Genomic DNA, 247,771 nt, shown 5'->3' with positions numbered 1-247,771 from the left:
TACTTCCAAAGAGGGCTGACTCAAGATACTGACTTAAAAAGCTATAATGGCTATATGGGGGAGGGGAATATAAATTTCTCTGCAAGAAGGAGCCATAGTTTCTTTTTATGTGAGGAAATAAGGCTGTTCTAACATGGCCAGATTGATTGTATGTTGGGGATCCTCAGGACTACTCCCAGGTTCAGTGATTTGCTAGGAGGACTCACAGGATTGAGCACACAGTTGTGTTCACGGCTATGGTTTATTCCAGTAGAAGGAAACACAGCAAAATCAGTCAATGAAAAAGGCACACAGGGCAAAGACAGGCAGAACCAGGTGCCAGTTTCCAAAAGCCTACTCCCAATGGGCACACTTCATTTCTTTAGCAATGAATTGGGACAACAGGTGTGAAATATTGCCTACCAGGGATGCTCATTAGAGACTTAGTGCCCAGAATTTTCACTGGGATTATAGAGGAACTCTCATGTATACCAGAATTCCAGATACTAAGAAGGAAAGCAAGTGTTCAGCATAAGCCATCCTGTCTACGCCATTTAGGAGCTGGTGAGCCACTCTTCTCAGTTCTGGAACGGTGGACATCTGCTGAAATTCTTGTTGACTGATGCTCACCAGGGACCAAGATAGCAGTATCAGTTCTGCCACGTAACTCTTTTCTGTACAGTGATAGCAAAATGTTCCAGTTTCTTAATCCCCACAATTTGCAGTGACCACAGTATTACCTGCACTCAGGAAACCTTGAAGTTATAAAACAAAACTTATTAAATATAAATGAGGAGATACACTATGAAGCCTTAAATTTCTGTCATGGCCCCAGCTTTCTTTCCAAATGGTATTCACATACTATGTGCTTATCCTGCTATCCTGACCATAAAAAATGGAACAGGGAATTTTCCTTGAGTTAAAAGCTGATAGGTTAATTGGACACGATCAAGACCAAGAGTCACAGAGTCTGACAAATAAGGGGAGCATAATGAGTGGTGTCAAATTCGTTCAAACTGTCATCTTTGGAAGAGTAAATGCTAGAAAGAGAAAGTGAAAGCAGGTGACTAGAGCTCAGACCGGGTGAGAATGATGTTGAGTGATTTTTCCAGAGGCTGGAAGTCCATGGTCAAGAGCCGATGATACCTCCTGGCTCACAATGAACATATTTCCTTCATTAATATGACTGTGTCTTTTCCAAGCAGCTAGTGAGACCCTAGCTAACAAAGGGGTAAATAAATACTCCCTTTACAAAGGGATTTGACAATTGAAATGAACATAATTTTACTAGAAGGAATCCAAGGAAACTTGAAAGAGTATACTTAGCTTGGTAACTGGAAGTGGTACCTTACACTGCAAAAAAGGGAGTTTCAGAACACATTCCACTCCCTCAAAAATAGCAAACATCAGTAGGTTTAAGAAAAACTTTAAAACATATCTGAACAGTTGAGTCATAAGCTCAACAGTCATAAGCTGAACAGTCATAAGTTGGAAAAGCTCAAATATGTTGGGACTACTTCCTTTTATGAGAATGATTTCCTATAACATTGTTACAGGGCACCCCCCGATGTGGAATGGGTTGCCTGACTGTATATCCTCACCCGCACGCTTCAAAGGGATTTATAATGAGACTCAACTGCAGGCACACTCAAAAAGTTAATAAAGGGTTTATTTACAAAAAGGGGAAATGAAGAAAGAAATAACTCAGGGAGAAGGAGAGAGAGATAAATTGGTGAATGCATCCTACCAGTTCCACTAAGCTGGGACCCCAATAGCACGCTAAAAGCCGGCGAAAAACCAAGGACCTCCAAGGCCCACATGTCTGGCGATATAACAAGCCTGGCTGCTTAACTCCACCCTCAGTTCCCAGCAATCCTCCCTTCCAGAGTGAGGACATTATGGGATTTGGAGTCCTTGGTGTCTTGGATCTTTTTGGTCTGGGGTGGGGGTGGAGTCCATAAAACCTGTGTTTGTGGAATTTGTTCAGGACATCCTGTACTCCCCCAAACTGCCCCCTTTCACTTTTTGTCACCCTTTCTATGGTGATGAAGGTTTCCCCCCAACAACATAAGGACTCCTCTTGGTACATACAGTCTCAGGCAGGACCAGCCCAGGACAGTCTGAAACAAGGGCTCCTCTTGGTAAGTCTGCTAGCTGGGGCTGTGAAGCTGGAAGTAGTCTCAGAGGATTCGGTTTTTTTTTTTTTTTTTTTTTTTTTTTAAAGATTTATTTATTTATTTATACAAGCACTGGGTACAGTCAGAAGCACGGGAGGGTGAGAGAATTCACCAGAGCCAGAGCGGGGAGCAGACCAGGCAGAAGGACCGAAGTACACTGCTGAGGGGAGCAGCGGGCGGCAGGAGAGGTCTGCGCGCCATGTGGGATCCTCCTCCGGTGGCTGGGGAGCAGTCGGGGATCGAACCGGCGCTGCAGAGGCTGAGGGCAGCTTCGCAACCCAGCGCCCAACCACTGTGCCACCGGGGAGGTCCAGTCTCAGAGGATTTAAACCCCTGAAGTCCCAATCAAGACTTGAATGGTGAGCTGACATGACCGTGATGGGATTAGAGAGACAATATTCAGGCTCAGAGACAGAGCCGCTGCATTTTTATCAAGCTGTCTGTGGATTAATATCTCTCAAGAGTCAACAATTTGGTACTCTGCAAGGATGAGGTCATTAGAAGTGTATTCCATAGATGCTGCTTAGCCCAGGATGCTTCATGAAAGACCCTGCAGAACACAGAGTCAGCAGGTGGGAACACATGGCCTACCATTTTGCTGAGGGCTTCAGAGACTCCCATTGATGTGCGGTTGGCTCAGGCAGGGCTATGATTAGAAAGGATGGTTTCATTCCAACTCCATTACCTTCTTAAGGAAAGGATAACCTCTCTTTATCTGGCATGTGACCTTTTAGTTGAATTTGGAGTATTTGGGGCTGCACAAGAATACTTGCTGTGTGAGGACTGTTCTCTAGTGAACTTCCTGCAGTAAAAGTGATAAGGGTTGTTTGAGACTCTCAGGTTTTAGTATTGGCACCATATCCATCCTTTGTTATTAAAAATGGACTCAAATTTTCTCTGTATATGGGGGGAGGGGAAAATGAACAGCTTCCTGAAGCATTCGGGGCCTGGTTATACCTCTGATTATGGGTCGTGGTAAAGACTACAGCCTTTGCAGTATTAAAAAATCAACAATTTATTAGCTGTTTTCTGTTCTTTAGTTTCTTCTGTAAAGTGTGAGTACTAATAACATCACACAGGGTTTCTGTGAGGATAAAATCAGATAATGTATGTTAAACATTTAACATAGTGCCCAGCACAGACTGTGTGCTCAATTACTATTAGCTATTTATTTAATTAGTTTATGTTTTTATAGGTATTGAATCCTGCATATAATTATTTTATTCCTGAGACTTTCAGTATCAGAGCTTCATCACAGGAAATGGCCAAGAGCAGAATGTTTCATGGCTACTTAGCAGATGTAGATTTGGTTGATTTATAAAATGTAGTAGACCTTCAGCATTTGTAGACCTCAGTATTGTGATTTTAGCTACTCTTAAATAATCTTTTTTTTAAAGATATATTTATTTATGCATACAAGAACTGGGGTGTAAGCCAGAGGTGCAACGGTAGGAGGGATGACAGAATTCACCAGAGAGAGTGGGGAGCAGAACAGGCAGATTGACTGAAATACACTGCTGAGGGGAGCAGCGGGTGCTGTGCCATGTGGGTCAGCTTCCCTGCCAACCAGGAATGGAAGTCTTGCTGCAGTGGCTGGCAGTAGCCTGAAAGCACTGTCTTTAACCCCTGCACCACCAGGGAAGCCCCCTCTTAGATAATCTCAAGGTTTCATGATGTGGATCTTTTTCAAAAAATTGAAATCATTAAAAATATGATTTAAAAATTATATACATATACATAAATATATTTATACACATATATATCATATTATTCTAAAAGGGATAAAAACTAGTAGGAAGACATTGGAAGCATTTTGAATACCCATCCAGGCATGTTCTTCTCTGAGAACTTTCCCTTGGTGGACCCCAGAGTTGCATTGCCGCTCATGATCCCTGCACACAGTGGCTGATGGAGCATCTTAGGCAGGGGAAGACAACCTGGGGCTTGAATTATAGAGGTAAAGGGGAAAATCTTCCTGTACCCCTCTGAGTTCTTCTAGGTTGGCAAATAACCGAGTAAATGCCAGACAGATTGACAGGAAATTCAACACCAAAGATATGCTTAATAACTTACAGCTCTCGTATACAGGAGAAACCCAGTAAAACTGAGTAACTTAACAGAATGGCTTTAGTCACCACTTTAAATAATCTCTGCTAGAGACAAAGGGAGACTACCTCACAGAGGGAGACTTTCCCTTTATGCATATAAATGTCTCTAACAATAGGGCAACCTCTACCCAGCCTGCACAGCCCTTCCCATGAAATAATCTTTATGTTAAAGAGACATATTTTAAGGGTGCCAGATTTTGCTCCCTTATAGAGTAAACCCAATTTTCTCTCCTGGATTGTTCTTATTTTCCAGAGATACATACAGAAGAATTTTCAGATAACATCTCATGATAGCTACAATTTATTTTCAAGTGATTTAAAAAAAAGTGTACCACCCACCCCACATATATATTTTATACAGAGAAGGAAAGCAAACATCCCAGAGTTATAACATCTGGTATAGCTACCTAAAAGGCATACATCTTTATTATACTATTGTTTCCACTTTTCTTTGGTTTCAAACTTTAGAAGTTGGAAAAAAGTCTGTTTTTTTTTTAAATGGTAAATAAAAAGCCCCTTTAAAAGATTAAACAAAACAAAACTCCTTGAGTTAGATATTAACTTCAGAGCCTCTAGACAAATCCAGGCTTTGAGCTAAGAAACTGCACATTAATCTTTGGTGGAGGGGCAGACACAGAAGAGAAAGCACAAGTTTGATCCCTGGCCAGAGAGGTGACCTACATGGCGCAGCAGATCTCTTCTTTTTCACCCTCTGCTCCCCTCAGCAGTATATTTCAGTCAATGTGCCTGTTCTATTCCCCACTCTGTCTCTGGTGAATCCTCTCCAACCCCATTCCCACACCTCTGGACTACACCCCAGCTCTTGTGTGCGTAAATAAATAAATATTTAAAATAAATAAACAAACAAATAAATAAATAAATATAAAATCCAAGCTTTTGGATCTCAAAATCTTTTATCCTTACAAAGCCTATTTTGAAATCCAAAAGCTAAGAACCAACTTCTTTGTTATTTACTCTTTGTTAACAAACCAACACTGAAGCTAATCACAACTTCCAGTTTTGGGCAAATGGAGTGTTCAGGGATAGAAGAAATTGTGGAGGTGGGTAGGAGGAGAATGAATCAGGTTATATTATTCAACTCTCTATGCCAATGTAGTGCTCATTAATTTGGGGATTTAATTTGGGTATTTCCCTAGACAGTGTCAAGTTTCCAGCCCTCCGTGGAAGGATAAAAAATTAGAAGATTTGACCTTGCCACAATCCTACTACATGGTAACATCTCATCTATTTTAAACTGATTCAGATTCCCAAGCTCAATAATCTAAACACAGCTATGGATAGGAGGCAGCAGGCAAAGTCTCTAATCACTAAAACAGGTTTCACAGAGGTCATGCACCAAAGAGTTCATTCATAGGCAAACCCCTTAAATTCTCAAATAAAGCCCATCTGCTCTTGTTTACCTATTCAAATATTTTCAGTTATCAAGTTTTTAGGCTAGATTAAAGTTGGTGACAGAGAATCTGCTTATATAGTAAGAAAAACCGCTGATAGCAATACAGCAATGGAGGAGTCAGAAATACAAGAAAAAAACAGGTACAAACATTTAAAACATCAAGTACCCATCCCCTCTTCCTGGGTGGCGCGGCGGGTTGAGCGCAGCGCTGTAAGGCTGTCCGCAGCCTCTGCAGCACGGGTTCAATCCCAGCCAACGAGGATCCCACATGGTGTGGCAGACCTTTCCTGTCTCGCCCGCTGCTCCCCTCAGCAGTCTATTTTGGTCGTCTGCCCGTTCTGCTCCCCGCTCTGTCTCTGGTGGATCCTCTCATCCTCCAGCGCCTTTGGCCTGTACCCCAGCTCTTGTAGAAAAATAAATAAATCTTTTAAAAAAAAATCAAGTACTTAAATGTAAAGATAAATATCTTAACTTTCTCACTTGTAACCAGTATTGTAATTGATCTGTGTCTTATTGCTCAGTGGAAATTCAAAGGAATCTAAACTAAACATGAAATATTAGATTCATAATTTAACAATATGACATGATACTAATAGCACGACATGATTTTATGTTCTGAATCTTTTGGAGGTATTAGCTTTTGGTAACTAAAAGCCAGGTTTTGAGATCTCACAACAATTTCTTCAAAGATTGTTATGGGCTGAATTGTGCCCCCCCAAAACACATATGCTGAAGCCCTAATCCACAAATACCTCAAAATATAACTTTCTTTGGAGATAGAATCTTTAAAGAGGTGTTAAGTCTAAATGGGGCTATCAGGTGAGCCATACTCCAATCTGAATGGTGCCCTTATGTGAAGAGGAGATTGGAACACACAGAAAGGGACGCACATGTAGAAAAATACCACATGCGGGCACAGCAATAAGAGGCCTCCTGCAAGCCAGAGAGAGGCCTCAGACTTGCTCACACCTTCATCTTGTACTTCTGGCCTCCAAACTGTAAGAAAATAACTTTCTGTTGTTTAAATCACCTAGTCTGTGGTATTTGTTGTAGAAGTCCCTGTAAACTAACACAAGGACTATTTTGAAACCTAAAAAAAAATGCCAAGAACCAACTTCTCTGTCTGCATTCTACTGACAAAAGTTTTATGACTTAGTTACACAGCAGTCCAGGGGATTTTTCCAGACTCTTCAGGAAGACACAGAATTAAATCCTGGGCATGCAAGTTAATATAGCAGAAAGAGCATAAAGGTTTAAAACTAGGTCCTGCTACTTAGAAGAGGGGCTGCAGATTATTACCTTCACTTCTCTGTGCCTTCATTTGCTCAGTTATAGAACACAGGTGAGCTGTGCAAATGACTGGAGGTTATGTACAGGTTACATACGGTAAGATACATAGTACAAATAGGCATATAATAGGCAGATATCAAGTTTCGTTGTATTTTTATTTCTATCTTAAGTCAACACTAAAAGATCAAATTATATTTGGTATTTTCTGTGAAATAGTGGGCTGGGGGAGTTATACTATGTTTAAAATAAATTTTCAGGGTCTCCCCTGGTGGCACAGCAGTTGAGCGCTGGGCTCCGAAGTTGCCCACAGCATCTGCAGCACTGGTTTGATCCCCGGCCACTGGTGAGGGTCCCACATGGCATGACAGACTTCTCCTGCTGTGCCCACTGCTCCCCTCAGCAGTGTGTTTCATCAGTCTGCCTGTTCTGTTCCACACTCTGGCTCTGGTGAATTCTCTCACCCTCCTGTGCTTCGGACTGTACCCAGTGCTTGTATAAATAAATAAATAAATCTTTTAAAAAATAAAATAAAATAAATTTTCATGATAAGATGAAAGACATGATAAGAGCCAAATGTCTTAGTGGTTAAGGGATGAGTACTGGGTATTCAGAATGTTGGGTTATCCAGTTATCCAGAAATATTCCCCAGGTAATCAATAGTTGATATTTCAGTTTGGTTGAGATTTCATATACGTTTGTTTTATGTCTTCTGAACTGTTTTCAATTCCTATTCTCCTTTTCTAGTTTTCCAAGGACCCCAGTTCCTTCGTATATGCCCCACAGCTTCCCAGAACCTCTTTTTAAATAATGTATTTTATTCTTTACTTTCTAAAGTATTTATGATCACGGTATCTTTTAAACAAAAGACATAAAATATACCTAAAGGAAGGCAAGAAAAATACACAAATGAATCCAGTCATCTGGTCATTGTCGACCTTAATGGAAGATGTCAAAATGAGTGATAATGACAGATACCAGAAGGCAGGATGGAGAAGTGACAGAACAGGGAGGGAGTAAAAATACCCATGGAGAGAGTGGGGAGAGGGAACTGGAAGTCTTTTTTTCAGATGGGAGAAGACTTGGATGCATTTATAGGTGAAGAAGAAGTAGCTCTTGAAGAAGGTGAGATTAAAATTACAAACAAGGGCCTCCGTGGTGGCGCAAGGGGTTAAGACGTAGCACTATGAAGCTATCACCAGCCACTGCAGCATGAGTTTGATCTTCGGCTAGGGAGATACCCACATGGCGCAGCAGACCTCTCCTGACTCACCCGCTGCTCCCCTCAGTAGTGTATTTCAGTACATTTGCCTGATCTCTTCCCTGCTCTGTCTCTGGTGAATCCTCTCACTCCCCGCACCTTTGGCCTGTACCCTAGTTCTTGTATGCATAAATAAATCTTCAAAAAAATACAAACAAGACAACAAGACTCTGGGGGGAAGCAGGAGGGATTAGTTTGAGATCCACACAGGTGGAAAGTTAGCTTGGAACAGGAGCACTGAAAGCTCTTCCTTTGGGGCAAACAGGCAGGACAAGAGTTAAGGCGAGCATAGGTATGTTTAAAGGAGAAGAGAAATGGGGGTTCCTCTCTAAATAGACCAATTTCCATTTTGACAAGTGATCTCAATGAGATTGGGGAGGGGAGGCTGGAGAAGGCTCTCAGAGAGTGTGTGGAGTTGCCAACATGGAGGATGAGGAAAGACATTTATTAGGGACAAATAAATCATTGTTAGTTGGGGTTGAGGCCTGGCCAGGGGGGAAAATAGTTTATCAAGACAACTGTGAGTCACTAAAGGGTTTTGAGGAGAGAAAGTAATGTGATAACTAATGCATTTTGGAAATTTATTAAATGATGGTCTATCAGATGGTGCAGGTATACTTTGGTCAAGTTTTAGGGTGACTGGTTAGGGGGTCAAAGAAGACCATCTAGGCCTTTATAACATGGGAAATGGCATCACACACATTTTTGCATGGCCCCTTGTCTTCCTTTAACACTTTGATAGTAATGGACATTAAAGAGAACCTAGAAGGCTGGAGGAGATTTTGGAAATATTTTGCTTTCTTTTCCTCTCAGTGTCATCCCAGAAAAGGTCCTTAACCCTCAGTAACAATTGTTTCTCATTTTCCCACACTTCCAACCCAACCTATCGCCTTGGAGATAGCGGCCCCAACCAGCTAGTCTCCTTTCCACTGAGATCTGAGTTCTACCTGGTTGGTCAGCATCCCAATTCAACCTGGCCTGTGCTCTAAGTTTCTAGATTCTGACAACTCCACCCTCTTCCACTTCCCCCAACCCTTGTATGGTAGCTGCTTCCTGTAATTACATGTTATCTGAGTGCTCCCCCCTTTACCTTTTAGCCCCCAATACCTGCTTAATCATTTTCTTAAGTTAAATTCCTTCTATAAAAAATAACAGATGTCTGGGCCTCCCCGGTGGCGCAGCGGTTGAGCGCTGGGTTGCGAAGCTGCCCGCGGCCTCTGCGGTGCCGGTTCGATCCCCGGCTGCTCCCCGGCCACCGAAGGAGGGTCCCACGTGGCGCGCAGACCTCTCCTGGCGCCCGCTGCTCCCCTCAGCAGTGTACTTCGGTCCTTCTGCCTGCTCTGCTGCTCCCCGCTCTGGCTCTGGTGAATTCTCTCACCCTCCCGCGCTTCTGACTGTACCCAGTGCATGTATAAACAAAAGCGAACAAACAAACAAATAAATAAAACATGCCTCTATAAAAAAAAAAAAAATAACAGATGTGTGTTTTTTTAATTAAATCTTTAAATAGAGTCTCTGTATTAATTCGCTAGGGTTGCTGTAACAAACTACCCTAACAGAAATGCACTGTCTCCAGTTCTGGGACTGCATGTCTGGAATCAAAGTGTTGTCAGGTAAGTTTCTTCTGAGGACCATGAAGGAAGGATCTGTTCCAGGTCCCTCTCTTTGACTTATATGTAGATGCCCATCTCCCTATGCCTCTTTATACCATCTTGAGTATCTGCTCCAAATTTCCCCTTTTTACAAGGCACCAGTCATATTAGATTAGAGATACTCTTAATGCCCTCACTTATCTTCATTACCTCTGTAAAGACTCCATGTCCATATAACATTACCTTCTGAAGTGCTGAGGGTTAGGACTTCAACACACAAACATGAGGTGGGGGTGACACAATTCTAAGATTCACCTTCAGCATAATGAATAGCAATTAGGGAAAACTTTAAATTTTGATTGGGGGCCTCCCTCGTGGCACAAGTGGTTAAGACACAACCTAAGAAGCTATCCGCAGCCACTGCAGCACGAGTTCGATCCCTGGCTGGGGAGTTACCCACGTGGTGCAGCAGACCTCTCCTGACTTGCCTGCTGCTCCCCTCAGCAGTGTATTTCAGTCAATCTGTTCTGTTCCCCACTCTGTCTCTGGTGAATCCTCTCAACCCCCACAACTCTGACCTGTACCTCAGTTCTTGTATGCATAAATAAATCTTTAAAAAAAATTTTTTGATTGGGATACTTCTAGCTCTGTGTTCTTAGGCAAATAACGATACCTCCCAAAGCCTCAATTTTTATCCCCTATAAAATGGTCAGAATAATTCCTATAAACTGGATAATATAAAGAAATCCCAATTCTCCTCTCTTCCTTTCCTTTATAGTTTTAATTTTCTAAGAGGAGATAAATGCTCTGCCCTCTGTTTAGTTGAAAAAATAGTGTTTGTTTGCTCACAGCTGAGACTTGACTGACAAGGGCTGCACTAACCATTGGAAATTCATCCTTCCATTAGCAGCTCTTTTTCTAACTCAAGTGCTTTTCTTTAACTCAAGTGGTATCACTGGGGCTCCCTTCCAGCTTCCCTTTCCCCTGTAACTCATTTCTCTGCTCCCTGGACATGATCTGGGTGTGACTCTGTGACAGACTTTCCCAAACAAGTCTTGGTCAAGTTTCTCACTGCTAACCACACCCCAGCCTCTCAAGGGAGAGTGCTTTTCCACACACTGTTTTGTTTAGAAATCCTTTTCCCCCAAAGCTAACAAGCTATGAGTTGCTTAAAATTTAATGGTTACCTATGAACAGCACAGCTAAATATAGTCATATAAAATGCAGTATTTTGAAACAGAAGAGCATTGTTTAAAACAAGACTCTGAATAGCTTCTTCCAAGTAGGGTAAAGAGAGGCCTAAGAAAAGCCTGGATTATATACTATTTTGAAAAGAAATGGAATTTTTAGGGTGGTGTGATGGTTAATTTTATGTATCAGCTTGAGTCATGGGTGCTCCCGTAGTTGGTCAAACAATATTTTGGATATTTTCTGAAGGTGTTTTTGGATAAGATTAGTATTGGCACCTGTAGCCTGACTGAAGATTTTCCTCTTTTATGTGTATGGACCTTATTCAATTAGATGAAGTCCTGAGTAGAATAAAAATTCTGACTTTTCCCTGAGTAAGAAAATTCCTTCAGTCTGCCTACTTTTACACTGGGACATCAGCCTTTCCCCACCTTCAAACTTCAACTAAAATGTCAGTTCTTCTTGGGTCTTTGAGCCTGCAGGCCTTCAGATTGGGTTTGCTTCATTGGCTTTCCTGAGTCTCGAGTTTACTGACTCACCCTGTAGATTTGTCAGTCTCCACAATCAAGTGAACCAATTCCTTATTCTATCTATCTATCTATCTATCTATCTATCTATCTATCTATCTATCTATCTGTCTGTCTGTCTGTCTGTCTGTCTGTCTGTCTGTCTGTCTGTCTGTCTGTCTGTCTGTCTGTCTATCTACCTACCTACCTACCTGCTTACCCTTCTATCTATGTAGACACATAGTTTGGAGGGAACAAAGATGTTGGAGGAACAAACTCTGAGTCAGTCCATGGAGCCACAGCAGGGCCCCTTACTTCAGATGCCCTACCTTGGGGCTTCCTGCCCCTGCTGAGAGCTGTGCCCACTGCCTGGCTTCACTGCTGCGAGATACAGAGCCCCGACTGCCATACACCAAGGGGTGCTGCCAGCTCATTGGGAAAGGTGGAGCTCTCTGCTCCACGGTGTGTCCCTGAGCAAGGGCTGATGTGGGGAGGGGAAGGAGTGGAGCTACCATGGAGATTTTTAAAAGGGGGAGCAGCTAACAACAGATCTTTTTCTCCACTTGTGGCTGCTGGCTCCCGCTTCTGTCCTGCAGATGTAGGACTCATTTTTCTCCACTTGCTATCAGCTCCTGCTTGCCCTCCAGTCTCAGCTTGGCAGGCAGTCACCCTCTTCTCATTTTGAACTCTGTTCTCAGGCAGCTGCCATCTTGCCTCATGCAGTGTCAGCTTGGAACCTCGTCTCTGCTGAGTTGAAACTATCTGGGGGAGATGGCATCTGACCATATGCCAGCCAGTAACTTTTCTTTCCTCCTTTTCTGTAGGGGCAGGAATGGGGCCACAGTGCAGTTTTCTGATCCAGCAGACCGGGTAAAGGAGGAATCAGAGTCCTCAGTGGTTTTGCAGGTTATTATTGGGATTACCAGGTACACAGCAGGCAGGGGCGCTGGCGGGCTGGTAGGCTGGCAGGCCTCCCAGCCCCCAGCAGGTCTTCACTCTGGGTTCTCCGGCCTTCTCTTGGCTTCTGCTTCTCTTGTGTCTCTCTCGGCTTCTGCTGGCGTCCCCGTGACGCTGCCCTTAAAAGTCCAGTCTCTCAGCCCAGGTGTACCCACTTCAGGTGCCCGCCATCAGGCATGCATTCAGGACCACAGGGTTCCCTCATCTATCCTGATGGCGGGAGGGCAGAAAAGCCTGATACGTTTTACCTACCCTACACTCTCTCTCCCGTTCTCCCTTTTTCTTATACCCTCTGTACATCAATCCTTTCCCACAAGTTCTCTTCCCTATCTGCCTTTGGATGTATTCCTAAGCACATGGGTGAAGAGTGATACAGCATTGTTCCCCTGGATTTGCTCTGTGTCTCTCTTTAGCATGCTCTCTCTTTCTGTCTCTGTCTCTGTCTCTCTGTCTCTCTCTCTCTCTCACACACACACACATACACTCATTTATTATTTATGTTTTTCTGGTGAACACTGACAAATTCAGACTGACAGGAATTTTTAGCAATGTCTCTATACTTTAATGTGAATATGAATCACCTGGGATCTTATTAAAATTCAGATTCTGATATAGAAGGCCTAAGTTCTGAAGTTCTAAAAAGTTCTCAGGTAACACGGATACTGTTTGTCCGCCAATCACACTCTGATTAGCAAAGCTTTAGCAATCATAGAGTAGAGGTTCTCAGTCTTGGCCACATATTACAATCACCTGGAGTTCTTTTAATAACTATAGATGCCTGGTTCTCTACCCCCAGAGGTTCTGATTTATCTGGTCTGTGATTAGATTTAAGCATGAATGTCTTTTTTAAAACATTGCAGGTGATTCTAATGTGCAACCAGGTTGAGATTCACTGCTCTTGTCCAGGGCCTTTTGAAAACTTAATAGGTACAGGAATCACCTGGGAGTTTTGTTCCAGTACAGAACTGAGCATGTAGTCTGAGAAAAGCTTCTTGATCACTTCAAAGCTGTTGGCCAATGCACCACCCTTTGAATAGAAGTGGTTTTATTTATTGTTTCTCAACCTTGGCACTATGACCAAATAATTATTTAAGAGTCTAACCTGTGTATTATGTTTGTTAGCATCCCTGGCCTCTACCTTCTAGATGCCAGTAGCACACTCCCTCACCTCCACAAGTTATGATAACTAAAAATGTCTCCTTTGTCAAATAACTCCTAAAGTGAAAATTACCACTACCACTGCCACTGTGGCCACCCCCGCTGTGCTGGTCTAACCCAACAGTGTCATTTTATTGGAAACTGAAATCCTATTACAATGTCCCCATCTTCTAGAGATCTCAGAACCTTTAGATATTTGAAAGTTGAAAGATGATAGCTACCTCAGCACGTGGTGGGTAAAATAATGGCCTCCCAGAGATGACCATGTCCTCATTTCTGAAACCTGTGTTATGTTACTTTACATGGAAGAAGAAGCTTTACAGACTTGATTAAGGATCCTGAGTAATCAGGAGATTATTTTGATTTCCAGTTGGTCCAACATAATCACTAGGGAGTAGGAGATAGGATGATGATGAAAGCAGTGTCTGCAAGAGAAGGATTAAAAGGTGCTGTTGCTCTGAATATGGAGGAAGGGACCACAAATTAAGGAATGTAGACCGCTCCTGGATGCTGGAAAAGGCCACAAAAGAGATTTTCCCCTAAAGCTTCTGGGAGGATGCATCTTCGCCTACACCTTGATTATAGACCAATGAAACCCGTTTCAGATTTTTACACTTCAGAACTATAAGATAATAAATATGTATTGTTTTAGGCCAAAAAATTTGTGGCAATTTGCCACGGGGAATATGGTAAGCAGGTGAGCCATCCTTTTACAGGGGGAACAGAAATAAGCTTGAACTTGGGTGAAAAGGAGTGGATGGGGAGGTGATGGAAGAAAATGAATTGGGAGGAAGAAACAATGACATTATTCCAAGTTAAGAGTAATGGATAGACACTCCTATGAGTCAAGGCAGGGTGAGCGGGAATGGTCACAAGGGATGGGCCTGGCAAATTAGGGCGGAGTGCATTGGGTACATGTGTGGGCTGTAGATCACTGATGACTGTTCCTATGTTGTGGCCCCAGTAGTCTTGGATGGGGCTTTGTGGTACTCAAACATTGCTACATATTAGAATCATCTGTGAAGAATAAAATAACCCTGCTACTCAGGCTACATCCCTTACAAATTAAGTAAGCCACTCAGGGAACAGCTGTTTAAAAAACTTCATGCGATTTCGATGTGAAGTCACACTTGATAACCAATTTAGAAGGGGTTCAGGTGAGGGACAGATCAATAAATTCACTGAACTCTAATTTGTTTCTGGAACAGTAGTCCTTTGGTTCTTTGAAGCGGCTTTCTTTGGGGAAGTGATGTAGATAAAGAAACTTCAAAATCTGTAGGTGGAGATGCCTGGTAAGGACTTGGAAGTTCAGGAGAAGGTTCTGGATTGGAGCCAGGGAAGTGGTCAATGCCATGGACAGCAAGTCACTGAGTCAAGGTGACTAGAGCAGGGCATTACTAACATTTGGGGCTGGATGGTTCTTTGTTGGGGGGGGCTGTCCTGTGCATAGTAATATGTTTAGTGGCATTCTTTTTTTAAAGATTTTATTATTTATGCATACAAGAGCTGGGGTACAGGCCAGAGGTGTGGGGGGAGGGGTGAGAGGATTCACCAGAGACAGAGTGGGGAACAGAACAGGCGGATTGACTGAAATACACTGCTGAGGGGAGCAGCGGGCAAGACAGGAGAGGTCTGCTGTGCCAAAGAGGGTCATCTCTTTGGCCAGGGATCTAACTCATGCTGCAGTGGCTGCAGATAGCTTTATAGTGCTGACACACAACCCCTAGCACCACCAGGGAGGCCCCTGTTCAGTGGCATTCTTAAACTCTATTATCTAGATGCTTGTAGCACCTTTCCAGTTGTGACAACAAAAAATGTCTTCAAATGTTCTCAGATTTTCTTTCTCCTGGTTGAAAACCACTGGTCTATAGAAGCAAGAAACACTGAAAGGTCAGCACATACATATCAGCAAATGCTCAGCTCTAGGGAGTTAAGTGAAAGCTTGTTTCTTATTGCATCATAGCTTCGCCTACCCTCCCGCCCTCTTTCTCCACCCCAGACACTTACTTTGGTGTTGGAAGTAGCAATATTCATTGACAGGAGCAGTAATTATGCTACTTATTATTTTAAAAATGTCAAACCCTCAGTCCTATAAACTTAAACATTCCTTAACCTTATTTCATGCAATAAGAATGTCTCCTTCTTGAGGGGGATCCCTCCACCCTAAGCTCTTCTAAATTCTTGAGGTCCCAGATAGGAGCTGAGAGTCTCTGAGACAAAGTAGGTCTGTTTGGGGATTCTGAGGAAGTAGTTGGAGCAGGTGCCAAATAATATATTTCTTCTGAGTCTCCACACACCAACCCTTCCCATTCCTGCTTGGAAAATACATACTGAGCTAATCACACAACAATAGCCTCAGTCAGCCTCACTGAGTCATGTTTCTCAAGATGGATTTAATTATTGGTGCTCATACATTAAAATCTCAAAATGAATTCACTTCTCTCCAAACTATAGGACCATGAGAAATAAAACCATAAGTGGAACTTGAAGGGGGTGAGTGTAAGACATCCCACAAGAATACCGAAGGGTTCCAAGGACTTCCCTTCAGGGACCAAACTGGTAAAAAGTCAGTTTTTTTTTCCTTGCATCCCTTCAGGTATCTCTCAGAACAGTTGCCATTTTTGGAAAGGCCTCATTTAGATTTTTGTGGACAGAAAAATCAAGATCCTGTAAGAAAACATTACCTCTTCTCTAGGATACTAAGCAAATCATTTTTCACACTGCCACTTGATGAGATATTCATTATCACATGAAAGAGATAACAGGTTTTTTAAAAAGATTTATTTATTTATACAAGAACTGGGGTACAGTCAGAGGCACGGGAAGGTGAGAGAATTCACCAAAGACAGAGCTGCTCCCCTCAGTAGTATCTTCGGTCGTTTTGCCTATTCTGCTCCCTGCTCTGTCTCTGGTGAATTCTCTTACCCTCCCGCGCCTCTGGCCTGTACCCCAGTTCTTGTATAAATAAATAAATCTTTAAAAAAATAAAAAATAAAAGTAGGAAGCAAAGGAAGTGGCCATGGTCTGTCAGAAAAGCAGCTCAATGAAGGCAGATAATGGCACTTTACCTGTTCATCATTCAGCATTTGTTGGGCTCCTGCTGTGGTCTGTGGTCTGTGCTTGACACAGGAGATGCAGGTGGAAAAGACAGCTTAAAACCACAGGCTAATGGAGGAAGATGAAAAAAGTAAATAGCTGACTGCCAGTTGGGATGATAAGCTTAATGACAAATAAGGGGTGCTGTGAGTACATAAAGGGGGTTCTCTCCATGAGAAGATTTCAGGGTAAGGTTTCCAAAGGAGATGTCATGTAAACAGGTGGGAGTTATCCTGGTGAAGGGACGGTTGGTAGAATAAGTACAGAGTGGGGATTCTAGGCCATGGGCAACTCAGAGTTTCAGGGAGGAGACTGACCCCAAACTGGAAGCAATTCACACTGGTTGGAGTGCAAGTGTCAAGTGGGAGAGAAATAGCAGAGGAGGCTAGAGAGTTGTGTGTGCAGGAATTCATGTAGGGAAGCCTTCAGTCAAGAGTAGTAGTAGCCAGCTCAAGGCCAAGTCTAGAGACACAGGCAATCCCATGGGAGCCTAGTTTGGCCATAACAAGAAAGCCCCGTTGGTCCTTTTGACTCCAAACTCAAAGGTCAGACTTAGTATGGTCCTGAGCAGGGTTTGTTCTTGGCAGGTGTTGGAACTGAATTCCTGGAACTATGCACAGGCATAGATGGGTCTAGTTATCACTTGTAGTTCCAGGGCCAGGTCGAATTTTTCTCCAGGCTTAGTAGGAAATCTCTGAATGAATACAGATATAGAACAGGGCAATATGGCTCATTTAAATGAAAAGAATTATCTCCCCACCAAAAGAGGGGAGAGAATTAAAAATAGTTGATTTTCATCAGTGGTAAATAACATCCTACGAGGAGTCTCTGTCAGCCATCAATTAGTCATGTCAGGATAGTGTCAGCTCACAGGTACAGTGTCAGGGTGAAACCTGAGAAATCTCTTCTCCAGTTGGCCATGCCCAGGATCTCACCATGCTCTGTGAGAGATCCCAACTCAGTACTCTGAGTCTCACCCTAAAGCTACCCCCCCTACTCCCTCATCTGCCCTGGTCAGCTCTCCACTCCTAGGGATCCTTCCCTTCATATGTTACCCAGGACCCTTGAACAACAAGGTCTGAAATGTGGGTGTCCACTGATACTCAGATTTTTTTCTATTTGTGGTTTCTGCATTTAGATTCAGCTAACCACAGAAATTGAATCTGAGATGCAGAACCCGTGAATAGGAGAATCAATTAATAGTAGGGCCAAATTTCATTAAATTTCTGATGCAGAGCACGCTTGTAGAGCATATTACCCAAATTCTTCATTAAACAGCCAAGAAAACACAATTTATAGCTGAAAGCTGTTGGAGGAAGCCATTATCTGTTACGTAGGCTGACTAAAAGAAAATCTGGCAGCAGCAAGAGAGGCCTGAAGCAGAGAGAAGTCCAGAAAAAGCAGAGCTGAGAGGCTATGAAAGAGGACTCCCAGGGTGCCAGGTTCCCTTTGTTCTTGAGGCCTCCCTGCATTCCTGCCCTCAGGCTGCGTGAAACTCTCCTATACCCTGTATCCTAGTTACAAATTCCGTTTTCTGCTCACAATACCCAAAGTCAGTCTCTGTTACACACATGACTTTACTTCACACAAAATAATTACAAGAAAAGGGGTGATTCTCCAGCTGAAACCATGTTTATTGACGTGTTAGTTCCTTGTGACTACATACTATCAAAATTGATCACAAACTTGGTAGCTTAAAAAAAAAACAGTAATTGGGCCATCCTGGTGGCGCAGTGGTTGAGCGCTGGGTTGCGAAGCTGCCCGAAGCCTCCGCATCACAGGTTTGATCCCCGGCTGCTCCCTGGCCACCGGAGGAGGGTCCCGCATGGCGCGCAGACCTCTCCTGCCGCCTGCTGCTCCCCTCAGCAGTGTACTTCGGTCCTTCTGCCTGCTCTGCTCCCCGCTCTGGCTCTGGTGAATTCTCTCACCCACCCGTGCTTCTGATTGTACCCAGTGCTTGCATAAATAAATAAATAAATAAATCTTAAAAACAAAAACAAAAACAAAAAACAGGAATTAATTTTTCTCATGGTTCTGGAGGCCAAAGTCCAAAATCACTTTCACTGGGCCAAAGTCGAGTGTCATCAGTTCACTCCAGGTCATGTGCCTTCCAGAGGAGATAATCTGTTTTTGCTTCTTCCAGCTGCCACCATTCTTTGTCTTGTGGTCACATCAATCACTTCAAAGGCTGCTCCAGGGGTCACATGTCTTCTTGTCTTCTGTCTGTGTACCAAACTTCCCTACTCCTGTAAGGATATTTGCGATTGCGTTCGAGGCCCTCCCAGAGAATCCAGGGTAATTTTCCATCACAAGATACTTATTGTAATCACATCTGCAAAGATTCTTTTCTTTTTTTGAAGATTGATTTATTTATGCATACAAAAGCTGGCGTGTTTGCCAGGGGTATGAGGGGCTGGGGTGGGGGGGCGGAGAGTGTGTGTGAGAGGCTTCACCAGAGAGAGTGGGGAGCAGAACAGGCAGATCTACTGAAATACACTGCTAAGGGGAACACTGGGCGAGACAGGAGAGGTCTGCTGCCCTATGTGGGTCAGCTCCTTGGCCAGGGGGATCGAACTCATGCTGAAGTGGCTGGCAATAGCTTGATAGCACTGTTTTTAATCCCTGAGCCATCAGGGAGGCCTTGCAAAGATTCTTGTAGCCATATAAGGTAACATTCACAGATTCCAGAGATCAGGATGCAGCTATCTTTTGGGGAACCATGATTTTAGTCTACCACATTGGGATTTAAAAACCAAAATGACAATTTAAGAGTGTTAGCTAGTAATTAAATCATAATGAAAGAACTAATGAGTGGCTGAATAACAGGCATCCAGAATGAAGGAAAGGGGAAGACTATTCTCAAGGTTGGCATATTCCCTCCGAGGATATAGATGAGTCATGTTACTGTGGTCCACATACCAGCCATTGTGACCACACACAAGCTAGCATCACTTATTCTGATTGCAAAGAACTTTCTGATAATTTGGCTACATATGTAGATTTAAACTACACTGACAGACTATGCTGACCTGAGTCTCACCCTTGATACCAAAGTTTCTAGTCTGTCCCCTATTCCATTTCTCATTGTAAGTATAAAAAATCAGAATTCTATTTTTTTCCTCATTAGATTCTATGAGTTTGGGTAACACATATCTGAGATGAGGGCTATCTGTTTTATAAGCTCAGAAATATAATTTGTTAGCATAGTTACAGTAAGTCCGTCCCTAAAAGGGAAGTCAAACTAAATTGTAATCTCTTGGTCATTATTCCAAAGTCCTAAGGAAAGAGTGTAATTAGCCAAGCTCAAATTCATTTCCTACTCTGGAACAATCAACTATGGCAGGGGAACAAGGTTACTTTTATTTGATATTCATTTGGGAGGAATAGGTCAGTCTCCTCAAAAGGTCTTGGAGAGCTGGCAAACAAAGGAAATCATGGTCCACTGCAGTCTGTTGTAATTTAACTCTCAGAAGCATTATTTTTCCAAATGTCCCCTATACCGGCTACTGAATCTTCTCCATGATTATGCAGTTGTGTACATTTTCAGGATTCACAGTAAAACTACAGTTTCTCCTTCAATGTATTCTTCTTTTACCAAATTAATCTCGATATAAATCTTTGATTTATAGTCTGTGGGTACCATTCCTCATCTACTTTCCCTGCACTTTTAGCCTTATCTATATTATCTCCTGGATTTTATTATTTAATATTTTAAAAATCACCTTATTCTATAATTACATTAATTTAAAAAATAAATTCTCTCTACCATTAATGAAAAACTGATTATCACTTTCCTTAAATAGAAGATAATCATCCAAATAAGTATTGCTAGGTGGTAGCAGCTTGCTTTTCATCACAGTGTTGACAGAGACTCCAGTACAATATACAGTTTATAGTTGATTTATTACCAGAGTTAAAGTTTATAAAGAAAATTGTGAAGAACTGAATCCATGTTTTTTCTTGCACTTCTTAGCCAGATCAGTCTTATCTTCAGTGACAGAGTCAGAATGTGGAGGGAGTGAAAGATTTGTAGAGGATCTCTTAGGCGGGATCAGGTGCTATGCCAGAGACCCAAGGAGGGGGTACTGCCTTTCCTTCAACCAAGAGTTAGAAGCTTCCTTGGGATCATAGGGCTGGAGTGGGCTGGAGGAACTTCAGCAAGAAGAAACTAGAGGGGGGGTGCTGGTTTTGTAGGGTCTAGGAGTCATAAGTAACCACTCACCACTTAAGAGCCCTCCAACAGAGAGTGCTAGAATTCTCCCTGAAAGTATCCAGGCAAGAAGCAGTCAGATTTGACCTGGTTGGCCCTGAGTCCTCAGTCACCAGCCAGGAAATACTGTCTTAGTGCTTTTACCTCTCTTTCCCCTGATTCCCCATTTTCTAAACTTGCAGAAATAAAACAAATGAAAGAGGAAATGACTGGAACAGAAGCCAACTGCACTCCCTTTGTGGAAGGCAGGCGATTGTTAGTAGAGGCCTTGCCCAGGAGAGGGGGAGGATATTGAAAGATTGACTAATATCTAGGTCCTGACATTCAAACTACCAAATAAGACTGAGTTTGTACATAAAAGACCGTAAGACTGTCTTTTTCCTAAAGTCAGTGAAAAGATACTGAGCTTGCTTTGATATTACCTGGTGGTGGTAAAAAAGTTTTCCCAGTAGATAAAGTTTAAAGGAGACATGGGAAACAAAACATAAAGTTGATTTTGATTGTGCCATAGTCACACTTGTTCAACATATTGTTTGCATAGTCATCATGGAAACTAAGGAAGTGTAGGATCCCCACTAGGATGTTGCTGGGGTAGGAGTGCTTCAAGGAGGGATTTTCCTTTAGTGCTTCACTAGAGTAGAATATGTTTTGTCTAAGTTTTCTGAAGGGCCTCCCTGGTAGCCTAGGGGTTGAGTCAGTGCTAACACCACAATAACCTGAGTTTGATGCCTGGCCAGGGAGCTAACCCACCTATTTTGCAGCAGACCTCTCCTGTCTTGCCCACTGCTCCCCTTAGCAGTGTATTTCTGTCAGTCTGCATGTTCTGCTCCCCACTCTGTCTCTGGTAAATCCTCTCATGCCCCGCACCTCTGGCCTACATCCCAACTCTTCTATGCAAAATAAACAAATAAACAACACAACACAAAACAACAAAAAAACAGAAAAGTCTGTTTATGTTGAAGGAGCTTTGAACAAAATAAAATAAAAGCTTTCTGTTTTGCTACAATGCCCATTTCTGACAAGAGAGAGCAGGCTTTTGTTGAGGGCTTCGTCTTCATCTGTTGGCTTTCCTGACAAGCACATTTCCTTGTCTAGAATCTATGAGGAAAAAAAGAAAACTCAGGGATTACCACTGTCGTTCCTTGGGTCCCACAGTCCTTTATTCCCTGCAAATTCCAGAGTATTCTTACAGTTTTTTTCCCAAATATTTATTTATTTATGCATACAAGAGTTGGGATTTAGACCAGACATGGTGGGGGCAGGGAGAGCATAAGAGGATTCACTAGAGACAGAACAGAACAGGAGGATCTACTGAAATACACTGCTGAGGGGAGCAGCGGTCAAGACAGGAGAGGTCTGCTGTCTCATGTGGTTCAGCTCCCTAGCCAGGGATCAAACTCATACTGCAGTGGCTGTGGATAGCTTCACAGTTCTGAGACTTAACCCCATATGCCAGCAGGGAGGCCCCTCTTATGTTTTATTTTTATGTCCAGTTTTTTCAAATGTGCTTAGTGGGAGCAATCAGGAAAAGTACATCTCCTCCATCGTCCTGGAAACAGAAGTCATGGGTCACTTAGGTCTTCACTAAAGATTGCTGATTTGACTCAAATACATCATTTCTTTTTTTCTCACTCCTACCCTCCACACAAATACAAAAGGATAAAGGCACTAAATGGGTAATCTATTTTAATTGATTAATAATATAAATATTAAAAGGTGTGTTGATTTTTAAAAATTAAGTAAATAAAATAAAGGTGCAATTTAAGACATAGGTCTCTCTACCCTTGTAGATATTTTTATGCAGATAAGTGTTAAAAAACAAAGTTTAAGGGTGTAATTGACTTTATTAATTGATTCGAGAATTGGGCAATGTCTCATCTGGCAAGCAGAGAGCTACCCCAAGGGGTTAGGCAAATTGAAAGACAGGTAGAAAGGAGGGCCAGAGGAGGCCCATCAATAAGAAATAAAAACAGGGCATCTCTGGTGGCACAAGGGATTAAGTCTCAGCACTATAAAGCTATCTGCAGACACTGCAGTACAAGTTGGATCCCCAGTCAAGGAGCCAACCCACATGACATAGCAGTTCAATCCCCGGGCAGGGAGCAACCCACATGGCGCAGCAGACCTCTCCTGTCTCATCTGCTGCTGCCCTCAGCAGTGTATTTCAGTCAGCTCATCTGTTCTGCTCCCTATTCTGTCTCTGGTGAATCCTCTCACACCCAACCCCCCCTTACACCTCTGGCCTATATCCCAGTTCTTGGATGCACAAATAAAATAAATCTTTAAAAAAAAAAAAAAAAAGAAAGAAAAACGAAAGTTCGTTGGAGGAAAGTAAGAATTCAGGTGACGATGAGGGCGTCTCATTAGCTGAGCTGTGGGGTTTCCATTGGCTGAGCTTGTAGCTGGACAAGAAGGAAATCTTCCCTCCTGTCAGGGTCTGTAGAGCAGGGCTTTACTTTTGTCTAGGGGAGTTGAAGACTTCCTTGTTTGGGCTCAGTGGCAAGGAGTGGTAGAGTGTGAGAGCTCCCTCTATAGGCCTTCCTGACTCCAATTTCAGTTGAGGTTTTTTGTTTTTTTTTTAAATTTTCAATATTATCTGCAAAAATATATGTATACAGACTAATGCTAGAATTAGTGAGCAGGTTAGTCCTGAAGCCCTCAGAATTTTAGGCCTTAGGAGCAGAAACAGTTACCTTGGGCTTAAAACCATGAGCAGAACTAAGTAATATGTTCCCTCTTCTGATCACACTGGCAGTGACAGGGTACTTGGCTGGTGGCTTCCCAATACACATATTCTTGTTCACTTGGGACAGATATAGCAGAATAGTCAGAAAGATACACACACACACACACACACACACACACACACACACACACACTGTAATGTAGTTGAATTAGACCAATAGAAAAGCGACTGAAATGGCTTAAATATAGCAACAAGAGCATGTGAACAATGAATTAGAAGTCCTGGTGAAATAAAGCTACCATTTGCTCATCACCACTATGTATTAGACACTGTAGAAACATTTTCTCCTTAATTTGTTAAGGTTGGCACTATGGCTCCCTTTGAACAAATAAGTAAACTGAGACCTAAGGAGTTTAAATAATTTATTAAAATCACATGTAATAACTGCAGAGCCCAACTTCAAGCCCCAGGCTGCTTGATTGAAAATCTGCTTTGCTGCTTGTCTCTTATGGAGGAGGGTGGGGTCTTGGGAGAGAGTCACATTAGGAGAGAAGATAATGGAGGTACTTGGTATGGTTGGTGAGAAGCCCCCAAAAGATGGATATGTGTGAGTGGACTTCACTACCTTCTTCAGTCCCTCCTTTATCTCACATCTGTGATGTGCATTGCTCTTCTGTCTGCAGTCTTTTCTTCCCAAGATAAACTTTTATTTCAAGGGGAAAGTCTAAACTGAATTCTGTTCTCTTCTCAGATCTGAAGGAAGTTGGCCAGCTCTCTTCTTCCTGAGAGTACATGATGAAGAGAGATGGGAGGGGGCCTACAGCATAAGACCCACTGCCAAGAACTTCTCAGGGTGGAGAGAACTCTGGAACATTTTTTCCACCCTGCATCAGACAGGGTAAAATTGATTAGCATTTAATTGGTTTCAGCTGTTTGTAACATGTTGCATAGAAAACTTAGATGTACTTTGCTAAATTCAAAATTCCTTATGGTTAACAGATTGAAAGCCAGAAATATCCTTTAAGAAACACCAGAAATCAGTGCTTTGGATTACATAGACTTCTTTGCTGTTGTTCATCCATTTGAAATGCTCTGGAAATGCCAAATACTTTGGATTGGGTGTGGTAAGACTCAAGTGGATAACTCTCAAGAAATCGAGATATTGAGATTGCAATTTTAGTTTTCCCTGCAAAACCATGTGATTTGGGGTAAATCTCTAAGCCTTTCTAAATGTACCCAGGGTTCCTTGTCTAGGAAATGAGGAGATTGAGTCCAATGATCTCAAAGGTGCCTCTTTCACTCTAGCTGATGTTCATGATCCTGTTTACTGATGTTCATTATTCCAATGCTTCAGTACGATTCTGGAAAAGCTGATACAACGCTCCCTGTTTCAGAGATGTGCAGAGCCAAACTGACAGAGTGCATTTTGGAACTCAGTGAAGGAGAGGTTTCAAAGAACACATATCAGTTAAAGTTCAATCAATTGGTATTTTACTCTCCAAAGGACAAAGGACAAATGAGAGACTGAGGATGTTGCTGACTGCTTCACGGTTCATGCTTGGGCAAGAACACTTGTCCCCACCCTTCATGTCTCTGTGAAATGCAATTAAGGACACCTACCTGTTAATGCAGAAACCTTTGCTAAGAAGTTTAGACACATGGTAAGATGTAAATAGTGTATGTCAGAGACTGAGGGACACAGATGGGGGTATAGCTATAATAATTGCTTTTTCTCTCTCTTCCCGCCTGCTTTTCCCTGCATTTCCTTAAACTGCTGATTCTTCAACCTTCCCTTTGCCTTAGTTCTTCTCCCGTGCTATTTCTTTCTTGCCGAGTTGCCATCAGCAGGTCTTCTCTTTAGCAGTACTATTGGATGATAAATGTGGCTTCTAGCACAGAGAAACCGGATGGGAAGTTTCACACTGTAACTCAGTGGCTTGGCATGGCCTGAAAGGAGTCTTTCTGAATCCCTGCTCACCAGTTTAGCATTAAACTGACTATATTGTAAGCCTAGCTTCAAGGCTTGGAGAACTCCTGTTCCATCTCCAGCAGCCCCAGGAGCTTCTCCACTTCCCCCTAGAGCTGTAGAGATGAATGTGGACTTTTTTTTCTTTTTAAACATTTATTTATGCAAGAACTGGGGTACAAGCCAGAGGTACAGGGCGGTGAAAGGATTCACCAGAGACAGAGTGGGGAACAGAACAGGCAGACTGACTGAAATACACTGCTGAGGGGAGCAGTGGGCAAGTCAGGAGAGGTCTGCTGCACCATGTGGGTTGCTCCCTGGCTGGGGATCAAACTCGTGCTGCAGTGGCTGCAGATAGCTTCGTAGATTGCATCTTAACCTCTTGTGCTACCAGGAAGGCCTGAATATGGACTTTCTTGTGCTTGAGAAAAAAGAGATGTGAGGTATCTCCGTGAATGACTTCCCCATTCACGAAAGCTAAGGACTCCCTATGCCTCTATGAATATAGCTAATGCTCAAAATAGCTACTGGACTCATAGCTGGTGCTGCTTTCTCCATGGTCCAGGACCCTTTGGGTCACAGACTCTCAATATGGGCAAGGCCAAAATTAGCTTTAGCAAACTGAAGAGCTGTTGTCTTTGGGTGAGATGATTCTCCAGGAGTTAATGCCCCTCACAGATGGAATGGATTTGTGTTAACAAAACATGGCTGTGATATTAAAGGCAAGACTAGATATTGGAAGCTGTAGTTTCTTAGGAAAGCTTCACAAGTGTTGTATCAATATGAAATCCTTTATCCGATGTTAAGTTATTCACTGGGAATTTGAAGAGAGGCAGTTTAGTCTTGGTCATTAACTTACCTGTTAATGACCTGGAGATGCCATTCTCACTAGATTGGAAATTGGATGAATAGTATTCTCTGCCCCAGAAATGTCATGTGTGCACCTGGGAAGGGAATGAAACTTGTTGGTAGCAAGTTCTTCCCAGTTTCATATGGTGGCTCTTCACCACAGTCTGGGTTGGACTGGCTTGCATGTGCTCTTCTCCATAAGCAGTGGAACATTCCATCCTCCTGAACACCCCTGGAGGAGCAGAGCAAAGTGGAGACTTGAGTGAGCCCACCAGCACAGCAAGTCTTCAGTGCTACACACTTTTGTGTGTTAACTACTCCCTCACAGCCTGGTTTGCTCATGATTTTATTTAACGCCCCTGACTGAAAGAAAATAAAACAAAACCCTCCTGATTAAAACTTTCCCTGGAAACTTGGAAATTGTACATTATCTCAGGCATCATTTCTCTTAAGAGTTTACCTGTGGATAGTAATGTGAGAAGTTCATGGGATAGAAATGAGAAAAAGATGAAAGTGCATTATAAATGCTAAAGTGCTGGTATTGCTGAGTGTCGCCATTGGCATGTGAAACTCAAAGCCCTCTGCTCCACAGAGTTCTAATTTCTCTGTGCTGGGTCAGGGAACAGGGTACTGTTATCTGGTAACTTATATTATACATAAGCCTCCAAGGAGAAGCCCAATCTCATCCTTCCAGGCCAGCTCTCTTAGCAATAAACCCAGACTCATCTCATTAGGTTCTGATTCCACTTATCCTCACTATAGTCACAGCAACATCTTATACTTTACAAGGCATTTTCCCTAATTTCCAACTCTAGTTCACTTTGAGTTACCAGTGGCTGATGGAAGAATACACAATTTAGTTCTTTTTGATTATGAAGAGAGACCATGAGGGAGCTTTTATTTATTTATTTTTTGAAGAGTTATTTATTTTATGCATACAAGAACTGGGGTACAGGCTAGAGGTGTGGGGGTGAGAGGATTCACTAGAGACAGAGTGTGGAGCAGAACAGGCAGATTGACTGAAATACATTGCTGAGGGGAGCAGCGGGTGAGTCAGGAGAGGTCTGCTGCGCCATGTGGGCAGCTCCCTAGCCAGCGATCAAACTTGTGCTGCAGTGGCTGCGGACAGCTTCATTGGTTGCGTCTTAACCCCTTGCACCACCAGGGAGGCCCAGAGCTTTTATTGTTGTAGTCGCTCTGTGCTCCCCACAATTTGCTCTGGTTCAGGTGTGGAAGTGGTGAGCATGGTTGAAATCATCCCCAAGCTCCCCAGGACCCCAGCACAGCCTCTGATTTTCCTACAAGAAATCCTTTATGCACATCCTGGATGCACCCACATCCTCTGGGTTCCTCTGTCAGCCCTTCTGAATGCTTCTCTTCATTCGTCTGGCATCCTTTTAGTCTTTTAGGCTGAATTTATGTAAACTATTAAAGAGCCAAGTAGCATTATCTGATTTTTATAAATTGAACCATTGCTGCTTGTAAGAAAACAAGTCATGATTGTGAAAGTTGCCACGAACAAGTTCTATGCAGCTGCTTATGCACTGACCTTTATTAAAAACTGATTATAATTTTGGGAGGGGTCAGGACTGCTGAAAATATTAGGAATGGACTTGGAAATTCTATGCTTTCATTATGCCCATTTTCCCTAGTTATTTGTTTTCAACCAGCAATTGGACATATCTTAAGATATGATGCTATTGCCATCAGTCATAAATTTAATTTTCAACTGCTGCATCTTGAAAACCCAAGACACTCAGAAAATTGTTATTTATATGCAGAGAAAGAGATTTTATTTTAATCAATCAGGTTTACTTTAGCAGTAATTAGATCAGCTGGGATGAACCTGCATTTTCTCCCTTGTTTTGAAAAGTGATGAAATTGTGAGAGCTACTGTGTCCCATGATTATGCATTTAGATATTGTGCTATCAAAAAACACCAATAAACGAAAAACAATGAAATTAAACAGATAATTGGAGCAAACTCTATCTTCTTTCCACCCTTTTTTGGGGGACTATTTGAACATAAGCACTTTCACTAATGTCCAGGGAGTTTACATTCTGCTTCTTGTTAAGATGACTATTACGAACTCCTCCCTAAGTGAAAATTTTATGTTCTGAAGTCATTGTGTTTTTAGGCTTTGGTCCAAAGTGACTTCATCTTCTGCCTGCTGGGATTTAAGAGAGACTGCTAATATAAGGGCAGAAGTTTCATAAGCCAAAGATGTCCTTTTTTCTGACTCATGTTAAATAGAATTGGACTATGTATTAAGATGCCCATCAGGTTTCTTCAAATTCAATTAAGCGTTACAGAATTCTACTTGGCTCAATTATGAAATTAATTAAAATGCACATTGTAGGGCCTCCCCGGTAGTGCAGCAGTTGAGTGCTGGGTTGCGAAGCTGCCCGCAGCCTCTGCAGCGCCGGTTCGATCCCCGGCTGCTCCCTGGCCACCGGAGGAGGGTCCCACATGGCACTCAGACCTTTCCTGCCGCCCGCTGCTCCCCTTAGCAGTGTACTTCGTCAGTCTGCCTGTTCTGCTCCCCGCTCTGGCTCTGGTGAATTCTCTCACCCTCCTGCACTTCTGACTGTACCGAGTGCTTGTATAAATAAATAAAAATAAATCTTTAAAAAAAAAATGCACATTGTAGATATGCTAAAGTTAACCATGAATTGGCATTGAAAAGGCACAGGAATGTCCACTAAACTTCTAAAAATAACTGCTCTAGGAGACTAGTTTCTCAACCTCATATTAAACACATCAAAATTAATTTCAGCTGCATCCAAAAAGTTGGCATATTGAAGCAGCCCAGAAACTTTTTACATTTGTTTGAACAGAATGGCAAAAATAATTCCGGGGTTTCAAATGGAAATAAAGAGTTTGCTAATCATGAGCTTGTTTTTCAGAATGATGCAACCATCTTAGCAGCTAACATGGAGCCTTCTAGTAATTGACACCTCTGTGAGCCAGAAAGTCAACCCTCCTGGCAGAGCTTGTGCTAGAACAAAGCTGGCACTTGTAAGTTCTCTCTCAAGTCAGCTACTCCAGCCATCAGAGAAGAAAAAAGTTTCAGAACTCACATTAAAGGATAATCTAAGATGGCATAAAAGATTTCTTGCAGAAGGGTGTTTATTGCAAAATGATCTTAGTGAGAAATTGAAACACTCCAATAGCAAAAAAGAGTATTAGTTAAGCAAAGGGTAAAACATTCATACAATGGAATTCTATACAATCATAGGATAATGTTATATTGTGGTATTATTAGAGTTCATTAGAAAACTTTATGATGTATTAATTATATTTATTATTAGCAAAAATGTTAAAAATTGTAGATTACAAAAGTAAACTATAGCTGTCTCCAAAACAATGCCAAAAATGTGTATTTTTCTCTGTGTATTTTCCTATATGATCTTCATAATCAAAAAGAAGAGAAATGAATGCCAATAAAAGAAATTTTATTTGCAAAAGTGTCTGAATGATGGGACAGTTTTCATCTCTTTTTTAAGCTAAAATTCTCATATTACTTGGCTTTTTGGAGATACCATTTACTTGAAGTTCTCATTAATTTTTCAAAAATATCTGTCACTTCCTGTCATATTTGGGAGTTTTCTGTTTTGACTTATGTCATATCTCTGGGAAATTAAATTTGTGCCAGTCATTGGAAATGACCTTAGTTTTGTTTCTGAGTTGCCTCTTTAATTTGTTAGGTGGGGTTAATAGCCATTAAATTCGTCCAAGAGGCCATCAGGCCTGAAATAATTATTACTGCAGAAACCTCCCTGGATAAACTCCATTCTCAAAGCAACATGAAAGCCTAAGGATCTGAAAATTAGAAGCATGCTCTCAGGCATTTCCCTAATGTTAAAGACAGATCAGTTTTCTTGATTAAGGATGGAGAATCCAGGTTTTGACCAATAAGACTGAGCTGGGGAGATATTAGGCCTTAGGTGAATATATTCGTATGTGGGAAGATCCCTGTCCCAGGCCTTTCACAACACAGAGAAAGACTCTAGGTTAGATGGAAAATTACACTAAATCCTATTTTTCAAGATTGCCAGGAAACTAAAGCACTGTTGTACTAGCTACTCCAGATTTGAAACATGAGTTAAAAAAGAGGGGTGCCCCTCTGCCACTCCTTTGCCCCCGCTGGCATCATCTTGTGGTCTCTTCTTCTCATAGCTGTCCTGCCACTGTCCACCGCTCTCTGCCTCACTTAGTTAGTCAGCCTCCAGGCTCAGGTGTGCCACTTATGTATGCCCACCCCACCCTCCAGGTATCCATCATCAGGTGTACCCTGCGCCCACAATCCCAAGCACCTCCTGCATTCAAGGCCACAGGTGATAGCCACAGAGGCCAAAGGTGCAAAAGCCTGAGCAATCTTCATTTATCCTACATGGAGGATAACGGCAACATTTCTCTGTGCTACCAGTCTTTCTTTGGTGACCCAACTTGCACGTTTTAGGGAAAGAGCAGAAACTCTAAAACACAGAGGCATGGCTGGAGAATGCAGTTTCTTCGTGCCCATGCTGGGGATCAGGAAATCTAGCTTGGAGGAAGGGGAAAGTGAGGAAGAGTAGAGAGAGACTGGAAGGAAGGGCCTAGTAAGGTGGTAAGATCAGGGTGCCAAGTATGGCACAGGCAGGAAAAGAGTAAGAGGCTGTCTGGGAGTGGAGAACTGCTGAAGAAGGGGTGGGGAAAAGTGTGGTTGGTAAAGCAAAGGCTCTTTCAATGAAGAGCTCTGGATTATAAATAGTGTATTTGAACACATTTTTATCTTTCTCCATCACTCTCATTGCACTTTAGCTGGATATTAACAGTCTAAGTTTATTCACTTAGCACATTTAAGATTTCCTTTTACCCCTCATGTTCTAAGCCTCATTACAATGTTCTTAGTTAGGGATTTACTTTTATTTGTCTTTTTGTTAGCCAGAGTGAACTTTCGATCTCAAGACTTACATACTTCTTTCACTCTAGAGAATTCTCAGGTATTACTTTATTGCTAAGCAACTTATTTTCATTCTCTTTTTCTAGTCCTCATCTTATACGCATGTAACCACTCTTTGTATATTTAGACTCTTTGTCTCTCTGTGTTGAATTTGGGGTGAATTCTTCAGTTTGATCCTCCTAGTGACCATTACTTTCTTTACTAAATTATCAAAGTTCATTCCATCTATTTTTAAAATTTCAAGAACGAACTTTCCATTTTCAAGAGTTCTCTTTGGTTATTTTGTATATTCATCTCTTCTTGTTTCATTTTTTTCCTGCTTTTCTTCCATAATGGTGAGCTCCTTTTATAAATGTTATTTTCTTATTATTTCTTTGCACTTCCTTGTTTAAACCAATTTGTTATATATTGTTCATTAAAATGAATTTCTTTCTAGAGTGAATTCATGTTCTCACTCCATAATTTATTAACAGTACTTTTTTTAGGATCTAGATTTCATGGGTCTCAGAATTTTGATTTGCAAGATTATTTTGAATTGAATACTTTTGTTGTTTTTCTTTGGTCTGCTTTTTTCTTCTCCTCACGCCCTGTGTCTATTCCTCTAAATCTGTTGGTTTTGTGGTTATCTTTTTACTTGCTTCCCTGAAATTCTATTTCAGAAACAAGTGCTATGAAGGCAGTTCAAGGATCTTGGCCCTGGTTGTTTACATGCATCTGAGGGGGTACCAGGGATCCCAAGCTGTTAAGAGATGCATTCTTTAAAAGGGGCCCAGTTATCTGCATGCACAAAGGCAAAGGAAGCAGACTCTTGGAGTGAAAGATTTTTTAAAAATAGAACTGGAGTACATAGGGAAAGAAAGAGAGAATTTCAAATAATAGTTTCCCAATAGAGCTCCAAGAATTGCCCACCCTCTTGTGCGCAAATGCCCAGCCAAACAGGCTCACCCCAAAGCAGGGCTGCTGAGGCCTGAAAGCTTGTCACAAGTCTAAGGCACCTTCTGACAAGGAACCACAAGAAAGGGGTTAAGCAGAGCCCAGAGACCTGGGGTATAATCAGCATAAAACACATAATCCAACATGAATTCAAAATAACAACTGCCATTGTCTCTGCCAAGGACCAGGAGTGTCTTCCCCATGTGTCTCTCACATTCATGTCTCTTTTTCAAGTATCTCTTCACCTATGTCCCTACATGGCTCTCTTCCACCAGTCTCTCCCCACCACCATTCCACCCTTTATATATCTACCTCACCCTTTATATATCTACCCCCATTCCTTCCTTTATATATCTACCTCACTCCTTACCAGCTGCCCCCACTCCCACTCAGGACGTCCTATTTTTGGCACGCTGGGACTTGTAATTTAAGTCCGTTCATATAAGTGGGGGCAGTGAAAATAGTGTCCATTCACTCTCCTCCCTCTTTCATGGAAATGTGTGTACAATCTGGTAAGGTCAGAGACATCTCAGACTCAGTCACCAGGCCAACATGTGACTTGGTTCTTCTCCTAGATACAAGGCTGGATCTGTGTTCTCTCATCTCCCTAGGCACATCTCTCCTAACTCATAGCTCAGGCAGCCTAAAACAGGACCCTTGTCTCAAGCGGAATAGATTCCTGGTCATGCACTGATTACCACCTCAGTCTGGACCTGGACACCAGCAGTTCCATTGCTTCAGCCCAACTCACTCTTTGATATTCTGATGCTTTTTCTCATCCATGAAGGTAGTAATTTTGTCCCCTTGAATTCATCAGTGTTTTTCTTTTTTGTAGTTTATTTATTTTTTTCCATGTGTTTGAGGGAAAAATAGCAAAGTCAAATTGTGACCCTCCTGTCCCATCTTATTTTATTATAACTCCAGCAGCTGCTTTTAAAAATCTACTTTGAAATAAAAAAAATAAAATAAATAAAAATCTACTTTGTCATGCTTTTACTTTTCTGTGACTGAAAATCAATCATTAATTAATATCTAAGTCACTAATTGATGGGAATTTTATAATCAGCAAAGTTAGAATGATTTGCAGATAATAAAAATAATAGGGCATGAGTTTCCCTACCAATACTCAAACTGTTCTCACTGAATCACGAGCTCTGTAGCTAAAATTGATTTGCAAATTCAGATCTGTGATCTTTCAAGACCTAAAACCCAGAAAAGCTTGGCATATTTACTTAAGACTTTCTTTTAAAAGATGCATGACATAGAATTTTAGAGCTCAAAGGCACACATCTTAGTTCCCTCATTTCTGAACCTGGAAAAGGAGTCTTAGAGAAATTAAAGATTTTACTCAAGGTTACATGGCAGATTGGTAGCAAAGCTAGAGCTTGAATAAATTGGTTCTTCTAGTCTGCTTTTCTCCAACAAAGTTGTCTGTAGCATATATCAAAAGTGAAAGAACTAGGATGCTTGAGAAATGAATTTTACTGCAATGCTTAATTATTTATAAAGTGGAGGCATTTCACCAAACAAATCACATCTGGGTTTCTTAAGGTCACAATTTCAATTTACTGTGTGTTTTTCAAATGCAAATATGTGCATACCAGCACTTTTTGCTCCAGATAGAAAGCAGAGCTAGTCAGAATGCTTCTTATTCTGTCTCTCACATGGCTATGTCCTATTAAGTGTTTAATTGAGATAAAAATAACAGAATAAGAAATAAGAGTAGAGAGGAAAATAGAAGCATTATATATTTCAGGGTCTATAGTTAAAAACATCAGAAACTGGCTGATTAAGCAGATAAGCAATTTATTATAAGGGTTTTGTATAGCTCACAAAATTGTGGTGAAGAATAATCAGGTCTAAGGATAAGCTTCCAGACACAGGACCTTAGACTTAGGCCTCAGAAACAGAGCACTCATGATAGGTTGGACTAGAAGCTTACAGGAACTTGTCTTCACTAAAACTATCACTGCCACTAGTAGCAATGCCATTTCTGGGTTGAAAGAGTTCCTGGACCCTATTCCACTGTGGATGGAGGCTTCCCTAGGCCAACGAGAAATGCTTTGGACATCTGCAGCACCTCTCAGAATTCAACTCACTCCAAATAAGTTTTGACATATTTGGGATAGTATCAGATTCCTTGGGTTAAGGGCTCAGTCTCAAGACTACCCTCCACTTCAGACCCCAGTTGCAAGCTTAGGTTTATCAACTGTGCTTCTGACTGACACTAAATCAGAGTTTCCCAGGACACTCACTGCAAGTTTGATTAATTTGTTAGCGTGGCTTACAGAACTCAGGAAACCCATTCACTCACTAGATCACTGATTTATGACAAAGGTATTAATCAGGAAGGGAGGCATAGGTCAAGGTTTGGGAAAGGGTGTGGAGTTTTCATGCCCTCTCAAGGGGTGCCATTCTCCCCAAATCTCCATATGTTCACCAACCCACCAAAGCCCCTCAAATCCTGTTCTCTTGGATTTTTATGGAGGCTTCGTTGCATAAGCATGACTGATTAACTCAGTGGCTATTGGTGATGGATTTAACTTTCAGCCCTCTGCCCTCCCCAAAGTTTGGGAGCAGGGGAGATGCAGAAAGTTTCAACTCTTTAACTACTTGGTTGATCCCCCTGCCAACCCACTGACATGGCTAGGTGCTTCCCCAAAGTCATTATTAATGTAACAAGAGACACCTTTATCACTCTCACAACAAGAAATTCTCAAGTTTTTTGGGATCTGTAAGCAAGGAGCTATTGAGGAAGACCAAATGTATATGCTGTGAACATGTAGTATAATGGTAATTCTCCCGCCGTGGAGCTCAAACTGCAATCCTTGCTGAAAGCCAGACACCTCTCACCACCCCCAGCAGCCACACTGGCAAAGCTGCCTTCTTCAAGCTGGAATCTGGTATGCTTGGATATGTCCAATTGATGTGCTCTGTTTCATGCATTAATAAGCCAGCTATAAAAGAGGGGTTGGAGAAGCAAGTTTTCTGTCTTGGTGTAGGGTAAGGAAAAAATGTCAGGCTTTTCTGCCCTCCCGCCATCAGGATAGATGATGGATCCTTGCGGTCCTGAATGCATGCCTGATGGCGGGCACCTGGAATATGGTGTGGGCATATGTAGATGGGATCCACCTGGGCTAAGACGAGGCTTTTAAGGGCGGTGTCACGAGGACGCCAGCAGAAACCGAAAGAGAAGCCAAGAAAGAAGTAGCAGAAGCCGAGAGAGAAGCAGAGAAGGCCGGAGAGCCCAGATAGAGTGAAGACTTGCCTGCCAGCCTCCCGGCCCCCCAGCCCCTCTGCCTGCTGTGTACCGGGTAAATCCCAATAAAAGACCTGCAAAATCCACTGAGGACTCTGACTCCTCCTTTACCCAGTCTGCTGGATCAGAAAACCTGCACTGTGTTCATTCCTGACCCTGCACTTGGAGAGCCAGGGATCTGAACATGGAAAATTCCCCATATATAACAACAATGTTCAGGTACCTGGCAAGTAGAAAGTTTGCCAATATTTTCTACATTTAATAAATTAAAATTGGCAAACAATAAAGTCAAAGTGCCCACAGAGGTGCATGTGGGATAAGGCCATCCATTGTGTTAGTATTGCAGTGACACTTGTAAATGCATTCTCCACCCTCCCCACCCTGCACTGTCTCCCCAGAGGCTGACCTATAGGGACTGCATCAGCCAGCTTCCTTGCCCTCTGTCTCCAGTTGGATTTGGCTGGTGGGAGCTGCTGCCAGATGTGAAGGTAGCATAAGGGTGAGATTTGAGCATTTACTCCCCCAGTGCCATCCTGACTGCATTGCAGGTTGTTTCTTGCCACGCTCTGGGGTCCTGGCTGTTGCTCCTTTCTCCTGCTGCTTCAGGTCTAGTGCTTCTCAATATTAACTAGCTCTTGGGTACTTACTCATCTCGTGTGGCTTCCCTTACTCTTCCTCACCTGGATCCTGAGAAACAATTTTGCCCATCCCCACTGTGACAAATGTCCAGGTCTTACTTTCTCATCTCACCAATCAAGGTGCTAGAACATATTTTCTTCTCCAGCTGAAATCACTGATCAATTGAATTAAAGACATTATTTAAAAATATGACAGAAGGAATAAGTCATTAACATTTCAAAAAATGTATTTTCTATTGTCATAGGCAGGTTCTTGTCAGTTCTAGCCATGTGTCATAAAAAGCTCTTTAAAAAAATCATGAATTTGGCACTCCACGGGAAGGAAAACCGAGTCATATAGATCTTTCTAAAAAGTGTATTGGCTGGTTCTGAGGCATGCCACAGAACCACAGATAGATTTAAGGAGGAGTCAAAGAGACAACTCAAAGTACTCCACACTGACTCCATCTTTCCCCTTATGCCAACAGATTTATTGCCTCTTTCAAACTTGGAGAGGCTGAAATTAGTGCTCTGAGTGGGTCTTTTTTTACACAGAGAAAATGCTATATGTATCTGAATGCTCATAAAACCCTAAAAAGGTTTTCCTTTAAATAGCTGTTTTCCCCAGTTGTTTCTAATTGATGGTTAATTTCCTCTCACCCTCTAGGAGATATCTTAGTCATTTCTGCCACCTGTAACATAAAGTCCTCTGCACACAAAATCTTTACTAATAAGATACAGTAATGAATCATTGAAATTGCCATGGCACTCTGCTTTTAAAAAGTCCAGGAAAGCAAGGTCATATCAAAGGAACAAACAAAAGAATCAAGAAGCAGTATAGGTTCAACCCCCTGGCCAGAATGTACCCTTGGAATAACGGACATGATCTCACTGATCTTCAGAGTGAAGGATGCAGGAACTGTGTTATCTTAGCCTTACAACATTGTGTTTCTGTGTTCAATGTAGAAAGGTAAGGTAAAAAAGCATCAGGCTTTTCTGCCCTCCTGCCATCAGGATAGATGATGAATCCCTGCGGTCCTGAATGCATGCCTGATGGCGGGCACCTGGAGTAGGGTGTGGGCATATGTAGGTGGGTTCACCTGGGCTGAGACTGGGCCTATAAGGGCGGCATCATGGGAACGCCAGAAGAAGAACAAGTGAGACAGCGAAACGGAACCAGCAGAAGAAAGAGACGAGACCACGAGAGAACGTGGGAGAGCCCAGAAAGAGTGAAGATTCACCAGGGGCTAGGAGGCCTGCCAGCCTCCTGGCCCCGCAGCACCCCTGCCTGCCAGGTACCTGATAAATCCCAATAAAAGCCTATGAAAGCCACTGAGGGCTCCAGGATTCCCTCTTTTGCCCCGTCTGCTCGAATCATAGAACCTGCCCTGTGTCTTCCAGCCCTTACAAGTGTTTACTAAATGACTTTTATATGCCCAGTTCTCCTGAGTTTGATGGAGAATGAAGGAATATGATCTGTGGTGCTTGCCTTTAATGAGCTAATAATATAATGGGGACAAGAGTGACAATTATTCACGTCATGTTAAATGCTTAATTATGTGGTGTTCAGTGGAAATAAGTTCAGAGAAATCAGTATGTTCCTGTATAATACTGTAGGGTAAATGGAAGTGATCAAGTTTTTTGCGCCCTCCCACCATTAGCATCCATGATTGACACCTGTGTCTTATACATGTGCCTGACGGCGGCACCTGAAGTGTGGTGTGGGTGTGCATAGGTGGGGACGCCAGAGCCAGAGACAGAATATAAGCGGGTGGCAGAGGACAGTGTGGCAGAGGGCCGTGCAGCAGTGTGTGGTAGAGACCAGTGGAGAGACCATGAGATGCCAGAACCCAGAAAGAGTAAGTATTTGCCAGACTCCTGGCCCCAGGGCCTCCCTGCCAGCCCTGCACCCGGTTGCCTCACTACAAATGCCTCACTCAAAAACCTGAAAAAGCCCCTGAGGGCTCCAGGACTCTCCTTTACCCATCTGCCCAGATCTATAGAGAACCTGCTCTGTGTGCCTTGCTGGCACTTCAAATAGTATTTCAGTGTTTCTAACTGGTCAGCCAGCTTAGACCAGTCAATCGTAGTGAGCAACCCAGTTGGCAATTGGGACCATCTCTCCTACCAAGCCTTTTCTTAATATGGCTTGAAATTGTGTTCCATTTTTAGCATCCACATACACCTACTTCTACAATGTAATCTTTAAGACATTTCCCATGCACTTCTTCACTCCTGGAAATAGTCCAGTTTATGGGATATCATATTGCACTTTTTTCCTGAAATTTGATGATATTTGTTTTTCTTATTTCATAATATATTTAAAGCCCTTTCCTATTAACATTATATATATATATTACTCATCTCTCTAATCAATGTCTTGCGTTCCATTGTCAGAATGTGTTTCTTGTGACTCTGGGTACATATGAATATTTCTCAGCTAGATACTTGGCTGTGGAATTACTGCTTGAAACATATGTGCATTCAAAACCTTGATAACAGATGCCCAAATTATCCTCCAAAAAGGCCTACCTATGTATATTCATTCCAATGTATACAACAGTAGTATTTTCCCACACTTTCAGTAATATTAATTGGGACTAATTGCTTCAATTTTTACAATTCTGAATTACTTCAATTTCTAATGAATTTGAACATTTTATATTTCCTCTTGTAAGAATTGCTTATTCTTATTCTTTTCATAATATTCTCTCTACCATGCCTTCATAAGCACTACTAACAACAACAAAAAAGTTTAATAATACAAGGATACATGCAGTGCTACACGTTAGAGCTTTAAAGGTCTTCCTCTATAAGGAACATGGCTCCACTAACAGGCAGCTGAATGCAACAGTCTGACAATAATGGATCCCTCAAACCAATTCTGAACTAGGTAACATCCCTCCATCTCGTTCAAATGAATATTATGAACATCTTTACAAAATATTGTGCTAGTATTCTGCCTATATTTTAGCCCTATGAGAAAATAATATGAAGTTAGTCTCACCAGTCTTACTGATTAGCTCATCCATGTTTATATAATATACATTCTGGAATATTGCAGAATATTCTGGAATATACATTCAATGTTATGTCTGCTCCTTCTATAGATTCTATAATCCATTTTTTCTCCTTTTAGAAAATCTGTATTTTTGCCTGACTTGGATTTCTGGCACTTGTCCTATTTTCTGTTGCCCTGAGATGAGAGGCAGAACTACAGGTTCTGGTCCTATAATCTTTTATTCAGTTTGCAAAGCCCATGTACTAGGTTCTTTCACACTCTCTCCTCGTTTATATAGGTTGGGCTTCAATTTATTCTCTGTGATATCCATTATACCCTTCTCAGTTTGAAGATCCTGTTCCTTGCTGGAGAAGAAAGAAGCAATTGAGTAGCTCTGCCTTTTCTCTGTTATCATTTAACAGAATCCTCTCTAAGCAGCCGGCTTCTGCTTTCTTTCATCTTCTTGCTTCAAACTGTGGGTGTGTTTAAAGCTGTCTCTGTGGTCCTCATCATTGGGCACTCCTCAGTTCATTCTGGATTTTTGCCTTCTGTCAGTTTTTTGCAAGGTTTGTGTAACTTCCGTAAATCTCCTGTATGTGTTGTTTCAAAATAGAGACTCATTGGAGAACTCCATGATGAGTGATATTGGCTTCAGCAGGTAATTATTCTAGTTCAAAGTTAAAAAATTTCAGTTTCACAATTAAAAAAAAACCCATATGGTCTTTTTTATTGCATTTGACCTTGGGGTTATATTTATACTTTTGTGAACTTTTTGAAGATGTTTTCTGAAAGCCTCAATTACTAAGTGTCTATCATGACTAGAGTTTTATTTTTCCTACTACAGATTCTAGGATTATGTAATCCTTTTGGCTTCAGGAAGTCAAGGACTGCATTTTATTTCACATGTGTTAAAAGATTGCTCTCACTTAAACATCACCAACAAATCCTTCCTTACTGATCATGATTGAGTCTAGCTCTTCGCTCCTTATTTTTTTTGAAAGATGAAATTACTGGGAAGGCAAGTCAAAGATGTATTAAATTCTAAAATTGTTGTGGAGATTTTGAACAGATGTAATATTGATGTGTTACTTCAATTCCTTTAGACATCTTGCTTCGGTGACATTTTTATCATTTGATTTAGGAAAGCATCTACCAACTCTCCCATTCTTAGCATGCCCCCTCAAGTAACAGTACACTCTCACTCTCATTTACTCCTTTCCATATGCTGTATGCTATACTTTGGGACTTCGTAGATTTGCAGTTTTGACGCACGGTGGTACTATAGAACCAATTTCATCAGATCTGTTTACACTGAAACACATACTGTTACTAAACTAGTTGCATTTCCCCAAGCCTGAGGAACATCCAGGAAAATATTTGTCTGTGTGCCGAATGCTACAAATTCCCATCCATTCCTCTTCAGGAATAAAGGAATTATTGCCCCAGGGACCTGAGTGCCTGTCTTAGGAGACTGCCTCAACTGAAGACAGTTGGTTTATCTCCCAAGGCCATGCCCCCATGTTTCAAGATTTTTAGAAGAAAACAAGGGAGAAAATCTTTGTGAGCTTGACTTACAAAAGGAATTCTTAACAACAGTTCTCCAACTGACAAAGGATTTTTTTTTTATTAAATAATAAATTTTATTTTTATATTTCCCCATACAACTGCACATGCCCCATTCTGACCCCAATCCCTCCCCTCCCGGCCCCCACCCCCCAAAAAGTGTCTCTGGTTCATAGTTTTTTGTTGATTTTGATTTTCACTTTCTTACAGTTATTCTTTTTCCTGATCCCTTATTTAAGTTTTCTAGATTCCTGCTATGAGTGAGACCATCTGGTATTTTTCTTTTTCTTTTTGGCTTATTTCGCTGAGCATGATCCCTTCCAGCGCCATCCATGTTGCTGCAAATTGCATGTGTTTATCTTTTTTGAATGCTGAGTAATATTCCATGGTATATATGTACCACATCTTCTTGATCCAGTCATCTATTTTTGGGCATTTGACAAAGGATTTTTATAAAATATATATATATATATAAAGAACTCAAAAATCAATAGTAAGAAAACCAACAACTCAATAAGAAATAGGCAAAAGATTTGAACACATGTTTTGTCAAAGAAGATAACAAACAGATGGCAAATAAATACATGGAAAGATGCTCAATATCATAAGGAGCTGCAGGTTAATACAACAATGAAATACCATTATACATCTATTAGAAAGCAAAACAAACTGATAATTCCAAGAGATGATGAGGATGTGGAAAAACTGGAGTTCATATATTGCTGATAAGAATATAAAATGGTATAGTCACTTTATAAGAAATCTTGGCAGTTTCTTATAAAGTTAATTTAGCAATCCCACTCTTAGATATAATAAAAGCAAACTCTAATGAGGTTGAATCAAGACATAATGCTATTTTTAAAAAGGTGAATCAAATTTCAGTACTGGTTCCTCCCATGGAAGGAAAATGAGAATGTACAGGGAATGAAGTCATGTTAACTTTGGATTCCACAAGCAGTTTCTTTTGCTCCTCCCCCATAAAAATGGTTCTCTCATCTGGAAACGACTGTTGGGATATGAAGGTTTTGTTCAGAAAAGATCTCAGTCCTGCTTGGACAGGGAGTGTGAAGGAGTCATGGGTATTTCCATCACAAAGAGGAGGTTGATCTCAAAGAGGTATAAAAATAAACTTTTATAGCATCGTATATCTACAATAGGGTTCTCCAAGCATGGACCCTGGACCAGACAAAAAACGTTTTTTGGAAACTTGTTAGAAATGCAGATTCTAAGACTTTACCCTAAACCTACCGAATCAGACATTCTGGACTTGGATCCAGCAATCTGTGTTTCGGAAGTCCTCTGGGTGATCCCTCTGAATGAGAAGTTAGAGAAGATGTCAATGCAGAATGCTGTGTTTAAATATGGTAAGCAGCCAAAGCTGAAGAAGGAATAACACCTACGAGCAACCCCTCCCTATACCCTCACCAAACCTAAGTGAAGAGATCTAGCCAATGAACAGTGGAGTTGCTTTGACCAATCACTTAAGACCTATGGTCTGACTGCCTTCTAGACACAGCAGTAGTTTTAATGCCTGACTAGCAAAGCCACTTCAATCCCATCCACCATTCTACTGCACTTACAAAACTCTTCTAACTTTCCCCTTCAGCAAATGAGACAGATTTTTTTTTTTTTTTTTTTTTTTACTGAGTGTTTTCTGATCAGACCAAAAAAAAAAAAACTCTCCTTTCTTTTTTTACTGTTAAAATTCTGGTATTCTTCACTGTATTCTTTCACAGAGAGAGCAGGCAATCAGCAAGCAGCTTTAGATATAAATTTCCTTTTTCATCCCTGGACAAGTACTTTATTTATTTTTAAAGATTTATTTATTTATGCATACAAGAACTGGGGTACAGACCAGAGGTGTGGGGAGGTGAGAGAATGCACCAGAGACAGAGTGGGGAACAGAACAGGCAGACTGAATACACTGTTGAGGGGAGTAGGGGGAAGGCAGGAGAGGTCTGCTGCTCCATGTGGTTATCACCCTGCTGGGCGGGAAATAGATCTCGTGCTGCAGAGGCTGAAGATAGCTTCACAGTGCTGTGCTTAACCTCTTGGGCCACCAGGGAGGCCCCTCGGACAAGTATTTTAGAATCAGAAGAGGTATGTTCCAACCCTTATGCCAAGTCAGTCAGTTGCTGGAAAGTCTTCAAACAGGACCTTGACTACCTGAGAGTCCGTTTTCTCATCTGTAAAGAGCAAATAGGCAATGATCTTTATTCACCTCGACTGACACAATGGCTGTGAAGTTGCCTCATGGTAAAGCATTACTAGGCTTTCCATTTAACATAAGCATTATCATTTTGTGAGCCTTTCTTGATATTGCACTCGATGCCCTCATTTTTTCCCATTGCCATCAGAGCACCCCATGGGAAAGTCTGCTGCCTTCTGGAGGCCTTGCCAGCTGGGGAACCATTGTTTTGGAGTCACTCTGAGAAATAGCAGAAAATATTCCTGCCTGTGGGATCACGGATAAAAACATATCATTATAGGAATACATTATAGACTTTTCATCAGAACTTGGAAATGACATCACAATTTGGTGTGTGGTTTACAATAAAAAATGCACTAATTGTTGGAATAAGCAATTAGCTTATAGTAAATCTTCTGAACTTCCCCAAAAGGCAATAAAAGTGTTCTGTGTGCTGAGCATCTCATTTTCTGACGCAAACAGGCTCCCTCTGATGTCAGTGTCTAGAGGTCCTAGGAAATAAACTGTTTCTGGTAAATAGGTGGTAATTTATGTTGAATTATTTGCAAAGGGACAAATCCGTCTCCTTTGTAGTATGCACTGCACTTCTGAAGAATAAAAAATACATGTTTTTCTGTTGTCCCAAGGCAATTATTTCTGTAATGTTATCTGTAATGTGTGTATTGTATCTGACATGGGAATGACTCAGGGTCTTAAAGAATGAAAGGATTTTTCTAAAGCATGCTAACATTGAAAAGAAAGTAGGTCTCTAGGCTTAGCTTATAAGAGGCAAGCAGAGAACAAGTTTAATGGAGAAGGAAAAGCAACACATCATTTATCTAGCACTTATTGTGGGCTGGGCACTGGGCAAAATGTTACACAAATTAAATTAATCCTAGCAATCAGTCTGCATGGTAGCTATTATCCTCCTCATTTTAACAGAACAGACTCAGAGCAGTTAAATGGCTTCCACATGGTCATATAGCACAGTTTATTGCAGAGTTGAGGTTCACATTCAGTAGATGATATCTACACAGTCATGGTAGCCCCTGTGCTGGATAGCTTCTATGTGCCTCTGGGGATCCCCTTCTCTGTATTACTCTGAGCCCATGGAGGTTCCCCCAACTTGCCTTATGGTTGTCAGTTGTGTTTGGTCAAATAGGAGACTGGCAGGAGGAAAGAAAAAGAGAGAATGGCCCTGGGTTTTTGATGCTCCCTTCCCCAACTTCCTCCACTCCATTGACTAAAAGTCTTAACTGCTGCCAGCCAGTCCTCACCACACAGAATGCTTCCTCTGGGTTCTGCCAACCATTCCTTCTTTGAGGCTTTACACCTGGCCGCATCTTTCAGCTCCCTTGCTTCATTGTACTTCATTGATACAGTAAAGTTTAGTTTGACCAGCTTATAAAACACCAAGGCTTAGAAATGACTCCCCCTCCATATTGTTGCTGTTGATTCGGATTAAACCAAGTTGAATGTCTGACATATTCAGCTCCTCCTACACAGTGCACTGACTAGCTCCTGGTTCAATGTTTAGAGTATCTCTGCTGGTGGCTCCAACTCACTGAGAAAAAATAAAGGGTTTTGTGAGCTAAAGTACCTCTCTGTGCCATATGTGGTTTCTGAAAGATGCTATTCAGAGTTTGATGGAAAATAATAACAGAACCTGACATTTGAACAAAGTTCTATAACTTTACAATCATTGCTTTCTATTTAAAGATATATAGAAACTTGATGTGTGTCTGGAAAAGAATAGCTGAACATAAAGCTACAGCAAAATTTCTTCTTCTCTTTTTTTAAAGACAGATAATGACTGAGCTCTGATCAAGACACATAATAGTTGATGAATGTCTTGTCCTGAACTATTTCATTAAATTAGTGAAACTGGACTTTTGTGGCAGTACTAACTCCTGTTTTCTGAGTGAATTCATTACCCACGATTTTAGAAGACTTGAAGAAGAACTAAGGCAGACTATTAAACAGGACAGATACAATGAGTATTTTCACACGTTAATGATAAAGCCACAAATAAAATCTTCAGTGATCAGTAAGTGCAATAGTCCTAACATTTGCCAAGATGTCACTCTTAAATGTCTTATGTCATGCGTGCATGGGAATAACATTTTAAAAACTGGTGTCATCATGTTTTTGTACTTGAAATGATAAGGCAGTTTGGACTCATTATCTTATCCAAAGGTAGTTATTCTATTATTAGATAATTATAGCATTTAATACAAGAAAAGAGATAGAAACAGGCAGAATTTTAAAATACCTTTCTATATTAATGAAATATGACCTCAACATCTGCCTTTCTGATACTAATTTAACTACACCAGATCTACTTTGACTTCTGTTTGTACATTTTTATAATGTATAATGTATATTTTTTCATCCTTTGATTTTCCACCATTCTTTATCTTTTTATTTAATGCGTGACTGATATATAGCATATAGCTGGATTTTGTTTTGTTTTTTTTTTTGTTCATCCTCCCAAACTGTCTTTTCATTAACATTTCAGTAATTAATGACATAGTAAGAATTTAACATCTGGCTATCCTCTGGTACTTTATTCCTTTAATTTCTCATTTCTTCTTTTATATTATGAAAACGTTTTTATGATTTCATTTTACTCTTTTATTTGCTTTTTCTACATTCTTATATAATTCTTTTAATGGTTTCCCTAGAGATTATATCATCCTGGTGCACTATAGTCTACCTTAATTCAGTACTTTTTAAACATTTATTTTTATTTTTTAAGATTTGTTTATGCGTACAAGAACTGGGGTACAGGCCAGAGGTGTGGGGAGGTGAGAGAATTCACCGGAGACAGAGTGGGGAACAGAACAGGCAGACTGACTGAAATACACTGCTGAGGTGAGCAGCGGGCAAGACAGGAGAGGTCGGCTGACCCATGTGGGTCACCTCCCTGGCCAGGGATCACACTCCTCTGCAGTGGCTGTGGAGAGCTTCACAGTGCTGTGTATTAACCCCTTGCACTACTAGGGAGGCCCCAATTTAGTACTTCTGGTTACCTTTCCTAAATTAGGCAAGAACATTTGCAACAGTTTAAGTGCATTTACCACCCTCTCTCAGTTTGTGCTATTGCCCTCATGTATTTTACTTGTTGTAATTGTTTCGATGTAAAGAGTTAATTATCTTTTACATTAGCCACATTATCCCCTTTGTCTTCATTCTTTCTGCTTTTCCATGTTATCCTCTGAGGTCCTTTTCCTCCAGCTGAGAAATTGCTAGTGTTTCATTTGCTTCACAGTCAGACTTTGAATTCTTTCAGATTTATTTGTCTAAAAACATCTTAAACTTCCTTTTTATTTTTACATCTGTATTGTGGCATGATTTTTATATAACAAAATTTAACCATTAGTTGTATAACTTGCTGAATTTATTAAATAGCCTATATACATGTAAATAGTCATGCAACCAGAACCCCCTACACACACAATCCTGTACTAGAACACTTTTTTATCACCTTCATTCCTTTGGAAGTCTATCCTTGACCCCAGGGAACCCCTGATTTGCTCCAGGCCATTATAGCCCCACCTTTTCTAGAATTTCATATAAATGGAAGTATATAGATGTTGCTTTTTTGTGATTAGTTTCTTTCATTTAGCCTGAAAGACTTGGTGAGATTTTGAGATTTATCCATGTTGTTATATTTGTCAGTAGCTTATTTCTCTTAGTTGCTGAGTATACTCCATTGCCTTTAGTGGAATATTTTGATCATGTATTCACTAAATGGTAGACATTTGTATTGTTAATATTTTGGCCTAGAAATAATCATGTACAAAGTTTGTGAAGACATATCGTAATTTTCTTGGGTAAATATCTAGGAGTGAGATTGCTGGACCATATGGAAGCGTATGTTTAACTTTTAAGAAACCACCAAACTGATTTTCAAAGTGATTTTTACCATTTGGCATTTCTGCTTATAATGTATGAGGATTCTAGTTGCTCCATATTCACCACGGTTTAATATGTGTTTTTAGTTTCAATTACCTTAGTGGCTAAATTGTAGTTTTAATTTACATTTCCCTAATATCATTTTGGAATGATTTGGAACACCTTTTCATGTTTGTAGGCCATCAGTACATTTTCTTTAGTAAAATGTTTGCTCAAATCTTATTTTTTTCTGAATAAGGATGATATATTAGCTGTATACATGGGACTCAAAACACTGGCCATATAGTCTAGTCCTGACTATGGCATGGACTAATAGTATAGGTTTGGGCAAAGCACTTAACATCCTCGAGCCTCAGTTTCTACCTTTGTAAAATTAAAGAGATACAGAGATACACTAGGTGACTCTTTTTTTAAAAAGAATTATTTATTTATGCATAGAAGAACTGGGGTACAGGCCAGAGGTATGGGGGTGAGAGGATTCACCAGAGACAGAGTGGGGAGCAGAATAAGCAGATTGACTGAAATACACTGCTGAGGGGAGCAGCGGACAAGTCAGGAGAGGTCTACTGCGCCATGTGGGCAGCTCCCTGGCTGGGGATCGAACTCGTGTTGCAGTGGCTGTGGACAGCTTCATAGGTTGTGTCTTAACCCCTTGCACCACCAGGGAGGCCCTACACTAGGTGGCTCTTAAGATTCTAATTCTAACTCCCTTCTCTATTTGCCAATGCAAGTATTATATGGGCTAAAAATAATAAAAAGTTGTAAATAACAGAAATTTTGACATGCTTTCACTCATTAATAAATGCAGCTATATATTTTTAAGTTTCCCAGAGTTTTTTTTTTTCCTGTTGAATCTATAGTTATTTATTTTAATTGAGTTAACATTGGTTTACAACACTGTATATGATTCAGAGGTACAGGAACACACTTCTTCAGATGAATGTTACCATAACACACCCACCACCAAAGCACCCATGGTCCCTTACCATAGTCCATTGGTCCCCTCTGTACTCTGCTCTCCACCTCTCCTTCCTCCTTCCTCAATTCTACAGTCAAACTTCCAAGATTCCTTATTGGTTCTCTCTGACCCTTTGTTTTGTTTCTCTATATTCCACATGTAAGTGAAACCATCCGGAATTTGATTTTCTCCTTCTGACTTATTTCACTGAGCATAATCCCCTCCAGTTCCATTCACATTGTTGCAAAAGGGAAGAATTCATCTGTTTTTTATAGTGGGAGAGTCTGATGAAGAGAAATGCTGGAACTTGGAAAGTGGTCAGTTCTTTAAGGGGAAACTCCCCGTGAAACCGATTGACGGGCAGTGCAGCCTTTCTCCCAAATGCACCAACCTCATCATCAGTCTTTTTCTGCCTTCCACAGACAAGTATCCACTTCAGTCAAGTATTCTTAGCCCCATCAGACACAATGACTAATTCACAAGTAAATACTTTGTTAGTTCCTTTTACTATTCAGAAAAGAAATTAACAATAAGCCTCCAACACACATTTTAAAAAACTCAATGTAATGTCTGAACTATAAAAATAAACAATGCTGGGGCCTCCCTGGTAGCACAGTGGGTTGAACACAGAGTTGTGAAGCTGTCCGCAGCCTCTGCGGCACCAGTTCGATTCCTGGCCGGCCAGGGAGATACCCACATGGCACGGCAGACCTCTCCTGTTTTGCCTGCTGCTCCCCTCAGCAGTGCTTTCGGTCCATGTGCTTGTTCTGCTCCCTGCTCTGTCTCTGGTGAATCCTCTCACCCTCCCGCGCCCCTGGCCTATATCCCGGTTCTTGTATAAATAAATAAAATCTAAAAAATAAATAAATAAACAATACTGCTTGGAGATGACTAATTAGAAGGTAGAATAAAGTAATTAATTGCTTTGACATCAAAGTGAATGTGATAGAGACAAATGGAGATGGGAATGGGTGTGTAGGCAACTCAAATACCAGGATCCATATTTCCATAAGTGAACTGCTTTTCTGATATTGTGACTACTTTTGATAAATTTCTGAACCAAAGTATAATCCTCTCCAGCTTTAAACATGCTTTAACGGCATTTATGGAAAATTTACTGTAGATTAAAGTGATGCAAAAGGACTTGCAATTCTGAATAAAGTAAGATTGAGTTCCACACTCAGATAACTTTTCCCACCTTTTGAAGGATATAGGACACTTGATAATTTTTTGGTTGTGATGACTCACTGCATATGAGATAGCTAGCACCCTTGGATGCCTCACTAAATGTCACTAATGTCCATTCTGATAATTAAGACAATAAAAAATGCCCCATTGGGGGCCTCCCTTGTGGCGCAGCGGTTGAGCGGTGGGTTGCGAGGCTGCCCGCAGCCTCTGCAGTGCCGGTTCAATCCCCGGCTGCTCCCCGGCTACCGGAGGAGGGTCCCCATGGCGCGCAGAACTCTCCTGCCGCCAGCTGCTCCCCTCAGCAGTGTACTTCGGTCCTTCTGCCTGCTCTGTTCCCTGCTCTGGCTCTGGTAAATTCTCTCACCCTCCAGGTTTCTGACTGTACCCAATGTTTGTATAAATAAATAAATAAATACATCTTTAAAAAAAAAAAAAGCCCCATTGAGTTTCCAGTACATCCCCTAGGGGGTAGTATCACTCCTGTAGAGAGATACTGATTTAAGTGAATAGGAATCAATGAGGGTCAAATAAAGCAAATGTGCATGGTCCTGTGGAACAATCATTCCATGACTTTCAGCTACCAGGAAGAGTTGGGTGCTAGATGAGAGGTGGTAGGATAGCTAGATCTAGAAGGAGAAGCAGAGCTCCTGACAGGACAGTAAATCAGAACTCAGGGAAAATCAGATATAAAAACATTTCAGCTCTTGAACTTTGGCCAACATAGAACTATGAATTCACATGGGTACCAAGGTCTGTTCTTGGTGCTCAAGATCTCAGATCTGTCTGAAAGTTAAGAATCTGGGGTCATCACAGGAGCGTAGAATCAGTGACTTGTTTCCTAGAACTTGAATGTGGGAATATGACTTATTTCCAACCCACTCAGCCTGAGCCCCCATCAGTAATAACTCAGTACTAGGCATGGGCTAACATCTAAATCTTATCGAATCAGCCACTGAGAAGAAAGCAAAGGTGGGAGAGACTGACAGGCTCAGCTCATCAGTGCCTCACATGTGATTGAAGATTAACACCATTTGATTTTCGTAATGAGAGTGGCTTTTATCCTCATTTGAACACAAACTAATCAACTCATTCTTCAAGCAAAAATATGTGATCAAGAGATTTGAGTCACTAACCATTCTGCACCCACCCCCACACCGGCTTCCTGTGGGTGCACATATACCAGCTGCTTGAGAATCAGATTTGCAATCTCTTTCCAAAAGTGGGATCATAAAGGCATGGCCACAAATTGAGGCAATGCTTACACTGAGTACCACTATTTACAAGAAAAAGTACATCATTTTGCCTGAAACCCAGTCCCACAACTCATGCTGGTGACTCAGGAGCTAAACAAACACTCACGCAAACTAGATATTCCCTGAAGATCATCTCAACAGGATGATGCCTTCTCTCCTATCACTGTTTCCAAAATTCCATCCCAGACAATTATCTAATCTCTGCTCAGGATTCAAATTACCTAGTGTTTTTGTGCCATTAGATCGAGCAGACTCCTTTGTGCATACAATTCCTGGAAAATAAAAAAACAAGAAAAGATGCTCTTGCTTCAATTACAGCCCTTTCAGAGGTTCTATTACTTCCTCTGCTCCACATTCATTATAGAGGCTGGTCATGAAAACAAGGTCAGCTTTATAGTCCTGATGGAATGTATTAGCAAAATGGAGTCTTAAAAGAGAGAGATATAAAAGCATTCTGTGTGGAAAAAAAGATTTTCCATTTTAGCTTGTAAAACAGAGGGAATGGGCTAAAGGAATTATCTACTATTATAAAATAATCGAGATAGCTGACAATGTTCTCCCTTCTTCCAGAAGCTATGCTTTAATCACTTTTAAGATACTTGAATTATAGTAATTATAGTAAGTAACCCTGAGTCCCTACTCTCTTGCTGTCTGACATCTTCTGTCCCTCCACTCTTTCCCACTCTTTCTTGATGTTTTCTCTTTTCCTGTTATACAGTGTTCGTTAGGCCTGTCTCTGTACTAACTCTGTACACAACTCGGTAAATTTGAGGGCCTTGAGGCATTTGGTGGTTCCACCAATTCCTCTAACCAAGTAATTGATCCCCTGGTAGTTTTAGATATATGAATCCAACAGAAGCCAACTCTGGATAAGGCACTCTAGGCAATGGAAAGGAACCTGTATGTATGTGGTAACATGTTTCTATGCTATTTTTTCCTTTGTGAATGTGCTTTATTTCTACACAAGTGTGTCCTTAATATTTTCTTTCTGTGTGTATCTCTAGTCAAACACCTAAAGCCCCATCCACTTCTCTGCTCAGAAACCTTTAATGGTTTCTACTGCTGGTAAAACCAACTCCAAGTTAGTGAACATAGTATCCAAGATCCTCTATGATTTGTCCCCAACACACTTTTCCAATAAGTCAAATTTTCAAATAAAAATGAGAAAAGTTATATACAGGAGTGGCTGAGTGTATAACCTCTGGGTTCAAATCCCCGCTCAATCACATACAAACGGCATCCTCAGGTAAGTTACCTAAACCTCTCCATGCCTCAGTTTCCTCAACTATAAAAATGGAATAATAAGAATAATAATAACAATTTGACTTGCATGAGATTCAAGAAAATTAAATGCTAGCTGGGGAGAATAGTATCTGATATATAAGTACCATCTACCATTATGATTAGGATGATTTACCATCCTCAGAACACTTGCATTTAGTACCAAATTCTGAAATGCTCTTCCCTTCTCGCCACTTCTCTAAATTCTTCTAATCTTTTAAAGTCCTAGTCAAAACTTTTCCTTTTCCAGAAATTTCCCTCAAATGTTCATTTCATAATCTTATTCTCTCCTGTGTGCCGGTACACAAACAATCTATTCCAATAATTTTGCAACCAGTGATTTGTGGCTTCTTGGCACTTCTGTATTGTGCCTGTGCTATAAACTTCAAATGGCATTTCCTCTGGTCTCCCCAGACAACCTGGGGGAGTCCTGAAGGCAGGAACTCGGGCTTCTCTTTGTGTAAATCTCAGCATTCAGCATTGCCTTTCCAATAGTGGCTCTGTAAACATCTATTTACCTGACTTGATTTGAGCCACAGGTTGAATTCAAGTTTCTGAATGTATTTGGACATGGTACACTAAAGGTGATGTAGAAGAATCAGAGACTTTGTTACTTACTTGCAAAGCATTTATGAAGTCTCTGTGCAAGGTACTTCACTTCCAGCTGGCACCTGGCAGGGCATAACACCTCACTCCAGAAGAAAGCTCCAGGACTGTCTGACTGGTCAAGATGTACTTTGAGATCAGGGACTGTGTTTGGCCAGAGGGGGCAGGCTTGGCAGCCAGAAGAACTTTTAAGAAGAGGACTTTTTTTACAAAATTTATTTATTTATGCACACAAGAACTGGGGTACAGGCTAGAGGTGTGGGGGGGTGAGAAGATTCACCAGAGAGAGAGAGTGGGGATCAGAACAGGCAGACTGACTGAAACACACTGCTGAGGGGAGCAGCAGGCGAGACAGGAGAGGTCTGCTCCACTATGTGGGTTACTTCCCTGGCCGGGGATCGAACTCATGCTACAGAGGCTGCAGATAGCTTCGTAATGCTGTGCTTAGCCCCTTGCACCATCAGAGAGGCCCTAAGAAGAGGACTGTAGATGCAGGGGGCCAGGAGGGAAGCCCCAGGCCTGGTTGCAAAACACAGAGGTCTCCTAAAGCACAGTTGCTTCCACAAAGAAGTTTTTGCAAATTCAGTCTTTCCACTCTTGGCCATTCAGATTGGCCCCTGAGTGGAAACCTTTGGCACTGAACAAGCTCTGGTTAAAGGCCATCAGATTAAGTAAGACAAGTAAAGAGATAATGTGGTTGGGCCTCCCCTGGTGGCACAGTGGTTGAGTGCTGGGCTGCAAAGCTGCCCGCAGCCTCTGCAGCACCGGTTCGATCCCCGGCCACCGGTGAAGGTCCCATATGGCGCGACAGACCTCTCCTGCTGAATCTGCTGCTCCCCTCAGTAGTGTATTTCGTCAGTCTGCCTGTTCCGTTCCCCGCTCTGGGAACAGAGCTATAATTTTAAAACTGGTATAATTTTAAAACCCTCATCTGTCAATGAGGGTGTGGCTCAATATGTAAGTTCTAGGAGTTCTGCCATCTCTAATAATCAATTGTCCCAGGATTGTTCTCACACTAGAATCACTGGGATCTGTGAGGGGAGACAGAGTCGTCTTTGGCAGGAATTCAGATTCTCTGGCCAGTGGAGCGCAATTGAATCGCCCCCTAAGGTATGAGTTGTCTCATTTATTGGGAGTGACTAGCTTACAACAGTCTTAGAATCCTCTCCTCCAAGAATCTAGAAAAGTTAAGGACTTGGTATATAGGATAATGAAGAGGGCAGGGTAACAATGGGGCAAAGGTCTTAAATTGGAGTCACATCTGTTTATCTAATCAATTGTCCTTGCTTCTGGATTATCACAGAGTGTTCCTTCCTTGCGGTCCTGACGAAAGGACTGAAGTCAGGGTTTCTGGTGAGGGTAGGGGTCTGGGCAGATGAAGCCTCATTGCGTGGAGGCTTAGTGCCAAGAGTGCACAGTGGTCAGAAAACCTATATAGGCCTTGGGCTGGGCCTCATTGGTGCATTCTCCAGGCCTGCCCACTCCTCCCCCTACCAGAAAACAGTCTCTTCTCCTCATCAACAAGATCTCTCCGCTGTTGCTCCTGGCTGCGCCTGCTTCAGCACAACATTTCCCTCTCAACTTAAGCTCATGGTAGATCCTCTCACTAATTCACATCCACTCCCCAGTGAAGGCAGTCCATCTGCTTCTTTTACTTACATCAGCTTCCTGGATATGAAATCCTCAAGGTTGTGGTTTCAGTCTATCTGTGTCCATGAGCCCATCTTCTGCCTGGAAAATCATGCTGAGAATAGGACATTGCTGCTGCCACTATGAGAAACTGTGATGTGTTATTGGATTTGGGGAATAATATGGCAGGCAGACGACCCACCAGGGCAGAGCATGCCCAAGGAGACGAGTTTGTGCAGGAGAAGTGATCAAATGTGGAAACAGACATCTGTACCAATTACTTGTTTCATATCTACATTTTGCTTTCCCTTTTCTTGGCAATGTTATAATCCCTGCTAGGTACTTATCTCCATGATACTTACTGGAGGAGAGAGGAAGGAAAGGCAAAGATGTGGGTCCTCCAAAGAGCTTGCAATCTGGTTGGAGAAATAAGGCACATCCACATTTGCAGGAATTCATAAGGGTGACTGAGAGTAGGAGAATTTTACTTAGAGCCTCTGTTGAGCCTAAGTATCTAAAAATCCCAAGTCTGTTTTTCAAGAGAAATGATCCATGGATATCAGATTTCAAAGGCACGATGGGCCCTTATCCACCCTCCCCCAGAGGAATAAGAACTCAGTTCAAGCTACCTGGTCATCCACTTGCTATCTGTGTGATAACACATTGTCTAACCTCCACAGCCCTCAGTTTCTTAATCTCTAAAATGGGAGGAATAATTTCCAGCATGCTTATTGCATAATGTGATTGTGAGGATCAAATAAGACAAGGATGTGACAGTGCTTTATAACCCATAAAGCACCCTACAAGTAAAAGGTATCATTAATATTTAAAACCAAAACACAAAGCCACACAGAGTGACAGAACACAGAGTTTATTGGAACCTTAGAGATGTTTATGCCAATATTTTCCTCTTGCAGACAATGAAGTTGAGACCCAGAGAGGATAAATGGCTCAGGGACAAATAGCTCCTCTGGAGCTGAGCCAAGGCCAGAGGACAGTCTCCTTGAGGCTCTGCCAGAGCTGTGGGGTGACTCAGCCAGTAGATGCACAGCATCTCTACCTCTGTGCTCTCCCACCCCTGGCCCAGTTTGCTGCAGGCAGGGTTACCTGCTCCCTCAACTACAGGGAAAATATTACCTGGCCAAGCCTGGATTTATTTACCTTCTTATCCTTCTCTGCTCCAATCCCCATTCCCATCCCTGACCACCCAGCCAGCCCCTAGGAAATGGTTTCCAAGTGGAATCTGGGTTTTGAATTACATCATCACCAGATAACTAATGCTCCCCTGGAAGAGAGCCAGAGTTAAGTTGGGGACAGCTTGTGTGGACAAGTGAGAGGCCATTAGCCAATCTAAATATTGCAAACAGAAATTTTGTGAGTAAGGGCTCTCAAAAAAAAAAAAAAAACCAAAACAAAAACCTATTTGCCAAGATAGCTCACATCTTTGCAAGCAAACATCTCTGCACAAGTTCATGAAACCGTTGACACAGTGGCAGCTTGATGGAAGGGCCCTGGCATGTTGGGGAGATGTGGGTCAGTGGGGAGTGTGGTCTTTCATTTCTCTCTAGCTGCTGCTAAAGGTCTTTCATCTTCTATGAGGCTTTTTCTCTGGCAATCTAAAAAAGAAGTTAGCTCATCCAGGTTAGAGTTAGCTGTCTCTATGCTGGATGGTCTCTGCTGCTTTTCTGAACACAATGTCTCTGTTCTTATAATAAATGTCCCCAGAAGAGAGTGCCCAGTCTTTCCCTGTGATCCATTGTAGTTTAACTGTTGTCAAATCTTGAAAAGAGGGGCTCAGGATGACCTTAAGACACCACTGTAGCTGTTTATATTTATTTCCTCAACTCCTACTGATTAGAGGTTCAGAACAGCCACTTTCCAAGTTTTCCACTTAAAAGTATGCTTTTAAATGCTTCACCATAATGGGTCCCCTTAGCCTACATTTATGTAAACCTAATAATTTAGAAAACATTTAATGCACTCACTAACTTGACTGTAATCTTCTCCAAGTGCTCTATAATCTCTGCTACCTGGACCCCAATTCTCCCCCACCCAGCGCCCTGGGAGTGCTCTTCTCTCCACCTAGGCGCCCTTCCTAAGAACCTTTCCATTTCAATTTGCCAACATTTGAGCAGCTGTACAAGCACAAAATGCTTAATTTGGGAAAAGTGTCTGTGGGAAGGAATGCTTTGTTAGTTTCCAAAGTAATGCAAAGCTTAATTTAAAAAGCAATATAACAATTCTTTGCGTTCTGGAAGTCACGGAGGTTATGGATTGCACTGTGGAGGCAATCTGCCTCATGATGTTAGCACTTTGCAGCACCCTGGGATTTTCTGCAACAGGTTCATTTGCATTCCTGTTCAGAGACACAGTTGGGTCAACTTAATAGCACCATTTGCTCCCTGAGGACAGAGCTATGTCTTGCTCAGCCTCTCTGGGCCTAGTAAGGGCAAGCAAGCTACATATGTTTTTAAATGTTGGATTGCATGACACTAGTAGGTCTGGCCCCTACTCCTTACTTTGGTCTTAAACTTGGTCCAATCAGTCTAGAGCTGAGAAATAATCATCACCAAAGATTGAACAGCTACAGGTGTGATCAGATCATTCACCATTGCATTTCTTGGCTTCAGGAAGTGTCAACCAAGTTAAAATGCCAAGATGAAAGAGTATCAGTTTCTATCAGATCTAATGTTAGAATCTGCTTCTCAGAGGCACATATGACTAGGATCTACAAAAGAATAAGAAATTGGTTAGAACAGGATAGATTTGGAGGGAGGGTCAGTGAAATGCAGAAATGAGGATACATCCCCTACACCACCAGTGGGGCTGGAAGTGAGACAGTTCCACACTGAGCAGCACTGTCCGAGCTGGGTACTGTGTGTATGTCCAGGGTTCTCACCTGCCCCAGGGGCCCCAGGAAAGGCAGCATTCTTCATGGGCACCTCTTGACTGTCGTAGAATGCTCTAGAACCATAAAACACATGCTCAGTTGCATTTCTTGTTTCCTTAGGGCCCAAAAGCCCCCCCAAAATTATAAACTCTGACCCCTTAAGGCTTCAGATAATACAGACTGTGCAATGAGCTGGAGGTCCTCAAACCTCATTCTGGAAAAGAAGATAAAGAGGGAGATCCGCAAGAGAATGTCACCTTGAGTGAAGGTTTCTCTGGCCAGTGGACCAGATCTAGTTGAAACACTTGAATATAGGAGGACAAGTGGTTCCAGGTGGAGTTCCAAGTCGAGTCCCTTCGGTTCTCACTGGAGTCCCTCAATCCCTGATCTTGAGAGTTCCAGTATGTTCTGAAAGGAGGAGGCTGGATTTTACTTAAGATAAAAAAAACAACAACAAACAAACCCTGTTTCACTAAAGGTAGAACTATTCTGATGTGGACATCTTCTCCAAAAGACCTGTTAGACCTTGTCTTGCAGGCCAGGGTGGGATACATTACTAGAAGTTCCTGGTTTGCGTGAGGTGGGTAGCAGCCTGGGCAAGACAGACTGTAGAATGTCAAAAGCAGCAGGCTCGAAGGACAGAGACAGGAGAATATGCATGAAAGGCTTGACTTCATAGCTAAGTGGTTGCACAATTCACTGCTTCTGCTTGTACAGCAGATTCTAAATTTTATTTAAAGTGTTGGTTTTTGCCAGATCTTGAAATCTTTCAGAATTTAGCCAGTGGATGGGTCCATCTCCATTTATTTTTCATTAACATGTACTAGTGGGCTGAGGATGATACAGAGAAATAACAAGAAAGAAGCAGAGACAGAAACTCAGATTCAGGGAAAAATCAGAAAAACAAAGAGATACAGAACAAAGAGCTACTGAAAGAGCTTGAGAAAAGGGATGAGACACAGGGGAGCACACCAAGAAGGCAGTGGGGGGGTGAGGCGGAGACTGTTCTGCGATGCAGTTTGGATCCCCTAAATTGATGATCAGGCCATGCTGAATTGAGCCTCCCTGCATTGGAACCCATAAGAAACCACAAAGGTTCATTCTTTTGTTTATGCGGAGGGTTTGCTTGCTGGCAACTTCGTCGCTGGCGTTTTGACACACTGCCTGAGCTCCCCCTGCTGGCAGCTCTGCAGAACTTCACCACCTGCGTCCAAAGTGGAAAAGGATTACGTAAGTCTTCTTTGCCCATTCCCCTCCCCCTTCCTGCCTTTCTTTCTTTCTTTTTAAAAATTTCCCAAGAACCTGGTTTATCGGAAGCCTGCTGGGCCTTGGATGCTCTGACTGATCGCCACGGTGTGGGCGCCCAGTGCGGGCAGTCCTGAGAGACGCATCCTAATGAGGGTGCCCGCAGGAAGCTGGCTGAGCAAACAGTTATTGAACACGGGCCACATGCAGAATGTGGTGGAAAGGCCTGAAGGGAGTTCATTGTACGTCTCGCCTCAAAAGTGACGGCTGGAATTAAACTGGAATGAGACTGACCTCCCGGGGTTGGGGTGAGGGCACACCCCTGTCAGGTTCTGACCAACTGGACCGGCCTCCCAAAGTAAGCCCTGGAAGAGTCCATCAGGCCGAAAGTGATTGTGTTTCCCCCTCTTTCTTTTCCTGCGCACCCCCACTCCCCTCCCCCTTCATCTTCTCTGCCCGAAGAAGAGGAATTGCAGTGTGCAAAGCTCCTGGGGCGGGAGGGAGAGAAACACAAGTCTCCCCAAATGCCAAGCCTATTTTTACTGCTAAGAATAGCTTTTATCTCTGGGAGAAAAGGCAGAAGACCTGGTTCTCTCCACCCCCCCCTTATTGTTCCCTTCTTCCTCTTCTCTCTCTCTCTTTTCTTTGTCTACCCCTCTTCCTCTCCCTCCCCCACTCCCTTCTCAATGCTGATTTTAAAGGGGCAGCACCCAGTCATAGAAAGAGAGTGAACCCTGTCTTTCTGAGTCACAAAGGCTGGAGAGAGGCAATGTGAAGCTGGGGAGAGGTAAGAATAGGACACAGAAATCTTTGTTTCACCCTGAAACCTGGCTTCTGTAGTCCCACGTTAGAAGGAGCTTTGGGGCTTGGCTCTGGGGTCAGCAGTGGAGCCAGGTGGGGCTCTAGTAGGTGAACCCCCTACCTTGGCAATACTTGAAGACCATCTTGGGGCAGGGGGTGGATTTCCAGGCCTCCAGTTAGGACTAGGATGCTCACAATAAGGGATCCTCCTTTCCCCCACCTACTCAGAGATTAGAAACCCAAACCAACTCTAAAAATTGTTTGCTTTCACAAAAGTGCTGCGTTTCTTTCAGGGCAGAAAGTAATAATGTTCCTAAAACATTAGGTCAGAGGCATAGGGTGAAAACATCAGAAAGGATTCCCTTTCCTTAGTTAACAAATATTTTGACAGTTAATTGCATTGCAGAAAGCAGTAATGGTCCTCAGGGAAATGGAGTCATTTATTCTTTAGTCTCTTTACTGCCCTGGCCCTCTGTTTCTTTCTGGCAAAGCAGGTAGCTTCCCTCCCGTAGCTTCTCTCCTTTCTACTGGTCCAGGCTTCAGCTCACATTGCTCCTGGTCTCCAGAATTCTGATCTCCTTCCTTTCCTTCCTCCCTTGTTTTGTCCCTCCCTCCCTCCCTTCCTTCCATCCTCACTCACTTTTCTAGTCCCTCAAGGTCAGTGTCTATACAGAAGGAAATGTTGCTAAGTCTCCTTGGAGTCCCCTAAATGTCTGATGTGCCACAGCTTCCTAACAGAGCAAACAGATGTCCCATCCAACCTGAGGAGAATCAGGCTTTGAGTCTTTCTTTACTCAACACTCAGTCTAGAAGCCACGTCTGAGAAACTAAGAGACAGTTGATATTTTCTATCTCGAATAGCCCTTGTCTACTTCTGCCATAGAAATTATTTTAGTGACTCATGAGTCAACAGGAGCAGAAGGACCTTGGCAGGCACTGCCTAAATTCAAATAATGGTTATTAATAACAAATGAAAGTAGCTCATAAATAACTGAAACTGGCCCAGTTCTACTTCTCTTGAATAAAAGGAAAATACCCCCAAAACATCAGAAAATAAAAAATAAGAGGAACACTTCAGAATTTCTTTTCTCTATATTGCTATAGCCGAATATATTGTAGCAATTTCCAAAATGCTCCTGGAGAATAAATGGTTTTAGAAAAAAGCCTGCTGAGTGACTGTGTGCTGGGCTGCCCTGGCCAGCAGAGGGCAGACGTCAGTTGTAAACAGAAGCCTGCAGAGTGGCTGATGGAGAAAGGCAATTTCAGATTCCAAGGTTGTAAACTGTTTATTCCATGGTATAAACACCCAGGTTAAGACTACTTGCACCCCATGATGATAGTCCAAGATTCTAGACAGATACAAGGGACTAGATTTCAAGAGTTTAGTTCTAAACAGGAAATGACATCAATATTTCTTTGTTTATAAAATTAAAACCCAGGAAAGAAAAGACTGGTCCTGCACACCTCTCTCTGGGTGCTGAAGCTACTATTTAATGAGTTACTGTGGTGACTTGTCCTCATCCTGAGTCCATCACAGTCGCTTAGAGCTGAATATTGTTTAAAGTGTGGGCTTTGTATCTGACTTGGAAAAGCTGGCACTGTGTCTAAGACTTGGTGAAGAAGTTCCTTTGGTGGGTCCATCCCTTTGCTTAATGAATATAGAGACACCTAGTCCCTGGGAAATAGAATTAGTCATAAAGAACCTGATTCCTTAAAATCTGGGCCAGGGCCTCCCTGGTGGTGCAGGATGTTGAGCACAGTGCTGTGAAGCTGTCCGCAGCCTGTGCAATGCCGGTTTGATCCCGGCCAGCTGGAGAGGGTCCCACATGGTGTAGCAGACCTCTCCTGCCATGCCCACTGCTCCCCTCAGCAGTGTATTTCGTCAGTCTGCCTGTTCTGTTCCCTGCTCTGTCTCTGGTGAATCCTCTCACCCTCCCGCACATCTGGCCTGTACCCTGGTTCTTGTATGTATGGATAACTAAATAAATCTTAAAATAATAAAAAAAAAAAGATCTGGGCCAGCCTAGCAACTCCACTTTGAGATATATCCCCAAGAGAACTGAAAGCTTGTCTACTCAAAACCTGTCCATAATATTCACAGCAGCATCTTAGCTTCACCAAACCAAAAGGTGGAAATATCCAAGAGTCTCCTGACTGATGAACAAAATGTGGTATCCATCTCCATACAATTGACTACTTTTTTTTAATCACAGAAAGGGATGATGCACCTATTTACATGGATACTCCCTGAAAACCTCATGCAAATTGAGAGAAGCCATTCACAAAGCACCATGAGCTGCAGAAATCATCTGTAGGAAGTGTCCAGAATAGGCAAATCCTTAGAAACAAAAAATAGATGAGTGGTTGCCAGGGGCTGGGAGAAGGGACAAATTGGGGAGTGACTGTTAATGAAAATGTGATTTCTCTTTGAGGTAATGAAATGCTCTGGAATTAGAGAATGGTGATGTTGCACAATTCTAAAAATATACTAAAACACTGTATTGTACTCTTTAAAAGGGTGAATTATCTCAAGAAAACTGTTACTTTTTAAAGATGTGGGCCAGAGAAGATGTTATAGAGGGAAACTCAACAGGAAATAAGGAGAATGTAAAGGGACTATTTGAATTTTGGGAGATGCACAGTATTTTGGAGAAAAACAGTAGATTTAGTGCTGGTTGGAGACAGAGGTAGCCAAACTCAGTGCAGAAAGCAAGGAGAATTACCCACAACATTGAACTGACCCTACATCTTCTCCAGTGCTCCAGACTGTGAAGAGCTGACAAGACTCTGACTGTGCAGGGTGGGAAACACTGCTGCTGTTTCAATCCATGGTGACACACCCACCCCTTCAACCCCCTGACCCCCCACCCCTTAGAGGGAAATAAGGGAGAATCACACCCCTCTAGCTACAGTAACAAGAAAGACTTCTTGAGCTCTCAGGAACCAGCAAGGACTGAAGGTGATAATAGTTCAGTCAGCAGCTCAGCTGCTGGGAGCCTCACAGTCACACCTGAGTTCCAGGTATATTACCAATCATGCCCTGGAGTCCAAAAGCTTATGATCTGTTTCTCCTGTTGTTCTTACAGTACCTGGCAGATGCTAAGCCCATGAGAGCCCTTAGTAAATACTTGGGGAAAATGAAGGAATGAAGAAATGGCTGAACACGCAGCTGAAAAGGCTGAGGGAGGAACCTGGGGTGACTGGAGCCACAGCCAGGTACGCATGGCCTTAGTCAGCACAAAAGGGTGGAAGTATCTCTGAGTAAGTAAGACAGGGAGGAGTGATTTTATTTATCTCTTTTTCACCAGAATCATCCATTCACAAATCACCGGGCCTGCCCTATTGGGTCCTGAAATATTAAGCAGGGCAAGGTCCTAGGCCTACCTGAGCAGGCCCTTCCACTACAGTATGCCTTACACCTATTGTATTTCTGTTCTTTTTTTAAAAAAAAGATTTATTATTTATGCATAAAAGAACTGGGGTACAGGCCAGAGGCTTTACCAGAGACAGAGTGGGGAACAGAATAGGCAGATTGGCTGAAATGCACTGCTGAGGGGAGCAGCGGGTGAGTCAGGAGAGGTCTGCTGAGCCATGTGGGCCACCTTCCTGGCCGGGGATTGAACTAGCGCTGCAGTGGCTGTGGATAGCTTTATAGTGATGCATCTTAACCCCTTGAGCCACCAGGGAGGCCCCCTGTCGTATTTCTAACCTTCATCCAATTCCTGGAGTCAAATTGCTTCATTTCTAAGAAGCACTGTGAAGAAACTATGAATGTATATACCTTTCAGAATTTGTGTTTACTGATTAAAAAACACCACTACCTGCCTATCCTGTAATTGCTTATGGTGACCAGGGAGAGCAATGATACCAGGGTATGATAAAGTATTTTCCAGTCCTGTGTTTTTCTCCAAGTCTGGTCCTCTGGGTGAATGTTACGCATTTTAGGGAACCAGGGACTCTGTCTAACTATGTCTCACAAAACCTGCTTAATTATAGATTCAGTCAAGAGATGGGAACTCAGTAACTAATTATGTAGCTAGTGCTTCAAATGGGCATTAGAGCCAGAGCTCATGACACTGCCAATTCCGTAGTAAATAAAAGGTTAAAAACTGGCCAAATACGAATTGTTTTTAATAAATGTCAGGAATTTTAATAATAGAATTGGATTTGGGAGTTGGGCTGATCTGGATTTAACACTTCGTCATAGCCTTCAGTTATTCCTTTAGTAATTGTTCATCAATCTCAGGGGGAAAAAATAAACAATTTAACAGGCAACTATAAATCAGAGACATTCTGCAGGGAAGGGGGAAGGAGAGGGATCAAAACAGGGAAGGGAAGAGCACAAGGGACTATGGTGATGGTGCTCAGGTGAATTGGTGGGAATTTTACGGGGACTACACCTGAGAGAAGAAAGCATACATTGCACAAAAATGAACAATGATCTAAAATATACATTCATTAATTTTTTAAAAAGTTCATCAATCAGTTCTATCAGGCACGGTATTAGACACTGACATTGATGACAGCTTTGTGCTCAGCCCCACAGCTCCACAAAATACAAGTTATTTTTAAAAAATTACTAAACCTCAGGCCTCCCCTGGTGGCACAGTGGTTGAGTGCTGGGCTGCGAAGCTGCCCACAGCCTCTACAGCCCCGGTTTGATCCCCAGCCACTGGCGAGAGTCCCCCATGGCGTGACAGACCTCTCCTGCCGTGCCTACTGCTCCCCCCAGCAGTGTATTTCATCAGTCTGCCTGTTCTGTTCCCCGCTCTGGCTCTGGTGAATTCTCTCACCCTCCTGCGCTTCTGACTGTACCTGGTGCTTGTATAAATAAATAAATAAATATTTAAAAAAAAATTACTAAACCTCTTTGCAAATATCTAGATCTTGTACAATATAAAAAAAATACCTAATTTGAAAGTTGTTATAAGGATTAAATTGAATAACAAAGTACCTAATGTATTGCATTAAAAAGTGTTGCTTTCCTTCCCCTTGTATACACCCTTTTGGTATCATTTTATCATTTGCTACTATCTCTAACTGAATGTTCCTAGCATAAAGTGATACCAGATGGATCAGGGTTTCAAATGGAAGCCCCAAAGTGAGTCCATTAAATAACAGTATGTGCCATAGTAGGGAACATAGGGGTTGGCTCAGACAGATATTTGTTAGAAACCAGCCCTGCCACTTGCTGATTTGGGAAAGTGTTTAACTTCTCTAAGCTTCAGTTTCCTCTCCTGTGTAATGAAACTAATAACTCTATCCTCAATGAGTTGTTTGATGAGGCGCTGCTATATATATAACAAACTTAGCCCAATGTCTTACACATAATAGGTGCTTAGTAAAAGCTGTCACTGTTTGTTGACCTTACTCCTAGATTATTAATTTATAGGGCTCCCCTTGTCTTGAGTCATGCTCAAGTCCTCATTTTATGGATGAAGTAACTGAAGCTCAGTTATTTGGCCAAGACAGACAGTTCTTTGGTGGCAGGACTAGAGTCTCTGACTGCCATTCAGGTGTTCTTTACATCCAAGAGTGGATTTGACTGAAATGCTGATTCAGACAAGCTCACACACACAGAGTTTGTGAACAGTAAGCTCATACACGCAGAGTGTGCTGGGAAGCCATGTTCCTCCCCCATCTCTGGTTTCTGCATGTACAATGATGGAGATGATTAAGTGATTCTACTTAAAGTCCTAAGATATATTATGTTTCTGAAGAGAAGTATAGGTAACCATGAACAACTTCACTTAAGCCTGTTTAGGTCCAACACCTGCTGTATTTCAAAGTTTGGGTACTATAGATACAGGATTCTCCTCCATGCCCTCCTGCACAGGGCAACCACGTCTGACTTGGATGCAGCTGCCCTGTCAAAGACAGTGATTTTTCTTTTTTAAAAGATTATTTATGCATACCAGAACTGGGGTACAGGCCAGAGGTGTGGGGGTGAGAGGAGTCACCAGAGACAGAGTGGGGAACAGAACAGGCAGATTGACTGAAATACACTGCTGAGGGGAGCAGCAGGCAAGTCAGGAGAGGTCTGCTGCGCCATGTAGGTCACCTCCCTGGCCGGGGATTGAACTCATGCTGCAGTGGCTGCGGGTAACTTCATAGTGCTGTGTCTTAACCCCTTGTGCCACCAGGGAGGCCCAAGCACAGTGAGTTTCAAGATGTAGAGCATAACCTGTTAGTGGGTCTTAAAATAAATGTAGTGTTTCAGCATTTCAAAAACTGAAATAGAATTAGAAATGTCAAAGTGCATCACAAATTTATTTTGTGAAATTTTTGTTGCATATGCCATTTGCAGGAAACATATAACATGTCTTTTTTTTTTCTAAGATTCATTTATTTATGCATACAAGATCTGGGTAACAGGCCAGAGATGTGGGGGGTGAGAGGATTCACCAGAGACAGAGTGTGTTGCTTATGTACTGTGATGTCACAATTTTAAAAATGTGCTCGAATAAAACCAAAAGCTGCTGCTTTAAGATATGTTCTATGTTGGGTCTCCCTGGTGGTGCAGGGGGGTTAAGATGCAAGTTATGAAGCTATCCGTAGCATCTGCATCATGAGTTTGATCCCTGGCCAGGGAGCTACCACATGGGACAACAGACCTCTCCTGACTCGCCCTCTGCTCCCCTCAGCAGTGTATTTCAGTAGATCTGCCTGTTCTGTTCCCCACTCTGTCTCTGGTGAATCCTCTCACCTTCTACATCTCTGGCCTGTTACCCAAATCTTGTATGCATAAATAAATGAATCTTAGGGAAAAAAAAAAGACATATTTTATGTTTCCTGCAAATTTTTTTAAGTCAGACTTTTTATTTTTTAAAGATTTTATTTATTTATGCATACAAGAATTGGGGTGTAGGCCAGAGGTGCAGAGTGGGGTTCAGAGGAGTCACTGGAGACAGAGTGGGGCGCAGAACAGGCAGATCTACTGAAATACACTGCTAAGGGGAGCAGTGAGTGAGACAGGAGAAGTCTGCTGCGCCATGTGAGTCAGCTCCCTGGCCAGGGATAGAACTCATGCCAAAGTGGCTGGCGATAGTCTGATAGCTCTGAAACTTTAACCCTTGCACCACCAGGGAGGCCCCAAGTCACACTTTTTAATTACATGTTCTTTCACTCAACAAATATTTATGAGCACCTACTAAATGCCAGGCATTGTTCTAAGTACTGGGAATATAACAGAGAACAAAACAGGCAAAAATTCTGCACTTACAAGACTCCCCTTCTGGTGAGGGGACAAGTAATATGTAGATGAGGTACAAAATGTATGAAATCCATGTAAGGAGAAAGAAAGGATGGAAGAAAAGAAGGGAGGGAGAAAGGAAGGAGGAAGATGGGAAAGAAAGAAATGCAGGGTATTCATAATCGTACAGAAAAATTACTATTAGCTTTTGGGCTTATGTTTTCACAGACTTTGCTTCCTATACATATGCCATATATCTTGCGATTTAGAGAACTTCAGGACAATAGGTAGCACATAAATGTACAGAATGGATGCTGAAGCACGAAAGGGGAGCCTTTGCTTTTCTCTCCATCTGTTTCCCTTCTCCCTCTTTCGTTTCATCCCACAGTAGCCTCCACGTTGCTGCTTCTCTGTCTTCTCTAGCAATTATGCTGCCAGGGTCAGCCTCAGGGAGGGAGACCTCCTTTGTAGAAGAAACAGGCATAGAGCCAGCTGACCCCAGTGCACGGGAAGTTCTGAGTCAGAGTTCTCTGACATGTGGACTTTTAAGACTTTAATAATTTAATTACTTATAAATTAAAAAGAACATTGAGGCCCAGGAAGTTGTTGACTTGCCCCGAGCTCACGTGGGAAGTGGTGCACTCTGAGCTGCTTCGTGCTCTCCAGTTTGAGATCTTTGTTTGGCCATCTCCATCTGCTGTGCATATCAGATTCCTTTATTAGTATGTCAATATATTTTTTTAAATGCTTTTAAAGATGCTAAGCTGTTGTGGCTGTTTGAAGTTGTTTTCTTTCTTTAAAAAAAAAAAAAGATTTATGTATACAAGAGCTGGGGTATAGGCTAGAGATGTGGGGGGTGAGAGGATTCACCAGAGACAGAGTGGGGAACAGGACAGGCAGACTGGCTGAAGTACACTGCTGAGGGGAGCAGCGGGCAAGTCAGGAGAGGTCTGCTGCACCATGTTGGTTGCTCCCTGTTGGGCTGGGGGATTGAACTTGTGCTGCAGAGGCTGCAGATAGCTTCATAGTGTGGTGCTTAACCCCTTGTGCCACCAGGAAGGCCCCTGAAATTGTTGTTTTCTAGGAGGCACAAACTGGTTAGAATTAGCCTGGCTTAAGAGACAGTTAATATAGCAAATCTTGGATTTTGTGATGGCCATACTAAAAGTCTTAAAATAAGCGTAATAAGAAGCTATACTTGGGTCCAGTGAACAAGAAGATCGAATTGGATCTTTTCCAAAGCTACTATTTACACTTGATGCCTCGGCCTTCTCATTTACTTTAATAAGCTAGTTCTTGAGGTAACTTTATCTTTAAAGACACGCTATTTTAAAAGAGAAGATATTTTTTAGGAGAGAACAAGGAATTTTAAATCAAGAGGTTAGAATCTGGGTCCAGGTCTTGCTGGGTAACCTCGCACTGGTCACTTGCCCTCTTCCATCCTAAGTTTCCTCAATTATAAGTGGTGGTAGGGGTGCCTGGAGGACAGGTTTGCACACCTGGTCAGTGGCGCATTTGAGGACATACTTCTGGCCCACACTTGGAGATCTAAAGTGGGAGCTCGGAGAGGAAGGGGATCCAGAACTACGTCTCCCCCTCCTCTCCTCTCCTCCTCCCCTTTTGTTTGTCTTACATGGGGAGGGGCTGCCTAAATTTTAATTAGAAAGAAAAGTTCCACTGTGGTTTCTTTCTTTCTTTGGCATTTAAAAATGATCAGAGTATCTGAAAGAAACTTTTTTGGTCCAAGATTCTATAATTTTTTTTTTAATTTTTAAAATTTTATGTATTTTTTACATCATTTCATTTTTTGTACAATGTATGCATTTTCATCTTGGTTATTGTCCCCATGCAATTCCCCCCCCCCTTATTTTGACCTTACTCCCTCCCTCCCCCCCCTGCAGTGTATCTCTGGTTTATATTTGCTTGTTGATTTTGATTTTTACTTTATTATAATTAGTCTTTTTCCTGGTCCCTTATTTAGGTTTTCTAAATTCCTGCTCTGAGTGGGACCATCTGGTATTTTTCTTTTTCTTTCTGGCTTATTTTGCTGGGCATGATCCCTTCCAGCTCCATCCATGTTGCTGCAAATTGCATGAGTTTATCTTCTTTGATTGCTGAGTAATATTCCATTGTGTATATATATCACATCTCCTTGATCCAGTCATCTATTTTTGGGCATTTGGGTTGTTTCCATAGCTTACCTATTGTAAATAGTGCTGCTATAAACATAGCATATAAACATACATTTATAGTAGCACTAATGATAAAGGACTGAGCACAAAAATCTACAAAGAGCTGATGAGACTCAACAAAAACAAAGCAAATAATCCAGTCAAAAAATGGGCAGAAGAGCTAAAAAGAAACTTCTCCAAAGAGGAAATGCAAATGGCCAACAGGCATATGAAAAAATGTTCAACATCACTTGTAATCAGGGAAATGCAAATCAAAACTACCATGAGATACCATCTTACACCAGTGAGAATGGCACATATTAAAAAAACTAGCAACAACAAATGTTGGCGAGGATGTGGAGAAAAAGGAACTCTCCTGCACTGTTGGTGGGAGTGCAGACTGGTCCAACCTCTATGGAGAGCTGTGTGGAGATTCTTCAACTTGCTAAAGGTGGAGCTTCCATATGATCCAGCAATTTCACTCCTAGGTATTTGCCCAAAGGACACAGAAACATTAATTCAAAAGGGCACCTGCACCCCTATGTTTATAGCAGCACTGTTTACAATAGCTAAGATCTATAATTTCTAAATACGAAGATCGGCTCTTGATATTTCTCTTTTAGAGGCTTCTTTGTTCTTATGGAAAAGGTCACCAAACCCCCCTTAAATATAAATATTTTTTTCCTGCTGACCCTAGCCGGCTGACTTAACTGTGTGTTATGCCGGCTGTAAAGATCCTGGGAAATAGCTCGTCTGGCAATCCCGCCCAGAGCGCGCTGGCCCTGCGGGGAAGAAAGGGCGGCAGCACTGCTTATGCCACCAAGGGGGTTGCTTATTTAGGTGTTTATCCATTATTTATTCATTCGTTTCTTTGTTTACTTAACTCGCAGGCATTTGTTCCAACCGCTTTAGGAAAACAGTTCCAGAATCATGCCCAGCTCTGGGCGCCACCGAGTGACCTCTCATTTGTACGCTGCCGCTTTGTCCTGCGAAGGGCGCTCGGCACCGCCATCCCTGACAGCTCGCGCCGCAGCCGGGGGCTCTCGCGTCCTCTCGCGCACAGTTGGTTTCTCCAGGCGGTCTGTCTCGCTTGGGTTAGCAAAGTCGCCTCTGAAAGCCCCGCGATCTTGGGCTGCCACCGCAGTGGGGGCTCAGCCAGGCTGTGCCAGTGCAGCCGTTTCTGGTATGAATTTATTTCACACACAATGTGGCTGCTTTGCCCAGAGTGGAGAGAAGCAATTTTCCTTTACAAAGAACGGATTTAGACATTCATCTAAAATTCACAAGTGCTAAAAGCAGACAAAGATTAATGAGCAGTTTTGATGGTCAGTGAGATGCAAAAACTTGCTGTTAGATGTGTGAAGTCAGGACACCAGATGGGAAAGGTGAGCCGCTGCCCCAGGCCTGTTATGTGTCAAGCTGGCCCCCATTTGTTGGGGGGTGCTGCTGGCGGTGGAAGAAACTGAGGCTCCAAAAGGTAGAATAACTTGTCTGCACACCGGAAACGGCAGATGTAGGAACTGAACTTGTTCTATCTGGCACCAACTGCTGTGTTCTTTCCACTCCACCATGCTTCTTGATGAGCATGCTGACTCATTTGAGAAGTTATGTAAGCTTGTAAATCACATTGAGATTTCCAGATAATGTGACTGCATAAAGAAGAACAAAGTATTGCCACAATAGCTTTGGTGCAGTGGCACCAGCGGAGGGAGGCACTCTGCTGTCTGGAAAGGATTTTACAAAACAGGAGAGGTGGAGGGCTGCACCCCAAGAATCCAAATCCAATCATTTATCCTTTCCCCTCTCAATCTGTTTTATAACTAAATGGGTTTTAATTATAAATATATTACTAAAGCTAGCTGTCTATTGAATTCACAAGTAGTACTCAAAGTTCAATCTAAACTTTGATCACTTACAGGTTTGCTGAAGGTACCCAGGGTCTTGTGGTTCAGTACCATTGTGAATGTCACCTCCCAGTGGGAAAATAAGCCAGATTGATGTTTAGTGTCCACTTACCCTTTTGATTAAATAGAGAAGTGCCTGAATCAGCTTTGCACTTTGGAAGTTATCCCTGACCTCTGTGTGGGGAGATAGTGAGAAGAGAGGCCCTGGAGATTGAGTGATGCAGGGGCCCTGCCTGTCTTCTCCATGGTCAGCACTGCACAAGGTCTGTGACCCTCCTTGTTCAGGCTGGTGGAATGTCTGCTCCCTACACGGTACAGGTCGGAGTGCTGCAGAGTTCTTGCCTCTGAGAAAAGCTATCAAGCAATGATGGATGGAGAGTTGAGGGATAAATACCCCAGTTCCCTTGTCTGTCGATTGAGATAGCTCTGAGGCATGTTCTATACTATTTCCCAGAGTTTCCCATTGGGATGGAGTACCAGTGTCCTGCTGTGCTTGATAAGACACCCTGGATTGCCTTCTTTCACTTCCCTGTCACTCTTCCCTACTCAGCTTCCTGAGATTGCCTCTTGAATAAATGATTGGTGCTCGAATCCTTGTCTCAGGCTCTGTTTCTGGGGGACCCAAAGACCTTAGATAGCTCAGTGTAGAGATTATATAATGTGGCCTGGACAAAGGGTGCAGAAGGAGGAATGAGAGGAGAGATGGGTATGAGTTATTTTCACCCTGAGATTTAGGTGGTTAAAACTGGTTAACTGAAGTACCAAAGAGAGTGCGAGGAGGAAAAGACTCCACAAGTCCTCTGGATCTTGTGTTTCAACTTCCTAGTGGATGCTGAGTCCTTGAGCAAAACTAGGGAATACAGGTTTTGGGGTTTTTGGGGGGACGCGGGGGGAGAGGGGTAGAAGTAAATCCATTTTGGATATGTAGGAGAAAGTGGCATCTGTCTCCTTGATATCATTTGCAAGAGAGTAAGTACCTTTTTGCCAAAGGCATCTTCAGAAAATGCTTATCATCGTGCTTGAAATTCTACATTACTCATTCCTTTGGCTTGCTTGTTTTTCCAGGATCCTATTTTTAAAATGCTCCTGAGATTATTGATAATTTTGTTATGTGTGATAATAGCATTGTGGTTATATAGGAAAGAAAACCTTCCTGACTATTAGAAATATGTGCTGAGGCATTTATGGGTAAAGAGAAACACTGTCAAGGATTGCTTAAAATAATCCAGCAAAAAGAAAAGTAGGAAAAATAAATATATGTAGGGGAATAGATAAAATGACATTGGCAAAATATATAAAATTGCTCCAGTTCAGAGATGAGGGCATGGGGTTCATTATATCATTTCCTCTACTTTTGTAGAGGATTTGTATAAAATTGAAAATTTTCAGAATAAAAAGATAAAATTTACAGTAGATTTTAAAAATGCTACTGGGAGGATCATCATATCCAACTGTCTTTAACACTTGTGAAAAAAAAAAAGAACAGTACAAAAGTGTGTTTTAAAACTTTGGTTGAGTTTTCTATTTTAAGAATATTCAGAAAAAAGGGGTCAATGGGCTCTTATCCTTGCCTAAGGGGGCAGGCCCTTCATTTCTCTTAATTTAGGCTTGTCCTGAGCAAAAGCAGGTGAGTTCCAGGAATCAATTCAGCAGTCTATTTCTTTTTAAGAAATAGACATTTTAGGAGCAGAATTTTATTTATTTTTTTATTGTAATGATATTTTTTCTTTTTAATTTTTTTTTATTTTTTACATCATTGTTCATTTTAAAACAATATTTGCTTCCCCCGACCCTCTTAGGTGTAGTCCCCATAGAATCTCCTTCACGTCAGTCTTGTGCTCCTCACTCCCTCCCTCTGATCCCTCTCCCTCCTCCTCCCCTGCAGGATGTCTCTGATTTATAATTGTCCATTTTTGCTTTGTTGTGTTTTGTGCTGTTATTATTTTTTACACTGATATCTTATTGGGTACCCCTATATTCTTGCTATAAGTGAAACCATCAGATATTTTTCTTTTTCCTTCTGGCTTATTTCACTGAGCATAATTCCTTCTAGTTCCATCCACGTTGCTGCAAATGGCATGAGTTTATCTTTTTTGATTGCTGAATGATATTCCAGTATGTATATATGCCACATCTTCTTGATCCAGTCATCTATTTTTGGGCACTTGGGTCGTTTCCAGGTTTTACCTATTGTAAATAGTGCTGCAATAAACATAGGTGAACAGGTGTTCTTTTGAATCAATGTTTTTGTGTCATTTGGGTAGATCCCTAGGAGTGCCAGGTCATATGGTAGCTCCACATTTAGTAGACTGAGGAACCTCCAGAGAGCTTTCCATAGTGGTTGGACCAGTTTGCACTCCCACCAGCAATGTAGGAGAGTTTTAGGAGCAGAATTTTAAAGAGGAGAAGAAACTAAGATTCAGGTGTAGACTGTTAGACATTTGCCAACCATGGAGGAAGGAAGCATCAGACAACTTTCTATCATGCTCCACCAGGAGGGTCCCACATCAGGTGTTTTGTATACATGATCTCATTTTCTCTCCAAAGCTGTGTCTAGGGATCCATTCTGAAATGGATCCCTAGACATCAAGGCTAAAGTGTTTAGGGCTTTCACCTAAAGACCACTCAATGATAAATGCAGTGGCAATCAGAGAGGAACCCTGGTCTGAAGTTCCTTGTGTCAGACTCCAAAGTCTGCTATATTCCAGGTCTTCAGATTAGTTTACGGGGGTTGGCCTTAGGTAGGCTTGTCATTTAGAGAAGAGGTCATTTGTAAACTGGATCCTGCTGAATTAATTCCTGGGAACTCACCTGCTTTTGCTCAGGACAAGCCTAAACTAAGAGAAATGAAGGGCATGCCCCCTTAGGCAAGGATAAGAGCCCATTGACCAAGTGAGAAATGTCAAAGATGCATTGAGCCTATTTACCCTAGAGCCTCATGGGATTGATAGGATTGTCAGGAAAATTGTAGATGGACACGGCTTCTGGAAGAGCCAAGAGATGAGCCACAAAGATGATCTGAGTCATAAAGAAGCAAATTAACTCCATGACTAATGTAAAATGTTTAGAAAAGCAGTGTGTAAATTCTTGGTTTTTTTTCTATTTTTTTTAAAAACTAAGGTCAAGTAAAGGGCATAGTTAAGTAAATTATAATTATCTCTTCTTGTTTGAATATTATGTATCTATAAAATTATGGATATCATTACCCATCATAAAGACTATTAAAAATGCTTATTTTAGGGCCTCCCTGGTGGTACAAGGGGTTAAGCACCGCAATATGAAGCAATGCACAACCTCTGTAGCATGAGTTCGATCCCTGGCCATCCAGGGAGAAACCCACATGGGCGCAGCAGACCTCTCCTGTCTCGCCTGCTGCTCCCCTCAGCAGTGTACTTCTGTCAATCTGCCTGTTCTGTTCCCCACTCTGTCTCTGGTGAATCCTCTCACCCCCGCATCTCTGGCCTGTACCCCAGCTCTTGTATGCATAAATAAATAAATCTTTTTAAAAAATGTTTACCTAAGTAAGAAAGCAGGCTATAGTATATCTATAGCATGATTAAATTTTTATATGAATATCTTCCACATGGAAAAAGACAGGAAGAAAAATGTAAATAATCTTGGTTGTAAAAATATGGATTTTTTTATATTTCAATATTTAATCAATTTTAGAGTTTTTCTGTGATAAAATGTGTTATATTTGGCATGTAAAAATGTTTAAAAATAAACCAGTGGGCTTCATTTTACTTTTCATCCTTGTTTAATTCAAGGTAATGAAGACTTAGAGAAATAAAAGAAGCTAAAGATATTTATGGTTTCATGTTGAAAAGATAAATGTAATTTGGCAGGAAATCTGAGCAAGTGATGGTAAATTATACCTTAGCTGCCCTCTGTTAGCTCAGGCTAAAATAAAATAATGGCATTTATTTAGGGAAGTTAGATTTGCAAATGTAGAGCACAAACTCAGGCATCACTGAGGCAAATTGCCAAAGTAGACCCCTGTAGTTTTTGTGTAAGTGGTTTTAAATGACGAGAGAAAGAGAGAAATTAAGAAAAGAAGCAGCATGATAGGGTTGTAGAAACTGTTTGCCAAGAACTAGTATTCATTATAAAATACATGCCCTTAGAGTTCATTGGGTTTTGCTTTTTTTTTTTTTAAAGATTTATTTATTTATGCATACAGGAGCTGGGGTGCAGGCCAGAGATTTGAGAGGTGAGAGGATTCACCAGAGACAGAGGGGGGGAGCAGAACAGGCAGATTTACTGAAATACACTGCTGAGTGGAGCAGTGGGCAACACAGGAGAGGTCTGCTGCACCATGTGGGCCACCTCCCTGGTTGGGGATTGAACTAGTGCTGCAGTGGCTGGGGACACCTTATAGTGCTGCATCTTAACTCCTTGTGCCACCAAGGAGGCCCTGCTTTTTTTTTTTTTAAAGATTTATTTATTCATGCATACAAGAACCAGGGTACAGGCCAGATGCATGGGAGGGTGAGAGGACTCACCAGAGACAAAGCAGGGACAGAACAGGCAGACCGACGAAATACACTGCTAAGGGGAGCAGCGGGCGAGACAGGAGAGGTCTGCCGTGCCATGTGGGATTCTCATTGGCTGGCCAGGATCGAACCTGTGCTGCAGAGGCTGCAGACAGCTTCACAGCACTGCGCTCAACCGCTTGTGCCACCAGGGGAGACCCAACCCTGCTTTTTTTTCTAGTATTTTATTTTTGTTTGTACAAGAACTGGGATGTAGGCCAGAGGTGTGTATGTGTTGGGGAGCGGGTGATGAGAGGATTCACCGGAGATAGAGTAGGGAATAGAACAGGTGGATTTACTGACATACACTGCTGAGGGGAGCAGCCCAGAGACAGGAGAGATCTGCTGTGCCATGTGGGTAGCTCCCTGGCTGAGCATCAAACTCAGGCCATTGAGATGATAGTACTGAGCCCCAGGACACCAGGGAAGACTTCACTGGGTTTTGGTCAAACTGACCTTAGTTAGTATGGAAGAAAGAAAAGAAAAATGTTTATCTGCATTGTTCTCAAAAGGTGTGTCTATTTGGAAACTGGTTCCTGCCAGTCAGTAAATAGTTTTTTAAAAGTTAGTTCAGTAGGATGGAGTTGGGTTTCATCTATTTCAAATATGTGCTCCTTTTCCCGTACATATGGAACAAACTTCATCACTGATTCTCCACCCACTTTGCTTGATCAAGGTGTGTGCGAGAAATTGAGAAGATTTGTTCCTCCAAAGATGATACCAATGATAACAGAATGCAGACCTTTGGCAATAGCCCTCTCTAGACCTCAGGAGGCAAATTTGTATGCCAACATTTTAAATTAGCTAAGAGATAGTAACTCTTTCAGGGGCCAAACTGGTACTGCATTTAGAAAGCTTAAGTCAACCCAGGCAAAACTTCAATTGCATCTTTTTACCAGGGTAGTGAACATCTCTCAAACTCTCAAACCAAAAGCCTAGCCCCATCCACAGTCCAGGTACCATTTAATGAGATTAAAAAACTAAGTCCCTGCTCCTTGCCCAGCAGGCAAGTTTGAGAGACTTGAATAGGTAAAGTTGCCATGGAAACTGGCTTTAAGATTACCACCAAGAACAGAAAAACCAGCCCAGCTCCAGGAATGCAGAGGCAGAGCCAGGACATATTCTGTGTCAAAAGCCAGCTCCCTGGACCAGATATCCCAGCAGATAACTGGTGCAAACTGGTGCCCCAGGTAAGAAAGTTTGATAAAACAGAGTATGAAACAGAACCTCAAATCCTTCTTCCCTCGCAGAGGATATCTCCATGTCTTCTGTTCCCTGCTCTCTTGCAGGGTATATCAATACATCTGCCTTTTCTGTTCTACACTCTGTCTCTGGTGAATATTTTCACTCCTGCACCTCCAGCCCCACCCCAATATTAGATAGCCACACCAGTGATATTCACAGAGTTTCTTTACAAGGGGGAGTGGTTTTTATTAGTGGATTTTGAAATCAAAATATTGAATAGCTAACATTGAGAAACACAAAATTCAGCAGAGTTCTGAATTCTTGAAGAGGTTTATTATCAAAACCTGAGAACTGAAATACAAAAAGTTTCATTATATGTCAAGCAGCACTGGAGCCTGCCTTGCACCAAGGGAAGACTCAAAGGGGAGGTGTCAACTAAGCTCTTAAAGAAGTATGAGAGAAAATCCACCATAATATTGTCTATAATACCAAGTAGCATAAAAAGTCTTGCATTAGGGAGAAGGAAAATCACTTCTGCTTGGGAGTGCTATGGAAAAGTTTCAACAAGATGTGGCATTTGCAGTAGACCTTGATGGATGGAAGATTATAGCTGGCTACAGACAGCAGAGATAGCCCAGGATGGTATCAGTGGAGCAAAGGATATCAAGTAAAGAAAAAGATGAAAAATAGGGCAATCTTTTCTGTTGTAAATTGCTTAAAAGTGCAAGTAGTTCTTTGAACTAGGACCCTAGTTGTCATGGCTTGGCTGATGGCTGCACTTTGTTTTTCTGAGTAGAGACTTGGAGGAGAAGGTGGAGAAGGAGGCAGCTTGACTGGAGGGATCCCCCCTGCCCCCCAGAGTAGACTTGGCAGGGGAGCAAAAGAGGAGGGATGAGACAGCTGCTGTGCTACACAGATAGGACTGAAGGGCAGGGTTTTGCTACAGGAAAGCAAAGCAGAGATGTTAAAAGGGCATTTATTTTGTTTTGTGATATACTCCCTACTCCTGCAGTCTCACAAAATCTTCAGGAAAACTCACATTACTGGAAAATGCATTTGGCTTAAATTTTGAATGTGTGGTAGGGGAGAAAGGGATGATGAATGTGGACTATAGCCTGGAGGTAAGCATGAAAGCAGAGGCACATTTGATTCATAGACTCACTTTGAGGTGAAGAGAGGCCAAGTGATCATTGAATCACCACTGCTGTGATGTCCCAGACACTCTGTTAGTGTTGACACACAGAGTGAGCCAAGTCTAATGTAGTCCTGATCATCAAAAGAGCTGACATTCTAGTGTGGGTGTGGAGAGAGACAGGGATTAAATAAATAATAAAAATGCAAGATTGGGATTATATTAGTGTCATGAAGAAGTCTATAAGTGTTATGAAAACACATAAGGGAATTTGACCCATTGATCAGTTATGGGACTAAAAAATTGAATGAGTTCTGAAGGATAAATAGTATAAAGTGCAATGTTTAAAGCAGAATGAAGAGTAAATGCAAAGGGCCTGTGGAAGGAAGAAATTTAAAGGAGGCCGGTGCAACTGGAGCACAGAGAATGATGAGGAAGATAGAGTCAAGGATAGGTGAAGAGCAGGGAGTAGACTTCACTGGATCTTGAAGTCATGTAGGTGATAGGATAATGTATATTTTATTTTTTAAATAGATTTATATATTTATACAAGAACTGGGGTACAGTCAGAGGGATGCAGGAGGCTGAGAGAATTCACCAGAGACAGAGTGGGGAGCAGAACAGGCAGACAGATGGAAGACACTGCTGAGGGGAGCAGTGGGCGAGCCAGGAGAGGTCTGCTGTGCCATGTGGGTTTCTCCCTGGATGGCTGGGAATCGAACCTGCATTGCAGAGACAGCAGACATCTTCACAGCATGGCACTCAACCTGCTGTGCCACCGGGAGGCCCCTAGGATAATGTATATTTTAAAAGGCTGCTGCATGGAAAAGAAATGGCAGTATGTTAAGTGTGACTTGTGCAAGAAAATCAACTAGGAGGCTGTTGCTCTCCCCAAGCAAAAGATGATAATAGGGCAATATTTTATCACAAAGAAAAAAGCATGCCATAGCCTCAGCAAAGAGGATTAACCCTCTTTTATGTTAAATTGACAACTTGCAAGAAAATGTCACCTTAGCTTTGTAGGAAATGTATTGTTCCTTTCAAGTACAAATATGTGCTTATGTAAGCGACTTTAGTAATAAGAACAGATATAAACTAAGACTAGGATGAAAAGATTGTCTCTAAAGAAGAGGAATGTAAAATGTAATATTCATAAGCTTTTGAATATGTCTACATGACAGATGTGTTTCTAAGTGTACCGTATATTTTAAGCAGAAATCTTTTTATTCCTTGTTGGTTTGTATACAGCACACTAAATGGATGGAGTGAACAAGTCATTATGTATGAATTGCTTTGTCTTTATGGTGAAAACAACTAATAAATGCATAAGCATTAAAATGCTTCCATATCACCTTCAATTCACCCTGTGTATTCTAATCTTGCTCAAGAAGAAATTAGCAAACCACATGGCATTGGGGGTTTGGGGGTTTATAATACACTTCTACACTGGAAATAGATCAAGTAGACAAAGAGGAATAGAGGTACTAGTAGTTCAAACTACACAATTATCAAGCTTGATCTAACCTTGCCCTCAATGAATACACATTCTTTTTAAGCTCATGGAACTATGATAAAACTGATGAAGTAAGATTATAAAGGCATGATCATTTGAAATAATTAAACTGAATGGCATATATATGATTTGTGCATTTTTCCAATTTCTTGTTATATTTCAATAAAATGGTTTGTTAAACAAAAGAATACCTGCCCAGGGGCTTCCCTTGTGGCTCAAGGGCTTAAGTCACAGTCCCCAGCCAGGGAGCTGACCCACATGGCGCAGCAGATCTCTCCTGTCTCACCCACTGCTCCCCTCAGCAGTGTACTTCAGTCTGTCTGTTCTGTTCCCCGCTCTGTCTCTGGTGAATCCTCTCACCACCCGCACCACTGGCCTATACTCCAGTTCTTGTATGCATAAATATGCAGTCCCAAAGAGAGACTAAGAAAATTTCAAAGGACTAATATTATACAAAATTCTCTGACAAAAATGCTGTTAAGTTAGAAATTAACAATAAAAAGATAGACAAAACAAAACATCTTTGGAAAGTGAAAAATACATTTCTAAATAATCCATGAGTTAAGAAAAACATAAGAGAAGTTAGAAGTCAGAACTACATTATAATGAAAATAATAATAAAAAACGTGTAAGATGTATAGCTAAAATAAAACAGAATTGTATGCATAACAATTAATATAGATAAACAAAAGGAATGGGATGAGCACTACATTTAAGAAGCTGGAAAAAGAACACTAATCTCAAGAAAATGCAAGAAATAATGAAGAAAAGGTATTGATTAGAGTTGATTAACAAAACAAAAAGTGGGTTCTTTAAAAAGACAAAGTGACAAACTTATAGCAGGATAGAGAGAAAAAGAAGAATTAGATACACAATATTAGAAACAAAAATAGGATCATAGTTATAAAGACAGTGGAGACTGAAAAATCCTAAAATGAGACTAGAAACTCTACAATGAGATTAGAAACTCTATGGTTATAAGTTTAAAACAAGATATTTGAAAAAAATGAGAATTACCAAAATTGATTCCAGAAGAGATAGAAAACCTGAACAAAACAACAATCATTATAAAAATTGAATTGATAGCCAAAAATCTACCCTGTAAAAAGATAGAAGACCCAGACTGTAAAGATAATTACATAATTACCAAATGTTCAAGAATTAGTCCCTATTGATCACAAAGATCTACAAAGAACTCACACGACTCAACAAAAACAAAGTAAACAATCCAGTCAAAAAATGGACAGAAAAGCTAAAAAGACACTTCTCCAAAAAGGAAATGCAAATGGCCAACAGGTATATGAAAAAATGTTCAACATCTGGGCCTCCCTGGTGGCACGAGGGGTTGAGCACCGCACTGTGAGGCAATCTGCAGCCTCTGCAGCATGAGTTTGATCCCCGGGCCGGCCAGGGAGCAACCCACATAGCAAGGCAGACCTCTCCTGTCTTGCCCACTGCTCCCTTCAGCAGTGTACTCCGGTCAATCTGCCTCTTCTGTTCCCCACTCTGTCTCTGGTGAGTCCTCTCATACCCCTGCATTTCTGGCCTGTACCCCAGCTCTTGTATGCATAAATAAATAAAAATAAATACATAAAAAAATGTTCAACATCCCTGATAATCAGGGAAATGCAAATCAAAACCACAATGAGATACCACCTTACACCAGTGAGACTGGCACATATTAAAAAAACTAGCAGCTATAAATGTTGGTGAGGATGTGATGAAAAAGGAGCTCTGCTATACTGCTGGTGGGAATGCAAACTGGTCCAACCACAATGGAAAACTGTGTGGAGGCTCCTCAAACTACTAAAAATGAAGCTACCATATGACCCAGCAATTCCACTCCTAGGAATCTACCCAAAGGACACAAAACCATTAATTCAAAAGGGTACATGCACCCCTATGGTTATTGCAGCACTATTTATAGTAGGTATGATATAGAAACAACCCAATTGCCCCCAAATAGATGACTGGATCAAAAAGATGGGTATATATACACAATGGAATACAATTCAATAACCAAAAAAGATAAACTCATGCCTTTCACAGCAACATGGGTGGAGCTAGAAGGGATTATGCTCAGTGAAATATGTCAGAAGGAAAAAAGAAAAATATTGAATGGTTTCACTTACAGAAGGAATATAAGGGAATCAAATGAGGGATCAGGAAAAAAATAAGAACAACAACAAAAACCCAAAATTAACAGGCAACTATAAATCAGAGAGATTATGTAGGAGGGGGGAGAGAGAGGGATCAAAACAGGGGAGGGAAGAGCACAAGGGACCATGGTGATGGTGCACGGGTAAACTGGTGGTGGGAATTCTATGGGGACTACACCTGAGAGGAGAAAGCATATATTGTACAAAAATGAACAATGATGTAAAAAATATATATAAATAAGTCAATTATATTTTAAAAAAGCATAATTAAAAAAATTAGTCACTATCTTGTAAAAACTGTTTTTGAAGAGTTAAAAAAATAAAAAACAACAAAAAAGAAGGAAATCTATCCAAATAATTTAATGTAATATACTATCTACACTTGATAGGAACAAAATTAGAAAAAGAAAATTACACAGCCAATTTACCTATGAACATAAATGGTAACATTCTAAATAAAATGTTAATAAATAAAAAAAAGCCATGCCCACCAAAGAGTTAATTCCAGTATGCAAATTACTCTACATCAGAACATGATGAGGGTCTCTATCTTTTTTTTTTTAAAGATTTATTTATTTATTTATACAAGAACCAGGGTACAGGTCAGATGAGCAGGAGGGTGAGAGGATTCACCAGAGACAGAGCGGGGAACAGAACAGGCAGACTGACGAAATACACTGCTGAGGGGAGCAGCAGGTGCGACAGAAGAGGTCTGCCCGGCGCCATGTGTTACCTTTGCCAGCCGGCCGGGATCAAACCGGCGCTGCAGAGGCTATGGACAGCTTCACAGTGCACTCAATGCCTGTGCCACCAGGGGAGGCCCAAGGGTCTCTATCTTTTTAATGGTAACAGAAAAAAAAAATCACAGTAAATCTAAAAATGTAGAAATAGCATTTGATCAGTTAGTCATTTATGATTAAAAACATCTTTGGCAAGAAATGTAAAGGAATTTCCTTTCTTTCCTTTTTTGTTGTTGTTGAGCTAACATTGGTTTACAACATTGTATGTGATTTGGAGACATGGGATCACACCTCCTCAGATACCTGTCACCAGCCCACACCCACTTATCCTTCACCATAGTGTGTTGCGTCCCCCCATCCTCTCTGTTCTCCACTTTCCCCTCCCGCTCTGGTTGCCTCAGTTTTACAATCAGATTTCTAGGGTTGGTTTTAGTTTGGCTTTGTCTGATCCTTTTTTATTTTTTCTCTTTGTATTCCACATATGAGCAAAACCATCGGGTATTTGTCTTTTGCCTTGTGACTTACTTTGCTTAGCAAAATCCTCTGCAGTTCTATCGATGTTGTTGCAAATGGCAAGAGTTCATCGTGGTTTTTTTTAATAGCTGAGTATTATTCATTGTGTATACATACCACATCTTCCTGATCCACTTCTCTGTCCTGGGGCATTTAGGTTGTTTTCGTGAATTGGCTATTGGAAATAATGCTGCAGGGAACATAGGCGTGCATATCCCTTTGAATTAGTGCTTTTGCATTCACTGGGTAGATACCTAGGAATGAAACTGCTGTATTGTATGGTAAATCTATTTTTAATATTTGGATAAAGATCCATACTGTTTTCCAGTATGTATGGGCTGGACCAATCTACATTCCCATCAAAAGTGTAAAAAGGTTCCTCTGTCTCCACATTCTCGCCATCCAACATCTGTTATTTCTGGTCCTTTTAATAAGGGTCATTCTCACAGGTGTGAGGAGGTTTCTGTCTCATTATGGTTGTGATTTGCATTTCCCTAATGGTAAGTGATGATGAGCATTTTTTTCATGTGCCTGTTAGCCATCTGTATGTCTTCTTTGGAATTTTCTTAATCTGATAAAGAATTCCTACCAAGCCCTATACAAATATCTATATATTTAATGGTGAACTAGCAGGAGATTTCCTATTAAAGTGGGGACCCAGATAGAGATCCTTTATTTTTACTAATATACAACATTGTGAGTCCCAGGCAAGTCAGGGTTAATTAAGCAGCTTCAGGGACAGTGCAGGCAGGGACTTCGGTAGCAAGAGTGAGCAGAGCTAGCATGAAAGAGGCTTCTGAGGTAAGGACAGTAAATTCTAAGAAGTGCTAACCAAAACATACTCCAGAGATGAGGTCAGAAAGTCAGAAGGACTAAACAAAGACAGTAAAACTTGAGAGAATAAGGCCTTGGACAGGGGTGGTAAACTAAGATTAGAGCTGGGACTAGGACAAAGGGCCAATCACAAAGTAGGATGATATTTTAGAATAGAGGAAAAAAAGGTTCAAATACCCCTAGACGCAGACCCACAATGGCTTCCTTGTCCCTCCCAGGTACACTGTACTTACTTTCTTCCTTTATTTATTTATTTATTTTTTATTTTTTTTTTTTTTTTTTTTAATAGAGGCATGCTTTATTTATTTGTTTGCTGGTTTGTTTGTTTGTTTTGTTTGTACATGCACTGGGTACAGTCAGAAGCACGGGAGGGTGAGAGAATTCACCAGAGCCAGAGCAGGGAGCAGAGCAGGCAGAAGGACCGAAGTACACTGCTGAGGGGAGCAGCGGGCGGCAGGAGAGGTCTGCAGGCCATGTGGGACCCTCCTCCGGTGGCCGGGGAGCAGCCGGGGATCGAACCGGCGCCGCAGAGGCCGCGTGCAGCCTCGCAACCCAGCACTCAACCGCTGCGCCACCGGGGAGGCCCTACTTTCTTCCTTTAAATAAACTTTACTTTCTTAAAGTTTGTTTCTTTTTACTTACTTTCTGCAAATTCCTTATTATGGCTTCATGGAACAAGAACTGTGGTGGTTCAAGGGCTAAATTAACAGCGCGCACCACATCAATTGTACTGGAAGTCCTAGGTAATGCAATAAGAGAGAAAAGAATTATAAGACTTGTAAAAGTCAAGACTGCTATTTGCACAAGAAATGGCTGAATACATAGAACAATCCAAAACAATATATAAAAAAGTTATAGTACTAATAAAAAGTTCAATAAGGATACAGGTCCTAAGATCTGTATATAAAAATCAATAATATTAATGTTATGGCAATTTCCCAGAGAAATCAGGTGGCACTCTGAGAGGTAGAGAGATTTGTTTGTCACACCGGCAGCCTCAGTGGGATAGCTCCCAAAAGTCTGAGCCCCCCAAAAGCAGAAATGGCAGGGTTTTAAACAGTTTGTATGCGGAAGCTGGTCACCCCATCCATGATGGGCTTTCCTTATTGTTTGGGAAGGGGGTCAGAGTAGCCTTGGCTACTACTGTGGTCAAGCAGCACACCGCAACAACTCTCCCCTTCAGCCAGCAGCAGACTCCAAGCAGCAGACTTAGCAACTTCCTGCTTCATTACATACCAGCAATAACCCTTTAGAAAATGTAACAGGGAAAAGAAACAATAGCAATGAAATCTATAATGTAGCAGGAATTAATCTAATAAGAGAGGCCATAGCTCTTTATGTAGAAAGTTATAAAACATAATTGAAGGACATACAAGAAGACCTCAAGAAGATCACAGATGGGAAGATGCAATATTATAAAGATGTCTGTTTTACTCAAATCAAGTTATAAATTTTGTGCAATTCCAATCAATCCAAGTGGATATTTCTTTATGGAACTTGACAGTTGAATATTAAAATTCATTTGAAATGATAAGAACAAAACCAGCTAGGACAATTTTGGACTATAATAAAATAGAGAGATTTACCCCATGAAATAGCAAGAGTTATTATAAAGCTACAGCAGAAACATATAGAAATGTTCATAATGGACAGGCCATGTAGTCTCAATGTGCCTGCTGGATACAATGCTACTTATGAAGATAGTATTTCCAGGTGAGTCTTTTCTAAATATGATAAACTTCTGTGATTTAGGCATGTCTGTTGAGTAAAAACAGTCATGTAATATTATTCATGTCTGCCTCGGACAGTGTCCAAGTTAACAGATTCAAAGTGGCTTTGTATACAATGAAAACCAATCTTCTATGTGGTGCTTTGGGGCAATCTGGATTGAACAATGTCAGACTGGCTCAGTAATATCTTCTTTTGGGGGAAGAGTAAACGCTAGGTAAACAACGAGAAAGTAGGTTATTTGAGCTTATAAATGGATCACTGACGACTCTGGAATATTGTTCTCATTCTCCCTTGAGACTACTGTTCATTTTAAATTTGGAAGACAAGTTCCCAGGGTGGCTATACAACCAAAGCTATGACTTTCCTTGCCACCCATGTTCTAGATCTTCTTGTGGTTAAATTAATTTTTATAGCACTATATGTCTCATCCTTCCAGCCTTAGAGACTAACAAACAGGAAGATCCAGTTTAATTTGATTTAGAACTTTTATAATTTGGGAGGCAGGAGAGTGTATCTTTTTTAAGAACAAATTTTAATAACAATTTGAAGAACTTTCCACAAAGTAGCTTCTGGTTATGCATATTTCAAAGTTTGTTTCTCCTCCTTGACCCATATATTTACAGGGACTGCAATTATAGTTTATACCACAATACAAACTCTGATCCAGCACCTTCACAGCTATATCCCTGAAATTCGTTCCTGCACCTAGATTGCTAGGATTTAACTTAACCAGACCTGGAAGTGATGCAAAGCAAATACATATATCCCATGAAACCCAAATTTTCATTCACCAGATTCTCAGCACGCCTAAGCTCACTGCGATACCACACAACAGGCAGGAAAATGTGGTGGGAGGGAAGTCAGAGAAGAGAGACACAGCAGTCTCAGGCAGCTTTCGTTACAATTATTTTATAATTTTACAAAATTAGAATGATCATGAGGACATATTTCTAGGTCCTTCCTAGTGTATTGACGAAGGCCCTTCATTGGCTTGGCAGTATATCATTTGCTGACATTCAATGTTAGGATAAGATATTTCTTTAAAGATTTATTTATTTATGCATACAAGAGCTAGGGTACAGGCCAGAGATGGGGGGGGGGGATTGCAGGGAGCGTGTAAGAGGATTCACCAGAAACAGAGCAGGAAACAGAACGGGCAGACTGACTGAAATACACTGCTGAGGAGAGCAGCAGGTGAGACAGAAGTCTGCCTCGCCATGTGGGTTTCTCCCTGGCCAGCCGGGGATCGAACTTGTGCTGCAGAGGCTGTGGATTGCTTCATAGTGCAGTGTTTAACACTGTGTGCCACCAGGGAGGCCCTAGGATAAGATTTCTTAAAATAATAATAAAGGAAAATATTCACTAAATATCAACTGCTGTTATCATTACTTAATTAAATCTCTGGGCACTGGGCTTATTTCAAACCAAGCTAAGAGTTTATTTACAAATTTACTGATGATAACCCAAGTAAGAGAAGAACTGCTCTTCATTTTTGAAACTGGAACTAATTGCTTCTTATAGTTTTTATATCCACTAATCCATCTCTGTTCCCTGAAAACCTGCCCCATTCACTTACCTCAACCACCTCTACATATTTATACTTCTTCCTCACTTTACCACTTCATTCTCTGCCACCTTTTCCCAAATACGAGTGCCTATACTTAATCTTTGTAATGTATGTCTTGATAAATTCTATTAGAAGATTTCTTAGAGAAGTAGAAATCTTAAAAACATGAAATATTCATTGATGAAACAACCATTTGTGACATTACTCCCCACTTAAATTGCTCCATCTGCTAACACTAGTGCCTTCACCCATCTCTATCAAAGTCTTGGTCATCCATTTGGAATTATCCAGTCTTCAAGTACAATAGAAATCTCTTACAAAGTACAACTGTAAATCTTGCAAAAGGTATGAAATTTCATGCAAGTGATATTGATGAGCTGCTGGATATTCCTGAAATCTCACTAATAAAGGAGCATCTCTAAGAGTTGGACCAGGAAACAAATGAAAAGAAAGAGAGAGAAAATTATTATGAATGATGATGATGATGATGATGACATGAACAACACTTCCAAAAATAATAATTTAGCTTCAGAGGACTAAGAGTGGGCTTTGGGAAAACTCAGTCAAAGCCCTCCAAAACTTTTGCAAATATGACCCTGCTGCACAAATTAAATGCCAAGTGAAGAATTATGAACTATATAAATATAATTATGTCCCCACAAATTAACACCTGATTTATCAGAATAAGCATATCATTATAACTATAACCCCAAACATATTAAACATATGATAAATCCATTGTCATAATTATTGGCTGCATTATTTTAAGATAAAATCCCAATCAAGTCTTTTTCTTTCATTATTCAATTTAGATCTCCAACTAAAATAGACCTATTCATTCTAAGAGGGTATTTTTTGGTATCTTGGGTAAAGGAAGACCTCTTGTATTCATCTCTATGTTTTCCAAACATGCAATATTAAAGCATCTCCTTGTGAAATTGTAAAATTTGCAGACTTGTGGGTTCTCCTCCTAGGCCATTCTGAATCTCCAAAAGCAGAAACAGAATCTAGAATTCCATATATTTAATGATCATTTTAAGGGATTCTTAGGATAATCAGGTAAATGTGAGAATAACGGAATAACTACATTAACTCATCCAAAGCAAAAAGATGATGCTTATTCTTTGAACGTTCTAAGTCTTTTTTATTTTATCAGCTGGCTTGTACACACAGCACACCTTTCTTTTTTCTTCAATTTTTTAACATGCCTTCTTCCTAGATTGGTGTCTAATCTACAAACAAAAAAATTCTGGAACTTTCATGCAGTTTTTGTAATTTTACAACCTACTCCTGCTTTTCATACTATTTTCTTAATATTTAAAAACATCCCAAGCTCCTATTTCTTTTGGCTCTTTTAAATTCAAATGAGTGATTTGTCTCAAATTTCTTTAAATTCCATCAGCCTTCATTGTGAATGAGCACATTTTGCTCTATATTTATTTGGACATTAAACTGCTTTGCAAATATCATATTCTGTCTGTTCTTTCTGTACTGCCTGATTGTCAGCTCCTCAAAGACAAACACCTCATCTTCCATTTCCTCTGCATTTTCCCCACTGAGCCTGGAGGATTGACTAAGCTGACTAGTGTGCAGTATGCTTCACAGTGGGTGCTTAATAAATATTTAAAAACAGTATTAAAATGTTGAATAAATTTGACAGCAGTGTTGCTCCTCATCACTTCAAGTGCCAACACTTTCTAGGTCCTTTCTCTGCCTAGCAACCATTTCCTGAGATACCTACATGTCCCCAGACGTTTCATCCCAGCTGAAGCTCTCTTTTGATCCAGTTTTCCTTGCCGATCTATGGAAATATTTTTTTACATTTTCCCCCTGAGGAGTATCTCGTTGGAACCCAAAGATCCTGCTCTGTAACTTGAAGTTGCCACTTTCCCTTGGTGGCAGTGGGGGGAGGGAGAGGGACAGTAGGGAGGAGTAAGTTTCATTTCATGCCTTCTCGCCCCAAATCATCTTTCACAGTAAGAAAAAAGGCTCCTATGAGAATTTTTCACATCTCTAAGGATGTTTTCATCCTTAGTATCTGGAAAGCCCTAAGGATTTTCGATAAGAGGTTTTAGTATTTTAACCAAACTTCACAGCAAATACCTCATTTCCCCTTTTCCCTTCCCAACTTACTAGAGTCAGTCAGGCTACACTTCCCTTGTAACGTCATTCTCCTACTGAACATTTTTTCAGGGCTATGAAAAATATGTTTCTACATAAGTTAATGGAGCTGATGCGGCAGAGACGTGATTATGTTTCCTTGATTACAGAATTAAGTTTTGCACAGCACTTTGGCATCTATTCATTATCTCGTATAATTCTCTCCACTTTGCTTGGTGGATAGAATAGGGGTCGTAATCTCCAGGATAAAGAAGCGATAACTCCGAGATGTCGAGTGACTTGTCCAAGCTCACACAGCTTGGAATGAACGCACGCTAACCCAGGACCCGGTCTCTGTACCAAGTAGCTCAAAACCACAGAATAACCTCTACTATGTCCACAGCGATACCGTTGCTAAGAAGCAGCAGCGAGGAGCACGAGATGGGCGGGTGGGGCCCGGGAAGGCGAGAAAGGCACACTACGCACGCGCAGATCGCTACAGGGCGCCAGGACCGTGAGGAAAGGCAGCCTAGAAGCCTGGCGGAACTCCTTCACTGCCACCCTAGGAGTGCGCAGGCGCACTCCCCAAGCCTGAAGGTCAGACTAAAGAGGGCGGGCTTCCGAACCGCGCAGGCGCAGTTGTGGGCCGGCGTGCCAAGATGTCGTTCCCCAAGTACGAGCCGTCGCGCCTGGCCACCCTGCCCACTACCCTCGACCCTGCTGAGTACGACATATCTCCGGAAACCCGGAAGGCGCAAGCCGAGCGGTTGGCGATAAGGTCCCGGCTTAAACGGGAGTACCTGCTTCAGTACAACGACCCCAGCCGCCAAGTGCTCATCGTGAGTGGGGGGCCGGCCGGGCGGGAATCGAGGGCACCGCCCGGGAGGGCCCCTCAGTCTGGGCAGCCCGGACCCATGAGGGACCAGCAGCGACGCAGTCACCTGTCCCGACCAAAGTCTTAAGACACGATCCCTCTTCCAGGCCCAGAGGGCAGGCCAGTTCACTAGCCCTTTGACCTTGGGTAAGGAGTAGGTAGTCAAAAAGGACGGTTCTGGACTTACCTGGCCGGATCACTTCCCGCCTGAGCGAGCTTGAGGAAGTTAGTCAGCTCTGCTGCTGAGCCTCGGCTTTCCTACCTGAAAAATAGGGATAATGAAGTAGTTCCATCTTAGGAGGCTGTTATGAGGATTAAAAGATAGAGCACGTGACTGGTCATCTCGATGTTTGACTTGTGATGGTTGTTCTGAAAATGTTTGTGTGCGTGCGTGTGTATGTGTTAAAGTTGTTTTCCACCTTTCAGTGCACACTTCATAGCAATGTTGCTTTCTCCCAGATAGGTCTATTAGTGATTCTTAAGTTTCATGTCTTTTAAAGACCCAAACACCCTGCAGCTTGTTGAAGTTTTGATACCAGAAGTCAACACACTACAACCTGGGAAACTTTATGACCTTGGACAACTTACCTAACCCCATCTGAACCTTAGTTTTCTGATCTTCATTTATGGTCATGGTAGTACATTTTTTATAGACTGGTTGTGAGATTAAATGAGATGGACTGTATGACATTGCTGTTTATGCTCAGTAAGCTGATAGCTGTTATTGTTAGCAAACATGCTTTTAGATAATTCTGTGTTCAAGAGCTGTTTAAATATGTCAGTTATATTTCTATAAAAGGATTTCCCCCAGTAGTTACACTAGTATTCTACAGGAATCTTTAGGAAATCTATAGTGTGCCAGGCTTTTTGAATATTCTAACATCTCAACAATTCAGAGTTAAGCTTTAATACTATCCCCATTTTACATATCAGAAGACAATATGGGAAGGACAACTAGATCATTTGCTTCTCTGTAGCAAATATACTAGAACAGAATTTGAACTTTCTTCTGTATAACCCAAAGCATCTGCTTAACCATTTGTACAATCTCCAGCTGGAACCTGTTTACTTGGGAAGAATTTTCTCAGAACTTATTTTATACATACACATTTGGATTTAATGTGCCAGATAGTATAATGTAGTAAAAAAGAATTAGACTTTGAGTCAGACAAAACCAATATTTAAACTCCAGATTTTTTCCAGTTCTATGACCCAGGGCAATTTCAATTTTGTCATTTGTAAAACAGTAATACACCTTATTAGCTGCTCCACTTATTAAGTGAGTACACAGTAGTTAATCATGTATTGATCAGTGCATGGAAATTCCTCACTTAATTTTTAAGAATGAATGATTCAGACAATAAGCAGTTGTTCAGTTCTATTATAGGCCAGGACTTGTTTTAGCTGCTGAGGCAACAGTGGAGAAGAAAACAGGCAAAGATTCCTGTCCTCAGAGAGCTTTCTTTCCAGTGGCAGAGACAAGTAATGAACACTTTAAAAATTAAATCATTTAGTATGTTAGTGATAAGTGGTAAGAAATTAAAGGAGATGACAGATGTATGTATGTTGTAGGAGGAGGTGGAGCAGCTGCAATTTTAGATAGGCCCAGGGAAGGCCTTAACGAAGTGAGGTGAGGGACCTAATCACTCTGCAATCTGAGAAAGTAGCATTTTAGACAGCGGGGACAATAAGTGCAAGTGGAGATGGTAAAAAATCAGTTCTGAGTTTTTATGGAAAGTAGAGCCAATGAGGATTCTGGCAATATGGATGTGGGCTGTTAAGAAAAGAGGTGGGTCAAGGATATCTCCAAGTTTTTTTTTGACATGTGCTATTAGAAGTATGCACTTGACTTCCATAGATAGAGAAGAATGTGAGAAGACAAGGGGTGGAGGTGCAGTGGTATATTGGGAATATTAGGATACCTTACATTTGATACGCCTCTTAGACAACATGTCACTGTTGAGTAGACAGTTGGATATAACTGCTAACCTTCAGGATAGACGTTTAGGACCGAGTTACAGGTTTGGGAGTCATCAATTGATAAATGGATTTTTTTAAAGATTTATTTATTTATACAAGCACTGGGTACAGTCAGAAGCGTGGGAGGGTGAGAGAATTCACCAGAGTCAGAGCGGGGAGCAGAGCAGGCAGAAGGACCGAAGTACACTGCTGAGGGGAGCAGCGGGCGGCAGGAGAGGTCTGCGCGCCATGTGGGACCCTTCTCCGGTGGCCGGGGAGCAGCCAGGGATTGAACCGGCACTGCAGAGGCTGTGGGCAGCTTCGCAACCCAGCACTCAACTGCTGCGCCACCGGGGAGGCCCGATAAATGGATATTTAAAGTCCCGTGCCTGGAGATCTTCAAGAGAATGAATGTGGATAAGAAAGATCAGCAAGGTTTAAACTCCGATATTAAGAGGTTGGGAAGAAAGTAAAAGACACTAAGGTGATAGCCAGAGAGTGAGCAGAAAAGCCAAGCAGGTGTGTGCCTTGGAACCCAAGTGAAGAAACGATTTCAAATGGGAGAGTTCACCATGACAGATACTGTCAATAGTCCTTTGGATGTGGAGTGGTGTCAAAGAATAAAAACTGTCTCCCAAGGGAGTAACAATAGTACTGGACCCATTGAGCTGTGATCATGAGACTAATTGGTATATTTATGAAATAAGATGTCTGTTTCTGGAACACAGATCTGGTAGATATTCAAGATTGCTATAAAGAGGTGACTGGTAGATTGATAATTCTATCATGGGGTAGACATTCAAATATAATAGCAGAAGGGATAGATACGAGAACCAGTAGTGAACCCAAACATCCTCCTTGAATGTATATTTTGTGTCTTTAACTTCTTTGGTGTTTATGTGGTTTGGTTTAAAATGTTACTGTGCAAGGGCCTCCCTGGTGGCACAAATGGTTAAGGCTCAGCACTGTGAAGCTATCAGCAGCCACTGCAGCATGAGTTCGGTCCCTAGCCAGGGAGCTAACCCACATGGTGCAGCAGACCTCTCCTGACTTGCCTGCTGTTCCCCTCAGCAGTATGTTTCAGTAGATCTGCCTGTTCTGTTCCCCACTCTGTCTCTGGTGAATCCTCTCACACTCCTGCACCTCTAGCCTACACCCCAGCTGTTGTATATATAAATAAATAAATCTTAAAAAAAATGTTACTGTGGGAGATCAGTATAATTATTTTAGTCCTACCAATCATGCCTTCTTGGTGTTCGATAGGACCTTGAATGTTTTCCTCTCAGCTTAGTATTAAGGTTTTAAAACTGATTTTGTTTATTTTTACTTTTCAGTTAATTAGAGCAAATAATTTTATAAAGTCATTTGGGAATTTAGTTAATTAAATTTAATAATGTGCCAGGGTAGATTTACTATTTTTTTTTTAAGATTTATTTATTTATTCATACAAGAACTGGGGCACAGGCCAGAGGTGTGGGGGGTGAGAGAATTCACCAGAGACAGAGTGGGGAGCAGAACAGGCAGATTGAGTGAAATACACTGCTGAGGGGAGCAGCGGGCAGGCCAGGAGAGGTCGGCCCCCTGGGTTGCCCCCTGGCCCGGCTGGGGGATCGAACCTGTGCTGCAGTGGCTGTGGAAAGTTTCATAGATTGCGTCCCAACCCCTAGCGCCACCAGGGAGGCACTAGATTTACTATTCTTACATAGTTTTTTGGTAAAAATATATTAAAATAAAAATTTTCCTTGGGGAAGATTGATTACCTTCCTTTAAAAATTACTAGCATGAAATATAATTTTGCTCAACTTAAAAATAGCTAAAATTTAGAGTTAACCTAGCTCTGTCTTCACCTTCCTGCAGTTTATTTGGAAACCATTTCTACAATGGAAAGACCATTGTGGGGACACATTTTTAAAGGGTCCTGGCAACAAAGTACAAAGCATGATAGAGCACATAAAAAATGTTTGTCTTCATTGGGAGAACTGTGAGGTTCTGTCGAAAGACAGTGCCCTTAAAAGCAATCTAAAAAAAGAAGATAGATAAAAATGATCACAGAGGAAAAAAGTGACTTTGACACCTTAAAAAGATTTTAAAAGGGTTCTTAAATGTTAAATAAATCAAGGGCTGACAGATGAAGCAAGAGTTCTTTTAAATTATGAAGAATTTGAACAGATTCATCAAAAGCCAACAAATATTAGAAATGAAAGATAGTCTCTGAAGCAGTTTAGGAATAATCACAGAATACCCTTAACTGTAGAAGAAAACAAAAGACATTGTCTACATACTTCCACAAAATCCTGATGATTGTTTCTCAGTGTGGCCCTGCATGTGTTCCTGTAACTCTTTTTTTTTTTCATTAATTTTAGGAAGATCCTGCGTTGGTGCGTTGGACCCATGCAAGATCAGCAAATATCTATCCCAATTTCAGACCCACTGCCAAGAACTCCCTCTTAGGAGCTCTGGTTGGAATTGGGCCCCTCTTTTTCTGGTATTATGTTTTGAAAACTGACAGAGTAAGTATTATAATTTGATGTTTAGTAGTTGTGTGTTATCTGTTCCCTTTGTGCTGGCTAAGCTCTTTCTTACCGTTTGCATCTGTGTTCCTTTGTCTTCCCCATGACTTTCTTCAGTTTCTTCAGTTTCTCTCTTTTACTTTATTATGTTTATATTAGTAACATTGATTTACCACACCGTATATGGTTCAGGAGTATCTTTTTTTTCCTGTCCAGCAAGAGTTAAAGTTTCAATGGTATGTTTGGTTTTATTGCTTTATCATTTCAGCTTATACCTTTGCTAAAAATTGTGATCATCTCTGGCTCTTTAACATTTAATTTAATGACTGTTCTGAATTTGGGCAGTTTAATTTTCTAAGACTTGAAATTAGCCCATGAGTTTTCCAGGTGTGTTTATATGATGTAAGGAAATTGTGACTGTTAAGCAAGAACATTCAGATATAAATTTAAAGAGTTCATTTCCTGGGGTCTCCCCGGTGGCACAGCAGGTTGAGCACAGTGCTGTGAAGCTGTCCACAGCCTCTGCAGCGCCTATTCGATTCCCAGCCGGCCAGGGAGATTCCCACATGGCGAGGCAGACCTCTCCTGTCTTGCCCGCTGTTCCTCTCAGCAGTGTACTTTGGTCCTTCTCCCTGTTCTGCTCCCTGCTCTGTCTCTGCTGAATTCTCTCACCCTCCCGCACCTCTGGCCTGTACTTGTATAAATAAATAAATCACCAGTACTTGTATAAATAAATAAATCTTTAAAAAAGAGTTCATTTCCTTTTTCTCATTAGAAGATGTGCAGAAGTTAAATTTTTCTGATTAACCTCTAGAAGATACTATCTTTGCAAATTTTTATATTTTCTTAGTTCATTTGTTTTAAAGAGTTGTTTATTGGGTTACATTTTAACAGAATACATATTCACTATATTCCCTCTTTATATGAGTTCTAGTTATGTTGGTCACATTTTGTGAATTAATGTTAACATTTATTAATGCCCTAACTGAAAAGCAAAAGCAGCTTTGTGATGGGAATAACTGCCATCATAGGTCGGAGATTGCACAGAAAGCCACACTAATCTTTGACACAAGACCACTCTGGTACTGGACCCCCAGCTCCAATGCACAGGCCATCTAAACTGGAGTCTGCCCATCTTGCTCTGCCATTTCACTGATGCCAGTCTCCTGTTGATGCATACATAATTTTATTTGCAGATAAGTTATCTGCTTAACAGAAAGAAACTACAGAAGGTGTTTGCATTTTGCTTTCGATGTATAATTTTTAGTCGTGTAATGTAATTCTACTTACTAAAATGTGGGTAAGATTTATTTTTTTTTTAAATAAATTTTATTTTTATATTCCCCATACAATTGTAACCCTCTTATTTTGACTCCAATCCCTCCCCTCCCCGCCCCCCACCCTGGGTAAGATTTTTTAATGGGAATTTTTTTTTTTATTGTCCCTTTGTTGCTTTAGACTACTGCTTCTCACTCATACTCTAGGTTTTAGACAAAGGGAGATTGGAATTAGGTTTGGAGTATTTCATTCCTGTTTCAGAGTTGTACCATGGGTTATGCCAGATATTTTGTTTTTAATGTTTTTTGTTTTTTTTTTTTATCTTTACAGGATAAGAAAGAAAAACTTATCCAGGAAGGAAAATTGGATCGAACATTTACAATCTCATATTAAGTCTGACAATGATAACTATATGTATTACTGTTTAAATAAATCTATCAATCATTAAATCCTTTTCTTAGTATTTTTCTTTCATTAAACATTTGTTGGACATTGTAGAATTCCTACTTTGTAAAGCTCATGGTTTATTGAAGAAACAGATTCATGGTCATTCATTCAACTATTCAACAAATGAGTGTCTACTATGAATCGAGCATTGTTCTATGTGCTTTTACAACCGTCAGACAGACTGAAGCCCTGTGCCTAAGAAATATACACTCTAACAACTTTATTCAACAATTATTATGTGTGCTGAATATCATCACAGTTAATTTTTGGATGCTCAGCATTTGAAACGCTTTCTATGTTTAGGACTTTCTTATCTGCCTCATACTTTAAAGCTGAACTTGACACATGTTTGCTTTCTCAGCTTTCAAGGCGGCTACCAGTCAAGCACATGACCTAGGCTCAATCTTAGATTCCTGGACTCAGGAACAAGTGTTGGGAATATGTAAGAACCATGAGGAATTCTTTCTTGAACTGTGGTTCTAACACATTAGAATTGTCAGACCAACACAGGTAGCAGTACTAGTGTGGATTCTTGTGCTCAGTGCTGGTGGCATCAGTCAGACACATGACAGCATAAAGAGCTCAGATGAAGTGGCTATTGATGTCTTCACCAGATCACTTCTGAATGTGATTTGGGACATTGTCCCTGATAAAATATTTCTAAATTGATAAAATGCTAAGAACATGTTCAATAATTTTCAATGTGAAAAAAAGGTTCTAAAAATCCTGACTATGCATCTCTGGACACGCTCTTTCAAAGTTTAGACACTACAAATATACTGTAAAGGTCTTTTTCTGTTACTGAGAGGTGCTAGTATAACATCCAATGAAACAAGACTGGTCTGAGCAGTAATCAAGTTGTAAGACACAATGGAGTATTAGCAATCAAAAAAGATAAACTGGGCCTCCCTGGTGGCACAGGGGGTTAAGAAGCAACCTATGGGGCTGTCCGTGGCCACTGCAGCACAAGTTCAATACCCAGCCAGGGCGCTACCCATGTGGCGTAGCGGACCTCTCCTGCTTCACCTAATGCTCCCCTCAGCAGTGTATTTCAGTCATTCTGCCTGTTCTGATACCCATTCTGTCTCTGGTGAATCCTCTCACCCTCCACGCCTCTGGCCTGCACCCCAGTTCTTGTATGCATAAATAAATCAATCTTAAAAAAATAGGAGAAAAATACCAGATGGTGTCACTAATATGTGGTATATAGAGAAACCAAACTAAGGGTCAGGTAAAGACAAAGTCTAACTCTTGAAAACTGACTGTAGAACTGAAGCATCTAGAAGAAGCAAAGGGTGGAGGAGGAGTAAGAATAAAGAAGGAAACACAATGTGGACTATGAGTGATTTGATAGTGAGGGCACTATGGCATCAATACCTGAGGGGGGTATCCTAATATTACCTCAATTAAAAATGAAAAAAAAGAGTAGGCCAGATGACTTTCAATTTTTTTAGATAGACTTCAATGCAAAACAAAGCAGCCCCTACCAACCCCAAATGAGGATGACTAATTTAGATGTGAACTTGTTGAAAGCTTTATGATAGTCTAAATATATTACCTCCATTAGTTTCCCTTTGTGCACATGCATGAGGAGCCAGTCTTCCTTCTCCTTGGATGACATTCCCTCTCTGGACTAATAATGCTTTTCTAAAAGGCTGGATTGTTTAAGTGAAGCGGGAAGTTACTAAGGCAGCTGAACAACTTGCCCGCAATAGTGGTCACGGTCATCATGACCCCCTACTGGTGTTTTAAATGGTTCCTTATTACTCAAAATGGCAAAGCTCTCTCATACCCCATGCAACCAGTTATTGCTCAAGCATAGAAAGTTTCTGCATACAAACTGTATAAAACTTTACCAGTCCTGCTATTTGGGGATCTCTCTTTTGGGAGCTATCCCACTGAGTCCACCAATGTGGCAAATCTCTCTCTCCACCTCTCTGAGTGCCTTCTGATTTCTCTGAAAAAATTGCTGTAACATAAGTACTGTCTTTTGTACCCTTTATTATGGACCCTACCTAAAGAGGAAAATCTGATTAAATCCTATTGGGTTCAGTCCTTGATTTCTTTTTTTTTTTCCCTTCTCAATTCTGATACACGTGACTCAGTCTTCTATAACTTTAACAGAGTATGGAGTATTGACTATATATCTATATATCCTTCAGAATCATAAATGGGGGTATTTGAAGAGATTAGAGATGTGTACAATATGCTATCTTTTTTAAAAAGATTTATTTATACATACAAGAACTGGGGTACAAGCCAAAGGTGCGGGGGTGAGAGGATTCACCAGAGACAGAGTGAGGAACAGAACAGATGGACTGGCTGAAATACACTGCTGAGGGCAGCAGGGGGTGAGACAGGAGAGGTCTGTTGCACCATATGGGTAACTTCCTGACAGGTCTCGGGATCGAACTCATGCTGCAGAGGCTGTGGGTAGCTTCGCAGTGCTGTGCCACCAGGGAGGCCCCAATATGCTATCTTAATCAAGATGTACGATTTAAAAATATGGATAGCACTTTAAAATTAGTGAAAATATAATTCAGTAAATATAGTCAAAGATTCTAAGTTTTCAAAGCTTTCACTGTCACTTTCTCCCTTTGTAGGAACCAGGGAATTTTGTCATGTTTCTGTTTCTCTCTGAGAGAACCCACTTGTACCTCTTACTATATGACAGCAATACCTTCTATAGCTTCCCCTCTGGTGCCTTGCTAACTGCCATTTTTCTAGCTGAGAAACTCTTCCTTCTGCGGTCATCCACTGTGGTCTGGAGAGACACAAAAGGTGTTGTCTACCTTGATACGCTTCCTCATCCCAAGAAAGTGCAGTGTGCACTGACCTCACCACTAAGTTTCAGGATTTAAAGTATTAAAGTCAAGCTCCAAGTCTGTCATCGTACCCCTGACAGTCCCTGGAGATGGCTGGCTAGTGAAACATCTGCAATTTCTGGATCCAATCTGGCATTAAAGTCATGCTCACTTCCCTCTGTAATTACAGAGAATCACCTTATCAGTTCTGAGTCAATTTTTATCTTCTATCACCATCTGCATTTAAATCATCCTTTATCTAACAATTAGGCTCTGGAAAAATCTTGAGGGGGGGAAGGGAGAAACTGGCCCAGGCTGTTCTGATTGCCCATGTCATCTGTTTGTGATGGAAATGAGATTTATTGGGATACCCACCTTTCTTTCCTTCTGATAGAATCTCAGTTTGTTCGGGAAGCTCATGGAAATCTATCACAGGGAGGATGGCATGAACCCACCAGGTTGTGAATCTGGGGATGATCTGGGGTGCACATAGTAATTAGTTCTTTGCATGAGACATAAAGGAAATATGCTGGGGAGGGCTTTCTTTCTAAATAAAAAGCCTTTTCCCAAGGAGAAAGCCCTGTGTCCTTTCACCCTTCTCTATTAGAACATGAATGTGAGGCTTTGAAATGGAATGGATATATGACAATATGCCAAGAACAGAGGAGCAGACAAACAAAATGAAGTTGAATTCAGGATAACGTGTTTTCATTTGCCCATCCTGAACTGCCAACTCGACTTCTTTAATGAGATAAAGTCTTGTTGTTAAGCAAGTATTAGATTTTCAGTTACTTGTAGTTGAACGCAAACCATATCCTTTTAATAGAAGTGGTACCATAAAATATACTTGTTCTTCAGATTTTAATTTTATTCATAGGCTCCAAAATAAAGGAAATAAGTGTTTATGAATGAGCTGCCCCATTTGTTGAATTTCTCTTCCAGGGACTGTATAGAATTACATACATTTGGTCTTTATGAACTATCACTGTTAGTAGTGCTGTAATGGGTTGTGTCAAAACTTCTGATGTAATATTAGACTTAAAAACCCGGAGCAGTCTAATTAGAGTTCTAAGGGCCCACATGATTAGGTGCTATTCCTTCAGGAAGAGCCCTGTTGATAGTTCTATGTGAACCACTTACATTAAAGTGTCTTTAGATTTGTCTTAACTTTCACTTTAATTGAGCTATTAATATGCATGGTTGAGATGTTAAATTGAACTTCATTATGGTTTTCTTGCTTTAAGACCTAAAAGATGATGAAAAGGAGATAGCACTTTTAAACTTTTCATGCTTTGGATGTCTGCTTATTGCATCTGAAGGGCATGCACCTTCCTCTTTGGCTAAACGCTAGTTTACTTAGGAACAAGGTTGTTGACTTACTCATCCCACCATCCCTGAAGGAGGAGCTAAGTATTCACTGAGACACAACAGCATAAAGCAACAGTAATAATAATAGTTAATATTTGCCTATGCCCACTACTTGGCAAAAGCAGTGGAGGTGTCAGTGCATGGTATCAAGAAACTTCCATGATCATGAAATGAAAAGTGAGACTTAGGTTAATTCATTTGGTCAAACTCATTCAGCTTCAAAAGCACAACCTACATACTTAATTACTATTCTTCAAGAGAAATTTAAAATATACTCATAATGCTTATTATATTAAAAAGTATCTAATAACTATATTAAAAATATATCTAGATCAAAATACCTTCCCAAAGGGGAAAAAAATCCCCTGAATAATAGATACTTGTTTTTCAGTGATTATTATCTTGACCAGTACTATTCTAAGCCATCTACCTATATTAACTCATTTTATATTCATACTAACGTATGTGGTAGGAATTATCATTATCTATGTTTTACAACTGATGAAACAGTCTCATTGAGATTAAATAACTCATTTGGAAGTGCAAAGCTAATAAGTGGTAGTCACACAGCTAATAACCCAGTTAGTCTGGCTCTAACATCTGCCTTCATAACCATACACTACAAAAAGGATAAATTTTGCCTCAAAAAGGATAAATTTGGGACATATTTTGGACTTGTGACTCAATTATATAAAGTTGAGTACATCAAATTGAAGACTAATTGATCACTAATGGTAAGTTTTAAAAATGCTTAAGAAGTTTTAAAAAAGATGTCAGGGCCCCCCCAGTGGCGCAGCAGGTTGAGTACCACGCTGTGAAGCTATCCGCAGCCTCTGCAGTGCAGGTTCAATCTTGGCAGGCTGGCGAGAATACCACATGGCGAAGCAGACCTCTCTTGTCGCACCCACTGCTCCCCCCAGCAGTGTATTTCTGTCGTCTGCCTGTTCTGCTGCCTGCTCTGTCTCTGGTGAATCCTCTCACCCTGCTGCGCCTCTGGCCTGTACCCCAGCTCTTGTATAAAAAAAGATAAATAAATCTTTAAAAAAAAGTAAAAAATAAATAAAAAGAAGTCAGTCTTAAAAAAAGTTTAGTACTAAAATATCTTTTTAGAAGGACTAAATTTCCTTTAAGCTCAGAAGTGATAACTCTGTCATCAATCTGGAAAATTACAACACAATAACTGCACATTAATTTTTAACTTAAAAATAGTTAACATCTAGGCCTTTGGCTTCCTAACTTCCCTCTCCCTATCCCCTGATCCCCTATGTCTCATCTGGGTGACTTTGTAGAGCTGGTGCTTTCTGGCATGAAGCAGTGTCCAGTCCAGCCCAGTCCAGCCCAGCCCTTCACACCCATCCCTTTCCATCTCTACTGGAATGCTGGAGTTGTAGGGAGTTTTTCACCTCTTTTCTATAACCCCTGGTTTGGACCATGATCTGAGGAGGGAAACAGAAGGTGCTTTGGGGGACCTCCCTGGTGGCCTAGGGATTGAGTCAGTTCTATCACCATGTAGGGTAAGGTAAAAGGCATCAGGCTTTTCTGCCCTCCCGCCATCAGGATAGGTGAGGGAACCCTGTGATCCTGAATGCATGCCTGATGGCGGGCACCTGAAGTGGGTACACCTGGGCTGAGAGATTGGACTTTTAAGGGTGGCGTCACGGAGACGCCAGCAGCAGCAGTAGTGATCGACAGGGCTGGGGGGCAGTTGTAGCAGGAACAACCCTGTATGTCATGTGCAAAATTCCAGCTTTCCAGGCCAGAAATGCCCAGCCACACAGCCCCCTGTCTTAGCTGGCAACCACAGGGGGTACGTGGACTCGGCACAGGGACGAGGCTAGGCCCAGAGGCAGGTGACGCGGGCCACCCAGCCCACCAGGCCACCCCATCACCCAGTGGCAGCAGAAGCCGAAAGAGAAGCCAAGAAAGAAGCAAGAGAAGCAGAAGCTGAGAGAAGGCCGGAGAGCCCAAATAGTGAGGATTAGCTAGGGGCTGGGAGGACTGCCAGCCTCCCGGTACTCCTGCCTGCCATATGCCTGGTGAACCCCAATAAAAGACCTGCAAAAAACCACTGAGGACTCCGATTCCTCCTTGTAGGGTAAGGAAAAATAACAGGCTTTTCTGCCCTCCCGCCATCAGGATAGATGAGGGAACCCTGTGATCCTGAATGCATGCCTGATGGTGGGCACCTAGAGTGGGTACACCTGGGCTAAGATTGTGCTTTTAAGGGCGGCGTCACGGGGACGCCAGCAGAAGCCGAAAGAGAAGCCGAGAAGCAGCAGAACGAACGCCAGAGAGCCCAGATAGAGTGAAGACTTGCTGGGTGCTGGGAGGCCTGCCAGCCTCCCAGCCCCCCAGCACCCCTGCCTGCCATATGCCTGGTGAACCCCAATAAAAGACCTGCAAAAAACCACTGAGGACTCTAACTCCTCCTTTACCCAGTCTGCATGGGATCAGAAAACATGCACAGTGTCCGTTCCTGTCCCTTACACTCCTTTACCTGGTCTGCATGGGATCAGAAAACCTGCACTGTGGTATTCCTGCCCTACATACCACTACAGCCTGGGTTTGATCCCAACCAGGGAGTTGGCCCCACATGTGGTGTAGGAGACCTCTCCTATCTTCCCCACTGCTTCCCTCAGCAGTGTGTTTCAGTAGATCTGCCTGTTCTGCTCCCACTCTGTCTCTAGGGAATCCTTTCACCCCCTGCACTTCTGGCCTGCACCCCAGTTCTTCTATGTGGGAGTTAAAAAAAAAAGGTGATTTTGGATACTTATATTTAGATTTTTTTCTAAAACAGTGGTCCTCCATTGGAATCACCTGAAGATTAGAAAAAAAAAAAAAATCACTTGGGTTCCATCCCCCGTGTTCCTGATTTAGTTGATTAAGTTATACTCTGGGCACTTGGAGTTTCAGAAGCTGCCAGAAGATCCAATGTACAGCTGAAAGGTCTAGGATAGGACTGCTCATCTCTGCACTATTGACATTCAGCCCTGGATAACCCTTGTTGTGGGAGACTGCCCTATGTATTGTATTTACTAGCATCCCTTGCCTTTACTGGCTAGAAACCCATAGCACCCTTCCCAATTAGGACAAACAAAAATACCTCTAGAGTCTGCTAGAAATATTTGCAGGGGTGAAGGGTAGTACAAAATTGCCCTTTGAGAACCATAGGTTGAGAACAACTACTCTTGTTCTGGGTTGTGAGAGAAGTCTCTAAAGAGAAAGAGCTGGGTGGCTTCTACTGTACCTTCCTTAACTGGAAAAAACTTTATGATGCCAAGGGGGATGTGCCAGAAAACCCTTCTGTCACTGGAAGAAATTTACTCAGGCTACCCTCCCCCCTTTTTAAGATTTTCCATAACTAGGTAGAGACAGGGCATATTTGTTGGGGAGCATGATAGAAGAGAATATCTTTGAAAATAGGAAATTAAGGAAGCAATATGGATCTTTCTAGCTGATCTAAAGCACACAAAAAGGGAAACTCAATCTCTTTTTAATTAGCATGAACAGCCTAACCTGGGTGAAATACTGTCTCCAGCTGAGGAGTTGCTGCTAGTAGTGGGGAGATAAAGGGCTGGATGCTAAATGGATGTAAACTCAGAACATTTCCTTAGCTCTAAGAGGCTTTGCCACCATGCTGATGATAAGGTCACCAAAATGGATGAGGTTAAGGTCAGAATGAGGTCATTCTGTAAAGCCTGGGGCTAGGAATAAAATATTTGAGTAGTTGTCTTAATTTGGGTATTTGCTAGAACTGCCTAGATGGTATCATAAGAGGGCATGGAAGTAGGAGGGAGGAAGTTAATAACGGGTGCAAGACCAGGACTGCCTTGTGTAATCCCTGGGAAGTTGCAGAGAGCCAGGGCGGAACACAGCCGCAGGTAAGGGTAAGAGAGCTGGTGTGTTTATCTATGAATTCCCAGTCCTTATTGATTGAGGGCTGCATCCAGGACCATTTAGCTCTCAGCATTTGTGCAGGGTTCTGGTTTGGCTTCAGGCACTTGCCCGAGTGGTACTGGGGATAGTGATTGCTGGAGGGCTGCTGGCAATTTACGCAGTGGGCCGTTTTTAAATATATTTAAAGGTATAAACTCTTTTGTTAATTAGTAACCTTTAATTTCTAAAGCAGAATTTTTATATTAAGCAACATTATGAAGGCACACCAACCTTTGTCACCTTCCAAGAAACATTTGAATGGTTGTTGGAGACCACGAAACCTTGGCCAGAAACCCAGCAGCGTCTGTCCCCAGCCCTGTCCTCAATGCCTCTTTCATTCAACTCACTAGTCGGTTCCTTCAGGTTCATTATTCACTCTGCTGTCACCTCATTAGTCTAGGTGAACGGTGATTTTGCCTTGGCTATTGCTGTAACCTCCTTCTGGGTTCCCACCTCCACTTTTCTTTCAGTTCCTTGAACCCGTAGACTTTTTCTTGGAATGCTCCTCCTCTCCATCCCGCCTATAGCCCAACCCTGCTCTTCCAATGATTTCATCCTTCCTGTCCTTTGGCTCTGGTTAAATGTCACTTCTTCACTGAACACCCTCCCCTAAGGAAAAATCTCTTTCATCTCACCTGTTATTCCCAAACAATTCCTGTTTGTTTTCTTCTTGGCACATTCCACAGTTTTTTAAATTATTTTGTTGGTTTCCCTTTCTAGAACGTAACCTCTAGAAGGACAAAGACCATGCTTTCTCCTTGACCACCTTACCTCTTGTAGAGTTGCCAGGTTTAGCAAATAAAAATATCGGCCTCCCAGTTAAATTTAAATGTCAGATAACCATGAATAATTTTTTAGTATAAGTATGTCCAAAATGTTGCAAATGATAAATTTACACTAAAAACAATTCAGAATTCACCTGACATTCAAATTTAACTGGATATCATGTATTTTATCTGGCAACCCTAGTTCCAAGGCCGACACATAACTGACTCTCATTACATATTGTTAAAATAAAACCTGGTAGCATATCAAAATTGCTACTATGGCAACAACGTGGGGGGAATGTGCTAAAACTGCAGAACGAAAGTAGGGCCAAATACAACTTTCCATTCCTTTCTGTTCTAATTTCCTGTCTTCTCACTCTGTGAGAACCTAATCAGCTCACCTCCAGGTCTTAGGCAGCCCAGGACTCTGGCAGGCAAGCTGACAACTAGAAGGGAGCTGTTAGGAGAAGCTTTCTTGAACGGTAGTGCCACAGATTTGTTGTGACCCTGTGCTCAGGCCTTGATCTTCTCTGGCCAAGATCTATCTAAGTTCACTAAGGGTAAAGATTACTTCTTTCCTTTCAATCATTCATCCTCAACATCCCACTTAGTAGCTGGTACATAGTGTGGAATTAATGTGTGTTTACTGAATGGAGTGACAATAGGGAGACTCATTGCCCTGGTTTGACCAGAATGGAGGGGTCTTCTGGAATGTTGGGTTTTCAGTGCAAAAATTGGGGCTGTTGTCACCCTCAGTGAATACACTTACTTTTGGTGGTTGGTGTCTTATCCATTATCTCCATGTTAGTTGCTATTGGCCCCAAGATTGGGCAGTGTACTGGACTGGCTTCCCATCTGTTTTAGGGTGAAACTGAAAGTTTGGAGCTAAGTTGACACATGTGCTTCCCTATGCCTGGATTGATTCCTACAAGTATGGTGTGGGCTTGGTTTCAGGATCACCTCGTATGTTGGCCTATCCTTTGTCCACAAAATATAAGACCATACCTACTAGAGCCCGAATAATTTCTACCATATTCCATTGGGCCCCCTCCATACTTTGCTCCCACTCTTCTTTTCTCACAGCCTCAGTATGCAGTCAGATTTGAAGGGTTTGTTTTGGTGTTGTCTCTTTGCTGTTTTCTACTTGCTGTGTGATTAGAGATTTTTAGATCCCCTTCCATGTGAGCTATGGGTCCTAGTGACTTGGCCTGGTGGTCTGCGGTAGAACTTTTGCTCCTAGAATAAAGGCACTTAGGCTAAGCACAAAGGAATGGGCCCCGGTCTCAGTTCTCTTTCACTGACCCCCAGTCCTGACTGTTATAGGTTGGCCTCATGAAGACTTGATTATGACCAAGTGCCACTTCCACAGAACATCAGCAAGTATTTATTAATTAAGTTGGCAGCCATAGAACTTTCTAAACACACTTCTACAAATGTCTGAATTACATGACTGAAAAAATGAGTTCTCATTTTGACCAACCTTTTCCCTTAATATTCCCAGAGGGTATAAAATTCTAAAGGAAGCAACACAATCCATTCTCAATTATGGTAGCAAAGCTCCAATCTCAATTAAGTCCTGTTGGGTTCCTGGAATTGGGGGTGAAGTGGCTCTTGAGAGGCTCCCAGCACTTGTAGTAGTTCTCATCCAAACAATTGCAGGTCTTGAGGCCCCACTTGGTGACGGCCATACTTAGAGATGATTCAAACATAAATGCCTGTAGGAAATCAGGTAAGGGAAGAAAAACAGGAGATGAGGTGGATAATAAAATACATTTGATTAGATGTCAAGAGATAGACGTCAGCGAGACCCTGTGAGTAGGCAGAATCATTGCATAATAAGTCACATGTGCTAACATGGAGGAGGGCCAACTCAAGTCTGGATTCTGCTTCTGTCCGTACCACTATAAGATGCTGCCAAACCCTTAACTTCTCAGAGCCTCAAGTTTCACGTTAGAAGATGGAACAAATCACTTAAGCCTCACACTGTCGTTGGAGTATTATAGCACTAAATTTGGTAACTCCAAGAGTATAAGTAGAAGAGGGCTAGGAATATTCATATTCTCAGGGGCCAAACTTGTCGTGGCTATGTCCTTGTGAGGGAGACCGTGCTCTCCATTTTGCAGAGGAGAAAACTAAGACTAAAGAAATAACTTGTTTAAGGTGATGGTAGCAAGAAATGGCAAAGCTGGGAGTTGAGCCTTTCTTTCCAGAAGTCTGACCAAAAAATGGGCTGGGAAAAGGAAAAGGAGGAAAACAGAGTGAGGGGGAGGTGGGAAGGAACAGGCGGCAATGGCTGTAGCCCTTTAGAAGTCCTACCCAGAGGGGTCTGAGTGGCGCATGTTCCCCTGTGTTTAGGAGGTTTTATCTGCAGCAGCAAAAAGATGCCAGTGCTCTGTGCCTCTCAGACATTCCAGTTTCACCATGTGATGAGTGTCCTACCCACTGTGGCTTTAAGAAAACAAAACAAAACCCTGTAATTCTTATGTGCTCTTATCCTTGGAAATTTTAAAAATATAGATGACAAAAGGAAAATGAAAAAATATCTCTTATGTCACAATCCATGGTATCCATGTTAATGTTTGCTTTTAATATATATTAACTTCTTTATGCCTAAAATAATGGAGATGACATGCTTAATATGGGGACCAACTGAGGGCATATGGAAGTACCATGCATATTATAAAGCACTATTCAGATATAGGGGTTGTTATTATTTTTAATTATGTTTATTGAAGTATCATTGGTTTACAACACTGTATATGTTTTAAGCGTCTAAGTTCATACCTCTACAAATTATCATACTTACCTACCAGAGCCCTAATAATTTCTACCATATTCCATTCGGACCTCTCCACACTTTGCTCCACCCTCCTTTTCTCGTAGCCTCAGTTCTGCAGTTAGATGTGAAGGATTTGTTTTGGTGTTATCTCTTTGCTAATTTCTACTTACTGTGTGAATGGAGTTTTTAGATCCCTTTTCAGGTGAGCTACAAGTATTGTATCAAGTTAATTCGTTCTTTCAAGTTGGAATAAGGTGAGGCATGTAAATGGGCCTGAGTTCAAGTTATATGATGAGAAATCGTGAGGGAGACCCCAAATTAGGACTAGGTAAAATATTGGGCCCTCAGTTACCAGCTAGTTCAACTCACTGGCTACCCAAGACCTCCTATTACATAGGACACATCTCTCTTTCCAGGCCCTAGACATGACTGAGACATGCGCTTCATAAAATTTACACCACTATCCTGTGCCTTATTGTTGCACAACACTGCTCCCTGGTAACACTGATTATCCAAAGTCAAGTTCGTCACCAGTGGTTACCAGTGGCAACTCTGGGGTAGCTTGTACACCTCCAGGACTCTGAGAAGGCAATAATTTAACGAATCATTAAACTTCATCTCATAGAGACAGGGATTCTACAGAAACCCTGCAGAGGCATCTCTAGGGGAAATAGAACCAAAGTCAAACAAATGGCACTCTGCAGCCTTCCACCCTCAGAGCAGCTCCAACCACTCTGGCTTGGGGTTGGGAATGAAAATAAACTGCATTTGGACAGAGGGTCAGGTAAAACACCTTGCTTAGGTAATTTGCAAGCTGGACATGGAGTTAGGCAGGTCTGTGTTACTGATTTTAAAGTCCAGTAGCATTGATGGCATTCGTTTTAAAATGTAAGCAAATTTGCATATGATTTAGCATAAAATTACCCCTTCTGGTCCATAAACGCTACCTCCAGGAATGCAAAAATAAAATAAAATCAAGTACCGCAGCCAACTGCAATTGTGTTTGGCTTCAATGTTTATAGCCTGACACAGAAGGAATACAAAACAGGTTTTAAATCCCATCAGTTTCATCCCATGGCAACAAAGAGCAAAAGAAAATGAGAAAACAGCTGAGAATTGCTGCCCAAAAGCCCTGACTGTAGTGAGGCAAAGGCTTCCTGACCCTCCTTGGGTATCACATGGGAAATGTGATACCCTGCATCCCCTGCTACTGTGGCCCTAGGGGATTGCTTTGGAGGTATAAGCAGGAGTTGACTCTGAGACAAAACATACACACAGGGCTATTTACAGATGAGGAAAGACCACCACATAGTATTAATAATGTCTCTTTACATTTGGACATGTTGCACAGTCTCTAAAGTTAAATCACAACCACTTACTGGGTTGGATACCATACCCATTCTACACATTGAAGCAAAGCACAAAGAAGTTAATGACTTGTTCAATCTCACACAGGAGCTAAGAGATGGATTTGAACCTGTGTCTGACTCAAGTCCCCATTTCTTTCAACCCTGCTCTCTCCAACAGACTAGCATGCACAGGCAGGTGATGTGCACATATACATAGAACACGTGCATGCACAGACACACAATCTCCTGCCCTGATTTCTTCTTTGTGATTTTGGAGAAATAAAAAGTAGTTACTTATTTTTTAACAAAGTTGGGAAGCTCAAAGGTTACCAGAGCTAGGTATGTAAGTTGCTTACCATGGTGCCATCTGCAACCCTCTCGGGTTCCAATTTGGATTTGCTGGCCTTCTCAAAGCAGTCATTGTCAGGACCATGGGGAGTCATTGTGCTGTGCAGGCTGCCACCTCCAGGCAGGAACCCGCCTTCCTTTGCCTCATAGTGACCTTTGATGAGTCCCATGAATTCACTCATGCAGTTCCCTGGAGGTTGGAAGCAGTTTATTTTTACTATCCAAGGCAAGACCCACAAAACATCAAGATCCCTCAAATATTATTTCCATGGTATGCCAAGAAGATAGGAGAATCTGATAATTTTTTTAGGAGTAATAAAGAATATAGATTAATATGACTACCACAAAACACTGATTAGAATGGAATTCTTGGTAGGCAAAACTCTACTTCATGACCATGTAGAATATCAAGAGTCTTGAGTTCTACTCAAGAAAGTAATTGTTTGAAAGAAATCTAGATCTAAAGAAAATCATGGACATTATTATTTAATAATAATTAAGATGCAGGTCATAATATATAGTGGATCATCTAGGCTTATCAACATTATGTTTTTTTCTCAGATTTGAACCCTTTTGCAATAGTCCCACAGAAGTACACGACATCATCATGTTTCTGGTTCTGAAGTTAGAAAAATGAAGTGGTGTGTGGTGTGTGTATGTGTGAGAGAGTGATGTAAAGAAAAGAACTCAGGGCTTGTAGGCCATTATCAACTGATAATCTGCATGAAAAGTTCTTAGTATCTATAAGCCAACTCCATAAATGCTTTATAGTCTAACAAATACATTCTATATCTGAATCTGATATCATCATATTTTTCAAGATGTCTCTTAAAGTTATTTTTCCCTTCCATTTCCATTGACATTTTTTTTTAATAGAATCCTAAAATCTTAAAATGGGAAAGGTTCCTATTTCCACTGAATACAGAAGAACTTTCTATATTATATCTGAAGATTACCCCTGGGGTTTTGCCTGCATGTCTCCTGTGAATGGAAGGTCTCTCTACTCAACAAGGCAATTTATCATATTATTAAAAAGCTCTGGGTGTTAGAAAGTTCTCTTATATTAAAAGGAAATTTGCTTTCATATAAGTTAAATGCATTGGTCCCAGTTGTCATTTCTAGAGTCATATAAATTTTGACAAAAATCACCTTGTTCCCACTGTTTCAATCTTATGCTTTATTGAAATAAATAACACATTTAGACAAGAATTTAAAAGAATTATAGCACACGAGTAAATAAAAGTGCCTTTCTAGCTATCTACCCATGTACCTACCCATTCATTCATTGGTCCATTTTCCATCCCACCCATCGGCTTATACCCGTCCATCCAGCATATGTAATTAGACACTGTGCTAAGCACTGTGGGAGAAATCACCTTCCTAATGTTGCTCATGGCCTGCCCTGTGAGAGTGCTGAGAGTGACAACTATAGATAGAGGAGATGTGGCATTGGTAGCCCTTGCAAAGTCAGACATTTCACATACTAGACACCCCAACCCTCTTCCTTGGGTGCCAAGTCCAGCCAAGTGCTAAAATACATCTCTAATTGGCTAAGCGACACCCATCTTCACCAGAAAACAAAATGCTCCTGTAGAAAAGATAAGGCTCAAATAACTACTTGTTTTGTCATGAAGCAGAAATAGAGGAAAAGAAGCAACTGCTAGCATAAATCATATTTTAAAGGCAATTCTTCTCATTAAATATGCTGCCACACTCTCCATTCCAGGATGTGTCCTCAGGGTCACCTTCATGGTTTAATTTTAAGAAGAGACCAAGACAGAATTCAGCTTTGATCTGAATATGAATTTATGTAGCAATGAGTTTGGTGATATTTGTACATCATTTTCTATATTTCAAAGAACACTGGGGAGGGTAGACCTCGCCTTTCTGATTAATGTTGAATCCAGTTGACTAAGATACCTTAAGATCACTGGAGGCAATATTTCTGCAGAAATACTTCTCTACTTCTACAAGGTCACATCAAAGTAGCAAAGATTTTGATTATTGCCAAAATAATATTTTTAATATTTCTGCTAAAAATAATTTCAAACTTGGGGTCCTGTGGTTTTTCTATCCATGTCAGGGCAAGTGTCCTTTCTGACATCTATTTATTCTGGAGCAAATTTACTTGAAAGTCTTTTAAAAAAATTATAAGAGGCATTTTATTTCTTTTAAGAGGCATTTTACAAGGCTGTTTGTTTCATTCAGTTTGCACTACAAACCAAAATCAAGGAGTGGGTTGACAGCTGAAGCACAGGAGCAAACTTACCCAAGACAGACTAACGTGTTACCTGGCTGAGGACACAAACCCAGACCAACTTCTCAGCATGTGGACGTTTTGCATCAGAATCACCTGACTTGCTAGCGCAAAATGGTTTGAGGTGAAACCTCAAAACCAACCAAACTCTCTGGGATTGGGCCCTTGGAATGAACTGTTTGTTTAAAAAAAAAAAACACCAAAACATTCGAGGGATATCATAACCCCTAATGTTATCAGAGTGTGGATCCTGGAACATCGGCATTAACATTACTTGGACACTTGTAAAAAACACAAATTCTCAGGCCCCAACCTGGACTTACTGAAGCAGAAAGGCTGAGGGAGGGGCCCAGAAATCTCTGTTTTATGAGTCCTCCAGATGATTCTGACACATACTAAAATTTGAGCACTGCTACCTCAGGCACTTAGAGCAACCTCAGTACAAGATCTTTGTGAAATAGTGAAGTGAGTATAGGTCCTAAGCCAGAGCACTTCTCTCTCCTTCACAAGAGGCCCTCCAGGGTTAACTTCCAGGAGGAGAACAGTTAGGGCCTGGCATGGACTAGGTGCTCTCATAAAGGACATAGTTTGTGATAACTTTATGCACAGAGCATCTGGTATCTTTGCAGTGGTAACTGATTATATTCTTTTCTCTGCCATAGTGGGGTCACTTCAAAAAGTTGGTACTGGAATTTGAGCAGACAGTGGTTTTCTTCCATTCTGAGAGCCTCACTTCTCCACTTTCTACAAATGCCTCAATTAGCCATTCACTGTCCTGTTGTATCCTGGCAGCTGGGAGCCAGTACATGTTGAGAGGAGCCTGATATAGATAAGAAGGTCTTGAGGTTAACTAAGGAAAGGAGTTTTGTTTTTTAGAATGTTCCAGCTGAAATACACCCCAGAGTCTTTACAGAATTCGCTTACAAAAATAGAACTTCTAGGAAGCAGAATTGTACATTGACCTTAAGGTTGGATTTATAGCTGGTTACAGCATAATGAAACATGCCAACCTCATTAAGTGCAGTCATGAAGTGGCATCTTGGTGATGCCTTCACGTATTAAATAAACATTTAATAGATGCATATCGAGTATTAGGCAATGTGCTAGGCATGTCACTGAGTGGTTAGAGTGTCTGCTGTGGCAGCAAACTGCCTTCAGTTAAATAATGACTCTACCACTTAACTAGTTGTGAGCCTTGAACAGTTCTTAATCTTTCTTGTCTCAGTCTCATCTGCTGAAATAAGAAGGGGTGAAGGGATAATGATACCACCGATCTTCTACAATTGTATGAGGATTAAATGAGCTAATCCTTTTAAAGGATTTAGAGTCACAAAAATGGTCACAAACATGGTCCATAACTGTTAGCTGTTAGTAATAACAATATGAACAAAATAAAAACAACAGGGCTGCCATCCTGTTGTAGATGACTAGAAATAAAAAAAAAAAAAAAAGGAGTCATACTGAATCTGGGTAAATAGAAAAGAGCCGACTGTTAGGTTGCAGCTCCAGGCATGTCACCTCCAGGAAGAAAATGAAACCAAGCCAGTGACCAGGCTGCTCAAGACTGAAATTCAACCAATCACCACTGACTAACTCTTCACCCAATTTGCATATTATTTTGCTATCTGGAACTTGATGGACTCTAAACCTATCCTAACGGCATATCAGCCCTGAGGAGGAACTCTTGCTCTGTCTTTGTGTATAGAAACCCCTCTCATCCCAGGGCAACCTGGAACACAATTCAAACACTTTAGGTTTGTGTCTCCTGGGCTGCCATCCTAAAGTCCAAAACAAACACCTTTTCTTTATTCCAGCTCTACCAGGCTTTGGTTTCTTGGTTCATATGGACAACAAATATTGTGCAGAAATGGCTCTCTCCATAGAACCCATCTCCTAGTGTGGACTGCAGTCTGCTTCACCTAGTAATTGGAGGAGGCATGCCTTATTGGTTCTTAGGTAGTAATGAGCTTTCCAAAAACAGCACACCGGCAGCTACTACCATTCCCCACAAAGCAGCATTTGAAATGTAAGGAAACTTTTTGCTTCACACTTTACCACATTTTCTGCCTCTCTCAGGGCCAGAGGAACTGGACCCTAACCATTATAGTGTTTCCATCTCAGAGTCAACACATCACCATATTAAAGTTGTGGTATAGAAGCAGCTAAAAATTGGGAGCAGCACTGATATGGGGCTAGAGAGGAAGGAAAAGCACCACATCTAGTACAGGAATCTGCACATACACAACACAGGCTGCACATACACACTCTATGTTTTCTTTAAATGAAAACTCTTGCTTTAAATTGAGATTCCTGCTCCGATGATGCCTGGAGGACTGATACCATCAGAACCAGAGGCAAGATAACCCAGATGCTGATAAACTCTAGGGGCTGACTGTGACAAAAACCAGAAACATCAAGTGTAATGGGCTCTCCTGATGTGCTGTTTGCTTATGGCTGTCTTTGTCTTACCCAATATAAAAAGGCCAGTGGAGATGAGAAGGCAGAATGGTTTCTTTAAGGCGTTATGCCCATTCTCTCAGATCACTGCTTAGCAATCTGAGAAAAATAAAGCTCTTATAGATTCAATTCCTGTCTCTGTTCATTGGCTTTTTGGCAGTGACAGGCAGCACCAGAACCCAGCCTATTCCAGTATCAGCATTTGGCTTTAGGTGATAGGATGCTGAACCCCAGCTAGGGCAGGATGTCCAGAAACACTTCATCAGTAATGGGTAATGCTCACTGCTTTGTTGCCTCTTTGCTTTCTAAGTGTGGCTTGGTGAAAGAGAGACTTACTGTGGTAATAAGGAGGCCTGAAAGTCTTATCGGCAACCCCCCATCGAGGTGGAAAGATGACGAAATCAGCGATGGCCACTCCAGGCCGGAGAGATTTGGCAGTCAACACGGTGAAAATGGAAGGGTCCTGTGAAAGCACAAGGGAGACTGAACACATAGAGAAAGGGAGGTGACTGAACAGTGCCACTCATGTCACCCACACATGAAGGTGTTTTTGAGTGACACGGTTTCTAATTAAAGCTCACAGGCCAGGCTAAGAAGTCTGGACTTGTCACCGAAATGCAGTAATCACTCATCTGACTATCCCCTCTTGCTGTGCTTGAAGCAAAATGAATTAACACCAGCTAACAGGATTCTGAGTTGTTTTTTCACCCCGCTGAGTTCCCATTTCCTGAAAGAACTACCCCGTGGGTCTGAGAACCAGTGGTGCCTGCTTTCCAACTTCAGCTCAGGATGACAGAATTGGGAAGTGTTACAGGGAGCTCTAGGCAGAGGATGCTGGGAGTAAGTTTGAAATAGAAATGAAACAATGTCTAAGTGATGGTATAGGTGTGCTCTTTTTTGGGGGAATAAAATTCCAGATGGTATCTTCAGGCAAAAGGTCTAAGAATTGATTCACTGCTCTTTTATCCATATTTGACTCTCAGGTCTAAAATACACCACTTGCCTCACTAGTTTTGGTGGTAGTGTACAGAGAATAGGTTGGGGGCAATACTATTATTTTAAAATAACTTTAGAATCCTTCAGTGGAAGGATTGAGATTGAATTTAATTGAGGTCAATAATTATGTTTGTTTTCAGCTGTCATGCTGGAGCTGGGATTCAAAGATGGTTGAGGATCTCTTCCTTGGCCTTTCAGCGTTATTGTCAGTGGTGGTGGTTGAAGGAGGGGCAATGTTTATAAAACAGGTGCATGAGCAACATATTACAGCAACGTGCCAAGGGCAATCCAGCTTTCAATAGAGATCCAAGAAAGTACAAGGAAAAGAGTACCTATGTCATCTGACAGGATCAGGGAAGACTTCTGAGAGGAGGTGACATTTGATGTAGGTCTTGAGGAATGGAAGAAGAGAGAAAAAAGAGGGGAGGAAGAGTTGAGGGAGGGAGGGAAAGCAGAGAGGAAAAGCCACTTTAAGCACAGAGCAGACATCAAATGTAGAGTTTTATTAAGAGGTAAGAAAGTTAAAGCTCAAGGTTCATTGACAGAAGATTGAGGGGCAAGAGGTGGTTCTGGAAAACAAATCCAGGACCAGATGGTGAAAAGCATCAGATACCACCATGGGGTGTCCACAGAGATTTTCTAATGCAGTAGTAGAATGATCAGATCTGACTTTTGGAAAAATAATTTTACAAAGATTGAACTTGTGTAAATGTGAGATAAAAAGCCAACTCTTATTGTTGCGAGGGTTAAGACACCTTCATCTGTCATGAGAAATAATCTGAAACTATTAAAAACAATGTAGTGAGGGACCTCCCTGGTGGCCTAGGGGTTAAGTCTCAGCACCATCACCACTGCGGCCTGAGTTCGATCCCTAGCCAGGGAGCTAACGCACATATGGTGCAGCAGACCCCTTCTGTCTCGCCTACTGCTCCCCTCAGCAGTGTATTTCAGTATATCTGCCTGTTCCGCTCCCTGCTCTGTCCCTGGTGAATCCTCTCACACACTTCTCCCCCCAACCCACCTGCACCTCTGGCCTACACTGCAGTTCTTCTATGCATAAATAAATACATCTTTTAAAAAAAGAAAGAAAGAAAAGGTAGTGGGCCTCAAATGCATCTGTATCTATGTCTTAGGATTCTTCTTAATGCTATTTTGGGATTGATGCTTCATTTTCTTTTCCCTTTTGGTTTTATTAACAGTTGCTGCTCTTCAGAATGGTAGTTTTGTACCTCCAGAGATAAGCTGAACCAGCTCAGACATCTTTCTGTCTCTGGTTCTCTGGCTTCTGTCCTAATTACCCTTTCAACTTGTGGTTAAAGTTAATCTATTATGAACTATGTTCCAAAATGAGATTTCCCCCTGGGGATCTCAGAATTAGCACTTTATCAAGAATGTGGGGCCTTGGGAGCTTGCACTGTAGACCAGGGACCTAATGGTGACTCCCCTCTCCATTGAATGAAGAATAGGACCAAGTTCATACTCTAGAATTTCTTTGGTTTAAACTCAAGCCTGAACATTACAAGGAACTTCAGTAGATGGCTGTCCTCTCCATCACTGCTAAAAAACAGTCAGAGCAAGCAGACTCAATATTTGTCAGCAGGACAGAAAGCTTTCTAAATCCAGAAATGGTTTCAGCAGGCCATCACTAACATTAGCAGTTGGTTTTCTTTTAGGAATAGATTTTCTATGCAGAAACTAAGTTTTACCCATCTATGAGAGTTTCTATGAATGGCTGTGTGGAATAGATAATGTTCAAGAGTGAGTGTTGAATATCAGACCTGGCCCCTCATCAGCTATGATATTTACTCCTTCACTAAAGTTTTGCTGCAGATAATTGAAATTCCTGTTGGCACAATGACAAATGACTATATCTTGGGCTTTCAAGGGTGTCACTGGAGATGTTAAATCTGTGAATGTCATTTTGAATGTCTTCTATGGACTCCTTCCACCCAAGGGTTGCTCCATCCCCAGGCTCCTCCATGATCCAGACTTACTGCGTGGTCAAAGGCCACAGCATTGATGACCATGAAGTTCTTCAAGTCGTACTTGTAGGGGGTATAGTTTCCATGCCAGGCCACAACATTGAATGGGGAGACATCCTGATCACACACACAGAGAAAAAAAAAAAAGCAAGAAAAGAATGACTCTAGATCTAATGTTTTTGTTGCTGTGGTTCCCCAGTTTGTACTTGGTACCACACTGTCTTTTTTCATTTGATTTTGTTCTGATAATTTAATAAGACCATCATTTGGGAGAAGCATAACCTGAATCATCCCGTGGTCATTTCACATGCCCTTAATTGCCCCCTCCTTCAGTCACTAACCCTAATTTTCCAGTTCAAAAGCTGCAGTTTAAAATGTGCAGCAGGAACCTCCCTGGTGGTGCAAGGGATTAAGCTCCGCACTCTGAAGCAATCCACAGCCTCTGTACCACAGTTCAATCCCCGGCCAGGGAGCAACCCACATGGCGAGGCAGACACCTCCTGTCTTGCCTGATGCTCCCCTCAGCAGTGTATTTCAGTCAATCTGCCTGTTCTGTTCCCCACTCTGTCTCTGGTGAATCCTCTCATCCCCCGCATCTCTGGCCTGTACCCAGCTCTTGCATGCATAAATAAATAAATCTTTAAAAAAAATGTGCACCAGAACACAGCACATTCTCCTAGTAGTAGTGCCTTTTCAACAATTTCTAACACATTTGGGATAATTTGTGGATGCCAGCAATTCTCAGCCAATCTGGACCACCTTCTGGGTTTCCTAGTGTGGAGGACAGACACTAGTCTACAGGTAATTGCTGCCTAGAGGGACTTTCAATAAACACATGCCTGGGTTGGGAGTGCAGAAAGGCAAGAAAGTCTCTAAGAGTTCTAGCTCCCAAGACTTGAGTTTTTAGAGCAACCCTGAGGTGATGCTTCTTGTGCCTGCCTTGCAATAGGAGACAAGCAGTGCACTGCTGCAGAAAGGTAGTGGGCTCTGCAGCTATGGGTCTGTATGGAAATATAATCCAACTCAGAACTTTCTAATGACTTTTTTTTAAAAAAAATTTTTATTTATTTATACAAGAACCGGGGTATAGGCCAGACGTGTGGAAGGGTGAGAGGATTCACCAGAGACAGAGCGGGGAACAGAACAGGCAGATTGACTGAAATACACTGCTGAGGGGAGCAGTGGGCACGACAGGAGAGGTCTGCTCGCCATGTGGGTATCTCCATGGCAGGCGGGGATCAAATTGGCACTGCAGAGGCTGCGGACAGCTTCACAGCTCTGCGCTCAACCCACTGAGCCACAGGGAGGCCCTCTAATGACTTTTAATGAAGGGATACTCACAAAGGTTTGACTAGGATTAAATAAACTGGCTAGACATGGTGAGTACCTGAGCCTAGAAATAGGGTCAGACATTGCCATTCCAGGTCTGTGGGAAACAATATTTAGATTTAGAGCATTTGTAGATTTCTGGAGCATTATTACTCTTACTTACTATGATAACTTTTTAGCTACTAATTTGATGCCACTGAGCACAAAGTTGGGATGAGGTGTGTTTATCAGCTCTTGCATGTCATTAAGAATTGGCTCCAGCATGCTACTGGGACTGCCCAACAGAAATGGAGATCACCAAGGGATGCAATCCCAAGCAGGGAGGATTCAGAAGAAGGAGATCCCAACTTGCCTTTTTTCCCACCTCCAATTTCCTGTGGATACCTCCCACTAGTTGAACTCAACCAAAAGTGGGCTGGCGAGGGAGCCTGGGTGATGCCTTCCAAGGCACAGACCAGGCAGAGAAGGGACAGTGGACCGAGGGGAGCTCACACAGAGAATTACCAGCACAGGATTCACTTGGAAAATAGATTCATCTAGCTGCTGGCTGTCTTTAAAATGATGGTTTGCTATCAATTGTATGTCAAAAATAAGATGGAGATATGCTGATAATGATTGTAGATTTTCATGCCCCAACCCCAGAGGTTATCATTTTTGCCATGTTGGAGTAGTATCTAAGGGTTTGCATTTTAAACTAGCCTCCCTGAGAATTTCTGATGCAAATGGTCTTAAACCACAGTTTGAAAAATCCTGACCAGAGAAAATGAGGGTAAAAATGTGTCAGTGATGGTGACAATGAAACTTCAGGGGTTAATTTTAAGCACAACTAGTTGACCTCTGCTGGTCAGCATACCTTCTAGATGTTGTTCAAGGAGAATAGCATGCCTTGGTAATATATAGGTAATAATTCAAATAAGCAAAAATAAAACAAACAAATGTTGGCAAATTGAAAACATCTTTGGTTTACTTTTATTACAAGTTATTTTAATGTGATATATTAGTATGTATATTAAGTGATAATGTAACATATGCTAATATAGCATATATGTTATTATTATTTTCTATGTCCTTTTTTATCTTCTGAGTTTATGAGACTGATGATATATACCAAGTCAAGCGAATTAATGACATTCTACTTGCTTTCAAACAATCATAGCTTGTATTGGAAATATGGAGGCCATTGATGAACGTAAACACTAGATGATCTCCATTAACTTGCTTCCCTTCACAGAACACATTTCACTGCCTGTATCTTACGTATTAGGTTTTCATAGCTTGTTGAATGGACAAAACATGACTTTTGGAAACAGATACATATGTTCAAATGATGGTTCTATCATTTACTGTGACATTTGGTAAATTAGTTGTCACTACCTTGCCTATTCTCTGACTACAAATAAGGCAAATAGTACCTTATTTACCGTATCTTAGTGGTGTGCTAAAGATAAAAGAATATAAGTATTCAACACTGGTCTTGGTGATTAGTAGTAATGATTCAGCCCTTCCCTTACCTGCCAATCCTCTTACTTTACCTGTTTAGCAGCAAACATCTTGCCCTGGTATTTATTAATCACTGTGTAGCCACCTGGCACTTGGCGATCTTCATACCAGGCAACAGGTATCAAAAAATCACGAGGATTGGCCAAGCCATTGGCTCCTAGAACATAACGACCCCAAAGTCGTTTAGAAATTTGTGAAGTCATACAGGAAAGATGCCCGTGGTTGTGCAAGGAGAAAGGGTTTTCTTCTATGTCAAAAGTGATTCTACAGTTTGCTTTCATTATTTAAAGACCTGGTACGCTTTTAGGAGAACCCAAAGAATTTGGTGGGGAGAAAAATCATGAAAATATCATCATCACCAGCATTACCTCCTAAAGTTATAGAGTGAATATGGTTTAAAAACATTTTGCATGCATTATCTCATCACCACAGGTGGGAGGAGGAGAGAGGAGAAACTAGAAAGGAGTAAAGGGGATGATATGATAGCATCCTAGATCTCTTCCCCCTCCAAGAGAACCCTGATAACTCTGAAACTCATCTGCAGCCCTTGGAAAGAGGGTTATGTACTCTTGCCCGGGGCATTCCTCTGCTCCTCAGACAGAACCAGAATCAATCCAAGTTTATCAAACTGTTCTGCTGTCTGACAAATCTGTCTGCCACTGAGGGAGAAAGTATTCAGGACTTGCCTGCTTACCTTTGCTTTGCAAGTGTTTCCTCCAGAGAAAGAAAATAAATCAAAAGACCAAAAATGAAAAGCATCAGTGCAAAAACATAATTTAACTCTGAGAGGAGAGACCTGGGGAGTGTTTTTCATTTCCAGCTCCCAGGGTTAAAAAAAATAAGCCCCCAGCTGGTTAGTAAATTATATATATTTTCCAGAGGGTATGTGTTCCATGAAACCTGGAGGCTCTGATGACTGTGGAGCAGCAGGAAGCCAGACCAAAGTGGGAAGAGCGGGTGGTGAGCAGGATGACAGACGGCCCACCATGGCTCCAGCTGCCTCTTTGCTGCCTCCCACCTTCCTCTGACTATTTGGATCCCCCCAGGGGAGTGACCAGAAGGCACATGCTGTCCTGTCCCTGTTTTGCTCTAAAAAAGCTGTTGACTAGGAAGAGAAGAAATGGGAGGTGTGGCCACCACCTTCAGCAAACACGCCAAAGATGAATCCAAGGGCCAATTTTCCCAACCACTCCTTTCACTCCAAGAGATGTTTTGAGAACAACCCCTCCCACCACCTTCACGTCTCTCCTGAATCTCCTGCCTCCAGAAGAATCGGGGGTGGGGGGACCTTGGTTCACTTTTGAAAGTTTTAATCTGCCTCATGGAAGCTGTGGTTTCCAGCACCTCCACAGCAGAGTGAGGTACGTTTTCTGACTGTTAAAGGTGTCAGTTTTGTGGCGTGTGCACTGTGGGAACGTGAGGTTTGTAGACTGAGTCTCGCAGGCCATTTCCCCTATTCATAGGAACATAGATGCTGCCATTTTTATGGCTTTCCGACTTTTTGCCTACGCACAACCCCTGACTTAAGAAAATGATCTCTCTCCTCTTCATTAAGCATTTACTTAAGCTGCCCACTTTCTCTTTCCCCAACTTGTCATGAAGAATTAGTCAAATCTGATCTCAGTAATCCAGACTTCTATATCCTTTTAGGGGAACATTGTTGAACCAGAAGTCTGTAATATACTGTCTTGCTCTCCATAGGTCTAGGTGCTATTTTAGAGAGATTTACAGTGGGTTGACTTGGCTCATTTTCTCTAATGTGTTTATTTTATGGGAAGAGGCTTGTGTTACTCTTGATGAGGTTCCTGTCATTACTCTCAGCACAACATGAGCACCAAGACTAGATGATGAACTGATAAACTGATCAGCTCATTGATGAAGATTTCAGTTCCTCAGATGGGTCAGTCATTCTCAGTGGAGGCCCTGAACTTAGAGGTCTAAAAAGAAAGTATGGGAGTTCTAATAGTTTTCTGAATTTCCCAGGTACACTTGGTCTATAGAAGAAATTATCTAGAGAAGACAAATTTTGAGTGAGATAATGAGGGGAAAAGGATGTTTAACTCTCATGCAATTATCTGTGTCAGCTATCTCAAGCGAGGTTTAGAGGCCTGTAGTGAAGGTTTACCAATTGGTCCCAGGTCAGGCAACTCAAAGTGGACACCGTAGACCTCCAGGATGTAGCCCCTGGTCTCCTCAAAGACATCTATGCTGAACCGCATTCCTCTCTGGAACAGAAGTAGACACCCGCACCTGTGTACTCTCAAATCATAACTGTACTTATAAAGAAGCCACCCCAGAACCACAGTCAGCCCCACATGCAAAAGTAAAGCCTTAATCTGTTGAGCTATATTGGAGAGATGACCAACTCAGAGATGAGTTGAAAGGAAAAATTTAGCTCCTAATCACATCTGTGACCAAACAAATGTTAGTTTAATCTCTTATTGGGTCAGAGATAATAGAGCCCTGATTTAGTGAAAATTTTAAGAATTCCATCTTTACTGCCTTTCACTCCAACCAGGGCAACAGGCCTATCCAGACGGTGTACAGATATTTAGAAAGTGAGTTGACATTACTCTTTATTTCATGGCTGTGTGCTATTTTAAAACAATGCAGGCACCCAAGCCTGCTTACCCTTCTGCACAAGGAGTCTTCTGCGTAAATCCAACTTCCTCCCATTGCCCAGACATGACAGAGAAATTTTAGAGTTGGAAATAGCAGCAGCTGCAACATCTGATTGCTCCCAAATTAGGGAGAGGCAGGGAGGAGAAGGACACATCACCAACCTGAATGACGCAGATTTCATTGGGTTGCACAAGCATCTTGCCAAACTCAGTGTAAATGAGAAGTTTCCCTTTCTGGGGAACTAACAAAAAACACAGGGCAGCAATGAGCAATTCTTTTCATATAAGAATCACTTTATGAGTAAGAGATTTAAGGGTTGCATTCACTTTTTCATTCCAAATGAAAAGAGCTTTATAAGTCTCAGGGAAAAATGTATATTCTGACAACTTAGGTTAGCAATTTTCCTATCTGGAAGAACAAGAATGAAAAATTGGACTAAACTTGTATTTGGTTGCTAGACAAGGAGCTTACAGATGCACAATTCTGGGGAGTGACCAAAAAGAGCAGTAGAAAAAGGATGGAAAATCCTTCATTTCTAATAGTTCTAGCACAAGTTAGACATTTGTCTTTCTAGTAATTACATTGAAATGTTGACTCCAAAACATTGACCATAAAACCATCAAATAGAATGGGAAGACCCAAGAAATCTCTAATAGATATTCCTTTTTGGATGGTTTCATGAAAATTTGTATTTAGATTGCAGATATAAAGGATGGATATCTTGAGAGAGTTTGAAGGCAAATAGAGTTAACTTAATCACATGTTGGCATTATTCTTCATTTCTTTCGAACTGCCCAGTCTTCCCATATCAGAGAGTCCCAGAAGAGATGAGCAAAGACAGAGAAAACAGGAAATAGAGTAGGGAGTTTGAGGTATGCTAGGAATCATTTGCAAACTACCAATGGCCTCTAGACTTCAGTCTATAAATTCCACTAAATAAGACAGATTGAAGGATGAAGGAAAATAATATGTATAAAAAAGCAGCTTGCTATATGTATTAATTCACAATGAGGGGATCTAAAATCTCTCAAACTTACCAATCAAGAAGTCTCCATCTGAATTGTAAAAGCATCTACAAACAAATAGAATGACTCCTGTGATTATTAGTTCTAACACAATCCAGACAAAATAATTCACCTCACAAATTGTTTAGTACCCACCATGTGCCAGGCTTCATTTTGGGTAAGAAAAGGTAGACAAAATGACCCAATCTCTCTACCCACATGCAGTTTAGAGTCAAGTAGGAAGTCAGACAGCAATCACATAGAGAACTATATCACTGCAAATGGCAATGGCACAATCAAAATCAAGTTAAGGGGAATGAAAGAATAATGCGCCTTATCTATTCTGAGATGTCAGTAAAGGCTTCCCTGAAGAAGGGATATTTGACTTGAGATCTAAAGGTCATATATAGGCAAGGATTGGGGAGAGGGTAGATTTCAGGCAGAAAGAATGGCATGCGCAAATGCTCTGAGGCAGAACAACACATGGCAGACTAAAAGAACTGAATGGAGGATGGTGTGACTTAAGTGTAAAGAGAGGAGGTGGACTGATATGAGGTTGGACCAAAAGGACATTCAGTAGCTTGTCATAGGTCTGGGATCTTGACCCTGATTCATGATCCAGAGAGGTTAAATATTTGCCCACCTTCACTTATCCTGGAAGAACAGAATTGAGCTTTGGGTACTAAGGTCTGATTCCAGTAAGAACCAGCTATGATATTCTGCTTCCCAAAGAAAAGTCAGGAATGCCATTTATTAATGCTTTTCTAATTTTAAAAAAATTCAATAGGTAAGCTCCTCATGTAGGATCTATAAGCTTACACAATTATCAGCTAAAGCCAAATCTAACAGGTCAGCCAGGCTCCATCAAGTGGCCTTAATGGTGGCTCATCCAGTATGGCTTTGGACTCACTCACAGTCCTGGGAATCTCAAGAACTTTAGAGTATTTTGACTGAAACCTGGTTAAAGTCCAATGCCTCTTGTACTACTCCTGCTTCCCAGGGCCCCATCATGCCTTTTCTATTTGCATTGTGATGTGACATTCTTATTTATGTCACAGGAGTCAGCCAAGAGATACACATCTTTGGTATCCACAGGGGGTTGGTTCCAGGATGCAAATGGACATTCAAATCTTCAGATGTCTCTCACATAAAATTGCATAGTGCTTCATCTAGCCTATGCACACCTCCTGTACCATTTCATACCTAATAAAATGTAAAAGCTATATAAATAGCTGTGTTGTTTAGGGATAAATGACAAGAAAGAGTCTGTACATGTTTAGCACAGAAGAATCCAGTGTAGGCCTAACTCCATGGCAGGAATCTTCCATTTGCAGTTGTTGAATCGGAGGCTGTGGAGCCCATGGAGACAGCAGGTCAACTGTGTTCATTTAATTGTCATTATTAATAAAGGTATATCAACATGGCTTGAGAAAAAGACAAAACAAAACCTCTGGTCTCCAGCCCTGGAGAACAGGGACATCCTCCCACTGAGCTCTTACCTGTTCACCATGGAGGTGTTGCAGAGGAAAATGTGGACAGCAAGCCCATTGCAAGACTTGATGTCTCCAGCTCCACACAAGGTGTGTAGACCCTGAGAGAGACCCACAGGAGAAGGAAGGATGAGTGTGAATAGTGCCCAGACCAGCCCTCCTCATGGCCTCTGAGACCACGAAGATGAGCTATGTTCTTCTGTTAGTAATCACTGGGACATTTGGGATCCAGGCTGCTCTAGGGAGGCCAGGATTTACTAACCTATGTTTGGTGGACAGTGGCTCATCCTAGTTGCCAGTCATGGCCCTATGTCTGGATTGTCTTAATGGCCACATCAGATCACCTTACAGAGGATCTGTTCATTACTTGACATTTATCAGTTTAGTGCTTATGATCAAACTGAAGGAGAGTTTCCTTTGAAGGTAAAATCAGGTCCCTAGGAGGCTTGGGGAGGAACGTTGCAGCAATAGGGACTAAATAATATCCTTTAAAAATATCTCAACATGTGGATAGCCCAATGCTTATAAACAGGGTCAGAACTAATCTCTCCAGAACAGGAGAGAGAAAATCATTCTGACCAACTATAATTGATATCCACATTCCAAGAAAGCTTAACACATGGGTCATCTCAAATCAGTCCTCAACGCCAAACCTGAAGATGGAGTGCCCAAAAGGAAGGAGCTCTGCTCCTCCTTATATTCATTATTCATACAGAATGAGGAATTTCTTTATATATTTGAACTCAGTCTGCAAGTTAGTGGTCTATTTAAATGAGTCAACACAGGGTTTGGATCACTAGGATGAATAAGGAATTTAGTGTGATCCAACAATTTGGCCTCTGCTTGGGCACTAAGACTCTCTGTAAGTAATCTGTGAGCCGAGGTTGGTCTGCAGAAACTTTCCCAGGCTTCTCTGAGTCCCACCCCCTTGCAGCTACCCTCCTCCTCCTCCTACTCTTCCTCCATATACTCCTTGCCCTGAGTGCAGGTACTCCAATACTCCCAGTGCCCATAGCTATCAAGCAGAACTTCTAATCAGCATTGTACTAACTAGAGTAGCCACCCTGAATTGATGCTATCCTAACCCATACGTCCATTTTGGGGCATTCTTGAACTTGGGTGAGAGAAAAATATGTTTATTTTCACTAATTTGAAATTTCTCATTTCTTTCAATTAATATGCATATAAGCAACCAGACACAGTAGTATTGGAAGTGCCTATAACCTTGTCACTGATAGAAATCATATGTCTTTCTTATCACTTTATAGTTGTTCCAATATCCCAAAATATTATTAGATCTGTTCCTACATCTTGTGATTGAGTGCACTTATAAGGAAGCATGTATGTTACTATAAACCAACCAAAACTTTTTTTTGATAAGAGAGAAAGCCATATAGAAGTTTAATAATAACATGTATACCCACTGTATGCCTGGAGAGACCCAGCATGACTCACCCATGTGACTTTAGACACCATCTTAAATAGCTTAACTAAGACAGGGGGAGTTGGGGAAAGAAAGGGAAGTTAACTAGGACATTTACTGGGGAAAACAAAGGTACTTCTGCCTTCGCCAATCCAATAAGGGGGTTAGGTCTTCCTGGAATAGACTCTTACAGAAATAAGTTTATATATAAGCATCAAACACAACTTTCACCCAACATCTGAAGCCTCCCATGAAACAAACCTCTTGCCAAAAACTCGTTTTGGGATGGTCGATTACCAAATTTGTTATATTAATATTTTATCATTGTATTTCAATACAATTGGCTTCTTTATAATTTTGTGTAATTTTATGCATTTAAAAATGCAGGCTTCACCTGCTTATCCAAAGAGCCCATGGAATAAAATAGCTACAAACCCCTATTGTAGCTCCCCAGAAAGGAACCTGCAGTAGATGCTCAATTTCCATTGGTCATTCGGAGATGTGTAAATATCTCCTGAGTGCCCTTTGGTGTCAGGGGCCATCTGGTGCCTGTAAGAAAGATGTCCCTCGGCCAGCCCTGCAAGCGGAGACAGGTGGTGCTGTCTCTGCATCCGGCCGCTAAGGCCGCTTCTGCTTGGCATTCAGCCTGGAGTGCTGCATCACTCACGTGGAAGAGGAAAACAGAGGAAAGCTATGGATGGTATTGACTTACACTCACGAAGTCCACTTTCTTCTGAGATGTTTTTGGAATCTCAAATGGTTTCCATCTAAGCTGGAAAAAAAAATACAGGAAAATTATTCCACAAGGGGAAACCATAGACCTTCTAAATAAATAGCATCGATTACCCAGAAAAAGGACAGCTGCTCCCTCTGTGAAGCTCTGAGTGTGATTTTGATATTTTAAAGTTAGTAATCATCCATCATTTCCTTAAAGGGGCTCTGCTGTGTTCTGTGCTGTATCTGTGTGTGTGTGCACGCACACACACACATACACACACACATAGCTTTTGTTCTTTAGCCATTTACATTACAAAAATAAAAAGATCATAACTTCTTATTTCAGGAGCTGTTTGTTTCCGTTAACATTTTGCTCAGGCACATCAGTGAGATTTGACTGATGCTGCTTTTCATGCTATTTATAATCAGTTCCCTTTCCTGGCATGCCAGCCTCTCTGTGTGGGCTCCTGACACTTCAGGGGAAGGTTCTACTTCTGATTCCAGCCCTTGGAATTTTGAATTATTTCTTTAAGGAAAAAGAAAAATACCCAGCTGAGAATGGATTTGGTAAATGCAATGCCAGGTTCAGCTTTCTTCACCAAACCCTGCGTTTGTCCCCAGGCTGCCTGATGGTTCAGTTTAAATCACAACAATCTTTAATTTAATAATGAAATGATCTAAGGAAGTGGGGAGAGAAACCAGCAGGTCCAGGCCCTACTCAAAGTGTCAGCCCAGCACTTATTAATCAACTTGGCAGCAGGCCTGCTGCAGCCAGCCTGGCAGCTGGTAAACCTAGCAGCCTCAGGACACATCTCATGGGGTGGCCTGCACCCCAAGAGCTGGCTCTACTGGCTGCAGCACCTGGTCAAGGCAGGCAGGCAGTGCCTCCATTAGGTGGTGAGCTGGTTCATTCAGTGTTTCAGGAGGCAGCCAGATGGGAAGGATGCAGTACATGGAAAGGGAGGAGCTGGAGCTGGACTGCTGCCCTGATAAACACAATAAGGCAACAGCCTCTATGTCTTAAAAGCACAGCAGGATTATCACATTCTGGGACTACTTTAAAAGAATGTATAATGTTGATTTGAAAAAAACATGTTAAAATTATGTTTCAGAAAGAAGGACAAGATTTAGGATTAATTCCATTCCCAAGAATGACATTTCCTGGGGCAAAAGGAAGGAGGACCTGAGACCAAGGATCTAAAAAAGGGTTTCTCATCTTTGGTACAATTGATATTTTGTAGCAGATAATGCTCTGTTGTGGCGGATGTCCTGTGCATTGCAAATGTTTAGCAGCATCCCTGACTTCTATTCACTAGATGCCAATAGCACTTCCTAAAGTTGTAACAACCAAAAATGTCTCCATATTTGTTAAATGTCACTGAAGGGAAAGATCTCCCCTGGTTGAGAACCACTGATCTAGGGGGATATGCCCCTGACATTAGCTAAGCACTGTTAAGCTCTGCTGGCTTTTTAATAGGAGGTTCTTGTCAATTACTAACCATTACCTGCTGCTTCACTCTACAGTAGCAATGCAGCATTTATATATCCAGGAAGACTGTGTGGAAGATAATACTATCAAGAATCTTGGTTCCAAGAACAGTCATAATTTTAGATTTCCCAGTGGAAAGGATTTAAATATCAAATCGATGCCTGGGAAACCTTAGATCTTTCAGAGATTCTGAGTCCTGGCTCACCATGAGAATCATCTGGAGTCTTTGAGAACCAACACCAAATTAAATCAGATTGTGAAGGTGGACCTACGCATCAGCATTTTATAAAACTCTTTTATCAAAGCCCTTCTAATGTGCACACCCAATCCAGAAATTCTATAATTCTTGTATTGCTGAACAAAGTATCATATTCAGAAAAGTCTACTCAGCCAAGCAAGCAAGCAAGCAAGCAAGCCACCAGTCAATCAATCAAATTGTGGTATCTTGAGTCAGTTGTGACAGTGACATCCTGTTATCAAATAGTAAGGATGTTTAAATAATACAAGTCTATGCATTTACAAATCTAAGGAAGAAAGGAAGGAGGGCAAGAGAAGAGAAAGAAGAAAGGAGAGGGGTTGGGAGGGGAAGAGGATTGGGGGGCAGTGTAGGGACTGGAGAGAGAGAGAGAATGAATGATCCTGCTTGTTTTGATGCAAAAAAATAACACCTTTGTACATTTGTACATCTCCTGAAGTTAAAACACTTGATATGGGTAGAAATGATGTTCTGGCCCCCAGAAAAGAGGTGTAACTTCTGTGAGTGGGAAAAAATGAACCCGAGATACAGAGCTTGGAGCAGTGTACCCAGGTGCTTATGTAGGGGGCAGCATTTAATAAGGCCCATATCCTGGATGAGGCAGCGCCTTGAATAACCTTTCCTATTTTTGAAAAAAAAAAAGCCTGTCAAAATGATAGATATGGTGTAGGAAAAGGAGTAATTTATCTGCTGAGTTTGATGGCAACAGATTGCACAAGACATATTTAGAATATCATGAAGGATAATGAAGATACCAAGGTGGTTCTGATAAACTCAGTATCTACAAGAAGGAGCAAGCTTTTGAATTTCAGGCAAGAAATTTTGATCAGGAGCTTTGGTGTGATAGCTTGTTAAATGTTAGGAGGGAAAGTTGGAGAGAGGATGAACAGGAAAGTTCATAGAGTAGAGGAGAGTAACTTCTGCTAAATCCAGGGGTTCAGCTTAATTTCATGCTGTGATATAGAAGCCCTCTGATCTGAGGTCAGCCCAAGGGGGCTGTATATTGCGCTGAACCAGGAGGTCTGGACTCTGCTACTACCTCAAACCCATTTATTCTGTGACCCAAAACAAGTTATTTATTTTCTCTGGGTTGTGGACTTTTAAATTATTTTTCCCTGTAACAATGGAGTGCAGATGAAAACTAATTTCGTTATTCTCTTTGGAAAAAAGCTTCTGAAAGTAATAAAGAATGCTTGTTGAGTGACTTAGTATTATAACTTTTAAAGTTTATTTTATTTATGCTTTTATTATTAAATATTAACTCTAATATTAAATAATTAGAATTTAATTATTAGACATTTCAAAAACAATGCTATTTGTAGTATCTGGACTATTGTGGATGTTAATGATTATTTGTTGGGTGATTGGATGACTATAAATATAAAGCACTGAGAACATTGCAAATACATCAAAGAATAAGACTAAAGCAAATTTGTAAAATTTTTGGAAGTGAATATAATATCTAGTCAATAACTAGTAAATCGAGAAATGTTTCTAAAAGTTTAAAGATTATTTTTTTAATGTAAGTCAATTCTTCATGCACATGAAAAACCCTCAGTTTTTCTGTATGATTTTGATTTTCTGTCTGGTTGTTTTATCAACTGTTAAGGAAAAGGTGTTGAAGTTTTCAACCATCCTTGTGTCTATTTCTCCTTTCAGTCCCATTGCCTCACTTGTTTTGTAGCTGTATTTTGCAAATTCTGTTGGAAAATAAACATTTACTTACTAGCAGTGAGGTGATCAAAAATATTTTTGAAAGCAAATGTGACACTGCTTCAATTAAAATAAAGAGAAATAAAGCATCTTCAAGGGAGTTGAAGTCAGGGTTAAAAATTCTTTAAGTTTACAATGAAGAAAAAAAAACAGAGAACCAGGAGCAACATTTAATGATCAAGATTTGAAATGCAAACTCAAGGATGAAAAGAAAAGGCAAATTGGCCTCAGTATTTCCAGCATCAGAAGACTGAGCATTGGGCAGGATGATGCAGATATCTCTTTCAATACTGAGATTCTTTGACTTACTGAGATTCCCTCACAAAATTGCCTTGGACTCAACTAGATTGGATGAGTTGGATACGCTCAACAACACTGGCTGGGTAGAGGTAGATACGTCATTAGGAGTCAATATCTTTTATTTAAGAATTTTGATTAGCTTAAAGAGGCAACAGTGTTCACAATATATGAGGAATTATTGTAGCAACTATCACCAGGAGGAATCCATTATGGTGAGTTTTTATCCAGACTAGGGAAGGTGAGGGGTGAATAAAACAACACAGTGGCTCTCTGAATTCTTTAGCAAATCTAGCAATTTGAGGGAGAAGGGCAATGTGATGATGTGGGAAGAAACTAGGCTTTGAGTGGCCCTTTGGCATTCTTTGGGAGTAATAGACAAGAATACAGGTGAGGGGCCTCCCCGGTGGCGCAGCGGTTGAGCGCTGGGTTGCGAAGCTGCCCGCAGCCTCTGCAGTGCCGGTTGGATCCCCGGCTGCTCCCCGGTCAGGTCACCGGAGGAGGGTCCCACATGGCGCGCAGACCTCTCCTGCCACCCGCTGCTCCCCTCAGCAGTGTACCTCGGTCCTTCTGCCTGCTCTGCTCTCCGCTCTGGCTCTGGTGAATTCTCTCACCCTCCCGCGCTTCTGACTGTACCCAGTGCATGTATAAACAAAAAAACAAAGAAAGAAAGAAAGAAAACATGCCTCTATATATATATTAAAAAAAAAAAAAAAAAAAAGAATACAGGTGAGGAGGAGTCAAACTGCTTTAGTTTATTTTGAGTCTTTCTTGAGGCTATGAGGAAAAAAAAATGACCCATGGTATTTGAATGACATTTTTTTTCATGGCTAGAAACCTAGATTCCCATTTGGTCTTGCCCTTCCATATAAACCGAAGGGCCTTCCATCCATGACTCAGCACCTAGCATAGAACCTGAAACATTGCAGTCATTCAATAAATATTTGTTGGATAGCATACAATTCTCACAAGCCTCTGACACTTTTATAATTATGATCTGTACTTTAGAAGTGAGAAAACTTATGGTTTATAGCAGTTACATTTTCTCTACTAAGTTTTCTATACCCTATTAGCCTCTCTCATTAACCTATACCATGAACCTTAATCTCAGTCTGCTTCCCAGTCTACTCATGATCTTTTTTGTTCCTGAGCCAAGGTTTGCCTCATTTTACTGGTCTTGTATGTGGCATCCAATCTGACTCTTTTTTATTGCTCCTCTAGTGCTGATTTGCCATGATTCAATCTGACTCCTGGGACCCACCTCTTGAGGCCCTTCAGGGTCCACATTCTTATTCAATCCCCTTATATTAATTAATTCAAATGATTCATTGAACCTCTTTGTGTGCCAGGTTTGATACTAGTTGAACATGACAATCTCTTTCCTCAGGGAACCCATTACAGAAGACCCTGGAAGTGTGGATACTTCCTGAGAGGAAAACAAGGAAATGGGTAAGTGTAAAAGACTTTGGAAGAGAAATGTAAACAGGAATGTTCCCTTAGGAATAATTCCTGGCACAGGGCCTATTTAACATTCTTATACATAGAAAATAAGAGACACACAATGAAATCATCTGGTGTGCAGATCGTGCCAACATTTCTCCAAAGAGTACAATGTAAGTTGATGGAGATGTACTGTAAAATGAGCCATCAAGCTGTCCAAAAGTACTGAACAGGACAATGTGCACTGTGATGTTGGTAAATGCCAGTGAATGCATTAGGGAAATGCAGTCTAGTCTATTTATAAGAGGATAGGCTCTGAACTATCAGGGCATCAGTTCAACAAATACTTGTGAGTCTACTATTAGGAAGATGTGCTGGACACTGAGGGTCATATAAAGATAATGGAGGTATAGATTCCCCTCTCAAATACCCTTCGAAATATTGAAGTGGTTCAATGAAAAAAGTGTTATTTAAGATGGGTCTTAAATTATGGGTGGGGTTTGGATGGGTGCATATTTATGATGGAAGAAGAGAAAATTCTAGGTAAAAAGAGTGTAAAACACTAACTTAGAGGATTGTCTTGGAAAAGTGAAGGCCACTTAGTCCTAAGTTCAGGTAAGAGCAAATGAGGTCTAAACCAGGTAGTATTAAGAAAAAGAAAGTACAGACACTGGAGACATTTTGGAAGCAAACTCTGCAGCAGTATTTCTTAAAGTGTGGTTCAGAGCTAACCCATGTGTAAAATATCTGAACAGACTACCCCAGACCTACTGAGTTAGAGTCTGGGTGAATCTACATTTTTAACAAGTCCCCTGGTAACTCTGATATATAGTACTTGACTTGGCACCTGATTCAACGTAAAAGGAGATAGAAAATTCTTAAAGATGACTCTTAGGATTCAAACCTGGGTGTGGTAAAGGAATGGCTGTATCACTAATAGACCTAGAAAAGTTGGTAGAGAAGAGAGTTTGGAGGGGACTTTGATGACTTCTATAAGGAAGCTGTTGGGTGGGGACATGTACATGGCAATATCCAGTGTGGGTTTCGAAGTTGGGAGAGAGATTTGTAAATCATATTGGAGAGATGATAATATCATGGGAATGAATGATGTTTGTTAGATTTTAAAAAGTGAAATATGGGAGATGCAGAAAGTGAGAAGGAGATGAAGTGGAAAATAGACTATGTATGAGGTTTCACAATATAGGCAGCCCCAGAATGACTTCCAAAGACCCGGGATAGGACCACTGGTTTTGTCACTGCAATGTGGCTTATCAGCTTATACCAAATTTTGGGCTCAAATTATGATGGGTGAGATAGATCTCTATAATCCTACAAGCTGAGGTATATGCATGTGTGTATGGGGATAGGAGCCAGGAAAGGGGGCAAGTAAAATGGGTTAGAAAATCCTCTGGTGTGAGGGCTTCCCCTGGTGGTGCAGTGTATTTCTTTGTCAGTCTTTTTCTGTTCCCCACTCTGGCTGGTGAATTCTCTCACCCTCCTGCACTTCTAACTGTACTCAGTGCTTGTATAAATAAATAAATAAATAAATAAATCTTTAAAAAAAAAAATCCTCTGGTGTTTAGTCCATCCAATCTGGATATTTCTTATCAACAGTAATTAATCCTTCATCTGTAAAACAAAGACCCCCACTGGAAATGGGAATCCTTAATATTTGGGAAGAAAGTGGGAGAAAGCAGAGAGTGTTGTGAGCTAAATTGTCTTCTCCCCAAAATTTATATGTTGATGTCCCAACTCCTAGTACCTCAGAATGTGACATAGTTGGAGATAGAGTCCTTATAGAAAGTTAAAGAATGAGGTTATTGGGCTGGGGGATTAATCCAATATGCCTGGTGTCCTTATAAGAAGAGGAAAATTGGACACAGACACATATAGAGGGGAGACAATGTGAAGACACAGTGAAAATACAGCCATCTACAAACCAGTGGGAGATGCTTCTGTGGAAATTAATCTTTATCTCAGCCCTCTAGTCTCTAGTACTGTGAGAAAATTAATCTTTGTTGTTTAAACCATCCAGTCTGTGGTACTTTGTCAGGCAGTCCTAACAAAGTAATATAGAGAGGAAGGAGTAGATAGGGCTGATAAGAAGAGAATAAGAGGGTAAGAAACACAAGGAGAGGAAAGTATTTTCCTGTCTCCCAGGAGAGCGATGGAGACATGGGGGAGGCGAGACAGGATAGTTCAGGATCTGGGAGTTCGCCTATTTTGCAGATAGTGTTAGAATACAGGAAAGGACAGAGATTTTAGAAAGAAAAGAGGGAAGTCCATTCTTCAGGCTTTGGGTCGAGGGGAAAATAATTGTATTTAGCGATGGATGATTTATTTAAGAGCAAAAGTGGAAACAATCTATATATCTAACAATAGGAGGATTATCTTATAAACATATTGGATGATAATGTGACCTTTAAAAATATCTATACTCAAGGATTTTTAAAAGACATGAATAAAGGAACAAGATATGTTTAAATTTAAAAAAACAGTTGTAAAACACTATATGAGTTTAATTATAGTAAATGCAAATTTTTATAAATATATATTTCAATGGCTTGAAAGTATAACAAACCCCAAGACGTTTTTAGAGGGAGGGTGATTTTAGGGTGGCAAGACTTGAACAGTTTGGCAAATTAGCATTATTAAGAGTGTTCATTGCCTCTTCCCCTTCCCTTCCCTTCTCGCTACAAAAAAAAAATTCTGATTTATCCATTTCTATTTCTTTCAGTCCTTGACCTCCGGTCTTATCATGTAGATCCATGTTATGTGCACGTTCCTCTCCTAGGAAGTGTGTGTGTGTGAGAAAGGGCTGCTGGGAGGACTTTGTGCCATTTTAAAGTCAAAGTCCTTTAAAATTTACTCAAAGCAAACATACTGCATGCCATTTTCTAAGGCAAGAAGATAGGGAGCAGGAGGAGGCAAGTCATGAACCAGTGGAATGGGCTTGAGGAACTTGGGGGAGACAGGAGGTGAGAAGAGAGAGGATTTGACGTGTGAGAGAGTTGGAACCTGGGAAAAACTGGGCAAAAGGAATTTTTTAAATGTTGCCAATGGTCATAAATATTGGATCCTCTTCAATGCTTACGGGAGAAGCAAATAGAGACTGGAACCACTTTTAATTACTTGTTAACTGGCTATGTGGGAATCCAGACCTTATTTATTTACATAAATGTACAGAGAAAAAACTGGAAAGAAAGAAATGAACACATAAAATGCACTGGTGAACTTTGCACTGGTGAATTGTTGGGCATTGACACTTTCATGTAAATGTTGAATAAAAACATATATTATTGGGGGCGCATTGTGGCTGTACAAAGAAGACATAAATGCCACAATAAAGTGGTCTGGGCAGGATGAAGTGCAAAGGGTTAAGGAGTAAATGTGAATGATAAAGTGGGTTTAGATTATTTTCACAAGAATTCTGGCTGTAAATAGGAGAGACTTGGCCAATAGCTTAAAAGTGTCAGAAGCCCCAAGACATTTTTGGAGGGAGGGGGTTTTTAGGGTGGTAAGACCTCAACAGTTTGACAAATTAGATAGTAAATACCTTATAAAGGAGTACTGTTTTGAAACGTTTTTGATAATTTGCATGTCTTGGAAACAGAGGGAATTTTATGATAGGTCTTTATCTCTAAGGTATTTGTCACTTTGTCTAAATTGTACCAGTGGAGAAATAAAAGATAATTTCCTCAGCTGAGGTTTAACTGGGTCAAGAGTCTGATTTTCCAACAATCAAGGGTCGTAGTGATAAGAATGATAAACTCTAAAAGATTCTGACCTTTGAAGAGGAGTACTGATTCAGGAATGCTGATTGAAGTCTATAGATTCGCAGTTAAACTGGATACAGATTTGTTAAATTCCAGAGATTCCACAAGTTTGAGGAAGGTGCATGATAAACAAAACTAGGTGTACTTCTTATGTGTGTTATTAATGGATTAGCACTGTTATGTCCACAGGCCAAAAAAAAAAAAAGTCTTGCATTAATTCTTGGATGATTAAATATAAAGAGAGACTCAAGGTTTTGGAGGCATGTCCCAGCTTTCCTGGGAAAGCATCAGTGAGAACTGTGAGGAGAGCAAATCCATGATGCTCTCTGAAAGGAAATATTAGGTAATTCTCAGGTCTTCAGAAATGACTAATGTGGGCAGCTGGGGAAGCTGATGAAGTGTTGGATTTGGTCTGTGACAGGTGAAGACAAAGCTCCCGTACATGGAGGACTGTCAGATGGGTACCTAAATATATTTTTCTCAGACTTTCTCAGTGAAAGTCTGGAGTACATATTTGGAAGAGGTTATGAGGGGGGAAAGTGATGAATGCAGATTGCTGTGGTAAATTAATGAAGCATAAAATTGGAAAGAGATGTTAACTTGTCAAGAGGCGTGAATAAAAAGACAAAAGGATAGATGTAGCAATAACAACAGGGGCGGGGTGGTCTGGGGGCCGGGGAGGGAAGTATGTATCATGGCAAGGGAAGCTGGATGGCAGGTGACAGGTCCCAGGGCAGGAGGACGAGAAGGCACTACCTTGTTGTTGCTGGTGGACATAGAGCTCTATTGAGTCTGGGGGGCATATCTGTCTCAAATGGGTGAGCACAAGGTTGAAAATGAGCAGAGGACATAGTGGAGAAAATTCATTTAGTGGTCACCATCCAGAAGATAATTGAAGGAATTCTAAATAAGAGAAGGCCACAAGCTGAAGGAGAAATGCACAGCAAGGTTAGAATGGGAAACAGAGGGGAAGGGGAAGGAAATAAAGGTATCTTTGTTTCTAGATGTTTTGCATCTACTAGAAACTAAGGAGAAACTTTTGGTACAAAACTTTGATGCCTCTATATTACCTTTGGCTTTTAAACCCAATTCTTTCAAACTTCCTTCTCAAAATATATGGCGACTTATGAAATAATGAATGGACATTCTGTTTCGCACACTTAATGAGAAATTCCCATTTTGTGTTTTGTAAATTTCTGCATCATTTTCATTTTTATAAGTATATATATATTGTTTTTATTGTAGGCCAAAACCAGAAAGATTCTGTCAGAACAGGATTAGCTTCCGTGGATAGGTCATCTGTATCCCCAAAATAATCATTGTAAAGAGGTAGATTCTTGTTAAATAAAATGTGCCAATCGTAGACATAGCTATAAGAATCTTGTGTAATAAAAAGACATTGCTGCTCATGTTACATATCACACTCACAGTAGAGTCAACATTGCACTCACATTTTCCTTAAAGCTTAGGTTTAAAATCTAATTCCCCTCTACCCCAAATAAAATTATAAAAAATTGGGATGGGGATCTCCCTGGTGGCCTAGGGGTTAAGTATCAGCACTATTACCACTATGGCCTGATGGTACAGCAAACCTCTCCAGTCTCTCAGGCTGCTCCCCGCAGCAGTGTATTTCAGTAAATCTGCCTGCTCTGCTCCCCACTCTGTCTCTGGTGAATCCTCTCACCTTCTACACCTCTGGCCTACACCCCAGTTCTTCTACACAAAAATAAATATTTCTTTAAAAATTAAGATGACTTCACCATTGCCCACACAGCCACAAATCTGTGAAGATGTAGTAAGGTTGTAGAGGCTTAGGTGATTGGTGATGTGGGCAGATAGGTACTGGGGCTCCCACTGCACCCCATTTACCACTACTTATTTGATTGTTATCTTAAAGGCCCCACAATTTGAATTCCCATACATTTGTTTGTGGAATTTTCTTGCAATTCTTTTTTTTTTTAGTCTAGACCAGTGGTAATTAAATTTAATATTATAGTTATTACCATACAAGGCAGTAAATGCAAAACCATGTATCCTATACCTTATGGGTGATTAAGAGATTTTTCAGAGATACTTTTGTTTTTACGTTATTTTTGTCTTACTGATTTATAACTAGTTTGTTTATTTTATTATTTGAGATTTGACTCTACTTAAGATAACTGTCAGAAACATAAATGGGGACTCCTTATGCCATCTGAAGAAAAGAATTATTATGGTCAAATGCATCTCAACCATCCCAAACTGGTATATAGCAGGTGCTTAATTTATTATCTACTCTGACCATGAGTCCTACAAACGTACAGATATCCATCCTTTACATTTTCTAATGGAAGATGGACTCCCATTATTAATCAATCAGGTCTATTTATTAATAAAAAACAAAGCAAGCCTAAGACAGAGATTAGAGAATTTGAGATGTAACCCCTGAGGAGTCAAGAGAGTCTCAAGAAAGAGCAGTGAGCCTGTTTACAGTGGTTTATGACCCTTGATGAGATGAGTGAGGATGTAGGAACTAAATGAGTGAGGTGAATCATGAAAAGCACATGGTCTGTGACACGCATCCCTAGCCCCAGGGTGTGGGAGAGCAGATAAGACTGGATTAGGAGTCCAGGAGAGACTCTGGACCAAGTGAAGATGGGTCCTAGGTTGACTATACAAACTGTGTCCCACACAAGAATGCTGACAGATGAAAGGAAAGAGGCTGGAGTTGAAAGCCTAGCCTTGTGACTTGGCTTGTCCCCATTTGTGCAACTCTGTGATGTTGGGGGTTGGGGTTGGAGCAGGTGCTGCCTTTTCCCAACATGCTCCAAGGCCAGTGGAGGTGGGGGGGGGCATGAGGGAGGTCTGTTTCATGCACTACATTTCACACAAGTTTGAGGGTCAGTTGTTTCAACAAAATAGCTGGGTTTGGAAATGGTTATGAGGTGGCTAACATTTTAATTTTTAACTCACAATGTACCCCCCACTCTGAATGCCTCCTTTTCTGTCCCTGTTGGAGGAGGATCAGCAGCATTTAAGCAGGTACTTAATTCTCTGAGATTTCCCTAATTAAGAAAGAGAAGAGGCGGGGCAGGATATTAAAAGTGATGATGAATTACTCTGGCTTTTGTTCTACCAAATGTGTAAGCATTTAGGGGGATTTGCTGGTATAGATAAAACGTAGTGGAAATCTAGGGGAAGCAGATTCCCTTGTGTTGTGGGAGAGGGAATGATTTGTGCATTTGTGTAAACTTTGACTACAGAAGGGACTCTTAAACCTGTGACCTGGCTGCTACTAAAAAGAGGGAATAGCCTTGTGGCATATCCGGGATCATAGGACCAAAGTAGCTTTGCAGATGATTCCATGCCCAAATCCTATTACCCAGCAAACAGCACCTCAACACCACCCAATGATGGAGGACAAACTAGCCAGACCCAACACCCACTCGTACTTGGGCAATTTTTAAGGTGAGAGATTCTCAGGGAAGGCTGATATGAAGTTTTTTCTAAAGATGGGGACTTAAAAAAAGTATCAAATGAAAAACAAATTACCTGAATATAATTCTAAGATTTATACAAACTATTACTGCTGTTGTTAAGTGAATCCATCAAAATGGTTCAATCAAAGCCCTGGTTTTTGGCCTCCTGTGTGCCAGGCACTGTGCAAAGCACATGCACACCTGCTGTTTCATGGCATCTTCATGACAGTGCTGCACAGCAGCGTCGGGACCATCCCAGCTATGAGTGAAACCCTGTGTCTCCAAGATGCAGAGAATTAGTAGAGGGGCTGTCTGTCTTCTAGCATCCTATATTTGTTATCAGTGACATGGACTTAAGCTTGGGGACAAAGGAATACACCAGGGTTCTCAGAAGGTTAAGGGAAAAAAAGACTCGTCCAATGCAGCTTTGGGTCTGTCTTATTACAGAAGCAGAGTATATAAATAATACCGATACCCAGAGGAAAAGTCCACTTGTCACTAAAGCGAAAGGAGGAAATTTTAAGGCAATAAATGAGAATTCCTACACTGCAGGAAAATGTGACACCAATCTGTCACCACAATAGATTTACAGAATTCGACTAAGACAACAAGCCTCCCACCCCTATTATCAGAGGCCTCTTCTCAGATATGTAAGTGTTCTGTAGTCCACGGTAAATTTAGATTAAAAACAAACCAGCTGATAGAAATATAGATATTTTCACCAGCCTATATCATTTCCACCATCACTCACTTGGGCACTGAATCATTTCTGTGCCTACCTAGATGTAGGCTTATATGCAAGTTTATATGTAGACACGCACAATCTGTCAATCAACCCCAAAATTCCCACCTAAGTTTGAGCAAAAAAAGACTGATTTTTTCAGACTCAGGCTTGACTTAAATATAATATGCAAGGCTTTGGATACATGGTGTGCTCCAATTCACAGGACCAGGTTACCTGGTTAGGATCAGCATCAACTTCATCCCAATTGTGGGTCACATGGCCTTGATCGATGGATTCAAAGGGCTTGTGAGAAACTGAAGGTAGAATCCTATACAGCCAGCTGGGGGGAAACAAGGACACAAAAGCCTTAGGGTGATGTCGTAAGTGATGCACAGACTGACTCAGGAAGATGCTCAAGTACACAGCATCTGTGGGCTTTAATGTCACTTCTGAACAGTCACTTCTGCCCACAGCCCTGGACTCTTCTCACCTTTCCACTCCCTTCCTCACTCTAAATTGAGGCTCTTGGTTATTCCCATGTTGGCCAAAAAAAATGATGAATTGTCTTTCCCAACGAAAACTACAAAGGAAGGGGAAGGACCTTGTGGGAAATCTGCGCAGGAAAATCCATAGAAAAACATTAGCCTCAGTACATCAGCAGACACGAATCCGGGAAGGTATTATCCTGGAAGATACTAATTCTGGAAGGTGAGGATAGTGAAGCCTAAATATATTGAAAGAATGTGGCAGTTTGTTACTTTTGAAATATAAATAAATTTTCTTCTTTAAAATGATGAAAGTAATTCAACTGATTAAAAAAGTCCTGAAAGGTAGACAATTTTTCTTTTCCAGTTTCTTCGCGGTCATTCCTCAAAGGCATTAGAGTTTAACAACTTCCTTGTGTATTCTCTCAGATTTCTCCAATGTGTACATATGTAATCAAAATTGCCAAATCATTGGACAGTTTATTTTCACACTAATTGTAATGTGTGTGGAAATGTCTGATCATTCACATCTTCACAAACCTGGGGTATTTTTAATAATTTTTGGCTCACAAGTGGAAAAAATAGTACTTCATCTTTAAGAATTTTTAAAGTATTCTAAGATTTTAGTATTTTCTTTATTTTAAGGTTAAGAATCTGTATGTTTGTTGGTCCGCTGTCATTTTTTATGAGTTACTTGTACAAGTCTTTTATCATTTTTCTGTTGGGTTATTTGTCTTTTTGATATTAGTTTGCAAGAGCTTTAAGAAATTATTACTTCCTGCACTCCAAAGTTATTACTATCTGTCCATGCTTTTAATAGTAAATTTATGTCTTTGTTTTCTCTTCCTTCCTCCCTTTCTTTCTTTTTTGCATTTTACTATCTATATATCTTAAGACTGGAGCCAAAGATTTCCCTGCCAGGATCTAGATCTCAGGCTTAAGGAAGAAAAGATTCTGATGATGCAAGCCAGGAGGAGAACCCTCCCCAAATTGAGAGGGTCACTGAAACTCACAAAGAGGGCCCTAAGTACTTTCAGAGGTCATTACCCTGAGAGAGTGTAGAGGAAGAGGAACCCTACTTTTGACAAGGGAAGAACCAGACCCACCTTTGCAGGCTGTGACCCTTGAAGTCCTAGGAGAGTCTACTTCAATGCTGCCCCAGCACAATACCTACCATTTGGGAGAGAGAGCCGAGCTAGGTATCTTAGTTTCCGTTTTATTCCTCTAGCTCTAGCTGATGGACCTCAGACCTTGGACATCAGGACATGAGTAAACTAAGCCTCTCTAGCTTCTAGTAATATATAGAATTGTGAGCATGTGTCAAGCATATTTTAGAACCAATTGTGTGATTCTGGCTAAGTCACATAACTTTCCTTATCCTTATATCCTAGGATCGTTGTGAAGGTGCAGAGTTTATGGCCCAAAAGTTTTTGCCACAGAGTAGGTATTTACTTACGAGACTTGTGTTCAATTGTCTGTCTACTCCTTAATTATGTGGGTTTTTATGATGGCCCAAATTTTCCAATATCTCTGTCATAACTGTCACCTTCAGAGGACATAAAGGATCAGCTACATCATCTGTAAAAACTAATCCCTGATAGATATTATCTTTGGTAGCTTTATAGGAGCTCTGTGATTTAAATGAATAATGTCAAATTAAGAATTCAAGGCTCGCCTGCCTATGGATGGGACTTGTTTCATCTTTCCACTGAGAATTTTGAACATTCTCACAAAATTCTTGTGGATATCTTTGGAGAGTTCTAAACAGATGAGTGAACCATATCTAGTGTCCCTTGTTTTTTTAGCTGAGTTTATAAAACTCCCCAAGCAGCACTACCTTGCCCTGGACAGACATTTAATTCTAACTCAGGGACTGGTGCCAGCTTCTTAATGAAATGCCAACAGCTCCTTTTCAGCCTTCTGGAACAGAGCTCATCTCCTGCTGGCTGAAGATATTGCTGAATAATGGGGGCAGGCAGCAGAATCCGGAGTCCAGGTGTCCCGATAGTGAGAGGGACATAAAGGCAAGAACATATTCATGGAGGCCAGGTTGCTAGAAATTAGAATGGACAGGAATTGTCTGTGCACTTACCTTGCTTTGACTATGTGGGATTTCAGAGAGATAGAGATAGAGGTAACAAAAACAGCAATAGAGTTAACTCTTGACTTTTAACAAGTATAGGAAATTACCCCTCTCCCCCTCCCTCCCTCCATGCATGTCTCAATTGAGAGTAAGCATTATTGCAATTGAAAAGTGTAACATAAGCCCTGCCACATCTCACACTCAATTCCTGGATAACCTCCTAGGGATACCCTTATTGGAGGCGGAAGCTCTGCTATGGTGCCAATAGTGATGATGATAATAATTAATATTAATTGAGCATAATGATGATTTAATCATTAATATTAATTGAGTATTCACAATGTGCCAGGCAGTCTGCTAACCACTTACATCCTTTCCTTTAAGCCTCACAACTATGAAATCGGTGCTATTATCTATCTATTATCAAATGAGGAACCAGAGACTAAAGGGGTAGTGACTTCCCCAAAAATCAAACAGATGGAAAGAAGAGAAGCCAGGATTTAAACTCAAGGGCTTGACTCCAGAGTGGTCATGATTAATCATTAAGGGGAACAAGCTTTATCATTTGTATGGCCCCTTGTGCCTTTGTACTCATTATCGGAGTTGCTCAGGAGGAATCTGTGGAGATAAATGCAGTCCCTCCTACCAGCAGTGTAAAATTGCCTGCCCTCCTCCTCAAGTCTCCTCCCTTCAAAGGGGGTGTCTGTAAGAACCCTCTTCACATGCCCTCACCTGAAATTCCTGCAATTAGACACAATTTGTTTGTCACCATACTTACTGGGTTTTTTTTCAAGCCACACCATCTACTGCATCCAACCTGCCCCATAAGAGTTAATCAAGGGAGCGAGTTCATTGACCTGGCTTGTAGGATTAGAGCAAACATGGAACATGACACATTGTGCTAATGAATATGCTGGTTTCCAGCAAAGGCAAATTCTAAAGAGTAAAAAACCTCATTAATTCAAACCACAAGGGGCCATAATACATGACCTTTCAACTACTCAGGCTTAGAATATCCAACATTTTTATGTAAAGAACATAATGTCTCTAGTCAGCTGTGGGAACATATTACACTGGATCTTCTATACTTTTGAGTTAATCATTATTTACAAAAATAAACAAGTAAACCAAAATTCAAAACTCAACTGAGAAATCCTTAGGGAACGGACAGATTTTCGGGAAAACTTTCTTCTGAGAATTGGAACTGGACACGCGTGTTTTCCAGGCTCCAGGCAGCTGCTCTTCCACCTTCTTCCTCCTATCACTTGACTCTAACTGGTTTTAACCTGATTCCCACTTCATTCTATTGCAGTTCTCCCTAGAATATGACCCAGAGCACAGCCTGGGAGGGCAGGACCTGGACAGCACTGGGAGGTTATGGCCCAGGTATGGGGGGCAGCACCTGTCCTGGTCATGAGTCCCCCAGTCTCAGGTCAGAGTTAATCTAATCCTGTACCTTCTCTTGTTGCTGCTCCGAGGACAAGTGAAAGCTGATCCTGAGAGCTGCTCAGCATACAGATTGTAGGGGCAGACTTGAGGGTTGTTCTAAAACAAAGGAGGCAATAAATATCATCATTCAGGTCACAAAACATCCCATCTCCTCACTAAGCAGCTCAGTGGGGAATTCTGTCCTGGATGGGGATGTTCTGGGTGACAGCTCATCCCCAGCCCTTATATTCTTCTTGTAATAACTTTAGCTGACTTTCCCCCTGATTATAAAAATATATACTTATTACAGAAAATTTGTCAAATTGATACCACCCATTATCTCACCATATGGGACTAACCCAATAGAAATAATCCAATGCTGAGATATTAGTATATTTCCTACTAACTTTATCCTCCAAAATGGGGGTCTTATGATATGTGCAGTCCTGGAATAATGAAGACATTTTCTTAGAGGAAACACAATATTATGAGAATTTTTTAATGCCATGAAATAAATACCCTTCAAAAATTTTGACAAAATATCTGTTGTGTTTTTGCTGTTGTAACCAATACTAGTATGAACCTCATTGTGCATTCTTCTTTTTAAAGACTTTTTCTTTTCTTATCATTGCCTTCTTTTATGCTATTCAAAGGATCTACAGGGAAGTTCCCAAGCCCTGGACCTTGGGATCCTCCTAGAAGTCCCTCAGTTTCACTGTTTGTGATTGGGTGTTTTACTATAAGTAACCACCATTTGACTTTAATCTTTGTGTAGTCCAGATGGCACCTTGGTTGGAGAACCATGAGAACTACACCTGAGGGGAGAAATCAAACACGATCCAAAAATTAACAAAGATGTAAAGAAATAAATTAAAAAAATATTTATTTGTGTTGTTATTGTTCTGTATCCTAATTATCTTAATGATTTGTGGACTTCCTACAAAATTCACAGGTTAATTGTTAGAGCCACAGTGAGACCAGACACTTTGCTCTAAGAGTTGTTCCTCAGGTCTGCAATTCAGAGTGCTCTAAGTTAATATTTGATTCACTTATACCTGTCCTTCCGGCAGGGCACCCGGGCATCGAGGATCCTCTGAGGCACATTCATTCCCAAATCCAGAAATGTACTGCATGTGACAAAGACATAAATAGCACCATTAATAGGTTTTAAAGAACATTTTATAGCACTGGCAATCTACAAAAGTAAGAATTTCTATATGGACGTGTGTTTGTGTCTGATCCATGCATAATATCTCTGCTATATAGTGGTATGTGAATAATTTTGGAAAGACAATTTCTGTGTAAATTTTATTTATTTTATTATTTTATTTTTTTTAAGATTTATTTATTTTTACACAAGAGCTGGGGTACAGGCCAGAGGTGCGGGAGGGTGAGAGAATTTACCAGACAGAGTGGGGAGCAGAACAGGCAGATGAACTGAAAACACTGCCAAGGGGAGCAGCAGGTGAGACAGGAGAGGTCTGCTGTGCCATGTGGGTATCTCCCTGGCTGGCTGGGAATTGAACCAGCGCTGCAGAGGCTGCGGACAGCTTCACAGCACTGCACTCAACCCACTCAACTGCACCACTGGGAGGCCCATCTGTGTAAATTTTAAAGACCAGCAAAGAATTGGGAGAAAGTTACTGGATACTGCATAAACTCTCTGCCTTAGCTGTACTTGGTCTACTTATGGGCTTGTTCTTCATTATCTATCCCACTCCATGAACAGTTCCTTTAATTCTGGCTCCATCTGGGAGTTCTGGAGAAGGAGATGGCTCAGATGTCACCTCAACTCCAGATTAGTAGGATCTTGCAGGACCTAGACTGAAACCTTTCTGAGTTTGGACCTTCATTTTCCCTCCATACTCAGAAACAAGCAGTGGTAAGGAAGCATAGAAGCAGGATGACAGGATCCTAGCTGACAGCAAAACCCTTGAGATAAAGTGTTCTCACTAGTCTTATTGCAGGCAGTTGCCTACATTATCTGACTCATCTACTGAGCACTGTGTGTGAGTGTGTGTGTGTGAGAGTGTGTGCGTTGATGGGGATGCAGGGATATGAAGTTCAAAAATATGAGTGCTAGACCATAAACTGTCCACAGTGGTATAATAAAGTCTATTCTGATTGCCATGTCTTTATACCCAGAGAAAAAAACGTTAGGAGGTTTGAAGGAAAGAAGGTGTAAAATTATGTGTTACTCTTGCAACACTTCATACACCTGTGAGCTCCTGTTCACTGTTTGGCTTCTCCGATTGTTTATAAGCCTGGGGCTATGGTGGTCTGGTTTCCTGTTACATGCCCTGTGCTCAGTCCTTGAAGGCACTTGATAGATAGCTACTCTTTGATTTAGGTTTTACGTAGAGCTGTTCTAATATGAGTGTACATATGCTGCTTTCACTTAACTTAAATACATATTTTAAAAAGGCCATATTCTTCTCATAGTTTTTCCTAAAAAATGTACTTAATTTTAGCCTAGGGTAATGAAAGTGCAGCCTTACTCAGTAAGTGAAATGCCATCATCTGAGTACATGTCTTTAAGAAATATAAGAAGGATGTAGGCGGGTGGAGGGTGAGCCCTTCAGTTCTCAGCAGCACAGAGAGAGATGAGTTTGATGCAATGCCTGGATGTGAGAGCAATGATCAGGCCGGCAGCTGTCTCTATTTGGAAGGAATAGCTATGTGAAATGTTATGACCTAGAACGCAATGGAAGTGAAATTATTCTTATCGCCTCCAGACACATTTTTTTGTATATTTGAAAATCTATCAGCACTAAAAACATGGAGTAATATTACATCCAGTTTGGTTAACAGTCGTGACACGCATTTTGGAGTGACTTCTTTAGGGAAATGGCAGACATCATCCAGCATCCTGTCTCTCCTCTGAAAACAATTTTCTTCTCTTGAAATGATACTCATGCTCACCATCAACAAGATTGAATTTGAGCTCAGAAATGGTAATGACCCCAAATTATCTGTGGAATGGAATTTTAGACCAATCTGTGAGGAGTATTTACAGTGCCTTCACTTTGTCCAACTGCCACATTGTTTTTTTTCTGCCAGAGAGGAAGGATGTTTTCAGTGCTAAGAAATACAGCTGAACTTCCTGGCTGGCATGGCTGGACACTCATTAACCTTCTCCATTCTTTGCAACTGCCTCCAAGGTCATATGTATGGTTGGAACAAGGATAAAGAGAGTTAGTATATGTGATTATGAAGCATTTGATTCAGACTGCTTTAAAAAAAAATAGAAAAGAAAATAGAAAGAACAGCTGGTGGTTTGGAAAGGAGCCTCCCAGCTCCCGGAGAGGTGTGAATTCTGAATCAGTTTCTCAATCTTAGCTGAGTTGTATTTGCTGAAGAGGAGGGTGGAAATTGCTGAGTCACTTTCAAATCAGTTGGTTTTCCTAATCCTCTGAGAGAAAATTATAGATGAACTTATTAGAGCTTTAAAATGCCATGTCCCTCACTGCTGGAGGTATCTGAATTGAGGAAGTGGTATTTTGTAACTGCTTCCCCAAGGCTTTGAGATCAAGGATAAAATCTGAACTCTGCTTATATCAACGGTGAAAATCCAAGCATTCAACTCCCACTGATTCAGGACTATGTTCAAATATACCTAACATAAAAAATGATAGTCTCACTTTTAAACACTTGTGCAAGTATATTTTCTTCAGTCCAGATTTCTGAATAATTTGATCCAATATAAAAATTATGATTTCATTTCTTTCCAGGTGAATTATAGATATCCTTTCTAAATGAAAGAACAAATTACTGAGCTCCTTGTAAGTTCAGCTTCATCGGTTCTTTGGTTGTTCCCAATATATAGCTTTACGATTCTCACCTGATCCCCAAGATATGATTTATTTGTCAGAGCAGTTTTATAAGGTGCTTTCTCTTGACTTTGATTCTAGGTAACACTGATGGTATGAACAGAGGTCACCTCACTTCCTTTTACTGACCATGAAGGAAACAGAGGTCAGGGTAGAGGTGGAACTACAGTTCCCTTCTTTCCTGTGGAAAGGGCCCAGTGTTTTCAGTACCTTTGTTGGGAACAATAAACAGAGATTGTTAGGGGAATTTGCAGAGTACTGCTGCAGGCTGAAAAATGACCCTCCAAAGGTATCAATGTCTTAATCCCTGGAATTTGTGTTATCATATATAGCAAAATAAACCTTGCAGATGTGACTAAGGATCTTGAGATGGGGAGATAGCCTTGATTATCTATCTAGGAGTCCCTAGAGTAACCACAGTGTCCTTAAATGAGGGAAGCAGATTTGATTACAGAAAAAGTGGTATGATGACAGAAGCAGAGGTCAGAGCCAAACACTTTGAAGATAGCGAAGTGGGCAAGTCTGGAATGCAGGCAAGCTTTAAGAGTTGGAAAAGTCAGGGAAATGGAGTCCAAAAGGAATCAACCTTGCCAACACCTTGATGTTAGCCCAGTGAAACCGATTTCAGAGTGCTGACTTTTAGAACCATAAAAGAACAAATTTGTGTTTTAAGCCACTAAATTTGTGATAAGTTGTTTATAGCAGAAACAGGAAAGTAATAGAATAATCTTGTAGACCAGCGGGTCCCATCTCTGGTTAATCTTTAGAATTACCCCAGGAGCATTAAACACAAATCCAGACCCAGTGAATCAAAATATCTGCTGGTAGAGCCCAAAGTTTGCACGTTAAATAACTTATTCTTTTAGAAATGAGGAAATGAAGACTTGTAGAAGTGAAATAACTTAAGAATATAGTTACATTTAATATTATTATTTTTATAGTGTGAATGTTCTCCCCCCAACCCCCACAATTGTGCTGCTTTTTTGGGTAAATGTGATTTAATTTAAGGCTTTGTGCTGACATATTCATTAAAATGAAGAAATATAAGCTGAGAAGTATTTTTTTTTATCTTATATAATGTTTATTGATTAGAATGATGCAATCTGGCTTTCTGTGTTTGGATTCCTGATCTCCAGAGCTAACCTTTCCTTGTGGAGATTAGACAGCAGGCTGGGAAGAATGCCTTTGAAACTGAGAACAAAGACCAGCATGCAATTTACATTGGTGTGCTGGTGCTGCGCATAATAAGTTGCTTAAAAGTTTCAGCAAGATAGCATTTTAGATATAATTTATTTATAAATGGTAAGGATATGTCCAACTCCTGCTGAACAACCCCCATAGGATTCTAATCAGGAAACATAATTTTTATGCACTTTCTCTTCCAATATTTCAACTACCACCATAGGATGACCTCCCTTCTTTTCTCCTAGTCTTACCTACTCCCCTGAGATCCAGATTCATCCATTCAACTGCCTCCTGCATATCTCCACTTGACTGTCCCTGCAGCAGCTCAAATTTAGCTGAAACACTCTTGAATCCCACAACATGCAGGGCCTTCTGCGTATGCTGTAGCTTTTCACTCACCGCTCCCTCTGGTCCCCATCTCTTTTCACTTAGCTAACTTCTGTTTCTCTCTTAAGACTCAACTCAAGAACAACCTCCTTCAGGGAGTATTTTTTAAAAAAATTATTTATTTATTCAAGCACTGGGTACAGTCAGAAGCGCGGGAGGGTGAGAGAATTCACCAGAGCCAGAGTGGGGAACAGAATAGGCAGAGTGACGAAGTACACTCACTGCTGAGGGGAGCAGCGGGCAGCAGGAGAGGTCTGCGCGCCATGTGGGACCCTCGCCTGGTGGCCGGGGATCTAACTGTTATTGCAGAGGCTGCCAGCAGCTTTGCAGCCCAGCACTCAACTGCTGCGCCACCAGGGGAGGCCCCAGGGAGTATATTTTAACCCTACCTGCCTCAGGCTCAGTACCTCTCCTATATTAATCTGCAGCATCACGTTCTAACTCTCAATCAGGCATAAAGATAAAGAAACAAACTTGTGGCTGGTGGTGCAGGCGGTTGAGCGCTGCACTGTGAAGCTGTCTGCAGCCTCTGCAGTGCCGGTAAGATCCCCAAGGGCTGCGGAGCAACCCACATTGTGGGGCAGACCTCTCCTGCCTTCCCCGCTGCTCCCCTCAGCAGTGTGTTTTGGTTAGTCTGCCTGTTCTGTTGCCCACTCTGTCTCTGGTGAATCCTCTCACACTCCCCCACATCTGGCCTGTACCCCGGTTCTTGAATAAACAAATAAATCTTAAAAATAAAAAAAACTTGTACACCTGTGTCAAGCATTTTCAGGATCCCTATCCATTAAGGAGCTGTTCGATTCTTCAATCTCAGCATCAGTTAAGGGCCTTATAGAAATGCTCACAGCTAGTATTCCAAAAAGAACACTGTGGTCTGACCCACCTGACTTGAGACAAGGTTCTGGGTAATTCTATTCAGTCTCACATGCATGTGCTGGCATTGATACAAGCCTGGGCTGGACAGTAGGCACCATTTTAGACACTGGGGACACGCTCTCCTTCCTTGGCTTTAAGGCACTTAGCCTAGCAGATGCCACCAAGATATCTCCTGGAGCCTGGGCTTTGGATTCAGAGAAACCCAGACGAGAATCAAGTTTCTTTCACCTATCTGTAGTGACCTTAATCTCTCTGAACTCTTTTTTACTGATTCAATAAAAACAGGAATGTCATATCTCAGATTTATTTTGAGGATTATGAGTTAAATTGTAATCCATAGTTAAATTCATAGTTAAATTGCCTTGCACTTAGTAGCACATAACCCACACACACATTTCTCAATTACCACTAAATAATATAAAAGAACTATTTCCTAGAGGAGCTGCTAGGGTTTCTACTGGCCAAGGGCTGATTGGGAGCCTCAAAATAACCAAATAGGTTTAGCATATCGAACTGGCCCATGAGAAGCAGTCCAGGAAGCTGCAGGAATAGGAACATCCCGGGGAGCTGAGGATGGGAGACAGAGGCCATGAGAAATGTGCTCATGGCAGGGCAGACTTTATGATGTCTACACATTCCCACGACCATATTAAATGAATACCAGCAAGAGATGGACAATAAGAGCTTCATCTATTCATCACTTCTCTGCACCCCAGCCCTGTGTCTTCACCACATGAAGCCTCTAAACACAGGAGTTTGGACTAGTGTCCCTTGCGGTCCTTTCTAACTGACACCCTGAGAATCTCAGAAATATCCACAAATTTTTGGGCGAAGAAGCCACAGCAAATTTGGCAGATACTTTACCTTCAGCGCCTGCATTTTTCTTCTGCTGCAAGGATGATGAATTCAGGAAACCCAGGCCCACAGATTATATGCAGCCAGCCCAAAATGCTTCTGCTTCTCCTCCAGATCACTCTCCAGTGGTTGTTATTCCCACTGCTTTCTGTGCTCACTGATCAGCAGGACGTTCAAATTGGCCACAAGAATTGCCCAACCGATAAACTAGGGGGAAAGTTCAAAATGCTTATTTCTCAACTACTTACACAATTGTCTTTGGTTTGACTAAGTTCAGGCTTTTCCTAAAAGAGTTTGCAGAGGCCTATCTCTTCTTTACCTGAAATCAAGATTGACCAATTATTTGTTCCAGTTAAAAGGAAGCGGCTAATGGGGGCCTCCCTGGTGGTGCAGGGGTTAAAGTCTCAGCACTATCAAGCTATTACCAGACACTTCAGCATGAGTTCCATCCCGGCAAGGGAACTGATACAGTTAACAAGTTTGTCTTTCCCCATTTCTTGCAATTCCCCTTATCTAGCATTGGCAGGATTGATGGCTTGTCTTTCCCATTTGTTGCAGCTTCCCCTCCCCTTGGGAAGAAAAAAAAAAAAAAAAAAAAGCTGGCGCCACCGGTTTCCCTGCAGACCCTTCCCCCTCACCCTAAGGAAAACAAGTTGGCGATCACCCGTCTCTGTGCCTTGACACCTTCCCCTTCCCTTAAGATGAAGGAGCTGACACCCATCCATCTCCCTGTTGAGCTGGCGCCCACTTGTCTCTGTGCGGACCCCTTCCCCCTCCCCTTCGCGGACCCCTACCTATCTCCCCCTGTACAAATACCCCTGCCCACTGCCAAAGAGCAGGACGGTGGTTTTTCGGACATGAGTCTGCCGCCCTCCTCATTTGTCGACAAATAAAACCGCTTTCCTTTTCCTCAAACTCAGTTTCCTTTTATTGGCTGAGGGAAACTGAGGCCGGCGTTCGGTAACAGAACTAACCCACATGGCGCAACAGACCTCTCCTGTCTCTCCTGCTGCTCCGCTCAGCAGTGTATTTCAGTAGATACGCCCATTGTGCTCCCCACTCTGTCTCTGGTGAATCTTCTAACCCGCCACACCTCTGGCCTACACCCTAGTTCTTGTATGCATAAATAAAAATAAATCTTAAAAAAAAAGGAAAGAGGCTTATTACTACAGGCAGAGGGCTAAGGCTATCTAGGAAATGCACGGTGGTAGGTAGGCCTGCTCTGTGTGGCAGAGGCTTCTCTACTCAATCCTGACTCAGGCTGGGAAGGAACAGGGCAGAGTGTATGTCCTCTGAAGAGCAGTGGGAAAATAAATTGTTTTCTGACATGGATGGTTACACAAAGCTGCCTGAAATGGGAAGGGCCTATGCAGCTCTCCATGCATGCCTCCCTGGGATGAGTTGAATGATCTGTGAAGAGCCTGAAGCACTTCATTTAAAGCAAACAGAAATATTTACCATTGTTCCTCTTAGTTTCTTAAATACATTTATTACTCCTATAAACTCTTAAGAATCTTGTTCCCTAATGCCTTTATTCCTCTGAAAACAGAGCAAGGGAACCTTTTCCCCAACTCTCTTGTCCTTCATCTTGGCAACTCACTTCAGCCATGGTCAGGTATCATATTTGTGGTTAATGGTATTCAGGAAGGAAGAAACTGTGTAGTGAGGGTCTGCTTGTACCATATTTTCCCACAGACATGCCCCCATTTAATTTCACAAAATAATCTTGTAAATTAGGCTTTATTATCACAAACTCAAACTTTATTATCACAAACTCAATATAAAAGGGTAAAGTACGCTAGATGATTTTTCAGGATAAGGCTTTTTTAAAAAAAGGTTTATTTATTTATGCATACAAGAACTGGGGTACAGGCCAGAGGTGTGGGGGGTGAGAGGATTCACTGAGACAGAATGGGAAGTAGAACAGGCGGATCAACTGAAATACACTGCTGAGGGGAGCAGCGGGTGAGACAGAGAGGTCTACTGACATGTGGGTCACTTCTTTGGCCTAGGATTGAACTCATGCTGCAGTGGCTGCAGACAGCTTCATAGTGCTGCATCTTAACCCCTTGCGCCACCAGGGAGGCCCCCAAGATAAGGCTTTTATGTGAAACTTGAATTTTTAAACTTTGACTACTAGAATGAATGAAAGAACAAACCATTGTGGTTGATTGCAAAAAATGTTCACAAATTTCTCCCGTCCTTATATGCCTGTCCCTTTGCATTGAGACTTTGCTGCTCTTCCTATCATGAGATGAGGCCTTTTTCATACCTCCTTGAATCTAATAGCAAACACAAGTAGAAACTTGAAAAGTGCTTGTGCCTTAGGATTTGTCCATATCTGGCTGCTTGAGACCACCATGCAAAGAAGCAAGGGTAGCTTCCTTGAGAATGAGAAACCACATGGACAAAGGGGCCAAGTGATAGCCAGATGTGAGCAAGGCAATTCATGACAACAGCCATGAGTGACCCAAGGATAGACCAGCAGAACTATCAGCTAAATCTAGCTTAAATTGCTGACCCACAGAATTGTGAACAAATGGAATGTTTTATTACATCCTACTATGTTTTGGGGTGCTTTGTACATGGTGACAGACACTTGATGCAATTATATCAAAAACCATATAAAGCAGGTTTGAAAGTGCTTATGGGTTTCCAGTTTGAAACCCTCCATATTTGAAACCCAGTTAGACCTTCTAAATGGGTCCATGCAATCTCCAAAGGTCCCCAGGTTCCAGCACACTGCAGAGCAGAATAATTTTCCTGTGAATGCATGAGGTGGTAACAGAGAGGATCAGACCAAAGGTGCTATGTCAAATAAAGAAATGACAGGTTAGCAAACTGTGCTCTGATACCTGGAGCAAGCAGTTCATAGGATGTCTCATCCTATTGTCAGCATAGACAGGTGACATTGTAGTGTTACATAGGCTTCCCTAGAATTTAGAAGCAAGCCTGGGATGAAAAGGGGATGCAGACTACAGTTTAAGTAAGGCTAGGCTTTTATTATTTCTGTAATATGCAGACTCAGAATCAAGGGAATTCAAGAACTATTTCTTACATTTCTGAGTTTATAAGTACAATGGTCTTAAATCTCTATTGATCCTGGAGATTAAGTCTTGGGTGGTTCGGACAAAAAAATGGATGAAGCCAATAAAAGACAGACACTTTATTACTTTATTTTTCCATAAATGTTCTGTGTTCTTTCCATTCAATCAGTTTTGATGGCAGATTTAAAGATGCGTTTGTTCTTTCCTAAGGTGTGAGAGATTTACAAAAAAGCAAGAAAGTGGTAACATATCCTTGACTGGATGAAAATTACTTTGAGAGGCCTGAAAATCTTTAAAATTGAATAAGCCTATCTCCAAAGTTTAGAAATTTCTCGTTATAGGCTAACTCTGTATCTTGTTTTTCCTGGTGGTTTTTTTTTTTTTTTTGGTTAAGTTTGATAAAACAAGTATTTGCTTTGTAACTATTTTTACTTTTAGTAAGGCAGAAATTCTTCCATATAAAATATAAAGGATTTTCTTAAAAACTATTCTAGGAGTTTCCCTTCTTATCACTAGTCATATTAAGACTTTTCAACATTGTATACCCTAAATTTATATAAAGTTATATATCAATTAAATCTTAATAAAGTTGGGGATAAATAGTAACCTGGTTGAAGCCTATGAACAAATAAAACACAGGCATAGGTGATTCTACATCTGTTGACCTTCCATTTTAATTAATATAAGCCCAGACTCATTAATTCATTTTACAGTAATTGAGGACCTGCTATGCGCCAGACCCTGGGAATACAGAGATGCCATTATAAGTATGCCATACACACTATTAAGAGGGAAGAGTTGAGGGGACCTACAGAAGGGTATAGGGGGGTACCTTGCCCTAACTAGGAGGGTCAGGGAAAGCTTTCTAAAGTGTTGGATAGGCACAGAACAGAGGGAAGAGCGCATACAAAGGCAGAGAAATGGAAGGTCAGTGCAAAGTAGTGTTTAGGGAAATGTGACTAAAACTGCTATGTAGTGGAAGAAACCAGTGAGCAAAGGGGAACATTTAGACAGACATTTCAAGTAGGGGGAGTTTGAATGGGGGGGTGTCTTCTGGGCCTGGTGATTAGCATTCAAAAAGAAGCAGGTTATGTGTAGGGGCAAGGCAACTGTACTGGGGCAGAGAGTGAGTGTCACAGAGCAACAAGAACAGATGCTGACAAACAGGCAGAAGATGGATTCAGTGTTTCCACATAAGGGGAACATTTGAGGTGAATTTGATAAGGACCAGGAATTGGAGATAGCAGGTCTCTGCCACACCCAGATTCTAGCACAAGATATATTTACTCTCTGCAGTAGTTCTGGAAGAAAAGTCCAAGAAGTTCCAGACTCTCAACCAGGAAGGGGGAGTAGGACCAAAACCAAGTATAATAAGTGATGATGAAACCTGCAGCCTCATCTAGTGGCCTTCTTGAATGCTATTGGCAAGTGCTTTGCCATCCAGAAGGAAATTGGATTCTTCTCTAGGATGGTGGCCCATAAACACATTTTGATAAATGATTATTAAATAAGGACTACTGGAATTACATCTTTTAGTAAAGTGGGTGCTCCCCCATTAATTCATATATTCATGAATACTTATTATTTCTAACTCTAATTTCTAGAATGAAGCAAGATTCAGCATCATTTAATAATTTTTTTTTTTGGTTAAGATTCAGCATCACTTAGTGCTATTTTTGGGATTTACATGCATAAGTGTTGAGAAAATTTGCTGACACAAGTATGAGTGGAAGGAATTTTGTTACAGCATCATTCACTTCTTCTGATTAAGTACCAAAAATCACACATAGTAATCTATTATTAAAAATTTTTTAATGACCTATCAGTTAACAACTCAATTAAGTTCTTTTTAAATTTTGTTGCAAGCAAATAATTGGAAACATGATTGGGAAAGGCTTTGTTAACTAACTTGTGGAATCAACTTTATTACTGTTCACCGAGAGGTGCTTTGCTAACTCATTAAGAAAGTTTTGGAAAAATAAAAAAGTTAATTTTATTCACATCTGCCTATATAATTATTTTTGATAAAAATGTTAAGTTCAGTATTTTGATAGACCAGTAGGAAGCCTTGCCATGGAAGAATGTGCCAGCTTTAAATATTTTCACAGATGCTCTTTGCTTTGTTCTCAGTCATTTAGTGAAACTAATACTCCAAATTTCCCTTTTGTTGGCATTCTGAAAACATTTATACCCTCTAGTAATATGACATAGTATTGTTGTACTAGTGGTGAGATGTTCAATTTCGGTAGTAGACAAAAGGCAGTTGCGAGAGTAGAGGGTGGAAATAAAAACTAATATTGGGCTGCTCATAAGCAGATGATTTTAACATATATACACATGAGGAAATTAATGATTTGGAAAATGATTGCCTCAAAGCTGGGCCCTTGCACCTCTTGGGTGGGGACACATACCTATCCTAGTTAGGAGACTGACCAATACTGAGAGTGAAAAATATTGTATCCAGGAAGCTGGGTTTGTTACAGGGTAACATGAAAGAGAGTATGACAGGCCTAAGTTATGCTAGAATGGATTTAGAAGAAGAAATTCTGTATAGATGCCTCCGAGAAAAAGGTGGTTCTGATGAAGGTTTTATGTCTTGGTTGGAGTTGAGGTATTTTCTCAGGAAGACTTAGGAAAAAATTATGCTTTAAAAACACTGTTTTGAAGAACACTGGCTAATATTTTGGCAAAGTCTTATTTTTGCTGCAGTATTTGTAGCACATTTACTTTAGGTAAAAAATTATTTTTTTGTAGAAAACCGTAATTCAAGGAGTAAAGTCTGACAGGAAGAAGAAATGAAGTTAAGGAGTACTATTAAGTTTTCAAGGTGAATCCTGAAGCCAATGATGGGTTACTTTTATTTTTTAATAAGGAAGAAAATAAAGATATTGGGGTAGGTCTTTTTTTTTAGGTAAGAGGAAGAAAGAGGAGCAAAGGGAAGGGTCATTTATCTTTAAACATAAAGATCTTTAATTGGTTTAGGTCTTTGGATATGCATTTAATTTTTTTTTAATTTCTTACATCATTGTTCATTTTTGTATAATATTTTGGATATGCATTTTGTTTCTACTTCCTAACTTCATAGCCCTGTCATCGCACACTTGTGCCAAGTTCTACATACAGATCCTGATATCCTTACATCAAAAAAAGAAATCAGGGCTACGTCTTGTGGTAGAGGATGCAAAGAAACATTGGAGAATATTCTGGCACTACAAAAAGTGCTTAAAACATCCTTTCCCATATTTCCAGTACTGACTTTATAAAAGCATACTCTAATATTCTTAGTTTAATATTTTCTTTTAGAATACCTTGATTTCTAAAGCACTTCTGAAATTTAATTAAAAATGGAATAGAAATTAAACTTATTGTTTTCCCTTTGGTTTTCAAATGAGAAGTGAAACTGTATATTTATTATTATTATGTTTTAATATGGAGCACAATCAGGAGTGTAAAGACCTGCAGCAGAACCAAGAGAAAAAACATGGGTGAAAAAGTGTTGAATAAGGCAGCCAATTATAGTTTTTGGAAAGCAGGTTTATATATTAAAATAAGAACTGGGACAGAGAGAACTAAACAAGTAAGAAAGATGGGTTAAAAAAAAAGTACCAACGAACAATTACGCATACACATACCCCCTCCCCCTGCCCCAATTTTGGATTGTGAAGTGCAAGAATCCTAGACCATAATTCATGTAAATGTGTTGCTGTGGTGCTTATTTTAACTTCTCTCCATAAATAGACTTAGACACAAAGAATAATATTCTTAGTTTACTGGCTACAGTAAAGGGACATTTCAGGAGTTGACTTTTCCTTTAAAAAAAAATAAAAACTGAAGAGACTGTAAATATCTCTACTACCCTTGTGCAGTTCTTAGATCTCACCCTACCTATTTCCAAACAGAAAAGAGAAAGAGTGAGACAGTTGTAACCTGTAAAGAGTGAAGGATTTAGTGAGCTGTCAATTTCTCATAGAATTCTTCTTTTCTGTGCTGCTGTTCTCTGTGTATTATTAATCTATTTATATTTAACTCCAGCTATTAGTCCGCCTCTTCTAGCCACTGAGCCATTTGTAAAGGAGAGGAAAGAAGACAAGGGTTGCTATTATTAGGCATTTTTGTGTGTGATGAGGGTGGAGACAATTAACACAATTTTGCTTCTTTGAAAATGACAGAGATTGTTTGGGGTGGACAACTCAGGACTGGTTAACATAACCTTTCCCCTGAAGAAGGTAAAACAATAGAGATGCATTTTTAAAGTACTTAATTAAGCCTTCAGCAATAAGTATGGGAAAATTACAGAGCCATAAAAACCCTCCAGTTCCAAGCAAGAGTAAAATTTCTCTGCAGCACTCTGTCACTACTCATTTACTGCATCATTTTGACAACATCTCATATTTCCACAAGGCTTTTATATAACCTACAAGCAGGGGCAGAAAGGTGAGGAACAGAGGGAATAGGGACAAAGTTTGGCCCTCCCACGCTGTCACTCCTCTGTTTTCCATTAAAGGGTGAGGCTGAAGGGTGGCATTTTAAGATGATTTCGTTAGGACTGCGACATTAATAATCAACACAGCAAGATGAAAGCTGTGAAAACTGCCACTGCTTGTTCACTCTTCCAAAGGATGAGTGTAATTCAGTCATAATGAAGGCTCTTTAATGTTCCTCCTCCAAATCTTTTTCGATCAGAAAAGCCTGGAATCTGTAGACAAGAAAGATAATCATTACGTTAAATCTCAAGGAGGCAGAGTTCCAATGTTAATAGCCTTAATATTTTTTCCTTTATTTTCTGTTTTTGTATGTCAGCTTGTTGTTCTTTAAAGAATCACCATTCTGAGGTTTTACTCAGAAAACCAGAGCAAACTAAATAGTAAAAATAAACTCAACTGAATGGAAAACCTTCACAAATTGGTGACAGTGTCATTTAAACCAGAAAGGACAGTGAAATCTCTTAATATTCATCTATTGGACCTTTATATGAATTGTCTGAGTGTGGTAGACTCTGGAAATATGCCTTTGGCATTTCAAGCAAATTATTTTCTTCTTTTATTTTTTAATGTAACCTTATTCTTGGATCACTTTTTTTCTTTTTTTTTTTTTTTTATAGACGCATGTTTTAGTTTTATTTATTTATTTGTTTGTTTGTTTTTTGTTTATACATGCACTGGGTACAGTCAGAAGCACGGGAGGGTGAGAGAATTCACCAGAGCCAGAGCGGGGAGCAGAGCAGGCAGAAGGACTGAAGTACACTGCTGAGGGGAGCAGCGGGCAGCAGGAGAGGTCTGCACGCCAAGTGGGACCCTCCTCCAGTGGCCGGGGAGCAGCCGGGGATCGAACCGGCGCTGCAGAGGCCGCGGGCAGCTTCGCAACCCAGCGCTCAACCACTGCGCCACCGGGGAGGCCATGGATCACTTTTTTTCTTAATTTGATTTTTTTTTTGTTCTACTTAGTAGTATAGAAGACAATCAGTTGCTTATGCCTATAAAGATTTCCCCCCACCTTATTTTTAAGCTATTTCTGAAAATAAATTTGGAAATCACCTCTTTCTAAATTTAAGAATTCATTTTATCAAGAAAAGCTGGATACTGACCTGGTTACCTTCTCTTAAAAAGTATCTCTTCTCTATGACCTGTGAGAAACAAAGATTTTTAAGGACTTAGCACATATACTGGTAAAACAAGACTAACTGCAAAGACCACCAATGGGATTACAAGACATATATTCAAGTTAAGTCTTTTAGTAGCCATAGATATTTAATGCAATGAGTTAAAACTGGTGCTAGTGAGATCAGGATTGTAGGAGTATTTCCAGAAAAGGTTGCCTCACTCTATAAACTATTAATGATAGATCAAAAAATAAACAAAACAACTAAATAAAGAGACTGACATAAGAAATATACATTTCCTAGTGGGGCAGCAAATTTGGCTCTAAGTTTCTTAGCAGCCAGTTTCAAAAGGTACTGCAATAGGTATTTCACTATTACAATAGTACAGCTTTCCTTATGAGTAGTCTGTGTAATCCAGTGAACCTCCACATTCCTCTAGTACAATAATAAATTCTTAGTTCCTCAATGGAGACAGATGACAGAAAATCAAAAGCAGTCAACTAGCTTCATTTTATGGATTTCATCTGTATCCTAATTCAGTAGTTTCAGAACTGTTTGCATTTGGTCAGCAGGAGAAGCAATGGATGTGTCTGCATAAATCCATCACTACTACTGAAAAGAAGCCTCAATATATAGCTCCTAATACAGTGAATTTAAGAGTACCATGCTTTCAGATGATAAGAAATATTTTTAAAAATAATGAATTGTGTTCTAACACTTGAAAAATGCTATTTGCAAAGGCAGTATAATTTTTACATTGGATTGTGGTGATTAAGAAAAGTCAAGCAGATATGAATACAGATTAGTTGGATATTAAACTCTGTAGAACACTGTAATCTAGAGTTACATAGCTGAGATTGCCTCTGAATAAGAACAAAGCATCTCTTTCCAGGCCTGTGCCAGCTTGCTTTCACTGGCCTGATAGACAAGTCTTTGACATTCTTCCTATCTCCAAGACAATTGCTAGGTTACTTTCAGCCACAAATGACTTAGGGTAATGTTAAGTTCACTGGTCCCAAAGATAGAAATATTTACACTAAATTCTCTAAGATATGAGGTATAGAAAACTGGGTGAAATTTAGCTGCCAGGTCCCTTGGTTTCAGGTAACCTCTTAGTCTGGAGGTCTAGCCAACAATCTACTCCACTTGCCTTTCATTGTGATTTAGACAATGAAGAGAGAAGTTACCTTTTTTTGTTTTTTTTTCATAATTCTGTACTCTCAGCTCAGTCAATTTACAATATCCTTCTCTTACCAAATTTCCTGGATTTTTAAAAAAAAATAAAGCTGTACCCGATAACTGGGGTCATTCTGGTCTATAACTCATTTTTTTCTCTAGGATATAACGTCTTACATCTATTTTTTAATTTCAAAATTCAAAAAATCATTAAAAATGTAAAAAACATAGTATGGGATCTTTCCATGTCAGACATAGACCTATAATAAGTGGTTCTTAATTGTGGGAATTTTGTACAGGCTCTAAAGCAAACTGAAGTTCTTACATTCTAAGTGTCAAAACAATGTAGAGAGAAAATCTGATTCTTTGCAGTGCTTCTCAACATTTTTTAGGTCATGGCAAAGAAAATGCTAGAATTTGCAACCGTACACAGGGGCAAATGGAAGGGGCTGCTGGTCGCCTAGCCTGTGGAGCTGCCTCTCGTGGTACACCACATAGGGTATACCCCAGGTGCTATACACCACATAGGGACAGGTGTGGGGCTTTTCTAATATTGACATATTGGACCAAAAGGTCAGATATTAGGTCCTTAAATAACTAAAAGAAAAGTGATTCAAAAACAAGAGTTATGAGGAGGGAGATGTTTTCATTGGGAGATAAAACTTAAAGGGAAATATAATACTGAGATTAGTATTTTTCAATAATATAGGCTATTTTAATAATGCCTCCTCTTTTACTTTACTACGCAATGTGACCATTGGGCAAATGACTTAAACTTGGTCAGTACTACGTGCAATGTAGTCAGTCACTGAAGTCAGGGCTTGTGAAGGAAAGACAAACAAATGCTCTAATTTCCCAATATGCTGAGTCATTCTACATTTTCACAGCAGTTCAGGAGAATAAGATACTAGCAAAGAGTCAATAATTGGAATATAAAGTTTTCTGATTTGGAAACATTAAGGAATCAAGAAGATGATATAACCTTAAAAGTAATAGCAATGCTTATGGGAAGAATATTAATAGCTAGGACAGCAAAAGAACTCAGAGCTTTAACTCAGCAGAATCTCCTCAGTTTAGTACTTTTGTGGGGATAGCGGGGGCTGAGTAAGTACAAAAGACCTAGAAAATAGGGAAACATAAATTGTTTGAAGGAGGGGAATCAGGCATCTTTAAAAAAACCCCATTGAAATCCAGTAGCTTTCATCCTTTGCTTAGAGAACACTGGAGATAGAATCAATACGTCAGCAGTCCTTGAGCAATTATGCCAACAGATAAGAGAGATCAAAACAAGTATTATTCAGGCTGTGAAGTTCAGGATGAAGGAAGAAAAGGACAAAGCATTCTACAAAGAATTTAAATCTCATAATATATAAATTAGGTTTAAAAATAACTTAATTGAAGCCATTACCTTATCAAAAAACCTACTGAGCTTGACAGCATTGGAAGAACCTGCAGCTAAGTAGCGTGAATTTGTGCAATCCTAGAAGATAAAACATTAAGATTCACAATTAAAAGTCAGGAAATATAAGCTCTTTGTTAGGTATTACTGTTCCTGTTGCACATTTCTATAGTAAAATAATCGGCATAATATGTAACATTCAACTGATTTGCATACAACAAAGAGGAACTGTGCTAAAGGAAGATAATATCACCAACACTGTTATTTGAGCAATTTTAAAAGATAATGAACCAGTCAGTGACCAATTATGTCATCAATTATAGAAACAATTATATCATCAAGTGACTCATAAAGGAAGATAGTACTATATCCTACTAATAATAAGACCAAGACAAGAATCAGGTAATCTACCAACATTTACCTTGAAAAGCAGAAATTGAGTCATTAAAAACAATAAACACACCACTTTTTAGTACTAGTGCTCAACTAAGTACTACACATTTCCTTATAAATAGTAAGAAGCATGAAGATAAAGAATTTGAGGAGCAAATAAAGAAGAAAATAGAATGTGATTTATAGAAATAGGAAACAAGGAATTAGAAGAACAAAAAGGAATTCAAAAAATTGTCAGGGATTTTTTATTCATTGACTGTAAGGCACTACATCTGTTGGCAGGTCATAAAGATAATAAAAAACAACAGATCTATTCTGTTGTTACTAAATATCCATAGCATGTTGTTACTAAATATCATACACTGTTATTTTTAATAAATAAAAAATAAAAATATTATTTACATAGGACTTTTAGAAATAGGGAAGAAATGGGGTCCAGAGGAGAAAAAAAAAATCTGTAACATTACAATTAAATGACTAGATTACAATAATTAGTGAAGATGTTCAAAATCTTCCTATCCTTTTCCTGGAATTCCAGTGTTGTGTTGCCTTTGCTTGTCATCACTGACTTGCCTGTCATGTTAAGAGAGAGCAGTTTTTTTTTTTTTTAAGATTTATTTATTTATACAAGAACCGGGGTACAGGCCAGATGTGCGGGAGGGTGAGAGGATTCACCAGCGACAGAGAGGGGAACAGAACAGGCAGACTGACTGAAATACACTGCTGAGGGGAGCAGCCAGGCGAGTCAGGAGAGGTCTGCTGCGCCATGTGGGACCCTAGCAGGCTGGCTGGGATCGAACTGGCGCTGCAGAGGCTGCGGACAGCTTCACAGCGCTGTGCTCAACCGCCTGCGCCACCGGGGGGGCCTGAGATAGACCACATTTTTACCTCAAATGCCACCTGAGAACAAACTATGAGGATATTATAAAGGCTCCTTTGCAAGGATATTTGTCAGTTGTAGATGTCTATGTGTCTTAGGATATTACTAGTTATATTGTTGGTGCATTTTCCCCTTCCCTCCCCCCAATTATATATATATTTTTTTTCTTATAAATAAATAAATCTTTTTTATTTTTTTTTAAATAGAGGCATGTTTTATTTATTTATTTGTTTGTTTGTTTGTTTTGTTTATACATGCTCTGGGCACAGTCAGAAGCGCGGGAGGGTGAGAGAATTCACCAGAGCCAGAGCGGGGAGCAGAGCAGGCAGAAGGACCGAAGTACACTGCTGAGGGGAGCAGCGGGCGGCAGGAGAGGTCTGCGCGCCATGTGGGACCCTCCTCCAGTGGCCGGGGAGCAGCCGGGGATTGAACCGGCGCCGCAGAGGCCGCCGGCAGCTTCACAACCCAGCGCTCAACAGCTGTGCCACCGGGGAGGCCCCCCCCCCAATTATATTAACTGCAGTGAAGTTGGTTTACATCATTTTGTTTTAGGAGTACAGGTTCAAACATCTACATATGTAAGCTTTCACACCAGGCCGACCACCATATTTCCAATAATACTCCACCATGCTCCACTGTACTCCTTCCCCTTTTGCCCCCCACTCCCTTATTCCCACATCCTCTGCCTCCTCTTCTGGTTGCCTCAGTTTTGCAGTCAGATGTCAAGGGTTTGTTATTGTTTTGGTTTTATCTGACCTTTTGTTTTGTTTCTCTATACTCTACATGTAAGGGACACTATCTGCTATTTGCCTTTCTCCCTCTGACTTACTTTGCTTAGCATAATCCCCTCCAGTTCTATCCATGTTGTTAGAAAAGTCAAGAATTCATTTTTTTTTTTTTTTTTTTTTTTTTTTATAACTGAGTAGTATTCTATTGTGTAGATATACTCCATCTTCCTAACCCACTCATCTGTTTTGGAGGGGCACTTGGGCTGTTTCTATAGCTTGGCTTTTGTAAATAATACTGAAATAAACATAGAAGTGTATACATCTCTTCAAATTAAATGCTTTTGTGTTCTTCAAGTAGATACGTAGGAGCAGAATTAGAGGATTATATGATAGATCTGGATGTAATATTTTGAGAAACCTCTGTACTATTTTCATAGGGGCTGGACCAGTCTTATGTTCCCACTGACAATGTATAAGGGTTGCTTTTCCACTATATCCTCATCAGTGCTTGTTTCTGGTGTTTTTGATATGGGCGTGAGGTGTGAGGTAGTATCTCATTGTGGTTTTGATTTGTATTTCCCTGATGATAAGTAATGAGTAGCATTTTTTTCATGTGCCTGTTGGCCATCTGTATATCTTCTTTGGAGAAGTGTCTATTTAGCTCTACTGCCATTTTTTTTGATTGGGTTAATTTTTTTCCTTTGTTGAATTGCATGAGTTCTTTATATACTTTGGATATCAGCCTTCTGATGCATGATGTGCAAATATTTTTATTTATTCTGTTTTGTAATCTCTAAGTCCACATGATTGCTTTCCAGTGAATTTTGTAACCACTTATTTTATCCATATACAACGTTTCTAGGCTCACATTTTAAATTCTGGTTGGGAACTATATTTTCCAAAACCACACACCAAAAAAGTCTACAACAAACGTTTTAATGATCACAGGGTAACTAGAAAAATCAAAGATCTTCAAAACCAGCAAGCTTTGACTCCAAATATTGGTCTCAACACTTTTAGAGAGTGTGACATTGGATTAGGTTGCTAAACCTTTGAAGTTTACTCATTTAAGAAATAGGAATAATAAGGCTTAGCTCATAGGGTTTTTGTAAAAAATGAGGTAATACATGTCTGGTATAAAACGGATACTGAAATATTAGCTACGTGCTCTCTTCATTCTAAAGAAATGCTACTAGACACAAAAGCACTAATATAATAAAAGATTATATAGGTATTGGATTGGTTGAAACACTATTCCACAAACTGTTGTACATGAAATAATGTTTGAACACATTCATATAGCAGTTGGGGTATGTAAGAGACAAATTTTACACAAACCTGTGTTAGTTATGTTTTATGAAACTAATATTGATTACGTAAAATATCAGAATGTTGAAAGACTTTAAAGATGATTTCTAATAGCACTCAAGTGCTAAATACAAAAAATAAATCAGACAGCAAAGAAAGAAAATCTTCTCCAAACCTAATTCTAAGGCTCTACAACTTCAGGTTGACCAGATTAGAATCTCTATAAAATCATAGAGATGAGAATTTTGGGATGAGAATTTTGAAGGTGAAAGAGTCCTTTTCTATTGATCCTGGCTGAGAACAAACCCTGAAAATATGTATATCTAAATAGCTTGTCAAGGTTAAGAAAGAAATAAACCAGGGAAGATGCTTCAAAATGATCACTTCGAACTAAACATATAACAGGAAAATTTGTGCTACAATGCAATAAGCCTAACAGGATTAAAACAATAAATAATCTTATTTATGACTTACATAATTTGCCCTTTATTCAGGCACAAGATGGCAATTTTGATTCCATCTTTGATGTACTTGTTAATTCTTACTTTTCTAAGTAAATTCATACAGTAATCAAGAATATGATCCAGCAATTCCACTCCTAGGTATTTACCCAAATGACACAGAAACATCAACTCCAAAGAGCACCTGCACCCCTATGTTTATAGCAGCACTGTTTACAATAGCTAAGCTTTGGAATCAACCCAAATGCCCAAAAATAGATGACTGGATCAAGAAGATGTGGTACATATACACCATGGAATATTACTCAGCATTCAAAAAAGATAAACACATGCCATTTGCAGCAACATGGATGGCACTGGAAGGGATCATGCTCAGCGAAATAAGCCAGAAAGAAAAAGAAAAATATCGGATGGTCTCACTCATAGCAGGAATCTAGAAAACTTAAATAAGGGACCAGGAAAATGAATAACTATAAGAAAGTGAAAATCATAATCAACAAACAACTATGAACCAGAGATACTTTATGAGGGGAGGGGGGCGGGGGGGAGGGATTGGGGTCAAAATAAAGGGGTTGCAATTGTTTGGGGAATATAAAAATAAAATGAAAAAAAAAGAATACTAGCACTAATACTGTTACCTTTTTTTTTTTTAATTTGAGGCTTTATATTTACTTGTTGACCCTTTTTGAGTACTAGTTCTTTTTGAAACTCTTATCCATTTTTCCTCCTCAATTTTTTCTTCTCCACATAATCATGACTCTCTTGGTGGTTCTGCTATGTTCCTGAAGTTATACACTGATAAAAGGACAAAAATGGAGATGGTGTGTGCCAATGTACTACCAATAGAGTACCTTTACATCTTCTTAAGAATTAAAAGATGGCTGTCTTTGCAAGTAAAGTAGGAAAAATATGTATTTAGGTGACTGTCTCAGAAATCCACAGGCATTAAACAGATACATTACAAAATACATTAATCACTGAAATAAATTAAGTATATTCAATGGTAAATTCCCCATTGGAAATAATGTTCAAATGAACATTCAACAAGGGTAAAATGTAGTCTATGCAGCAAGAATCCTCTGGAATATCATGGTCTAGTATGCACATCTGGGGCATTTACACTGAATTTTCTGAGGTGGCACTGAGAAAAATTAGATACCTCCACTGCAAAATAGAATGTAAGAAATAATGACAAGGAGAAGTTGGGGGTAGAGGTAGGGATGAAATTAGTGGTGTTTACAAATGGTGATTCACAGAGTTAGGGCATCAGAACCACCTGAGTCATTTGTTAAAATTATAGAGTTGGGTCTTCCTGTGAAGACCTTGTGAATAAAAAGCTCCAGCTGTGAGGCAGTTATTCAAAAATTTTCACAGGTACTGTTGGAAATATAAATACAGGTAACTGTCGATCTAGATGATTTCTAAGTGTTCTTTCAGTTCAAAGATTCTAAATATTAGCTGAAGGGTAATTAAGTGGAAAATAGGCTTAAAGGTAGAGCACAGGCTCTGGAGTTGGGGTGTCTGTTTGACCACATAAGGTTGATGTGAAGACAATGTATGTGAGATAGTGTATGCAGGATAAAGCTTGGCATGTAATAAGTACTTAATAAATGCTAGCCATTAGTATTAAGACACCACTACCAACACACATGTAGAATGCCAATGCACTGAATATGTTGCAGAAATTCTACTTGTGTTGGCCAGAATACTTCTCTGGGCAACACAAACTGGCTTATATGAAGAATTTTTCTGACCCTTTTAAGCACCCAGTTCTAACTGAGCTAAATATCTTAGGAAGGGATGCAATCTTCTGTATCTACCTAAGTTTATTATAACTATGCTTATAAAGCATTCCGAGTTTACAGTTTGTAATTTTCCCATTTATCTATCTTTAAGGTAAATTCTTTAGTTGAAAAAGCAAAGAGGCTTTTCTAAAGCAAGACTAATCAAGGTACAGTATTAGTGACCATTCTTAGCAATTTTGATTTTGGTGTGATTTTCAAAAATCTTCTCAAGAAAAAGCCCATGCCAACAGGCATATGAAAAAATGTTCAACATCACTTGTAATCAGGGAAATGAAAATCCATACCACAATGAGATATCACTTTACACCATTGAGAATGGCACATATTAAAAAAACTAGCAACAACAAATGTTAGCAAGGATGTGGAGAAAAAGGAACTCTCCTGCACTGCTGGTGGGAGTGCAAACTGGTCCAACCACTATGGAAAGCTGTGTGGAGGTTTTTCAAACTACTAAAAATGGAGCTTCCATATGAACCAGCAATTCCACTCCTAGGAATCTACCCAAAGGACACAAAAACATTAATTCAGAAGGACACTTACACCCCTATGTTTATTGCAGCACTATTTACAATAAGAAGCTAGCTATTGGAAACAACCCAAATGCCCAAAAATAGATGACTGGATCAAGAAGATGTGGTATATATACACAATGGAATATTACTCAGCAATCAAAAAGATAAACTCATGCCATTCACAGCAATATGGATGGAGCTGGAAGGGATTATGCTCAGTGAAATAAGCCAGAAAGAAAAAGAAAAATATTCATCTATTTCACTTATAGGAGGAATGTAGAGGAATCAAATAAGGGTCAAGGGGGGAAAAAGTAATTATAATAAGTTAAAAATCAAAATCAACAGGCAACTATAAATAAGAGACACTCTGCAGGGGAGGAGATGGGAGAAGGATCAAAACTGGGGTGGGGAGAGCATAAGTGACGATGGTGATGGTACATGGGTGAATTGGTGATGGGAATTTCATGGGGGCTACACATGACAGGAAAAAGCATACATTGTACACAAGTGAAGAATGTAAAATATATCTAAAATTTTAAAAAAAGAAATAAAATATTTTTAAAAAGTAAAAAATAAAAGAAATAGTCCATGATTTACATTTTCATAGAACAAAGTTTGAACATTCCAAGGAGGCTGAAGTGACTGCCAATCTGGCAGTTTATGTTGAGTCCAATTTTCATTATATTTTGGATTAGAACACAAATAGTGTGATTTCAAGTATAAAGATTTTTTTTGTGAGAGTATAGAACTTGTGAAATCTTTGGTTTTGCCTTTACCTGATAATACAAGCATGCATTAGTAAAAATACACACCAAATTAATCTCTTCTGCATTGAAATCCTCTGCCAGGAAAGCAGTCCTAGTTAAAACTTCATGGCGCTTGGTTTCATGAATCTGGTCCAGTTTAGTCCCTATTACCAACAATGGGATTTGGTTATCAGCAAACTGTTCCTGGTCATAATCCCTGTGAACAAACAATGAAGAGTAGAATTTACTATTCTGATGTAGCTGTATATTTAAATATCATTAGCTTACACTATTTTGCTGATATTTCACTGGCTTTTGCTTATCCATCTCCTATAAACCTACTTTCTTCCATCTACTTGTTCAGTTATCAAGTCATCCTCAGGATCTATCGAGTCCTAATTATTCATCTAAACTATTCAAAATTTGCTCGAGTGAGGCTATATAGATCACTTGAATAACTAAGTGCCTACGAGGCACACACAGAACAGGCTGACTTGACTTTTTCCAAAGCTCCATCTTCTAAGCCTAACAGCTAAGACATTTTTCTGTATAGATTCTGTAATCTAATTAGTAGATTCAAATATCAGTGGAGAAAAAAACCCAGGTATCTATGGCACGCAAGCCTTGTGTCAGATGGGGAAATGGTAAGTTTGTGGATTCCTTCTAAGGTATACATAAGTTCCATATCTACCACACACATTTCTGTCTGTGAAAAGTAAAGGGTAGATCATTTTAGGGAAATGAGAAATAAGGACATTGAAGGCCAGGAAATTGGTCCTAGGTGATATTATAGCCTAGATGGATTCTAAAAATGGAAAGGGAAGGAAACAGCTAAATTGCCAAAATGAATACTAAAAGGGAAGGATTAGGTGCTGAATAGTTGCTTGTCTTGAAATGAGAGTCATGGGAACAGAGGACAGGCAAGGGTTAGTGGCCTTGGGTCATTAACTATTACAATCCTTTTTGTTTTTATTTTTACCCCCAAAATAGAATGGTATTCCTTCTATTACCGAAAATAAAATAGAGTCCAACGTTGTTAACTCAATTTAAATTCTTAGTCACACTGAGAAATAAAACAGATTTGGATTTCTGACATGTTATAAGCTCAATTTGCAAGTGTCAGCAAAATTTGGTTGCGAATAGCTATGACAGCAAATCAATAGTGCATAATTCAGTCAATACAGCCCAGTTGAGTATAGCTTTTTTCTTCCTTTGGCATTATTTTTCTTTCTCTTTGAATAATTTAAGTTGGGGGTGTATGTATGTAAAATTACAAAATATTTTTGCCTTTCAGAGATCCAATTAACTGTTCAGCCTTGGAACACAGCTGTTTTGAGTTAATCGCCCATTTAATAAAAATATATCATTATATTTATTACACCAAAGCCAAAAACAGCTTGAGTTCAAGGTCTTCATTTTTTTTTTTTTTTTTTTTTTTTACCAGTATCAACCCTGGTCCAAAATTAAAATTTACTTTATTAGACAATAGAGTTTTGAGAGCGTCCTCTTTTGGGACTGTTTTTTCCTCCTATATTCACTAACTCTGGTCCATATAAAATTTTTCTGTAGGCTATTTCACCAAACATCATCTTTGCTATACACATATCTCTGCCACTTATATCCCATATAGGCTCATGCATATTTTTTATATATATAGTATATATGCAATATAACATATATATGTTGCCATATATATGTTGCCATATATAATTTGTCCTCTTAATTCTTTCAAATTTTCCTTTTTTCTAACTTTGATTAAGTCTTACATCCAATATGAAATATGATGATGAAGTTTATTTTTAACCATTAGGTAGAAAAACAGATGGGGGTTTTTATCATGGATGAGTATGGATAACAACAATTTAATGTTATAAAGAGACAGACAATCAGGTATTAAATTACATACAAAATATCACTTCGGGGACCAAAACCATCTGTGTCTTTCCAAAACTACCATTTTAAGAGAAGATTTAACAGACACTACAGGAATATAGTCAGCAACATACAGACTATTGGAAACTCTACAGGACAGTCTATTTTGTTTCACAAATAAACCATTGGAAAGTAAAAAAAATGAAGGGGAACTTAAGATTAAGAGAAACTTAAGTCAATACAATGAGTGGATCTTACTGCACTTTTTTGAATAAACCAATAATCATGAGCTATTTAGATAAAACAAAATAATAGTTGGTATTATAGACCTATTATTAAATTCTAAGTGTGAATTACATTTTGGTTATGCTGAAAAAGACCTTATACTTTAAAGTTACACATTTAAGTAGACATTTTGTGTTCATGGATTGGAAGATGCAACAAAAACGCTTCCAAATTTGGTCTATAAGTTTAACCCAATTCCAGTCAAAATTCAAGCAGATTTTTTGTCAAGCTAGACAAACTATTTTAAGATTTATATGGAAAAGCAAATACAGCTAAACAATTCTGAAGATGACTAAAGTGGAAGGAATCACACTGCCTAATTTTAAGACAATATAATGCTATAATAATCAAGACAGTGTAGTAGTCCTGGTGAAGACACACACAGATCAATGGAACAGAAATGGAGTCTAGAAACAGACCCAAATAAACATGGTCAAATGAATTTTGGCAAAAGAGTAAAAGTAGTTCAAGGGAGTAAGAATATTTTTTCAACAAATGGTATCAGAACAATTGGACGTCATATACAAAAGTCAACCTCAATCAAAACATCACACATTATAACTAACTCAAAATGGATTAGATAAAAAAAATAAGCCTAAAGCTAAACACTTCAAGAAGAAACCTAGGAGAAAACCTGTATCACCTGGGATTAGGCAAAATTCTAACACATGATAACAAAAGCATAATACATAAAAAAATTGATAAGTTAAACTTTATCAAAATGAAAAACTATTGCTTTTGTGAAAGATACTTTTATGAAAATGAAAAGTCAATCTACAGAATGGGAGGAAATATTTGCAAATTAAACATCGTATAAAATGTTATTTTGGTGGGTACATTATTGTGATTGCTATAACATTTCAAACCAATTGTGATGTAATCTGGCCTTACCCATTTGTTACCAGGACTCCAGTTGGTACCAAATCCCTGTTGAGAGCTTCTAATGACCAACGATACAAGTTTTGGGATGACTTCTTATTTGTTAAGTCATGTACTAAAATAATACCTAAAATAATCAGAGAAAATTATGTCAATACTGTAACAAGTTTTCATTTTACAATTGGCAAAAAGAGGCTTAGTAAATACAAGCATTATGTTTTCTCAGTGAACCTAGCATGCTAGTATTACTAACTAAAATACAATTGTTTCAAAATTTCCTCTACATATTCATACAAATAATTACAAAATTTTCTTTGACACATATAACTTTTTGAGATTCTACAAGGGATGACAAAATGTCATTAAACTTTCAGAATATCTTTGTCTTTTTTCTTTATTCAACACCTCAGAAGTGCCTACTCTGTTTAGTATTAGTTGCAGAACTACCTCATCAATAATAAGAACCAGAACTACTTCAAATATAGGAGAAATTATATTCATTTAAAAAGTTCATTGTTTCTGAACTTTGTTCTAGACATGACAGATTTACACATTACTTAACACTCATTGAAATATTAAATAAAACTTATTAAAAGGGTATTATTTTATTTGGATGCAATTGTTTGTTTTTAATGTACAAAATGTTTTAAATCACCTGGGCCTAATCAACTCAAAAGGCTAATTTTTTAAATCTTTGATTATTGGTTAGCTATGTAAGCTTGCTACCTATTAAGAGAGTTAGTTATAGAGCAAAAAAAAAGTGCCACTTTAGAAAGCAGTAGGAATATATCAAGACATATGAATAGTAGAAAATAGATGGACTTCGAGAGACTGAGATAAATAACAAAATGCAATGAGGCTCAGAAATACAATTAAATAAACTCGATAGCCAAGACAGAAAGACAGAGCAGGTCATTATTACCGCAAGATGTAGGCAAAGAAGAAAGATTTGAATGCTAGCAGAGCTTAGGGTAACACCTACAGGTTTCAAATACTCAACCTTTCCCTGTATTACCCATATTCTACTGAAGAAAGGATGTGAAACTAATGATTCTTCCATCTTCAAGATGTAAGGAATGTCAATTTGAAAAAGAAGAACAGAAGAGTTAGAATTATTTGGCTTCTCTAGTTTTTACAGACATTTGTACAACTAAGGTGCTTGGGCAAGTTATAGTTGACTTGTTCCAGCTAGTTCAGATAAATCTGCATCTCTCTTGGTATCTAGAACAGAGATCTGACACTCATCCCCACATCCAATCATACATACTCTACTCCCTCAGTGAAGGGTTCTATTAGACATCCAGAACACAAGAGAGAGGACAGACTTTTAAAAAGGAATAAAGAGCTGCCATTAAAGAATATAGCTGACATTTACACAGCACTTAAGTGCTACACACTGAGTTTTACATGTATCAACTAATTTGATTTTCAGAACGCCCCTGTGAGGTAAGAATTGTCTCCATTATACATGTGGAAATTGAGGTTCAGAGAGGCTGAGTAATTTGCCCTAATACATAGTAAGTGGGGTAGCCAGAATTTGAACTCAGTTAATCTAACTGTGAAAGTCTAGAAGAAAGCAATCTAAAGCCTCACTTTAGGGGAAAGGAGAAGATATTTCTCCTCTCCTTATTTCCCAGGTATAATTATCATAAAACTATGGGTAAGACATTTGAGATTATAAAAGACCAAGATGAGCTACCAGATAGACAGGGAGAAGTTTATTTTTTGAGACTAAAAGCTTTAAAACTTTTAAGGGCATTTAAGCACCTCTTTTCCTTATTCTCCCTCTTTCATTTGGTCTGAGAGTTTTTGCTTTGTAGTCTGTGAACAAGAAGGGCCACCACAGGGTCCAGAGGAAAGTAGTCAAAGGTGATGGCTGATCAGACTATGTTCTAATCTTAAAAGAGAGGGGTAAAAAAACACTTTACTGACTGGGAATTACTCATCAACTTGGAAGAAGGTAGAGTATTCAGGGAAGAAAGTGATTACTAAGAATAAAGACTATGAATTTGAGTAGAGTAAGCCTTATGCTTTGTTTTTGTCTGAAACTAAGTGGTTGATGACGTAAAGAACCTGAGTGCTTCTACCAGAGGTAGGGTGAAAGAACTAGAAATTTGATTTTTCTTATGGTATTTTTTTTTTTAAGAAATAGGAATGGAAGGGGGCGGAGCAACATGGCGGCGAGGAGACGCTGTGAGTAAGATCTCCCATTAAAAAAGTGAATAGGGAGGAAAAGCGGCAGGTCCCAGTGAGAACTGGGCCACGGAAGATAAACGGGTGACGCCAGCGAACTGCCCAAAGAAGAAACTGGCCATAAAAGAGGACTAGAAGGGAGGGAAGCGCAGAACCCTGCTCCCCTCCCCCGCCCACAGAGGCGGCACTCTCCGACCGGCAGAGAGGAGGAAACAACAAACCAAAACGGCCCACAAGAACAAACGACGTAGCAAGCGGGACTGTGAGTGGAAAGGAACTATTGCAGCCACCACACCCCGTGAACGGGAGCTGAGGCGAACCCTGCAGGATCCACCGCGGCGGTGAGCGAACGGCTCTGGGCGCCATTAGAGAAGAACAAAGACCCCGGGAGACGCGCACACAGCCCGGGCTGCTGGACATTTCTTAAGACTGCTTGAAAAGGGCAGAAGGTTTCTGGAGGACCCAGTGGCCAGCCGGGAAGTTATTCCACGCCAGGCCCCTTCCGACCAGCAGTCTGAGCCCACAGAGGGAGCAGGCACCCACGTCCGGGGCAGACCGGGTGCGCAGAAGAGTGTGCCTGAAACCGGAGGCGCAGGGACTGCATCCCGCTTCGCCATTTGAGAACAGGGACATTTCTTCAGTAAAAACTGCCTAAAACCAGCAGAAAGCTCCCCCAGAAGACAGAGATGGCTCCTGGAAGAGCCAGAGGGGAGCGGAGAAGTTCACCCAAGATGTCAGTCAGTCCGAGCAACACAGTGTCCCAACGCATACGACAAATTAGAAAACAGACAGTAGGGAGTAGAAGAACCACACGCAACCTAAAAACTCCTCAGGAAAGAAGCACACCACAAAAAGAAAACCACTCCCCAGATTGCAACGACAGCAACTTGGAAGAACTTCTGAGCCTTCCAGAAAGAGAATTTAAAATTGCCATGATTAAAAAAGTGATAGATCAGAAGAAGGAAATTGAGTCCCTAAAGAGGGAAGTAAGAGAAATGCAGGAGATCAAAGAATTAATGGAGGAACTAAAGAACTCTGGGAAAAGCAATGAAAGCAGAATAGATGAAATGGAAGAACGAATAAGTAATCTTGAAGACACAGAAATAAAAAGAACCAAAACAGAAAAGGAAAGAGAAGTACGAAGGAAAAAGAATGAAGAAAGACTTCGGGAACTATCTGACTCCATGAGGAAAGGAAATATAAGAGTTATAGGAATTCCAGAAGGAGAGGAGAGAGATGTAGGAACAGAGAAAATATTCATGGATATAATTGAAGAGAACTTCCCAAATGAGAAGAAGGAGCTGAAAATTGATATACAAGAAGCAAGAAGAACACCAAACTTCCACGACGAAAGGAAAAACACAGCAAGACACATAATAGTAAAGCTCCCAAGAATCCAGGACAAGGAAAAAATAATGAAGCTGACAAGAGGGAAGAAACAGATAACATTCAAAGGAAAACCAATCAGGCTGACATCAGACTTCTCTGAAGAAACATTACGGGCAAGGAGAGAGTGGAGGGACATAGTCAACAGACTCCAAGAAAACAGATGCCAACCAAGAATACTCTATCCCGCAAAGCTCTCTTTCCTCCATGAAGAAAGAATATGGACCTTCCCAGACAAAGAGAAACTCCAGAATTTCATTGCGACTAAACCCCCACTCCAAAAAATACTACAAGGAATCCTAAAGCCAGAACCTCAGAGGGACGAATAACAACGAAAGAAGACCAGAAAAAAAAAAAAAAGTTATTAAAAGAATAAATAAATAAAATCAAAGGAAAGACAAACATAATGGCAAATACAGATGCTAACATATCAATATTAACTCTAAATGTAAATGGACTAAACTCTTCAATAAAAAGACACAGAGTTGCAGCCTGGATTAAGAAACAAAACCCAACCTTTTGCTGTCTCCAGGAAACACATTTAGCTACAAAAGATAAAAATAGGCTCAAAATCAAAGGATGGAAAACAATCCTACAAGCAAATGGGCCAAAAAAGAAAGCAGGAACAGCTATACTTATATCAGATAAAACAGACTTCAAACTCAAAAAAATAAAAAGAGACCCCAATGGTCACTACATTATGATTAAGGGGACAATACTTCAAGAAGAAATAACACTCATTAACATATACTCACCAAACGAAAGAGCACCAAAATATATCAGACAACTGTTGTCCTCTCTGAAAACAGACATCAGAGAAAACACATATGTAGTGGGAGACTTCAACACACCACTATCAACAATGGATAGATCAACAAGACAAAAAATAAGTAAAGAAACTAAAGCTCTAAATAAGGACCTAGAGCATTTGGGCTTAACAGACATCTATAGAACACTAAACCCAAAAAAAACGGAGTACACATTTTTCTCAAGCGCACACGGATCATTCTCCAGGATCGATCACATACTGGGGCACAAGACAAACATCAACAGATACACCAAGATTGAAATCATACCAACCATCTTTTCTGACCACGAAGGCATCAAACTAGAAATAAATCATAAAAAGAAGGCAAGGAACTATCCTACCTCATGGAGATTAAAGCCACATTACTGGAAGACCACTGGACTAACGAGGAGATCAAAGAAGAAATTAAAAAATTCTTTGAATTGAATGACAAGGAGGACACCAATATCCTAAATGTATGGGATGCAGCAAAAGCAGTAATAAGAGGAAAATATATAGCAATAGAAGCTCACATCAAAAAACAAGAAAGAACTCAAAGAAACAACCTAATCTCGAAGCTCAAAGATCTAGAAAAAGAACAACAAAATAACCCCAGAACCAGTAGAAGAAAAGAAATAATAAAAACCAAAGCAGAAATAAATGAAATTGAAACTAAAAAAACAATCCAAAAGATCAATGAAACCAAGAGCTGGTTCTTTGAAAAAATAAATAAAATAGACAAACCCCTAGCCAGGCTCACAAAGGAAAAAAGGGAGAAAGCACAAATACACAGAATCATAAATGAAAGAGGAGAAATCACAACGGACACAGCAGAAATCAAAAGAATAATCAGTAACTACTATGAACAGTTATATGGAAACAAGTTCAACAATATAGAGGAGATGGACAAATTCCTACAACTCTACAATCACCCAAAGCTAGATAAAGAAGAAATAGAACACCTAAACAGACCAATTACAAGCAGCGAAATTGAAATGGTAATTAAAAACCTCCCCAAAAACAAAAGCCCAGGACCTGATGGATTTACAAATGAATTCTACCAAACATTCAGAGACGAATTAGTGCCTATCCTTCACAAACTCTTCCAAAAAATTGAGAAGGAAGGGACAATACCAAACACGTTCTATGAAGCCAATATTACACTAATACCAAAACCGAATAAGGACAACACAAAAAAGGAAAACTATAGGCCAATCTCCCTAATGAACACTGATGCAAAAATCCTCAATAAAATTTTAGCTATCAGAATCCAACAATGTATCCATAAGATAATTCACCACGACCAAGTTGGATTCATTCCAGGGGCACAAGGATGGTTTAACATCCGAAAATCAATCAACGTTATCCAACACATCAACAAAAAGAAATATAAAAACCATATGATAATATCAATAGATGCTGAGAAAGCTTTCGACAAAGTGCAACACCCATTCATGATAAAAGCCCTTGAAATTCTTGGGATACAAGGAACATACCTCAACATCATAAAGGCCATCTATGACAAGCCAACAGCCAGTATCATTCTCAATGGTGAAAAGCTGAAAGCAATTCCATTAAGATCTGGAACAAGACAAGGATGTCCACTCTCACCACTGCTTTTCAATATAATACTGGAAGTCCTAGCCAGAGCAATAAGACAAGAGAAAGACATCCAAGGAATCCAAATAGGAAAAGAAGAAGTCAAACTATCACTATTTGCAGATGATATGATAATATACATAGAGAACCCAAAATCTCCACAGAAAAACTAATTCAACTCATCAATCAATTCAGTAAAGTGGCAGGATACAAAATCAACACGCAAAAGTCAGTAGCCTTCCTATACACAAACAATAAATCTGAAGAAGAAGAAATCAAAAAAACCACCCCTTTTATTATCGAAACAAAAAAATCAAATATTTGGGAATAAATCTAACAAAAGAGGTAAAGGACCTATACAAAGAAAACTATAAAACACTGTTAAAAGAAATAGAAGAAGACACAAAGAAATGGAAAGACATCCCTGCTCATGGATTGGAAGAATAAACATTATTAAAATGGCCATCCTACCAAAAGCAATATACAGATTCAATGCTATTCCAATCAAAATCTCTATGGCATTCTTCAAAGAAATAGAACAATTATTGATGAAATTCATATGGAATCACCAAAAACCCCGAATAGCCAAAGCTCTACTGAAAAAAAGAGAAGGGAATGGAGGCATCACACTCCCAGACTTCAAACTCTACTACAAAGCCATAATCATCAAAACTGCATGGTATTGGAACAAGAACAGACATACAGACCAATGGAATCGAATAGAAAATCCAGAAATAAACCCACAGATTTATGGTCAACTAATCTTTGACAAAGGAGCAAAGACTATGCATTGGAGCAAAGAAAGTTTGTTCAATAAATGGTGCTGGGAAAACTGGGTCGCTACATGCAAAAGAATGAAGCTTGACCACTACCTCACACCATACACAAAAATCAACTCAAAATGGATTAAAGAACTAGACATAAGACCTGAAACCATAAAATACATAGAAGGAAATATAGGCGAAACACTACGGGATTTGCACATCAAAGACATCTTTACAGACACATCACCCAAAGCAGTGATAGTGAAGAGAAAGATAAACAGCTGGGACTACATCAAATTAAAGAGCTTCTGCACAGCAAAAGAGACAATAACAAAAACAAAGAGAAACCCCACCAACTGGGAGAACATTTTTGCACCCAACACTAATGATAAAGGACTGATCACAAAATCTGCAAAGAGCTGATGAGACTCAGCAACAACAAAGAAAATAATCCAGTCAAAAAATGGGCAGAAGAGCTAAAAAGAAACTTCTCTGAAGTGGAAATGCAAATGGCCAACAGACATATGAAAAAATGTTCAACATCACTTGCAATCAGGGAAATGCAAATCAAAACTACCATGAGATACCATCTCACACCAGTGAGAATGGCACATATTAAAAAAACTAGCAACAACAAATGTTGGCGAGGATGTGGAGAAAAAGGAACTCTTCTGCACTGTTGGTGGGAGTGCAAACTGGTCCAACCACTATGGAGAGCTGTGTGGAGATTTCTGGACCTACTAAACATAGAGCTTCCATATGATCCAGCAATTCCACTCCTAGGTATTTACCCAAAGGACACAGAAACATCAATTCCAAAGAGCACCTGCACTCCTATGTTTATAGCAGCACTGTTTACAATAGCTAAGCTTTGGAAACAACCCAAATGCCCAAAAGTAGATGACTGGATCAAGAAGATGTGGTACATATATACCATGGAATATTACTCAGCATTCAAAAAAGATAAACACATGCAATTTGCAGCAACATGGATGGCGCTGGAAGGGATCATGCTCAGCGAAATAAGCCAAAAAGAAAAAGAAAAATACCGGATGGTCTCACTCATAGCAGGAATCTAGAAAACTTAAATAAGGGACCAGGAAAATGAATATAAGAAAGTGAAAATCAAAATCAACAAAAAACTATGAACCAGAGACACTTTTTGGGGGGTGGGGGGCGGGAGGGGAAGGATTGGGGTCAGAATGGGGCGTTTGCAATTGTATGGGGGAATATAAAAATAAAATTTAATATTTAAAAAAAAAAAAAAAAAAAAAAAAAAAAAAAAAAAAAGAAATAGGAATGTATTTCAGTTTTATCTGTACAACTAACATAACATCTATATAATTATTTCATTAATGTTCAAGAAAGAGACAAATTACTAAAGAATACTAACTATAAAAAAGATAAATATGACTTTAGATGGATTTCTTCTTTAACACCTAAGTTTGCAACTCAGAATTCCATGACGTTTCTAGGATTTCAATGGTATTTACCTCTATTATTTATTTATAATTATTCAGCTCTTTCTCAACAATATCTAAATAGCAAGTATAATATCTCCAAACTTTTCTTTGTCAGATTGGGTTGGTATCAATTTTGACAAATTGTCTTGTTGATATAATCCAACAGTATCATTTGATTCTAGGTATAAGCCAGGCTTCATTTCTTTATTAGTCTCTAAGAAGTCACTGAACACTATGTCCATCCTACCTTATAGTTTTTCTCATTTAGATACAGGTGTCAATGGTTTAGTCCCTGAATACAATCTGAATTACAATATATCCTCTAGGAGATACATATATCCTTAGGCAATCTGAGTTACAATATATCCTCTATTACACACCTCCATTTGGATGTCTGTTCCAAGTATTTGAAGATCTACAATTGGATGAAATTTCTGCATTCATAGACAGCTCTTTATTATGTAAATAGGAATATGAATATTTATAATGTAAATAGGACTATGACAATAATGTAAATAGGAATATGCAGGCAAAATAGATATCTAATGTTATGAATTACATGGTTAGAATCTAGCCACACAAACCATAATGTGCAATGTAGATTTGACATAGTAATTGTGAGTATATTAGCTCTTACTTAAATTGAGTCTGGCGTCCCACAGTACTCCATATTAGATAATCTATACTCCTATACTATTAACATGTGGTAGAAATTTAAGAAAAATACAGAATTACCATTTACAGAGTTGTAGAATACTGCTCTTGTGCTTTTCACACTGCTGGCACTGCCCACAGAGCCTCCAACATCCCATAATTCTATATAGTAGGCCTTTTCTTCTGGAGTTCCTTCTTTGTAGTCATGAACCTAACAAACCAATCCATCAAAAAAAAATTACTATACCAGTAAGAAAATGGGCAAACATCCTCATTCCAGTTTAGAATACTGGACATTTCATCATTCCAAATCAGCCTTGCCCTCTAATTCTCTGATCACCTCCAATCAATCTTTCAAGCTTCCTTCCTTTAACACTCAAATGCTAATATTAATCTTTGACCTGACAGACTCTGAAGTTAACTGATGCTAACCCCTTTCATTGCTCCCCATTCTACTTCCAAATCCTCACTTCCTTCTTAACTAAGTATAAATTCTATAATTTGTCATTTTAGTCACTCCTTTGCCCCTCTATCTACTGTGTCCATCTAACCAAGTTCTCACCCTAATCATTCACCTTTCCCCCAACTTCATGCCTGCAACTCACCTAGCTGAATAATGAAGCTCAGAAAAATATACATCAAAGTGGCTGATTCACTTTAAATTCAAATGTACCTTTGGATTTGTCCTTCAATCAGTTCTACAGTTCCATTTTCTATTTTCCTCTCATAGACAACTATTTCATACTTACTACTCTTGTTCAAATTTCCAGTTATCTTTTCCCTTACCTTAGATACAGCGAATAGCTTTGCTTCATGAGACAGAAGAAAGGACTCCGAAGAGAACATCTACAACCAGATCTTCCCATATCTATCCACCTCCCTGTAACTGTGTCTATATAATCTGCCTTCTTACCAGCTGTAACAGAAAGGGTGGTCTGTGTTCTTAAGGCCAAATCCTCCTCTTGTGTGTGAGACCTGGTCTCTTTCTTATCAAAGATGTAGCTCTACCGTTCCCCTCTCTCCCTTATATCATTGAATTTTCCTCTCTGTTGGTTAATTCCCACTAGTATACAAACATGCACAATTTTTCCTCTCTTAAAAATTATCTTCTCTTGACCTCAGGTCCTCCTCCAGTCACCATGCCACTACTCTCTTCCTTTTCATAGCAAAAGACCCCTAAAGAGTTGTCTGTTCTTAGCTGTCTCTAATTCCTTTTCTAACATTCTCCCTCTCTCTTTTTAAAATTTTCTTACAGTGTTCCTCATTTTGGTACAGTATTTGATTTCTCCTCTCAGGTGTAGTGCCCATAAATCTCCCACCACCACAGCACCCATGAACCATCACTATAATCCCTTATGCTCTTCCCTCCCCTGTTTTGACCCTTTGGCCTCCTCCTTCCCTGCTCTATGGCTCAAATCTATAGTCAAAAAAGAATACACTTTTGTATTTATACCTGTCAAGCTTTTACCCAGTTACCTCACCCAGCTATTCCTTATCAAAATCACCAATAATATCCACATTGCTAATGGCAATCATCACAAAACAATTTTTATCATATTCTCACCATTTGATATAATAGTTATTCTTTCATCTCGCAACAACTTTTTCACTTAGCTCTCAGGATATCACACTCCTACCTTTTCCCCCAATTTACTGGCTAACCTTTTCAGTTTCCATTTGCATTGTCCTTATCTCTCTGACCTCTAATTGTTGGAGTGTCTGTCATAAGGCTTAAGTTCTTCACCTCTTTTCTTCTCTATCAATACTTGCTCTTTTGGCAACTGTATCTCATCTTAAGATTTTAAATGTCATCATTATGATGATGAATTCCAAATTTATATCCATCCTGAACCAGCCCCTTGAATTTCCAACTAACATATCTACCAGACTACAATTTGAATATCTAAGAGGTACCGCAAATTTAATATATCTAAAAATAATTTCCTGTTCTTCCTCCCAAACCTGTTCTCTCAACTTTCTCTGTCTCAGTAAAAGACAATTATGTCCTTTTAGTTACTTGGAGGATACAAAACTCAAGACTGATCCTTATTAATTCATTAATTCATGACACATATATGTCAGCAAATCATATTATTGCATTTTGCCTCTAATATTGTCTATTTCTCACCATCTCCACAATTACCACCTAGGTCAAGGCCTCTAATTATCTCTGTGCCTGAATTAATGTTACTGTCTCCCAACTGATCTGCCTATTAGAATCTTGCCTTGCTCACACCTCCGCACTCCACCACTTGTTTTCCCTTTAGTAGCTAGAGTGATCCCTCTAAAATGCAAATTAGAGTAAACCATCTTTCTACTTAAAACCTTCTAATGACTTTCTTAGAATAAACTCCTTTTCTCATAGTCTAACCTCTAAAGGCACTGATTCCTGTACTATAGAATTATTCAGAAACAAATTCTAGTATACGGCAATCTTATTTATTGCAATATAGCTAAAATGAGGAATATACATTAGAATCTTGCAGGAATTTTTGACACATGCATGCCACCAAAAGGAAAAGTAAACATGCAGGAGTTCATCAAATGAAAGAGCTTCTACACAGCAAAGGAAACCATCAACAAAATGAAAAGGTAACGTGACAAATGGGAGAAAAATATCTACTAATCATATATCTGATAAGGTGTTAAAATTCAAAGTACATCAAGATTTCATACAACCCAATGGCAAAACAAAACAAAACAATCAATCTGATATAAAAAAAATGGGCAGAGGTTCTACCTAAGCACTTTTCCAAAAAAGATACATAATGGTGGCAGGTACATAAAAAGGTATTCACCATCAATCATGATCAGGGAGCTGCAAATCAAAACCACAGTGAGACATCACATCACCACATCATACCTATTAGAATGGTTATTATCAAAAAGACAAGAAATACAGTGTTAGAAAAGTTATGGAGAAAAGGGAATCCTTACGTATTGTAGGTGGGACTGTAAATTAGTACAGACACAATGAAAAATCGTATGGAGGGTCCTGGAAAAATTAAAAATAGAACTACTATGTGATCCAGCAAAACTACCATGTGATCCAGCAATCCCACTTCTGGGTATGTATTAAAAATAAATGAAAACAGACTATCGAAGAAATTATCTACACTCCCATATTAACTGTAGCATTATTCATAGCAGCCAAGAAATGGAAATAACCTAAAATTCTATCAATGCATGACTGGAGGTAAATAAATGAAAAAATAAGTAAAATATATAAGAAACACTATTATTTAGTCATGAGAAAGAAAATCCTGCCATTTGAGCAAACTTGGAAAGGCTCTGAAGGAAATATGCTAAGTGAAATAAGTCAAAAGAGAGATAAATACTGTATGGCATCATTTATATGGGGTAAAAAAGTTAAACTCTTAAGAACAAAGAGTAAAAAGTCGTTGCCAGGGGCTGAGGGGTAGAGAAATAGGGAGAGGTTGGTAAAAGGATACAAACTTCCATGAGGGGTCAGCTCCAGTTACAAGGTGAATAAGGTCTCAGGATCTGTTGTATCACAGTGACTGTGGTTGGTGACAATATACAAGGAGACTATAAAACTGCATTGCATAACTGAATTAAGCTAAGGAACAGAATGTAAACGTTCTCACCAAAAAAATAAAAATAAAACAAAAATAAATATGTAAGGTGATGAATGTGTCAACTGGTTGGAAGGAATCCTTCCACAATGTGTACATATATCAAATCATCATAAAGTACACTGTAAATATCATACAATTTAATTTGTGAATTATGCCTCAACATAGCTTAAAAAAAAGAGGATATTCCTAAAAAACCACAAATATACACATCAGACTTACTGAATCAGGATTTTAGGGGTTTAGCCTGAGGCATACATATTTTGAACAAGTTTTCAAATGATTTTGCTGTAACCTACAGTTAAGAACTATTGATTTTAGGCAGCTTTTTCTGTCCACTTGTGTCTATGCAACCGTTTTCTTTCCTTCTTTTCTAATAAACCTGCCTATGGGTTCCTATGAGCTGATCACTCATGGGCAACTGTGACCTATTTGCTATCTGCAAATCACAGCAGAGCATTCCTTGACTACCTAGGGAGTATAGCCATATCATGAGGCAGGTGCAGAGATGCCTAGGCCGCTGTGGACCTGATTATGTGACTATTTCCACGGTGGTCCCGTGGTCTTGGGATAACTCTGCCTGTGATAACATCATACTTTGCTGACGCAAATGTCTCTTGACGTATGGTCATGATGTCCCCTTCCCTGCCCCTGGTAAAACTTTGTCCCTTATTCCTACCCCACCCTCTGGACCTTATTCCTCATACCATTTGTGGCATGGTCAGCTTTTACTAGCCTGTATTCTTTTAATAAATGGCACAAGAAGGCCTGCTCAAGTAGCAGAATTTGGCTTGTAGACCTGCTCCAGGAGAGATTCTGTTCCTGCTGCAAAATGGCAACAAAGTTCCTGTTGCAAGACCTGCCCTTAGGAACAAACAAACAAGAAACAACTATTGATTTTATAGAATGGAACCCTATTTTGATATCAGGAGGCCTAGATTATATGACACAATTGCCACGGAGTATTCCTAATATCTTTGAGCCTTAGTTTCCTTGCCTATAAAATGAAGTAGTTTTTAGCATATGCTTTATGTGCCTTTGAAATAATGAACAAAATGAGCTTGGTAATTAAAACAGCCAAGATTGGCCCAAGTCAAACTGACCAACTCATTTAGACTCTCTGCCACCTCAAAATCTCCTTCCTAATCATTTTTATTCATGTTTACTTCCAGAATTAGAAGAGAAGTTCTCCTTTTTCTAACTTGCTCAATTAATACTGTCTAAATTTAACTTAATTCAAATGGAATGAGTCCTAAGAACTTTAAGCCAGTGGCTTGTAGCTATGACATATCTTTCACATGAGTGAGTGAGCTCTAAGGGAAAACTTGACAGTATAACAAGTAGTGCTCTTGACACGATAAGTGGTACCTTGATTTATACTAAGAGTCCCTCATAATGGGGGGTAATGCCAATCTGTAAGAAATGTGTTTTATATTTAAATCAGGTCATCAAGATCTGATACTGAGAGTTGTTAAAGACCTTACAGCTATACAGGGAAGGATTCTCTCAGCAGGCAGCAACAATATGTGTTGATCATCAAATGTAGCCATACTTCTTAGTACTGCTGTGACTTTGGTACTTCTCATTTACTCATCTCTTGACTTTTTATAGGAAACCAAATCAAGACTAAATGCCAAAGACTTTGTCTCATTTAAAAAGTTTATTCATTTTAACCTTTAAAAAGCAGAAACAAATCTGTAAAGAAAACAATACACATCATCAAGAAGAACACTGTAATATTAAAGGTATTTCCTAATAAGTTTGGTTTAGTATGTATGCAGAATTATTATTAAAGAGAAGCAGGAAGGTAGATCTTAGAACAGAGATGGGAGAAAAGAGAGATGAGTAGAAAGGAGCAACAAGATAAGTGTGCCAAGAGAACAGGAATTGCATGTCATTACTACTATACGCCAATTCCTAATTCCTTGCAGTGTCTAGTATCCAGCAGGTATGCAGTACACATACTGGATGAACAAGGAAATGAATGAATAGTATAAAGGTTACTGTTAATTGTCTCTCCCTTTGCAGCAATCCTATTTTGCCTTCAGCTGAAGTAATTTCCTTTATTTTAAACAAACAAAACCTTTACTTTTCCCTTGTAACTATACCTATCACTCCTTTATTTAACTTCTACACTTTGTGAAGGATTGATTTAAACCTGTCTCTATTTGGTTTCTGCTACTAAAATTCCTTTATACTATCAAAGGTCCGCATTGACTTTAGCATTACCATATTCAATTTACCCCTCTCTCAGTCCATATATCTCTATGGTATTTTATACAAAATAAATCAATCCCTTTTTCATGAAATTTTCATTCCTCTTTGCTCTTGTGGTATTTCATCAATTTGGATATCCTCCTACCTCTTTGATGAATGTTTGTTTTTTTTTTAATTCCTCTTTTTACCTTCAACTCTCTAAAAACACCCCAAGGTTCCCAATTAGCTCTTCTCTTTCTAAGTTTCCTTTTTTGAAAACCTCATCTTCTTTCATTGTTCAGTATTATCTTTATACAAATCATTATCAACTCTTCTAAAATGCTTTCTGGACACTTTCAGTTGGATAGCTCACAGATACCCCCTTTCATCATTTCCAGAACTGAATTCATTATTATTTCCTTCATTGTGACCTATAATATATGTTCCTCTTCTTGGGGAATAGTCCATTTGTCTATTGCTGAGACCTTCCATTCAATCTTTAAAGCCCAATTTAATTTTCCAGTCTTCACAAACACTGCACTTTCTCTCTCGAGTTGCTATCACAACTTATTTTCTACTTAAGTGCTGTCCTAGAGAACTTCTAATGATGATGGAATGTTCAATATAGTCACCACTGGCAACATGTGATTATTGGACTGTTGAAATGTGGCTAATCCAACTGAGAAACTAAACTTTAAATTTTAGTTGATTTGAATTTGAAATGCCACGTGAGTGTAATGGCTTCTGTATTTAACAACACTAGAATAAAACTTTGTTCTTAATACCATTCTGGAGTAAGAGGTAGTAGAGAGTGTGATCAAGAGCACAAGCTCTTGAACCAGACTGCATGGGTTTGAGTCCTCCATTATGTAAGAGCAATATGACCCTGGACAAATTATTTAACACCTCTGCCCCTCAAGTGCTTCATGTGTTAAATGGTAACCCTAATAGTACCTTAAAAGGATTATCGTGAAAATCAAATGAACTGGTATGTAAAACAGGTATCTAGTCAAACTAGATATTAAAAAATGTTAACTATCACTATTGTTATTTTATTATATATAAACCTTGTCCCAACTATAACATCCCGCCTTATATATTCTTAGTGAAGACAGACTGCCTTCCCCCACCCCATTTCTCCCCAGTGCTTGCATATTGTTATGCTGCCCAAAGAGGAATTCAATTAATATTGATTGCATATAATGTGCAAATTAGAGAACTTAAATCCCACTACAGTGAACCAGAAATGACAAATCAATGTCCTTATTTATAATTTGTCTGGAAGTCTTTTCATAATTAAGAGTAGCCATGCATTTATATTAGTCCCATTAGACTTTGGCAACAAAGTTAGAAGACAGGAATGAATGCAGAAGACCAGTAATACAACTTCTCCCCTTTTCCTTTAGTTCAGGCAGGAAAATCTCTGTACTGCATACTAAATCCAAGATGTTAATAATTACTGAGCACATACATTAGGTTCATTAGCTTCACCCTGTACTTGAAATTAAATAATCGCATTATCACCTTAATCATTTCTATTTTTAGTTGGCTCTTACAGATGTGAAATGAGCTAAATGGGACAACTGTTTCTAAGAGTTTTAAAGTGTGTGTATTCATGGTCTACATGACTCTGGAACAATCTCTCATAAGTTTCACTAACACAGACAATGTAATTGCAACATGAAAGTTGCTACAGAAGAAAGAATTCTTCTAAGCTCTTTAGGTAAAAGCTTTATCAGATTTAATCATTCCTGCTAGTGGGAAGAACGGTTCACTTTATTTATTATAACAATAGTCAAAATGATTTACATGTCTATGACAATTTTCCTTAAGATTATTGTTTTAAAACGCCCTATTCTTATGCTGTCACTCAAGAAATGCGCTCTTCTTTAAGATGCAAGACAGTGATCAACCACAAGTGCCATTCTTTTACAGTAAAGCAATTCAGGTCAGATGGGCTTTTAAGAGTTAATTAGTACCAATTTTACTCATTACAGTAAAATCAGTTACACTATTACATGACATTTGTCTTGACTACTGTAGTTTTCATCACAGCTTCCTTTTGGGCAATATTCTGTGGAAATACAGAGGACTTTAGCAAAAGCTAACTCCAGGGAATTCCAACCTCAAGTTCCCCAGAACAGAGGTTTCCAAAGGGAATTATGGTTGTTACTTCTAAAATTTGGTCAGAGTCTTGCGAACTAACTTATCTCATTTGAGGACTTACACAGAGGCAGTCCTTACAGACCCAATCAAGTCTCTACCTTCATGATAGGGGACTGCTAGCACGAAGTTTCTTTTGGAAATTTTGCCACCAGTTACACTTAAAGCATTTTACATTCCTGTCACCCTATTACAGTTATGGGGCAACCCTGATATAAAACGGGTTGCCTGGCTGTGGGTCCTCACCCGCGCGCTTAAAAGGGACTTATTAATACTCCACTACAGGCACACACAAAAAGGTTAATAAAAGGTTTATTTACAAGGGAAAGGGAATTAAGGAAATGTACAACTCAGGGAGAAAATAGGGAAATAAAGTCTTCAATGCGTCCTACCCGATCCGCAGACCTGGAAACCCAAAGGCACTCTCAGAGCTGGCTGAACTGCTGTGAGCTGGCGGAGAGCCAAAATGGGGGATCTTCTCCAAAGCCCACGTGTCTGGCTTTATACCAAACCTGGCTGCTTAACCCCACCCTCAGGTCCCAGCCACCTTCCCTTTGGTGGTGATGGGATTTGGAGTTCTCAGTGTCTTTTGGCTTTGGTCTGGAGTGGGGGGTGGAGTCCACAAACTCTGTATGGAATTAGCTTTAAGACATCCTTTTCCGACTAACATTACCATACATTTGGGTCCCAACCTGACTTCTGGTATTCTCATACTCAATCTTCTTTTGCTTTCCCTACTCTTCACATTCAACCTCCAATTGTTTCTAGTCTTCCTCCAAATCTTTCCAGTCTTCTTCCACTCTTCCACTCTTCTTATTCCACAATTACAAAATTCCATTATATCTTCATCTTCAACTCATTATATCAACTGATGTCTGCCTTTACCATGTAGATACAAATTTTCCTGCTGCCCTCTTAGATGGATGCTATTTACTCTTTCACATTTTATTTCCTTGGAACTCAAAAAAACAGGAAATGTCTTGCTTCTTTCCAAAGCCATTTCCAGTACATTATTCCTCAATCAATCAATCAATATATATATATCTATATATAAATAAATATAGATATATTTATAAATACATAAATGCATATATAAATATATAAATACCTGTGCTCTTTAGAGGCTTTGGATCATCTACCTCCTTCCTTGCCTTACTAGTCATACTTACTAGCTTCCTGTCAGTATCTGAGTCATAGTCTGCCCCTTTGGTCTATGTTCTGTCATGAACAACTTCCATAGCCACTGGGAAAACTAATTCCACACCCAATCCCCCAGTGTTCTTCAAGACTCTATTCACCTACGCTAAAATCATCTCAGGTGCTAATTAAAATGAAGAGTCCTGGGCACCATGTATAATGCTGAATCAGAATATTTGTAAGGTCCAAGTGTAACAGGGTGGTCCCCAGGAAAGGGGGAGGTTCCAGGTTCCCTGCCCCACCCAAGGAAGGGTGGAGCTGAGCAGGAAGAGGAGAAGCTGGAGAAGAGACTGAGGAAGGAAGCAGGATGGAGCCAGGAGACCTGGAGGAGGCGCGTGGAGCCTAGAGACACATGAAGAAACTGCGCTTGTCTTTTGGTCGTGGACTGGGTGACACAGATGTGGGTGAGACCCGTGGGGAGGTGACAATGGCAGCTTTTATCTTGATGTTGATTTTGCTCTTTTCCTTCCGGGCTTGTCCGGTTGTTTGTGACCCTTTTCTGTGGGTCCCCACTGGAAGATGCTTTAGTCTTGTGGCAGGCTTTGGGGCCTTGCTTTGGGCCAATCCCATTTGGATGGACTTTTACCCACGAGGGGACGGGTAACTTTGGGTGCTTCATTTAGAAACTAGACTCTTTGCCTTACCTGTATTGTTTCCTAGTTTAATTAAAGTTCCTTCCCATTAAAGTCTCCTATGTTTTGTGTTGATGCGGCGGATGGCAGAACCCATTTAGAATAGGCAGGTTTGCGGGGCTTGGGCTGCCCCTCTCCCTGTCCTATAACAGATTTGGCGTCCAACGTGATTTAGGACAGAGCCATCCGTGGTTAGTCAGCCCCATGGGAAATTGGGCTTCCCTATGGCACTGGCTACCACAAGTGCAAATGTGATTTTTGGTTTCTCCGGTGTGTTTGTTTCATATAACAGATTTGCTGTTGAAAAACTGGCTTGGGCTTTGTGAAGATTCTGTGTGTTTGTGTGTAATTTGTTTGTAGTGACTTGCTAAGAGATTTTGATTTTGTGGAAATTGTTCTGTGCCAGTTTTACTCAAAAGATTAGGCAGTACATTGGACCATGTGGCCAGATCAAAGATGGCATCATGAGGCCACTTGGAACTTTTTTTTTCTTTCTTTTTGTAATCTCTGCTGTCTCATTAGCATTTCTAAAGGCAATAATGGTTCTTCAGTGGTATGTTGCTTTGTCTTTGACTACTTCCTGCCCTGTGTCTGATGGGTTTTGCAAGCCAACTGTGGAGCAGTGGTGTTTTAATTAGCAAATGTATGCCTGGGTGTTAAGGAAAGAGTAGCCTTAAGCAGTAACTGGTAATCGCTGGTATCCTTGATGGATTCTTGGAGATAACTTGAATTTTTGCAAAGTCTGGATCAGAAAAATTAACAAGATTTTGTCTGAGTCTGAAAGGATTTGCTGCTGTGAATTTTGTCTACACAATTTGTTTTGGGCATGTTTGCCATTTTGAATACTGGATTTGTTCAATTGCTGGTGTAAGACAAGATTCTAAGTTTCTGCTTCCTACTGAGGAAGGTCTGTTATGGAAAGCACTCTTTAGGGTGCATCATGTAACTGTACCAGGTTTTCATACCTGTGTTGTTGTGTCCCTCCCTAGTGTGGGGGAGGTGTAATCTGTGCTTAGATGTTTACTCTGCTCTTTCAGCTTCTGTCCCAGAGTGGCTAACAGAAGTAAGGAGATGACTCCTTTTAATTGAAAGTTAATTACTGATAATTTGATTTTGCTTTTTCAGGTTCTATTCCAGGAAACCCACGGAGTGCCTGCTTGGTGGCTAACAAGAGATGACTCCTTTTGCTTAAAAGTTTACTTTTGCTCTTTCAGCTGCTGTACAGAATACCCCAGGATTGACTTCTAACAAAAAGTCTTCAACACTGAAAACCCTAAGGTGATAAACAAGGTCATGTAACTCTTGTGATTAATAAAACTTTTCCTTCCTATTTCCAAAGTCTTAGGTTTGTAGGATGACAACCGGAAATTTTTCTGCCACCAACACTCCACATTTTTTTTGGACTTTGACATTTTTTTTCTGAGCCTATGGAGTAAAACTGCAGTTACATAACATATTCTAAGTGGCATAACTAAAAAAAAGTCTTTGTCTATACGTTATATGTTGTATGTCCTTGTGTCTGTCTTGGCCTAGAGAGGTTGAAAAATTGGTATACGTGGTGCCCATAGATGTTGGAAAAAAAAAAAGTCTCCAGTTATGAGAAAAACAAAAAGTTATGGTTTGATTGTCAACGTTGTGCTACTGAACTAAGCCAGTGCCTTCATAGAGATTGAATATTGTTGTTTCTGTTAATTTTCTGATATTTATGGCAAATCTTCCCAGAAATCTAAATTCAAGTACAAATTTGGTAGCCTGTCATTTGACTGATGCAAGGAAATTTTGTGGAACCTCAGTAGAGCTCCTGAGACACTCCACGAAGTTTCTCCTTTTCCTCCTGGGAAGGCATTACATGAATTTGTTCTATTTGGCTCACCTAGTAGAGTAAAACTGGAAGGGAAGCATTGTCACTTGGGAAAATGGTAAAAACTTTGGTATGTCCAATATGTTAACAGTAGTATCGGGTATGTATGTAAATTGTCAGTGGTGATTGTCACCTTGTAATATTGTATAATTCAATTGTTTCACATCTACAGAAATTGTTTCTGGAAATATAGGGAGAAAAGGTCTCAACAGATTCCTATTGATGGAACTGTTGAGAGTAAAACTTTCTTACAAAGGACTCAATAGACCTGGAAATACACCTGACATTTACTAAGGTTTCTTTGACATAATACTGGAACTTTTTTTTATGCATTCTGTCCTGAATCCACGAAATTTTTGTTTTGTTTTGTTTTGTTTTGACTAACCAGGATCTGCAGAAAGGTTGTAATTTTTTTCCAGCAAAGCTAACTTGTCACATTTTCTCTCCCCTTGATACCAACACAGCATACAAATAGTGGTAGTAATTTTTGCTACTTATTTCAGAGTCTGTTTTTGCATAACTTCCATAGGGATTTTGTCTGTTTTAACGAAAATTGGACGTGAGTTTGATTGTGTGGCTTTGTGTGGAGTTCTTCCAGAAAGTTGAAAAAGAGCTGAACCAAGAAGAGGAGAACCTGTTTGCCTTGTTTGTAGGGTTCCAGAGACCTCCAAAGAAGGTGAGGAAGCTTGCCTCCATTGGCAGGACTGGACAACCCGGCCAACGAAAATGCCCTGGTACCCTCGAGAAGAGGAAAGCCCAGGTGGAGTCTGATGAGACCAACTTTATACCTGAAGCCTGCATCGACCAGATGCCAACGGTTCGCTCTGATCCTGTATGGAATATTTCAACAAAGCCAGCTAAAATTGCTGTTAGTTATTTCTACTCTGTGATTTTATGCAAAAATAAGAAAAATGATTTAAAAGTAGATTTAGTTTGCAAACTTTTGCTTTGCTGTTAAAAGTTTGGGATCAAGGTTGAGAAAATTTGTGTTTTTACATCAGTTAAACCATTTTAACATTTTTTCCCTGTGATTTTGATATATTTGCTATCTTGTTTTAGCCAATGCTCCAAATTTTTTTCTTTTGGCTTGGATAATGGACTATTTTTAAGTTATGAAACTGTCATACTGGACATTCATGGACAATGCTGCTGACTAATTGTTGCTTCTCTTACACACATTGTAACCCTGAAAAAAAGACTGTCTCCTAAGATTACACCCTGAGATCTGTGCCACCATAGATATGGTGGAATAAAAATTAAAAGGGGGGATTGTAACAGGGTGGTCCCCAGGAAAGGGGGAGGTTCCAGGTTCCCTGCCCCACCCAAGGAAGGGTGGAGCTGAGCAGGAAGAGGAGAAGCTGGAGAAGAGACTGAGGAAGGAAGCAGGATGGAGCCAGGAGACCTGGAGGAGGCGCGTGGAGCCTAGAGACACATGAAGAAACTGCGCTTGTCTTTTGGTCGTGGACTGGGTGACACAGATGTGGGTGAGACCCGTGGGGAGGTGACAATGGCAGCTTTTATCTTGATGTTGATTTTGCTCTTTTCCTTCCGGGCTTGTCCGGTTGTTTGTGACCCTTTTCTGTGGGTCCCCACTGGAAGATGCTTTAGTCTTGTGGCAGGCTTTGGGGCCTTGCTTTGGGCCAATCCCATTTGGATGGACTTTTACCCACGAGGGGACGGGTAACTTTGGGTGCTTCATTTAGAAACTAGACTCTTTGCCTTACCTGTATTGTTTCCTAGTTTAATTAAAGTTCCTTCCCATTAAAGTCTCCTATGTTTTGTGTTGATGCGGCGGATGGCAGAACCCATTTAGAATAGGCAGGTTTGCGGGGCTTGGGCTGCCCCTCTCCCTGTCCTATAACACAAGAACCCAATTAAAAAGCTAAGACTGTCAGATTGGTTAAAAAGCAAAATTTACCTATATCCTTCTTAGGTACACCATAAATGTAAGTATACAGAAGCATAAAAGTTAAAAGACAGAAGCAAGATAGACCACAGAAACATGAACTGAAAATAAGCTGGTTTATATAATACAGTATTATTAACTGTAGCAACCATGTATACTTTATATCCCCAGAATGTATTTATCTTATAACTGGAAGTTTGTACCTTTTGACCACATTTATCTCCCTCCCTCCCCCAACCATACTCACTGCCTCTGGCAACGACAAATTGTTTTCTGTTTCTGTGAGCTCAGCTTTTGTAGATTCCATATATAAGTGAGATCACTGTGAGATCACAGTATTTATCACTCTGATTTATTTCACTTAGCAAAACACCCTCAAGATCCATCGATGCTGTTGAAAATGGCAGGATTTGCTTCTCTTCTATGGCTGAAAAGAGTTCATTGTCTACATATAGTAAATTTTCTTTGTCCATTCATCTGTGGATAAATACTTAGATCTTAAAAATTTTCTTCACAAGAAAAAAATACTTTTCTTGTGACTATATGAGATGTTAACTAAACTTATTGTGGCAATAACTGCACATTATAGTCATACCAAATCATTAGGTTGTACACCTTAAACTAATACAAAATTATGTCAATTATATTTCAATTAAATAATTTGGTTTTGCTATTTTATTATCAGACAAAATAGACTTCAAGGCACAACGTATTACCAGATGTAGAAAGGGCCATATCATAATGATAAAAAGTTAAATCCTTCAGGAAGTTTACACAATCTGAAATTAGTACATAGTTAGTAAAGCAAGCTCAAAATACATAAATGAAAAATGGACAGAATGAAAATGCAAGATAGAAAAATCCACATTTATACTTAGAGATGATAACACTCATTCCTTAGCAACTGATGAAGCAAGCAGACCAAAAAAACAGAGATGAGAAGCCTTGAATAAAATATTAATCTGAGATATTAAAAAAACTGCACTCAACAATTACAGAATATGTATTCTTTTTAAGTCCACATGAGATATTTACCAAAGGTGGCCATAAAATGGGACATGCAGTAAATCCCTTAATTCTAAGGGCTGAAATCATACGATGTATGTGTGAGCATAATGAAAGCAAGCTAGAAATCAATTATTTAAAGATAATGAATATTCTCAAATGTTCAGAAATTAAGTAGCACATTTCTAAACAACTCATAAAATAAAGGAAAAAAATCACAATGGAAATGAGAAAATATTTTGAATTAAATGATAATAAACAAATTTTCAAAGGTATAGCTAAATGTTGTTAGATAGAAATTTATAGACACTTGGACCTTCAAGGGGACAATGAAAAAAAAATCAATGAAAGAACTATTCATTTCGAGATGTCAGAAAAAAAGACGACAAATTAAATCAAAGGAAGCACAGGCACAATAAAGAGCAGAATTAATGAAATAGACTATATATAATAGAGAAAAATCAACAAAGCCAAAAATTGGTCTTTGATAAACCTCTGACAAGACTGTTCAAGAAAATAATAGAACAGTCATAAATTACACATACCAGAAATTGGAAAAGAAATATCACTGAAAATCCCATAGATACTTAAAGACATAAAAGATATTGCAAACTAATTCTGATAATATATGCAAGAAATATAAAAATTCTTTCAAAAACATGTTATCAAAATTGACATGGAATATCATAATTTTCTTATTTTAATGTTATTTTAAATTAAAGTGAAAAAAATACCTTCTACAAAGAAAACTTTAGTCCTAGATGGTTTCACCTGTCAACATATTCTTAGCTATTAGATTTTCTGTCAAATACATAACACCAATCTGATATAAATACTTTTAGAGACTAGAAACAAAAATAATACTAGCCTTCTTAATAATACTCCCCTTCTTAGTTTAAGGTTAGAATCAACCTAAAACTAAAACCCAACAAGGAGATTATAAGAAAGAAAAATGAGGGCCTCCCCAGTGGCGCAGCGGTTGAGCGCTGGGTTGAGAAGCTACCCGCAGCCTCTGTAGTGCCGGTTCGATCCCTGGCTGCTCCTCGGCCACCGGAGGAGGGTCCCACATGGCGCGCAGACCTCTCCTGCCGCCTGCTGCTCCCCTCAGCAGTGTACTTCGGTCCTTCTGCCTGCTCTGCTCCCTGCTCTGGCTCTGGTGAATTCTCTCACCCTCCTGTGCTTCTGACTGTACCCAGTGCTTGTATAAATAAATAAATAAATCTTAAAAAAAAAAAAAAGTAAGAAAAATGATAGGCTAATCTTGCTCATGAAGTTAAAAATACTTGAAAGAAAATTAGCAAACTGAAGTTGGATTTATTCCAAGAATGCAAAATACTTTTAACATTAAACAAAACCAATCAGGGTCTCCCTGGTGACGAAAGGGTTAAGTCACAGTGCTATTACCTTATTCCCAGGATGGCCTGGGTTTAATCCTTGGCCAGGGTCAGGAAGCTAAGGCACAAATGGCACAGCAGACCTCTCCTGTCTCACTCCTGTCTACTGTATTCCTGTAGATCCACCTGTTCTGTTCCCTACTCTGTCTCTGGTGAATCCTCTCAAACCTCCCTCCACCCACTCCACCCCCATACCTCTGGCCTACACCCCAGTTCTTGTGTGCATAAATAAAAACAAATCTTAAAAAAATTATATTCTAAAACAAACAAAAATCAATGTGATTCACCACAGTAACAAAGTAAAGCAGGAAAATTATGATTATTACAAAAAAGCAACTGATAAAATACACCACCAAGTTCATGATACAAACTTTCATCAAAATAGGATCAGAAGGGAATGTCTTTAATTTGATAAAGCATATGTATAAAACATACAATAAACACTATACTTAATGGTATTTCACTGAAAATTTCCTGGGATAGTGAGACAAGGATACCTGTTATCACCACTTCTATTCAACATTGTACTAGAAAATTAGTCAATTCAATAAGATAAGAGAATAAAGAAAAACAAAGCAAAAGGTAAATGATGTGAGCAGTTTGGGCTTTGGGTAGGAATAAGGGGCAGAGCAGGGGTAAAAGCGAGGGGCATTAAAATTGAACTAAATTTCAATTTCAACTTCAAACTGTAAAGCATTAGACCTTAATTCACGTCTGTTAAACTTCTTTGGTCCTCCCTGCAGACCTGTACTCTAGATATAGCAGGTATTATTTACCAATAGTTTGCTGGTGACATACTAAGAATTTGAGGACAAAAGTGATTAGTCTAAGTTCATTCTTTAAGAAGGAAAAAGCAGGGGCCTCCCCAGTGGCACAGCAGATTGAGCACAGAGCTGTGAAGCTGCCTGCAGCCTCTGCAGTGTGGGTTCAACTCCTGGCCGGCCAGGGAGATGCCCATATGGCACGGCAGACCCCTCTTGTCTTGCCCGCTGCTCCCCTCAGCAATGTCTTCAGTCTGTCTGCCTGTTCTACACCCGGCTCTGTCTCTGGTGAATCCTCTCATCCTCCCGCACTTCTGGCCTGTACCCCAGTTCTTGTATAAATAAATAAATAAATGAATGAATGAATGAATAAATAAATAAATAGATAGATAAATCTTTTTAAAAAAAGCAAAAGGTAATATGGGGATTCACTCCCAAATGGGAATTTAATTAAAGTTTTTTTTTACAGTCAGCATTTTCTAAATTGAGGTAATGATGGTTTATAATACTGTATGTGATTCAGAGGTACAGGTTCATACCTCCTCAGATATATGTTACTACATCACACCTAGCACCAAGGCACTAATATTCCTCCACCATAGCCCTTTGTTTTCTTTCCTCTCTTTGCTCTCCGTCTTTCTACGTTGCAAGTTTTAATAACAGTTTCTTTTCAATATGTCATGCTCGCTCGTAAAAAAGGAGCTAGAGAGTGCAGCAGACCTCTCCTGTCCCACTTGCTGCTCCCCTCAGCAGTGTATTTCAGCAAATCTGCCTGCTCTGCTCCCCATTCTGTCCTGGTGAATCCTCTCACCCACTGCACCTCTGGCTTATACCCCAGCTCATCTATACTAAAATAAATAAAAATCTGAAGGAAAGAAAAAGCTAGAAAGTCCAAGGGGATTTTGTTCAAAGTTATTATCCCAAACTTAAAGTTGTCATTGAACTCATAATGTTAAATTAGTTTTTATTCTATTGATAAGAATTTAGGGAACAAGGCACATTGAAATACCTTGTTGGGTTCCCTTTGACTTCAATTCATAGTAATGCCATAAAAATACTTCTAAAATATACAGAAGACAAGATCAAGAGAAAGGATTATCCCCAGATGCTAGAATTGAAAAACAGAACTTAAAATCACAGTGAGAACTGGGAAGTGATCCAGATTCAAATATAGCTTCAGTAGCTGGTCCCTGGAGTTTTAGTGCCCATTCAGAAATAGAGGTCTGTTTTCTAGCTGTTAAGGCAAGAGTATATGTGGGTGAGTGCAAAGACTAAACTGTAGTTCCCTTCATGATATCGGACCTTTGATGAGCAATAGTGAAAGACAGAGTAGGAAAAACACTGTTCCCTGGTTCAGGAAAGCAGGAAATACTTTCTGTCAGGGACAATGGCTAAGGGTGGTAGAGAGCAGATAAAAAGTATGTGAGAAATGGAAACCACCAGTCCATGTTATAATAGGACATTAGGGGAACTGACATTATCTAGATGGCAAGGGAACTCTGAGCTGAGGAATGATAAAGACTATTGAAATCCCTAGGGCTCTGACAGCAATTGAAATGAAAAGCACTGTACTTTCACAACACAGCATACAGGACTTCCAAGGGGAAGAAGAAAAGAAATCCTGTTGAAGCTGTGACCATCTTCAAAGAAATACAAACCACAAGGAAATACATTTCTATGAAGTAGAGTCTCATATTCAGCAAGTAGAATACCTATCACCTACTGAGAAAAAAAAATAATAGAGCAATTGAAAAGAAAGCATAGAAAGTATGTTGAAAATGATTAGAAAGTAAAATCTTAATGAAAGATCAGGATATTTTGATAAATTTTGACATTTGACAAAGAACTAAAAAGAACATCTAGATATTAAAAATTAGTAATAGAGATGAGAGGATATATTAAAAAGCAGATTAGATATAGTTGAAGAGATTCTCGGCTACCTAGAAGGCAAATATGAATATCTTATCCAGAATGCAACCAAGGAGAAACAAAGAATAGAAAACATGAAAGTGTAATTAAATGATATGGAGGATAAAAATCTAATACAGGTACAAAAGGAAGGGATAGAAGAATGCTGAACAGGATGATTAAAAACTAATCTACACCTAGATGTGCATGAGCAAAAATACAAAATATCAAAGATTAAAATTCTTTAAAAGCAGCTAGAAATAACACATTACTTTAAAGAACAATAAGAACTAGACTGACAGAAGATTTCTAATTAGCAGCAACATTAACAGACTATGGAATAATAGCTTCTAAGAACTACACAGTAACCATCAATCTAACTAACTACCATCCTTCTCTTACTTCTAACTCAACAGACAGAAGTAAGCCAGCAGAAATGAAAGTTGAACAGAATTATATGGAATTAGCAAAGACTAACAATATCTGGGAAGATACTTAATTCAGTAAAAACTAAACCTGTTTTCTAAAGGTGAGGTGGAACAGATGACCTAGATATAAAGTCTTTGCCTTTACACTGTATTTCTAGTCAAAAGTTGACTTAGTGGCAAAAGCTTAGGCAGAAATACTTATGAAGCATGTTAACTAAACGCTAGGTAGCATAGTAATTATAACTGAAATTTCTCGAATCAGACTAATTGGGATCAAATTCTGACTCTGCTTCTTGAACTGAGTCAATTTGGTCAAGTTACTTTACTTCTCTATGCCTTAGTTTATACAGCTATAGCTCACAGTTTAAATAAACAAAGACATGTAAGGCATTTATCATAGTATCTGGCACACAGTAGATGCTTAATAAGCACAGCTATTATTATTACTTAGTCTTGAATAAAGTACTGTAATTTGACTATATAGTTTGAAGGAATTATCTTTAATATGACTACTGAAAGACTAAAATATAAGCAACACATACTCTGACATCTACTGAGCAGCCCACGGTCCATGATGGATTTCCAAGCACTTGATTTTGGCACAAAAGATGAACTAGTGAAGACTTTCCAACACCTGTAAAAGATGCAAGAATTCTATCATGTAAGAGGCATGCTGAAAATCTACCATGGCCAGAGTTAATACTGAGGATATGCTTAATAATGATATATATAAAAATGATATATATTTATTTATATATAAATATATATATGAATGTATACATGAATGGTTTAAAGGGTGTTCATACCATGCCAACCATTTTAATGTGTGCTTTAATGATGGAAAGAAGACAGTCAAGGGCAATAGTTCTCTCAAATTTAGCTTCAGAATCACCTGGAAGGCTCGTACAACACAAAATGCTGGGTCCTGCTTCTAGGGTTTTCTATTTAGAGGTCTGTGGAGGAGCCCAGATTTTGCACTTCTAACAAATTCCCAACAAATGCTGCTGCTAATGGTCTGAGGGCTTACTATGAGAACTACTGGTCCTAGGGCAATTTCATGTGAACTAATCCCTTTCTTTTTGTATGATTTCATCTATTTGGCTTATTTTAGAACTGGAGAATCTTACTAGATCTCAGAGGCAATCTCCTTTATTCTGACTTTCAATACAGAGTCTGTTACTCAGCACCAGGTTAGATGTTCTTCAGATTGTGCTTGAACACTGACAGTGACAGGGACTTACATTTCCCACTTTGACACTTAGATACTCCAGTTGTCCAGCGATTTTTAGAGGTTCTTTTTTTTTTTTGCATAGAAAAACTGGGGTGTAGGCCAGTGGTACATGGGGGTGACAGGATTCACCAGAGACAGAGTGTACAGTGGGGAGCAGAACAGGCAGATTTACTGAAAAAGTTGCTGAGGGGAGCAGCAGGTAAGATAGGAGAGGTCTGCTGTGCCATGTGGGTTAGCTCCCTGGCTGGGGATCAAACTCAGGCCCTAGTGGTGATAAGGTTATGACTTAATTAGGCCACTAGGGAAGCCCCCAGTGATTTTTAAAAGGCAGCAAACCACTTGGCCCAGACTTACCCTCCAAAAAAAGAGAACTCTCTTCCCTCTTCAACATCATGGCCCTTTAAAAGGCCACTTTCTTTTGGGTTCACAGTAATGTAGCTATTAGTACCAGGATTATCATTTGGAGATATGTATGAAAAAGAAAGGGAAAGAGCTTTTCCCATGCACTCATTTAATTAACAGCATTTTGGGATGCCCTTATGATCAGCATAGTTGGTGGATATCTATGTACCATCAACTTGATGAAGCATACAACATCACTAAATTCTATAAAAAATTTAGATAGAGGCGCAAGGGGTTGAGATGTAGCCTATGAGGCTGTCCACAGCCACTGCAGCACGGGTTCGATCCCCAGCCAGGGAGATGCCCTCATGGCACAGCAGATATCTCCTGACTCGTCCGCTGCGACTTTTGGCAGTGTATTAAAGCCGGTCTGCCTGTTTTGTTCCCCACTCTGTCTCTGGTGAATCTTCTCACCCCCTGATGCCTCTGGCCTGTACCCCAGTTCTTGTATGCATGAGTGAATAAATCTTTAAAAAAAAATTCAGACCATCTCTTTGTATGCATTATTGCATATGAACCTATTTATTTATAGACAATCTAGAAAGTATAAAAAAGAGCACTATTGTCAAGATGTAGGTTTATTTAATTCCACAGAGTGGTTTTCTATAAGCAGGCTGTTATTGTGAATATATGTATTATATATGTATATGTATATATATAATACACACACACAAACACACACACACACACACACACGTGTACTTAAAACAATGAAACATAAACCTTTTCTTCCACAGTTGGTTCACTGTAATATCCTATTCTTGGTCTCCCTCTACTCCCTCCCCATCCCCAATTGGCCTTTAAAGATTAAGTCTTTAAGGCTCAATCTTTCAAGACTTGGCATTACTCTAGTTATAAAGAATGACTCCATGCAGGTAGAACTAAGCACACCATTCACCAGATTCTGGGTCTTCACTATACCCTGGACACTTTCCTACAGAGCACTTAAAAATACATCAGTATAGGTTTTATTGGCCCTATTTAAGTTCTTTGAGGGCTGTGTTTTACTCATCTTTTTAAAATCTCAGAACAGGGCCATAATTAGTATTCACTTAATGACAAAAATTTATGTTCACAAATATTTTAGTGCCTCTGTTGTTACCAGGGAGTAGACATAACTTATGTAACCATTCCCCCATTATTAGATATTTAGGGTGTTTTGAACTATTCTCTACAATAAGGGGAAAAATTTACCTAAACTTTCTTTAAAATTAAATTTCATTTCTTTCTTAGAAGTGAAATTAATACGTAGAAGGAAATGAACATTTAAAGTTCTGATATATACTGACAATTTGCATCAGGTTGCTCTGCCACCAGCAGAGCAGAGCAGGCTTATCCAGTCTTAAGCAAACACATACACCTACAGGACTTATTGTCTCTCAAATATATGTAGTTGCTTTTTCATCTTTGTTAATTTGTTAAGACCAAAAAAAAAAAAAAAAAAAGACATTTAGCTAGTCAGTTGCCTTTCCTATCATGAATTATCTACTGACATACTTTGTCCATTTTTCTACTGGGTTTCAGTTTTCAATTTGTCATCTCATATAACTGAATCAGTTTCCCTAGGTTCCCCTTTTATTCTTTTTATTTTTGTACATACTAATATTTAAAATTTTTGCCAACTTAGCTTTGTTTGTATTTATTGCATTGCATTTAATATCTGTGACCTTTAGGCATACTGCAGATTTTCTTGTGACTGCATGTCTGTTTGCTTATATTAGAGGCACATATTAGTTATCAGCATGATGGAAGGCCTGAGTTTCTAATTAAGCTCAACTATGTCAGAGTCTCTACAGCAGTAACAATGTATAGTTCTCCATGAATTAACTGCTTTGGGGAATTAGTTAATACTGGATGAACTCTCAACAGAAAGAATAATTGAACTGTGAAGGTTCTGGATCTGAGTTTTTATCAATAGAACTAAAGTAGATTAAAAGAATACACTTGCTGGAGGCCAGAGGAAAGGCACAATAAAATCAAATAAGGGCCAGTTTCAAATACAGTTGTTGGTAATGTGTTTGGTTCAGCGTAAGTGTAAGTTAGAGAGACTTTCAGGATTCCTTAATAAATTACCTAATATCTCCATGGAATACAAAAGTAATCTCTAAATCCCAAGTCATTCCTTTATATATTTGTGAAATCCTCAAAGTTTCACATGGGAAATAAGCCTTTCTTCAAAAGTAAACTTTAAATATTGAATACAAGGAGAGATGATGTATAAAAAGTAGATTTTAAATGGCCAGATAGCAAATCACTGTTAAAAGGAAATTGATAAAAAGGCAATAACTGACTTTATACATGTAACCTAACATCAGTGAATGTGTGACAAGATAAGTCACTTCCTTGATGGGTGTCTTTTGTTTTACAACTAAACTATAGTGGAAAAAAGTTTATTAATTTCCAAATCACTTTTTACATTTAATGCACCAGCTAAATCGACGCTGTTATGTAATGCATTGATTCCACATTTATTACCCCACACTTAATATAGCACCTGCTATGTTATCGGTATTTAAGTACCTATGGGGGGGGTGGGGTGGTTCACTAGTTTCAACAATATGTAACATGAAGAGATTGTTAGATGCAATAGAAGAGGGAATTATAGACAAGAACATACAATTCCCTTATTCAATAAGAATTGAGTTAGCTCTGGATTTCAGTCCTAAATTATACTTGGGGATACTCTTGCCAAATCTCTTTACTCCACATTATTTTCTTCTATAAAACTGAGTGATTTTATTAAATTAATTTCAGTACCACTTTCAAACTAAAGAACTGGAGTTGACATAAATTGGATTATATTCATAGTTTCATAATGTATCTCTTTGAAGAGTATATCAAACAAGTCTCTCCTAAAATATTTTGTAATGCAATACATCTTCAGGCAATATGAAAACATTCTCAACATCTAACTCTCCCCAGCCAACCTAAACACTTCTGTAAGGCCAGTTTTCAAGTTCTCTGGGGTATGTCCTCGCCACCTCCAGTGTGGCACAATGTCTTTACTTCCAGCACACATTCAAAGGTCAACTCCAGAAGAGCTTATCTTTGAAATGCAAGGCTAGCATTTATTCCGTATTCTTAAGAAACAGAGAGAAGATTTTGTTGAGAAAGGAAAGGCTGGTGAGGAGGCAGAAGGGAAATGCAGATTTCAATTTTAGTTCTCAACGTCCAAGGAACGAAAAGAATTTTAACTTCCAGATTAAATTGGGCTCAGTATTAAATTCTACCTGGTTCATAATATTGCCCTCACTTAATTTCTTTGTTTACAAGGTAACACATAACAGGTTTTCAATTAAGATTAAAGAAATCAAGACCACTGAGAGAAAGAAGACTACCACCCAATATTTCATTTCATAACACAGTTCAGCGTTTAAGTGCATACATTATGGGTTCAACCCATAATCAACTGGGTCTGTCCCTTAAGTCTCTCCGCCTCATTTTTCTCATGTGTAAAATGAAGCAACTGGGCTAAATCTCATATTAGTATGTGCAAAGGACTTGGGTCAGCTTCATTCTTAGTGTACGTTTGACTTCCCTAACGAACAAACTCTTTTTTTTTTTTTTTTTTTTAAGCTTTACCATGCATTCAAAAATCAGGGTACAGGTCAGATGTGCGGGAGGGTGAAAGGATTCACCAGACAGAGCAGGGAGCAGAACAGGCAGACCGACAGAAATACACTGCTCAGGGGAACAGCGGACGAGACAAGAGAGGTCTGCCGCGCCATGTGGGTATCTCCCAGGCAGGCGGGGCTCGAACCGGCGCTGCAGAGGCTGCGGACCGCTTCGCAGCGCTGCGCTCAACCCGTTGCGCCACGGGGGGAAGCCCTGAACAAACTCTTTTGAAGGCACGATCCTAACTTCCGTAGCCTTCGCGCGGCGCCCCTACAATACATAATGTCTGCACCTCTTTTAAAACAAAGGAATTGACAATACACTACGGTCGCGGTAGTCGGGGAAACCGAGCCGGAAAGCGGCGAAGGCGGCGACGGACCAGGGCCCCGCGCCCCCCGCCCGCGCGACGCCGCCAGCTTCGTGAACTAGAGCAAAGTCCTCTGGGAAGTGTAGTCTTTAGCCCTTAAGGGGGCTTCCAGCCACAGGCCGAAGAGCCGCCTCACTGAGGACGTAGACTAGTGAAAGGGGAGGGTCCTCGGAAAACTCTATCATGTCGGGAGCCCCGGAAGTGGGTGAAGCCGCTCACCTGAGTCTCCCAACACCAGCACCTTCACCCGATCCAGGGACGCCATCTCGCCACCGCCGGCCCGGGGTTAACGCCTGTTCCGGAATTGTTCGCCAAATGAGCGCTGGGGATGGGGACAGAACCTTCCATTTCATTGGCCAATCGGAAAGTGACCGTCTTGATTGAAGACTGATTGGCCGGCCCGTTTAAATGTGGCGAGTGGGCCGCAAACGAGTCGCAGGCCTACGACGTCGGCTTGGTCGCAGGAGTGGCGTGCGTGGCTCATTGGAGCCGGTAGTTGAGGCGCTCAGAGACGCTGTAGTGGGAGTGTTCGAGGATTCGCTTTGGTAAACCTTATTCCCTGTTACTTCTTCTTGGTTCCCTGGCTGGGCATCGCATTTTCAGGGTGTCTCCCCTATCTTTGTTCCTCCATCTTTAGGTCCCCTACTCTGACTCCCTCGAGTGGGTCCTCCAAGGGACCATTGACCCCGGAGCGGCCCTTGTGCGACCTCGGGTAGGACGGGCTTGGCCGCATGGAGTGTGGCCGCTGGACTCAGGAGGCAGAGTCTTAAGCGAATTAGGGGCTCGGGGTCTCGCAGTGGGGAGGAGTGAACATGACTGAAGAAGGCTCTTGAAGGGCAGCTAGTTTGGAGGTTTTGTTTGTATCGGGGTTGCTCTACAACAGTTTCACGGTGATACACTGTTTTAAGTATGAAGGCGTGGAGAGTACTTTGAAATATGGCAAAGGGAGAAACTACAGTTATAGACCCCAAGTACTTCTACGACTGGAATAGTGCTGTCGGACTGAGATACTCTAACTGGACTCTTAGCATCCACTCTTTTCCCCTTTTATTTTGCACCCCGCATTCAGGCGAATCTTTTAAAATCGAGAATTTGATCCCATTACCTCTTTCTTAAAGCTTTTTGAAATGTAAGAAGATATTCTATAACCTGTCTTTTTCTGTTCCGGAAGCAGCAATGGAAGTAGTGAATTGGGGGAAGCAGGCAGGATGGGCCTGTTGGAAGACCACGTGGTTAGGCGATGTATTGAAAGTTTTATAAAAATACTTGATTAGCTAGCTGTGCTGGATGCTGAAAGGACAATGGTGAATAAGATTAAGTCCTTGATCTCAGAGGTAGACATGAAGAAAGTATTAGTATATTCACTGCAACAAAAGAAGGGGAAAGAGAAAGAGTTATGGGTAGATTTGAAAGGGGATCATTCTAAACTCTTACCGGGAATCTGGGAAGATTTCTCTGAGGCAGTGTCATTTGAGATATGAAGGATGATTTGGAGAAGGCAGTTTGGGCTTTATTTTTTGTGGCAAAGGAAACAGCATGTGCAAAGGACTAGAAGTGAGTGCGAGGAGTCCAGCATGAATGGCTTCAAGGATTGAGAGCCAGCGTGGCTGGATATGAGGTTGACAAAGGTAGATAGAGTGTAGCAAGAGCATTCATTTCCACTTTGTTTCTTCAACTCTGTGTCTAGTGCCCAGTAATTCTTATATATTTGTATGATTAGACTCATATGGTTCAAAAACAAAACCAACTTGGCAGTGGGGAGGCTGCGCGGGGTAGGGAGTTAAGCCTAGGAGGTGACTAATGTTAGACAGTGAGACTACAGCAAAGAAACAAGGGCTGACTCTAAGAGGTCACACACTCAAAAGTCTTTAGAAGTCAGCATTTAACAATATACAGCCTGTGCCCCATTCTTTCCTTCCCTTCTTAACAACTGTTCCTCAGTTCCAACTTGTTACCATGTGGGAACATGGACTTACTTTTTTCCTCAGATAATCCCAAATTTCAAGAGCTGTTAATTGAAGTTTACGTGAAACATTAGGATTTTAAAATGTTGACAATTGAGAAAATTTTCGTAGCATCATTTGGGTTAAACGATGTGGCAGAGGCTGCCAATTTGAGACATCTGGCCTAAGTGGTGCTAGAAATCCAAAGTTTGGAAAGTTAGCATATACAGGGAGTAGAAGTGGTGGAGGAGAAAGCAGAGTTTTTTGGGTTTTTTTGACTTTATATATTTTTTACATCACTTCATTTTTGCTCAATGTATGCAGAGTTTTTAAATGTACAGATTTTCAACATGGTGGCTTAGCATGACTTCATTTCTGAACTCCATTTTCATTTTGTCCAGCTACTTACTGGACATCTTCACAGGAATATTCTGTGGTATTTTCTCAAAGACAAGAAACTAAAAGTAAATGCCTCATTCTTCCCTACTTACATTGGCTCATAACAAATAACTATATGTTATTGTTGAATAGCATTAAACTATGTCATTGTTTAATAGGTATAGCATTTCAGTTTTAAAAGGCGAAGAATTCTGGAGAGTAGTGCTGATAGTTGCATAACATTATGAGTATACTTAATGCCACTGAACTCTATAGGTAAAAATGGTTAATTGGTAAATTTTGTGTACTTTACCAGGATTTAAAAAATTGGGAAACACAAAAAGCTACTTAAAATTTTTCCTATTCCATTTTCCAATAGATTATTGGGTCCTTTTGATTTTGTTTCTGTAATAAATTTGATTCATCCTATCCTCTTCCTTAGGTTAGGTTTGATTTCTATAGCTTCTATTACTTCCTTCTTGCCTCTATATGCACTTACTTTAGTCCTCATTCCTCAAACACTTCTAAATAGGAAGTCTAATTATGAGTGTCAATACTTAAAGCAATTCTTATGATGCCAGTTCTGAAAGGAGAACACTTTGTATCAATTATTTCATCCATACATGAACTGTATGAGGAAGGCACTATTCATCACTTTTTATATATGAGGAAGCTGAGGCTGAGAATTTTCCAGGGTCACCCACTAAGAAATGGTGGAACAGGGATTCAAAATCTAAAACTATTGAATTGCTGTCTTCCTGTCACTCCGTTAAATCTTTAGGGTCCCTAAGGTGTTTCAGGTAAAGGAAACAGGTTGAGTGATAAGGCTGTCCCATGCAGCTTGTGCATTGGCAGGATATATCATAGCTAGGCATCCAGTTTGTCTCAAGCCGTGATCAAGGACTTTTTCTGTATGTTGGAGTCATCTAAAGAACTTCTAAATTAAGATGACGCCTAATGTGCCTCCCTGCCTTGTCCTCCCCCTCCACCAGCTGAAACAGAATTTCTGGGAATGGGGGTTCAGGGTGGGTATTTTAAAATGCTCCTTAGCTGATTCTAGTTTATAGCCAGGGTTGAGAACCCTTGGTTTGGAAAATAGAGTGTATGGGTGCAAGGTCAGGGAGGGAACATAATAGTCGGAAATGAGTTGGAAAGGTAGGTAATTTTGATATTTGTCATTTATTGCTCTGTTGCATGCATTTTCTGCTCTGTTATGTTCTGCAACCTGTTGAAGATTAAAACAGGAAACTAAAACTGGTTTCAAATATAAACATATAGACCAAATTGGAAAGGAGACCAAAGTGCACCTGCTAATATGCTGTGATACTGCTGTGATACTTACTTGGCGGCCTTAAGTTTTAAGATGACAGAAAGGCCCTAAACCAGATTGCCATCTAGGTGCTACTTTGTTGTCTCTTATCTATAGTCATGCCTGTGCTTTTACTATCTCAAATATATACTTTATTATAACTTTTAGAAATATATACTTTATTATAACTTTTATTATAACTTTCCTTTATGCCTCCCTCCCCCCATGCATAACGATTGGTTATAAATTTTTTTTAGTATATTACTGTGGGGGTATTCAATCTAATAATGTTGATAACCACTGATTGATATTTTTTAAAGGTTCAGTATAAACTTGTCTAGCTTATATAGGGAGTAGAAGTGGTGGAGGAGAAAGGGCAGAGGTCAGGAAGGAGAGTTTTTAAATGTAGAGATTTTGAACATGGTGTTAGCATAAATTCTCTGGTTCTCCCATTGAAATAGTTCAAAGTGCTATGCCTGTTAAAAATTTCCTCGCAGTGTTGGGAAATTTCATTTGACGTGGTCTATGTGTATAGCCTGCTTGTTTTTATTTTGGGACATAATAAATTGAGATGGAAGCTCTCTCCTTATTAACAAGTGCTTCCTAAGCACATTACATACATTCTCATTAACTCACAACAACCTCATTGAGGTAGCTGATACTATCCTTATTTCTCAGAGTAAAATGTAACTTGAAATGACTTGAAGTTGTTGAAGGGATTTACTCAAAATTACATGGCTACTAAAACACAGGCTGTCTGGGCCTCCCCTGGTGGCACAGTGGTTGAGCGCTGGGTTGCGAGGCTGCCCGCAGCCTCTGCAGCGCCAGTTCGATCTCCGGCCATCAGCGAGGGTCCCACAAAAAAAAAAAAAAAAAAAAAACCCAAAAAAAACCCACAGGCTGTCTAACTCTGAATTCCAAAATCCAGGCTTTTTAACAGCTAGCTCATGCCAGTTTGGGCAAGAGCTTTCCAGGTCATGGCTTGAGAACTAGATACGATTCGCTTCTGCTTTGTTCTGCAAGAAATCTGATATTTCAGGATATCCTGGGATTTTTCTTTTCTTTAGAATTGTACTCTGTCTGAATCCAAGTATTAATTTCTTTCAGATTTGTAACAGTTAGTAGTATTGTCATATACCCCAACTGGAGATTGTGTTTATTGGGTTTTTGTGTCTTTATTGTGAGAGCATGACTATGAAATGCCCTAGAATCTATCTTGGTAGAAAAATTTTACCCATGAAAAGAAATAAACACATATGAACCTAATGTCAACTGTTAGATTTCTTAGGGGGTTCCTAGCATTTTCAATGATCTGTATCATTAAAACTAGTGAGACTTCATTTAGCTTTTTTGTGTAATAGTTACTTCATAGAATCAGGCACACTATAGATCTGAAAGTAGCCATCTAAGAAATATATCAAGCTTTGTAGGTGTAATCTTCTCTACATTCTAAAGGAAAATTTTATTCTTTAACTAGAACATAAGAGTTTAAAGACTTAGGCATTACAAGTCTTTAAAAAAAAATGTTTTGAGTACCTTTGTGATATTCCAAGAATAGTGGTAGCTGCCAGCTAGCCACCAGATTTAAAATTATTGCTATGTCCATCTAACTTTTTTTTTTTTTTTTCTGGATTCAGTAAAAGTTGAAATTTGCTGCAAAAAGATGGCTGACCCAGATGTCCTCACTGAGGTTCCAGCAGCATTGAAGAGGTTAGCCAAGTATGTGATCCGGGGGTTTTATGGCATTGAGCACGCCTTGGCTTTGGACATCTTGATCCGGAACCCCTGTGTGAAAGAAGAGGATATGCTGGAGCTTCTGAAATTTGATCGGAAGCAACTTAGATCAGTTTTAAATAATTTAAAGGGAGACAAGTTCATCAAATGCAGAATGAGGGTAGAGACTGCTGCAGATGGAAAAACCACTCGTCATAACTACTACTTTATTAATTATCGTACTCTTGTTAATGTGGTAAAATATAAACTGGACCACATGAGGAGGAGAATTGAAACTGATGAGAGAGATTCCACCAATCGGGCTTCCTTCAAATGTCCTTGTTGTAGTAATACTTTTACAGACTTGGAAGCTAATCAGCTCTTTGATCCCATGACAGGTGAGATTTTTCCAGTTTATGAATCTTTTAAGCAACTCAAAATAAAATACCTTCTTTCTTAAATTGATTCATCTGATTTTTAAGCCAGTCATGTATGTCATTATAAAGTTTTGGTTTTTTTTATTTATGCATACAAGAACTGGGGTGTAGACCAGAGGTGTAGGGGTGGGGGTGAGAGGATTCACCAGAGAGAGAGAGTAGGGAATAGAATAGGCAGATCTACTGAATACATAGCTGAGGGGTGCAGCAGGCGAGACAGGAGAGATCTGCTGTGCCATGTGGTTTAGCTCCCTGGCTGGGGATGGAACTCCTGTTGTCACAGTGGCTGCAGATAGCTTGATAGCGCTGAGTCTTCAACCCCAGCAGCACAAAGGAGGCTTGCATGTATATCATTATAAAAGTGATGGATTGATGTATTTTTACTTTATAATTTATAATTAAAGTAATTTATTTTCTTATATTGGTGTTCATTTTTGTACGGTACTTGATTTTCCCCTCAGGTACAGTTCCCATAGTTGTTCTACCACCATAGCACTTTTAGAAGCTTTTGCAGTCTTTCTTCTTGGGGAAATACGTTAAGTATCCTTTGCCTGTTCTCCTACCATAGTAGCCCTCCTACCTCTGCCCAAACCTCCACCCCTTATTTACAACTACAGCTTGATCTGAAGGGTTGATTTCTCAACCACTTTGAGGCTGTTCTGAAAATATTTAAACATCTTTTTGTACCAGTCACTGCCAGATAATTGTAATGTATTTGAAGAATGCTTTGGTAATGAAAGTACAAAGTGCTATCAAAAGTACTTAATCAGGATTTGTGCAAGGTGTTTGGAAAAAACTAAGTAACAGCTAAGACCTAAAAGATGAGTAAGAGTTAACTGGGTGAAATAGAGGGATACCCTTTCTAAGTAAATGGATAGTTATTTTGCATCTTTTAGCCATGCATTAATAGAAGAGAATTATCATAAGCTAATGTTTCATTTAATTAAATTCTTTAGTTTAAAAGATATTATCAACACAAAAAAATACAAAACATGCATTTTCTAAAAATGCAGTATGTCTAGCATTAATATGAGAAACTTTAAAATACTAGGTTATATGGTTATTTTATCTTGTTATTTTCAACAAGGGACTTTAGTTTTGCTAATTAAGCAGTTCAATTTTGTATTTTCTAGAGGTTAAAATCTATAGCATTGACTAATGCTATTAAGTTAGGTTGTCTCTTTATCATGACTGAATTCAGGAATATAAGTTACTTTTTAGTCTATAAATCTGTCTTAAACTATCTGAAAATGTAACTAAACTTTCATACATGAAATTTTTGTTGTAAAAAAATTACAGATTTGTATATATGGTTAATTTCAGTTTTTGTGGATTTTTTTGGTACATTTTAAAGCATTTATCCAATTAACATTATTGACCAAAAAACCTAGAGCTTACATATTTTTTCCTTTATTTGCTGTGAAACATTCACTTTGGACAAAGTCATTTAAAGATTCCACATTTGTGTTAAATGTTTTAGTTTGTGCTAACCTATTTAACTGGAAAGGGCTTAACTAAGAGATCTTGGTTATAAGAAAATCTTAACCATCCTGAGCATAAGAATTGCTTCAGTATGTAACAAGGAGAGGTTGTAGAGTATATCTGAAAGTCTTCCAAATAGACTAGAAAATTATTGTCATTTTTGCCATTTGCTCTAACAGATTACATAAAGGAGCTCTGGGTTTTGGTTTGGTGATTCTCTGCAGATGTTGATGTTGCAGTGGTCATCTTCATCGCTCTTGACTGCAGAGGAAGGTGTTATCCAGTCCCTCGGAGAGGGTGATCTAAAATAACATGCTTCTACTACATTTATGCATCCTTTGATTCTTAAGTAATTACATGAAACTTTCTAAAAGGAAATTACCCCATACCTTATATATCACTATTTAGGTTGACCTATGATGTTCTTTGAATTTCTCCTAGCATCAGTGTCTGAATGAAACTAATTCTAACTAACAGGTGGTCTAACTTCCAATGTAGTCAAGGCTGTTTGAATTAGAGAGTTGAGATAGGGTGGGCCAAATAACAGCATTTTATGAATGGAAGCCAAAACAGAAACAGTTGTTTGTGACTTCTTTGAGCAAGAACACTGTTTTTAATATGAGGGTTATGGTTAGCGTGAAGGTGGAAAGCCTGAAAGTAGAAAGTAGTCCAGAAGAGCAAGAGGTCACTTTATCTTGGTATCCCTTACAGTACTAATAGTCTAATTAACTAATAGTCAACTTAATTGGCATGTATATCCCTACAGTGTAGCCTGATAGTATCATGATTGAGACTCTTTAGTTTCTGAGAATCTTCTTTCTGAGAATACACATGGCTTTTGGTTATAATTTGACTTTCCATTTGGACTTTTTTTTAAGGAGAGAATGTGCTGATATGATTGATATTAGGCCCCAGTATATTTTTCAGTTCTGTTGTAATGTTTTTTTCGCTATTAAAAATCCCTACAGCCTACTTTGGTATATACATTACCTTTAGAAATCGTGGTCATTTTCCTCTTTCTTCCTGTTTTGCTCAGTATTCACATACACAGCCCCCCCCCCTTTTTTTTTAAGAAGATGGAAATAAAACATTTGGTGTGTATATCAAAGAAGGAAGAGGGAAGTTTTTTCCCTATAATATTTCTGCTCTGTTTAGATAGAATGATTACAATTTTCATTCTAAGCCCTGTCCTTTACAAAGCTGTTCTGTGTCCTAGCTGCTATTGGAAATTGATGATATTTTTGACAAGATGGCGATAACTGACAGACTGCTATCTCTGTTCTCATCTCAGCAGTTCTTAGGTTGAATTAGCAATTAGGGGGTTAATTCAGGAATGAAAAATTTAAGACTTTCTAGACTTTCCACCTTGCCTAGTAAAAAGTTCTTAACTGAATGGGTAGCTTTTTGCCATTGGACAAAGGGGTAGTGACTACTGGATGAACTTCTGAAGAACACCTGGAAATTCAGCTCTCTGAAAACTGAGTCCAACCTTAATTGTTTCACCATTGTTAATTCACACGTAGCTAGTGATTTTCCGCCTTACAGTTTATAACTTTTCTCTACCACATCTCTCTTTTTTCTAAAGATTGTAGATTTTTTCCCCTGCTTTCCTGTAGTTTTTGTCTTGGATGTTCTTCGGTTGAATTTTCCAAATATTTGTCACTTGGTATATATACATACTTTATTTTTTTAAAGTGAATTAGCCTAGTATTTGTGCTCTGGTCCCTAATTTCAGAAACTTAATCATCCAAAACCAACTGTCTTACTTCCTGAAATATGGGGTTTTATATAATCATATTCATAAAAAAGATAGTATAACTTAAAATCCCTCAAAAAAGCAGAATAGCCTGTGTTTCATAAATGCATGTTTTAGATTTAGCAAGCTTTTTGATCATGTAAATAGACTTAGTATTTCTAGTCTAGCAATCTCTCTCATGGGTTATTTGGTTAATGCTACTTCTAAGTTAAGTTCAGCAACATACTTCCCCGAAGGGAAGGAGAGGCTTTATTCTTTTTTTGGATGTTAAGGTTAGATGATATGGAATTAGCTTTATATTTTTCCTTGTTAAGAAATTACATAATGGGGGGGCCTCCCCAGTAGTGCAGCGGTTGAGCGCTGGGTTGCGAAGCTGCCCGCAGCCTCTGCAGTGCCGGTTGGATCCCCGGCTGCAACCCGGTCACCGGAGGAGGGTCCCACACGGCGCGCAGACCTCTCCTGCCGCCCGCTGCGCGCCTCAGCAGTGTACCTCGGTCCTTCTGCCTGCTCTGCTCCCTGCTCTGGCTCTGATGAATTCTCTCACCCTCCCGTGCTTCTGACTGTACCCAGTGCTTGTATAAATAAATAAATAAATCTTTGGAGAAAAAAAAAAAAAGTTACATAATGGGAACTTTTTTTTTATTGAGTTAACATTGGCTTTTAACATTGTATAAGTTTCTAGTTTATATTTTTTCCATTTTTAATTTAAAAACAATGTGGCCATAATTCCAGAAAAGATTTTGAAGAGAAAAAAATTACAAGACCACCAACCTTTTACATATACCTGTAATTACCACAGTCACAAATAGTGATCTCTTAGTTTCTTAATGTACCAAACTCTCCTGTTTCTATCTGATGTTCAAAATATATTTAAGTGTGGCCCTATCCCTAAACCCCTCCATTTTTCTTGTACTGCTTTTGGTGAATATCTAGTTTCTGTTCTTGTTGCTATTGCCAATATAGAAGCAGTACTTACTTTTGTACATCTCATTTTATTCTGTTTAAGTTTTGTTTAAGAATTGTCAGCAGTGGGACTGTTGGGTAAAAGCATATTTGTGCACACCCTAGTTTTATTGTGAGTGGTCTAAAATTGCTAGGTTTTTGAATTAGAGACAGTTTGTGATTATCTGTTAGTGAATTCACCTGAAGACCTGGGAACACCATTTTTAATAAGCTTTGAAATAAGTTAAAATTTTAAGAAGGAATTTTATGTGTATATTCAATCTTAGAAATATGAATTTAGAAATTATCTAGTTCAGCTTATCAAATGGTGTGCATGCAGGTGCATATAAACATACCTATATTGTCCTTAATGGTGTGGAAGATCTTAGAAAATAATAAATATAACTAGGGCTATATTGATTTCTGGAATATTTTAGGTTGACTGTTAGGGAGGAATATGATAGATTTTGTCAAAATCTAACTTGTTTTATGAGGCTCCTTGGAAAATAGAGACAGATTTTAAGATGAACTTAAAAGCATGTATGCAATGGGAATAGGCCACTTCCAGTGGTTAGTTTACATCACTTAAAATATTTAAGTAAATTGGATTTAAATATGGGCCATTCATATGTAAAGTTTAAGGTTAAATCATGATTCCCTTGTTGCCTTATGACTGCAGGTTAAGTTTTTTTTTTGGTTGAGACAGATCAGTTTTCTGATCTCAGTATCACTGAAATTCTTCAATTCCCTTGAACTTAATATTTCATACTGTTACTGTCTTTGTGAGATTCTTTGTTTTCCTTCATAGAGCAGGCTACCTTTTCCTGTTTAGAAATATTTCTAGGATTACTTTGCTCAGGGATTGACTTATAATATTGCCCAGGATGGATTTATTTGAAGATTATTTTGGAAAGCTCTGAGGTGTGTATATTTTGGAAGGGTTGAGGGAGGTGTATTAAATGAGTAAGTTAAAAATAAAAACAAGTGGGCCTCCCTGGTGGCGCAAGGAATTAAGCACAGCACTATGAAATAGTCCTCAGCCTCTGCAGCACGAGTTCCATCTCTGGCCGGCCAGGGAGAAGCCCACATGGCGAGGCAGACCTCTCCTGCCTTGCCCTCTGCTCCCCTCAGCAGTGTGTTTCACTCAGTCTGCCTGTTCTGCTCCCCAATCTGTCTCTGGTGGATCCTCTCACCCCTCACAATTCTGGCCTGTGCCCCGGCTCTTGTATGCATAAATGGATGTATCTTTTAAAATAAATAAATAAATAAATAAATAAAAACAAGTAATGGAAAAATAATAAGAAACAAGTGGCATTACTTTTCTACCTTTCCTCTGTCCCAAAATCTTTGGCTTGATTTTTAAAAAAATATTTTGCTGCTTTTGGTCTTAAGGATTTAGAGCTTTATTTTAAAAATTATTTTGTGCCTTATCTATTTTGTATTTCGTATTTTTGCCTTATATTTTTTGATTTTGGTTACATAGGAGCAAAATTGTTTGTGGAGAGTTGCTGCTTTTTATCCTTTTGATTTAAAATAGTATATCAAAGCGACTGACTTTTTGCTTGCTCATGAGATAAATTTGATTTGAGACCTAATTTGGAAAATTTATTGACAGCTTTAGTATTCACCTAAATATCATACTTCAGCTTCTTTTTTCCTCCTATGCAAGCTCCCCTTTATAATGACTTCTAGAACATAAGAATAATATATGATTAGACTACATCTAATGTATCCATTTAAGGAGGGACAGATGTCAATCTCATTGATATGTGAGTTTTGGCATATTGTATAGATCATTAATACATTTTGGGTTTTTCTGAATTTAAAAATACACTAAGCTGCTTTTGGTTTTTCCTTTTGCATGCAAATGAATATTTTACAGTGTCATATGTTTTGCAATGAATTGTGAAAGGATGATTTATCAAATTTCTTTTTATTATAGAGTATTACATGAAATATATAACTGTTTTTCTGTCAAGCCTGTTACTATTTTATGATGGTAATAACAGAAGCCTTGATAATGCTTTCAAAGAATAGCCCAACAATAGTGACATGATTACTACATATTAGTTAAGAGGGTGTTGCATGCTTTTGGAGTATTCAAATAAAATATTTTCTTTTAAAAATACATGAATAGTATATGAATATAAAATTGTTGAAGACTCAACTAGAAAAATATGTAGATTAAAATGGAAACCTGATTTTTCCTGTATTCTCCCACTCAACCCAGCCCCCAATTCTTATTTTCTGTGTATTAGCAGCTATTAAGTTCTGTGGTTATTCTTTCAGTTCTTTTATCTTACATTTCCAACCTCTCCCCACCCCATAAGGTCTTTTGAAATATAATAAAATGATTCTTAAATATTTTATTGTTACAGCTGATGGTTTTAATTCTTGGTCAACTTCTGGTAAGGGTTTTGGAGCATTTACTGCATAGTGTCCTTTGCGTTATCAGTGTGCTCCCAAAGGACAAACAAAAAGCACAGAGTGTGTGTGTGTGTGTGTGTGTGTGTGTGTGTGTCTATAAGTAAAGCAACAATGTATTTGGACTCCAGATCCCTAACTTCTAATATCGCGGTATGGTAATAAATAGTCCCTTGGACGAATCATATACTCACCATAGGCCTTTTTTACCATATGTAAAATCACAGGTTCAGTCTGTTATATGTTTGGCTCTTATCAACTTTAATTTCAAAGAACCCTTTCATTTGACATTTTAAAAGTGTATAGAGACTTGGGATTGTTCTAGCACTACTTTTAAAGGATGATGTTAATCACTTTTGCTTAATTTGAAAGCCTTGGTTAGAAATTGAAACTCCTGTTTACAGTAGTATCCATATAGAAAGTATGCTCTGCTTAATTATGCCATCTTCAAAATCACACTGTGGCATAATGGAGAATGATATTTACAATTTTTAGGCAGTCTTATTTTACCAAGTCCCCCAGTACACTTCCTTTCCTCAAATATGCATAATTTGTAAAATATTTAGTGGAAGGGGAAACAGTGTCCAAATATGCTTCCTAAGGTATACATGGTAGATGAATTTTTACAGTATAATAAGATTAATTCCAGTGATGTATTTTGAAGTTTTATAGTATCCCATTCATCTCACAAAAATTCTAGAAGTTCTGTTCCTTAGTTATTGGTTTTAACATGCAACTTAATTATCTTACTGTTTTTCCTGGAAGTTGTTTCAATGACAGGAAGTAAAAAAAATTTTTATTAAAGATTATTTATACATACAAGAGCTGGGGTGCAGGCCAGAGGTGTGGGGGGTGAGAGGATTCACCAGAGACAGTGGGGAACAGAACAGGCAGATTGACTGAAATACACTGCTGAGGGAAGCAGTGGGTGAGGCAGGAGAGGTCTGCTGACCAGTGGGGGGGATCAAACTTGTGCTGGTGATAGCTTGCTAGTGCTGTCTTTAAGCCCTGCACCACCAGGAAGGCCCAGAAGTAAAAATTTTTAATTTAAAGTTTTTCATAGGACTGTCCAGGTTATCTAAGCTCTTATCTCTTGGTTTGATTTTGCACTATGCTCTTAGCTATTCTCCTTACATTCACTCTTGCTGCCCCTATAGACTTTATGTAACAACAGCTAACAGCTGTGACCCTTCTAAAAAACACATCAGATTATGTCACTTTTCTGTTCAGAATCTTACAGAAGCTTCTTCCTAATCTTGCAAAGGCTTCTTTCTTACTCAGAAAAGTCAGTCCTTAACAGAACTTACATGGTTCTTTATCTACTCTCTTTCCTCCTCCTTCCCAAATGCCCCCCTTTTGGGCATTTTTTTTCTACCATTTTCTTCCATGTGCACTCCACAGCCGTTGTGCTGGCCCATCTTATTTGTGCCTTGCACTCACCAGGCATGTCTTCACTTTTCTAATCTTTTTTACATGCTATTGCCTCTTGCCCAAATATCTGTATGACTTGTTCCTTATATCTGAGTCTCCGCTCACTGTTGCTGTACAGAGAGACCTGCTCTGAGTATCCTGAGTAAGAGAGTGACACTCCTTTCCCTTCACCTTCTTTTTCCTTATGCCCATTCTGTTGTTTTTATTTATTATCGTAATCAGTATCTGATGCTACTTTTTGTCTTGACTCTTCCCAACTAGAACGTGAACTCCACAAAAGTAGTTCAGATGATTGGCTAGATTTAGGAAAGCAGAATGTGAGAAACTGTGCTGTGCTGATTTTGCAGCAGTTGACATTTGATCTCCCTGGTAACTTGGCCAGTCTTGAAGAGTGGGGTGCAACATGGCTCCCACTTCAGCACTGCAGCATCTGTCATATCAAAGCAATTGGGTTTATTTTAAGGTTTTGTTTTGGGTTTTGTTTTTGTTTTTTTGATAGGAAAATGGCTGAATGTTTTTCAGTTGCAGCTAATGCCTTTGACAGATAATCCAGTATTTCTGGATATTAACTGATGGCCCACTCATTGTATATATTGGAGTGAAGAGGAAAAGATGCATTCTTGGGCCTCCCCGGTGGCGCAGTGGTTGAGCGCTGGGTTGTGAAGCTGCCTGCAGCCTCTGCAGCACCAGTTCGATCCCCGGCCGCCAGGCGAGGGTCCCACATGGCGCACAGACCTCTCCTGCCGCCCACTGCTCCCCTCAGCAGTGTACTTAGGTCCTTCTGCCTGTTCTGCTCCCTGGTCTGGTTCTGGTGAATTCTCTCATCCTCCTGCGCTTCTGTACCCAGTGCTTGTATAAATAAATAAATAAATCTTAAAAAAAAAAATGCATTCTTAAGTAATGTTGAGTTGTTTGGGAAATTTGACTCATAATGTCTTGTGCCCTTCTCAATCATGATAAATTTCCAATTTGTTTTCTTCTTAAAAACTAAGGAGGATAAACATTTTGTCTGCTTTGGTTTTATTTATGTTTATTGTTCCCTTGACTGAATGCTCACATAATTAAAATGAGTAACATGTTGAATAAATGAGTAACATGTTGGAAGCAGTTAAGGGGAATATTTTGGCCAGCATAATAGAAACCACTTAAATTTTCTTCTGTGTAGAAAAGGAAAAATACTTAGAACAGTTACTTTTTTCTTTTGTTACCATTCTCCCTAGCTACCCAATTAGCTTTTATTCTTACATTTCTTATTTGGAGAGAAAGTTAAAATTGTGTGGAACTTTCCCCCTCTTGCTTTACCTTCTCTCTTTCACCTCTCTCTTCCTCACAATTTGATCGCTGTTTCTTGTCTTATTCTGGAATGATAACTTACCTTTGTTAGAAGGGTCCTGAGGTGTAGAATCAGGACATTCATATTGCTGCTGATTAGATAGCCCAAAAATAGTTTTGAAATCTATATATAAGATTTTTTTTCTCTATATTTTCAACTTGACTGTCTATCTACACCTGGATATGTTTTGATCCTTTTAGCAAGCCTGATACATTTAGACACAGCTTAGTTAACTGCTAAGCATGTGCTAGGCAGTCAATGTTTATTAAATAAATTCTTTGTTAGAAGTCCTCTGTCCCTTTCCATATTAAAAAAAAATTTAGCGCCTATGTATATACATGGAGAAAGTTTGCTAAATTTAGCTGGGCAGGGTGATAAGAGGTTGGCAAAGGAGTGTGTAATTGAATCTAGGCTAAGTGATTTCTGCTTTTAAGTTATGACTAGGTAAGTTTAACCTGAGACTTTATTTTCTTATATGTTAGATTTGGATAATATTATGTTACAGACATAGGTAAGATGAACATGTGGGAATATTTGTAAAGCAACTGTCTTAGTTCTCTCATGGTTTGTAAGTAATACATAAGCAAATGCTGTATCATTGAACTCTTTTTTTCCCCTTCTAATCCCATTTTATGGGATTAGAAGCTTAGTCTAAAGAATCTTTGTAGCCTTCATTTTTCTTCCTGATGTCACTTCAAGCTTGAATGTTCTGCTTCTGTCACTTGGATTCACTGTTGTTGAATTTTGCCTTTTTAGTTTTAATGTGTAGGATGGAAAAGATGTAACAGCTGTGAATTTCAATTCTGGTTCCTTCTCACATTCTTTGAGTAGTGTATTCTGTGTACACTACTTAGTACAGAGAGGTTTAGTAACAAGAGTTAGGATATTATCATGCTGATTACCTAACAGCAGCTCTCCACTAGGTATATGCATTAGAATTACTTGTGGAACTTTTAAAATGTACATTCTTGGACTCCACTCAAGACCTGTTGAATCAACATATCTAGGTTGGGGCTTGGGTGTTTTAAAATTCCGCTAGTGATTTTTATGTAAATATTCAGTTAAGAACTGGCTAATTAGAAGATCATCTCAAGCCACTGAGGCAGATCAATATTTATAAATATTTGTTTTGATAACCTCATGTCATTTCCCAAAAATTTTCAGTGACTTATTTCCAAAACCATCAAAATATAGCTTGACACTCAAGACCCATCTATGGCCACCCTAATTTACCTTTCTAATTATTTATTTTACCATTCTTTTTGAAAACAAATTCCTTCTATATTAAAATTATAGTTTCACATTATTTTTAACTGCCTACTACCCTTATGATGATCTATAATGACCTGTTCTCTTTCCACCTTTCTTTGATTTGTCACATTTGCTTTTCTTCTAAATTCTGCTAGTACCCTCAGCTAGAAGTCATGTTCCTTCTTTGAACTCCAGAACACGTTTGTGCTTTATTTTCCCACTGATCCCAGATCATGTGTGTGTTCAACTACCATTCATCTGTACTTCTTGATGACAGATTCTGTGTCTATGTGTCCAGCACCACTCACTCAATAAAAAGGTGCTTTGTACATAGTATATGATGAGTTGTGTGTATCTTGTAATCAAATACTGACTTTTTCAAGGATGTTTATGTAGTGATCAGCCTTATTATATTTCTGCAGAGCAAAGGACAGGTATGCTTACTGTTCGCTGTAATTAGAACAATGTTTCCATCTTGAACATGTCTACTTAGTTTATAGTAATGATAACATTACCTTCCAGAACAAGTATCAGTCTTGTTTCACATTATAAAAGGTTTGGGTTCCATAACCTCAAGGTTTCTCTCCTGTAATAAAACCCACTGCAGGTATAATTGTCACCTGGCCCTCTTTGTGTTACCCTATGGGATTTGGGGTTCAGGGAACTGACAAGCTGACTCTGGCCACTGATGTTGCCATTAGTAATAAAGTTCTTTGTCTCTGACCTAGGAGGCTTGTCTTGCATCTTTCAACATCCATGAAACTGTGGCAGGATAAATTGCTAACTACAAGTAGGGTAAAATCTCAGACCTCTAGCAGTTCTTGAAAGTAGAACACTCTTGTCTAACACTCTTGTCAGAAACGCAAAATGGGCCTTTCTTCAAGTAACTTTTTTTTTTTAAAGATTTACTTATTTATGCATACAAGAGCTGGGGCACAGGCCAGAGGTGTGGGGGGTGAGAGGATTCACCAGAGACAGAGCTGGGAACAGAACAGGCAGATTGATCAAAGTACACTGCTGAGGGGAGCAGTGGGCGAGCCAGGAGAGGTCTGCTGTGCCATGTGGGTTGCTTCCTGGCTGGCCGAGGCATCAAACTCATGCTGTAGAGGCTACGGACAGCTTCATAGGTTGTGTCTTAACACCTTGCGCCACCAGGGAGGCCTACTTCAAGTAACTCTCGTTAAATCTTAAGTATAGTTCTCTGGAAAGCTCCTAGATGAGGCTAGAATTCAGGTTCCGTATGGTTATTTACTATGCTCTCACCACTCTATTCTGTGAAACTAAATTTATTCAAGGGAATTTAAATGACTGTTACTTTAACGTCGTCCTAATATGAGATGATAACAGTGATCTCTTTCTCTTCCCAAAATAAAAACAGTATTATTTTATATGGGTGAGCTACACTGATAAACATGTTGATATTTTTTCTGCTTAAAGCTTAAGTCTGGAATGTATGTTGTCTTCAAAACAGAAAAGGGAATATTTGAGATGACTTTAAAAGAAACTTGTCTTTAGCATGACAATTTTAATGGTAAATAAACTACAAAACTATATAAGTAATAAAGCATAACATGTAAGATAATGACAAATGTTAAGGGGGAAAAAGGCAGGACAGTACAGTTTTAAAAATTTAGGTAAAATTGGTTAGGAAAGGCCTAACTGAGGTGGCATTTGAGTAAACAACTTAGGTAAGTTAATAGAGCAGCCATTTGATTAGGTAGCATTTGGACAGCAGGAAAACTTTGTAATTGTTTTAAACATCTTATATGAAAAGGAATTTGTATGTACTTGATTGTGTGTGAGTGGCAATAAAAAATTATTTTGCTTGAAATGTATCAGTAGGGTGTAGTATCATGTCAAGGTAGAGATGCTTGGTTTATTTATTCCTAGCTGGAGAAGAGTAATTAGAATTAAGGTTAGATATCAAGTACATGTGGGGCTTTAAAAAAGTTAAACGTTTTAGGGGCCTCCCTGATGGCACAAGGTGTTAAGACACAACCTATGAAGCTATCAGTAGCCACTGCAGCAAGGGTTCGATCCCTGGCCAGGGAGGTGACCCACATGGTGCAGCAGACCCCTCCTGACTTGCCCGCTGCTCCTCTCAGCAGTGTATTTCAGTCAGTCTGCCTGTTCTATTCCCCATTCTGTCTCTGGTGAATCCTCTCACCCTCCACACCTCTGGTCTGTACCCCAGTTCTTATATGTATAAATAAATAAATCTTTTTTTTTTTTTTGGTGGGACCCTCACCGGTGGCGGGGGAACAAACTGGTGCTGCAGAGGCTGCAGGCAGCCTTGCAGCCCAGCGCTCAACTGCTGCGCCACCAGGGGAGGCCCAGTAAATAAATCTTTTTAAAAAAAAGTTAAATGTTTGAGTACTTAACTATGTGTTGGACATTCAGTATTTGTATGATCTCTCTTAATCAGTCAGGTCAATTGGATTAGAAAGGAAGAATACCTATGTCCTTGACATTCAGGGTAAGAACCAAACTGGAGACCTAAGTGAAGCTTGATATAGATCGTGAGTTTCAGTGTAAAAATTTGGGTTTGAATCTCACCGCTTCTCCCCTTAATTAGTAGTTGTATTATCTTGAGCAAGTTATTCAACTCCTTACATCCTGTTAATTTTACATATTTAAGTGGGCAATAATAATACAATTTCAGTTGATTGGCAGTATTTGGTACTTGGCAAGCACTCAGTAAACAATAGCTGCTATGTGATTTAGACAGATCACAAAATTCAGCACCTCAGTTCTGACACCATTTTACAGGATTGATGTAAGGTTCAAAATGTGTATGTGGGAGCTGAAAGGATTGGCGCGGTAAAGAAAAGGAAAACCAAGCTAAATTTTTCACAGGCAGGAACTTTATTGTGCTCCCAGGTGAGGTTCGCCCGACCCCTAACGGGGTCGGAGAAGTCACACCTGTTGTGGGAGAGGGATGTCCTTTTATAGGGTGAGGAAAGGTTAGGTGGGAAACTGGGTTTCCAGGGCAGGGAAAGGTTTCAGGGTAGGGAAGGGCTTACAGGGCAGGGAAATGTTTCTGTCTGATTTTTTATATGTGGGCTTCCTCATTCCTGTGCCCTGCATCAACCTTTCAGGAGCATTTTAAAACAGAAAGCACTATACAAATACAATGAATATTGAATTCTAGTATGTTTTGTCTGAAGTATTTGAATTTACTTGATGGGTGAAGGGTTATGGATGGGTTAATGTTTGAGGGCCAGATTATGTAGAGTCTTGGTTGTAGCATGAGAAATTTAGATTTGAAGTCTTGAACTTTAGAAATTCAGCTACCTTATGGTCTTTAGAACAGGCAGATGAAATAATAAAAATGGCGATATGAGAATCTTGGCATCGGAGAGGCAGAAGCTAGAGGCTCAAAGATAAGATCTAGAAGGGCCTCCCTAGTGTCCTAGGAGTTAATATTAGCACTATCACTGCAAGGGCCTGAGTTTGATCCTGGCCAGGGAACTAACCCACACATGGCACAACAGACCTCTCCTGTCTTGCCCACTGCTCCCTTTAGCAGTGTATTTCAGTAAATCTGCCTGTTCTGCTCCCCACTGTATCTCTGTTGAATCTTCTCACCCCCACACCTCTGGCCTATACCTCAATTCTTCTATACACACACACACACACACACACACACACACAATAAATAAACAAACAAATAAATAAATAAAAATTGAGAATTTGTAGCCCCTTAAAAAAAAAAAAAATCAGATCTAGGAAACTGCTTTAGCCCAATTAATGGTAACCTAGATTAAAGAAATGACAGAGATGGAAAATCTGAGATGTGTCTAAGGAATTTTTGCAGTTTAATACAAGTTGAATGAAATAAGAAATAAGAAATAGAAATAAGAAAAATATAGAAATAAGAAAAATAAAGACTTCTTGAACTTTAACTTTGGAAATGGATTGATTCTATTTATTTAGATATAAAAGCTTAATAAGTTTGATGAAATAGCCTTGTGGCGATCTTGGGGATGACCAGACACTTTTGGTTTTAGGTATTTATTTGATTTCTTTATAATGTAGACCCAAGTAATTACAAAGAGAAAGCTGTTGGCAGAGGGTAGAAGTTTCCATAGTAAATTGTAAAGAATTTGATTTTAACCTAAGTAAATATATTAGAAATGTGATTAAATACTGTTTGTTCTGCAGCATTTAGTGGTGGTATTACTTTGAATTACATCAAAAAATGAATAGATGAAGAGATAGATGTGATATATCGAATGTAGCAAAATGTTAATGGTGGATTTAGATGTTAAGCACATGTATGTTCACTGTAACTTTTTGACTTTTTCATATATTTGAAAGTTTTAATAACAGCATGTTGGAGGAGGAACAGAACTAGAAATTTTTTGCTGTTGAGGATTTCCCTTCCCCGACCTAATACTTTTGTTTTCTCTGTAGGAACTTTCCACTGTACTTTTTGCCATACAGAGGTAGAAGAAGATGAATCAGCAATGCCTAAAAAAGATGCACGCACACTTTTGGCAAGGTTTAATGAACAAATTGAGCCCATATATAAATTGCTTCGGGAAACAGAAGATGTCAACTTGGCCTATGAAATACTTGAGCCAGAACCCACAGAAATACCAGCCTTGAAACAGAGGTAAGTGTTAGAAACACCTGTAAGCTCACAGTTGTTTTAACTTCTTTAAGTTGGACAGCAGGAGCGGGTAAGTAATTTATCAAGAGAGTTAAACTGTGATGTTCAAATAGATTCTGAGCTCTGCCTCACTTGTCTTATTAACTTGTGCCTGTGATGAAATTTGTGCTGAATGCAGAACAGTATGGGCCTTAGGCAAAAATCCTTAAATAGTCAGGTTTGACTTCAAGTCCTCACTCAGTTTAGGTCTGTTGCAATTCAGCCAATTGTTTGCGCCTCTTGGGAATATTTGAATGTTCCTAACCAAGTTCTGAAGTTTGAAGTTCTTTAAGTAACACAGCATTTGTTTTATTATTTTTGAAGCATTTTAACCATGCATTTCTTCTCTTCCGTAGTTTTCAATGCATTTTCCTTGACAGTTAAGTATAGTAGGTATTCTCCAGGAAATATTTCTTGCTGTGACTCCCTTTTTTTTGGTCAGTGCACCTTAATATACCTAAAGAGTATGTTATAAAAAGCTATGCCGTAAAAAGTAGTTTGTATTCTTTTTTGAAAAACATAAATGAGAATTGGATCTGGGAGAATGTTCCTACTTTGTCCTTTTTCTTTCTCCTTCCCCGTGTCAAGCTGAGGGTGTAGCGTATCCACCCATTCACTGCTGTCATTGAACCCATTATACAAAGTTGTAACTGTAGTTTTTAGGAGCACTGTTATTTCACACCTTCTGGTACTGATGTTATAGTTTGGGGCAGTTTTGAGCAAATTGAGTTTCTTTTGGATAGTTAAAAACAGTCCAGTTGTACAAAAAGTTAGTATCTGTGTGAGTTATTGTAAATTTTTTTACCTTGCCCCCTGTATCAGTTAGGATGCCTTACATAATAACAGAATACCCAACTAGAAGTAGCTTGAAGAGTAAGAAAAATTTATCTGGCATGACCAAAAGTCCTGAGGTAATATAGTTGAAAATTAATTTCATAGCTCAATTATATCCTCAGGGTTCTAGGTTTGTTCCATGTTTCTACTCTGCTCAATTCAGCCTGTTGGTTGTCCTCTTGGCCTTATGAGCAGAGCTAACCTAAGATGACCATATCTCTTTAGGTATATTGTGTAGATGAAATTGTCCAAATGCAGAAAAAGGGGCTGTCCTTTCCTTATGTCCTATTATAAGACTGAGGCTTCCCCAGAGGGTCACCTTCATTTCCCAGAATTGTTTTATGTGCTTATTTCTAAACAGTATCTGGCAAAGGAAGTGAGGTCACATGATTGGTGCTTTGACTAGTTAAGTTTTACCTCTTAGGCCTGGGGATGACCTCAGAGTCCTTTGGAACAAACAACCATCAGTATTTGAATGAAATCAGTAAGCAAAGGAGTGGCTTTTTGTTTCCATTTGTTTGGTCTGTTATCACAAATTTATTTTTTAAATATCTTTTTCTGTCCACTTATATAATAAAAGCCTATGAGAAAAATTGATTATATAAAAATAATTCTTTACACCTGTGTTATTTCTTATTAAAATATGTTTCACCTTACTCTGATTGCTTGCTACATGATATTATACTGTATGAATTATTCTTGTGTTTCCTCTTCTAACTATAGCTATTTTCCTGTTTGTTAAGATTCTTCCCTACTAAAACAGCATTTATTCACTGCCATCATTGTCATCCTGCCTCTATTGTTCCCCATTTCCACAGTCTACCTCTCATTTGAATGTCTTTATTTCAGTATCTCTTATTCCATGCTGAACACAAGTCTGAATGGTACAGTAATGCTAGAGGCTCATGGCAGCTGACTGTACCAAGTTACCTATTTCTTTTTTATTTTCACTTTAAAAATATTTTACATATGTTTTTTATTTATATATATATATATTACATCATTGCTCATTTTTAAATAATGTTTGCTCCCCACCCCCCAGGTGTAGTGCCCACAGAATTTCCTTCACCATTTCACCCATGCACCATCACCACAGTCCCCTGTGTTCCTCCCTCCCTCCCTTTGATCCCTCTCCCTCCTCCTTCCCTGCAGATGTCTCTGGTTTATAATTGTCTGTTTGTTTTTGTTTTGTTGTGTTTTGTATTGTTATTATTTTTTTCCCGTGATGTCTTATTTGGTTCTCCTATATTCCTCCTATTAGTGAAACTGTCCGATATTTTTCTTTTTCCTTCTGACTTATTTCACTGAGCATAATTCCTTCTAGCTCCATCCATGTTGCTGCAAAATGGCATTGGTTTATCTTTTTTGATTGCTGAATAGTATTACATTGTGTGTTATATATCACATCTTCTTGATCCAGTCATCTATTTTTGGGCAGTTGGGTTGTTTCCAGGTTTTATCTGTTATAAATAGGCAAGTCACCTATTTCTTATCAGAAATGACGGTGACTCCAGAAGTAAAAAAAGAATTAAAAAATAGAGGAAATAAATTGATAAGAGAATATACAATGGCATAGACTCAGGAAGAAAGGGGAAGTGGAGACAGGCAAGATAGATAGAATGGGGTAGCTGGAACTGCCATCTAGAACAAAGTACAGTTGCTTCCACTGATCAGAGGAAAGACCATTGGAGCCATGTTACAAGAACCATGGTTGAGATGGCTTCTGAGCATTTGACAAGCTCAACTGCCTGGATATAACATCCTGGAGATAGTGTTGATTTGGCCTTTCTGCTATAGGATCTGTTTCAGAGCATAACAGTTCTGTATTAGCCATCCTGCCCCAAATACAAGAAAAGAAATATCAGTAGAGTGATATGGGAGTCAGAAGCAATGTTAATTCGTTTATTTTATTTATTTATTTATTTATTTTATATTTATTTATTTATACAAGCACTGGGTACAGTCAAGTGCAGGAGGGTGAGAGAATTCACCAGAGCCAGAGCGGGGAGCAGAGCAGGTAGAAGAACCGAAGTACACTGCTGAGGGGAGCAGTGGGAGGCAGGAGAGGTCTGCGTGCCATGCGGGACCCTCCTCCTGTGGCCGGGGAGCAGCCGGGGATCGAACCCGCACTGCAGAGGCTGCGGGCAGCTTCGCAAGCCAGCACTCAACCGCTGCACCACCGGGCAGGCCCCATTTATTGTATTTTTTAAAAAATAAATGGCACAATTTAGTTTGATGACTAATGTATAAACCAGTTAAATTCTAGCCTATCTCTAGATCAGGAACCAGATGCTGCCTCTGCAGAGCTGTCAGTAGACTTAACTCAGGTGTTGATGGACAGCTCCACCCTTTAGGCAAGTCAGTCCATTGGTGATATTTAAAGTCTTCTTATCTTTTTTGAATGAAATTCCTTGTCATGAATTGCCACTTTTTTCATCTTTACGTAAAATCTATGCATTCTCTCCATAGAAGTTTAAATACGGGGCCTCCCCTGTGGCACAGCGGTTGAGCGCTGGGTTGCGAAGCTGCCTGCAGCCTCTGCAGCGCCGGTTCGATCCCTGGCTGCTCCCCGGCCACTGGAGGAGGGTCCCACATGGCGCGCAGACTTCTCCTGCAGCCCACCGCTCCCCTCAGCAGTGTGTTTCGTCAGTTTGCCTGTTCTGCTCCCCGCTCTGGCTCTGGTGAATTCTCTCACCCTCCTGCGCTTCTGACTGTACCCAGTGCTTGTCTAAATAAATAAATAAATCTTTAAAAAAAAAAAAAAAGAAGTTTAAATACGTAAAAATGAACTCTGGTGCCTCTCACCTAAATTTTCTTCAATATTAAATTTGCTGATTATTTAGATATGTCTGTGTCTGTTGTGAAGGTAGAAATCTATGTAGTTTAACTCTCCAAACTAAATTTTATCAAATTTTAAAATTTATTTGACTTGTGATCAGATCGCTCACAAAAAATCTCGTTTGTATAATGGGGTACTGAAAACAAAAGACTTAAGTATTTTTCATGCTAACATTTATTTGAATTGTCCTGTTATTTTTCCGCTTTTCATTTTGTTCTTCTCTACTCAAAATATTGAGTGCTTGCTAACCTTCTGGAGATAGTCTTTAGAGTCAATGGTAAAGATAGCACATAGCTGAAAATTATATGTAGAGAGAAACAGAGTAGCTTCAGAAAGAATGAGTGTATCTATTAAGAATCTGGAGAAGAGGGGCCTCCCTGGTGGCGCAGCGGTTGAGCGCTGGGTTGAGAAGCTGCACGCAGCCTCTGTGGTGCCGGTTCGATCCCCGGCTGCTCCCCGGCCTCCGGAGGAGGGTCCCACATGGCGCGCAGACCTCTCCTGCTGCCCGCTGCTCCCCTCAGCAGTGTACTTTGGTCCTTCTGCCTGCTCTGCTCCCCGTTCTGGCTCTGGTGAATTCTCTCACCCTCCCGCACTTCTGACTGTACCCAGTGCATGTATAAACAAAAACAAAACAAACAAATAAATAAATAAATAAAACATGCCTCTATTAAAAAAAAAAAAAAAGAATCTGGAGAAGAGACAGATTAGAGAAATATTCAGTGGGTAGAGGGAGACAGAAAAAGGTATATGGTTAGCTCAGGAAGACATATTTGGGGACAAACAGTTATGTAGAGCAGATTCAATATAAGATCAGGACATTGAGGATAGAAACATTACAAGGAGTCAAGGAGACAACTGGATGAGAGAGAAGAGATGCAGAGTGTAAAGTAAGCACAAAAACATAAATATAGATCTGGTTGAGAGAGAAGAGAAGATAAAGAAAAGTGAATGCTTGAGCAGACCAGCTTTTAAACAGCCAGTTTATATCAGAGGAAAAAGTAAGCAGAGTCAGAGTATAGTGAAAACACCAAAACAGCCTTTTAAAAGACAATATGGAACAGGTAGAAGATAGAAAGAGAATGACTAGAGACAGATATGAATTAAATTGAGACAAACAGTAAATATAGCATAAGTGACATTAGATGAATGCAGAAAGAAATAGAAAGTAGAGAGAATCCAGATACTTGCGATGAGAGCATAGTACTTATAAATACAGCAAGATACAGATGGATTGGCTACAGAGAGATGCCGAGTAGGCCTGAAGAGTGGAAGAACAAATAACTGGTACAGAGCAGAGTGATTTACATAGCAGCCCTGGAAACAGATAGAGGCAGTAGCTTGCGGGCATGGATTAAATGACTGGATCTGTATGGAGGGGACTACTGGAAGAATACATTTCTTGATAGCAAAAGTGGCAGTGGACCTATAGATATCCAGAGGCAGAACAGGAGTGAGCCCAAGATCATCTTCAGAGGATGGTCAGAAACACAGTGTTTTTAGGAAGGGAGAACAGATAATTGCGCAGAAATATACATCGGAGAAACCTCAACTATGCGTGAGACCAAAAGCTCAAGTAGATATAAGTGTACTCTGGAAGAAATAAAAGTAATGAAGTAAGCAAAAATGAAGTAGGAACACAGAGAAGGAAGAAATAGTTAATGGTTTCTGAAAGAAAGAAGTGGTACAAGACAAAAATACAGGTGAAATAGTATCAATTAGATTCAAAATGAAATAGGACTTCAACAGGAGAGTGCCCAGGATCCATGGAAAAGATTTCGAGAAAAATGGAAGAGAAAAAAAGGAGAAATACAGGGCCAAGAGAGTCAACTAGTGGGGGGGCCTCCTTGGTGGCTCAGTGGGTTCAGTGCCGCTCTGTGAAGCTGTCCGCAGACTCTTTAGCGTGGTTTCTATTTCTGGCCGGCCAGGGACCCACATAGCACGGCAGACCTTTCCTACCTCTCCCGCTGCACCCCTCAGCAGTGTCTTCGGTCCGTCTGTCTGTTCTGCTCCCCACTCTGTCTCTGGTGAATTCTCTCACCCTCCCGCGCCACTGACCTGTACCCCAGTTCTCGTGTAGATAAATTTAAAAAAAAAAACCTTAAAAAAAAAAGAGAGCGAGTCAACCAGTAGATACTGAGAGGAATTCAGCAAAAGGTATGAGGAAATCTTGAAGCAGGCATGAAGTGAGCAGGCAACGCAAAGCATGAAGATGGTTTATGGAATAAAATAGCTAAACAGTGAGAAAGAGACATAGAAGTTGATGCAGAAAAAGCAGCAGCAGCAGGCAGAGAATGATGAAATATGAACTTGGACACCGTGAATCAGGTATATGAGAAAGAATGTAGAACAAAGTGAAATGAACAGTGACCACTAGGAAGATTGAAAACTTGACTTAGAGATGAGAAAACATTAGTGACTAGGAAAGGTAAAGAATAGTTTGGCCTGAAACAGGCTAAGATCATTGGTTGTATTGGTAAAAAGCACAACAAAATAGATGAAAAATAGACCACGGTTACTGTGGGATAGAAATAATGGTTGGGGAATGGAGGAATGCATAGAAGAATCAGCATTGGTGCAGAGATCGAAAGACACAACTGGAGAAAAAAGGCTAATCTTTGCATAGGGATATACCTTATTTGATGAATACCAGAGGAGCATTAATTCTGAGTTGAGTTCTGGCTTTATAGAATACTCATTAAGCTTTTCTGTGCACAAAAGTAAGGAAAAGCACACAGAATCATTTTCAAATATAGTAATTCCCCAATATCTATAAGAGATGGGTTCTAAGACCACCGGTGGCTGCCTGAAACCATGGATACCACCAAACCCTATATATGCTATATTTTTCCTATACATACATACCTAGAGTTTACAGATAAAACACAATAAGAGGTTAACAGCAACAATAATAAAATTGAACAGTTTTAATGATATACTGGAATAAAAGTTAGTGAACACCCTCAATCCCCTCAAAATATCTTAATGTCAGTGGTGTTTCCAGACAGTGGTTGACTATAGTCACTAAAACAGTAAAAAGAGAAACTCCATTGGGGATTACTGCATTCTAGATTGAGCTGAGAGAATGCTTTAAAAAATGTTTTGAGTTTTTTAATTTTGTTTTTAAACAAAATACTCATGAAATATATTACTGGGAAAATTTTTCACTGGACTAATAATGTCTTTAAGTAGATTTTGTCACAATATCATTTCCCCCTCTCCCTAAATAGATTAACTGACACATCTTGATCTATAAAACCTCAGTCACTTATATATACCAGAGGCTATAGCATTTGAGGAAATTTGATATAAATAGGAATGTCTTCTTCTAACCCATGCAACTTCCACCCTGAAGATAAGAGGGTTTTGTCATAATTGCTAAAGCATTGTGTCCATATTTGCTAAATAGTGTTTATTTGTAAAACTTCCGTAAGCACCTCTCCAGCTGTCCTTTTCTAACTCCAAGACTTAATGTTTCTTCTTCCTGTCCTCTGCTTTTTTAATGTAGCAAGGATCACACAGCAACTACTGCCGGAGCTGCTGGCCTGGCGAGTGGGCACCACCGGGAAGCGTGGACCACCACCAAAGGTCCCTCCTATGAGGACTTATATACTCAGAATGTTGTCATTAACATGGATGACCAAGAAGATCATCGAACCTCACTGGAGGGGAAATCTGCCAAAGAGCGACCCATTTGGTTGAGAGAGAGCACTGTCCAAGGGGCATATGGATCTGAAGAGATGAAGGAAGGTAAGAGTAGAAGTCAGTAAAATGACTGTTTTGGGCTCAGTAGAAACTAGCCTGACTTAGTGGGAAATTGCCTGGGCAATTTATATTTGTATTGGTAACCCACTATTTTCTGTTTTATGAAACCATTGCATTATAGTGGACGTGAGAAATTGGGCAATAAGTCTTCAAATCAGCCACTATGCTATCCTTCAACTTAGTTGAAATAAATAGGCACTTTTAAATGTCTTTTCAGGTTTAAGGACTTACCATCTCTTTATCTTTTTTTCTTTTTTTTTAAGGAATTATTTATGCATGCATGCAAGAACTGGGGTACAGGCCAGAGGTGCCGGTGGTGAGAAAATTTACCAGAGACAGAGGGGGGAGCAGAACAGGCAGAGCTACTGAAATAGACTGTTGAGGGAAGCAGCAGCCAAGACAGGAGAGATCTGCTGCGCCATGTGGGTTGCTCCCTGCCTGGCCTGGGATCAAACTGTCCAGGGATTGATAACTTCACAGTGCTGTGCTTAACCCCTTGTGCCACCAGGGAGGCCTATCTTACTTTTTTAGGAAAGTGTTGTTGTGTACAAGGTATCCAAATTCACCTCTTCTTTATTCTGTTGTCATAACTTAAATGCATTTTTATTTCTCTGAATTGGAAGCCATAACTATAGTGTAAACTTTTTTATATTTCTTTTCATAAATACCAAAGAGTTTATGAAAAAGATTACCACATGAGTGAATAGTCAAGGATTCTCACCATACAAACAGATTGGTGGAATTTTTTATTAGAAGATTTTTAGAAATCTCTGTGAACTCTAAAGTGTTAAAAGTTGCATAATAATCAGAAGTCTAAAAACTTTTGTAAGATTTTAATTTTTAGTCTTAAATTACTGGAATCAAAGACTTTGAGTGATACTTTATGAATAAGTAGTAAATGAGAGGTTAAGGATGGACAAAGGTTACGCAGAAATTGGGAAGCAGGGATGAAAGAGAGTCTTTAGTACTTCTATTAGATTTCATGAGCATCAGAATCTACCTATATCTATTCCCAGATTATATATTATAACCATGTCAACTAATCGTGGTTCTTTAATGCTAAAGAATCAAAAATAGTAACTGAAAACCACTTGTCTTTTTTGGCCTTTCTCCTAACTCCTTTTTCCTTCAGGATTAGCATTTCTTTACTGTGCATAGTTGTACACAGTACAATTTTTTCTTTGAATTTAGAAACAAAGTTGAATAAAATAAAACTATTATTAGCTAATATTATATACAGTTAGTCTCATAATCTTAACATTCTATGTTTACAATTGCTAAATTGATAGAATTTTATTCATAGGGACTTTAAATAAAGTCTTCTGTTCTAGTCAATTCAGTTTTGTGAACATATCTTTCTTATACAATAGGATAGTATGCTGTCTTGTTTAAATTTGTCTTTGTTCGGTTTCATAATAGACTAGTATCTATCCACTGAGTGTGTGAAGTTAGTTACTTGTCCTACATTTATTTTTCCTTAAACCTCAAGTCATTTTAACATGCTTCAGAATTTTATAGACTTCAATCATGTCCTCATTACTATACTGAAAATTCTAATTCCTCTTAGTTCTACTTTCCTTAAAAAGTCCTTTTCCTCAAGCCAACTCCATTTATAGCTTCTATTTTTATTTTGTCTTTTTCTAGACCATCTTCAGTTGTAATATACTTTATTTGAGATCTAATGACCCCAGAACATTATATTCTAATTTTTTTTTTTATGATTTGAGTTTTATTTCCAATATCCTTCTGGTTTTTACCTGACAGTTTATTACTTTGTTTCTGAAAGCATATTAAGACTGATAACTTTAGAAACATCTGCAGGGATTTTTAATACTGTCTTCTACCTTATGCCTGATGGCTTGGGCCATGTTTTTCAGTATATTATTTTCTGTTGGCAGATTTTCTCCTACTTACCACTACAGAAGTAGGTCTGCCCACTTATACAACCTTCAGTTCTTTATTTTTTTTGTTATCAGCTTGGCCTTTAACCATCCAGAATTGCTTAGCATTACCAGTAAACTCGATAATTTCACAGTATATATATTTGTAATTTATAACTCTATTAAATAAGACTATTCCTAGAACTTTTCTACTTTGCCATCTAGAGATTGGTTCATTTATCCTTATTTTTCATTTTTGTCTTTAGCTATAATAGAACAATTCTTCTTTTCCCCAAACTTCTCAAGTTCCCAGACATAAGTCTATTTCATTTAGTTTACAAAACTAAATTACTTTCCATCTAATTATATATTTGCTTTAAACATTAATCAAAATGTTGTGTTGGTAGTATTGAACTATTGGGAATATTCTTTTAGAAGTAGTGATTGCCTTAGAGACTCATGTAACATACACATTCTTTGTCTTTTTCCTAATGAAATACTGCATTCGTAATAAGGTCTGTAGGGAGGAGGTTCGGACTTTGCTGTGTTTTAAAGTAGTTAAGTTTGATTTTATTTCTCGTTTTTACATGCATATTATCAAAAACCTGTTTTATCTGACCTAAGCTTTTGACATCTCAATACTAGCTTCCCTTTCTCTTCTCTGCCAATATCTTACCTCAGAATTTCTGTGTTCTCTAAAAATGTTCAGGATTACAGTTAATCCATTTGAATGAGTTAACAAGAAGGTTCTTTCGCTTCATCTGTGGTCAGAATTGATCAGAATTGGTCAGTCTAATTATAGACAACACTAAGTGCCAGGGCTATTCTAAGCATTTTATAGATATTCTCCATAGCCCCACAATAATCCAATATCATTTATTTGACCAATATCATTGGTCATATCATACAGCTAATGAATTTTAGTTGTTGGGCTTTGAATCAAGAAGTCAACACTTTTAATCCTGTTACAGATTTTAAATGGTAGTGTATTTGGTATTACTTTCAGAATATAGATTACGAATGTTTTTCTTAAGTTTTTCATCTGTTACGTATCAGGCAAGATGTGTACAAAAAAAGATAGGAGGGGACCTCCCTGGTGGCTCAAGGGGTTAAGCACAGCACTGTGAAGCTATTTGCAGCCTCTGCAGCACGAGTTCGATCCCTGGCCAGCTAGGGAGCTACCCACGTGGCTCAGCAGACCTCTCCTCTCTCTCCTGCTTCTCCCCTCAGCAGTGTATTTCAGTAGATCTGCTTGTTCTGTTCCCCACTCTGTCTCTGGTGAGTCCTCTTACCCCTGCATCTCTGGCCTGTACCCCAGCTCTTGTATGCATAAATAAATCCTTTTTTTAAAAAATGATAGGAGGTATGTGGTAAGAAAAATTTCATTTCTGATACTCTGTTTCCTTTTATAAAAAGTTTCTTGGTTTGCTCCAGGAAAACAAAACTGTCATATATTCAATCATTCAGCAAATGTTTTTTCAATGCCTAGCAAGTAATTAGTACTATTCTGGGTGCATGGCAAAGATCACAGAATAAAAGATAAATATCTATTGTGGAGACTCTACTTCCTGGGAAAGGGGTGACAAAAAGGCAATAGGCATAAGTCATTTGTTTATTTTTAAATTGTGGTAATATTAGGATAACCTTCATCACCAATATAGGGTACCCACCACAAATTCCCCATAGTCTATCACCGTGGTCCATTGTGCTTCCTTCCCTCTTGGTTCTTACTCCTTCACCAACCCTTTCCCCCTTTGGATATTTCAGTACTTTAGTATGAATCAGTTATTACATTAGAAAATAAGTTCAATGGCAAAAAAAAAAAGCATTGGGAATGTAAGAGTGATGGTGAATTAAAAGAAGGTGACGTTCGGGAAAAGACATATGAAAGACAAAAGGGACTTAGCTGTGTGGATACCTAGAGGTCATTGTAGGGCCTTTGATATTTAGTCTGAGTCAAGAGAAGCCATGTTTTGATTTCCTTTTATACCACCTACTATATTTGGTCCTTCATAGATATTATTTCATAGGTCCTTATCCAGAGCCCTAGAAAATACGTGGTTTTATCACTCCCTTTTACAGAAAAAGCTACCAAAGTTTAGAGACTAAGTTAATTTCCCAAATTGGTATACTTTCCATGTGAAGAACCAGGATTCAAATCCAGGCTATATGACTCTTAAAACGTAACTACCCAACCACTATGTTACTTAAATTCCAGTTTGTAAGATTCATTTGGAATAGGCTATGGACAGTAGTGCAAAAATGGAACCAGTGAAGTGTTTCTTATATTATCTTAATTTATATCTAAATATGTTAAAAATAAGTTTTATTAGTTATCAGGAATGCCTTTTATATTTGAGGTTATTGACTTACTGGTTTTTCCCTTCCAGGTGGCCTAGATATAGATTCATTTCAGGAGCGTGAGGAAGGCCGTGCAGGGCCGGATGATAATGAGGAGGTCATGCGAGCACTGCTTATTCATGAGAAGAAGACCCCCTCTGCCACAGCAGGCTCAGTGGGGGCGGCAGCTCCTGTGACTGCTGCTAATGGCAGTGACTCGGAAAGTGAGACCAGTGAGTCAGATGATGACACACCACCCCGACCAGCAGCTGTGGCTGTGCACCATCGGGAAGAAGATGAGGAGGATGATGAATTTGAAGAAGTAGCAGATGACCCTATTGTCATGGTGGCTGGCCGTTCCTTCTCCTACAGTGAAGTGAGCCAGCGGCCAGAGCTGGTGGCCCAGATGACACCAGAGGAAAAGGAAGCATACATAGCAATGGGACAACGCGTGTTTCAGGACCTCTTTGAGTGAGCTATCCCTGATTTTTCCTTCTTTCTCTAATACTCATTTCAAAAAGAAATTCCCTACCTTTGAAGAGAAATGTTTAAGTGGCTTTCTGCCCTTCTTGATGTAAAGTGACTATTAATTTGCGCAAAGAATAATGGGAGAGAAAGTTTCATTTTTATACCAGAAACTTCCCAGCAAGGTAGGTTGCTATAATCACTCTTTCTCTACTAGTATTATAGTACTTTTTTTACTATATTTCCCTACCTAATCTTTTTCCTTTATCTTCTTTTTAAAATGTCTGCATGCAAAAGCCCACCTTGATGGGTTGCAGTAATTCTGAGCAAGCATTCTGAACATTGTTTTCAACCGAAGCAGCTTGCCAATAGACAAATTGAGCGGGGGGAGGGCAGAAATTTGAAAACTTCATACTGCCTCACATTTGAAAGTGGAATCAATAAGGAAGGAGAAGTGGGAGTGTTTGTGTTTAATGCCTTTTTGATTTGGATTTTGGATGCTAAAAAAACAGAAAATTGTTTGATAAATCTGTATGAAGAAATTAGAAAAGTAGACATAAGACAAGGAGTCCATGTAAAAGTTGAGGAGTGGAGAACATTAGGAACAATGCCTTTTGAGTTTGTGCTGATTTGGAAATTGAGACTCGTCCCCCATTTTCCTTTTTTACAGACCTCTTGTCATTGCCATAAATTATTTAATGAGGCCATTTCAGCAGAAAAGAGCATATAACAACATTTGGTTGCTCCGTTCTTCCTGCCACCCTCAAAACTATTAAAGGCCTATTTTGTTTCTCGATTCCTATCTTTTAGACTCCATCCAGGGTTTGTTGAGCATTGCAACCTCAAGGAACATTACTTTTGATTTTGATATGTAGCGTAGTCTATTCCTTAAAGCAGAACTTTAAAAATAAAGAATTTCCATACAAGAAACTATCTATAACAATGTGTTTTTGTAATATTTTCCCTTGTAATGTAATTTTTTAAGTATTTATCATTTTGTATGTGAGTGAAGATAGATTTTAGAGTACCTCTGCCTTGTATGAAATAATGTTCAGTGAGTTTGTATTAATGACTGAATATTGACAATAAACTTATTTTTTCCATCTGAAAGTAAATATATATATATATATATATATGTATATTTTAGAAATACTTCTTACCCATACACCTGTACAGTTTCAGGTGTATAGCATTATAATTTGACATCTGCATATACTTTATTATAATCACCACCAAAAATCTACTTTCCATCCACCATGAAAATCTATATTATGCTGACTGGAACTTGTTAATTTCTAGCTCTGTGATATCTTGGAGCATAAGTAGAATGAATACTCTTCCCATTAAAAAAATGTCTCAGACTTTTTTATTAGTCATGTTTCAAGTAATAGATACCATTGTGTGTGGTCTAAACTTTTTTATGACAATACATAGTTTTAAGAATGACTTTTATGTATGTACCTTGTACATAAGGGGCTAGTCAACTTTTAAACAGTTTGTTAGACTTCCATAGTTGTAGAAGTTCATTTAAAAAATAAAATATTAATCAGATGTTAAGTTTTAAAAACATGATTGTAGGCGAGCTGTTAGCTCTTTATTCCGATGAGTAAATATTTCTCAGTTTTTTCTTGAATCTAATTTGCATGTTTTATTTTCTAAAACAACTATTCTATTGCTTGCCATTATCTACCAGTTTCTTAGTCATATAGCCTAGTTGTGTATTTCTTTTGTCACCCTCTTGTAGTCTTGCAGCAATACTGAAACAGATTTCTCTCTCCAGTCTTAAGTGTCCATCCTACCACCTCAATCTTTAACTGTTCTTCAGTATGTGTTTCTCTTTGAAACATTTTTCATCTAGAGAAACAACTCTGAATTCATATTCAAAATTAATCTAAAAATATGATTTAATATGTAGAATTTTGGATATTACTCCTTTATCTCAATAACTTACCTAATGATGTGATAGTTTGAAATGTCATGATCTGGTGGTTTCTCTCTTTTGAGTGGGATAATTATCTGATGAGAGAAAGACCAGTCAGTGACAGAATAACCCAAAATGAGGTTCCTGCCAGTTAGCCAGCATCTAGTAAGAGCAGGCTCACACACAAGATCTCTTGATATATGTAGTCACAGTATCTGTTGACCTCACCACAGCAAGAGTTGTCACACCTTCTGTAATAAGGGATGGCCAGGAACTCATTTTCTCTGAGTGAAGGTTGACTCTTGTAGTATAACTCAATTATCAGCTGCCCAGATGTCCTGACCTTTCCACTGTCCTTTAAAATTTAAATTGAACTTTTTTTATACTAATGTCATGCAATACTTATTATTTCTTTTGAGGGGACAACGGGGTTGGTGGTTTATGTTCTCCTGTTTTGTCTCCCTACTTCCTGGTTTCTCTACCTCTACTCCCCACTACCCACTTCCACAGAACCATCAACGTAAGTCTGTAGCAGAGCTTCACTGAGGTTTTAGGGTAATGGGGAGTGGGGGACAGGCAACAAGAGGGACTAGTGTCAACACTGTAGTCATGGAATAGAAGAGTCGATGGTGTGCACCCTTGTTTTTGTTTGTTTTCTTTTTAGTTATATCCAAAAAAGTTAGGTTTATTAGAAGAAAGGAAGGGAGAATAAGATGTTTGCACAGATACAAGCAGGCAGAAAGAGCTGTTGCACCCTTGTTCTTGCAGATTCTGCCACTCTTCCAGTTAGAATCCTTCCTCCAAATCTTTCTAAAGCTTCAACTTCCGTTTTCCTTCTCTTCCTCACCCCTTTCCTTCCAAAGTCCTTGGAAAGTTGTATTAGAAAAAAATACTTGGTTCTTTATTTTATTCCTATTGCAAATAGTGCCTTGAATACTCATATTATATCCAAAGAGATCTATCAAGATGTTTTCCTAACCAAGGAACCATCTGTCACCTCTAGGAGGATTAACAAGAAACTTTTTTCTCTTCCCACTACATTTAAAAACATTACCCATTTTACTTTGCCAGAAGATGATGAATAAACCACCCTGGCCCTAAGTTGGTGACCCATAACCTTGTATCTGGTAAGAAATTGTTTTATTTGTATCTGCTCTTAAAGTTGAAGCCTTATTCTTCAAGGCCCCCTTTTACCAAAACACCATAAGATATAGTAAATTGAAATGATTAAAAGAAAATAACCAATTTGGTTTAGCCTGAAATTTCAGGAGAAGACAAGGTTCTAGTCTCAGCTTTAGCCAACTCTACACTTGTACTATAACACTATTAATCTGATATAATCTCTCTGGGTCCATTTCTCAGCTGTCCATAATCAGACTTTTGCTGGTAGCACCAATGATTCCTTTCTGCTCTAATATTTTACAGAGGTATATGGTAGATAATAGATTTTAAAATGAGGTCAAACTAAAAAAAAAAAACCACAAAAATCAGAATCTTCTGATATGCTACAGCCAATGAAATCCTGTGAAGAATATTTTAATTGAATGAGTAGTGTAGGTGCCTTGTTTAGGATTTAGAATGTAGTAAAACAAAGTATAGCAATGACTGATTGTGTTTTATAAGGTACTTCATTTCTAATAATGTTGAGGAAGAAATAATTGAATTTTTCATAACTCTTTTGGTATTGTTTTGAGAGAGTTGGACACTGAATAAGAACAAGATTGGGAAGAACAGTTCATTTTCTTTTCTACCAGTTGGCTCTATGGCTTGATTCCCAGCCAGGACCACAATAGAAAGACTTACATATGTACTTTTTGGTGCTCTTTATTCTGGACTTTAAATAAAGTAACTAAGAAATGTCAATCAAAACAAGTATGACAATTTTTAGAATTTAGAAATTGGTGTAATTCCACCTTATATTTGTTCCCAACAAAGTTATTTCACATATGTTGTTTCTAGCAGAGGTGGGCTACTATCCTTGGTTTTTAAATATATATATTAAAAAAATCTCTTGGGAAGTGAAGATTTTTCAGAAGAAACTGGCACTATGGTAAATTTACTATCCTGTTGACTTTATGTTATAAAAGAAGGAAAATAAACTGAACAAGGCAAGTATAGGTAAACAAGTGAAGCCAAGTGCATTGGGAAGTGAAAAAAATTGTGAAATTTCCACCTCTTCCTTTGCAGAACTAAAAGAATGAACTAATTCTAGTGTGCCCTGAAGGGAAGGAATGTATACCTTAGCTTCTCTTTAAAAACAACTTCAAATCCTTCTGAGTTCTAGTGGCTAACTTTCCTGTTTTCATTTGTGAGGCGTGCAGTCCTAGTACACGACCCAGTTTCAAAAGTCAATGCACGTTTCCCATGACACACTTACCTAGTATAAATAAGTCTGAGAAATGAGTCTGGTAGAAGTCTGGTCCCAGGTCCTAAAGTGCATTGAATTATTTTAAGGCAGACATGGTGGTTGTGCAGTTTTTGTTATTGTTGCTGTGTCTAGGCTTTGGTTATTTAAAAATCCATCCAATAGAAAAAAATAGATAACAAGAAAACTCTCCACCCAGTCCACCACATCTCACTACCCCAAAGTAAACATTATCAATAGACTTTTTATAGACCGTTAGTCTTTTTATAGACTTTTTATAGACCTTTAGAAGCAGCATACCTACAGATATATACTGCATTGCTTTTTAAGTTAATGTAATCATACACACATTGCTACTTGAGTTTTAAGTATCTTGGAGGTCTTTCATTATCAGTAAATTTAGATCTGCTTCATTTTTAGAAATAAAGACTAGTTAGAATTTTATAACATAATTTTATGATCGTTTATGTAATAAGTTTCCAGTTTTCACTATTAAAGTGCTGTAATGAACTACCTTCACATTTTATTTTCTTGAGTATTTCTATTTCTGTAGGATAGATCATGAAAGAGTAATAGCTAACCAAAATGCATATCTGTGTTAAACTTTGACAGATATTACTGTTCAAAAAGATCCCTGAATTTTAAATAGGGGGACAATTTGTAGTGTAGATGCTGGAGATTATTAAAGCCATTTCAGTACACTTATGAGTAATTCGATCTGAAGACCCATTTTAAATCAGTGGAAGATGGAAAGGAGAGGACAGATTTGAGAAGCTTTAGGGAGGTAGAATTAATGGATTTGGTGACTGGATAGGACAATACCTTGCAGAAGTGTGGGTTTCTGATAGGAGAATGATTCTATTTATCACAATTGGAAATAGAAGAGGAAGGTTTTGCTCTTATTTCAGCTCTCCAACTCAGTAAATGGCACCACCATTTCACCTACAAGTCTATAGTTGGTCATCTTTTCTTTTTTTCATTGAACATCTCATTCATCAAGTTCTGTCAGACTTAAAATATACTCTAATTTGTAAAATCTAATTTTGAAGATAGAGATGACAGAATTTGCTGATAAATGGAAAATGTATTCTAAATCTGACCCCATTACTTCCACCACTACCAACCTAATCCAAACCACATCAACTCTCACCTTGGCTGGGGCAGCAGCCTCCTTACTGGTTTTCTACATCTACTCTTAACCATCTCATACACCCCCACCCATACAGGATTTTGACCATTCCCCACAAATACAGTATTTTTAAAAATGTAAATCAGGTGATGTCACACACATACACCACTCCCTTATTCTTTGTTCCTTAGAATAATATCTAAACTCCGTACACCTTTTTGTAGACCCTAAGTGATCTGGTCCCTAAGTACTTTTATGACCACATTTACTATTGTCCTTGTTAACTGCTCCTAACTACTCTAACTACTTTGCCATTCTCTCTGTGTGGCAAGTAAGTGGTTTTTCTTACCTTAGGTTTTTGCTGAAACTGTATTCTCTGGTAAAAGACTCTCCCCACTCTTGTTACTTTATTTTCAGCTCAAATGACACTTTCTCAGAGAAGCCCTATCCAAAGTAGTTACCTCTCTATTCATGGTTACTTTTTTTTCTTTGTGGGACCCTCACCGGTGGCCCGGAAACGAACCGGCACTTGCAGCCCAGCACTCAACTGCTGTGCCACCAGGGAAGGCCCTACATTTTTTTTTTAAATAGAAAAATTCCTATTTGAAATGAACTTCTTTATTTCTTATTTAACTATGTCAATCTTTCCTACCCAAAACTAAGCTCCCCGAGGTCAGGCTATTAGCATATAAAATTAATTCTGGCACATAGTAGGTTTGCAATACATGTTGAATGATAGATGGAAAGATGTATTGGCAGTTGGAGAACAGAGTCTTTTTCCACCAAGGCTGATTATTGTTCCTGCCTGAATTGCGAAAATAAATATTTTCTCAATCAGTTAATTATGTTCACTTGTATAGTCCCTTGTACCTAGGGCTGTGTCTCCTTGGCTGCAGCCAGTGAGACCTAGAAGATTCAATTCTGGGAAGCCATTAGCTTTAATGTTTGTGGGAAAAAAGTATTTAGTGAGTACTTTATTTAGGGCTGCACTGTCCAATGAGGCGCCACTCCTGTTGCTATTGCGTGCTTGAAATGTATCTACTCCAGATTGAGAGATGCTATAAATATAAACACACAGCAAATTATGAAGACTTGGTATGGGAATAAAAAAGGTAAAATATCTAATTTTTTATACTGATTTTGTGTTGAAAAGATAATGCTATAGGTATTGGATTAGAAGAAATACACTATTTAAAACAAATCACCTGTTTGTTTTTACTGCTTTTTATGTGGCTATTAATTTAAAACAGCATATATGTTGCTTGCATTATATTTCTGTTGGACAGCATCTTTTCTTTAGGTGCTAGAGTTACATGTATTATACTTTGTGATTATTTGCATTTTTTCTCATATACAAGTTTTTGAATGCTGTACCTTACACTCCTCTTCTCTACCAGAAAGGTAGGCTTTGTTTTGTTTGTAGGCTCATAGTTCTTGGGAACAATAATGGATTTTGCTTATGTTTAATTTTTCCCCTTTTGGGAATGGGAGTGAGCTGGGTGAGGTATTTTGTGCTTCTTTGCTTGCTTTTGTTTTCCTGAAGAGGCAAATGTAGGGATAATGTTAGCATTAGAACTGATGTTAGTTAGAACTGATAATTTGTCAACTACTGAGATCAATGGTGTGATGTTGAAAGTACTGCTGACTCCTAGGTGACTGAGGAACCCAAGCACCCTGCAAAGCCATTCTGGAGATGGAGGAGCTAAGGCCAGTGCTGAATCAGGAGAGTTGGAAGCCCAATATGTTGCTCAGTATGTGTTATATTAATATATAGTATATGTGAAACTGCTCATGTGTTTATTTTCTGTATCTCCTCCTCACTAGAATGTAAGCTCTATGAGGGCAGAGAATTGATCTTTCTTCTTCAGTGTAGTTGTATTCTGGTTCATATTCCTGGCTCAATCCTTGGCACATAGTAAGTAAACATCAATATATATAAAATGGGGCCTCCCTGGAGGCGCAAGGGCTTAAGACGCAACTTATGAAGCTGTCCGCAGCCTCTGCAGCACGAGTTCGATCCCTCGGCAGGCCAGGGAGCAACCCACATGGCGCAGCAGACCTCTCCTGACTCGCCTGCTGCTCCCCTCAGCAATGTGCTTTGGTCATTTTGCCAGTTCTGTTCCCCACTCTGTCTCTGGTGATTCCTTTTACCCCCCACACCTCTGACTTGTACCCCACCTCTTGTATGCATAAATAAATAAATCTTTAAAAAAAAAAGCTTTACTATAAAAAAAATATATATATAAAATGAATAAACAATGTGGCAGTTTCTTAAGGTCACAAATACTGTGGCCTTTGTATCTTTTGATAGTAATTCTTAGTTTCTATTACATGTGTACTTAATGTTTATGATGCTATTTTATATTAATTATTTTCCTGTTTGGAATACTTACAGATGGTGAGTGCTGATCTTCGTAACAAAGGGCATTTTTCCAGCAACTGATGAAACCACCTAACCAAAAGTACATCTAACACACACATCTAACCCAAGGCTTGCATGTGAATTTGTTCTCTTAGTCTATGTTAACGTCATTCTTTAAAGAGAAAAATTGTAAAGGACAAAGATTGTGCTAATTTCTTCAGCAAGAGGTTTTATTTGTCTCATAATAAAATTGTTGGTACTGTGACTGCCTTCACGATATCAAAGACCCAGATTTCTTTTATCTTTATCCTCAGCCATTTCTTTTATCTTGGCAAATGTTTGTTGCTTCATGGTCATAAAAACTGACTCACTTTCATCTAGAAAGAAGTAGCATTTTAGTGGGATAAATTCACTGACTAGCTAAGTCAGTGTCCTCCCTTTTTTGTTTTTGGACTTTTTAATTGTGAAATTTACATGCCACAAAATAACCAGTTTTAAGTGAACAATTCGGTGGTATTTAGTACATTTAGTGCATTCACAATATTGTACACCTACCCTCTCTATCCAGTTAAAACATTTTCATCACCCCGAGAGAAAATCCAATACCCATTAAGTAGGCCCTTTCCCAGACCTTGGCAGCCACCAGTTTTCTTTCTGTCTCCAGAAGAGATATTTTCAAAGTTTATCCATGTGTGGAATGTATCAAGACTTTTTTTGATTTTTATGACTAATTCAGTTGTGTTATTATATACACAATTTGTTTATCCATTCAGCTGTTGATGGATGTTTTTGTGTTTTGGTTATTTTATTACTATTCTTTTGATTATGTTATTTCTTTTTAAAGTATTATCTTTCCCAACACTGTATAGTAATTACTGTCATTCAGTGGGAAGTAGACAGGGCCTTGTAACCAAGATACTTGTTTTGGATGTGAAAGTCAACAGAGAATACCATAACTCTAGGGGTTGTGAAGAGGACCTTTCCCGTTAAGAATTCAAGGTAAGAATGAGGTAAGAATTTAAGAGTCCTGAATTTTCTTTCCTGAAGGAATTAGCTTCTCTGAGTTCCCCTCTATCTCCATTCCTGAGCTTCAGATTCTAAGTTCTAGCATAGGCTCATCTCCATCTTCCAGAGCCCTAACCTAAATTGTGATCTCTGTGCTCCAGGTCTCTGTCACTGTCAAACCATTAAGTCCAAGGCCAGAAGTGTGCAAATAACTTCATTCAGTGAAGCATGATGTGAGACCCTTCTCTCTGAACATCCTTGGAAGTGTACCAATATCCAGGGTAGTGGTGATAGCAATTATTAGGATTCAGAAGATGGATTCAGAACAAAAGTGCTTTGCACATGTATTTGCTCAGTATGAAGTCAGGTTAATCAGCCCTGTTCCATCGGCTTTAAGACAGGAGGCTGGCAGCTTTTCATTTCAGGGTAGTGACCTAACTAGGAAGTATAAAGAATTCTCACAATGTTCCCAGAGAATCCTTCCCTGCTGTTACATGCCTATATGCAGGTATAATACCTGTGTAGGAGGGTAGAAAAAAGGCAAGACAGGGTGGGTCTTTATGTTTAGTGGGTAGGTGGAGAGGACCTACCACGCTGTGTATGTCAGTCACTTATAACATCTCTGACAGGCTATAACTTCTAGTAAATTTAGTGATAATTTCTTTGCTGCTCTTTTCTACTGCCACTCATTAAGCTATAAAATTATGGCAATGCTATGAGTATCTCTGCTCACATCTGCATTAGTCTAACTCCTTCA

At 39.7% G+C, this 247,771-nt stretch overlaps 4 protein-coding genes across 10 annotated transcripts; 2 read left to right on the top strand and 2 right to left on the bottom strand.

Moving 5' to 3' along the window:
* The first annotated feature begins 88,551 nt into the window (after nucleotides 1-88,551).
* Nucleotides 88,552-95,050, top strand: NDUFB4 (NADH:ubiquinone oxidoreductase subunit B4). The gene is made up of 3 exons (XM_037525481.2): nucleotides 88,552-88,822; nucleotides 93,180-93,326; nucleotides 94,935-95,050. Exons 1-3 carry the CDS (start codon nucleotides 88,643-88,645, stop codon nucleotides 94,995-94,997), a joined length of 390 nt encoding a protein of 129 aa, XP_037381378.1. The 5' UTR covers nucleotides 88,552-88,642; the 3' UTR covers nucleotides 94,998-95,050.
* A 10,237-nt stretch (nucleotides 95,051-105,287) lies between these two features.
* HGD (homogentisate 1,2-dioxygenase) lies at nucleotides 105,288-150,646 on the bottom strand. 2 transcript variants are annotated; one of them, XM_037524572.2, is made up of 14 exons: nucleotides 150,471-150,646; nucleotides 144,384-144,455; nucleotides 143,357-143,445; nucleotides 139,567-139,672; nucleotides 126,175-126,234; nucleotides 124,049-124,140; nucleotides 122,583-122,617; nucleotides 121,707-121,786; nucleotides 121,049-121,148; nucleotides 118,956-119,080; nucleotides 116,107-116,211; nucleotides 113,453-113,579; nucleotides 108,411-108,592; nucleotides 105,288-105,641 (listed from the first exon to the last, which is right to left on the bottom strand). In XM_037524572.2, exons 1-14 carry the CDS (start codon nucleotides 150,483-150,485, stop codon nucleotides 105,492-105,494), a joined length of 1,338 nt encoding a protein of 445 aa, XP_037380469.1. In that variant the 5' UTR covers nucleotides 150,486-150,646; the 3' UTR covers nucleotides 105,288-105,491. The 2 variants fall into 2 exon arrangements, with proteins under 2 accessions (XP_037380469.1, XP_037380471.1); XM_037524574.2 differs by lacking the exons at nucleotides 118,956-119,080; nucleotides 121,049-121,148.
* A 6,249-nt stretch (nucleotides 150,647-156,895) lies between these two features.
* RABL3 (RAB, member of RAS oncogene family like 3) lies at nucleotides 156,896-205,493 on the bottom strand. Of its 2 annotated transcripts, XM_037525479.1 has the most exons (8): nucleotides 205,279-205,360; nucleotides 199,987-200,078; nucleotides 180,479-180,608; nucleotides 171,564-171,678; nucleotides 168,582-168,732; nucleotides 161,692-161,763; nucleotides 159,093-159,131; nucleotides 156,896-158,204 (listed from the first exon to the last, which is right to left on the bottom strand). In XM_037525479.1, the coding sequence occupies exons 1-8, from the start codon at nucleotides 205,322-205,324 to the stop codon at nucleotides 158,139-158,141; spliced, it is 711 nt and encodes a 236-aa protein (XP_037381376.1). In that variant the 5' UTR covers nucleotides 205,325-205,360; the 3' UTR covers nucleotides 156,896-158,138. The 2 variants fall into 2 exon arrangements, with proteins under 2 accessions (XP_037381376.1, XP_037381377.1); XM_037525480.2 differs by lacking the exon at nucleotides 180,479-180,608 and having other exon boundaries at nucleotides 205,279-205,493.
* On the top strand, nucleotides 205,187-246,699 carry GTF2E1 (general transcription factor IIE subunit 1). Of its 5 annotated transcripts, none has more exons than XM_054700532.1 (7): nucleotides 205,187-205,604; nucleotides 210,327-210,800; nucleotides 225,875-226,076; nucleotides 233,291-233,532; nucleotides 237,818-238,238; nucleotides 241,225-245,398; nucleotides 246,043-246,698. In XM_054700532.1, the coding sequence occupies exons 2-6, from the start codon at nucleotides 210,353-210,355 to the stop codon at nucleotides 241,229-241,231; spliced, it is 1,320 nt and encodes a 439-aa protein (XP_054556507.1). In that variant the 5' UTR covers nucleotides 205,187-205,604; nucleotides 210,327-210,352; the 3' UTR covers nucleotides 241,232-245,398; nucleotides 246,043-246,698. The 5 variants fall into 5 exon arrangements, with proteins under 5 accessions (XP_054556507.1, XP_054556510.1, XP_037381372.1 ...); XM_054700535.1 differs by having other exon boundaries at nucleotides 245,300-245,398; nucleotides 246,043-246,656; XM_054700534.1 differs by having other exon boundaries at nucleotides 205,188-205,604; nucleotides 237,818-238,417; nucleotides 245,300-245,398; nucleotides 246,043-246,658.
* The last annotated feature ends 1,072 nt before the right edge of the window (nucleotides 246,700-247,771 follow it).

This window comes from Talpa occidentalis, unplaced genomic scaffold (assembly GCF_014898055.3).
Source record: "Talpa occidentalis isolate TD23 unplaced genomic scaffold, MPIMG_talOcc4v2.1 talOcc4.4, whole genome shotgun sequence".
NCBI classification, from domain to species: domain Eukaryota; kingdom Metazoa; phylum Chordata; class Mammalia; order Eulipotyphla; family Talpidae; genus Talpa; species Talpa occidentalis.
The sequence above is the reverse complement of the archived record's forward strand: the minus strand, read 5'-3'. Positions and strand labels throughout refer to the sequence as shown.

Bases quoted from the DNA above. Each gene is read 5' to 3' on its own strand.
- RABL3 (XM_037525479.1), bottom strand. From the start codon at position 205,324: ATGGCGTCCCTGGATCGGGTGAAGGTGCTGGTGTTGGGAGACTCAG. The intron at 200,079-205,278 runs GTGAGCGGCTTC...CATCTTTTACAG, and splicing joins GCTGGTGTTGGGAGACTCAG to GTGTTGGAAAGTCTTCACTA. The intron at 180,609-199,986 runs GTATGTGTTGCT...TTGGTTTGTTAG, and splicing joins GCTGCTCAGTAGATGTCAGA to GTTCATGACTACAAAGAAGG.
- HGD (XM_037524572.2), bottom strand. The intron at 121,787-122,582 runs GTAAGTTTGAGA...GTTTTTTGTTAG, and splicing joins AGATGGAGACTTCTTGATTG to TTCCCCAGAAAGGGAAACTT. The intron at 119,081-121,048 runs GTAAACCTTCAC...GTTATGTTCTAG, and splicing joins GCCTGACCTGGGACCAATTG to GAGCCAATGGCTTGGCCAAT.
- NDUFB4 (XM_037525481.2), top strand. From the start codon at position 88,643: ATGTCGTTCCCCAAGTACGAGCCGTCGCGCCTGGCCACCCTGCCCACT. The intron at 88,823-93,179 runs GTGAGTGGGGGG...CATTAATTTTAG, and splicing joins CCAGCCGCCAAGTGCTCATC to GAAGATCCTGCGTTGGTGCG. The intron at 93,327-94,934 runs GTAAGTATTATA...TTATCTTTACAG, and splicing joins ATGTTTTGAAAACTGACAGA to GATAAGAAAGAAAAACTTAT.
- GTF2E1 (XM_054700532.1), top strand. From the start codon at position 210,353: ATGGCTGACCCAGATGTCCTCACTGAGGTTCCAGCAGCATTGAAGAGG. The intron at 226,077-233,290 runs GTAAGTGTTAGA...TTTTTAATGTAG, and splicing joins ATACCAGCCTTGAAACAGAG to CAAGGATCACACAGCAACTA. The intron at 233,533-237,817 runs GTAAGAGTAGAA...TTTCCCTTCCAG, and splicing joins ATCTGAAGAGATGAAGGAAG to GTGGCCTAGATATAGATTCA.